The 288,358-nt window shown below is 37.8% G+C and overlaps 1 protein-coding gene and 1 long non-coding RNA gene across 3 annotated transcripts; one reads left to right on the top strand and one right to left on the bottom strand.

The window, feature by feature from the left end:
- Positions 1-1,083: 1,083 nt before the first annotated feature.
- On the bottom strand, positions 1,084-145,643 carry LOC136992530 (uncharacterized). The gene is made up of 3 exons (XR_010884813.1): positions 145,587-145,643; positions 144,109-144,178; positions 1,084-1,095 (listed from the first exon to the last, which is right to left on the bottom strand). It is a non-coding gene; the product is annotated as an uncharacterized lncRNA (long non-coding RNA).
- On the top strand, positions 62,351-138,419 carry OLFM3 (olfactomedin 3). Of its 2 annotated transcripts, none has more exons than XM_067300447.1 (6): positions 62,351-62,612; positions 117,501-117,647; positions 120,363-120,518; positions 124,484-124,703; positions 135,330-135,436; positions 137,075-138,419. In XM_067300447.1, the coding sequence occupies exons 1-6, from the start codon at positions 62,502-62,504 to the stop codon at positions 137,750-137,752; spliced, it is 1,419 nt and encodes a 472-aa protein (XP_067156548.1). In that variant the 5' UTR covers positions 62,351-62,501; the 3' UTR covers positions 137,753-138,419. The 2 variants fall into 2 exon arrangements, with proteins under 2 accessions (XP_067156548.1, XP_013816660.1); XM_013961206.2 differs by lacking the exon at positions 62,351-62,612 and adding an exon at positions 115,204-115,213.
- Positions 145,644-288,358: the final 142,715 nt, after the last annotated feature.

Consider the following 288,358-nt stretch of genomic DNA (forward strand, 5'->3'; position numbering starts at 1 on the left):
ATGCTCATTGGAATTTCCCATATTGCCTTTCACAAATCATATCTTGGCCATGTACTTAGCTCTTACACACTTTCCAAGTATATATTAAGTACCTCTTACTATATCTCCACTTCCCTGAAAATTATATCCAATTAATCTTCATCTTCCTGGTTCACTGCTGCCCAAAACAGAAAGTATTATTCCAGGAGCAGTTTCACTGTGCTATACAGAAGGGAACTGTGGCATTGCTGGTCCAGGAGTTTTATATCCTTTCCTTATTTATGTACTTGAAGGTCAGTAAAACATTTAATTGGAACACAGAAAAAATGCCACTGGTATCATTGCTGCACATGTGATTGAATGATTAGATTTCAAATCATCAGGCATTGACCACCTTGTATACAGACACTGAAGACTATCTCATAAGCCTTACACTTGGTTTTATTTACTAACCTCCTAAGTGTAGAAGGCAGCTTTTTATGTGGGTTGTTTGCTAAGAGGGTTGCATTGCTATCATCAAAACAAAAATTACAAGAATCAGACCAGTTCAAAACATCAGAAGAGTACAATTTGTATTCATTGTACACCAAAAGACAATAGCATAAAGGTAAATATGAGCCATCTCACTGTGTGAGGTAGACAGGTTCTCGTCTCACACTGAAGAGAAGTCTGAGCTACATAGTAGAGGCTACAGTGGTATAAAATAAGCCCAGTGAGATCAGAGACTACCTGAGTCAATTTAGCCCACAAATGAATTAATTGGATTACAAAAAGCTAGTTTTCCCGATTTATTTTTGCCTGGTTTAAATCAGACTCTATAATATTTAGACCAGTTGTATTTATACAGTTGGATTTTTCAGTGGGATTTGTATTGCAGCCATCAATACAAAACAAATGTAGATTGCATGAATCAGGAGAAACACTTAAGATATTAGAAAATGAAGTTATATGAATTACCTGCAAATCACAGAGCAGCCACTCAACATCTCACAGCATGGAATATTAGAAGAGTTCATGAGAAGTGCTGGGCTTTTATACCAAGCAATACGAAAGGTATTTATGTGTTCTAACAGCTGTTGAATAAGCCATTCTGAAGGTTGTACTGCAGGTTTCTTCCTGAATGTTAAGAAAAATTGAATTGAATCATGCTAATATCCTAAAGAACTTAATTCAAAAAATGGTCTACTGGATTGTGCACTGAACAGGGACTTCACAGCCAGGGTTCTTGTCTCCATTCTACTGATGAGTCACATAAGGAAAATCTTAGCTTTTCCTCTCATGCAAAATGAGGAAATGACAATATTTACCTCCTCTCTCATCTAATAAGAAGTGCAGGAGAACTAAGCATTATGTTGTTATTTATAAAATTACACCTTAAGAGAAAAGACCCAGTAAGATTAGTTATTTCAGAATGCAGTAATTTTGACATTATGCATCTAAAGCTCGTTTACCAAAATTAAAACTTACTTCAGTGCTAACCCAGAATATTACAAATATGACACCTAACTCTCAGTTACCTAGCACTTTCTTAAGCTCCCTATTTATGGTAGCTTAATTAAAAACTTAGCAGCTCTTTGAACTAAGAGCAGCATCATTAGACCTTTGATATTACTATTATATTATACAGACCATTAGCTTGATTTCTCCTACCCTCTCAGCCATGGAAGCGCCCCTTTCCTGAAGAGAGGTGCCACTAACTAATATCACTACCATAAATCCATACTTTTCTGTTGTTAATTTACCCTGTTTGTGTTAGGAACACTTTGACTGCTGTATTCCAGCTGAAACAGCCTCTTGCTTAGTATCACATACACAGCAAATGTGCAACTCACTTCTGAGGAAGATGATGTATTAGACAGTTTTTCTGAAAATGAATAAATATGCTGGATGGCATTCTAGTGCACTCCTACAATGATTACTAGACATGCATAAAGCATGGTTCATATAGATAAACAGTTGCAATCCCAGTAAGTTAGTGGGAACCAAACTCATGCTCAGCATAAAACCACTGGAAATCATGCAGTTACACCAGAAATTAATTTGACCTAGATTTCCTAAATGCATGAAAATAAGATATGAATGTTCTTACGAATTAGGTATTTAGTCACTAGAAACACAAGTGACCCTTCTGAGCATGACTGACTCACTAACTCCTTGTGTCAGTATTACTACCAGGCTACCTTGGAGAGTAAAACACTTTTCTTTATGGATCATCAGCTCACTTTTACAATACTAAGATTAATTATAGGCTCTGACATTGATTTGTAAATCTTTGGCTGCAGCAAATCACTGACCAGTTCAATGGTTTTGGCTGCAGGGTGTAAAAACAGAACACCTTTTACAAGATGTTTCTGATTCAATATCTTCCCAATATAATTGCAATTCTTGTTATGGAGGATGTGAGGATATGAAATATGACCCACATGATCTCCTGCAATCCTTTTTCCATAACACACTGTTTGAACAAACGTGAATGATTTGTAAGTTGTTACTGTTGGCTCTCAAACGAACAATCTATTTCTACTGCCTGATGCTAAACATGTGCCACAGACTTTTGAATTTTCAGAACATTAAATTTGTAATAGTCTTTCTAACATTTTATTATTAAAATGGCCACAAATAAAAGCAATTAAAAATGCTTTTATTCTTCCCTTCCTTGTGAATATTTCTGCTAGGAGCACAACAAAGGTTCACAGCCTGTATTATGTATATTACACACTTTTTGTAATGCAAATTACTACACATATTTTGTTTTCCAGATTTTCAGTGCACAGACCAAACCCTGACAAGGATATAATTTTCAGGAGCTCTTAACCTCCATTGATATGATCAAATTATGAGATGAAGGAAAGGAAAGTGTGACTTTGCAGGACAAGATCTGACATTCCTAAAAAATTTTTTCAGATGCTACTTTCTCACCCTGAAAATAATTCACTGAGTAAGTCAAAATAATATTAACAGGCTCTTTCATCATACACTTCCACATTTAAGATGTTCTTCACGGATTCTGCTAGGTACATAAGAGTATAACATTCACTGTTGTCACGTAAGGAGAATTATTACTGTAGAGGCTCTGCTGCACTACATCAATAAGAATGCTTACAAGTTTACAGAAAATCTCTTCTGTTACAATGTGTTTTGGACAAGGCCCGTAGCATCTGGTCAGTTGTGAGCTGTGAGAACTTTGGTTTAAAATACCAAGGGTTGTATTTTGAAGGGGTTTGTGATTAGGCCTTAAGACCATAAGTTGGCAGTAAGAAGTCATCTAATGACTAACTATCCCAGGCTGCATACAGACAAGTACACCTTAACAGGGTGCTTCACCTCCAAGACATTCAAAAAAAAGATCAGTTAGACAGCAACAACCTGACTTAGGCAATTAGGAATGATCAAGAGCAGTTGAGCTATGAATCTCAGGATGTCTGCATTCATAACTTGTGGCTCTTCCACTGTGAATTAGCTACTAGCATGATCAGCCTTTATTCTAGTTTTAAGCCCAGTGAGGAGGATTATTTCTGGGATAACAGTTTTATTATGCTTATAAAAGTTAGGCACTCAAATCATACTGAAATGCAAAAGTAGCTGAATATCAGTAGTTTTCATTGCAAAATTTGGCCTGGATAAAGATTAAACTTCACTGTGAAATTTTCATGAGACAGAATTATATGCTTCCCACAAAATATAATTTCTTATCATTTATTTCAGGAGAATAAAACTTGATATGCATATGATACAATAGATGTGAATCACTTGAGCCAATACGCATCAGTGGAGTCATTTTGTCTCAAGAGTTCTAATGGAGTTTAAGCTGCATGGGCAACAGCCACTTTTAAACTGTTAATAGCATAAATTATTTCAAAAAAGCAGCACTCTAGCTTAATGACTGAATGTCTGCCAAATTCATACATCAAATCTTAGAAGCATTTTTACAGTAGAATGAAACAAATATCAGTCTATTAGTCAAAATCCTTGCTGTCAAAATTATCAAAGCATTTTTTCCTCAAGTTCTGTAAGGAAGGCTTAAATATTAATCATCCACTAAGTAAACAAAATTTAAATATCTTATTCGATCTCATAATTACATAATTATAATAGCCAAGAAAAATCACACCCTTAAGCATCACAGACAGTGATGCACTGTAACAATCTACACTATTATTCTGATACTCTGGAGTACAAGTGAGCCACATGATTACAGATTTCTGTCTCTTGCTGAAGTCAACATTTATTATTGTACTACTTTTGTGCAATGAAAGCCAGTAATTTTGAGCAATGCTCCAGAGAGGGCAAGATAAATGCTGATCTTCCACTGAACACAAGTTTCCATGGAAAGCCATTCCTGCTGCACTGATAATTTTTAGCAATGAAGATAGGACAGAAAGAACAACCACTGTCAGACATTCCGTGACTTTCGTATTAAGAGTAGCTGTAGACTATAGGCTTCAAGATTAATTAACAGGGAAGTTCAACAGAGGGCAAATTTGCTAACTTTTTAGCTGATATAGTAGAACACACACGATATAATTCACCACATATTTGTCTTCAGATGTTGTCTTTGACAGAATCTAGTAACAATAACATTCAACATCCTTCTCTCTGCATCCACTTACTCTATGCACTTACTCTTCCCTGTCTGGGGCTATAAGATCCTTGGGACAGAAACTGTATTTTTATTCTTTTTCATTAGCACAATATCCAATACAGAAGTGTTCTAATACCTGACCCATGGTCTGGTTCATTACTAACTGTGATGAAATAATAATCGTTGCACTACATTTTTATGGACCAGTTAAAAGTTCAACAAAACTGCAAATGCCTGGAAATACAAAAAGACAACAAGCCTTGATGGTTAATGAAAACTCAGTCTTATTTTGACAAATAGCAGATTCTCACATACTTGCTGGGCTTAACAGTTTTCATCTAATTCAACACAGAGAAATAACTATGACAACACATCACAAAAGTGAGGAGCACAGCACTCCACATAGAAAGAGAAAGTAATTGAAGAACATTTCAATTCAAGAAAACCAAAAAATGCACAAAGTTCAGACTAAAAGACCAATGGTAACATTTTGGAGATGAACTTGATCAGAAACCAAACTGTGATTGGTTTCTTGAACAAAACAAATCAGAGGGAACACAGAACTGTCTTTTGACAGTTATCAATTTTGTCAAGACAGTGGAGCTCTCTCATATTAAAAGGAAGCTTGTAGATGGTGAACAGTACTCTGATGCCATAAGCATGCATTAGAATCCCAAATACCTCAGTCTTAAAAGTCATGCAAAAGTAGCACATGGACCTGTATTCACAGTGGTAATCAACACAGGGCAAGATAACACCCCCAAAAAATGGAAAAGAGGGGCAAGAACACAATGGATTATATCACCTTGCAAGTTTACACATACAATCTATGTGCATATAGCCCTTACTTTAGACGACAACTTGATAGGGGAAATAGAAAACATCACATAGAACTGACAGCATAAAAAAAATGGAAGGCCATCTTTCAGCTATTTGATCTGTTTTTTACATAGACACACAAGTAACTGTGCTAGGATTTTAGACTGGGATGCATCTGTTCAGCAACAGGAGTGAGCCAAGGGGAGGAAAACTTTAAACCAATACTGCAGCTGAATTCTTTGTATTGAGAAATCACATCTTAGAACTAACTGTAACAAACTATGTGCTCTTTTCTCGCTACTCCAAGACAGCTCTAACTGGTAGTTACCATAACTAAACGGATTAGCGTGCTAGTCTTTTTAATCAGATAAAACTTACATTCATATGAATGACAATGTCTGTAGCTTAACAGACATGAACCTAAGGATGCATTTATATAGGTCCCTATGATCCTACATAGTCAAGAGGGAGATGTAAGCTTCTTGCATAAGTTCTCTGAATGATTCTGAAGGTCTTCAAAAGGAACGAGCTCTCCATCGACAAAGGAAGAACTATCTCCTAATTTTTTGGACATCACCTACTTTCTAACAGGTTCATCATACGCTTCAAATTCTGCATAATGTATTTGAATTTGCATGTTTTTCTTAAATATGGTTAAAGTTCTTAGAGCAGACAGGCCTTAAAACACTCCTGAAATAGGAAATCTGGGGAAGAATAAGAATGAGGTCCCTTGTATCCACAAAGTGGAACTGAAAACAGAATTAATACATAGCAAGGAGTCACATTTTTAGAGATATGAAAAATACCTCTCTGAAATCTAATATATTTTTGAAAAGATCACACTCCCACCTCACTTTGTGTATTTTCCAATAAACTCTTCATGGTATGTAATTGTTCCTTTCTAGAGATAATACAGAATCTGGTCAAAAGGAAATGCACAGAAGTAGACATTTGGGACTTTAAAGTTTCATGGAGTGTGAGTAAAGTATGATGCTCCATAAAATATACCTGATTTGCACTATGCTGCTCCAGTTCAGTTATTGTGGTGGAACACATATTCTTATAGGCTTTCTGACTGACAATTCATCATCCCAGTAAATGGGAGCAGCCCTGTTGAAGCTATAGCTATAACATGTCTACACATGTGATCAGATCACATGCATAACAAAAATGTCTGTGAACTCTCCAATGAGAAGAACAAAGCAGATTTAAAAAGAAAAAAAGAAAAGAAGAAAAAAGCCTTTCTATTAAATGTAGGTTTTAAACCTCCCATTTCTCTTCAGAAATACACTCAGTGATTAATTCCTGCTGTAATTCTATCACTTCTGTTTTGAGCTGAAAGAATCTACTTGGTTTGGTTAAACAAAACAAAACATAGTTGGTGGGGCATTTTTTTGTTTGTTTTTTTGAGTTGCACTATCTTTCATTACACTCTAAGGATATTTTGCTTCATGTACTTGGAAGATCATATTTTTTGTCATGTTATTTAAATGTAAGGTGTGTAAACTAATAACCAGCTCTTTTACCTACTCTTCCTCCCAAAATACTGTTCCTTACAGAGCTGAAAGCCTATGTACTAAGCTACATTTTCATATAGATGTTGGTTTGGGTTTTGGGGGGGGGTTGGAGGGTTTTTGTTTGTTTGTTTGGTTGGTTTTTTTTTTAAAGGAAAACACTGTCAGAACACGTTAATTACAACAGTGCCTACTGCACCATCTTCTACCATTGCTTTTTGTAGCTACTGGTTTTTGATCAGGTGTGCTAAATCAAATTCCCTTCAAAATAATTCATTCTTTTTTTCTGCTGACAGTATTCACTAGAAATGATGGTATAAATGTAGATTCTAAGCTCATTTTTTGGCTTGGAGACCAAAAAACTTTTTAATAGACATAATTATTTGATTATTTTCTTAATTTAAGGGAAGGCTGCCAAATACTAGGAGCAAAGGATCAGAAAGGGAATGAACTCCACTCAGGCCAGTGTTATTAAATTTAGCCTCTATGCCCACTTGAAGCCATGTGGCCAGCATGAAACGGTGATGGCAGCATCTGTTTCACTGAGGGAACACTGGTAATCCTCAGGGATTTTATGTTAAAAGCATGGAGACCACAGATGCCCAAGAAATAAAAAAGTGACCAAATGGTTTGGGGTTTTTAGTGTGTGCTGGGGGGGGGGGGGGGGGAATACTGACATAAGGAGGTGACAAGCTCTTCTTCTGAATATTTAATCTGCTGCCTTCAGCATCCTGAAATGGCTTTGGAATCCTTTATAGTGAGTTGTACTGACAAACAGGGCTCACCTGCATGACATTCACAGCAGTCTTCAGCTAATGGAGACTATGGATGCTGACTCAGTATACTGCTCACAACTATTTCAGATATGAGACTATCTGAGACTGTTTCACACCTCAGATTACAGTGCCACCCCTCAAACAACTGTTGTGTTCAGGGCTTTCCAGTGTTACATGCAAAAGAACTGGAAATTGGCTTTCCTTCCATTATAGAGAAAAAAAAATATTTTATATATATTTTTATATATTATTTATATACATATATTTTTTATATATTTATATTTTTATTTATTTTTATATATATATAAATAAAAGGTTTTGGCAGTTCCTTGTGGAAAATTCCTCAATAGAAGGACTAAAGAGATTCATAAACACTGTTCTGTAAGAATTTCAGTGCATGTTTTAGTCAAGATGTATAATACCTCAAGACCTGAACTTTTAAAATGCATTTAAATGAATAATATTCTATAATAATTGCTAGTGATGAGTTTAGATCCAGACTTCAGGAAAGTTCCTAGCACATAGCTATTTTTAGCCTTAATTCTGTAAATACATTTTGTGACAAGTGAATGTTTAAAATCAATTTTTATCTCAGTGAAATAATCGGGCCCATAATTTCTGAAGATCAAAGTGCTGAGAGAAAGAATGGATATCCTCATTTTCCTTCTCTTTAATATTAAATTTATGATTTCGAATATGAGTGATAACCTATTTTGGAATGCAATTCATTACAGAAAAAATACATATTTGTAAAAAGCTTAGACCCATAGGCTAAAACTGATTACAGTGAAGTCTTTCATGAATATTACTTTTCTCTGTGCTATAATATTGTTTTATAATGTGGGTGGTGAGGGTACATTATAGCCAGGATCCAATGAGGTCATGATATTTCACATAGAGTTCAGTGAATAACAGCTGTAAGGGGTAGAGTGGTATTTAATATATGTCCCATTATTTTTCTACTCTATATAGCTTCTCTCTGAAAATGAGGACCTTATACTTAGTGACTTCACAACCTTTTTCTCACTTGAAAGCCACACTGGGTGTAATATTACACAACGTAATAAGAAGAATTGATAAGAAAAAATATTCCATAGAGACTACAGTGTATATAGTTTGAATATGAGCTACCTTGAAATTCTTTCCATCTCCTCAGACTTAATAAGTAATTCAAGTAAATAGTCCCAACTAAGATGTGACATGTAATTTCAAGGAATAGGATAGAGCTCTGAAACTTACTTTGACTTGTGACTCAAAGTACATTGTCCTTCTGGGCACCCTGTAAGAGATTCACTATTTTCCCAAGCTTTTGCCACATTGTACAAAGCACAGTTCACGCTGAAGATCAGTGTGGCAGCCTTAATCACACAGAATGCATCTTTGTATCACATGCAGTCTCTTTAAGCTCAACAGAAATATAGAAGAATTAGGAGCCACTGGGCCTAAAAAAGCGTCATGCTTTCTTTCCAGTATGTTAATATCTTCTTAGGCGTATATATAAATGCATGTAAATAATCTAAAACAGAGGAGGATAAGGGAAAGGAAAGGAAACAGGAAGGAGTGGAAAAATCTGTCATTATGCTTTCCATACTTTACATATAGCACAGAAAGGCCTTACATTACAGTTGTAGAGCCATCCAATAAGAAATAAAAGGGAGCAGGGCACCAAGAAGTAAGGCCTTACATGTTATTTAGCCTGTTTTTTGTTTTTTGTTTTTGTTTTTTTTAATATGCTACTTTTACTGTCTCCTCAGTTTCATAGTCCTGACAGGCTTTAGGTCATTCCCCAAAATATAACCTGTATTTCCCTGTCAGGGCTTATTTTCCCTATTAACAGTCATTCACACTTGGAACTTATATATTTTGCTTAGTATTATTTAGCTGTTCAGTATCTTCCCTCCCTACCTCCTTATTATAAACACAATGGCCATGACGCTTATCATCACAAGAACGGTGGTTGAGAAATGCTTGCCTTATCTGTCTTCTTCCATTCACTAACGTCACTGGGATTTCATTACCACAACTAAACTTATGTCTTCAAAGAATTTCCAAACTGGCTCATCACCTCCACACATCATTTTCCCATACCAGCTGACAGTATTTAAGTCATAGTCTTTGCATGACCTTAACCCCTCCGGCTTTCAATAATTACCAACATCTAGTGCTTCATTGTTCCTCAGCATCTGGTTGCTTTTTAAATGGTTCAAAATCTGGTTCTACACAAACTGCTCAGTTGTCTCTAAAACGACTGAGTTTTATTCATTCTCAGCCGTGTCCCTCTTAAGATGCTTGTTAACATGTCCTCTGTTCTTTTGTAAATGTAATCATTTACTAGAAAATTTTTATTTTTCTCCTTTCTCAGACTCTTGTGGATATTCTCTGTACTGCCTGTGGATAGTTGGGCAAATTTACCTTGTCAATGCATGCTATTCAAACCAGTTATTTATTATTTCTGGATTATTTAACCCACTTTACCTCTCTTCTGTTAGGAACTGATTCTAATTCTGATGGCAATTATCCTTCCTGCATACGGTTCTTTGGTTCTTTTTCTATGCTGTTTATTAACCCCCCTCTAGTTTTTGTAAGTCTGAAAATAATCCTGTAATTTTCCGGAGTTCTCTTCATTGTATTTCTGACTATATAACTTCTTCCATAGATTTCAGCGCTGTTTAGACTTCACACCCTTTGTTAATTACTGTCTGAGATTTCTTTCTATATTTTCATTTCTTCAGAATACTGTTTTTCATTTGTGGCTATAAACATTTTATTGGCTTGCCACAGAAATCTCTCTTTTACTACTATTCTTGTAAGATAGGGGATCAAATCTCAGTTAGTTCCCTTTAAACTTCAATGTCCTAAGTTTCTTGTGTCTTAAAGCTGTAAAGTACGAGCTAAATTTGATACGATCTGGATGCCAGCATATTTTTCTGATGTTCTGAAGCTCTTCTCCACAGTGTCTCTAGGTAATATAAAATTAATTAGTGCTAATTAACAACTGATTAATCTCATTTCATCATTAGTTTTATCATGAAAATTCACATTTTATTATCAATTTTCACGTCATCCTCCTCTTTCAGAAACACTAAGCATTTGCATTTGAAGTCAATATAAGCTCCGAGTGCTCCCTGACTCTAGAAAGCAATATCTAGAGTTTATGAGCATATTCTGCACCATCAGTTAGAAGATTAATTACATACATCACCACATTATAGTCCTTATTGTCTGTTTGAGGTCTGATAATGCCCTATGTCAGGGTTAGGACTTCTTCCTACCATTATGATTACAACTTCAATATCATCATAGTATTCAAAGGCCCTGATCCTGCATAAATACAGAAGGAGGGACTCTTATTTTGTGTAAAGCATATAAAACTGAACACCTCACACTGCTCTGAAAATCTCAGCCCATATTTTCTCTTCCATCTCCTTCATCAGCAGCATCCAGGGCCACTATCACTCAAGTAAAAAGCTTCCCTCAGCAAAAGCAGGTCCAGCCTAGAGCAGGGCATGACATACTCAGCCAGTGAATCGCTGACAAAAGTAAAGAGTTTTTTTCTCATATTCAGGAATGACAAATCAGTTTATCAGTGTGATAAATTATATTAAAGCCCTACAAATTCCACTTGCTATGAGCCTTCTTGTATTTTGTCATTTGGAGTATTTTCTGTCATTCACGTTCTATCCAGCATCTTCCCTGTCAGACTGTCTGATAAATGGCAATGGCTATTCAGTGTGGATCTAGAGGCATAATCATAGTAACAGGAACTCTAAAAATGGCACACATGTGCAAAAGCTTTGATGTCCAAGCTGCAGGGGAAACATGGCCTTTATCCTTGTAATGTGCCTGACAGAGAAGCTCAGAGAAAACCTCCATTTCTCTTCCATCCTAACAGCATGGTCTGCAGGCAGCAGCACTACTTTTTACATCGACTTGGGAAACTAAACCAAGATGAGCTTTCCAGCCCTCTATTCAGCTTCTTGAGTAACAATTCAAAGAGGTCAAACCATCTCTGCAGGGCATGTAGAAAACAGTCCTCTTAAAACTGCCTCTGCAGTTGAGCAAAGGAAGAAATACCAAATACAGAAAAGAATCTGTGCAAAGACTGCATTTCTTGCTGTGCTGGCTTTCCTTCAGGTGAAACCCCGGACTTTCATGGGCTGGAAGAGGCTAAGAGCTCGCACTGAGTCTGATCTCTCTGGGACAAAACAAAAGTGACAGTAAAAAACAATATGAAAATAGAAGTTCACTGTTCACTGACTTTTTTTTTGGTTGTTGTTGTTATGAACACAAAGGGTTTTGAAGACTTTTTTTTTTTCATCTCAACTTATACACTGGCAAAGATAAAAATAATAATAATTTCCTGTGCTTATACACAATTTAAATTCAGTGGTTTACATGTTAAGAAAGATCTTGCAGAGTGTTGGCAACTTTTTAAAATGAGCCACTGTTAGTCAGGCATTCAACAAATCCTGTGTATGAAAGATAGGAAAAAAGCTGTAAACAAATCTAAAATATTAGCAAAAATATAAAAAAATACAGACTATAATGTCCAATGCACCATTTCAAATAGTATTTTTTTCCTGTACATTATTGACTGAATTCTTTATAGTGTGACAATAATGATATAAGTTGGTCTCTTACACAGGTTTCTAGCTTATGTCCATAAATTACTATGTTAATTTTTCTAATTTGCTCCATTAGGAAAAAAAGTCAGCAATTCTCTTCACTTCTACTATTCTAACATGCTTCACTTGTCTGTGAGAACTATAATTAATAAAAATATACTACATTTATCTAGGACCATTCAGCCCTTGGGATTTCCTTCTGCGCTGGAAATTTTACAGACATGTAATTCAAAGCTACTAAACACATCAGAAATGGCTATATGGCAACTTCCCAGAAAAGCAGAACATTTGGTTTGCATATAAAAATATATTTATTATGAATTACAAATATGATGCTTAAATGTTTACAGGGCCTCAAAGAGCTTTGACAGAGGGATAGAAACACAACCATTTGTTTCAGGAATAGAAATCATAACAGTTCACTATTTTCTAGAACTCTAGAAGTCAACTTCTATCAACTATCTATCAATTACGTATCATTATGCAACTGGATTTATCCATCGTTCCTTGCACTTCCACTGCATATTTACCCATCTTGTTGTCAGAGTCATTGCTGGACTGCTTTCTGTCCTTTATTCCTGCTACCGTATTAAGCAACACAGTTTTGGTTGTCTAAATTCCTCAGTTAAGTACACATTAATTCTTAGATCTGCAACTGCTGTTAAACTTTCCAATAAATGGCTGATCTTCACTGCAAATAGAAACATTTTTACTTCAAGAGATGAAAGCTTTTTTTCATACAAAAGGGATTTAATCACTTGTGTAGCTGTATTCACAGGCCTAAGCAAATTATTAGTATTGGTATATACCACTAATATATGTTATGCTTCATAAACAATATATTGTTTCTTAATTTTTCAGAAACTGAAAAATTCAAAGTTTAAAGACAAAGTCACCATTCAATTTCTTTCTGAATATTAGTCTCCCAAATATCTTGGGGGTTAAAGGAGCTTAACTTTGGAATGCAAGCAGAGGACTGAAGTTGAAACCAAGAATCCAGAAGATAGTGTTGGTAGGATTTTGAAGTATATGCATATGCAGCACTTGCAGTCTTCTCTAGCAGATCTGGTTAATTCTCTTCACAGTTTAGGAATGCTCCTGGATTCCATACTGACATAGTATTTTGCATAGTTTTAATTAATTACTAGTACATTATCCTTTCTAATATTCCTGTTCGTTTGGAGATTGCCATGTCCTAGTAACTGATCATCCATGTTTATTCATGCCTTTCTAATTTTTCATCTGGATCACAAAAATTCAACAAATCAAACTATGATGCTACCAACCGTTAGGAAATTCTGTCCAAGAAAACTGTTGTCCTCCTCCTCCGTCAGGCAGGCAGAGCAACCATGTCAAAGGTATCCATAATCTTCTCATATACCCTACACAAGACTTCCATAGAAGCTAGATCCAAGTTCAAAGTCTAGTCATATCTTCATATTATTCAATAGCCTGGACCAAATGCACCAATACATCAGCTATTTCTAGCTGAAAACTGGGATAGACCTATCTAACCCTCAGCCACAATAAATAAAGCAGGAGACCAAAATTTCTCAGGAGTCACATCAAGACTACAGTACGAGCTGCTAAAAAAACATGGATGATATGGATGATTAGAATCCCCTCTCCCCTCCCAAAAAAACATACTCTCTTTCATCTTTCATCATAAGGTGAGCCAAAATTCAAAATCCTACAAAAACAAGCTTCATATTACAGAAGCAATTTCCCCTGGAGAAAAGTAGGGACAAAATAAACTACATATGGCCAATCTTGGTTGTATTGTTTCATCAGTGACTTACTGAAATGATCCCAAATGCTATCAAGATGAAGCACCCAGAAGCTGAGAAAAAGAGAAAATACTGTGAGGAAAGACTCTCCTCAGACAGTATTTTGTTTCAAAGGCCTTGCTCAAACCTCAGAAATTATTAAAAAATATTAACCTAATTAGCCCATCTTTCAGTATATACAATAATGAAATACGGGTACCAGAAGAAAAATAAATGAACTTAGTCAAACGTGCTTATCACATGCAGTGTTTTCTGGTTTCAGACTTGATCTCCCTCAACAGCATCACCCATCCAGACATGTTCCACTGATGACTTGTTCCATCTCCAAACTTCTGCCAGAAAGTGATACATATTTCTGCTTGTTTTACTTTACTAAGTGCTAGTGAAAACAAAAGACTAAAATTACCTGTACTTTCTCAAGCACCCAGGATTGTTTTTGTTCCTGTAAGTAAATTTTTATGTACTCTTGGGAACTGACAGACAGACCCAACAAATACCAGCTACACAGACTTCAGGATAACTCACCCACCCCAGCATCAAGAGTCAAGAAGAGCTAATAATGAGCCATACTCACTGTTCTCCTCTACGGATGTATATGAAGTGCATTTTTAACACATATGTTACAAGGAGTTAGAAAAGAGTTTAAATCTCAGTACTGTGTGCCTCCAGGGAGAAGTTCATTTATCATGGTTAAGTAATTTAAGTGCTTTACTTATAGTCATTTTAAGTACTATGTCCATCAACAGCTGCTATATTCACCTTTAGTAAATGATTGTTTACTGTCTTGCCAAATCAAAACAGTGTCTAGCAATGCCCAAGAGCTATTAGTATTTCAAAAGCATCTGTATGTGTCAAGAGAAGCCAAAATTATAGCAGCTAACAATATTCTAGAAGGAGCATTAGAAATTAGTATTGTAATTATCAAGTTTATAAATTGTGGGAAAACAGAAATAAAACAAAATACAAATACTTCAAGTCCAAAATAATTTAATTCTCTGAGGTATTTAGGATTTGCTCTGATACAAGGACAGCCTTCAGGTTGGAACTGAACACTGTGAGCATGAGAACACAGTTCAGAACAGCAGTGATGGCACAGCACTGTCTGTATTCTTTGTGCACTGGGCAGGAGCTTTGCATTTCATACATTATTCACAACTTGCTGCAGTCATTCAGCAAGGTCAGTACATACATATCCCTACCATACAGTAATGGAAAAAGATGACATATATTAGGGAATAAGACAATACAAAAATGTGGGCTGTTCTGCTCTACATGAATTCCAAAGCCTACAGATGCTTTTGAAGCCTTGTTCTGTGTCAGGTTAGAACAGATGCTCACTAACAACCCATTAAGTGACACGTGAATTTAGTGGGTGGATCTGACTGATGAGGGTTACTATTTCTATCCCCTAACAGCTCTGGGGAGTTAATAACAAATATAACCAAATATAATCCGGTTATAAATCAAGATCTACTTACATACCAGACTATAACTTCAGAACATACTATATGTTTATTTATATTTTTATCTCTTTTTATCCAGTTTCCCTTTCCAATGTCTCCTGTTACTCGAGGGCTCATTCTAACCTCAAGCACTCTTTCCTCATTCTCCTATCAATTTAGATTTACACATATTCTTCCCTGGGCTCACCAAAGCATTTTCTATTACATTCCCAACAGAATTCTAACCTTCCTCTCCTGGTTTCTTCCAAATCCCACTTTCTGCCATGGCCAACAGGAACATAACTTTCCTTACCTGCCACTATATCTCAGCCTTGACTTAGAAGGAAAATGCTTAGGTGTGAGACAATAACCAGATCTCACCGGCTGGTCTCCGCTACCAGCAGAACCAATTTCTGTCCTGGCCTCCATGCTTTCACTGTGATGAGAAACAACATGGGGAAGAAAGCTGCTGCATAAACGACCAGTTACATAACATGGATGGAACAAGAAATGCTCCTATTCCCTCACTTCTAATGCTAATGTATTTTGTTAAAATACCTTTTCAGAACTTTAGCTAAAAAGAGGACAGAGTCTTCCCACGGCTTAAACAAGATGTTTAGTCCAGACTATGTGTAGCCATTTAAAAATAGGCCATCGCAGCTTATCTGAGGTTTCAAAGGGAGGTTGAAGTGAGACAGAAACATTCTAGAGACCACACCAGAAGGGATTTTGATTCAGGGGTTTCAGGGATCATTGCATGGGCCATCTCTTTCAAATGACAGGCAAACTTTTGAAAAAGAGTTAACATAACAATAGAAACAACTAAGAAAAATAAACCAGATCAGCCCAAGCTACCTCACGTTTTTTTCTTCAGGGTGAACTTGTGATAAATGTAATTTTACAGAACATTATAAATTCCTCCAGGACTGATTCAGAGATGGTATATTAATGTTTCACAATTTATAGGAAGAGTAAAAAACTGAGACATTTTAGACTTTGAGAAATTAAGTCAGTTTTTTGTGTAGCCTAACGTCAGCTGATATTCTGAACTTTTTAATATAAGTTGGTGGCATATTTTAATTAAAATAATTTTTTTTTTATTTGAAGCCTACTACCACCACAAAATTTTCCCATTAGATTGTTTCCTAATGTTTGCTAATTTAATTCTATACCAATTTTAATTCTTATTTTATTCTGACTTCAAAAGATACAACTTCCATTAAAACTTCCCTTGATATAGCAATGGTCTTCAAGGATTTGCTTTCTATTTGTTTTCTTAAAATTTAATTTATGATTTTTATATCAACATTTATATTTTCCTGAAAAGCCTTACAGGGCTAACTCTTCAGAAATCATACCACCAAATAATCCATAAGGACACATTCCAGTTTTAGATACACTGACTTAAACCTGGAAAGATTTTATTGACAGCCTTTACTTTCTAGTCCTAATATTTTGCACCCTTTTTACCCTGCTATAATGATTTTAAAAGCCTTCATAAATATGCTAACTCATTTATTTTTTTTCCCACAAGCACATTTTTTGAAATAATAGTGTTTGTATTCAAGATGAAAGTATGAGAAAAGCTGATATTTTATATTATGCCATATACTTTTACATACTCAACAGTCTATTCTATTTTCTCCTTTTCTTCTCAGAGGGTGAGATACACCCATGTTCAAAGATCCCACATAAAACCTATGCATTATTCATATCATATTCAAAATTAGATCCACCGCAATAAAAACAAGGAGCAGGAAAAAAAGCCCAGACACTTCATGAAATTAGGAATAACATTTTTAAAGAACCAAACACCAAAATGAAATTTGACCAGGCAAATTAATCTCAATGAGATTCCAAATAATGTAAGAATCAAGCAAAAGGAGGAAATATGAATAAATAAAAGTTTCTTTAGATTGTCCCTCTATTTTCATATTATCATTCCACATTATTATTAGCTAGGGAAGTTTAACTGGGAAAGGTGCATTGGTATCAGTGCAAGTCTTTGAGACTATGACACAGGCCGATGTCAAAACTTTAAAAATACAGAGTTTACTTTTTTCAGGCCAGCTATTTCCCCTCAATATTCTAGAGCCAAAATAGTTTTTGTTGTCAAAGGAAGGGATGTTGGTAGAGACAGTTAAAATACTGCCCTATTACAGTGGAGTAGAAGTGCCCTTATAAACACAAGGTGGCTACTAGCTTAATAACTAACACAATTTTTCTAAGCTTTCTAAATGCTGTATGTTGTCCCAGAAAGTGGTGTATACATCGATATTTTATTTTCTGGGTTATAGGGATTTAAATATGGGTGGAGTCAGCGTTCTGGAAGGCTGCAGAACACTTTTGATTAGTCTGACCACTATTAGTGAAGTTCTTGGCAGGCGAGGGGAGGGGGGATAGCAGTTCTACACTCATTTCTGTAATTTTTCTATACTGTGACTAAGCAAAGAATGACCCGCCTTGCTCCCAGACAGGTGCAGTACCACAGAATCCCTTCTTTCCCTCTATTCTTTCTATTCATGGGCTCCAGGGCCCGGTTCCAGCCCAGTTCCTGCTGCAAGGATTTGCATGGCTTTCCCATAGCTGTGGTGTTCAGTAGTGCTGACATAGATACCTAGTTTTTGAGAGATTTAGTTCCTAGGATTTTTTTTCCTACAGGATTTTATTATTGTTGCTCTCAAATTATCAATGTTACACAGGAAAGTGAAGCATTACAAAGATTTTAACACAGGTTTGCTATGCTGTTATGTGTTATAGAAGGAAATCCTAGAACACGTTTAAGCACCCTGAGTAACAAGTGACTGCTAACAAGAGTTGTGCACATCTCTCTCTGCAACACATAAGTGATAACTTGCTTTATGGGAGTTAGCAAACAGACTCTAGCACGTCTGCTTTTGTGTCTTAAAAGACCACAGGAAAAGCCACTAACAACAGAGGTGATAAGAATTTCACAGCTCATCCTGCAGCTCCACTGCAGTTTGTATTTATATTTTATTGGCAATTCCATTTTGATAATTCTGAAACAACAGCAAAACAAGGAGGAAGTTTTTAACATTTAAGAATAAAAATTGATTTTGAATCTGTTTCAGATGTTTCCCTTTATTTCTGCTTGCTTGTTTCACCTTAATTTATGTTCTATATGCAGACACTGAAAGATGCAACTGAAATACTACTTGCAGCACAATAGCCAAAATATCAGTATATGCATGCTAGTGAGTTGGTAACTCTGTTATCCCTTATTTTACAAGGGCTTCCTACAAGGAGTCATAAAGGCTAGGTAAGTATTTTTAAAAGTTTAAAAAACAGACCCAAGTACCACTAAGCTTCTTTTATAATTGAGAATAGAGTTTTTCATGAATATGAATAGTGACACTAAGAGACAAATATTGTATTCTCTATAATTTAGTGGATAACATCAAAAGAATAGTAAGGTGCTACTGCATGATAGTCTCCAGCTGATATGTAAATATAAAAGCAGCAAAGAGGTTTATTTTCAAAGCAGAGGACACTGACATTGTGACAATATTCTACCCTAATGATTTTATTTCTGCTATATATAAGTAATGATGTAGATCTTAGTATTTCTTTATTGAACAGATGTTAGAGCACTAAAGTGACAGTTGCTCGCTGTACCATCTTGTGTCCTGAATGATTTACAGAACACAAACTTAGTGAGTGTTTCAGTCTTTCATATTCTACTTTATCAAAAGGTTATGTTTTAACTTCATCTAATACTTTTGTAAAGTGTCTGCTCTTAATGAATTTTGGGGGAATTTTTTTTGATTTTTTAATTATGCCAAATACAGAGCAGCTTTTCAAAAGTTTTGTGGATTAGAGAGTTGTCTTTCCGTGAACTGAAGTGATATTATTTGAGCAGTAAACCCATGATTTCTGGATATCCTTAGAAAAGAAAAAGAATATGTAAATGACTGTAGGTTAAAAATGCTGATGTCTGCAGATGTTATTTCTGCATTTAGTTCTCCCATCATTACTGCTGATATTTTATTAACTCGGGAAATGTCTTTAGAAAACCTTCACGACTGATGAAATAAGTGGTGTATACATGAAATCATGAACCTCAATCTACAGCAGCATGTTATTTTTCCAGACATGGGACTCCTGAATGATGGACAATACAAGAAAGATTGATTGGTAAGGGCTACGTGTGTGACTGAAACAAAGAACAAAAATGGATTAAAAAGGATACATGGAAGTTTATTAGATTAGTATGAGCCTAATCAAGGACTAAGGTGGGGAAAAAATTGTGCCAAACAGCATTTACTCTTACAGTTTTTCACGGAAGTTCTCCGGAGTAGCCACTCCTGCCACCTAGACAGGGAGCGAAGAAGTCCCAGACTAATTCTTAGCAAGTAGACTCACCTGCTCTCTAACACACCCAGAATCACTCAAGAGGTTGTGCAGGCATCACCCTCACATTCAACTACAGATTTCTGAAGCCAGTACTGATCATATTGCACCAGGTACCATTATTATGCCCAAACACTAACACTCCATTCCCTAGAATTTCCATTAAACTCTTAAGGAAATTTCTAGTTATGATAGTCAGCTTTTCTCTTCTGGGATTCCAGCTTCAGCTCAACTGGAAGTCTAAATAAGCTCTTCACTTACATAAAATAAAACACTTTATAAGATGTAACACAATCCAGCACAGTTTACTATAACTGGCCCTCCTCGGTTCATATGATTTCAACATTTGCAAATAAAGAGGCATTTACTACCAGAATGATTTTAAAATGCATCACTGACTCCAATGACAGTGTCACAATGTTCTAAAATAACAAAATATAACACACATATATATACAAATAGATACCTAGAAATAACATTGCATCATAAGCTCACACATTTGGTATTGTCACTCCATTGGTTATCAGCCTAAGTTACTTGCTTTTTCAAGGCATTTAACACCTCATATTCCCTACTGACACTATCATTTAGAGGAAGAAAGCTGTGATCCTACAAGGCATTTCAAGTGAGCAGACCACTAGACTCCATTAACATGACAGAACCCTCAGAGGAAGCAGGGAAAATAAGGTATACCTTTTTTATTTTTTAATATATTTATTTTTCATTAAAATGCCTTTCTCCCTGGAGACCACAGAAGCTTGGAGAAATTTATAATCAGACTAGAATATGAAAATTTGCAATCAGAACATAACAACTATCCCTCTTTTGTGCTTGCAACAAAATGAGATTCATACCTTGACATAGTAGCCCTAGGAAAGAAAGAATACTATCCAGCATGATCCTCTGTGGATTGCTTGTAAGAACTGCCCGTAATATAGCTCATTGTCAAGCAGGCAATATGGTCCTAGGGACTTGTGTTCCCTCACTGTCTTCTAGCAGCACTATCTGAGATTATGCTGATTGGACAAGCAAAAACTTCTAACCATCTCCATGAAGTGCCTATGACTATAGCTAGGCATGATTGACAACTAATTGATTTTACCTGGCAATTGCCTACCAGGTGTTCTGAATTACATAAAAAAAGAAACTGAGCGCACATGAGGGAAAACATTCCTCTGTAATTTCAGGGTAGCTGTAGGATTGATGAATTTGTGGGCTAAGTAAAGCAATAAGGGATTCTTTGGTTTTTTATACTTTTGCCTTTTTAAATACTGGTACGTAGTACTCAGGTATTTTTTCTTTCTAGGCTAAAATAAGCATTATTTAAAAAAAACAACAGCAAAAGAGAATCATGGCGTTTGGGGAAGCTGCTATTCAAAAGACAGTGCTGTAAATCACAGTGTGAGATAGCCCAGCTGAGAAACAGAAAGATGACCAGTAATTATGAGGGCAGGTAAGAAAAGTAAAAACTGAGAGGAAAAAACAATACTATAAGGATTAGTCATAGAATGTACTAGGATGAAGAGGGGAAAATGCATTTGCTGTGATTAGATACAAAACTTGTGTTTGAGGGAGATATCAAAGCTGTTTGCTCTGGATCTCATTTAGCAATGCTCGAGCAAAAGAGATATAAAACGATCTCTTATTTTGAAATGCAGCAGAGTTCAGGACGCTCCATGTTTAAAGAAGCTTTCACTTGGATACAGATGAACAATTCTAAGCGGATAGAAAAAGTACTGCTACTCCTTTGTGGAACAGCCACTTCCCCCCAGTATCTTTACCCTATCTTTCTATGTAAATATCTTGATAATGTGCTTTAGGAGCAGCTGTAATTAAAATGAAACCAAGCAGAGTGTAAACAGTTACAAAGCCACCAAAGCACAACATGATTAAGTCATGTAAGTGAGGACAATTCACTAGCATAAGGCTAGTAATTTGTATTTATTATCTAGTAAGAGCACTGCTTAGGAGATATAATGAAAGAAAAAAGCAGTAAGAGAAACAATAGAATATAGAGAAAATCAGAACATTAAAATAGTCAGTGAGAGAGGATGTTTTAAGACTAAGCATACATTAGCAATATTCAGAGGTAAACCAGCCATCTGGTTCTGAATTTTTTTTCCTGTATCCACAAATATGTATTTGTTTCACAGGAGTCCCTTTCTGCATGGATCCAAGCATGACTTGTTTTGCTAGCTACAAAATGTATACTAGAGCAGTTTCTATTATTATTTATCTAGGGGGTATAAAGTAGCTGTTTGCTCTACAAGGAAATGAAAGGATGCTGTCAGGCCATGGTGAAATCATAGTTCTTAGATGCTCAGAAGACCATAATGCTGCAGGTTAAAGCTCCCATATAGTCCAAAGCTCCAGTAGTGTAAGTACACATAAAGCACAAATGAAACAGGAAAGCTGCAGGAAGAGACAACAAAATGACCTTGTGACCCAATCGAGAAGAAGGTCCAGAATTCAATTTACAAAGAGAAGTCAGTAGCATCCAGTGATTCTTAAGGCCTGAGTTTTCTCCTTGCTCTCATCATTAAGCTCTTCTGTACAGCCTCTGTTTGACAAGGAGAGGGAGGAGGGGAAATATTTTTTCTTTCAGGAGTGCAGCTCTTCCTCTGCTTCAATCCAGGGAATCCATGTAGGCCTCCATGAAGTGTCCCCCTAAATCAGCTATCTGCTGTTCCCAGACACTGACATGAACAGAATACCATTTTTTAAAGAACTAGTACCTTGACTAGTTTTTCATTAGAAAAGCTTAGATTGTGGGAAAATAAAAATTTTTAAAGGAATACGTTTGCTACCTATGAAAAATGAAAATTAATGAAGAAAAGGACTCCACAGTGCCGCAGCCAGAGCAGAGGCCTATTGCACCCATAAATTAGAATACACTAAGCGGGATATAATTAATATTTGCTTTCCTTGAATTCGGACACTGGCATTCTAAAATAGCACAACCATACACTGTCACAATGTATAAGCATTTTGCAAGACAGCTGAGCATAACACGTAATCACAAAGGGGGTGAGGGGTGACAAATATAAAAATAGCAACAATGAGAGAGGGAAAACAGGGAAGAACAGTTTTGCCCACCTTGGTTCAGCTTCCCTTCTTGAAGAGCTCCAGAGCTTGATCACCTCAACTTCAGTGACTAAAACCAAGGACAGCAGCCATCAGTGCTAACTACACAGCTCTGCAGTACTGCATATTCGCCACTAATTTAGGCTAAGCTTGTTAAGTTAGGATTGACTGCTTTAAGTAAGTGGTGGTAATGATCAATAATGTTTAATAACTAACCACTTGCAATATGTATTGCTAATGAATGTCAGTCTAATATAATTGTGCTTTGAAGCTTGAAACCAGCCTGATTTAATACTAAATATTTCCATTACTCAATCTCTTCTTAACTTGTGTATACTTACATTTAGTTGCAACTGAGCAGATAAGAAAAATGCTGCTGCAAAATCAACAGTGAAAATATTGAAGTCGCAAGCTTGGAAATAAACTTTTATCTAACCAAACTTTACAAGTTTGCATTTCTAGCATTTACAGGGAAAACACTGAAGTTTTTTACCAGCAGTTCTGTCAAGACTTAATGTGTCAGTAGGAGTTCTTATCTTCTATCCGCAGTGTCAGCATCTTGTGAATTTGTAATAGAGTGCAGCAGTGTCTTTTCTGCTCTGGGACTCCATGAAGCAGTCACAGCCCAGAGCCACAGTACTGTGCATCCCACTAAGGTCTGTGCTCAGAGGGGCTTTGCTGGAAGACACATCTCTTTCCAATCAAATAACCATCTCTCCCTCTTCAGACATCTCTCTGTCACACTCCAGGGAGTCTCTCCCTCCCTTCACACCTCCCCCAAAACTGCAGAATCTAAAGCACTGGATTCACAATATTCAAATGTCTGTGCTGGTATTCCCCACAGGGAATATTCACGTTATGATTTGGCATAAAGTGCAAATTTTATATAATAAACCCTTTTGTTTCAGGAGAAAGTATCAATCATATTCTGGGGATGGATTTCTAACCAGGCATGTCCACGGAATTTAAAAAAGATCATTGCCAGTATTTAAGTGTGTTAATTTAATCTCTAAAGGTCAGGTTAAGCCTGAAGGATGCAGGATATCTGCTGCCCCACACCAGCTTTCACTGCCGCTGAACTGCTAATAAAGCAGGAGGAGAGGAGTGTTATGTGCAACTATGGCCACATAGAGCAGCCTCCTTGGAGAATGAAGCAAAACCCCCGACTTGTTCTGTGTTGCACCACTAATATACACTTGCTGTAAAGCCTCTGGAAATTAGAGAGGATTGCCTATCCCTACTATTAGCCTTTCCATTCAGTGAGAATGTTCCTTTGATGAACAGCAAGCATAACCTTTCCACAGCAATCACTCAATTTGCTACAATGGCAGCAGAAAAGGGAAAGGGAAAGCTGGTTTGGTTCCTCTTATTACTCCTCTCTAGGGCTACATAGTATGGCTACTTATGGTTTAAACTGCTGTGACAAGCGCAGCCTCTGGATACCTCCAGCATAGTAAAGGAAGAACATACGAAGTAGTAGAGAGTTCAGGAAAGTATTATTTTAAAAAAGTTTGTACGACGCTTTATGCACTGTTTCCCATGCAGCCTGCATTTGACCCTGATGCTGTTTATCCTCCTGTGCAAATGATATTTTAATGACAATGTTATGAATAGTAAAAGTCATTAGAAGCAGAGAGAATAAATTAATAAAATAAATTAATGAAAAAGTAAAGGGAAGAGAGAATTGGAATAACCGCAGAGTTTTTCTTACTGATGGTTTTCTCTTCTAGGTGCAGGGGGCTGCTATATCATATGATTCATTTTGAAATGGCTCCCAAAACACCGAAGAAAAAAAATGCAGAAAAGCTTTGCACTGGAGGTGTAACGGATTAGTTGAACAGATAACCTTTATTTCTTGCCTCCACTCTTCTCTCTTGCGTGTAACGTACTCAGTCAACACTTTGCAAAATGCTGGATTTTTTATTTTTGATAAGTCTGCAAAGAAGTTCTGTACCTAATGCCAATAGGTAGTTCAGCAGTTTCTGCATTATATATTCCTTTAGAATTAGTTTGTATATTGGGAGCAGAGGAAAAACTGTTAAAAAGAATGCATGTTTCCTTCTTTTAGAGGTAGTCCTCCCCATGCAAGGCAGTAGCAATAAACCAACAAAACCCAAACTCAGACAGGCATAAGGAACTGTGGTTTCAATTAAAATTGTATCAGAATGGCAGTGGGAGCAAGTGAGATAGCACAGAGAGCCCAAGGATACAGGAGGTCAGCTTATACATAATTAATTTGTTAATCTTCCATGGCATTTCACTGAAATGTGTTATTGTCTTAAATAAATCCAGAAGGATGACAAGCTGTCTTTTCGAGTGGTTTTATATGCATGTGCTCTGCATTTCATATTTCAATAACAAATACAACAAGATTTTGGTGTTTTAAGCACCCTATGTGCCTTTTTAACATCTCCCCTGGCATTATGGGGTTTGCTTATTTTGCGGTATGTTAGTGGCACACTCATTATCAATCAGAATGCTCAATCACAAGGATCTAGCAACACCAAATGGCATTTTTTTTCTTTACAAAGAAATCACCAGAAACTGACTCTTTAGAAGTCATTCAGTGTGATCCTTTATGTTTGATGTTACAGGTATTTTCAACATTTTGGGAATTTAATCCAAAGCCCAAGAGTATCAGTGTCTATCTATTCATTTAATAGGCCTGTATTTTAAATTTTTGCTGATCATAAACTAAAACTTGTTCAAGATGAGGCTTAAAATATAGAATTAGATAATTTCCTAGTGCAGTAGAGTGTTAAACTATTTTGTATATTGAATAGTGAAAGGGAATCATCACTTATCATCACAGGTTTTATGAGGAACACTTTGATAAATATATTCGCTCCTGGATTGCTTTGCCATTTTGTGTGACACTTTGCTGTCTTCTATCTCCCAACCACTCTCTGAGAAAATAATAATTATCAAGATGCTATTTAAGAATGGTATCAAAATCTTCAGCTTGCAGGCTGTAAAATGGGAGTAAATGACAAATGTACTTTGGGCTTTTCAGATGAAAACTGCTTTGATCAGTGTAAAATGCTGAAAAGGATGAGGAGGAGGTTATAATATTTCCCATAAATACCTTATCTTTGAGGTCTGTATTCATCTGTCATTTATGAGAACACAATTGGGTGTTTAAAAATTTGATGATCCAACAGAACCAGATTTTATTTCTAATTAGAGCATGTAGTTAAGTGAAACAAGTTCAAGGGTTACACCAACATCAACATTTTTAAAATAAACTAAGAATGGTTTCTTTTGCACAAGGTAAATTTTTCAAGCACTTTGTGGAAATGAAGACCACATTTTGTTCATCAAGTGCAAAGCAGCCTATTTACAACTTTAGTGGGGGAAGGACATTAAATTTTGCTATGCATTTTAAAGATATAGAGTCACTTACCTCACTAAAGCAGCTTCTGAAGAGGAACTATATCATAAAATGCTTTTATTGTGGTGGCAAATAGTAAAACACATATTTAACATAAACGATACTCCAGCTCAGAAGGCTCTTGATCTGCATGTGGTGTCAAAAGAAAAATCTTGCTATAAATACACTGACATAGTCAGTGCCTCACTGAATACTGTGGACAGCATTGTCATTGGGAGAACTTGACCTTGAACACACAAAAATATCCAGTGCGGTATGTCAGTGCTGACTAGTGGGATGATGTTGACCTACATTAACATTTGATTACCTTTTGGCACTGATTTTAAGCTGAGCAAAGGTAACATGCAGTCATTACTAATTTCTTTACTGTGCCTGTTTAATATAGAGCCATCCTGGTGAAAATCATTCAAAGGAAGAAGAATTGAAATAAACAACCAAATATACTTAAATTTAGATCGAAGAAATATGATGAATATTCATCAGGGAGTGTTTATTCATGATAATAACACATTTTTCTATTCTCAGCTGCTGTGATCTTTTGTTATGCAGAATGTGAAGTTACATAAGGTTTTTATTAAATCCTTACCAAGTAGCTATTTTCAATACTCCTTATAATTAATACTAGAAAGTTGGAGGTACTATGAATTATTTGAGACATTTATATAGATTTTCACTTGGTAAACTACCTCCTTCTAAGGTATGAGGCTGTGGATTCTGAAGTGTCTTTAACAGGCTTAGTAAATTACCAAAAGACTTCATAACTAGCATGACAATTGCATTGCTGCCAGACTCTCAGTAGAGTGAAAAACTTCAGGAAGCCAGTAGCGAATGTCCTCAGATGCCTACAGGTATTTCAGCAAAAGGGAGAAGCTAGTGGCCGTAATCTGTTCATTGTCAAACTCTGAGCTTAATGATTTCCTCAGCCTCCACTCCAGTGTCAACAGCAGAGAACTCTGATCTGGAAACCTTTTTTCCTTCCTCACTGATCCTGCCATCAACTATTCTATATTGTTCTAGAGTCAAAAAACAAAGAGGAGACTCAAAGAGCAAACTAAAAACTAGTGACTAGGGAAAATATTTTCACAAAACAGAAACCTAACTTAAAATCCCAAATACTCAACATTGCTTCAACAGCTGATTATAAGGTCTCCTGTTCTTTTAGTATAGCTTTAGCCCATTTGGCATTGAAAACATTTTTGTCCTGCTACATTTAAGTCTGGTTATTTAGAAGGTACATAGTTCCACCGCTACAGGGTGAATTTCATTTGTAAGGGAAACCTTATGAGCTTTTACAGCCTGTGTACAGAAGAAAAAGGAACAAATGCTTACAATGAGAAATCAAGGAAGAGACACTTTGACATTAACATGCTATTAGATCCATAAATGCACAAGGATTTATAATACTAAAGCTTTGCCAAGCTTCTGTGACTGATGAAGAAAATGACCATTACACTACTATAAATATATAAACATAAGTGGAAGTGATTTTTTCACTCATTTTGTTCTTGTATCTAAAATTCATTTCATAGGTAAGTAAAATGTATTTAGACTAGAAATAAAAGAAATGTAGAAGTATTTTTGAAAAAGATTTTCAGTCTTTGCTAGTCAAAGAGCAACATGCTCTAGGTGACCCTGCTTGAGCAGGGGGGTTGGACTAGATGATCTCCAGAGGTCCCTTCCAACCTCAACCATTCTGTGATTCTGTGAAGAGGAAATAAGGCAGGAGAGGAGAAGAAGGACAGGGAGAGAAGAGGAGAAGCATTGCTTTATTATGTTGTAATAAATCTTACCATCTTTCGACACAATAATTTATGCTGATGTTCTTTGCTTTTAAATATACAAATCCACACTGCTTGGAGCCTTGTGGCCAACTTCCAAATGATATAGTAGAATGCTGAGGTGAAATAGATACCACAGACAGTGCTTGAAGGGAAAAAAATCAATTTCCTTATAGAGACATACCTGTTATTTAAAAAACTTTCTTAAAATGCCTTAGAAAGAATAAAGCAACAGTTCTGAAATCTCTGGATAACAAAATCAGCATGTCAGTACATGGAATACTGTACTTTACAAAATGTAACAGTATCTCAAAGCTTGCTCGTTGTTTTAGTCTGGTCTTGAAACCTGTAACCAAGTTGCTCCTTTTCTCTTTTCGTGGCGACAGAAATATTTAGTTTGTGAGCCATAATTTCTGTTCTTGCAACAGTGCAGGGAACCTTTTTCAGTTGCCCTTTCCTTCTGATAAAAGTAGGAACTTTACATGAAAAGTAAATTTCAACGGTCACCTAATTAACCTTGAACTAGGTTGTGGAAGATTAAACAACTCTAATAAAGCAGTCTGACCTCTTATCAGATTGAGTGCTTTTTCTTTCAAACAAACTTTTCATGACCTTGTCTATATCTGGTATTCTCTCTCCTCAAATTTACCACAGTTGCTGTGTTTGTTCAGCAATGTCAGAGCTGCTGAACCAGAGATAAATATGGTAGGCAATGGAAAGGGGAAAAGATTGACTATTCTAGATAGCTCTCTACTGCTTACACAACTACAGGACAGCTGCTGTAGGAGGCTTGTTCTCCTCTGTGAGCAATGAGAAGTCTCAAACATAAATGAATTCCCTCTGACTGTTGAACATTCCAACTGAAAACCATTTCAAGAGTGGTGACATTAGCTTCTAGAAATAATTTCTTTGGAAACCTCTGAGAAAATATGAGTAGTTAAATGTATCTGTTTCAGCACAACTTGAAATGTCACGCTATTCATCCAAAGCTCATTCAATCCTTTACTCCTCAATGAAGCTGAAGGCTAAAAGAAAGGACTGAAAGAAAGCAAGTATCCAAAATATTGTGGAGTCTTCAAATATTGAGTAGTTAAAATGACATACTCATAATTAAGGCTGGGAAACAGTGGCAATACAGAACTTCTAAATCTGGGCAAAACTGTCAGAAAACCATAGCCAGAGCAATTACAGTGCACTGTTAAAATGAAGGGATGTACCTAGTACATAGCTTATCCTGGGTCTGATATTCAGTATTTTTATTCAGGTAGTAGAATGGAGAGTATGCTTACTGAATCTGCAGATGACCCCAAGATGGGAGGGTTGGCTAGCACTTTGGAAGACAGGTTTAGAATTCAAAATTATCTTAATGAATTGGAGAAGGTGGCTGAGAAATAGGACATACTTAGAAGTTCTAGACCTAGGCACGAATATTCAGTTTCAGGTATACAGGATAGGGCACAATTGGCAAGACAGCAATTGATTGAAAGTATCACAAACAACATTAGTCAATAATGTCAGGCTGTCAAAAAAAAGGCTGGTATGTATAAACAGGGATATTGCTTGTAACATAGATCTTCAGCTGGAAAGCCTGAATTGGCATATTGTGCACCATTTTGGGCAGCTTGCTTTAAGAAATATGTGACCACTGGATGAAAATGCAAAGGAGAGCAATGAGAATAATCAGAGTTATAGAAAACGTGAATTATAAGAAAACATTGGCTAGCCTAGGGAAAGCTGAAGGAAGATAAATTTTCAAATATGTAAAAGGTCCCTGGAAAAGAAAAGGGAATCATCTGTTCATCATATTGAAGATAAAGTGAAAGGATGGAGATTCAGACTAAACATTAGGAAACACTTTCTAGTAACAGTTAAAAATGGTGAATGACTGATACAGATTGCTGAGGATGGCTGTAGAATCTTTGCTTTTATTGGATATTTTCAAGAATAGGTTGGGCAACTTTCATTTTGGAATAATAACATTAGATTCTGTTCTCATGTGGATTTATTCTCAGAATAAAATGAACCTCCTCCTGAAATCATAACTTAATCCACAAATATCATTTCTTTTCAGAAAAAAACGTAAGTTAATCATATTTTTTTCTTAAGTTCTCTAAGGAATTCTCTTTTAAGGAAAAAAACGCAATCATCACATTGATCACCTACATGGTGATGTCAGGTAATCAAATATGCCTTGCCAACTACTAACTTAATTTTTTGCTGTTTTTGCTGAGATTACAAGTTTTGTTGGTGCAATAGACTTGAACTTCTGTGAGGCATTTGACTTTGGTCTGCATGACATTTTGATTAAGAATCAAAACAACATAAAATGAACACAGCATACATACATGGATTCTGAAAGAGCCTGACAGGTCCTAAAATGCTATGGCAAATGTTATCTCCACATTGAGTAGGTGATTTTCCTATTGGCATGCTAATAGACTAGTTTTTGCTCTTATGCTATTTAATATATTTTTATATGACTTAAAATAAAACACAAAATTAACACCAAGAAAGTTGGATGATGATACAATCAATAGGAAAGCTGTAAATAACAAAGACAGAGTAATCAATATAGAATCATCTGCACCATACATGAAAGGTCCTACATCTAGATATCACAGAATACGTGCCAGGCTGATGAGAGAAACTACTTATTCCAGAAAGCAGTAACTCTGAAAAGAATTTGAGGTTCATGATGGACAATCAGCTGTATAAAACATGATACCCTGGACCAAAAGGGTTAGCACAGTTCCAGTATCTTAAAACATGGGACTCTCATGTAGGAACAGACAGGTCTTATTCGTCTAGTACAAGCAGCAGGCAGCGGACACATGTATGTATGTCAAGAGACGTGTAGAGGGGAGATGAGAATTTTAAAACAAGGCTTCTACCTCTAAAAAGGACCAGTTCAAAATGGCAGTTTCCCATAATCTAATTTTCTTTTATTTCATAGAGGGTAATAGGAGAAGATGAAGAAAGATCTGTATTCAGAACTGATTCTAGTACAATTTGCTATTAATCAATACTGTAAAGCAAAGTATCATCTTGCAATGTGTAAAACCCTACAGTATAGATTTCAAAAGGGCACACAGGGAAGGAATGAAAATGCTTCATCAAGCAGAAAGATTCAAAAGCTTAACAACTGGCTAATGGCAATCACTCCTGGATTTTTAAATGCAAGGTCAAATCTAAATTTAGCCTTTTGTCTTTTTTGTCTTTTTCATAGCTTTTCGTCTTTTTCATAATCTAGTACCGGTTCTCTAGGGAAGCAAAACAGGGTGCCCTGTTCCTACTTTCATTAATATCCCTTGGGGGTCTGACTGGTTTTTGATGTTGTTCTGTCCCATTTGCATGCTAGTTGCCAACTTCAGAGTCAAAGGGATTTGTTTTTCCTCTCTGCATCAGAATAGCATTCTTTCCTCATCACCCTCCACAGTGTAGGGCATGAGCCTATCTGGCAGATTTTTAATGAACATTCTGTAACTTCAGATACCTAAAAGGCTGGTTTAGTCTCCACATTCTCTTCTTGAAGCATACTACAGTTGCAATCTTTGATCTTTACTACAGCACTTGAATAGCTACAAGGAGCTGGTTCGGGGCATGTGGCATGTATTTTGTGAGTCCTTTTAAACTAGTCCTAAACTGTGCCACGTCTGCAAATGTGGGCACTGGACTTGACAGGCCAAGAAGTCCTCCCTTCTAGTCCTATGTTCCTATGAACTACAAAGAAAAGACTGATATAAAAATAGTGATGTGTTTTTATCCCATTCTTCTTCTACTGTTTTTTTCCACAGTACATTTCTTATTTTACTTCTTCTTTTTAATGATTAAAACTCTTTTAATGATTGTAAATGATGATGAGGTAAAGGTAAGAATTTGAAACAAACGGAAGTTCTCAGTGAGGCTGTTGATTTGCGTCAAATCAAGGCAAAGCTCTAAAACAGGACAGTTAATGTGTGACTCTCATGTTCCGCAGCTCAGGCAATCTGCTTCTTCCAAGCTCAGCTTGTGGTGGCAATGGGGCTGCACAAAGCAGTTGAAGTCAGCAGTCCTTCACCTCACTGATGCATTTCATACCCAGTTCAAGCATCCACCCTGTAACAGAGAGGCTGGATCCCCAGAGAATCACTCCCAGAGCTACCTCTTCACTCTCCTGCCTAGGTAGGCTGTTTCTTGTCAGCCACGGAGAGGTTTTGGTGAACAATTCACACGGATTGGTAAGGTGGGCTGTCTCTGCAGTAAATCATGCTTTCATGTTGGTATGTGACACATGAAAAGTGGGAATAAGACCAAACACTCAGTCAGGACAAAATGTCTTGCATGATATGCTTACATCTCCTGAAACTTTCTTTAAGACTGCAACTTTTTAAATGCAAGTGATCTATGAGTCAAATATTGTGAGGACCTACACTTCCTGCTAAAGGCAGCAGAAACTTTGGATATTCAACAAATTCCTAAATCAAATCAAAAGTTTATTTTTTTCTGTGAATGGGACCTGAAATTGCCCAACGCTTTGAGGCAGAATTACTTGAACCTCTTCCTGAGAAGGAGCTTATATCAAGAGAGTTTTGCATCACTGCATTTTTATAACAACACAGAATACATCTAGTATACTGTAAAACTGAGAATCCAAGCCTGCTGACTGAGATGGGTGAAAATAAAAGGTTTTCTAAACAATTTAACTCTTGTCCTTGCTATAGCAGATACTTTCTCTCAAGTTAGTTCTCAATCCAGCAACTGTTAGTGACTTCTAAGTAGCCCCTTTGCACATGAAATCTTCTTCCCCCTTTTTATCACACTGAGGTTTGACTGTACGTTTTGTTCCCTCATGTAGGGACACTTCTTCCCCTCCTTACTCTTACTACAGGATGTCTGCTGGTCTGCCATTCACCCTGCCTGGTCAGTCATGCACCCCAGGAAGTTTTAGCAAAAGCTCAACTAGTAGCTCTCAAGGAAAATGCCCTCTCCTCCTCCCTCCAGAGGGTTCCACCTGACACAGAATACAGGACCGAGGAAAAGATAATCAGGAATCTTCCTCTCTACTAATCTACCAGTCTTTTAAAACTAAAACGCAACATATGGTATACAGCAATGAGGGAAAAAGAGGAAAAAATGCAACCGATACCATCTCAACATCATTCAGCAGAGACGACTGGCGTGTAACAAGAATGGCAAACATTCTAGATAGAAATGAGGCTTGAATGAGTTTTAAAGTTAAAAACAACACAGGAAGACATGGTGCACTGTATAAATGGAAAATGCTGTCCTTTGGAGAAATTATGGGTAAATTCCAGATGTATTAAAATATCTTCTTTTATAGATATAGCATCTTCTACTAGCAAGATGAACTTTCATTTAAAATTGAGCAATATGGACAAAGTTTAAATAGGTCCAATGCTGTATTGAGGAAAATGCCAACTATTCATTCCCACCCAGGAGGTCTGAAGTGTTTTGCTTACAGTGTTGAAAAGAAGCTAAATTTAGAAAAAATACAGACATAAATAAGTCCATGTAAGTGCTTGCTATAATGTGTAGGGGATTTACCACATAGCACACAGTTTCAGTCAGCCATTAAGACCTATTAAGTATGGGCATATACAGAGCCTAGCAGTAGAAAAAGGGTATGTTTTAGAATTATGGCTTGTGAATAATCTTATTAATTTATAGGCCTGGATGAATATTACACTCACACATAGGAAAACAAAGCCCTCGGCCTGCAGCTGTTCATCCTCTCTCAGCACATAGCCAATCATATTGCTCACCAAATTTTTGCTTCTCAGACAATTATGCAAGAGGAATAAATGTTCTAAACCTCTATGGAATTCTTTCTCACTTTAAAGAAATATAAATATGCCATATGTGATAATAAAATTTAACAAAAGAGTAGAAAGCAATGAGGAATTCATTAATAAAGACAATGTAAAGATGCACTCTGTAAAAAAGCACTCTGGTCACCAAGACAACAGAAGAAATTACTGCAAAATGTATGACAGTAATGAATAGTAGATTTTCAGAAGTCACTGTAGTTTTCCTCGGACTAACTCAGGAAAGGGTGAATAAGTGTTAAGTTCATTTCAATATTAGTGGAATAAGAGCTGCAGCACCTAAATCAACAGAAATATAATTTGAAATAGTTCTCTTTCTTTACAAAAACTACTTATATTTATATGTCTATATATTTTTAGCTGCATTTAAACCTGGCAGATCAAAGTGCACTCTCAAGTCAATATTTAAATTATACAAGAAATGTATTGCATATATAAACTAATTAAACGATCAACATAAAATCAAATTCACAATGAAATCATGAGCAACATTCAAGCATAAAGAAAACAAGAAGAACAGAACACCATTATTTAAAAAAAAAACTTTCTTAGTGCTTATCCACCCATTTTACAAGCTCAAAGACAATTCCCTTGCCATGCATATTGTAGTTCAGAAGTCTGGTATATCATAAGCCAAATGAGAAGCAAGACACTGCATGAAGACCACCAGTAGACGCTGTGACTGGAAACTGCCAGAGACAGAAACTTAGAATTACTTGGGCAAAGCAAACGAGGCAAGGAGCAAAGCAGGAGCATAGACTGAGAAATGCAATGAGTGACAAACTTGATATACTATACTTTTGCCTTGGTCATCAAAATAGCCTAGGGTGGCCGAAGGTATTCCTGAAACCCAGGACACTATTCCTACAGGTAAATAACCTGCATGGCAGTAGGCATCCTGTGGAGGACAGTGTAAAGCATACAGCGCTCCAGTCTTGTATAACCTGAGAATAGAGCTTCTCTTCCCTAAAAGCTGAGTTGCTCCAGAGCTAGTACTGAGAATGTTCCTCAGGCAAACAATCCTGTCTTATGGCCTGACTTTGTATCTGGAAGCTGTCATTGTAACTGACTGGACACAGATCCGGGGAGACAGCAGGGTGGGAAACCAGAGCAAACAGGAACCTGGAGCTGAAGAACAACTAGCACCCAGGAACCAGCACATGGCAGAAACGTGGTCAGCCAAGAAGACGAGATCAGGAACAGGTATGGCTTAGGCAGCAGTCAAGGAACAATATGACCAGGGATGACTGTTACGCTGGAACAACGAAGTCCACCTGTGGATAGAGTTCACATGTGATGATGTGCAAGTCGCTAAAACCAAATTGTCACATGGATAATAATTGTGTACCCTTTATATTCTGGGTGCCTAACTGCCCTGCCTTGAGATCTGCAGAAGTGCTAATTCCCACAGCTGCAGCTGAAGTTAATGAGAGTTACGCTTTAAACATACTAAGTGATTATATAATAAGAACACCAAAAAAATAAGATTCTAGACATTCAAGTTAGGCACTGACAGTGAACGCAAAATTTTTACTTTCATATTTCTGTACTCTCCTTTTAACTTTCTACAAAAATAGGGTTAGTAGTGCTCCTCCACTCTGCAAGCACATTGTGAAAATTTATATATTTTTAAACCACTCATAATTTAGTTATGAATGTTATTTAAAAGCTCACAAATAAATTACTAATGAAAACATGCCATGTTCAAGCAGTGTGAATGTATTTATTCAGAGGATAAAGAGGTGTCAGAAAAATCAGAGAAAATATTAAATGCTCAGTTATTACTGTCCATCCTGCACCTTGAACAAGGAATGTGCTCTGCCACAGAGTGAAGGGGCATGGTGGGCAGGTATCCCATATAATCATATAGCTTTGCTTATGCCTCTTTAGTTAAGTTGGTCAAGTATCAATATTGACAATTCCCAACTTGTGAATACTAAATTGCTGCAGCCTTAATCTTCTTTTAATGTAATTTTTGGGTGTAATGTCTACACACATCATTCATATTACAAGTGTCTCTTCTTCAAGATAAACACTAGCAGTGGCTCCAAGAAAGGATCTCTTCCCATCCATCTCTGATATACAGACTACATCTCTCCAAAACACTTATAACCTCCATCATTTCTCATGCTACATTGCCATTTTCAGAAGTAACGTATTCAAGGAGACATTGCCAACAGAAATAATGATTCGGAACAGTGAATGACAAGAAACACAGAACTTTCCTGGAAGAGAAAATCAGGCACACTACTATGCATGATATCATGCTTCTGGAGGGACTTGGAATTTTTTTTTAGTCCATTAAATTGCAGAAATAAAAATCTAATGAATTATGCATTTCTGAATGTGACATATAGGCAATGAATCAATGCCTTGTTGCTTTTCATTTCTTTAATTGCTATGAATCAGTGGATTTGTATATCCAGTTAGAAAGATTATAACCAGGAATTCAAAGGACTGTATATTTCATTTCACAATCTGGCCTAAGCAAAAAATATAATTTTTATCACATGAAGACATTCAGGCAATTTCATCCAGGAGAAATTTGCTACCACCATCTACCAACACACACTACTCCATGCAAACATCCTTTATGGAGAAAGCAATGTAAGCCAGCAAAAAAGCAGAAGTAAGAAGCAAAAAAAATGTGCAGCAGAGATCTTGTTACTTATATGGCATTAGTTCTTCCATGTAAGACTGAATTAACACAGCTTTAAAGAAGTCTCAGAGACTCTACCATATACCTTATCAGAATCATCAAAAAATACAAGTGAAAGAAGTAAATGGTAGCAGGGCAATTTTTTTTAGTAGGTGGAGTTTTATAAATGACTACATGATCAGGTCAGTACTTTCACCACAGGTTGATTCCAATCTGAACTACCATATGGAAACCAAACTAAAGAAGAACTGTATTACACTCAGATTCTGCAACATAACCATATTTGTAGAGTTAATGGTTTTTGGCACTTGCTCACATCTGCTTAAATTAATGCGCAGCCTGTTATTTGCTTCTTGGCACCTTTCAGGGGACCTGTTAAGCATAACTGTGATCAATCTAATAAACAAACATAAAAAGCACTTTCAACACCTCAGTGTGCACCTGCAGATATTAGGCAGAGAGCTGTTGGTCTTAAAGGACCAGTATGGTCCTTTAAGAACAACGCCTTAATTTTGGAACACAAAGACAATGAATCAGCTTTAAATAAAAAACCAAACAATACTAAACGAGCAAAGAACTAACAGAAAGAACACAGCTTACTTCCTCATTTAAACACTCTAATTCCATTCAGTGTAGCAAGCATACATTAGGAAGTGAATTTCTTCTGCAAGACTTATTCGAAACAACTGAATATTTGACTGAAAAAGATTAGGACTTTAGTCATGAATTACTTGCATTGCATACCAGAGGCATTTTCACAAGAACTATATAAAAATTCATGAATTGAAAGTAAAAGTGCACTTTAAGTAAAATTGACAGTAATTTGTATGGAATCTCAGTATTTCATGGTGTATTTCATCAACGGATACTCAGGGAAGAGAAGACAGTTGCATTGCCCAATTTTAGGGACTTTAATTAGATACAGAAGTTATCAGGCTAACCTCCAAGATCCCTGTATATATTTATCCAATCCAGAGAGAAAGGCTCCCACAGAGAATGATGCAAAGAACTCAGTTTAGCATAGATCATTATTCCTTGGGCTGATTTCCACAAGTTTGCCTCTAATACAAGCCAACTTCCGATTCCCCACTAAAGAAGCTCTAATTCATCCATAATCCAATGTTTGGATTCCTTAAATTGATGTTAATACTAAATTGTCCTCTAAAGTCCTGTGCAGGCTCGTCTCTCCATCAGTAGGTTTTACCTGATCTAGCAGCTGTTGTATAGCTGGTCTGCTTGAGGTATGACTAGGAATTGATATCTTAACTGCCATAAGTATGGTTTCTGAAGTGCAGCAGAAAATAGTACTATGAGGTCTACTATGTGGGCTACTGTTAGGAAATAAACAGAACTGATAACATCAGGGCACCTGTAGCTAAACACCAACTACAGTGGCAGCTTGGGTATCTTTTATACCTAGATTGTTTAATATGCTGCAAGATATGGATGTCTAAGTTTTGACCAAGTGAAAACATGGTTTGAATACATATGTCAGATGATGTGAATATGTCTTTTTCTCACCCTTGGCATAAATCAGAATAGTGTTATTATGGGAGAATTCATAGAGGAACTCATAAAATATGAAAAGTTTCCATTACAAAAGGGCAAGCAAAGATTTCTTCTCTCTGGTTTCCTTCTTCTGAATGTCATATGAAGATTTTTGAGTAGTTGAGAATTCCTGAGTTCTGATGAGAACCACCAATAACCTCTCTATTTTATTTTAAGTATCCTGTAGAAAAGATGGCTACTGTGTTAATCACACCGCCTCCCTCACTCAGTGCTTCTTGATGCTTTCAGGGACACCATTCAAATGCATTTTTTAGGAGAGGCACTGTTGTAACTGTTGCTAGAATAATTAAGTGTTGAGGGAAGTGTGCCTGAACTCACAAGCCATTCTTTCAATTGAAAAGGAGGCAGCAGGTATCCATTAAATAGGTAACCAAAAATACAGAAAAGTTAATACCAGTTATGCCATAATTTTGTGCAATATAAAATATATTGCTTTAAAGTAAATGGTCAGTGTACTCTCTTCCTTATTTCAACCTCCTGAAAATGTTGCTGAATCAGTAATGTTTAGTCATTATTATTACATTACATTCTCACTGGACATGCACTTATGGTACGCTTCAGGTATAATGTCCCCTTGCAGACAAGCAGAACAATTGCGTAATTTTTTTATTTAAGTGAAGATGGTTCTTTGTGAAATCATATTTAAATCACTTCTAACCTTCTCAAAAATTTATCTTAGAGCTTTCTTATATCTGGATCTTAGCTTAAAATTGGTCTTGCACTTTGAGGAGTAATTTTAATGACCATAAGTCATAATTTCTCCAATATGTTCCTTCTTTGCCTTCAAACTCATTTTTTTCAGCACAAGAAGAGAGATGGGGATGCAGGGAGCAACCTGATTATATTTAAATAATGTTTGTATAAAATACTGTTAATGTTTGCCGAAGTATGACAAAGGGGATTTTCTGAATAATGAAGTTACTCAATTAAAAATAAGTCAATGTGCTGGATTAGCAGGGTGCTGGAAAAAGACTGAAACAGTTACCTGGCAATTGATCAAGGAGCCTTGTCTTATAGAGCAATACGAGCACAAAAATAGCTCATAAATCTGAAAGGCTGATTACTAAAGCTGTTGTGGGAGCTTTATTTTTAAGAGGAATATTGAATTAATGAGGAATAATACAAGGGGGAAGTTTTAATTATTCTGAACAGAAGCATTTTCAAACCTAGCCTCTCAGGACAGGTATGATTATGTAGGTCACATATCTAAAATGACTTTTATGCATATTTCATTAAAATCCCATCTTTTCATGAACGACAGTCAGCAATAAGCCCTCTTCAGACAGTATTCTCTCTATAGAGCCTTAAATGAAAGATATTTCCTTTGTGGTTATGGAGCTGTTAAGATGAACAGTCAATAAATACAGAATCAGACTTGTCTTATTTTTAGATTATCCTTTTCACATAATAATAACCTCTTTTGTTTCTCACTTTCTCCATGTCCCCACCATCATTTTGAACGTATAGCAATTAGACATTGGGCAGGATTCCTAGTCTGCTTGTACTTCTGGAGAGTTACTGGCAAAATGACAAGAATGCATCTTTATGTTCATCCAAACAAGGAGATTTTGATTCTGAGTTCACATGTAAAGTTTTCAATGAAATTTTACAAATGCAAAAGAAACTAAGGGGCAATAATGAAGTTATTGAACAAAAAGACATTTAATTTTCTTTGTTTGCACCCACTTTTGCTGTTTTGATATAGGAAACATTTTTACACCCCTTTTTAGTGCTTCTCTGCTCTAATTTTTGGCTAGATTTCTGATTTTCTTTTCATTGTAGTAAAACATCCTCTCCAGACTTATACACATTAAGTGTTCTCAGTGAAAAATGTGTATCATCTTTTTATCACTGTTGTCACCTTTCCTCAGCTGTGAGACTGCTTTTTCTTACAAGAAATGGTGGAAATGTCTGGTCCACTAAGCAGCAGAAAATCTGATTACAATAAATTTAAATGGCCATTTTCTTCTTAATCTTAAAAAGCTAATGGGCAAGTTTAACAAACTTTTAATAGACTCCTACCAGTTACACAGTTTGCACAGTGCAGGACCAGAGAGTTCATCAGCTATTGCCATACATAATTCAAGCAAGCATTATAAAAACATGGTCTCTCAGCTCAGTAATTGGATGTGTATAAATTCCTAATTTATCCAACACATTCTACTGGTGAACTAAACTGTACTTCATCGCATGTCTTCAGAGCTGAAAGTCTACATATTGATTTGCTGTACTATCTTGTCTACTAAATAATTGCTTATAATATTTAAGTTTAGGAGAAATACAGACCAGATATTCCTATACTCATGCTGTCGTATACACTCAAACCTAGATATATAAAGGCAAAACTCTGTTCTCGTTAAATATAAAGAACTAATTTCTGTCACATTTTGGGATATGTCTGGGCTGTTATACTTTTGTGTCTGAAACGTTTGATGGAGGTTCTGAATTCCAAATATCAAATAGTACCAAAATTAATTCTCTGGCTATTTCTGTAGCTGAGCTAAACCACAACAAATACGGCAATTTTAATGCAATGCTAGCACATCACTTTTACTCTTCCCAGAGCACTATTTTAAGGAAAAGGTAGCTGGGGTTAAATTGTTAACCAGACATGAGGAAAGAAGGACAACATACAAGGAATATGGTTTAATTAAGCAGAAACAGTATTAATTCATCAGGGAACTACCCAGAGCTGCCTCATATACCACAGATCATGATTTCTTACCTATTTCCCTAGGTTAGAAAATTGTCATCAGTCCATTTTCCCACTGCTGAGACTGCACAGCCCTCCCATCGTAACTCTTTTCCCAAGACCCTCCTCATTGTATTAACGCCACTCATCATCTTCCCTAAGGAGCATCATCTTTTAACTCCACTGTTCTCTAGCTTATTAAGGTTCCAGATCCCTTCTGACCAAACTGTGACAGCCACATGTTACCTGAACTGTGACATTTTGAAACTTATCTTTTCACCAGACAAGACAGTGCTTTGGCTGGTGTGAAGGTGCCAACCTGCACTAAACTGGACATGACGGGAAAAGCCTCCCACCGAGGCTAATGCAGTACTTGCAGCTAACAAAAAAGCCCAGACACACACTAAATCTAAAGGAGGAAGGGTGAAAGCTACACTCGCAGTGTGAGATAGGTCTCTGGCTAGAGGAACAGGTTTTGTACACACTGCACCTTGGGTGTAAGAACTTGCTGCCCATATATCTATCCCTGTGACTCTGCTTCCCCACACTGTTGAATCCTGCCAAGCCAGAGAAAAAGATGAGGATATGTTCCTTATCTATCCCTTAAACCAATAATCTTTAAATTCATCTTCATAACTCTACAAGCACATGCCAAAATTTTCATATGTCTGAAAGTATAAGACTCCCTGGGATTGGTTCCCAAGCAAGAGATGACATCTTCCAAAGGAGCCCAGCTCTCTCACACAAGAATATGCCAAGCAGGATCTACAGTTGGGTCTGATACAACCAAGTGATACTGGATTCACCAGCTTCTCTTAAATAATTTTTCTCCATAGGAATTCATATTACTCAGGAGACCCTATATCAGCACAGCCCTGTAGTGGTTCATATACAACAGACCCAGAATAGGGAAGAAATCTGAACAGCTTCAAAGCTACAAGGGATTCATCAGCTAAAGCTTTGCTCCCCTAGGGCCATTAAACATCTACAAAAGAGTGAATAAAAACATGAATTTTCACATTCTGCTAATGCAAAGACCTTAATGCTATACATGTAAGTGTATGGATATCTTTTATGCTTAACTTTCCCATTTTGCTTGTGATGATAAGCTTATTTTTACTTAGTTTTCATATATTCTCTGTATTTAGGGTATTTAATCTGACATAGAAATTACTCATAGTCTGCCTAAGACAATATGCCACACTTGGAGAGCAGAGAAAATTGGAACATTGAGCTTTCATTTAATCTCTTATTTAATTTGTAATGATCTAGACCACTGCAACTTGAAGGAGTGCCATACCAATACATAAAATCGGAAAAAGAGTGCAGAGAGCAGGCCTGCTACATCAGCAAGATTGTGCCTGACCTTGCAAACACATAAACGGTGACTGGATACAGTGTAGGCAGCTTATCACAGAGCTCATGGGAAATAGCCTTTTTTCTAGCAATAGCTCCTCTAAAATGAACAGGGGAAACAAAACATCCCATGCATCCCACCGTTTTTCACTAGCTAAACACTATCCTGTAAATCTTGAAAATGGTTCAGCTCAGTCTCTCATTGTTCCCAACTGACTTGCTCCATAGCTGTTAGCTTGAGCCTAGGAAAGAACTCAGCAGACAAAACTGCATTAGTTCTTATTTACACAATTGAAAAATGGGGAAGTAAACTCATCAGTTTGACATTGGAGACAAAAAGTAAGAATTGAGTAAATTTTGCATTGTCCAAATTAGACATGAGTAAATTGTATCTACCTGTACTTATTCTTCGCTACAGCTAACTGAAGTTCCATCTTTGACAGCTTAGGTCATACAGTTTCTGAGGCTACTTTATGATGGCAATACAGCAGGTGGGCTTTAGTGTAGAGGGGCTGCTTCTTTCACTAAGCCATCTGATAAAACAGCATTTGTTCCCTAAAAGGCTAAGACAACAGGGACAATAAAAATACCAACACTGGTATATTTTCCTATGTAAGGAATATGTAATCATTATCCTAGCATCCAAACTAACTTTTAATATCATTGTAGCTTATGCAAGCAAAAAGAGACTCACTGGGGCTGAGGATGTGGTCGTTACAATAAATGAATTATTGTCCTCTTCTGCCTGCAAGTTAAGGGAAATTAAATATTTCTAAGGCTCTGTGTAACTTAAATGATAGGTAGAGCTCTCCTAGGCATTGATTTATATTATATATGTCCTTTACACTGAATGGTAGTGACTTAAATGTCAGCAATAGGTGCACACATATGAGCAGACCAAGAGTCTTGGGAATAGCATGCTACAAATTAATGATGAGTAAATATCAAAAGGTTGCTAAATTTCAGGTCAGCTCACCATCTAGACTTATTAAATCCCTTTATCTAGAAAAAAGAGCTCTGTGTGTGCAACAGGGTTATTATCACAATATAGCAACTACTTGTTGATTAAGAGTTTGTTGGAAATACTATAAATAAAATTCTATGGGAGTATTTTTGCACTTTCAGTTAGTTGAAACTCAAAATTCATATAACAATCCAAAAAAAAAAAGAATTTAGCAGAGCATGAATTTTTACCATGTGCTTAAGTTTGTTTTTTTTTGGCCAAGCAGGTAGTAACAAGAGTAAACAAAGTTTTAAGTAACTGTTTTGGATTTGTTTTATTTTCTGGCAGTTTTTTTTACTCCTCAACATTCTTGTGTTAGTCACTTACCCTCTTTTTATACTTCTGCCTACAGTCTGCCTCCTTCTCTTACTCTTGTCCCACTTCCACTGATACATACATAATTAATAAATATCTGCAGTGTCAACATTTTCTAAACTTCCATTCCAAACTTAAAAAAAAAAATACATCTGAGAAAGGCAAAAAATACTAGGACCACCAGGAAAGATTTCCTTCTAAGTGATGTCCTCCTAATTACCAAATGAACACCTTTTTTCCTGACAAAGATTAAAAACTGTTTCATCAAAAACATGAAAACTGTTTCACTTCAATTTTTAAAACTTCGGTCTTCTGTATGTGTATATATATGTGCTATATATAAAATACTAATTTGAAGATTTTCATAGGAAACTTTTCAAGCAGGTCAACTCTATATGCATAAGTCTACAATTTAAAGCTCTGAATAATGAAAAGCAAAATTTTATGTAAGTACTTCTAATATCTTTCTTTTTTAGCCTGGATAGCTGCGCCATCTCTACAAATGTTTGTTTTCTTATGCAAAGCTTCTTGAGAAAGCACCTACTGCTTATATCTGATTTTTGTCTTACATGAGTTCTTTTGATCCTGCTTTAATCTTCTTGTTTTAATCAGTCTCCCAGAATATGAAACTCAAGTCACATTAAAATCATGAGCATGTTTTTAAAAGCTATTATTTAATCCTCTGGAAAAAAAGAGAACGTTAAAAAACTTTTCATAAGATTTTTGTAGAGGTTTGAAAGAGGATAGTCTCAAACAGTTTTTAATTTTTAGAGCAGTGTCAATGTATTACTCTCAAATAATTTTCTAAATCTATCTAGACAAAACATCTTGATTTAGAAGACTGAATAATAAAATCAAGAGCCTCTAGTTCAGCGCTTTCAAACACAATCAAAATATGTAGAATGCCTGTCAATTTCATTTAAGTGAAGATGGTTCTTTGTGAAATTACATTTTAGAATATAGCTGACAAACACATTTCTACAGAATCTAACTGAATTAGAGTACAATGCCCATAAGCTAACCTAGTCAGGCTACTGTTTCAGAGGTAATGTTACTCTGGTATCTGAAGCATAGCTCAAATGTGTTTAAACACAAACGACAGCTAAAGGTCTACAAGGTAATACAATATAGTACTACATTCTATTATATTTTTCGCAGAGCCACTTAGTATATATACAGGTATCTATCCATTTGAAAACAGATAAATGAATTCCAGGTATTTTTCTAAGCACTTGTACATAAAATCTGGATTACTTAACACAGTACCAAAAAACTCAGGTCACAAACTCCAACTGAACATTTTCCTCTCTGAAGAGAGTATGATAAAAGATTTAAGAACCCTCCTCTTTCAAAGTATCCTCACCTCTTCCAACAATACCTCAATATCACATGCATAAGAGACACCTTGGGCCCATGACTCATTTAGAAGTACATATACGCTGATCATCTAGGTAGCATGTCAAACAGAACAGTTAAATGTAAGACCTTCCTTCCAAGGGCAGTGTTACTGTGGGCCTGTTCTCTGTACCGCCACTACTATTTTCCCAAAACCAGTATGAACTTAATTTCTTTGACACCTCTATCCCTCTTTTGAGTTGGATGACATAGTTTTATCCTTTATCAGTCTGTTACTCCAAAAGTTCTATGAAAAGCATCACGTTTTTTCCCCTGGAAAATTATTTTCAAGTCTTTAATATTCTGTTGAACTTAAGCATCATACCGTAGCAACAACAGTCCTATATATGTTCCCTGGTAGATGGAAACAGCACCTTCTCAACTAATAATTCAGGATTTCTATCTTAACTCCTGTCATGCTTATCAGAAGTTTACTTCTCTAGTGCCTTTGTGTTCCTTCTCTGTGATTTCTAGCATCCAGATATTAAATTAAACCAATATATGCCCAGAGCAAACATTTATTAACACAGCAAGGACTTAGTAACTTCCCAAAGAAATAACTCACACACAGAATTTGTAAACAATTATAGACTTATAAACTTATATCATTCTCTTCCTCAGTTCATCTTGCAGATCTGCCCAATCAGAAATTTTCCTCCTTTTTCATATTATGTCTAACTACATAAAAAATATGAAATGTTTATGCCCAAAACTGACTATAATAATTCAGACAATTCTGACCCTTTCTATACTGCATACAGAATTTCCACTGCAATGAGCTTATATACAAAATGTTCAATACAATTGTTCTAGACAGTACCAATAATCTATAATTTTATTGTACACATCTCAGCACTAGTGACAGCTAATGGAATCAAACTGAAAGCTTACAGTGGTCCCAATTCTCAGTTTTCTTGGATGAAAGAATTAGCCAAAACCATGAACTTGCTTTAAGACACCCTAGTTTGTAAGTAATTGTTTTTCTTTCTTCAAATTATTCTTCAGAGAGCTAATGTTATATTAATATTCTGAGCTGTGGTTTTACATGTGGTGTTTATTTTGTAAGAAGCTCAAACATGAGAAAGCAAATGTTTGCCTTATTATTTCAATACACATAAAAATATTTTTCTGACACGAATAAATGAAAAATAGAAGCTATTATGTGAATAAAGCTTTCCTTTCTCTCCAGTCTTCTTTTAGCAGTTTATAAACTAATACACATGAATAAAGACAGGAACACATATACGTGCACTGTATTCTCTAAATCCTGTCAAAGACATCATAGTAGTTTGTTCTTGACTATTACAGAGAATCTACCTGAGTTCACACTCCATATTAACTACAGAAATCAATTAGTTGGGAAAAACATTATAGCCTATGTTACAGAAGTTAAGTTCTTAATGATTAGGTGTAGAAGGGAAGCCTCCAATTTAACACAATGAAGCATTCCCTTACAGCTGTACTGGGTCTACTGGAAGACAGCAAAGAGTAGTTCTCTTGTTAGAGTCTGGCGCTAACAAGCACTAGATGCTGTTTGGATTCAGCTTCAGGGCCTGAATTATAATTAGCACATCCAGCAAAATATTAAAAAAAAAAAGAGAGAGAGAGAGAGAGAGAGAGAGGATGACAGGAATCTTGTGTCTAAGCTTTCGAATGTAGTTATCTATGACCCTGGCTTAAAAGTGATCATGTTAGCTATTTTATCACTTCTAAAGGTGAATTATACTCCTGATGTGTGGTTCATCACAAGGGGTTTTTGTTTGTTCTTTTCTCCTCTTGGAGCTAGCAGATTTGAAATTTTGTACTTCTATTTCCAAACCATTTAATAAACAATTAGCAATGCTTCTTAACAGTGTGAGGAACATGATGTCATCAGAAGTGGCATTCCTGGGCTGCAAAGCAAAGTAATGGCAGAAGTAGAGCTAGCCCTTGCAAGATTTCCAGGCTACTAGCCCAAGCGCTCCCTTACTACGCCATTCTACCCAACCAGGTTAGCCACTGTGAGTTACAGTACTCTGCCGACCGTGCGAAATGCCTTCCAGCTCCAGATGCAGCTGCCTGATCATCTGTCTGGAATTTCTGAATTCAGAGCCACTCCAAAGTGGCTGCTAAACAAATGGCCACTGTGTTTGCAAGGGCAACTACGAAGCGCAGAGACACACACAGTCTGACATATTCAGGATATCTAACTCTGTAAACACTCCAGCTAGTTTCAGAATGGAGCTTGATTGTTTTGCAAAAGGGTCACCTGCAACACTACAGCCAGAATTCAGTGACCTTTCCACTTTCATGTTCCTCTTGTAAACACATACATCATTGAAAATTTGTGATGATCTATGTTATTATTGATCTTTAAATAAGAGCTACGAAAAGTTTTGATCAGACTTCAGCTGTTTAACGTAAGGTCAGGAACACCATACACTCTAGTTGGGTGTCTTCACCAGGAAATCAGAATAAAAGTAATTTCCAGAATAAAAGTTTTACATCAACAAAGGACGACACTAAAAGCACTAGCCTAGCACTAGCAATATCTACCTAAAAGCACTAGCAATATCTAATTCTCTGCTAAAAATATATATATTTCTTCTTTGTAATACTGGGAAGAAATTCCAAAATAAAGCAATATTGCATTATTATTTGAACTGCAGTAGTACTTAGGATTCTGCTAAAAAACTAAAACCCGTGATGCTAAGTGGTGTAAGGTACTACAGTGTTATACCGTATTTTTAACTGGTGAGTTCACTTTCATGTTAATGAAACCATCTAGATGTTCTCTTCATGTTTTTGGCAACTATTTGAATCTCAGTGTGTTCACCCTTTAGAGTTTGTTAAAATACAAGGAAAAATCACATGTATTTTAAAATACATATGCAAAATGAGTATGAAATAAAATACACGCACAAATGAATTATTTATCCTTTTTTATTTTTATAGCAATAATTTCCATTTTCAAAATATATTTTACTCAGACTTTGGAGGGTATCTTTCGATTCTATTTTGTTAGGGTTAAAGATGTCACTTAAAAACTCAGAATTTTTAAATAAAATTATTAAAATATTTTATCCCTTGGCTGAAATGACCAATCAAAATTATCAGCACAAGATTCAAGAGATAACACAACCTAGCAAGCCAAATTAACAACATCCAAACCTAAAAATATTCTGCTGAGTGATAGAGTAATTAATTTACGGAAAGACGTCATTAAAATCTTTTAAAATGGAAAATATAATTCTAATAGTTTTTAGAATAATTCTAATTTTAAAATTAGTGATTTTGACAAATTTCAATCAATTGCAGCTGTTTCACTCAAGTTCAAGATACATATTTCTCTTATGACTTTTATAAAGAATTTAAAACTACAGTGTTTGTGCAGTATTACTTGTACTTACACTGTCAAATTAGCATCAAATTAATTTTACTTATATAATATTCCTTCTAAGGTCAGTATTTAAAAGCATAGTATGATGTAATAGCTCTCACTTCATCATTACAGAGAAGAGCTATTTCAGCTATTCTTCATATTTTCACACAGAACTTTGTCTGAGAAGCATTATTAAAATGGCAAACTTCACTAGAAAATTAAAGAATTAAAAAGAAGTTAAGTGCCTAGTAAGTGCCTAGTAAGATAAAAGCCATGAGAGCTGTTTGTATAACATCTTGGATAACTCCCAGGGATATCAATAACATTATGAAATTACTGAAATGTGGTTTTGAATGAAATCTGTTTCATATAAACTTTGGCCAATTCAAAATGAAACAAATGTCAAAATGACAATTTTCCATGAAACAAATTCCAAAAGTTTCAATTTGTTCTCGCTAAAATGCCAATATTTCTCATACAGTGATAACAACAATGCAGTAGCTTACAAAGAGAGAAATTTTCATAGCTTTCTGAATTGCTTTTTCTTCAAAAAATTGCTATGAGGTCAATGGCAGATCAAAAATTTATACACTACAAAAATCTTATGCCTCCATTTTAAAGTTGTGTTTTTTAATACTGACTGCAAACACTAAAGTAGGGTACCTCATGATTTACAAGGAATAAGATTAGAGTCATACACACACACAGAACCCCAAAGCTTACAAGATCAATTTACATCCTGTTTACCAGGACTTCACCATCATTGTCCATATACCCCTTCACAAATATTGTAAAAGAACAACCACCCTCCAAAAGAATTAAAGAGTCATTGTGACGGTGTGCTCCTTTCCCCCCCACTGATGTGCTCTCTCCCCCTCAACCTAACCTCCCTGTAAACAGCACGTATGCAGGGGCTAGTTGAGCATGCGCCAACTAAGGCCCATCTAGTATGCAAATATGACGGAGTCAATCATCTCCTCCCCATAAATAGGGGGCAGCCCAGCGCCCCTTGAGCTCTCCTGCATGGCAGCAGGCTGCACTGCAGAACCTCCCGTTGAGCAGGGACGCCTCTCAAGGTTACTCCTCGAGGTTGAGAGATTCCTTACCCATGACAGATCCTTGGTAAGTGATTAATAGCATGCTGAACTTTTGCGAACTTCACGAAACTTTGCTGAGTTACATCTCTGACTAATTGCGCACATAATCCCTTAGACATAAACCGCTGACCAAGTCTGAGACTAGGACTGGATCCAGCCGCACCTAGGCTCCCCTCCAAAGGAGTTTAGAAAGCAAGGGGGTCCAGTCTGAACCTCGTGACTCAACGGGAGGGTCTCCGTTGCACACGCATCTGACCCTGTCCTTCATTCAGTAAATAACTGAGTGAACCTTGCCAATTGAACCTCATTAAATTGTTCTTATTTACGATTGAACTTTGTTAAGTCGCTGTCTTACTGCAATAAACGTAGTGCTGCTTCCCTCTTACGAGTGAAGTGCATCACTCCTTTTGCGACAGTCATTTTTGGATCATATTTTCTTCAGCAACATGAATCTTCTATCTCCATACTACAGAAAAAAGTTCAGAGATGAAGGGCAAGCTAACACAAAGTGGGTGTGAACTTGAAAATGTAACGTAAGTAAAATGAAGCTCTTTAGGAAATAATTCACTTGACATCTTTTTTTGTTGTCTACAAATTAAATTGGCTTTAAGGGACATGTTCCCCTTTACAGATATTTAATGTTTAAAATGGGGATCTCAGACTCTATTACCAGCACAGTTTAATTCCATAATTTTAACATATAGTAATAAGTCAGCTTTGGAAAAAGTTCCTCCTATATTTTTAGAGAGACCCTTACAGTAGTAGGCTTTTATTTTTCATCTGAGCAAGTCAATCACCAAGCTCTAATCTTCTGGAGAATGCCAATTGTTGGTGCTGTGACAAAGCAAGCTGAACGTGAGTAGGAACATAGTATGAGACAGGTTTGACTTCATACAAATGTAGAAAAGCCTGGGACTAATATAAAACTAAATAAAAACAAATACCTTTTAGTCTGGGACCAGAAAATTATTTAAAAGTAAAAAAAAGAAAATGGAAACTTGCTTTTACGTTTAAAGAAAGGAGGAAATATTATGAAACTGAAGTTTATGAAAACGGTGGACTAATATTTCCTAAGGTTTCACAAGCAACACAGAACCAAGTATGTCTAAGAGTTGGGAAATCCCAGCTTAAATGAAGACTCTATTCTTCCAAAGGCCTACAAACACATTTAGTATGATATACAGTAAACAGCAGCACCACTTCATACTCATAGAAATACAGACCACATTCCTACCGACTTCACTGAATTTTACCCATTTTGTGTAAGGATAACTATGCATATAAATCTCTGCAGGATCAGGAACTTAGGCTGCTGTAAAGTGCTTAATTGGCAATAAACAATTTATTCAGAAAACAAATTACTTAGCAAATTTAGCACTTTCATGTATTGCCAATTACCTGTAACCAGACTAAAAAATCTACCAATTTTTAAATTTTCACAGAGTTTTAGGAGCAAATTTTATCTTTAAGATTTCTTGGGAGGTACTCAGTACATTGTATTACTTCGTAATGTACACTAACAAATTAATAGTAGCTTGTGTGACTGGTTTTATAGATCACATCATAATAATCCTTTCTTCTTAGATAATTTAATATTTCACTAACTTTTCCAAAATAAATTTAAGATACATATTGGTCTTCATATTTACACAAATCTTGCCAAGGGGCCTTAAAATTTAGTTTCTACAAACTTCCACACAAACAGAAGAAATCCTGCTTGAATAGTTAAAAGAGAAATAAAAAAGAAATACAGTTAAAATAAAATTGCACATAGAAGATAACGGTAAATTATGTTCTTACAATATATTCAGCTCTAGATAAGCACAAATTCCCAATATTCAGCAACAATTAAAAGTTTATCATACTTTTCACACAGAGATGTTCACTTAAAAGCCCTGGCCAAAATTCAGCATTGCTGAAAAATTCAGATGGCATTCCAGACTTTTTCTTCAGTACCCTGTTATTCTGTTTCTGCAAGTCTCATATGAACACTACGATGGAAAACACCAGACCTGCAAACTCTTGTGTAGATCAAATAAACTTTTTTGACCTGATACGACAATTTGTCTTACACGGTTAACATATGCCTTCATTGCTCTTCTTCAAGGGTTTGATAATATGACAACTACACCACACTTGATCTGGCAGTATTCAAAAACTGGTCTAAATCAAAGGACACAAGTCCTACTGAAAAGACACACACAAACAGCTGCTTGATCATGGCATAGTTTTTTTGCACCACCTTGCAGACCCAGGCCCTGATCCTGGTAGCGCTCAGATATGCCCATGTGGAAATGTGAAACCCATGCTTTAATATTTCCAATGCTGGGGTCTTGCATTGCACTCTAGTGGGTTTATATGCCCTTCTTCCAATGCTGTTGTATACTAGGAATGAAGCGATATAATTCCACAATTAATTCCTACCTGCTGTGACAGTGCCTCGTCTGGGTAAAGACGATTAGCTACAATAACACACAGAAAGCTTCCAGTATGATTGTTCTTAAAGACACTGACAAATTAATTACTTTGCTAGTCAATATGTCATGGCAGCTTAAAGTACATAAACTATGAATTCCTTTGCTCATGTCTGCACTGTGTGAATGTTCACATAACTCTAAAGATCTTGTTGAATATACTTTAGCTCCAGCCGTCAAGCAGGCTCAAAGCCAAAGCTTCAGTAGAGTCTTTAAGAAAGTGCCCTTTTTGATCTTAAATCTGTGGGTCAAGCAAACCTAAGATTCTACAAATTCTCTCACAGAACTACAGCAAGGTGTTTACTTGGCTTATGAGATAGGATATGAATGAGGTGATCGGCAGCATATTTCTTGAAGGCTGTACACAGCTTTTCTTTCAGAGAGGAGTACAAATCCCTTGCTAACATATTCAGCAGATAGCAGCATGTATGTTAACTGTCTAGGTATCTGCTCATATTTCACGGACAACCCTCAGTGTTTCCCTGACTTAAAGAACTCTCCCCAGGCTTAAGATAAAAAAGTGGCAATACTGTATAATCTGAAGTTACTGTAACATGCTGGTCAGGGGCCAGGACAGAGGAGTGACTTTTTTTTTAATTAATTATGAAAAAGCTTGACATTGTTTTTACAAAGACCACCTCTATCTCCTGAAAAAGGGGGAAGCTCACCAAAACCCTATACATTTTTTTCTTTTCAATTTTCAGTAAAACCACATCAAATTAGAAAACTGAGTAATTTCTACACTACTGCTCCTGTAAATAACAATATACATCAAATTTGTCCAAAATTTTGAAATACATACTAATGAGAAATATAGTGCCTGGCTTTTCTCACAAATGTGAAGGGATAACATAACTGGCTCCAGGTTCCACACTCAGTAAAAAAGCCAAACCAGTTGTGAAGATCATCATTGCTTTCACATTTTGCAGTTTGCTCGATACAGGATTATAGGGTAATTCAGGCTGGAAGGGACCTCAAGAGGTTGGACTACAGTCAAACCTCCTGATCAAAGCCAGGACAGCTATGAAGTCAGACTATGTTAGTCAGACCAGGTTAGTCAGAGGTTTTCAATCTGGTATTGAAAACCTCCACGGATGGAGACTGCATGATTTTCCTGGGCAACCTGTTCTACCGCTTTACTGTCCTAATGATGGAAAAGATTCTCCTTATATCTTGGAACATGATGTATTCATAGCTTCTACACTTTCTGAATATCAGATATTATAGGTCTGATTCACTTTTCAGATACACCAGCTGTAAACCAGCAATACCTTTCAAACATACTAACAAAATTACTTGCATGTAAACTACAGTATAAGGGAAAATGAGACCTTTGCTTCAGAGCACAGTACTCTCTCTTAACATGAATGATATAATTAGCTATTCTCTCTAGAACTTAAAAATGGGCTGATACCTACAGCAAATTGAAGAAAATCTCTATGAATTTTCTCTAAATAAGAGGTACTATGTTTACTTTGACCAAGTTTCACAGCCAAAGCTATGAATGAGTGGAATTGGAATGCACAGAATCATTTCATTTGTCCCTTTGTTGCTGCTGTGCAACAGGACAGGACTAAAATCAAAATACACACAGAACCAACTCTCAAGCATTTGGAATAATACCGGACAAATGGAATATTTCTATGACAAAAAAGTGATAATGTGGCCCACACAGCAGCTATATTTTTATATTCTAATGAGAAAATAAAAACAAATGACATTGCATATTGTGGAAAGCAGAATTTGCTGAGCTGTTAAGTCTACCCAGCGTAGCTCTTAGTGAGCACACCTCTACTGCTTCCAGATTACACGGAGCCAATTTGGAGGTTTCTTCATGGTAATTACTGTATAACTAGACAATCTCCTCACAGATTATGAAAAACTGACTCCATTTGATAATTGCCAAGACACAACAAGTTGCTTTAAAAAAGACTTCCATTAGAACTTAACAAATGCACATGTAAGACCTGTTTTAAGTACTGCTCATCCTTCTCTTCCTAACATTCATCTTTAAAAAGCTGTCTCCCTACTTAAACTGATTTCAGAGAGAATACTGATGCTTACCTTTCACAACCATGATCCTACATCAGTATTCAAAATCTAATGAATGCTACAGAAGCACCAGGGGCATGCCAGTAAGCATGAGCTTGGATGACTTTTTTCAGATTAGTTATATACTAGCATCCAGATAGAACTAAAATATCAAATGTGTGCCAGCTAACAAAAAATTATCATGACATAGACATATAATTAACATAGCATGTGTCTTCAGCTTGTAACAAACATACTCTCTGGCTACATGAGACGGAACCACAAACACTGCAGTAGAACCACATATAGCACCATGCTATTATATGCTCTTTAAAACTGAAACATTTAAAACTAATGTGATGAACTACTGTGTTACAGAAAACACACTCCTCTTAAGCTCATTTGTTTTTGCAGCAAGTCCTGTGCAAACTTTTCTTTCTCCAGTCTAGCAGTATTTTTTTCACTGGAAACAGAGCTACGACATACACTGATTACTCTGTTTGGGGAATAAATTCGGTTATGAAGGTAACACACACAACATCAGAATTGAACAGAACAGAAAATTCATCAGAATGTTTGCACCATAGTTTATATTCATGACCTAATCTTTCTTTTAAGGACTTGTGCCCTTAAATGATTATGATGGAGATTGGTACTGCAATTGAACTTCTATGAGTGAGTCCTTCTTATTACTATTATTATTTTGAGAGCCAGTCCTGTGGGATGCTGAGTCCCAGGAACTTCCCAACAATCAACAGTTGGGGATACTCAGGTCCTTTCGCTTCCCACAAAGACACATCATGCTGTTATACAGGAATATTGCAAGCAGTCTTTTTACTAAGGCACTGAGGTCAATAAATATCCATATATATGTTATGAGTCACGGTTGAGTTTTGCTTGCATATAAAGGCTTGGAGAATAAAAATTACTATTGAAATACATTCACAAATATGTCATCTTATGTGATACAGCCCTGAATTTGCTATTCTGGGCAGTATGTATTTGCAAAGTACTTTCTATTCTGAACTAGAAGAAATATTTAATATTAAAACATTCTTCAGATTTCTAGGCCTTAGCTGGGAAATTAATTTTCAGATCATCAGCTACTTAGCTCAACTTTAACTGTGACTTGACAGGTTGCAAGTTATGTCTTTTAAGAGGTAATGTTCAATTTTAAACAATGGCAACTGAATATTTTAGTGTTTAAAAATGATATTATTCATATTCATATTGAGTAACTGTACCATATTTATTTTCAAGATCTGTCATCCAAACCAAATTTCTATTAAATAACTGACTAGATTTTACTATCTGCACTAGAATCTGGAAATAAAACACATTTCACCCTTAGTTCTCTAGGTTTCACTTATTTTCTGTATGCATGCAATTTTAAGAACATCTACAAGAGCCCATAAAGAATACATTTGCCTTCCTTATGATCTCTCTTAAAAGAAATCTTAATCCTTAAGATTGTCTTCAAGTTCTAGGATATTTAAAATGATAAAAGTCACATGTAACCAACAAGTCCTTTTTGTACTTCATCTGAATTTTAAATATCTGGGAATACTTTACTAGGACAGTTTCTTCACAAATTAAAATTAAGATCAAACTGAAAATTCAACAAAAGTCAGTTCTAAATGCAGATCAGTTAAAGATCTAAAAGAGGTGCCTAACTGACACAGTTTCTGTAAAAAACCTATCTACTTCACCCAGTACCTAAATACTTTTGTATATCTGTCTTGTGCAACTTTGTATATTCATAGAACCCAATAACAATTATGCTGATTTACAGCTACTTGCACTCTACAGTACACTTAATATTGACATTCAACTGACAGTTATCTCCTTGGGAAATAACATCAGTACCACATTTCTTCAGAAACTTGAATTTTAACTATTTGTGCACTCTTATTGAGACATATACAAAGGAAAGTATTTGTCACAGAAAAGTTCTCGAAAAACAAAAAATAAAAAAAATTTAAAAGACTCAAAATCATTTTGTGAACATTTTGAGAGAGTGGGTAGTAGGAGAAACATCAGCAGCTAGACTGATCTTTATTATTTTTTAATGACCTTCCAATTTACTTATTTTCATATTGCACAGAAACACAAAATACATTTTGCCAGGACTGCAGGATTTCCAAAGTGTACTCTTCTATTTAGTACAATTGTCACTAGGACAGCTACAGTGATAACATATGCTTCTAAAATCTCTTTTCAATATTATAAGTAACTAATATAGTAATGTGGATTAGGAAGCAAGGTTGTGGCATTGACAGATTCCAAAAAAGATGACTCTTCTTACATGACTGATGAATGTAAGTCATATTTGAATACGATGGCAAAATCTTTCCAAATATAGGCAAATCTAATAATTTACACTAGTTCTGAATATTGTCCCATATCTCCAATATCTCTATATATTATGTAATACATACATACTCTTCTCTGAACAAATTGAATGAATTAGTATTTTACTGATGGTTTTTCTGTTCATCTGATTTTACTACATTTTTAAGCAATGTTTCCTTCATGTTTCTTACAAGTATAGTCACATATAACATCTTCCTACCAGAAAAGTTTAGCTTCAGTATCATTGACTATTTAATTTTGTTTTTATCTTTTTCTCTCTTTAATCTCACAGAAATATCAAAAAGTCTCATCTGTGATGAAAGACATATTTAATTTCTCCAAGGATATTTCAGCTCCATTAAAGTCAACAGGGTTAGTATTTAACCTCTGCCTTCCCAATTCCCCAAACATTTCATACTTATCATAAATATGAAGAAAGCCTAGAAGTCTATAGTCCAAATATAGACCACCTTTATAACTAGAGACTTAGTGGAAAATTCAACACTCATGAAATACTCAGTGTGAGTGTAGAATGGATTTTAAGAAATATTTTCTTGTTTAAAAGAACCTCTGATAGTACTGCAATTAAAATCACAGTTTTGAGATGTGGCCTGGTATAAATAATTTTAAGGGTGTTGTTCTACTGATGCATTTGTGCACTGTCTTTTATCAAAACTCCCATCAGTACTTTGGAGCCATCAAACTGAGATTGCAGAACTTGGAACTTATTTATATAGAATTCAATATCTATATCCAATTTATCAATTTCAGTTTCCAGTGTACCCAAGTGAACAAGCACCTGTCTTTATTCCAACTGCTAGTAATAAGCCTTGCAATATGGTGGCAAAAAGACATTACTATAACTTTAGCCACATGCTGAGCATATCCTCCACTACAGCTAGACAGGCTGTATTTAGCTTGCCACCATACTGCTAATACTCTGTCACTGAGGTCTGCAGGGAAGTTTTTAATATCTCTTTTCTTTCCTCTCATAACTGAGTATATTACCCTGACTGCAACCATCTCCCTGCAGAGAATTCAAGAAGAAATGTAATTCAGATAGATCTTCACAGGTTTTAAGGATATGCTGAAAAGCTTTGGTAAAGAAAAAAGATCTGTAGAATCAGGCATTTTCTTGCCATTTTGGCATACACAGCAGAAATAAAAACTTCTCAAATTCACTTGAATTTCATTTATTTTTTCAGATATATTTTAAAAACCCAATTATTTCAGGTACTAATTGCTAGTGATTCTCACTACTCTTCAGAGAGTTGTCTCGTCAGGTTGCTAGAGGGTAGAGGTCCATTATATATTTTCTCCTTCCCCTTAACGGAATGTTAAAATCAAGGGGAACAGAATTGGGTCACCTCACGTGATCCTTATGCCATGCCCTTTTAAAACACATTTTGTGCCTTTGTATATATCAAACAAATGATTAGCTTTAAAACAGGTGAATGTATCTGTGCAGTTCAGGAGATCTGAAGTCTCACTTTTTTCATGGAAAAGGGGAACTATTTGTTTTATTTTTAACTTGTACTATTCAATATTTTAGTGATTTCAAAGACAGATATTCCAAGCAGCACAAGGAAGCAAACAAACATACAGCTCTGCAGAGACTCTTAAAAAAGTTTGCATTATGTGCTTATAGTTCATGAATTTTGCCAATTTTATCTATGATGGACTGAAGAAAGGACAGAGAGAAAAGGGAAGATGAAGTACAAAAGAAAATAAGAGAACCAATCACTGAGGCACTCTAAAAATGATCCTAAACAAATACCCTTATACCTGCCTTTGTGGTTTTATAATCTACTTTTTTTTTTAATAAGGTTTTTCTATTGAAAACACTAGCCATTTTTTTTCCCCTTTGGAGAATCTCAGATTTTCAGTGCTTTGGTACTGGTTACTTTAGTTATTATTAAACCCATACTAATATATGCAGCTGTCCCTTTTGATATGCTCTTATCTTTATTCCATAGAGAATACACCTTTCACGCTTTTTCTACAGAAAAAATTAACTAAATTGATTTCCCTTCTGTATACTCTGTAAAAGAAAATTCATCACTGAGTCTGTATCAGGGGAATTTTCTTTCCATTGTAGAACCTAGAAATTCAGTGAAAGTCCATTCATAAATTCCTTTTTTTTTGGGGGGGTGGGGTGGGTATAAGAAACCACGCTCTCTAGATGTACCTTCTATGGAAATGGATGATTGATCTTTGTAAAAGATAATGTTGACTGAAAGGGGTCTTTCCTAAGTCATGGCTTGTGTTTTTCATTAATCTGTCAAAGTATTTTTAATGTCACCATAAAACATAAATTTTATTTCACTCCAAAAGAAAACCTGGTTAGTTTTATCCTGAGAGAAATTCAGAATTCAAAAATATAATAAACAACTATAGGAAAAATTGGCATCCTTGATCTAGGAACATTATGCCAATGATATGCCATCTTTTCAGACAGGAGGCGAACAGAAAAGTTTCTGTTCCATTTGTCTTTCAACAATGGTCTTAACTCTTGAAGACAAAAGACATCAGACTTGTAGACTTGGAGATGGAGGCATCAGGTTAGAAAACTAATGTATGCTCAACCAAGATACCGTCCCAGGCTTAAGCGTTCATTCATATGTTCTATCTAAAACACTGTAAGAAAACCATGACAACTTGTGCCTCAATCAAATACTTATTGTTATGCACAGTCTCTCCTACACAGCGCTCAGAGTAATGGAAAGTATGCTGACAGTTCTGCCCACTGCCAGTAGTTGGCAAGCCAGATGCAGGTATGAGAGGGCTCTAGGTGATTAATACTTTGCATTTTTGTTTTATGTTTTACAATGAAATTTTGTTCCCTTTATATAGATATTTTTGACCCTTTTTTTTTTCTTTTTTAAGATTAGATGGCACCTAAAAATCCAAGACTGCTGTGGGTCCCTCTGTGCTGGGTCCTGAAAAAGTACACAGAAAAAATGGAGACCCCAGAGAACTTCACATCTAGTCAAGACAGAAAAAAAGTGCCAACTGTAAAGCTAATATATTTTACCATGCAAAGTTGAAGAATTCATTTACACCTCATGACAGAATGACTAGCTCGGCTTATTAATTTCCCCAGATCAGATTCCTTTCACTCCCCTCTGATCTAATCCTGATACAAGGGGAGCTTCTCTTTACTTCACCTCCTATAACTACAACTTATAAAACTAAATCAAACCAAAACAATGGATGCAGCCAAATAATCCTCTACCTACTTACTGTTCCTACTGCATGCACACAGGAGCTCAGTCCCCAGGTTGCAGTGATTTCTTTCTTTCCTTTCACAGGAAGATGAAAAAGCAGCCTTCAGCAAGTCCTTAAAGAGGGGATAAAGGTAATCCAGTTGGCCTATCTCTGGCTGTCTGATTGTCTGCCTGTTGTTTCTTTTTACTCCTCTTCCTTCCCTTTCAGTAAGGAAATGAGGTTTAGCTTCAGGTCCAGTCCATGAGGTTCTCACTCATATCCCAACTGGCCTGTGTAACCTGAGACACTACTTGGAAGGAGGGCTGCGAGCAGTGAGAAAGGTCTTTTCCTTCCGTGCACTAAAAACTATCCCCACAGCTTCCAGGCATATAGCCACGATATCCTATCCTCCTCCTTTCCAGTCTGTAAATGGCAAGGATTAGATGGCCAGCATGTTTGCTTCTTAATTCAGGACAGTATGAAGTAGCTTGGCGGAGAAAACTAGTAGAAAGGATTACTAAGAAATTCAAGAAGGGAATAAAGTGTGAAACAGGATAAGTGTTTGGGGTTATTTACTTCCCTTTAAAAGAAATGATCATAAAACTAAAATGTTGTGCTCAGTCAAAACATCCACCTTTCATAACCTGTGGCTTCAGTGCCAACCATTGTTAAAGTAGGCTGTCATTTTCCCTGTAGTCTATACATGAAACTGAGGCAACCTCTCATAAAAGGAGGCACCAAATTCCATGTTCTCCACTAGAACTTAAGCACAACCACTAAGACTGAAGCAGAACTGAACCACAATCTCTTCACTCTAGTTGTTTGAAATTGGGCAAATGAGAGTTAGGACAAAAGAGAATGGTGAAAAGCAAAAAGAAAGCTGGGTTGTAGTTTCGATCCAAAAAAGATACTAAGGTGCACACTGCACTGTCAGGTGCTAAAAATAAATAGGATGCAGAAACAGAATAATTTAAGCTATATCATACTGTAATAGAAAAATATGAAATGGGTACATGTACAAATAGGAAACTCTACTGCTCTTTATTCCCTATCAGCCCCACTGTCAGCCACAAGTAAAAATATGCCAGTCCCCTAAACTACCACTGAATACTAGGAATTCTGTGTAAGTTTTAATAAAAGCTAGTAATTCTTACACAGCCTACAGGTACTGGAGCTCTTTTAAACATAACAGCAAATGGTGCTAGGTTCAAGATGGCATCTCTAGAATTGCAACTATGGGAAAGAACTGTGAGGATGGAATGAAGAAATGCTTCTTGGTCCTCAACTATTTAGGACAAAGTAGGCAGGGAGATTCACTTTTTCTGGTATCAGCTGGGCTCTAATTCTCTAACCAAACTATAGATTAGATTTTCAAAAATTTAAAATGATCTCACTGAACAAGCATTTAAAAACAATCAACATCAGCAATAGTCGTAGAACATAAACCCTTAAGAAAACAAAGAACTGTAAAGTACCAAGACCATGGGCATGAGATTTTGCTGTAATAATTACTACAGATGTGAAGTAAAGTGCTACGATTAGCACTGTATCTCCATTCAGACCTTTAGAAGCCACTATAGGGGAAACCTACCTATAGGTGAAACTGAGCTAAAGGTCAGTTACTTTCCACCTCCAGCACAGGTATGTCCCAATCTATTTGAGAACTGGTAAAACATCAAACCTAAGACTAACCTGACCATAGTTTGGGTCATGAGAGGGAAAACAATTAAAATTTGAATGTACTTTCCCAGTGCTAACAGGATAGTGCTGTGGTGAGTGTGATTTACATTTGGGCCATGCTCAGCTGTGGGCTGAGTGTACAGCCCTGAGGAAAGCCAAAACACATCCCTGCCTGTATTTCCCCATCTGTAGCCCTTAAAGGGTGACCACAAGCTGCCATTTAGGCAGACAGGAGCTGGCCTAGAGCCTTGGCTGGCAAAACAGTACTGGCCTACTATAATTACAGTGGTTGAAGAAGAGAAAAGGAATTCTTACATTGCATATACATGAAACGTACCATGCCCCTGGGAGGACTACCTAGGGACTCCCGGGCCCACGAGCTCCACAGACCCTTGCCTACACAGGCCCTTCCCCCATAACTTTCCAGACAAAGGAAAGAGACACGACTGTCCCATGCTGGTCCACAAGGACAGAGGGGTGGCTTCTGCCACCCCCCTCCTCCCATCAGGGCTCAGCCAAGCTGTGATTGACCTTCTAGGTGGGGGAGCGACAGGCCGTGTGGGGAAAGAGCAGGAGCCCCAAACAAAACCCCTCTCCTCTGGCTGCTCCTCTCCGCTGCGGCGCCCCCCGCAGCTCCCCAAAACGGCCCACCCTTGCCCCTCCGCAGTACCTGGCCCGGGTACACCAGGGAGAGATTTTCAGGGAGACCCGCACCTACTCTCCTGTAAGCAACGGGAGAGCCGCGCCTGTCTGCGCAGTGCTCTCCACAAAGGAAAGTGCCACTGGCAGGCACCGCCGGGAGGGAAAATAACGCAAAGTTTGCGTAAAGGGGTACGGGGAGTCGCCCTCTGACAGGACCCCGTGCACTTTAGCAGCCCCTGTCGTGCCTCTCCTCCGCCTGCGGCTCCTGGAGCTCCCCAGCAGCTACGCCTGCCTGCCTGCCTGCCTGCCTGCCTGCCTGCCCGGCCGCCCGTCCGGCCCCGAGGCGGCAACGGCCGCGCGCCGCTAACGGGTGCCGCTAACGGTCCGCGGCTCCTCGCGGCAGCGGTGATGTCACATCCGCCGCCCGCACGCGACCAGCCGCGCGCCCGCCGCCGCCTCTCGGGCTCAAACTTTTGGGGTGGGCTGGCCGGGGGCGGGGGGAGGGGCGGGGTGGGACGGGGCAGCGGAGCCGCTCCGGCAGCGCCGTCCGCCCTCCCCGCGCCGAGGCTGCCCGCGGAATGAGCGGCCCCCGGGCGGCTGCCGCTGCCTCCACTCGGGCTCCGACTCCGGCGGGCGGGCGGGCAGAACGTGCAGGTGCCGGAGCCGGAGCGGTGTCTGCAGGGGGAGCGGAGTGAATGACCGGGAGGAGCAGCGCGGGGAGGCAGCCCGGCATCACCATGCGGGCGCCCGCCAACGTCCTCCACCTCCTGCTGCTGTCCTTGCTGGCCGGGCTCGATCCGTCCAAGGTAGGAGACGGCCGGGCGCGCTCTGCGTGGCCGCCGCCGCGCTGCTCCCCGCGCCCGCGCTGCTCCCCGCGGAGGACGAGCGCTCCGAGCCTCGCAGCGGCCGAGCAGGGCGCAGGGGCGCCGCGGGGCGGGCGCCGCGGCTCTCGCGGGCGGCTGCGCGTCCTTTGCTCGCCCGCCCGGCGAGGCTGGAGTTTGTAGCGGAGACGGCACTAGCCGTCCCCATTCCCCGTCTCCATTGTTTAAGGCGGGGGAGGGCGTGCTGTGTAACCGGTCAGCGAGCCCGGCGGCGGCGGCAGCGGCAGCAGCGAGCCCGGCGGCGGCGGCGGCAGCGGCGGCCCCTCGGGCGGCGCGCAGAGCCCGGCGGCGGCGGCCGCCGCGCACCCCCGACACTGCCGCACACCCCGCCGCACACCGCACCCCCACGCTATCGCACCCCCACGCCGCCGCACACCGTGCCGCATAGTGCACCCCGCCAGCGCAGCACACCCCGCCGCATGCTGCACCCCCATACCATCACACACGCCGCCGCGCACCCCGCCCCACACTGCACCCCCCACACCACCGCACACAGCACTCCCCTACACCGCGCACCCCACCGCACACTGCACCCCCCGCCCTGCCGCACACAGCAGCCGCACACACCACTGCACAGCCCCTCACATACCACCCCCCACGGCCATGCACATCCCCACACGCATCACCCCCCCACACCACCGCTCCCGTGCTGCCGCACACCTCGCCGCACACATCACCCCCGCGCTCCCCTCACACCACCACACACAAATTGTCTTTATCAGTTGCATATAAAAGGAGGTGGATAACGGAACCGCTGCAACTGTTGGCGGTAAATCACTATGGGGATAATTAGCCGTTGAACTCGGATAGCTGTCCAGTTCTGACTGAAATGAGCAGAGATTTCTTTGAACTCAAGGCAAAGGGGTATTTATAGCGCTCAGTGACTGCACCAGTTCAGCGAAGCAGCTAGCACTGGAAGCGGGGATCGGCAGCCTCCGAGTCAAAATACATGTGTTTGGAGTGGAACCTGAGGTGTCATGGGAAGGCACTGATTTTAGTACGATAGCTGTGCTCCAGGCTACGGCAGTTTCATTACTTTGAAATGCATTCAGATTGCCAAAAGATCAAATCTGATTTTGAAATAACGGCAACATAAAAGTAAACAATATTTCTTCAGTCATGCAACCTGCCTTGTGAGAGTGATTTTAGATTAAATCATTGAAAATCAGACATGCCCTATACCAGTTAATAGCAATGATGACTAAAAACCACTAGGCCTGCAGATATGTCTGTTGTGCAGCATAAACTTAGAACTTGTCTCATTCATCTTTTTATGTGTCATGCAATCTCGTGACTGTCAGCATTATAAAAAGGTAATAGGAGAGAAAATATTTTTATAGTATATCAGTCCATTACTACCAGTAGTCTATAGCATGTTGCCACAATTTATATTGTGTGTTGGTGAATGTCATTTTAATTATACCATTTAAGTACCAGACAACCAGAGGAAGCAATGATCAGCTCTTCTGACAGTTTTTTCTTTTTAAATAGAGGAATTAATCACATAAATTAATCCTATATAAAAAAACTACTGCGTTTCCAACAATATGGAAAGGATGTTCCTCTTCAAAAATATCAGGATAAAACTTACAATTCAGTGGAAATCTGATTTACAGCTGCAGTACTTTGACTGCTCTTTAATCTGCAAGATACAATGACAACTTAAAAAAGCAGGAGGTGATACAGGACTAATAACATTAGTTGAATAATGAATTATATCACTATGTTATTATATAGGAGCTATTTAAAAGTATCAGCTATTGCTATAAGAGACTCATGAGACAATGCACAGGAGTTCTACATCTGTGTGTATAGCAGCACATGGTCACATTATAATTATGGGTTTCCACACACTCATTTTTCTTGATTTTTTTTTTTTTCTAACTTAAGTTACCTTAGTCAGATCTATTAAAGTCAAAGAGACTGCCTGAAAGCAGGAAGAGCAAAATTTGTATCACCTTGTCTATTCACAGAAGAGTAAAACCACTAATGAAACAAATGAGCTTCAGCTGGCAGCATTTCCTTTTAGTTCAGGTGTCAGAGATATGTCCCAAAACAACAGTGGGAAGAAACTATTTTATGTGTCTCTTACCATCCAGAACTGAAAAGCAGGAATGAAATGGCATAAATTAACGTTTTCAAATTTTGCTTCTAGACTTTTTTGCTATGGCATACTGTTCTGAGGGCATAAAAATGGCCTTTTATTCATCACCGTATGTGACATTTTAGGGGATATTAAAATGTTTGTTGCAGACTCTTTTATCTTTGTGAAGGGATCTTGGGCTGGAAAGCTCAAAAGTCCTTAAGATTATGTAAAAGTAAGAGCTCTTAATCAAAGCCTGCTATTTAACAGAGCTAAGTTCAGTTTTCAGAAATAAAAACACAAGATCAAATGGTTACTCAGATCCTTGGCTAAGATACTACACCAGGTTAAGTGTATAAAAAGATAACATATGGCAGATAATCATTTAGTTTTGTAGGGTATGAAAAATAGATTTCATATTTCTGTAGAAAATGATATATGGAAAATGTATACAGTTGTCTTTAGCAAATAACTATAAGGTGTGATTGGAGGTAGTGTTCAGTTATTTATCTTACTTTATGCTAAATGGAAACATAATAATAATTTCCTGCCTTGCAGGTTGTGAAACACAGGTATCATGTGAGATTAGTTGTAGGAGACAAGGGGATGTTAATTTTTTTTTCTTTTCCAGAAAGAATTGTGCAATATGCTCATGACTAGACCTACAACTTCTTACCTCTCCTTGACACCAACAAACTTATCAGCTTATCAAAATAAATCACAGTAGACATTTCAGAGTACAGGCATCCTATTCATGTCCTAGATAATTAATATCTGAATAATAATTTATTTTACTGATCAATTACTTTAAAACAATGCCTACAAATAAAAATATTTGATTTAGTGCCAGGCCATCACTGACCCTAAGACTACTGTGCACAGGCACTCTTATTATAACAGGGCTTCTATGTTAAACTTACCAGGTTATCTACTGATTGTAAAGTGTTTAAGTATCGCCATCTTATGGTAAGATATATAACCAAAAATATGTATAGTTTTTTCTTAAATTTCTGATACATTAAGATTTTATTTCTACTATAGTAATTTATTGTCCATGCTGTTGTATTTCATTTTTTTCTGCTAAACATGATGTAGAATCTTGGCTACCTCTGGAAATTCTTCTTTAACAAATGAAGACAGCTCACTACTGATTGATTTTTAAATACTCTTAATGCTAATTGCAGAATATCAATATTAAAAAACTTATTAAAAAGTCATGCCTGTTAATTAGATTCTAATTTTGTTCTGTATTTATATAGAAAAAATACAAGAAAATATAGTTTTTCATGATAATGTATTTCAGTAAGGTTTTCTTTTCAGTAGAGTGATTAGCTATTCAGCAGGAAACCAACTACAGGGAAAGGACTTAGTCTTTCCTTTCTCCTACACTTAAATGCAGTATCTTGAAAGAAAAAACTATTAAATATTAGGATATTTGTAAGAGTTACTGCTAGATGGCATCTCTGTGCTGCTTTTCTACAAGCCATGAGTTTTCTGTAGTGACCTTCACAGTATGTAAAGTGGACTTGTTTTATATGGATCACTTCCACAAGCCATCATTTGATCACTATAACCAAATAATCACTGTAGTATAACTGAGTTAGCATATTGGGGTGATGTAATGCTGATCCACATAGAAAACAAGCACAGCAGGTTCCAAAGACTGCCTTCTTTTTACATGGTGCTTTTTAAGGTTAATTTTGAAAATTTAAATAGATCTGAAAAAAATGTACAGTTTTCAATACAGTTACGTGAAATTTATGCCTTTAATATTCCTAATGGCTCTATGTCCTGTACATGATGGGTTATTTTTTGAAATTTGATTAAAAAAAGTTTCAGAAGAAAAACTGACAAGTATAGTCCCAAACAGGAGATACGTATAGTACCATTAAGGACAGTTACAGAAAACAATTGTTATGTATATTCATTGCTTGAGATAATAGGATGTTTGGGAATATTAACATTAAAAAAGAAAGCAAATTGGAAACCGTTTAGCTTTGAATGCGTACTTAATCTTTCCGTTTTGACCTTATGAATGACTGTGTTCCTACATTTCAAAAATCTACAGTTATCTTCACACATAATCAGACTACACAACCAGCCACTAAAAATTCTTTCTTTTCCTCAGAGACTTCCAGAACTTGTTGGTAAGAAAAGACTGTATTCATGCTACTTTGCAGTACAAGTTAATTCATCCCCATTATGAGATTTTATAATAAGAATATTATGCACAAACAGGGTTAACATAATACATTGTTTTTATTGGGAATAATGACTCATAGTACTATAAGACACTGCAAAATTATAAGTGAAATCTCATTAGCCACCTGGAAATTAATTTACCATGCTTTCTACAGTATCAGTAGTTAATCGATATGAAAATCTTGTATTAATTATTTAACCTGCAGGATTTAAGAATGCTGTAAATCATTCATTGCTGAATGTGGTCAACTCCTGCCTGGTGTCTGGTCTCCCATTTCTGAGCAAAGTGATTCAAAAGTCAGTGAAGAACAGCCAGGTTCTGTCTATATCCTGGGCCCTCTCCCAGCTGGAATTCCAGTTGCATTACTGTTACTCTAGTAACTTCAGTCAGTGGGTAAGGTCCAAAGACTGTTAATTAACACTACCGTATCTCTCTGCAATGGTTAATACAATGCCTTATTGCCTTTGTGTCCTGGAAGAAGTGACTGAAAAAACAAAGGTGCTTAATGTATTTCCTTTCCATCCACGCTCAGTAACACACCTCCACCATATATTATGTAAAATCACAGGAAGGCATTCTCTGTTTCACTTTAAGTAACATATATGAAGAAATTAGAAGAGACTATGAGACAACACACATGTGAATGGCACCTGTGTGACTGCCAACTCTTGTGGTGCTATTAGACATCACAATGTTCTTCAGGTTATTTTTAGCTTGATGCTATATGAAGAAAACTTTTTTTCTCTAGCTAAAAATGGTTTCCTCTGTTGTTCACTACCAATATAGCCACTACTTCTTTGAATGCATTCATATATTGATTATATGCAGTATATATACATATATATATAGTCTCAAAAGTTTATATATGCATGTGTATACACAGACATGAATATACATATACTAAGTAATTATTTTCCCATAGGAAGTAATTATTTTCCCATTAGATGCAGCTTTCCTTCAGGTAACCAGGCTAGCACCTTCCTTCTATATTTGGTCAGGTCATAAGCCAATAAAGGAGTAATGATTCACAAAATAAGCAAAGAAAGAGCTGAAGAAGAGAAGATGACTGTCAGGAACAGGAAATGCAGTATAACAGCTGTTAAAACAACATCCAGCTATAGCTCCAAAGATGATGTTACTACATGGCTGCACACTTAGCACAGTTATAAATGCTGTAAAGGTATTCTCCTTCCTTGAAAGTTATAGTAAAAAGCAGAAATACAGCAGCAGTGCATATTACCCTTAAAATGATATTTTGAATGCTCTACCATTAGAAAAACATTCAGGAGTTAAACATTTTTATGTATCATTTCAAGAATTCTAAAGACTAAAGAGTTCAAATTGTACTTGTTTAATGTAAGGATATAGTGGGGACTACATGACACATGGTCAGCTAATAGATGTGCAACTCAGTGCACTTGCAGAACAGAATAATTTACTGTTCACCTGATTTGACCTCATTTTTAAAAAGAAGGTCTTTCACAAAAAACAACAGCTCCAGATCTGTCCCCCTTCAGCTTCTTTACTGACTTGGGTTTTTTTCTAAAACAAATTGATCTTTGTGCCTTCACAAGGAGATCTCTTAAGAACTCTCGAAGTACACAGCATCAATCTTCATGTACTTAGTCTTGGCATTAATCATGGTTTCTGGTGAGATGAAAAATATCTTAGCCATTCCTTGATTCAGTCAGCTGGGTAACTTTCCTAACACTAGAAAGGAATGTTTTATAGAGGACACAACTCCTCTTACTTAAATACTAAATTATCGTGACCACAGAAAGTTGATTCTTCTGTTATCATACTTGCACTGCAACATATTGAATATTAACTACAAAGGACAGTATATATTATCCAAGAGATAAGAATATAAGTGAAATACAAATGCAAGGTGGCAGCTGAACAGAACTCTAATTCAGAAATGGACAAAAAGTTGCATGTTTGACAATTCTGGCTATGGCACATTATAATCTACTTATTTGAAGGACTCCATCATTGATGGCCACTTGATAACTTTCCCTGTCTGAGATAAAGTCATTTCAAGATGAAGGAAAACAGCATGACTAGTAGAGTTAAGAAAGCATTTGTCTCTGTTCATGAACGTAAGGTTCATATTATAATGTTTGGGTGATAGTGAGGCCCAAACAAAGACAATTCTGAGATTATTTTTTAATGTTGTGCATAACACTGTGTCAAAAAATGAGAAAAAAATGTGAGACTGGACATTACCTGTTATATCAGAACAATATTTCCAAGAATCAGTGATACTTTGCTCCAAGCAGCATCAGGTTTTTCCATACTAGTGGCTCCATCTTTTCTTAAATGCAACTGTACTTCATTCATCAGCATAATTTATCAGAACACTTGAAACTTTTTTCAAAAATATTACTGTTTTTATTGTCATTGTTTTGTTCAGGTCATTAAAGGTGTTTAAAGTCTAGGCTTGGTTGGCATTGGAGAATGCATGTTTTTGTCTGTGAGAGACACCAGAATGCTGAAAAGTGAGGCCTCTTCTGGATATATTCTGCTTTTACTATATAGTTCTACTAAGTATTTTTAGGCTTGTTTTGTGACAGACTAGACTATTGTCCTAACACAAGGAGTTTCCAAGCATTTGAAGAATGTGGATGACTTGTTTAATGTAACAGGCATATAGCCTTATTTGTGGTTATATGGTTTATCTTATTTCCATTCAAAAGATTATCTCATTGGCAATAAAACTAAGATTTTTTTTATAAATCACACCACTGATACATATGTATCACTTTTTTTAATGCATCTTAGAAGATCAGACAAGGAAAGCCAATACCATTTGTTAAGCTAGGTCTTTGCTGACTAACACTAAACAATCTCTAGTCTTCATCTTTACCGGCCAACTTCTACAAATAGTTTCCTAATAAAGTGCCTCTTCAGAAGATATATTAACAAACCAAATACACCATAAAACATGCGCTTAGGGAAAGAAAAACAGAACACAAAATCCTGGTGATATAAGCAGTTAACAACATTAAGGAAATAACTGCATTAATAAGGGGTACAAGAGTATACCTAGTAATTTGTTTACTTAAAGTTTTGTTATGGTATCACACACAGTATATACTTTTTGTCTTACCATCCCGTGCCCTCTTCAGCTTGATGACAGACACGTACAAGAAAAAAAAAAAAGAAATAACTGTATTTTACAGGTCACAAAACAATCATAAATTGAAACTTCAGTTATAGCCAAAAGTAGGTTGCATACGAAATACCAGGCCTCTGGATGTGGGATTTTATAAATGCTTACCCAGCTGCTTCTATACTGTATCTACATCTTTCACAAGAAAGAGAAACACAATCACTGTGTAATTATTCACAAAATATGCACTATTATTTATTAAGTCATTTTTTTTCCTCAGGAGAAATTAAAGTAATTGTAATATTCCAACCCCTTCTGAGTCCTTCTCAGAGAATATAATGAAATCACTTAAAGTAGCCCAAGATAACACTAATCTAATTTTTTAATCCTTCATTCCCCTTAAGAACAAAGTCATCAGTCTGCTCCACTGACATCTATCGAAACAAATCCTTGTAACTGTGAATGCAGACTTAACCTTTTTTTTTTTAATCATTTCACTGAAAAGCATATGACAACAGTTTAAGCAAACTCCAGAGTCAGGTAGCCCTCTTCACCCCTGTGGTTTGGGGAGATACTATTTACATCCTCCTGAAGCTGTAAAGTAACCTATACTCCCCATTCCAGGCAGCCTGAAGCATGGGAAAAGACTTGGTTCAAAGGAATGCAGCTCCCTGAAGTTTCTTATTAAGTGTCAATCACAACACTGTAAATAAAGTTACTCTTAAATTATTGGTGTATATTATTTTAAAAACACATTTTCAATACAAATTTTCATGGACCTTCTTTTTTAGTACCACTCCTTTCAGAAAATTCTTTAAAATGTGTTTCAACACATGCCTTTCACAGTGATAACTAAGCAGTTAACTAATTTCCCTATATATGAGATTATGGATGATACTTATTTGAGTTTGGACTTTAGTTTTAAATTTGGATCTATAATCTATAAATAGATTTATAGAAATATGAACTTTAATGTATTTAGAATATATTAATACATAAATATTTACTCATTATTTACTTAGTTAAACTGGGCTGTTCTGTCTCAGCCTCTTATGGCATTTTGTTTTTCTTTTTCATTTGTTATAATCTCTCACATTATTCTGGCAAACCTGCTGTCTTATAATAAGATTCTGTGTATTTTTAAAATATAGTGTCAAAACTTCGAGAAAATACATAGAAAACAATGTAGTTATCACACTGAGCTGCTTTCCTAAGTAAAAAACAGTACATAGAATACAGAGACTGAAATTCCAAAGAACTTCATTAGCTTTCTTAGATTAGGTATTATTTCAAAGTGAAACTGATCTGTTTTTAGAATGTGAGGTGTCAGTAATTCTCTTTTATTGTTGATTATTCTGGATCCAACTGAACCAGACCTATTTCCACTGAACTGAATAGGCATTTCACTGTTTTCCTTTCACAGGAGTAAAGAAAATGCATTAGTTGTAGCTTGTAGCTCTTTGGCAGCCCATTAATTTTCAATTATCCATTGCTAACTCAACACTGAGGTTTTTAACTGGGAATCACTGTCCAGCACACATTGTGAAAGGATTGTGCTGTTAAACCTTTTAAGACATATGATAGAAGTTTAAGAATTCCATTCTTGTACCACTAAAGCCTCCTGACTACTTTTCTTTTTCAGCAGTTTAAAACAAGCTTTGCTTTTTATTTTTTTTTTAACAGAGAGACAGATGGGCAGAGAATAACCTTAATGAACCCAAATTCTTAAAAAATGAAGTTCCCCAGCAGTCTCCCTCAAATTAACTGCTAGTTGCCCCAGGTGCAGCATCATCCCCTGTCCTTGGCTGTATGTTCCAGCTCTCTCCTTTGCATGACTCATTAGACCTTTAACTGGCCATTTTAATGCACTAAATCCACAGAAAACTACCCTGTTTACATTGGCATATGGTCTTCTATTTGACTACTCTCAACTTCTTAAATTCTGAAAATACATGCGAGGGGACTTATAGGTCAATACATGATACTCATTGTGTTTGCACAGACAGACACAAATTTATAAAATTTCCAATGACTATGGCATGAGAGTTTGGCAGAGAAATTAACAAAAAAATCTTACAGACAAGACATCACTTATACACCATACCTTAGATAGCCATTTAATGCTGTTCTATTTGCTTTAGCTCTCCTTTTTTTTTCTTTGCTTCTCCTCTTTCTTGTGTATTAGCAAGATCTGTCTAATTCTTCAACCTTGTCATTGTAAGAGTGTGCATATAGTACTTGTACTGAATATGACCATAGACCCTGTTGCCCTCTAATTTTTATACTGAAGGTCCTTTCAGTTCTGTTGAACATCTTGAAGACAAGGATCTTAGCTTTGAGTGTGACATGAATTACTATATGGATGATGGTATGAAAAATTTAGACAGTGTAGATATATGCACTCTCATTTCTCAGAACAAGTGTATGACAGGCTTAAGTTTACAATGAGATATCAGATCAATCTTATTTGCTGTCATAACAGGCACTTGCATGAAGTATATACAGAAATGCATGTCAGGTAGACTAACAAATGAAAGCCTTCCAAAGCATAAAGCAGGGAACTTTTCATATTTTGTAAGTAATTCATATTTGAAGAAATCAACTACATATTGAGTTTGGTGCCTTATTACAAAGAAGTCAGATAAGCTCAGACATCATATCCCACAAGGCTACAACTGTACTAAATATGAAAACCCACAGATATTAGGTAATATACAAATTATTCTATCAATAATATTATATAAATTATGAGAAATGAATGACAGAAAACTGGTTAACAAAATCAGAATTGCTAAGTTCTGACATTGCACAAATTGTACTCAAACTGACAATGAATTGAGAGCTTTTTTGGATATACTTTATTCGGAGAAAAAGATTTCTACAAAATAGATTTGAGACTGAAATTTACTTTTGCCACCTCAACTTTGCTAAGGAATTAGTTTAAAATATGGGTTTCATTGCTCAAAAGATATTCAAAATTGTGGTAAAATTACATTTTGTATGGGACCAAATAACTCAATAGATTATTTTCTTTTGAATTATCCTTCCTAATATACTTGTTGATTTACTTATTAAATCAGTAGCTATTCTTCAGATTCACAAAAAGCCTTGTTCAAGATGTTGGTTACAACATTATATTCACTTCATTCAGTCTGGACATCATTTTTATTCTGGTAACTGATTTATATGGAACAGCATTCACTTAACATGTTTTCAGGAATGGATTTACCACGAAGGGGTAAGGGGCTGTACAGATCTCCCCCCACTGTTAGTCTCAATGCATTCCCAGATCTGTTCTATGGCTCTGGCTTCCCAATCTGATGCACTGCTTCTTCATCACAAAAGAATAGTGAAATCAGCCAAAATCAGAACCTTGAATAACTCCTGTAACCCTTTTGGAGGTTACTGGTAATTACTTCAAGATACACATATGTAGAAAATAAATGAAATAAAATGAGGAGTGCAACTCACAAATAAATCACAGTGAAATCTAAAGCTGGTGGTGTAATAAAACTTGTTTTTCCGACAGGAATCAAAGGATTTTTACCAAATTCTCTTTGCCTTAATTTTTTGTCAGCTTATTCAGAGAAATAAAGAAGAAAGAAGAGGACTGAAAGGTAGTTTTGAAGTTAAGATCCCAAGTGAACTAGGATAAACCTCTGACTTTTTCAAAGTTTCCTCTATGTTATTAATCTCTATTTCCATAAATAAAATAGGGATAATGTTTGCTGGTTGTTGATTGTTTACTTTTTCGCAACATAAACTCCTTAGTTCTCAAAATACTGACAGCACCTAATAGAAAAGGTACAGAACACAGCTGGTTCTCTGCTATTCCTATTAATCACATCCCTTATTTATTTATAATGTAAATAATGGCATCTTCTACTTTAAAAATCCTTTTGTTTTAAATTAAAATACAATCATTAACAAAGTCAGTAAATATATCCATTAATAGCAGATCAGTCCTACTGTTTCCTCCTTGACCCCCCAACATCCATTTCAACAACCACCATTGCCTCTGGCATCCCAAAGTTACTTCTTCATCAGGACTGCTAAGAGACTAACTACCTGTGTGTTTTTAAACAACTTCAGTCACACTGGGCATACTGAAATGTTAATTCATCCTGACAGTAGTACAAAAAAGACCAAAATAGGAACCTTGAATTTACATCTTTTTGTGTTTGAATTCTGGAGCCATTATGTGATCTTTTGCTTCTAAATCAGAATGAAAATGGGAAAATATTCATTAAACCATTAATTTTTTTCTTAAGTAGTAATATTTTAGGAGTCCACACTCACTGACCATCATATTAATGCATATATCACCCAAAATGTATGAAAAAGGGAATGATATTAACCTTTCAGCCAGTTGTTCAATACTGAATTAGAATAATACCTGATAGTTACTCATCCATGGAAAATTCATCCTTAAATAAATGACAAAAGCCTGTTAGTGAACTACCTGAATAGTCTGAAGATGTTTTATCCAAAACAATTCATGAAAATTTATCATTAGTACAATCAGGGACCTTTGGAGGTCTTCTAGTTCATACCCTGCTCAAAGCAGGGCTAACTTTAAACTTTGATCAGGTTGCTCAGAGCCATTCCTAGTCAAGTTCTGGATATCTCCAAGGATGGAGATTCCACAACCTCTCCCAAGAAAGAATCTGTTCCAGGGTTTTCATATTTTCTCACTGTGATTTTTTTTTCTTTGTATCTAATCACAATTTTCCTCACTGCAACTCCTAGATGTTGCCTCCATTCTTTCACTGTGCACCTCTGAGGAAAGTCTGGCTTTGTTTACATTATAACTACCCACTAGATAGCTCTAGGCAGGAATCAGATCCCGCTTTAGCCTCCGCTGCTCCATACTGAACACACCCTGCTCTCTCAGCCTCTCCTTGTATGTCATGGGCTTTATTCCCCTAACTATCTTTGTGGCCCCCCACTAGAATCGCACCATTATGTCAATCCCTTTCTTGTATTTGGAGCCCCAGACTGGACACAGTATTCCAGATGCAGCCTTATAAGTCCCAAATAGAGGAGACTAATAAACTTCCCTTCACCTGCTGGCTACATCCTTGCTAATGCAGCCCCAGTATGAAGTTAGCTTTCACACTACAGTGACACACTGCTGACTCAGGTGCAAGTTGCTATCCACTAGGCACCACGAGTCCTTTTTTACAGGTTGCCTACCAGCCAGTCTGCTCCCAGCTGGTACTGTTGCATGGAGTTATTCCACCCCTGATGCGGGACTTTGTATTTGCCTTCACTGAACTTCCGAAGCCTCTGTCAACCCATTCCTCCAGCATCTCAGGGCTTGTCTGAACAGCAGCCTTATCCTTCAGCCAGTCAACCACTTCCCCCAGTCTGGTTTTCATTCTACTCCATTCTCCAGGAGCAGAATTGTAATCCACTTATCCAGTTCATAACTCCCCAGTTTGACTACAGCAAGGACACTGTAGAAAACCCTGTCAAAAGCCTTAGTAAATTACATCTTCTTCTGCTCAGGGTTCAGGTAATCTGAGATGCCCAGTGTTTTCTTTGTTTCTGTTACTACTTTGCAATCAGGCTCTGTTGGGTACAACTGAAGTCCATTACTAGAGTAAAAACAGACACATGTATATGCAAAGAGTATTGTGAGCTCTTAAAATTTTGCTTGTAAGTTTGTTTTCATTAGTTCCTAAAACATTTTTCAGTAAATACTAAAGCTTATAAAACACTATGTCAAAAAGAAATACTGGTATGGTTACACCATGATGATTTAAGTCTAATTCATTTTCTACATGTATTCCCAGTGCAATGTTGTCATAAATAATAGTGGTCAACTGAGACTGGGATAACATAATCATATTATTTGTTTCATTACCTTTTTTATTCAAAGAACAGATACTGATTTTTCCACATCACATTTCTTATCCTAAAGCCATTGAAGATTGAATTTGTATTTCTAGAAATTTTCATCGCCCAACTAAGGGCTAGAAGCATGGACTCTAGTAAATGCAATTGGTCAATTCAGAGTGACTGGAAATTTTAATTATTTTGTTAGTTAGATACTGAGGTAACTCCTAGCATCTCCTGGGCAATTTTTAATGAGTGCCACCAGAGACTGGACTAGGGAGTTCTGCAATGGATACAGTCCCTCCTCCCAAAAAGCCTGTATTGGTACTGCAGTCTGTACTAGCATTCCTCCCTCCTCCCTCTCTGAGCTACCAGCTCCAGAGACCAGCACATTAGGAAGGACACAAACACTGCCCATCTGCTCTTCCAGCCCTTTCCACATAGTCTGCGTGCTGAGGGAGGCACAGGCAGATCTGTTCGTCAACTTGTTGGTCTGGACAATGAAATTATCCCTGTTCTCTATGATGCACAAGGAAAGGGAATGTATGTGTTGGCCAAACTTGTGTTTCCTCTGGGTGGAATGAGAAGTGAAGAGACAGTCTTCTTCCTGTGGAGATTTCAGTGACTCTCTCTGAAGGGAGAATGACGACATGGCTTCCCTGATGTCTGATATGGACACTGTACTCAGCCTTGAATTTTGCATTTGGGAGAAAATGAAAGAAAAGGTATTTTGAGGCAATACTAGCAGTAGCTGTAGTATTCAGATTTGCCAGGTTTTAGATTTGTCAAGTGAGAAAGCTACAGCGATGGCTAAAGTTCACAACTACTAATTATGAGGAAGAAAAATTTATCTAGATGCCACTGGTATTCTGATTAGGTTCATTGATGTCTGTCAGGAGTAGAATAAATTGCTCTTGCTTATAGCTGTCTCTCATTTAGAAATGAGCTTTATTTCAAAGTATACAATTAAAATAACCTCTGAATGTTCATTTCTAAACATTCTCAAATGATTCATTCAACTTTGAAAACTTCCTTCCACTTTGGCTATCATTCCCATAACATCTTGTTAAAAAAGAAAACAACTGTTAAAGACAAGAGCTACCAGATTCCTTCCAAAACCTTCTGGCTCATTTGACAGAAGATAATTCTGATACATGCCAGAAATGATGAATCAGCATTAGGAACACTAAGGGTCAGAGTCTATCTCTTGGCTATTTACTCTCTGGCTAATACCTCAATAAACCTTATTCCTTTTAATGTCCACAGGTATGATATCTTACATTCCTCTAAGCCACTACATCTGTTTAAAATGAAATATGATGCTCCATTAAGCAATTTATTTCCTTTTTCACTGTGAAGGTGGTTGAATGCTGGAAAAGTTTTCCCAGAGAGCTTGTGGAGTCTCCGTCCTTGGAGAGAGGTCCCTTCCAACCTCAGTCATTCTGTGTTTCCTGTTAGAGGTTGGATACCTCAGAAATTAAGTATGGTTAAGACTGATTAGGTCACTGAGTCCATCTCCCTACAAGGAACATGACAAGTTAATGTTTTCTCATACGGTTCCACAAACCACTTTCTAAATGGGTGGTAGCAGTGCTGGTGATTATTGAAAAATTTTCTGATAAAAACTAACTCCTTAATTCTTCTGTTAAATAGAAACAACCTTCTAATTTTTTTTCCTTTGGGATTTTCCTGAACTACATATATGTAGATTTTGTCTAACACTTGTTTTCCCCTTGTCATTAGTATTCTTTGACATATGGTATTTGTACCTTCTGATTTGTATGTTTTAATGGCTTCTAACACTGAAGAACCAACTGTGTTTTCCTGTCACTTTCTAATTAATTAATTTCTCTCTCTGGACCCCTTCCACTTAAGCAAAATTTTTCTTGTTAAAATATCACTGTTTTCATATCCATTATCATAAATTTCAAGTACAGTTCTGAAGACTTGCTGTGTTGTGCCATAATTAGTTTCCCAAATACCTACAGTTTTAAAAAAGTAAATTAGTATATGTAATATCTTTCTTTTCTAATATTTTTGCTTCCTCTGAAGAAAACATGCTATTATTCGTTAGTTTTATGCCAAAGCCCTTACGATTCTCCTTTTTTTTCCACCTCCAAAATGCTGCTATTCTGTATCAGCATACTCATGGTTTGCAATCTTGGAATGCTTTCTGACTAGCCACGTTCCTTAAAGAACCCATTAACTGCTAGGCATCTGCTTTTCCCATATTCATTTCCCTTAGACAATGGCTTCTTTTTTCAGGACTCTCTTCAATATTTTTCACTTTTGAGAGACTATAAGAGTTTTGCTAAGTTTGGACAAATTCCTTCAGTCCCCTCTATATCACTTCACATGCTGAATTTTTTGTTACTATTATTATTTTTAATAATAACTAAAAACATATCTTCTGAGCTACAAGTAAGTGCATATCAAGCCAAATTCACTGTTAAGCTAATAAAAGCATTTCCACTAACAATAGTGATAATTATTTCTGTCAGTGGAATGTTTCTTCTATCTTAAAAATATTAAAAACCTGTTACTAACATCCCAGGACTTTAAGAATTCACCTGATTCTGCTTTATGAGCCATACTTGTCTGATTTTACTTAAAAATCCAACACAGACAGATCTGGTAACCTGTTCATCAGACTGGAAAGACTTTGGGCTATCCTTGCAAGGGCATATATCCAAATCCTGGAGTTGTTACTCTGATCAGTATCAGTTTAACTAAAATGACAGGCATACCCCCCCCCCCAAAAAAAAAGGAAAAGATACTTTTCTGTTTGGTAGCCCAAAGGTACCTGTTTCTTTATATATCGGTTGCTTTAGGAGGCTGTCTTTTAACACAAGTCTGCTCTTACAAAACATTGACTGTAGCAGAAGAAACTGATTATTAGCATACCTACCACCATCAATATAAACATGAACTTAAGAAGTGTCTTAAATAATCTGCTTCATTATTTTCAATTTAAAAAAATATATCTAGTCATATGCAGTTCACATTTGGAGATCAGGCACATTACTTCAGAATCTGGGCATTTTCTCATCTTTGAATATCATGCCATTTTAAAATCAGCAACATCCTGTTAGAGATATTTTTACACTGAACAGAGCATACCCTTCCAATTTCCAGTCCAAAAGGCTTTGTACTTCTGTTTTCATTAGGACCAGTGTGCACAGAACCACAGTCCTTGATGCTGGGGGAATTCTTGCCTGACAAAACAAGAAGGCCAGTTCCATGATGCGAGTGTGTGCCATGGTGTCTATTCACTATAAGACTCTGCTTGAAGATTAACTTGCTTAAAGAGTAACTGGCTGAAAGACCAAAGGTAATACTGGAACTAATGAGAACTTCAGAATGAATGCCTTAAATGCCTAAATATGGATACAGGCTATGTCACTACCGATTTTTAAATGCAACCTCTAAATCCAGGGCAAAGTTATATTCTAGACCACCCACACTGTTCACCTCAAGGCATGCCAGAGGAAAACCCTTCCAGTAAACCATGTAGTCATGAACCTAGTTGCAACGTGGACATTCCCGGAATCAATCAAAACAAATACATACCTTAAAATATATATAAAAAAGCTCTGAAGAATGGGATGACTGAAAAATAATGGTGGTTGAAAGGATAAAGTTTCTATTGGATAGCTGGCCAGTACTCTTTTTGTTGAGAGGCAAGCACATCACTACTTTCGCTGCAATTTTCTTCTTAATTTACTGGGTTTTTACTAAGTTAATAATTGTTACATATATGGAAATAGTATAAAACCAGCTATCAGGGTAGAGGCTTGTATCATTGTAAAATGGAATTATATGCATGTCTAGGGTTCCACTGAAGCATCCTGAAAAAAATTTCCATTGATTCCGCACTTTTTCTGGTATTCTTATCTCAAGAAGTTTTTGAGCTGCATCACTGATTCTGAAGTGGGAATTAGCATGATAGGTATTGTTTCTGGTACCTTTCCCTTTAAAAATCTGTTTTCTACAAGTGAAAATATCTCAAGATGACAAAGGCTGCCTCTAGACTGAACATCAGATGTATGCTAGGATGTCTGGCAGCTTGACTCTCTTTCATTGTCCAGTCAGGGACCCAGCCAGTGCAAACTGGGACTTCCTTCCAGCTCTCATGCTCAGGTTTGTCTCCCAGTGAAATCAAGCTACAGGGGGAAGCTGCTGAGATGCCCCTAACTAGTCTGATGTGGAGTTGTAGCCAAAGCTTTCGCCCAGAGCTAACAGTATGCAAGTACTCCCAGAAACCCAAGCTTAGAAAGTCAGAATTGAGCAGATATTTGCACCTAAATACTTTCTTTGCTACTTCAGTTGTAGTGTGGCACATGAAAACTGTTTATTCTGAAGTATTCTGTATAGAACAATGCCTATATTTTAAATGCCAAATGCATGAGATGATACATCTTCCTTATAGGGTAAAATAGAAAATCTATTGCAAGTGAACAGCCTGTGATGCAGTGATAGCTTCTGATGGGAATAAGGATGGCAAGTAGGAGGAGTTAGCAGAATGGGCTGCACACTTAAGTACACCGAAAAGTAGAAAGAATAGGCTTAGGAAGGGAAGATAACAGGAACCCAGATGGTATGCAGTGTGAAACTAAAATAAATAGTTCTACTGGGAACACACTTGAAACACCGAAAACTGAAGTATCTGAAAAAACATGATAATATCTCGAGGATTATTTGTCTTTCATAAAGGTACTGACCTATTAATAAAAGAGCGTATTAAAAATATGACTAATAATATCCAAGTAGATTGAGATTGGGATTTATTTCATTTAAAAATATATTTCTTTAAAAAACACTGTTTGCCTGAGGGGTAGAGGGTGGAGCCCTTTGGCTCTACCTCTGTCTGCCTTCCACCAAGGAGAAAAGCAGAAAATCTCCAAGAAAAAGTAATTGCCACAGCAGCAAAGCTAGATTCATTTCTCATGTGCAACATCAGTCATGAGTTTGAATCTGTTACCATGTCTGTGACTACAATAAAGTGAGCAGGCCATTGCCCATCAAAGATCATCTCTTACAGGACAAGCACATCAGTACAAGATGCCTGAAAAAAATTATGAAGAAAAAGATTAAGTGATTCAATGTCTTTGTTTCCTAGTGCACTGTCCTTGACAAATAAGAACAAAAACAGAAAAAATATCTTCCACAAATACTCATTCCAACTTTTAAATAAATGTAGCTTAAGAAATGTTTGCACCCCTTTTCTAAGAAGGAAAAATTGATGACAGAAGGGAATGTTAGGTGAATATTGTAAAACGTTTTTGAAAATGAGTTTATAATTTGAACTTGCATTTGTAGAGGATAAAAAGTTTGGCCTATTCATTTAAGAAGTACCAATATATTATATGACTTACCAGTCCAATCAAAGTTGCTCAAATTTTAGCATTCAGATGTGTGAATTATTCATAAAATAGCTATAGATCAGGAACCGTTTATAGAAATGTTTTTGAAAATAGCACTCTACCTGTAGACTGACTCTAGTAAAGAGGAAGCTAATTTTATTAAATTATGTAGATCAAATTATCTGCTTAACCCTACTACTGAGTATGTAGGGCAGCCTATTTAACTCTGTTAGCAATGGGGCTCTCAGTACTTCTCAGAAGAATATGAGTAACCCACCACATTTACCCTACTGCACTTTTTTTCTTCACAGTTCTTCATACTCAGATTCAGTCCCTCCTGCAGCTTTTTCTTATAACAAAAACACCCACATGCTACCTCAAGTTGATGTGGAACCAAATATGCCTGTTTCTACTCCATTAACTGTGTCAAAATCAAAAACCATAAGTATCGGTTAAGTAACACTTACAAAGCAATGTCTGGTTTACTGATTACTGGGGGGGGGGGGGGGGGGGGCGAGTCATTCCATACAATTATGACAAACAGTAGAGAAAACAGGCAAGGGTTCTCTGACTCCTTGAATAGATTCAAACAGGGAAAGAAAGGGATCAGTCACTGGAGCCTTGCAGAAAAATAACAAGTAGCATTCAGTGACAAGGGGAGAGTAAAAGACTAAGGGAATATTAATTTTCCTGCAAAATATGTGTAAAAAGTGTGTAAGAAAGCTAACAAAACAAGGATTAGGCTACTGTATATTCGAAACAAAATCCTACATGATATGAATTACAGCTGTTCCCAAGTTCTCTCATTCTCCTTAAGTAGTCATTGGTCTCAAGCAGTTTGCAACAAAGAAAAAAGCTCTTTGCTAGTAGCTTTATATTATTACATGCACAATCATTTATTAGATTTTTTAATTATTTATTCATATCTTTAAATAATGTGCACAATTACATAAATGCATTTTCAAGGACAAGTAGGAAAAATAGCTGCTTGGATTTTAAAACAGTTTCTCTGTTTTGTTTGCTTTTTTTTCCTATTGTAAAATAACTGTAAAAGTAAATAAATCTTTGAAAGAGGGGGAGATGTCTAGAAACATAGACAGAAAGATGGACGCACATGAACAGAAAGAACAAAGTCTTATTAGATGTCATCATAAATGAGAATACCAATAATATTTTAAGGTGAGATGGCATTTTCTATGCTGCTACAAAGATGGGAAATAGCACTTCTGACTCTTAGTATTCTCTCACATTTTAGTCACATTGTACTAAGACTTAAGCAAATATTATGGAGATATTCATGAAAAAACTAACTAAAACTATGAAAAAAACTAATATAATACATACTTACATTTTCATTTCATTCATTATTCAAGACCATCTTTGCTATTAGATTTTTTAATAGCATCGATATATGTATAATTTCTAAGTTACAACCTTGAGTATTTGCAAAAACACATATTCTTAAATACAGACAGGTATTTACACTAGAAATACTTGTCCAGTCAGGATACAGAAATAAGCACATACGACTAATCTGACCAGTCAGAATTAACCATGTAAAATGGAATACTGGATGCTTTCAGGAATGGATTTGTAATAAAGCTTTAATACAAGCTTACAGCTGGGCTGACACCACAGCTTTTGCCAGACGAAGACACCTGAGGACATCAGTCTGACGGCAGTTACTTTGTGGTTAGACAGTGAAACCCCATCAGATGTTATTTTTTGCAAACAGTCCAGCCAGCTCCAAGAGGCACTTTGCACAACTTCATGAGACCTAACAGCATTTTAGTAACATAAAAATGTTACTAAAGCTTCTCAAGGTAGTGTCCATATCTTCCTGTTTATCTGGGAAAAAAATATCATGCTGTAGGCCTACTATAAATAAATAATTACGAACAGATTCAGCATATAGGTTTGCTTTGAACTCTGCTATTCAGTAAATCTTTCATCATGTTCCTGGGAGCTGCTATGCCATCCTCTTCTGCTTTCTGTCCCGTCATTTTTCCTCTAGAGGAAATCATACAGTAGGCAGAAGAAAACAACCAGTAACTTCAGTATGGGAGAGAGTAAACAGAGTAAACAACAAGACTCTTATTTTGGGGTCCACAGGGGACTTGTAAATAAATTTTCAATGCCATAAATTCCCTTATTCTATAGCTAAAATAGGGATGTTTGTGAGTTAAATTAGTTTGAGGTACAATTATAAAGCATTAGCTCACCTAGGCCAGTGTTTCTGCTGAAGGATCACTATAAAGGCAAATGATATCTGCACTGCAGTAGTTAAATAAAGAGTAAAGACTTAGAAGTGACTTAGGACCAAAGAACATCAGAGAGGCATCTGTTCCTAAAAGTCATGTCTACCTGGGGGAGGCAGGAGCCTGAGCTGTTTTACAGTTTTTATTTATTCATACTACAAAGTTATAAAGACATTGTATCAGAAAAATAGAAACATACTGCACTCCAAAGGAAGTCCCTGGGGAAAAGAATGCTCTTATTTTCCTATTTCAGAACACTTTGTCTTTTACTGCCTGAAAAAAAAAAAAGACTTTTTGAAAGTTTCTCAAACTCTGGGTTTCTTAGATTTTTCTGTTCTGCCATTTCCAAAGATTCAAGAAAGGAAAGAAAAAAAAAAACCTCTGATGCTGAGAACTGTAAAATCAATATATGAGCTACAGGAAAAAGAAAATGGGAATAAAAGTTAAGCTTTTCACCAGACAAAATGATTGTACCTTAAGTGGAGGATGTAGCCAGCGCAGATCAGTGCAGACAGCGCATTGCTGGGATGATTCTGTGGCTCAGGTATTTCCACAGAGCAGAACAGAATTGCACCGAGGATGCCAGAACTTGTCACCCCTCGGATCAGTCATTTTGCTTTGGCCATTCAGGCTGTACAGCATGCATGAGAATAACACAAAATCACCTCATCTCTTGTCTCTACTTTTACCTGGGAGATGCCCCAGCCCCTGGGCATTGTTAGGAATATCCAGGGGCCAGAGTTATATCCGCTGAGGATCTGTCCCTAACTAAACTCTTTGCCATAATTTTGCAGCCTTGCTTAGTCCTGAGGAGATCCTGCCATCCCCCAGCCAGTGATCACTGGCCATGCCTGGGACTGCCACCCACACAGCACTACAGAACTGTGGGGACGATACAGAATCCGGCCACCATTATTTAGCCTCCTTGCCCCCATTTCCTTCCTTCCCTTGTCCTCACTAAAGGAATGCCAAGCTGAAATTTTTTGGAGTCATCTCTGTCACCAGAGCTTCTCAGAGAGGTTAGTCTGAGTTAGGAGCTGGTCCCATTCTAGTGCTAAAGAGTGAAATTCTCAACTGTCATTTCTCTTCCACTTGAAAGGTTTTTAACAAAGGAAGTCATGCTACTATTTACTCCCTATTCATCATTAGCTAAATAAAACTGCCACATAAATATTTTATTGTGGTAAGACCTTGATATTTGAATAAATCAGTATACTCCAACACTTGTCCATTACTACAGGTTGCTCTGAGCTGACCAGGTTTGTATAAAAAAAATTTCCCCCCAGACAATAAACAGAATCATTACGCTTTGGCAAGGACAAATCACCCTGAGCCTTTTCAGTCTGTTTATCTGGTGAACTGCTGAGCAACAGCAATGTCCAGAGAACAAAATTCTGACATCCCTTAAACTGGTATAAACAAGGCACTATTCCAGTGACACCTACTGAGTCACTTCAGGTTTGTTCATAGATATCTAAAGACACAACAGGGTTCTGTACTTTAGAGAAGATACCTAAACTTGCATAATCCACTGCCACTTACTACTCAGCAACACTGATGATCACCTTTAGGCAATCTCAGAGTTGCATTTCATACACAGTATAGCCTATGGAGCTAAGCTGTTTTATACTGGCTGAGGATTTTTCCCATCATTTTTCTATTAGTTGCATGCAGATGCTGTTTCATTATCTGCTAATATCAGGAGTGTGAATCTACAAAATACAATGATGTTAGTTTAGAGTCCTTGACTGTTTTTTCTCAGCTCTATTGCTAAGGACTATTTTGAGAACAGTGCAGGGTGTGAAAATAGATTAATATTTTTTGTTTTCAAACACAGTGAGAGACAACACAATTTCTCTTACCATGCACACTTGCAATAAAATATGTTTGGTGAACAGACAATATGGAGCAAAATCTTCAATCCTTAATCAGTCAAATGGAATAAAAATTTAAGTATTTATCTGTACATAAGAAGTGTTTCATGTTAGAAATGTATGACTACTATCATTTTTAATGATGAGATAATCTGTTGTCACCTAGTGTTTAGTATTTGTTGTATGTAATGTAGAAACAAAGTGCGTTTAGGTGGCATGTGATATCCCACATTCACGTACGTTCTCCATACATCATGAAATAAGCATGCTAGTGAGAGTCATATACAGGATATACAAGATATCCTTTCTAATCCAAACCAACAGCTTAGTGGCTAGATTTCACCACAGAAGTATTCAAGCACAATATGCAAACAATTCTGCAAGTTCTGCACCTCTTGCAGTCACTCCAGTGTTTTAGAAGTTTAACTGTAGCTTCATATCCATCCCAAGAATACACACTGTTCATATTGTATGGGAAGTAACAGGCTTTTAGAACTCCTTATTTTTGCTGGGCTATGAATTAACCATGTTAAAATACTATGAGATCCTTAGATTAAAGTCTCTATCTAAATGAAAATCATTATTATTACCAAAGAGAAATAAAGGAACAATTTGAAAGTGTAAGAAAATGAAATGATAAGAGTTCAATGAGACTCCTTAAGGAATTAAATACTTACTGCCTTTCTGTAAATTAAAATTTGGCTGAAGAAAGAAACTGAGATTGGATAACCTACAGTTTACCCATGTGGAGTAGTTTTGCAGAGTCCAGAAAGTGTTTCAGGTGCTCTGAGGAGCTCCGACGGCAGCTGGGAGTTGGCTGATCCACTGGGCTGTTGGGACAGCTTCCACCTCTGTAGATTTTCCACAGAGAGCCTTATCAGAAAACCCTTACTGTAAAATTAGTTTACCCTTTACTGCCTGAACCTGAAAAGAGGAAAGTGCAGTATAGTTATTTGCCAAGTGACACAACTTGGTCCCTTGTCCTTAATAAAAATTGTGTTCCAAACCCTTCAAGCTTTTCCAGTGTGTAGGGTCCAATTCACTTTCCGATGATGTAAGAGCATTCTTCCTCTCTTTATAAGATTAAACCTTTGAAAACCATGTAGATCTTCCACACCTAAATTATGCCCTAAGGATACGATTCTTAATGAGCATTAGATTGTTTTGCTATTATGTGAACAGCAAAGAAAAAAATGGTTCCCCCTTTCCTCCTAGAGATATTAATTACTGTTATTAATATAAGTAAGAATTTACTATTCTTGTCACACTGGCTTATTTGCAGTGGCAGGTATCTTGGGAGGAGGAGAGGCAAAGCTGTATGCATGTTTGTTTTCCTCCTTGCCCTGAAATTCTGCATAGCTCTCTGTGGGAAGAACGAAGAAGCAGGACTCATTCTTCCTTATTCTCCTCAGCAGGCACATTATATTGATTTCACAATATAATGCGGAGTTTGTAACGCTTGCAATGTATACCAAAGTAAGGGAGAGAATGCCGTTGCAGTTTCACTTCAAGTGATGAGAAATTTCTGGAACATATACTCCACTATCAACTGGAAGAAGAATGGAGTGGTCCAAAGCTGTTTGTTTTCTGATGTTTTTTCCTCTTCCCAGTCTTCTTCCATTCCTGTTTTCTACAGGAATAATGTAGAAAAAATATTTGTAAACTGATGGCTCCTATATTCACTCTGACACTTCCTTGGCATTTATTTTACCTCCGTTTGGCAAAACTATGTTGCAGCTGTTTGGAACTGTTATTTAGTCTGTTATGAACCCTGCATGAAGTATTTTTAGATCTGAGTCTGTTGAATCTCCTCTGTTTTAGTAAGTTATTTCTAATTCATATGAGTTACATGAATCTCAGAACTGCATTAACCTTCATTATGCCATCTCTGCATTTCGGAGTGTAACCTCACACACAAAGACAAAAAAGAAATACATTTGAACAAGAAAGTCTTTAAAATGGGAAAAAAATGTATCAAAGGAGCAACCAGTTAAGGAGAAGCTAAGAGGTACAGCTAGCTTATATACTCAGATACAACAGTTCTTCTGTGTGATTGTTTTTACTGGACCAGAGGCTAGTCTTTAGTTTCTGATTTTCACGTCTTGGTTTCTTGTCAGCTTTATCAGAAGAGCTCACTTTCTGTCACTCCTATAAATTCTGCTGTCCTCTAAGAACAAAGCTCATTAAAAGAAGCTTTGGGTTTTTCCCCCCCTTTTATCTCGTTTGAAAGGAGAAAAAATCTCTCAGTTTATTCCTGATGTGTAACATAATTTTTCTGCAATGCAAAATTAAATCAAAGGAGAAGAATCTGTTCAGTCCATCCTCTGTACCAACTCAAGGTTAGCTATATCTGAACTATCAGGTAGGCAGAAATAGTTCTAAAATCAGTTTATTCTTCCACGTGAATGCTGAAAATATTTTCAATGTTTGGCCAAAAGGCTGTTTAAATAGCAGAAGCATGAAAAAGACTTGCTTTGGGGATTCTGATTTTCCAATAATGACTGAAAGTGTTCTGAGGAATCAAACACTGCCAGTCAACATATATTCTATAGTGTTAAATATTCCACTTCTCATCAAAAACCTTTTGATCAAAATCTTCTCCAGCTCTATAACAATCTAGGAGTCCTTCATAATCATGTCCACAAAGAATCCAATTTTCAATAATGTTAACAAAATAAATTAATATATTTTCAAAACCATGGAATATCAGTTGAGAAGAAACAGATATTGCAATGTTATTTCTAGTTGATCTAAAAAAAAATGGAGGTACATTTTCTCATAAACTTTCAGGCCTGCACAGTCCTAGAAACATGGTTGAAATGAATTACCTTTGAGTGCTTTATGTTTACAGAGGATGTTGTAAGACTTTTTTCTTAAAATTGAAATGAACAAAATCTGCCTCAAACTAATAAAGACTTCAGGCCCTGCATCTCTTCCCTTTTGCTCTGGACTCTCAGATATCACCTTATTGAATTCATCATCTAAATATTACAGAGTTCTCACCCATAACTTGCAACTATGCATGGGGGTACCTGATGAAGTACCCCAGTGCAATTGAGCAGACTTACACTACCGTGTTATGGAAGAGAAAAGAAAAAAGTGATCAAGTCAGCTCTGTGAAAACTGCAGTAAACTATGTGTGGCCTGAAGTTCAAAAATGATACTTTGAACACACACAACTGGCATACCTTATGTTCACTTTAGGACTTTAGTGTAATCACTTTCACTTCATTAGTTTCTTTGTTAGTATTACCTCAATTACAAAAGAAGAAAGCTTATACTGTACTTAAAAAATCATAATACAAAGCAGTGAATTTCCATCTGTTTTCCATAACAGTTTCTTAGGCTACTTATATTTCAAGTGATAGATGCTACTTGTATCAAAACAACCTCAGCATCCTCCCTCTTCTAGCACTGTGCAAGCAGTGGGCAGCAAGTTAGGGTGTTGCTGCCCTCTGGAAGTGCTCTTCTCTTTTGCACAGGACAGGACACATATTTTCCTGGAAAGCCTTCCCTCAGTGCTCTTATTTCAGGGACCCACTAAAATGTAAGTAAATATCTTTGAAGTCAGTGATATTTGGTCATGTGACCAAATCTTGATGGAAATGATGCCACATATTTTTAGATATTCACATTATATTTTACAAAACTCTTTAAAAAGTTACAGTACAGTGTTCTCAACTCCATGTTCTCTTTCCATTTCCTATGAGTAACTAGTAATTTATATATACCACTTCAGGGGCAGAGGCAGAAAACATATTAGCATTCTTAAGCATATTCCGTTAATTACAAGATATCCATGAATCTGTATCACAAGAAGAAAAAAAACAATATTAAAAGGCAATATTATGATGCTGCATAAATAATCAGTGGCTCCATATGGTGAGACGAGGTTTTCTACCAGAATTTCATTGATGAAATACAGTCAGTTTGTAGCAAGAAATTCTCCCCAACTGTTGATTGAAATGAAAGAGGTTTCACTGGGGACTAGTTGTAGGAATTTTCATTCATATTTAAATTCCTTTGTGCTTCAATAAAACTAAATCAGACTTGAGCAGGGTAGTTAATTCATGCATGGAATAGAAACCATCAGAAAGCATCACTGGATGGATACAAGGTCTTTTAGTGATATTTGCACATTCCTTTACTATTGCTAAGAAAGAAGAAATAGTAACATGCCAAACCTTTTCTTTTTATTTTAAAACTGTACTGTAACACTAGAGCCTGGCATTTTTGCTGCAATTTCCTAAAGATTACAGGTTCATTTTTCAGGAACTGCTGACATGTACCCAGTAAAAGACTGGAGCAGAAGGGCTAACATGATCATAAATCACTTGCACTACTCCAGTCTTCAGTGTTGCCAGGAGAACCTGCTCATCATAACATAAATCAGAGCTGACTGAAGCCTACGATGCCAAGCCGTGTTTGTCTGAGAGGTCCAGGAAGACAGTGAGCAAAGGAGTCAAATTATATAACCCAGAGATCTCTTCATATTGATCTCAGCCAGCTCAGGCCAGCTTAACAATCCCCAGCATCCTAACCTAAACTAGCAAGTGCCTGTTTCTTGAACTAGGTCAGCCTTAGTTCTTAGTCTTCTGTTTTGTTCTCCCTGTGAAAGGGCTCAGTCTTCAGCTGCAGAAGTTTTCTTTTGCTTGACTGTTAACATATTATCTGGTAGGAACATTATACCAGATTCAGGAAAAATCTTACTAAAAAGGGTCTCTAGAATAAGGAATAAAGAATACTACCTTATTTGGCTTTCCATAATTACATTCAAGACTGATTGTTAAACCTACCTCCTCTGTTGTTTCTTTACTTTGACTGCATCTAGTCTAAAAGAGACAGAATTATACCTGAAGTCTGTGATTGTTCTTTTACTGCATGTATTTCCATATGTTTCAATATCTTCTGTTATTTTTATTGGTATAATTCTGTTTTCCTTTATCTCCTCTAAATTGTTAAATCAATTTGTTTCATGTTTTAAGTTTTATCCTATATAGATTTTTTTCCTCTTTATACAATAAATTGCACACTACTGTGTCCTAACCCAGAAGATTTAAGTTACACTATGAATATAGACTATGAATTATCCTAGATTCTTCCTAATTACTAAAAACTGACTGACTTTGTGCAGTAACATAACTGTCTGCATAGAACACTGAAACAGTCTTATCCTATTGGCTCCCTGCATAATGCGTTTACACACATAAAACAGTGTAATATAATAGGCATATAATATGTATCATGTGTTACAGTTGCATCATAGTTCATATGCTTTTGGCATAAGCAATGCCTTTAACATCTTCTATCCTTCAACATCTAATAAGCCACATTCTCCTGCAGGTATTATTTTTGAAGATACTGATCATCCTATTCCCAACTGTCAGTCCTTTCCATTCCTATTTCATTTTTAAAGGGTCTATACAGTCATCTCAGCCAAGCCATTTTATCCAGGTTGCCCATCCAGACTGTGATGGGTAATATGTTTAATTATCTTCTCTCTAGTTACCTAATATTTAAAACTTGCAATTCTTCATTATAGATTGTAGGGCCTGTTCTCTCTTCTTCTATTCAGTAAATTCCTGGAGAATTGTTTTGTGTAATGGATCAGTGTTGCATTTTATGCACTGAAACACAATTGTTTCCAATTCATTACATATGGAGAAACAAGGTATCTTGTGAAGTAAGCATTAGAATAGGAAGTCAGAAAGTCTGCATTGCTAAACCAGATTGGTCTTTGGGGAAATTGGACATTTCCACCCCACTAAAAAGCCCTTATTGCATTCTTATGACTGCCAAGCCAGCTGCACTAGAGACTCCATTCAATCCCTCCTGAATGCATCCTTAATGCCTCTGACTTCTAATACCTTACTTTGAGTCAAAGCAAGAGATCTACCTATTCTTGTGGTGAATCTCTTGCCTGCATCTCCTGATTCCCAACCTTAATTCTCATACTGGTTTCACTTGGTTCCAGCACTCTCGCTGAGTCCAGGACAGTATAAACTTGCAACAACACAGGAACAACACCTGCCGAATTAAATACTAGTTCCTCCAAGGCACAAAGTACAGAAAGAAAGAGTAAAAACAATAAATGGCCTTTGTGTCTAGTAGTATTGGTAACCTTTATACATTCAACTTTAGCTTTCCAACTTTATGTCTAGAGCACAACAAAAAGAGCACTTCTGCTGAAGCTTCTCTCTCTCATCTCCTGCATAAGCCAGTCCTTGCCTAGCTCCTCCACTCCACCTCCTTGCTCTGATGCTGTCTCAGATGTAAACTGTCTGTGATCCCACATGTCAGACTTGAGAAAAGTACTCCATCCCAGTCTGCAGGAGTCAAAGACATACTTTCTTTCTCACCCATGATCAAGCTGTTGTTATATTAACCCACTTGAAGCCGTTTACCTTGGCCTTACCGTTACCACCATTTCATTTCCTGTGTGCTTCAAGTTAACTGTATGCATTGAGAAGGGATAATATCACCCAATCCTGCTCACTTATATAGGCTATCTCATTATTATATTTTTAAAGAAATATTTACAAATTCCTTATATTCTGTGCGTCTCTGAGACTGCTGATTTGCCCAAGGGATTTAGAGCCATGACATTTTCCTGTACACCTGAGATTTCACAGAAGGAATGAAAGTTACTGAGGAACAGTATCTCTTCAAAGGTCCCTGTGGGCTATGGGATACTGCTTTATGTTTTGCCGATGGTTCTGAACATACTGCACAGTCCAACCCTTTATTTAAAGGCAATTAATCATACCTCCAAGGGACTACTAGGAGAGTCTCTACTAAGAAGGATTTAACAAATCCAAGTCCATGCTCAGATGCCTGAATTTCTTAATACAGGTATCCTCACACTACAACTCTTGCAGTTCAAACTAGGTATTGAACCTTGCTAGCAAAAAAGAAAAATCTGGATCTGGAGCCAGATCTGAATTTCCCAGAATTCACCTAAAAGAGGTCTAGATCTGGGAATCGGATTCTGCAATCAATTGTTCTAAACCCAGAAAGCAAGCTGTAACACAAACAACTAATATCTGTTAAGGGAGTGTTTCTATGTAAATAAATCATGCAAAAGTTGTACAAAGAGGTTGTATCGTTTATTAAGCCAACTGATACAGATCAAGAAAACAGTTTGGTAAGGGATAAAGTTGGCAATCTGTACTGCTTAAGAAACTATACCCATAACTTCTGAAGAATCAGAAAACATGTAGTGCAAACAGCATCTTCTGTACAGTTCATACACATATATCTTAACAATAAATAAACATGAAAATGGGCGGCAGTAAAACCTGCAGTTAGATTCCAGGATAAAACAAGTCTGCATGAATGTCCCTAGTTAAGCATGTTTGCAAGGTCTGCTTTCCAAGACTCTGAATTACTCCCATAGGATCACTTTTGCTTTAGAACGTGGCAATATCCAATACCTTCTTAACAATGAACTAAATACTTTTCAAGCCTCTACCAATTTTTCAGAAGTATTAAAGTGTCTAAGCTGGTATTTATTCTAAACCCTTTGAAATGAGAATTTGTTTTGCAGCCCTAAATATCCATTCGTTACTAATAAACCACTGACTATATGTGCAGTGACATGATTTGCAAGCTTTCTGCTGATCAGAGTGTCATTTGCAACCTAGGGACTTGTTTTGTTAAAATATTAACATTTAATTAAAAGGTAGCTTTCCAAAATGTTTCTTCTCATATCCAACTTGTTCAACAAAATGTCCAGTGATAGTTACTTTGAATAAACACCCATCCACATTCCATATGATCAACTATCACATAAAAATTTGCATAGGCCATCTGGTATTTCACCTTTACTGGTTTCTGACAATCACCACTAGTTTTTCTTCTCTTGCTGTCAGATCTTTTTTTTTTTACTAGCAAGTGTAATTCCTCATCCATTTTCACATCTATGTCTATGGCATTTATATTAATGTTCATCACAAGTTCTACATCACCTTATCTCTTCTTGAATTTCCTCTTGCCTGGAAGAAATTCGGGTACAACTGGGTCACCATGGGACATGGGACCACGGACTTTTGTGTCTCCATGATAACACAAATCTCCTTTTCTTATTTTGTGATCCTTAAGAGATGAGTTTTTTACGTGTTTTTTAAATGATCTGCATATCCTTGCAAATTATATTTATACTGCTCTCTAAAATTCCATATTTCTATGTTCTATTAATTTGAAATACAGTCCTTGTTTAATTATGACCTCTATTTGCATAATAGAAATCATATAACCAGTCCCAATAAAGTATAGTTCTCTTTCAATGTGTTTCCAAATGGCTGAGCTTTGTCCTTCAATGTTTCTATATTCAATATTCTATATTTATTGGAGAATATTGTTGAGGATGGAGCTGACTGACTGTTTTTAAACAAAATCATAGATGCTGCATCTATTGTGGCATAGTTTTTGTTACCCTGCTTAAACTATAGCTACATACTGTGACCATGCACTGATTATCCTTTTTAAAAGAACAATTGTTGTAAGATGTGATGCCTGGTATTTAGGAAACAACATCTGGTGCATAAACATACACCTAAACATAACAGTGCAGCATTTTCTAGGCTACCACATATGTATTTTTTTCACATAAGAAAAAAAATTTGTCTTTTTTTTCTATAAAATCCTGCCATGCCACATTCCTTCAGGCAGTATAAATTAATATGACATTTTCACTTGTGCTAAACTTGCTGAGCAGAGTTACTCTGTATTCTGCTACTGAGAGATGTAAACTTCTCAATCTCTTATATTAAGAAGCAATACTCAGTCTCAAGTCTCCCATTTTTTGCCTTTATTTTGCAAATGTGTACCATAATTTTAAAACAGCTTATTTTCTAAATACGACTTTTAATTATTTGCATTTTGAAACTTTAAAGGAAGTAACTTGAAGTCCACTACAGTCATAATTAAGGAACAGCAGTGAGTGTCACTCCAGCTTCCACATTGTAGCAGTACTGTTCCTGCAGCTATGATGTCTATACTCATGTATAGAGACATGATTGCACTGTAGAGTTTACGGGGAGATCTGGTATCTTTTACTAGACTCACTCTTTGATATCACTGAAAAAAAAAAAATATATATATATATATATATATATATAAAAGCTGTTCCTTGGGAATACAAGCTCTTTTTCAGGTCTGAAGTAGCAACAACAATCTCCAAAATTAAAAACCAGTTGAGATTCTGAAGGTTGCTACTGCTTTTCAGACCTTAAAGAACAGCTTTTGTAATCCAAAACTTGACTGTTTCTCCCAGCTGAAATACTTTGTCTTTTGAAAATCTATTTTGTTAAATGCTGAAAACATAATCAGAAGCTAAACTTTTCCAATAAAACCATTAGTTCTGATTAAAATTTTGTAACTAGATTATTCAATCTTTTTTCTTGGCTTTTCCTGAGATTTTCAGAAGCTGTAAGAATAGTGTTACGATTCTTATTTTAAAATACAGATACCTAATCAAAGGTAACTACTACTTCATGCTGGAGCAGAACAGCAGCACAAACAGAGGCTATAACACATACACTTGGGCACTGCCCAAAGCTCTCCTTTCACACATTTATGTTGCTAATATTTGTACACCTACAGCAGGTACAGTGTTAACAGCCATTAGGCAGCTGACAGAACTGAACAGCTTTTGGTCAGTATCAATCCAGAATATGGATATCATACTACAGAAGAAAAAACATGCACCTCACTAACTTTATCTGTTGAGCTTCCCTTTACCAGCATCATCTCCTCATTTGTGACAATAACTCATCTGCTTCCTTAGCACACTTAGAAATTAACCAAAAATCTCATAGTCCAAAGGCAGAGGTTAACGTGAGCAAAAATAATCTATCCAAGCCAAAAAGAATTGTGATAAACGTCTTGTGCAAATCATGCAAGTCACACTTTGCCTTTAAAATGATTTTGATTATTTCACTATAATGAGCAAAAAACATTTACAAAGTGACTGTCATTTAATTAAGTTACTCCAGAGCTAAAATTTAGTACATTATTTTAAAACTCCACTTATATTTTTCCAGGAAAAATGTGGCATAAATTCAAGCTGAGTTTTGCTGAAGTGTCCTTCAGGAAATGGCTTACATTATCTGGAAAATGTATGTGTGGCAGTAAAAGAAATAGAGCTCCCAGTGGAGATAATTTAGAAAAATACTATTAGCAGCCTTCGGCCTGAAGTGGTCATCCATTGCATCAAATATAAAATCAGCAAAAGTCTGTTTCCTAAACAGTCTAAAATAGGAGAGAAGCTGCTACAGCTAGTTACTGGTTTATTGACTTTTGTTTCTATTGATAAAGCCAATGCCTTTGAAATTATCTGTTTAGGTATTATGCATTTTTTCTTGTTATTCATAACAGATAATTTAATTCATGCATGCATTATTACCTCTACCTTCCTTGTTCCTTTGGCTCTTTTCTTCCCCCTTTACTGCAAGAAAGCTTGTGAGAAATAAGAACACAGGGAGCAATCATGTTTTAAATTCAGAGTACTTTCTTTTCTTTTTTTTTTTTTGCATTATGTTTCATTAAAGAAAAAAAAATCTAATTCTTGCAAATGGTCCCATTTGGCCCAAAAAATACAAAATTGTCTGTAAGCACTGGCTGAGGATTCTACCTGGAATCACTTTTCTTCATATGTGTGACACACTATGTGCTATATTCCTAAGAAAATGAACAATAATTCGCTAGTCCATCAAAAGCAAAAAATTAACAAAAAGAAATTATCTGTGAAATATGGTTTCTTTAGCTTTCCAGTTTTGACCTCTGTATTATCTTCTTCAGCATGTTGCTATTTCTGTCAAACCATCTCTTTTTTTATAGATTTTAAATCATTTTATTCTAGTTATAAAATTCAAACTGATTTCCAAGGCTAACGATGATGGGAGTTAGTGCTTTCTTATTGCTATTTGATAGCCTTAACAATGCCAGTACTTTGACAAATTGGCTAAGATGTATCATTTTTTTTCCAGTTTCACGTTAATAGCCTTTGCTCTTATGGTTTAACCTCTTGGTGCCTTTAAAAAGTCACTCTATAGCTGGTAATGTGTTCAGTGCCAGGGAATCTGAACCTTGTCTAAGACGACATTAATGCAAGACAAAAAGCTCAGAACAGAATTTTCACCTGAGCAGGACACATGGCTGTAAAATGCAGAAAAGATCTTTATAGTTTTAATTCTTTCTGCATTACACCCATTAAAAACCAGAATGGCAAATCAGACCCCGTAACTGGAAGAGCACCTTATCTACAACTTGCAAAGTACACAGGGTTTTCTGAGTTACCTTAACATTGGGTAAGTAAGTATCTGTTCCTTCTTCATATCCATCCTTCTTTACAGCTAACCTCTTATCGCAGTCTGAATACTGATAACCCTGTAGTACACAGGATTATAGTTGCTTTAAACATTTGCCATTTTGACCCCTCAGCCCCCGTGCTCCTGACTGTGGGCCAAGAGTCCCATGCTGATACCTTTGGGGAAAAGCGGTGGCGAGATGAGCTACGTTCCCCTCTCAGGAACCTGCCGAGCGCAAGACACAGAGAGCAGCCGAGGCGGCAGCGTGAGGCTGGAGGAGGCAGGGGTCCTGCCCACAGCCACTGCAGCAAGAGCAGTGGGGCCTGGCGGCAGCGGCACCAAACTGCCATTTTGTCCTTAGCACCAAAATGTCTTGCTACAGTTCTGCCGGAGCTCCTTAAAAATCTTTGAATATGTATTCATCTACTGCTTCAAAGCAGAGATTACCAGGTGTGACTGATAAGTTAAAGACATATCATATAGAAATATTCTTCACCTTCTTTCCAAAGAGTAATCTTCAACTAAATCTTTACCATTGGTGGAACAGTCATATAAATGATATTTTACAGTGGTCAAAATTAAGCACATGCTTATTCATTAAACATGCAATTTACTGCTCACTTCTGCAAATGAATGTGAACGAAATTCCTTTGGCTCCCAACAGAATGCTGCCCGTGAACAACGGGGCTGATACTCCACTACAGTTTAACCAGCATTTTCTGCAAGCTGCACTGCAGCTCCGGTATCTGTATGCAGGATTAATACTCTATTTTCTGCACTTGTTTCATGAGTGGAGTTTCCACTATTTCCAATAAAAATTCTGTGTGCATAACAAGCATATAATATGAAACAGGGATCTACTGGAATCTATGACTGCAGAAAATGAAACTGAAATCTGCAATGCAGGTTGGAGGAAAAACTATGTATTTATTCTATACCCTAGATGTTCAAAGGTTTTTTTTGTTCCCTCTGCTGACATTGAATAGTTTAAAAATAAACATTGAACTTTTTAAAAATAAATGCAGGTTAGGCAAGGAAAGCTATGATAATTTTATTAGGTTTCAAATACTAAATATTTTAAACCCACCAGCAATCAACAACCCCCTTACATTTAGAAGTGCCTGAAAAGATGTATTTCATTCTGTTCTTGAATCATTTCACTATGGGACATTTTGGAAGTACTCAGTGGTTCACATATATGATTCAAAAATATAATCCTAATATGTTTTTACTCAGCTCAGGATAAAAGGTAACAAATAGCATTCCAGATACGGTACAGGTCAGATCTCAGAAGAAAAGTGAACCATCTCCAGTGTTCTCAACTGGGTTTAAGATTTTGAACAAAGAGAAAAGCAGCCAGATGATTCACCTAGGTTTCACTGCAACCATTAAATACTTAAATAAAAAGTCTCCCCCAAACTAAATCTGAAAATACAAGATCTACTTCTGTACAGCATTTTCTACCTCTCTCTTATTATCAAGGTGCTGAAAAAAGACAGTTTCACCCCATTAAGTAACACGTCACATAGAGCACACACTGTGTCTCTGATGTGTTTATAAGCAAGGGCATAATGGGTTTCCAGGTGAAAATTAAAGTGTTCCTGCTCACTGAGAAAACCAAAATTACGATGTCTTATTTGTTTATGAAAGGCAGGATTATGACTCATAATACTTGAGGACAGTTCACAGAAATCTTACAGCAAAATGCTTTCCCACAGTTAAAGAAGTTCTACTTTAGCTCCAGCAATGGTGATGACACAGTTTAAGAGATTTTCTCTGCTGACAACCAAAGCATCAATATGGACATCAAGCCATTCCTCTTCTTACCATAAGGACTATTTCTATTCCCAGATACTTTCAGTGTATGAAGGACTGATATATGTATGGTTTGGCTGTAAGGAGACTATACTTATGTATCTGGATCTTGAATACTATATTCTATACTCTACCCTATGACTGGGTTTCTTCCTTTTAAATTACAGAAAAGTATATACCAGAGAGCATGAGACTTCTATGAAATCCAGGTAACTCAAGTGAGTTGCTTAGAGGCAGTCACATTAATTGGCTATAGTTTAGTTTAGTTTAAAGATATGGTGATCACAGAAATGAGTTCAAATTTCTTTTCCTCTGCAAACATTCGGGTTTCAACAGAACTGAAGGATACAGTGATTTTACCTTCAAAATGTTGTGTATTGTTCGACATTAAGAGGTCTCACCTCATGACCTTTATAGTGGTTTGGATTGAAAAGACCTTTCAGAAACTCCAGCACAAATTTTGTGTCCAAAACAATCATTTGCCCTTGAGCAAATAGTTTCTTCACATTCTGCATTACTATGTTAGCTGGGCTGCAGAAGTGAATTACAAGATTTGTAGAAATCTTTTATTAAATTTCTCTATCAGTTGCTAATGAATTAGCAGTAATCCTCACTATAAAATTAACACCAAATCTAGAAAGTTCTGTAAACAACCTCATTAACCAAAATCTTGGTGCTTACAAATTGTTTTATTAGATCTAAAACTGCATGTAAAACTTCACAAGTTTTGCTTGTGAATTTAATTCTTCACAACCACATAGCCCAACAGTCATTTAAAGATTCACTGACTTGGTGATTCTTGGTGAATTCCCCCTAATTCTAGTTAGGAATGAAAATGCCTGCATTAAACTTTTTTTGAACAGAAACATTTTTCTCTGGATGTGAAATCTTTGGTGCTAAACTATTCATCAATACCTGCTCTTCACACATTTCATATTTCTCTTACAATATTCTTCTTTGCCATTTTTATTTTTATTTTTATTATAAACAGAGGATTAAGACTGCACATGAGGAATAAGCAGCTGGAGATGATAAAAAATAGCCTGAGTATTAAACTGTTGAAAAGAAATTTTAAAAATACAGGTTACACTCTGTGTGGAGAATGTCAGTAAACAGAACGCTTTGCATGTGGTATCATCCAAGTCTTCATCATTCATCATTTATATCCTTTGGTTGTCGGCTTACTGAATCCCCCAAAACTCTGTGAAATTCCAATCATTTCTGAGTATGAATGACCTTGTTTCCTTTCCTTGGTCATAAAATGCCACTTTAAAAGAATGCCTGTAATGTGACATGATGTGTACACAGTTTTTTTTTAAGACTGTTTTGCATTTGAAAGCTCAGATGTGAGCCTTTTGTACGGGAAAAGTCATTCATCAGTTTGATGTCAGAACTGTTTACTATGTTATAAAAGGTTTGTTCTCTTCCACTGCCATAGCCTGTATCAGATATTCCACTGCTTCTCTGCAAACCACCACCAAGCCTAACCACCTCCCCTGCCTCCCTAGCTGCTGCAACCGTTTTCTGCAACAACTGAAGAATCACTCAGCATTAGTCTGAGACCACAGCTTCCCAACTCAAAGAACGGCATTTAATACCTGCTTTAGAGATGCATTAAAAAGGGGGGAAAGAATAACACATTGTAGGGTGAGGAATCACAAGCTTTGACAGACTAGCCTCTCCTACCAACATGGTAATGAAGAATACAGATACCCACTGTATTTTGCTTTTATAAGTGTGAGTCACAGGAATCACAACCAGTTCAAAACTTTAGGATAAAAAAGAACTAAAAGACAATGTGAGAGGTGAGACAGAATTATATTCCACTCATAGCAGGCAATGTGCTTGCCAAGTCAAAACTTTAAATGTTCGGCTTTAATAATAAAGCAGGCAGTTGAGATTATGTCTACTGGAAATTTGTTTTGAATATACCATATTCACCAAAGCAGCTCTATCAAACTCTGAATCTTCCAGAGTTATTTATCACTTGGGTATTTCTTGACATAATCTTTCTTACGTATTTCTTACAAACACAGTGTGAAATGCAAATATAAGAGGCCTTATCTAACATTGTGTTAAAAATTAATGATTAATGCAATATTAATGTAATTATTTTAAGTACCACCATGCAAGCCACATAGTTATAAATAAATAACCTTATCATGAACATAATAGTTTAGACTCTCTCTCCAGATTTTATTTTCTGCAAGTTTGAAGAAATGGTCCACATTTATCTCAGTGTTTACCTTGGGTCTCTTAATTTTCTGTGCTTAATTTTAAGAGAACTTCCAGTGTATACACCTCTTTTCTAATCAATATGAAATGGTCTCTCCTGAATTGCTACCTATTGCACATATAGATTTTTCTGAGCACTGAGCTAATGTTCAAAACGCTAAACCTCTGCAAAGTGGTATGTCAATCACATCTAAAGCGAAGTGATGGTAGAAATGGAGAGGAAGGGGAGTCAGATCATGAATGATTTCTTTCAAAACAATGTGGACATCTATAGTTGTTGAGTTCCCTTGCTGAGCCTGGAATCTTGGCAAATCGTAAGCCGTATGAACTAGAGAGGCCCTATTAGTCCAGGAAAAGAGGCAACTTCTAATACTAAGAATTTTAACCAGTTCATCTTGTGCTACACAACATCCTGCATAGCTCATCTGTTTGTAGGTAACCGACGAAATCATCTGGAAAACATATACGCATATGAATCAACACTGACAACTCCACAGTATATAGTAGGTACCTATTCTGAAATACAGAAGCAAAAATACTGTTCAATATTTCTCCCAATGCTGACTCAGGCACATGAATGCATTTGCTTACATTGTGCTAATGAGCTCTGTTTACTTTCTGCAAAAAATGTGTTTATCAACAAAAATGCTCAAAGAGTTAGTCTTGAGAATTCGCAGCTGAAGTGTGAGTAACCTAGGAAACCTCATTTTAAACTTTTGGAATTGAATACTTGCCCTGGTTGTTTGGACATACATCTACAACCTGACTCAGAGCTTAAGGGAGTCAACAGATAGTTTTCTGGTGGCTTTAGCAGACACTTGGTCAGACCATTAGTTAGGAACTCTTTAAACACAGTTAAACCACTGTTTTTGAATAGCAAATATTGAGTTTTTCAAAGATCTGTTTTTGCAGTAGATGGGAATCTCATGCTCTTCTTTAAAATCAACTCTTAGCACTTCAGGCTTTTGTTAAGTCTCAAGGGAATCAACCCGCACACAGCAACCAGTATTCTTGACAAGACAGAAGTACTGGCGTGAGCGTAGGCACAGGCATGACTGCGCTGTCCCATGAACAATCACGAAGTTTATAAAAGGCGCTTTCGATTGTCTTTCCTCTAGGTATCTTTCTTTTGTTGCATTCAAGTGATATGTTAGGAGCCAAGAGGCAGCAATCCCCAATATCTCACCATTAAGTATTTCTCAGTATGTATAGCTCCATTTTTGCCTCTGCCTTCCTCCCTTCAGCTGTCTTTCTCTTCCTCTTACTCCTTTTACAAAGTTGCTGTAAACTATTCATGTTCAAACTGGCTTTTACAGTCTTACCTCTCACCCATGTGCAGACACCTCAGTCATTCATATCAAATATTACAAAGTTGACATTTTGTTGTTGCAGGAAATTGGTAGCCAAGATAAAAATACATTTTATTTAGCTTTGTATTTATTGGTACAAGGCAGCATTACTGCATGAGAGATAAGAGCGCTAATCTTCACAAAATTTGGGACGCATTTCTATGCTTTTCATGTTTACATTTGCTTTTGCTCACTGCTGTGCATTACAGAAGTGTATTTCTCATAAAGTAATAACTTCAAGACAACAGCCACAATTTTATAAATTTCTCTTTGGCTCACTAAGGGCTGGGAATAGAGCCTCGGAACTCAAACTTGAAAAACAAATTCCTCATCCCTGAAAAACGTCTTCAGTTCCTGTTAGTATTATGGCCTTTGGCAGGCCTGCAGAGGGCAGTATCAACCACTCACATATATATCCACAAAACTAGTTCAACCACCCGGAGCAGTAAATGCCTGGTTTGGTGATCTCATTAAGACCAAAAACAGGGTAAAGGGCAAACGTCAAAAAATGAGCAGGTAAATCCTTTAAAATGAAGTATGTTTTACAACTTTTATTTCTGTTCAGTAAAAGATAAATAGGAAAATAAAAATGGCTACTATCTAAATAGAATGTCAAAATTTCAATGAGGTTGGTATTATTTTTCTGCAATACAACTTTGATACATGTCCAAATAAATATGGTTAGCTCTTCTTAGTGTTGTTTAAATCAGAAACCTTCGTGATTTTGTCAGCCTTGCAAAATAATAAGTGCTTGCTTTCTATACACCTATTTAGAAATAAAAGTATTTTATAGTGTCTTTGATCTCAGATCATGCTTTGTGGTATTATACACGGCTCATTTTACCCACTGCTGCAATATAGCCATCTCTGAGGTGAAACACTGCAGCTGTTTAATTGTATTCAAAGCACTACACAACACTTTAGGACAGATTACAGTATCCAGCTGAAACTGCAGGAAGCCGCTTGCTAGACAGAACATAATTAACTGGAATTATTAGAATTTGTCCACTGTGCTCAGATTAACACCTCTGTCTTGCAGGAAAGAATGCCCGTGGGATCTTTCAATATTCACCTATACTCCTTGTATGCTTTCATCCCTGTCCAAAAGTAAAGAAGTCCTTCCAGACTGGTGCTGAGAAGCAGTATATAATAAAAATGGAGTCACTTATAATGAGACACCTTCTCAAAATCTGATTTGCTGAGGATTTTGCAGGAAACATGCAGTGCTTTCTGAAAAGCCACATAATTTTCCTTCTGTCTTTCTGCCTGCTGAAAGAGAGATTCATATCTCAAGACAGGCGATGTTGTTAATGCTACTGTTAGAAAATTCCAACAGGAACATGCTACAACATTTAAATGCTGTTACCAGTGCCATGCTAGTTAAACCTATAAAATTTGGGTAGTATCTAAAGGTAGCATAGCCTTTGGGACTCCAGACTGCTAGAAATAAGCCCTTGTTTAGACTTCTGGATAAATTTCCATATTTCATCCTTATGGAGGATATGACCACAAATGAAACATGGTAGGGTGAAGGGCAAGTCAAAGGATAACTCTCCCCTTTCACTTTTTCATTAGTCAGACACCTTATAGAGTCTTGACAATTATCTGCATCAGGAAATAAACAGAGGATGAAGCCAAGTGTTTCTATAATGCAAACCTGTTTATTTACAAAGAACAGACAAAGACCTGTTCCTCGACATAGAGTAGAAATCAAACAACGGGAGATGGTTTCCTTGCTGACAGTTACGAAAGACAGCACTTGGCAAAATGTGATTACATCCCTAACTACTAAATAAAAAAGGCCATGGACTTCTCTCTTGACCCCAAGGCACAGCACAGTTCCTTTCCACACACCAAGACTACTCTCTTCCTTCCTGAAACATGGTCACCATGTCCAACCTGTCCAACTTCTGAACCATGCCCAGGCATAAAAAGAAAAAGTTATCAGGGAGTGTGTTAATAATGAACAGTACAGTTAGTTATGAGCTGGTGCCCAACCCCATCCCATGAGCCTGTTTCATTTACACGGAGAGACATAATCCCTTAGTCTTATCCAAAAGCCAAAATCACACTTTTACAAGTGTAGTCTTTGCTTTTCAAACTTTTCCACTTGTTTCTCAATCTCATTTCTGTTTTTGTTCTCAGTTGCAAAGATTCAAGGAGATTTTAAATAGGGATCACACAAATCTACCATTAAACATGACGGTCCACAAGCAACCTCCAGTTTAGGGGTCCGTAACCACTGACTGCCAAAAGTTTGAAGCATACATCAACCAAAAGAAAGTTCAGTTATAATGGCCATTTGCACAGGGTCTAGATGGACCTCTGTTCTGAGTAAGGAATTTCTCTGTTTTATGACACATATTTGCATTCAGAGCCCTTTGAAACCTCTCAGTTTATCAAACCACAACAGAACTCATTGATTTTCATGGCTCAAGCCCTACTCCAGGATTATATATGATCTACCTTGATGGTGAATTTCAGCTTCTGAATACCTTAGAAGAACCAAGTTCCTTTTTTTTTAATTTATCCTGCCAGCATGAACGAGGCTTTCTTCATTCCCTCAACAGAAAAAGCATGAGAAGTATTCCAGGAGGGGTTTGTTTGCACAATCTTTAGTCATTGTCTAACAAATAATTAAATGTCTCCTTATATTTTAGAATAGAAGCTTTTAGAATAAGCATGAGTAACCTTGATCACCCAGAGAAATAAAGAAAACAGAAGGGAAAAGGATATTTCTACTAAACTCTCTTTTCTCCCACTAGATCCATCATTATATTGTACATATGAGGAAATGAAATTGTGAAGTTTTACTGAGAATTTGATAAAAATATTATTGAAAATTAAAATGGCAGGAAAATAACTGAAAAAACAAGATCTTGTTTCATTTCAGTTAGTCCTTCCTTGCCCTTTATTTTTTTTTTCAATTTCAGCTGTTCAATTAGCTGCAGACTTTCCTAAAAGCACACTGCTCAGCCTCCTTCTAGTTCCAGACAATTCACATCATGAACTAAATCCACTGCAGACACATTACTTTACTGGTTACTCTTTACACTCGGGAACTGCCAGCAACCGAACCCAAGAGGATAAGTGGGAAGAAAACATGGAAATGCTCTCTAAGAACAATGTCTTCTTCCATTCAAAGGGACCTAGAGCTCCCTGAAGCCTGTAAAATGAACAGGGAGATAGCTAAGACCACTTCAGGAAGAATGTCACCTCAACAGCACAGTAAGACTAGAAGCGTGTAATGGACCACAGATTTAAAATAATCCCTTGCCTGATACTTTTTCTATCAGTGGAGATGCCTCATTGGAGAATGTTGTAATATATACAAAGATGAGCTGGTAAAAGGATATTCTACAGAATGGGCACATTCCTCTCAATCTGCTGTTACAAGAGAACCTGGATATTACTATTATCAGGTAACACTGCAAAGCCAGAGGTTTTTGTTGAACAAAAATGTAGAAGTAGATGAAGATAACTGAAAAGGCAAAGTTGCATTTGCACAGTCCACACTCAGCTCTGTGAAATTTAATTGTAACTCAGATTCTCAAAAATTGCTTTACACACACATTAAACTTACCTGAATAAATAATAATGCTCAGGAACATGACTAATGCACCAACAAACATTTCTGAAACCAATTTACTGAGTCATCACTAGAATATATCACATGAATAAAAAGAAAACTATAGACACGATAGAAGAAAAAGAGCACTATAACAAGTGAAGCTTTGACTTCTACGCACGAGCTTACTTTCAAAACCTAACCTGTCAACACACAAACTTACTGAGGCTTAAGATTCCTGTCCATGCACTGCTTCAAAAGAAACTGTTTAAGACATCTGAGCCGAGAGTGTGTCATTGCTTTGATCTCCATCTGCACAAAATGCAAGCTTTTAGGCAAAGGCTTTACAGAGAGTTAATATGTTTTCCTACCAAATCAAACCAGTTTTGTAGCATTTACCCATGAATATGTTTTTGAATTCTAAGAAATATTTGGGAGTGGGCTCACATTTTTTTGCACAAATTACATAAACTGACATCAGGGTTAAATGACTGCTGTGGATCTTCACTATTTCCTTTTCCTTACAATTGCTGTCCCTTCTTCCCCAACTAGGAGGCACTTATGCATTTTTAATACCTCTATGTGTGCATGTTCGCATATTGCTTACTCTCAAGATATTTACTTTATTGAGATTCGTAATACTGAGGTTAATTACTTTTTATAATATGGAGGTTATCATACATCAGTTGTGATAACATAATGTTGGGCCTTATTCTCACTTACATTAGACTTCATTTAACCCTTATGAAAGTCTAACGGGGTCTCAAAGTGAAAGTAAATATCAGAGACTCATCTCATGTGATCACAATGAGAAAGGACATTTATATAACAACCTTGATAACAACTGAAAATATAATAGTTGAATATCACAGTGCTGGTATAGAGCAACTCTACTGAAAACACTGAAATTGTTACAAATTTGTGTACATGAGATCAAAATATTGCTTCTATAGTCCTTCTATATGAATATTTTACCTCTCACTGACTTTAAGAGAATTTAACTATGAAAACAGGAAGTTACCATGCCAGTGAAAATTTCAGTGTAATTTATTTTAAAAGAATAATGTTCATATATTAGAACTGCTGTTGCTTTCTAGTTTTTGTTCATAAAGTTATGTCTTAGCAGCATATAATGAACTGGAAACATGAAACTGTAAATTTTTGCTTTTTAACACAGAGCAGACATAAAACATCGTAAGGTTTTCTACTTCTAACTACATGAGAATAACTCTTCAGTTATTCTTTGGTTTCTGGTAACATCTTTGTATTTCTGTTTCAGGTATATTTCTCACTATAATTTTCTAACATATGCTTGCCATTTTTTTATTTCCCAATATATTTATGGCATAAAACCAGCTAAAATGATTTTGAAGCTTTATTTCCTTAGCAGAAAGGTTTTTTGGACATTTCTGCAGTTCTAATAGAAACAAAATACAGTTCCAGTTAGTATCTCCACTGCTCGGGAAAAAATTGTTTTCGGAGACATATAATGTTCTCAGTGATACATTCTCTTGCAATACTACTCCAAAGCATCTATTTGACAAATGGATGCATGAAATGAAGATTATTAGATACACTGAATATTGAATGTTACACTGAAAAGATGAGGTCCCTGTCTAGAAGAAAGGCGTAGCCTGTGTAAACAAACCCAAGTTTAGTATTAAACTTGCAGCACCACTGGACAAGGCTGCCAAAACCCTAGGAGGGCTTTCCTGCAGCTTCACTGGAGCTGCACTACTGCCCGCACATGGGCTAGGGCTGCATTAGCAGGCTCGCCTGTGCCTCTCAAAGCCACAGGCACGTCCCTGCACTGCAGCACAAGTGAGCTTGAAAGCCCTTAGGCATTTATTTTGGAGTGTAGTAGAACTAATGCCAGCGCCACAGAGAACGCAGATACCACCTATATGGTGTTTAATAAATTATATAACCAACCAAGAATACTAGAGGGACATTTCCTGCTATGATATCTTTGAGGATGTGCCTAGTGAAATACCATGAATCACACATCAGCAAGTTTTACTTCAGTAGGTAAGCTAGCTGGAAAACAATCAGGTTCTCAAATACCTTAATGAATATTCCAGAACAAGAATCAACTGGCATGGCATCTGTCAGGAATAATCCTGCGCCCCCAAACAAAGAGCATTCTTTGTGGGACTCAACAATACACTGGATAAAGGATAAACAGCAGTAATAATTTGTTTGGACTTTTGAAGGGCCTTTTATTGTCTTTGGAATTTGTCCTTAACCTTTGTCAAAGGTTAAAACAATCAGGAGAGGACAATTATGTTCTGTTGTGGGTTAGAAAACATTTAAGGGAAGAAAACCAAAAATATAAACAGCCACAGCTCAGCGTGGTAAAAAGAAATATAACATGACTCTCCAAAGAAATGTGTTGGAACTAATGGAATTTATGTACTTATTAACCTTCTAAAAGAAGAGAGGGAAAAGAAAGGTGATAAAACTCGTGAATGACAGAATTTCATTATGTTAGTCAGGACTAAAGAGGATGCCTAGGCACTTCAGAAGAACCCAGTAAAACTAGAAAATTATGCAATGCAATGCCAAATGATAGGTAATTCATATTGGAAATAATACATTGAATTACTCAGGACATTGACAGATTACCAATCGAGCGCAACAGTTCAGCAAAAAGACTGACTTGTCACGTCAGCCTGGACAGGTCACGAAGCACGTCCGTTCCGTGGTTAGTGATGGCCACAGACAAGGTGTAAAATAAAATGATAATGGCATAATATGATAATTTGTGCAATAAAGTAATGACATTCCTTCATCATGAATAAAGTCCCTCACAGTATCCAAATATTCTCTTTAACCAGAACAATTTAAAAGATCTCCCCAAAAAAAACCAAAATATCCAGAGATTTGAAAGGAAGTTTTAAAAAAAAATTAGAATTCCACACTTTACGAAACATAAAAGTAATACTGATGTGAAAAAAAACATAAGTAAGGATTTTTTTTTAAGTAACTGACCTGTGAATTTCATTACCATGCTGAATCATTCACTTATTTTTGGGGGGAGGGGAGAGAAAATTTTAATGATATTCTGTTTTTGTGGATAAAAATAAGGGCTGCAATTATTATGTCTAAATATATGGACATATTAATGCGTCTATATATACATACACATCACACCATAAGGGCTTTGTCTTGGCTTCTCTTATGCTCTTGGTATCTCGGATTATCAAGCATTTAGAATATGCTGTCTTATTGTCTGCCAAACATCCAGCCTTGGATCATTTGTTGTAACAGTTTTAACACAGCAAAGTTGGCAAATACTTTTGCATGCTGGGGAGACTTTTTTGAGAACAAATCTTTTCCCTACCACTCAGTAATCTTAATGATTTTAAATTGTCCGTAAAGTTTTCTCATTGAGGAACATACTATTTGTTTACTGAAAAAAGTCTGGGATATTTTCCTCCCATTTTTAGGTCCTGGATATCATAATTTGGGTCTCACACCCATAACCATATTAAAGGCAAAACTGATCAGTGCATTTCCTTCTATACTTCTTCCTTATACTACACAACTGCCTCAGGAGATCATAAACAAGGTACGGAGCAGCTGCCCTTATACACCTAAGCTGAGCTCCTCTGCACAGTTTTCACCCCGCTTACCTTATTGGCACACTGAGCAGGCTAAAAGCAAAACAGGCCAGGGGCCTGGAAGAACTCTCCATAGATAAAAGTCAGCCTAAAATTTGAAGCAATGTCATTTCTTTGCTCCCTATAACCTGAAGACCCTTGGTAATGCCCTATTCTCACCTGCCTTCTAAAACACTGAGCTGTCTACACTTGATTGTACACCATTAGGTATGGTGCCATCTTGTGTGACACACTAGAGCAGTTAATAAGAGCAAAAGAATTAATTTAAACTAAGGAAGCAAGTATTTCTGAAGTGGTCTGCAATGTGCACTGACCACAGAGGAGGCCCTCTAATACACCATTAGCAATAGCGGATGCATCTGTGTCACTGGCTCCAAATTCCCCCCCCCCCCCTTTCTAACACGACTTAGAGCTTTAAAGGTCTTGAAAGGACCAAACTTGCTACTGTCTCACCTAGTCTTCAGCATTTTGGTGACATGGCCTTCTCATATGTACTCTATAGTCTTAGATTTCTTCATTAACATTTAATGTAACTTACGTGTGAGCCTAAAGAGGAAAAAGAAATACATCAATGCTGAAAGCTGAACTCAGCGATGTTTCATTACATTTTCTGCATCTTTCTTGCTGCCCTAAGAAGAAGTAATGGTTGATTCTTCAAGTGGTGGTATAAGAAGAACATATGTGTACTTCTGGTATGATACTAGTTATACAGTGACCTCATGTACTGAGGAAAAACCCAAGAGCCTGTGTGCACACACCCATCTGCACCTCAGCACAGAAGCCAACTTTGAGCCCAGCTCCACGGACGCATGAACTCAAACCACCTCCACATGCTGTGCCCTGCCGCGTGCCAAGGCAATGTCTGGGCAGCCTCTCTGTCTTAAGATGGAACAAACACTGCAAGAGTGTCTTGCTACAGGGTCCCTGTCCCCAGAGAAAGCTGTAACAGCTCCCATCGCACAACCCATCAATATTTATGTTCATGTTGAGGTAAGCTACTAAGAAAGCTATTTTTTGAAATACAGAAAACACACAGCAGTTGCCGTTAAAGGACCATTGAACAGGGGAGTGTTTCTGAAGCTCTGGATCTAGCAGCACATCCCAACACCACCACAAGCCCTCACTAGGCTGAAATCTGGCACGCACCAGCCACCACTGAATTGTGATTTTCACAGTAAGGAAACGCAGGGGCCTGGTGGAAGCTTTAGCACATTGCAACACTTGCTCACTCCGGACAGACAGCTGGCCAGGGCCCTGGAACACATCCCAGAGGGTAAGCGCAGCCACCACTACAAAAGGTGATTTATGAAATCTAATTCTGCTTCCATACACTGCACCAGCCCTTTGAAGTCAATGGAACAACAGAAAGAGTCACCATTAGCTCTGGAAAGGTGTCAACCGTGTTATTAGATTTAACAAAACTGAGTTCTTTGGTGGGCTTGAATACCGTATTTGCAGTAGCCAAATGCATTGGTGAGGGATTTTTTTTTTTTCTGTTAAGTAGCTGAAAGGAATCCAGATTACAGGAAATAGATCAAGGTTATAATTTTCAAGAAATGCCTTTCACTAGAAAATTGCAAATTTGGATTGAACATAGCATTTCTTAAATTTTCAGTCTAGCCATAACTTCTGGTAAGTACATTTTTAAGACAAGACATAATCAAACTGTGGAACTCCATGCCAGTGGATGTTGTGCATCCCAAAAGTAAAGATGGGTTAAAAGTGACTTGAAAAACGTTCAAGAAAAGCTGTTGAACACAAACCTCTGGCCCAGTAAGTAATTAAAGCACAGTTTGGTGTGCAGAATTGGTATACAAGCAAATAAACTCATATTCTAATACTGTTTTCAAATGCACTTTTCAATGAATTATATCTTTTGAAAATTTGAAATATTTTGCAGCTCACATTAATGTGCAATTCCAGGAAAATGTTTAATATTTGGACACACAGAACTTCTCTCCTATTGCTGAATCTTTTTGCTGGAAGACCCCTTATAAGATTATACTTTAGCTCTCATTGTGTTTTTTTTGTATTTCTTGATTTTTAAAAATCAAGAAATTTTCCGTACATCTTGACTAAACAGCAGAGATGACTGAAATAATTCTTACTGAATGTTGGAAGAGAGAGGTCTAACCTGAATTTGGTATACAAGCTCTGAGAACCTGAAAAATATTCTGCAGGGTTTTAGTAAGTTTAATAAATGCATTCCAATCACACACACTCCTATAAATACGCATCCCTTTCAATTTCATTATAGTTTTCTTTCATATGAACTACCAGAATTCTTTAAGAAAAATATACTTCTTTGGAAGCAAATTCAGAAACAAATAAAATCCAGAATTGTGTTTGGGAACAAATACAATACTCTCTCCCTCTTAGAGAGCTTTTAAGCAAGTGCTCTCTAAAATAACTGGTGTTATAAATTCTTGATCTACCTTTCTTCTTTTAAAAATAATCTTAAAAAGTAAAGCTACCCCAACTGCACAATGATTTGTACACTCTTTTTTCTGTTATTTGCACATTAACTTGGTATATCTTGTACCAAGGAAATTAGTGGATTCATCTACATTTAAATACTGAATTTACAAAAAACCTAAGTTGCCGCTGAATCCAGAGATCATACTACAGCATTAGAGAACAGTAGATTTAACAGCAGATTAGAGCCAAAATGCTATTTGAGCCACCTACAATTTGTTTTCTGTTCCCATCCAAAAGGCAATGAAGACACACTCAGCCTGCCAGCAGGGTGTGTAATGCAATAACTCTCAGTATGAAAACATGCAGACTAACAAGAATGCTCAGAAACGTGAACTGTTACTACTTCGGTGTTCTTTCATGAACAACATATATGTTAATAGCAAGCTTTGCAAATTATAAAGTCACTGACACTGAGAAGGCTGGAAAGGTCTGTGAGAATGACAGCTTTTGTGTTTTTGTGGCCATGCTGAGAATCCTCCCTCTTCCCCATGCCACTTGGACAAGTATAGTGTTGTATTTAGAAATACACTCGAGCATATTTCTACTAAAGTAGCGATGGGGAGAAGATGGGGGTTATTTGTGTTTGGTTTTGCAATGGGGTTTTTGCGTTTTAGACAATAACTCATACCACTCTGCAAGAACTGATCTAACTAAATGTTAATTGACTCCGTAGCACCTATAAAGAAGCAACTCACCCATCCCATCTCCCACTGGAAAGCTGCAATGACTATTAGCATATAAAGGACTGCTTATTTAGTGGTCAGCATCATAAGGTAGTCTGCGTAAGTATTTGTTAGTAAAAGAAGAAAGAGAGCAAATAAGGATATGAGTGTTTTTAATGGATGATTAAATCTGGGTAGCTTGATCTCCTCTCCCGCTGTGGCTGCTGTGTGCTGCAGTCACGCCTCTCCCTGCCAGCTTGCACTGGGATGATAATCAGTCACTATGAAAACTCATTAGCTCCACAGCAATGAGTCCTCCACTGCTGAAGCTTGGTGCTGTTCTTAGTACCATGGCAATGATCTCTAACTGGATGTCCCAAACTCTCCCATCTCTGGTAGGACTAAATATCACCAGACTTTCCACTTCAGATACTCTAGTAAGTAGCTGTGATGTGTTGCAAGCCATCCTAATGCTGAACTAGTATTTAAGTGACAGCAAAAGCTTTAGTTTGTTGCCTCTTTGTAAATCTCTTTTTAAGCTACTAATCTTCCTATCATCACTTAATGCATGCTTCTCTTTGGGCATTATAAAACTGCACATTGGTGAGCATGTTGTGGTCTTACTATGAAAGGGAAGATTTTAAAATAGCATCCTTAAATATTTAAGAACAAATGCCTTCATCTTGAGAATGAAATGCTAAAAATAGTACAGTAATGTTGTTTCATTTGCCTAGACTTTTTTCCTGTGCTTACTGCTCCAGAAAAATATATAGTATTAAGAAAAACAATTTGAGATCAGACCGTAGATTTCTTTTTAATTTTTGTCTGAAGAATACTGTATATTAGCTAGTCTCTACAATATGCAAAGACTCTGTTTCTTTCTTATTCTTCTCTATTGAAGTACAGTTAAGCAAATAAATAGCTGTTAGAAACTGAATAAAATTGGTACTAGAAGACTGAATACCAGACTTCTAGAAAGGCTGATATGGAAGCAGTGTAAATGACACAAATACCACTTTGTATGGTTGATGCTCATATACAGCAGCCTCTGTTAATGAAGAGATAAAGAAATCATGAGATTAACTATTCCTGAGAAGTGTAAACTTAAAGTAGCAGTTTAATTGGACAACAGGCAACATTATACTGGTATTCATGCTTAGTAAAATAAACTCTAATACCTGTACTTTTAGTGTAACTGCAATCAGATGTTTATATAATAGTATGTTATGTAAACTACAATGTTCACTACTTGTATAATAGCTCGTTACTCTCGGAACTTAATTTTTTAACTAAAATGATGAATTTACTAATCACTATTTAATTAATTGAATACATGTATGCAGGAAAAACATTACTGCAAAAAGTCACTGCATTAAGATGATTAAACACTGCTACTTTTAAATAAATTAAATTTGGTCATGAGAAAGAATTCTGCCATGTTTTAGACCAGCAAGAATGTGAGGAGACAAGGAAAAGCTCTATTTCGTTTTAAGTGTAACTGCTTTTCCCATTGAACTACAGAACATATTACTAGTTCTTGTGGCAATATGTCACAAGTAATAAAGTTCCCTATCTCATTTAAGTCCAAGTTTAAACTTGTAACTGAGTAGCTAAGAAGCCCACACTAGTTATAATAACAAGTATGCGAGTATATATATACATATATATATATTTATTTATATCAACAGCACCAGTTTCTGAGTAAACTGTCATGCCTCCCTTGGCTTCAACAGAGCACTGATGATATAAATGCCTCCTAAGAATTATTTCAATAGTGCCATTTGCACTCATTAAATTGGAGTTACTTGCACATTTCTTGTTTCAAGAGGGTAACAGGAGCGTCTGCAGAGCTGGGGACACAATCACGAAAAGGTGGTATCTGAGCTTGGCAACATCCACTTACTGAAAAAAACATCATCTTCAATCATGTGTTTCTTTTGCATTAAACTACTGAGCATCCCAAAACTGCTACTTTTTTCTAAACCTTTGATGCTGGCGGAGAGGCTTTCTGTCCCTGGTGTTCAGTAATACTCTGGTCATCAGTAACGGACTGTTACCTGCCAGCAAGGGATCTCCGAGGTACCATCATCTGTGGGCCACTTGCCCCAGTGAACAGTGCAGCACATACAGTTCTCCAAAAGCTCTCTCCTAGCACTCACACAGCTCAAAAATTAAAAAAAAGGAAAAAAGAGTAAGAACTCCAGCTCTCTGTTATCTTTCTCTGCCTCTCAGCTGGAAGAACTGTACGATGAGGTGGGGTCGGGGGAAAGAGTGGCTGCTCTTCTGCAGCATCTGGTCTTTTCAGCTCTATTACAGCCCCAGGATTGAAATCGCAAGACAAACAGAAAAATATTGTTTATATTAAGCAATCATATTAAGTATATGCACTGCCATTTGCCCTGCCCCTAGTAACAATGGAGGCAGCTATAATAGTTTTATCAGAATATACAGAAGTGCAAGTTAAAAAATAAATCTTTTTGAGGTAAGTGAAGTGAGTCTGTAGCCCAGCTGCCTGCCAAGAGAGTAATAAATATTGTTTTTTGTAGGGGTTCTTTCTTTTTTCCCCAGATTCTTAAGAACTAGCATAATTTATTATCATCATTCTTCTTCTCCACTTGGTTATTTCTTTTCTTGTTTGTTTACTAAGGCCTGTCAGCAGTAAGCCTGCATTTGAAGATTAGATTCAGTAGCTTTCATAAGGTTTTGATGCCTTCTAGCTCTTTTCCTGGGTGGCACAGCAGTTTCCGCTTGAGGTAAGCATTAAATGTCAAAGTAAAAAAATAACAGAAAGAAAAAAAAGGCAAAGAAATGCACCTATACACACCTGCTTGTTTTTCTCTATCTATATTCACTCACACTGCCCTTCTAATTGATGGAGGAACCCTAATGGCCCAAATATAGGGAAACACAGAATACTGCAAAGAGCAGTAGCCTGAGCGGTGGGATACTATCTTAGCACGCGTTTGTGCACGGGCAGCCAGTCCCAGTGCACTCATATTGCGCCAGAAGGTCTCTCTCAGAGAGAAGTAATAAAAATCTAGCAGTACATTAGGCATCATAAGAAAATCTGCCAAATTAATCAATAAACATTTTTTTCTAGAAAAATCGAGAGAGACATATTTATCATTAGGACTAACACAATGCCACTTGCTTGAATGCAGTTCAATCGGTTGCTACCAATCTAAACATACCAGGTGCAAGGCCCAAATTTCACAATTTGTTCATAAACGCAGACTAACTTTTTCTGTCCTAAAAGAATTATAATCACAAACACTAGGTCTATAGATGTTCCTGAACTTCAAGATAAACTTTCCTTCCTATTGCACGACATCGCTGTCCTGGCATAAGGTCTACAGAGGCACAAGGAAACTGCTGGAGTAAACAGAGCTTACACTTTGCAAGGATTACCAGTCTTGAGAGGCTTCAGTTGTTCAAGCTCACAATTTTAGTAGCTACTCAAAACCAATTTAAATTGTCCCTGCAGCTGCAAATTTTGGGGTTTTTTTTTGTTCTCCACCTCTTAAACTAGATTCCTTTTGCCCTAAAAATAAAGCTAAGAACATCACAGAAGTGGTATAATTTAGCACTGAACTTTGGATTTGCCTTTGTAGCGAAGCCTAAGGCAAGTTCAGCTATCTTCTTTTTACAGTCGTCGAGATTATGATCCTTTAGTTTTCCTTGCAAAACCGGGCAACAATACAGTTTTGATTTTTCAATTAACTCCACAGTAGAAGAGGTCACTGCTATCTTCAGTGACTTCTTCAGAAGAGTCTTTGTGGGAAAAAAGTCTGTGCTCTTCTTCTAACATTGAGTTGACACGCAGGAAAAAATTGCCACCTTTTCATCTAACCTCAGTCTATAGAGATACTGCATCTCTCCTGAGGAGAGGAACTGTGCAACTGCATATTCTAACCCAGTAAAGCATCGATATCAAAGCTTGCAAGGTTTAATAATCACTCTTTGTCCTGATGCTGAATACAATTTTATAATATAGCTAGTAATTGACTTCAACTGTGTCCAGAGCAAAATTATTTCAGTGGTAATCCATTAGCATCTGTACTATGAAATTCAGTGGTCAATACTATATTATTAGATATAAAAGAATAATGCATAATATTAAATTACAGATTGAGAAAGTAAAAAAAATATACTCCTGGTATCCATTAGATTTAATTCCATCATCTGAATCTCTTCAGTCATCTAATTATATTGCTTTTCTTATTCTAGTCTTGTGTATTTTTATACAACCCATTAAACATACACGTACCTAGTCTCACAAGGAATCACACAAACTTTAAAGGCAGTGAGGTATTGGCCTGCTCCACAAGCAAACATGATTTTTTTGCTTTTTTTTCTTGCTGTTGTTGGTTGCTCAAAAAAGAACAGGGCTAGCCTTCTTCTGTCCCTGAGAAGGACAGTGCAAAGGCCATTATTTTGCCCTGGGCCCCCAGACACTTTTCAGTACTACCCAGCAGCAAGCCTCCCTTCCCTTTCTTGTATCTATAGTTAAAGTCAATGGAGAAGAGCTTACTGTGTTCTGCATCTTTAAGAGCAAACCTGCTAACCCATGTTCAGAATTGCTTCTGAGCCAAGTCCCTATGGCTTCAGTCACATACACTGTGCTCTCTCTTTGGGTTTTCATATTTGTTCTTTTCTGTCTTTGTTGTTTCCATTAGTCTAAAGTAAAAGTCATTCAGGCTGAAAGGACATATTTGTTCTCTGTTGATGAAAAACATAACATCCCTCTGCAAAGAATTATATCAACCAACTTGTGCTGAACCACAAGCAGAAAACTGTTTTCATCTCCACCAGCAACAATGTTTGCAGGACACTTCTAGAGAAGTAATACAAGGGTGTGAGATATGACAAAACTGTGTGAAATCACCAGTCTAATTAGTTAATAATAAATGATAAACAGGAGGAACTGCATTCCAAACATATACTGCAAAAATAAACAAAAATATTCTGAGGGGGTTTTCTTCAAACAAAAACATCAATTCAATTCCCTTTATTTTTGTTATTATTATTGTGTTGTTACAGACTCAGATTAGCCCCAAGGAAGGGTGGCAAGTTTATAGTTCAGCCCAGGATCCTGACGGCCGATGCATTTGTACTGTTGTTGCACCTGAACAAAACCTATGTTCAAGAGATGCCAAAAGCAGGCAACTTAGACAACTGCTAGAGAAGGTAAGTCTTCCCAACAAATTCCTCCATTTGATCATTAAGCTTCCCATGGAAGTCTACTCCTTTTGCTCTTGAAATTTAATACATAATGGAGGATACAAGAGTTATCTAACTAGTTATTCAAGAGTTATCTGTTATAAAATGTAGACCTAAAAATCTATTTTTCAGCATACATTTTTCAATACTTTTCTATCCACAGAAAAATCATGCCAGTGCTAATATAGTGCCAGATCCTGCAAGTTTTTCCTCCATAAACCTCTGTGAACTTCAGCAGAGGCTTAGTTTCAGCTTGTAAAGGAGTCCATAGCATGAGATTCAGCTAATTTGGAAACATTTCAAATACAAACAATCCCTGTCTCAAATGAAAGTTGAAGTGTAAAGATCAGGGGGCATGTTTGCTCCTGGCACAAAACTTCAATCACTTCTCCTTGCCCTCTCCTCTTGTCTACAGACTATTAACAGGTCTTAACGAACCATTTTATAATCTCAGAATCCCTGGGAAATAATACATCCTCCTCCTTTTCCCAGCTAAATACATTATATTTCTTCTGTGTTCTGACTCGGTGAGGGTAGAATCTTCTACACAGGGTTTACATCACCTGAGTAGTATTCTAAACTTGAGAAAAGTCTCAACCAAATTGAATTAGTTGGCTTTCCACTTACTATGCATGACAGTAGAGAGAAGCCAGGATTAGATCTGATTCAGAAATGTTTCAGCTATGACTGCCAAAGTTAAAAATTAAATCCTTACATTTCTAAATATGTCTGCCTGCACATCAAGTTTCCAAACCAAATCAAGCTAACATGCTACTCTTACAAAATCAGAGCCAGGTTCTTATCTCACCTGTAACTCTATCACTGAAGTCAACCTGGGTGATCACTGAATTCCAGAATAAATGACAATCAGCCTGGTTTTAATTCTTAAGCCAAGTTTATGCTCTTTATCTTTAACCACAAGCCCTCTGAACGCCTGGGTAGACTCACCATTCCTAACAGTTTCATGGCATTCAGCAGATGTAGTTTTGGAACTGGTATAAAATGTTGTGTCAGAAAACTCAGAGAAAAAGCTATGGCTTTTGTCACCACATGACGTCCCTTCAGGGCCCAGGGACAGCACAGAGGATGTGCTACCCCTCATATTGTACCTGTTTAGTTAACAAAACACAGGGAGACTTCAGGGCCCAGAGTCTTTGCTCTACCATATTTCCCAAACACTAAAATAATAATGAATAAAACTTTCTCTTGGGCAGGGGGAGAGGTTAAGTTCACAACACAGCTTTTGAGCTGTCACAGAGGAACCTAAATCATCAGTCTCTAAAAGTTATTTACTTATGATTAGAACTGTGGTAAACATGGGTATGTAGTGCCATATTATTAGTCCAATAAATCCAAAGAGTCATTTAATTAGAGCCTCTCTGCAAATGCAGCTTCTGTCAAAAGGAAACATTCAAAGTTCTTCCAAGCCCTGAAGGACTTTATTTGCTTGCTTTCAACAATTATAAAGCAGAGCAAAGAGAAACAATAATTTTTTCCATTAAAAATACTTTCTAAGAACTGCCAATGGCAATTGTCTAATAGCTAATCTATACTATTTTAAGAGCTCCAGATCATAGAGAATCACATTATACTAAATCCACACGTTCTCTTAACAAGTAGGTGCAATGTGCTATAGTCCTTATCAAAAGATATAACTACAGTCACAAATGTAAGTTCAAACATTACATGTTTACATTTTGTAAACAGCAGGAATACTACTGGTTTTGTCCTATATTAGGAAGGTGTACTTTTTTTTTTTTGGCTTGAGACAAAACTTCAACGTAATGCCCAATATTTTTACAGTACTCCCCTCCTCTTCCTGTTTTGGGAAGACGAAACACCTTTTGAAATAGAATAACTGCACTTGCAAAATATCGTGTTGGTTTTATGACTGACAAAAGAATTGCCTTTATATCAGGTACAGTTAAAAATACATATAATCTACTCTAGATATAAGAGTAAACTATTCTTCATGTATTATTTTTTCTATTCATGTCTCACTGTAGCAAAAGTGCTACCTATAGCTACAAATTCACTTGCTCTACAACAGTTACTTGAACACTCACTTCATGCATTTTTGTACCAGTGAGACAATTTTATAAAATTTCTAATTTTCTATGTCCTTATGAAATCATAGCCAAACACCTGTCCAATGATGGGACCATCCAATCTTATCTCTGAACAGTCTCATGGATTGCTTGTACTGAATTACTATACAAATGCCTACTAGCAATAAAAATCATGCTCTTCATACTAACCAAGAAAGTATCTCCAGCTCTCAGTGCCCTCCCTCCTGAAGGGCTTGAGAGAAAAGTCGTGCTACAGAGCACATCCTGAAGGACAGTCAGGATCAGGAGGACAAAGTAGATTCTAGTGCTTAATAGCCTCTGTTGATCCTGTCTTTATAACAGGACTGAAAGGACCTCTCCCTCTTTCCTTTTCTCTCTCCCTCCCTCTCCCTCTCTGCCTTTAAGGTCTTATTCCTGCTAGTCCTCTGTTAGCCCTGTGGCTCAGTTTTTGTACTGTCATGTGGTTATGGAATTTAAAACTATGCTGTGGTATAAATGACTCACAAGTAAAGCACTGACATAAGCACATTTTATTGCCTGACATTTAACTACCTAACCAGGAAAAAAAGTAAAGCAACAAAAAGTGCATTTAGAGAGTGTTCTTCTTTAACAGGTTCAGAATATGTCCCAATCTATTGAAGTTTTAAATCTACGGACTCAGAGGGATTTCCAGTATGTTTTAAAAATGGAAACACAAATGAAAGGGCTGAAGGCCAAGTTTCGGCAAATTGAAGATGATCGGAAGACATTAATGACAAAGCATTTTCAAGTAGGTTTTATTTTAACAATAACTTTGAAAGCCTGCTGGAAGCAATGTACTAGGCGGCAATGCATGGACTGCTAAGATTTCAGCTTGAAATGCTCACACAAAGGCAACATTAAAAAGAAAAGCGTAATAAAGCTTCCTTTATGATGATAATCTTTTGCTCCGTTTAATTTAATTGTAATAGGGAGTAACCATTAATTATTAAGACATTGCAGAAATGTCACTATAAACAGATTCCTGTTTTCTTCTGTACCAATGTGCATGTCATACTGAGAAATTTATATTCACGCAAGCACCAGTGATTAATGTGGAGATCCAATGGAATTAATAGCAAACAACTAGAGAGTTCTGCAATTTTACTGTTGCCTGACATTTAGTGCAGTTGAAGGGAAGAAAGCCTGTAATAAATCAGGTTATTGTAATTTTTACCCAGTACAATTAAGAACTAATTTCATGTTTGAGGGTTTGCTATTTTGGGTTTGGGATAGGGGAGGAGGGAAATCAACCCCAGTCATATTTGTGTGATTAAAAAAAGACTTCCAAAGAATTTTAATGACAAGAGAAACCACAAGCCAATCTTTTTGCAAAGAAGAGGGGTTGCAGAGATTATAAAATAGCATTGTGTATTCTGAAAAAGCTATCTGAAGTACTCTTAAGGAGAAAATGTTACAAGAGCATATTCAAGTACTTTAAATATCAAGTCTGATAAATGGATATTTCAAGCCTGCAAGAAAGCCAGATAGGATCTAGAAAATATATTCTGAGGACTAAATTATGTTAACCTAATATATACTTTTGAAGTGTTTCATGAAAGCTCACACAATTATGGACTTAATTTTCTCATCAGTGCTGAAGTTAGATACCTAAATCAGCAAGTACATAACGAGGGGTCTAATTTATTCTTCAGATCCATTCAGATCCAACGGGTCTTAATAATGCCAGGAATTAAGTATACTAATGATCTGACTACAAAACTTTATTGTCTGTGTTATCATTCTTAGTTTAGCTTAGAGTTTGAGTATATAGTCCCAGCCATTTTCAGACAGTAAGAAATGTCTCCAACTTTCTTTAGCACTCTTCGCTACAGTAACAACACATTTGTATAGTGCCATTATATATTCTGCATTCCCATTATAGTTTTCCTTGGAAACAAAATATCAAAATTTGAATGTCTGATATAGGATGTCAAAGGTAGCAGCTTTCAGCACTACTCTAACCTTTCAAACATTCGATATTTGTATTGGCCAGTCATTTAACTTCAGTTTGACAATTTGGCAGGAGTATAAAACCGATTTCCAACCAATCAAATTACAGAGTAATTTAAAAGGTCAACACAACACAATATGCTGCTGGCTTTCTGAAATTTGATTTACTAAAATCCCAGTGCTCTATCTTTCCTGAGACAAAGCAACTCATTCTAGATATAGCATTACCCCTCATACCACCAGGCGTGAAGTGCCAAAATACATCTACCACCTACTAGTGTTGCAATGCAAATTAGCTCTTGCATCATTATCATAACAACAAGCTAAGAGTGCCAGCAGATTCCAAGAAAATTATTGTCTTTGTCATGAAAATACCAGAAACATCTGTATGTCCTTTACCAAAGTGAAATGTTCCAACACTGTGGTTCCATGTTTATGAGAACCAAAGAGTACAAATTTGATCCAGATCACACTTGAGCATATGGTTATACTTCTGTCAAATCAGCATTTATGCCAGGCACAAGATACCTGATCCCCCCAAAAGTTAGAGCAGTTTGGTCAAAAGATACCTTATTTGGCATAAATCCTACTAGGAATAAGTTACCTTTACTAATTCTCTTAAATACATTTTATCTTGCTGAATTTTTACAGGCTTTGTTCTTTTTTCCCATCACGGTTTAACCATGATTTTTGATAGCTTACTGCTTCACAGAACCAAAGCCTAAGTTCATTTCAAAATTAAATACCAAAAATATTGGGTTCTGGAGCTCTGCTTTCTAAATCATGAAACCTACTCTCATTATCATCACACACAAAATAACTGTTCTTTTTAACAGGTATAAATTAGGCTCAAGTTAAGTTTTCAATAAGAACAGTCAAATAAAAATAGTTTTAACAGCAGACAAAAATGAGTCTCCACTTCTTTCTGTTCAATTCAGTAATTCTGCTAACCTACCATAATTGGAAAGCCCCTTGAAAATAGAACCAAAGGTACAAAGAGAACTCCTGATACTCTTAGATCCATTTATAACAACATATCTGCTTGTAATTTAAAATGCAGTTTTCTAGCTATTAAGATGACCTGTGTGTAAAATACACTTCCTAACAAAACATGCAAGTCTTCATTTTGAGTAAAGAATAATTCCCATATGAAAGCATTTCTTAAAACTATATGAATATATTCGCTAGGTGATGAACTGATACTGCTGAACTCTCAAACTGTCTATAGAACATGTCTGAGAGGGAAAAATTCAGAGACAGATCTTCAAGCAGCTCTAATAGTGACCATGCCTATCAGCTTCTTTCATATCTTAGCAGAGAAGTATTCTGTTTGGCATCATAATATTATTTATTTTGGAAATGTTTTATAGTTTATTACACCCTTTAATACACATGACATAATAAACTATGTGCATGTCTCCGCTCATCTCTGACCACATTTGCTTCTGCACCTCTTTCTCTTGCTTGGGCTTCCATTTTAGTTCTCTCCTGCTTTCCCTTCTATCTGCTGACTGTTCCATCTACTCTTTAGGACTTGATTTTCTAATCCCTTCAAAAGCCTCTCCCTGGGTGTCCTCATCTGCTCCCAGTGTCTATTATCACCAAATGCTAGCACCTAACAGATCTCTATTTCCAGCTTTTTCTTGTTCTGCCCAGGCTTGCATCTCCTCTGGTCCCTCTGGCATTTGCTCACGGAAGTCCTGCTGTTCCCTCAAATTGCAAACAGATTTGCAAATCTTTATATACAGATGATACATCAAGGCAAACCTGCACGCTTTTCATAAAGCAAAACCTTTTGATTGCAAGGATACTTTGATGGTACTACAGAATAATAACCAAACAAATTTAAAAAAAAGACCCTCTAACTATCCAAATTAATTTAACAAAGTCTCTAAGATTTGCACATTTAAAAAAATAATTACAAGACAAAAGATGAGCAGCCATTATAGGTTACAAACTGATTGAGACAAATTCTCAAAGTGTATGACATAGCAGAAATCTGAGATTGCGAAGAGATTGCAACCCAAGATTGCAAAATAGAGCCTTATTTTGTTTAATCAACGTTTAAGAATAGGATTGGCAAGGCAGCACCAACTGCATGTGACAATAAAATGATCTGGGATAGTCAAGCTCAAAGAACAATTGAGGAAGTTCAAAGGCATGTAGTGATATAGCAGGATGACAAATACAACTCATGGTTAAGAAAAGTACATTTTGAACTATACATATGCACAATAGGTTCTGAATTTATTACTTCAGAAGAAAGATGTATATATCACTGTGGCCAGATCAGCACTAAACAGAGTTTAACAGCCATTACAGAAAAAGCGAACTCAGTATTTTTAAGGCATGAAAAAGAAAATAACAGTTCACCAACTATGACAGCACTGTAAAACAGGTATGACATCTTTGACTGTCACTGTGTGTTCAGGCCTAATCACCTTCTCTCCTGAAATATACTGGGGCTCTTACACCCTGCCAATGGAAAGTCAGACCTTCAAGAGGTTTGGTTCGAGCCTCTTGAAGGTAATTGCATACTTTCAGGAAAAACTGACTGTTCTCTCATGCATTTTATCCACTGCTTACTGCCATTAATCCCGAGGTTTCTAAGACTTTCACAATATGTTAATAATAGATCTGTAACTACAATCAATAAGCATTTTCAAGTCATTTTAATAATCATGCATAAATATTACATTAATGGGAGTTAGAGGATTGAACTCCTTTAAACTGCTCTAATGCACATATGATTGCCTGTTACAGGAGTTGAAGGAAAAGATGGATGAGCTCTTACCACTGATCCCAGTTCTGGAACAATACAAAACTGATGCCAAATTAATCATCCAATTCAAGGAGGAAATTAGGAATCTGTCTACCGTTCTCACTGGGATTCAGGAAGAAATTGGTGCCTATGACTATGAGGAACTACATCAGCGGGTACTCAGTTTAGAAACCAGGCTTCGAGACTGCATGAAAAAGCTCAGTAAGTTAACAATTTCTTGTCAAATTTGGTCTCTCAGCTGTGTATTTTTAGTAGGCTTTGTAGAAAGATGAAGTTTTCTATTCTCTTGTCTGAAGAAAGACTACACTCTATTCTGATCTGTGCTACTCTAATAAAAATCAAGAGTAACTCCACCAAGGTCAACCATATCATTCTAAGTTTACACCATTGTATCATAGAGGAGAATCTGCCCTACTATATACAGGAGAAATTAAGATGGAAAATTATAAAAGACAGCAACTTTAAACCCTGAGAGATTTACAACTCATCAGGGAGCTGTCAGGCTTGCTACTCAGGTCATCTTTGGGATGTCGGCATGAAAAAAATTTAGTGGAAAGTAGACTGGGATCAGTTTAGAGGTGTCCACATCACAACCTTGATTCAAATGCCGCTACAACATCTGAGAGGCCTTTTAGACTGTGCTGTCTGTAGACCTGTAACATTAGCATTTAGCAGAGATGTGCTGTTCTGCAATTTGCAATACAGCATAATTAGCATGACACCTAACTCAGAGTAACGAAGCACAGTCTCTGCGGGAAGCACAGCAATGATCCATTTTGAGCAATGCAACAGATTTACTACTGCAGGACCATCAGTCTCCACCTTGGTTGTTCTCATGCTGACTTATTTAGGAAAAGTGAATGTTCAGCATGAACATTCTCTGAAAATCAGCACCAGCTCTGTATCAGTTACCAAAATTAGAAGCCATAACTATCATTATTAAATGCCAACCTTAATTTCCATTTCCCAAATAGGGGTGATCAGTAAGTACCTACTCTACAACCATGATGCAAAGTCTACCCCTTAGCCTGGTCTCCTTTAAAGGCAGGGACAAAGCACACACCAGCTCACAGGTGCAGACTAGTTCACTAGGAAATCAATCATTCCATCCATTCTGAGAAACCGCAATGGATTACTAGTAAAATCTTGACTTCTACAGCCAACACTGCAGCCCCTTCTGTGAGAAATAAATATTTTATAAGTTCAAACTGAACTTGAATAAAATAGAAATTACAAAGTTCAACCCTGTGATCAATGTCTTAGTTACCAGGTTGGGGGTTTCACTTTTAAAGGCTGCACATGACACGAAACATGTTTTTAAGGTAATAAGCAGTGCCTCTTTGTTTTTCTGAGGCAATAGAATAAGAAAAATCTGGGCTGGGTTATCCTCTTAAATTATTTTTTTTTAATTTCCTTATTTTCCATTAGAAATAGCATACCAATGATGGGCAAAAAGACATGAAAGAATTCTTCAAACAGAAATCTCTTATGATCCTATTTTCCCCTCAGTACACAGACATAATAGCACATTACTGCATTGACTGGAGGCACACTTGCAGTCAAAGAAAATGGCTGCATTACAATACTGCAGCAAACAAGAAAAATGGTATAAATAGCCAATATTTTCTGAATGTTCCAGTAAGTGTATTAGGCACCAAAAGATCATCATCTCATCTTTAATGAGTATCTCATTTTTCCTTGCTTTTATGGTGTGTACTTGTAACACTGATCAGTAAAGTATCTACAGTACAGGATACATTCTAAACATCAGAATGACCAGGTGTATTCAGATAGATGTTCGCCTTTTATTTCCTAATTATTTCCCTCATTTTTTTATCCATGTCTCCCCTCCTCTCTATCCTGCAAAACATGTTATTTCTCTCAATATGTTAATGTAAAAAAAAAATCTATAAAAATAATGCATATTAACAACAGAGAGAAAATATTTGCACAAAACGGATTACTCTACACATCCATGCCCCTAGTGCACTCAAATAAACATGATACCCTTTTTCTAACATGTTGATGCCTCCCTGGGCATCTTCCTTTCCCCATTAACTTTCTAAAGTCTTATAACAAAGTACATTTTCCAACACCCCATACAAGTGCAATTTGAAGTTACAACAATGGTAGACAGCGTTACTTAGGAGAACTACTACCAATCTGATATTTCATAATAGGGTTAGAGCTTCTTCACATGTTTTAGTGGTCAAAAGCAGGGCTTCCGACCAATTATTAAAAGGGTTTTGGCCTTCTCAAGCTCTAATACAGATTTATTCATCTTTTTTGGTATTATTCTCTGGGCTTAGATGCTTAAATGACTTTTATGTTCTCCTAATAAGCAACTGGCTGCATTTCTGGTCCACCCATCTGCCTCTTCTAAAAACACCTTAGGTCAGGCTTACGGTGAGTAACTCTTGAAAGCTGGTAGTGTGCGTACAGATCAGCGAGCATATAGGCTTTCATGGCTACCCCCTCTCCCCAGCCGCATTCACCACACTGGAGATGATCCAATTAAGGCTATCCATGCCAATCTGATAACCAGAAACCTATGGCAGGAGAAGGCAGACTGGCCACAATGTGCCACAGGTTCTGTCTTGAATTGTCAAAGATTTTTGGTGAGTTTCACAATATAATTATATAACCAGTATGTATAATAGCTATTTTGCCATTCTTCTCCCTAGCAGGTGTTATTCAGCAATATAGCTGCTATATAATGCATTATTTATTTGGTCATGGCCACTTAAAAGGGATCTTCCATTTGCACTGGCAACCCCTGCAACAGTCATTAGCATACAGTGAGCAGTTTTCTTACTTTCACTGAAGTTTAATGATTACTATAGCAGTTGTGATGAGTCAGACTTGTTCCCTCTCCCTGGAATAGGAGAAAATTCAAGTTGAAGTTGCTAAAATATTTGGCCACAGAACTTTGAAAGGGTGCATGCTATTAAACATGTAGGAATAGAGTGTAGGAATATAATTGCCCGTACTACAAATTTGCATGCACTTATGCACATGTAAATCTTTAGCAGGCAGACATGTGAGGTATGTGCATGCATAAGAAAATGCACATGTTTGGGACTCTCTTATTTTTGTAATAATATGTTTAACAAATTGGGAAAAAAAGATATGGCTAGCATTCATGGAGGCCAATACTCTCTGCCAACCATTGCTTATGAAACATGAAAAAGTAATTAGAGTAGATACACATTGGATTCATTTGTAGCTACATCTAATTATAATGTAGAATCTAAACAACACTTTACATTAACATTTTTCCTTAGGACTTGAAAAGTAGAATATCGTATTTAGCCAAAGAAATGCTGTTACATCATGGCAAAAGAGGTATTAGTGCAGGCATTTATTGACTGTAGTGACACTTGCACTTCCAAAGCATCTTTCCCTTCAGGATTTGAAGAGCTTTACAAATATCTTTTAATACAAAACTCTTCAAAGGAGATAAATATTATCTCCATTTTGTACATAAAGAAACAAAAAGGCAAGAAGAAGTCACTTTCTCAAAGATTACAGAGCAAGACATTGCACGCTTAAAGTAGAATCCACAGGCTTCCTCTTAGCAAGCTCTAATAAGTAGGCAATGTTTCCTGGATTTGCATTATGTAGGAGAATAGAAATACAGCCATTAAGTAAGAAGTAACTCTTCATTCCCTCACATTATAAAGTAATGTTGTGACAAATTTGATTATAAGTAGCAAAGTGAAAGAAGTGAAGCACATGGAAATGGCTTGTGCACACTGAAAAAAAATACTCACTTCATTTTCCCCTGTTTATTAGCTACAATAAATAGAATAATAATGCTTGAGATCATTACAGGAGGATGTTTTGGTTGAGATGGATTTTATTTCACTTGCAAGCCCTTCAATAATTCATACACTTGCTTGGTATATATAGCAGCTACCCATATTCACCGACATCACAGAAACTGGGAATACCAACTACCCATTCCCACCTATTTTCAAAATAGTTCTCTGTCCAATTGGTCTTCACAACCTTCTCCTGGTATTTGTTCACTTTGGAGCTAATTTTCAGATGCGTTCTGCCCCACAGACTTTCCCAGATTACAGAAGTAGTACCTCTGCTTTTTTTTTTTTTTTTAATGGCGACCACATGCTCCTCCACTTCTTCCTTAATATCAGTACAGGAAAGCACAAGCAGACTTACTAAGTCCATGGTGGAAAACTGTTGTAAGATAGAATCAAGCAATAAACATCCAGATTGTGCACTATATGATGCTCTTTGTACAGTTTCATTTAGGATGGATGAACACTCAAGAGGTTTGATTTCCCAATTACTCTAAGCAGTAATGGTTGGGATTTTCTAACCCGGTGAGCTGCTTCTTTTGAAGTCAAGAGAAAGAGGTCATCACTGAGAACTTCAAATCACCCCGCCCTAAAAGAGTGTGTAATCCCATCCGAATCTTTCTGTGCTGGAAAAAAAATCTAAAAAACTCAGAAAAGTTTTTTTATTTGTTTTTTAAACATTTCCGAACTCTCCGACATTTGTTAGTATGGAAATGCATATGACCTACCTTCTCATTACCATCTAGTCCTTCCCTTGTCATGGAATTAAAGAGCAGAGGCTTGCTATAGCCAGAATTTTTCCACCAGTAAAAAAAAAAGCTTTCCAGCCATGACAGGAGTCATCTCCACATCCTCATACATTCCCTTCTGCCAGAGGGGAAAAAAAAAAGTAAACAAAAAGGGAGCTTTTGGCCATGTAAAGAAATGCACAGGCCAGTTTTAATTCTCAGCCATTTCACTGTTATGGAAAATTCATGTGGCAGATGGTTTCTCTGCTTCACTGAGATCTATCCCAACTATATTTCCAAATTCACAACCAGTAAATACTGGTATGGGAAAAATAGTAATACCTTGCTTATAAAAGACCCCTGTCATAAATTGCTTAATAACGAGGGATTGTAGATACAAAGATTCAACGAAAAAAAGTCATGCATCTCAAATAGGGTAATCACTGCAAATGTGTTACTCATTTTTGGGTTGGCAGAAGGGCATAGTAGAGAATAATTTTACCATCTCCTCTACTGCACACACACTGGCCACCAGGTCTGCCTTCCAGGGCTGTTTTTAGAAAAAACATTTTCTATATTGTTTCTAAAGGAAACAAGAAGCCTATCTTTTGTATCTGATGAGTTTCAGAAGCAAGAGCTCCTTTATTTATGCTCACTGCAAGAGAAAAACAGAGAGAGTAGCAAAATTCTATCTTTTTGTAATTTTGAGCCAAATAATTCAAGAATTTTTGTTTGGTTTTTTTTTCATGGGGTGCCATTCTGGTTCAAAAAAGGCATTGCAAGTGCCCCAGTTACTGTACCTCAAATTTCCTTCTGATTTAATGAGGTCCAGACAAACTGGAAAACTGGAAAACTCACTGGAAGTCACACATCCGACTAACATCTCCCATACTAAATGTGAGAAGAACATCTACCAGCAACGTGCTGTTGCCTGATAACATGTCACAGGGGCTTTAGATAGAAGAGCAAACTCTGCCGCCCTGTGTTGTGTGGCAGGAAGGTCCTGTGAACACAAAGTCTATGGCAGTAAAGTATTTGCATCTGTTTGAAGATGCACTGAAGACTCCCTCTCCAAGGACCATAGAAAACAACCTGAAGGGGAACAAAGCCTGAAGCTGACAGAACTGTTCCACAGTTCCCATCTCCTAGGCAGAAATTCTCCTTTAAAGATGTTTTGAGAGTCACCTCCAAAGGGTTACCAAGGTACCAAGGCAGCTGGGAATTCCCAGACTGGCAAAGTGAATTCCTAACAGGCTTAACACATGCTAGGGCAGAATGCTGCACATTTCACATGACATCTGTCTATGTTCCATTTCCCCAGATACAAAATGAGCTAAAGAAAATTCTTAATTGGAAATTATTAGGAATTCTTTTATTTTAGACTCCCATTCTCTTAATACCTATCCAGTCGTTGTTATTCTCCTATGTTAGCTACAAGGTATGACACAACATAGAATTGTATTTTATTTGCAAAGTGAAACTCTGAAAGTAACCTGAACATGCCATGTCACAGAACGTTTACGTAGATGTTACTGCTTTTTCAGTACATTAGTGTCACCATTCCCTAGCAAAAAACCTCAGCATGCAAGGTGAATTCTAATACAGCCACACGAACAATTATAGGGTCTGTGCTGCAGATGAGAGTATAGGCTGGCATTAGAGCAACACTTTTTACACTTAAGTAGGCAAGAAGAAGCTGTTTCCAACACTAGACGAGGGGTGAAGGAAACTTCTTGCACTGAATGCAAAATTCAAAGTGCTTACAACCACCCAGAAAACTCACCTTGCTTTGTTAGTGAACTGTTAAATGTTATATTAAGTTTTAGTCTTGAAAGAGCTCTCATTTAACTTCTGTACCAAATGCAAGCCCAGGCTTGGCCAAGCTATAAGGAAATTGTTATCTTTTTAAAGTCAGTATCACTAATTATTTCAGTGTTAAAAAGATCAATAAACTGCATTTTGTAGCAACATGTCATCAAAATGCTGCGCATTTAGAATAAATTATTTACTTGTAATAGTAATTCAATAAGACTTTAGTGCAGACAGCACACTTGCAACTTTATAATGAGCTAAACCATAAACGACCCCGATTCTGCCAATATTTTATAGTTCTGCTTTAACAAATGGGTAAACGTATTTGAAGGTGAAGCTCCAAAAGACAAAACTGAAGAAAACAATGATACCTTTGTCTCTAAGAAAAAGAATAACTTAGTTTTAGTGTTTCCTTAATTGCATTCACTTGATTCTCTTACCTTCAAATATTGGAAGAAGCAGCACTGCATTAGAGGGCTGTCTCAGGGTTTGACAGAATAAAATCTGAAATGAATTTCAGAGGGATTTCAATGAGAAGGGGAGGAGGATTTGGCCTCAATTACCTTTTCCTAGTCTTACAATTCCCTTCTAATCATCAAACAGTCCATACGTTCACTCTGTTCTCAAGACCAGTATTTAGCAAGCCAGTTCATCTGTGGAATACTTGGGGTAATTTTCTTCTACAAAGGTTACCTGTGGCAGCCTTAAACAGTTCGAAATAATATAAGCTGATTTATCAAGTTGACCATCCAGCTGAGACATGCGTTGGGGCCTGTGCTGTTCTTCCAAGGAGTTCTATCTCAACTCAGAGGGGATTCTGGTCCACAGGCTTCTAAAAGCAAAGGTTTGAGATCGGACTGCTCAAAACAAGAGAAGACTGACACCAGCCATACACTTGGCCCTGACAAGTTTTCAAACGAAGAGAAGAGTGAAGTTCTGAAACAATAATCAGCTGGAGTGAGGGTGAGGGTGGGCAAGGGCAAAAAATGTTTCCCCAATTTTACAATCATGTTACTAATTTTACGAAGAGCAAGACATAAATATACTGTTTGCAATAAGAGGGGACTAGACTTACTCAGCCTAGAACTTTGTAGGAGACGTCATATGTTAAGTTCTTGTTCCTGAGCATCTCCCAGCTGTAAGAGGGCTGTGATGACAAGACTTATTCTGAAGGACATGAAAGGATCAGAGCCTTTAGTCACTGGAGGTGGGCACTGACTGCTCTACCACTTCCTTCTAAATCACAGAAGAGAACGCTCTAGCCCATGCTGTCCTAAGCAAGCCAAAAGTCCCTTGTGTACTGCTGAGGTTTACTGCACAAACCTGCTGATGGGATACAAATCATCACTACAATTGGACTGACTTACCATAGGCAGAAAAAGTATACATAATATCACTATTTAGTTCTAAATACCTATTCCATCAGGTTATATCACATCAGCAGATTTGTGCGTTTTTGTTTAATGAACAAGGGAAAAATGGGACATGCTATAGCGCAGGAGAAAGAAAAATCCTTGTGTGTCTCAGAAGATGCTCTGTTTTATTAGGCTGAAAAAGAGAGGTTTTGTCACTTTTTCAGTCATCTGCCCCTCAGCTAAACAGTAACTCTGCGTACAGTCTTCCTTTCTTGACACTACTACCTTCTCTCTAGGAATAAATATTTAATCACATAAATATGTCCTGGACTCATAAACTGCTGATCATTTAGCCCTTGAAGTACAATGCCATCTCTTCTTTCCCATTGAACAATATCTCAATACATTTTGAAAGACCATTCTCTAGCAACATCTAACTCCTGTCACAGGTGGAAACTGCTCAGTTCACATAGTTTAAACTAAATCAGGATTGAAGAGTTTTATTGATTTATTAATGACAAGTAATTAAATGGCAATCAGTGTACTATACACTCAGGATCAATACAAGTAATACAACAGATAAACCACAGTACTAGACACTTACAAAATGATAATAAACCTACAAATTTCTGAATTTTCAGCCTTCTCTAACTAATCTCAAAAAGTTCCAGTGACACACACAGGCGCACACAAGAGTTATGAGTGCACCCCCCTCCCACGGACAGTGGGGGCTACAAGCACCCCCATACTTTGACCCCCCTCCTGCTGGAGATAGGGGGCTTTGAGCTCTCTCTGTTGCCCCCTACAAGTCAGCACCGTGCAAGCCTTTGCGAAAGCCCCCAGGGCTCCCTGTGCGCAGCCCCTGCCCCGGCTCCTGCAGCAAGCCAAAAGCAGCTGCTTGGGGTGTCCCACGGGGCTGCTTTGCCTGGCCTGGGCAAAAGCTGTGCTGCCAGTGGGGCGACTGCTCTCAGTGGCAGCGTCACACCAGGTTTGCACTGCTGCTGTCTCTCTGTAATTTCCCTGTTACTGCTTATTGCATCTTCCTCCTCGCCAAGCTGCACTTTGGACAGCCACCCTCACAGACAGCTTTGCGCGCGCCCAGGCTTGCCCAAGCAGGGTGTCACCCAGGCTGCCGGTGGGCTGCGCAAGCACCCCGCAGCTCCGCTGTAGGCTCTTTACGTTTTGGCAGTCCAGGAGCAAAATTTCAAGGCTCATTTTTGGTTCCATATCTAGCTTCCCGGATTTTTTTTTTGTTTTTTTATGAAAAAAACAAGATGTTTTAGAATTCCAAATTCTTTGCCACTTTCAGTTTTACTACTAATTTCAATGCAATGTTTTAAAGATACTAATTAGTGTACCCTCCTAACTCACACATTCACTCAATTTGTATTTTAATTACCTTAAAAACTACAAATTCACAAGTGATTTTTTTCTGATTTCTTTCTATGCACTGTTAGTTTTTTAATAATCTTATTAGAAACTGTTTCAGCCCTCTTCAAAGGTTTGAGTTTATCTCATGCCCATTTCTGAGATTATTTACTAACATACCACCTAAAAATAAAGAGAGACAGACAGACAGACAGACACCTTGCTAGAATATAGCCCTCAGCTTCCCAAACTGACTAACTGCAGTTTATTGCTGTAGAAAAACAGCACGCAGCACAGAATACTAGCAGCATGGTAGAAAAACAGCACTCAGCATGCAACACTAGCAGCATTATCTTCAAAAAAGTCCTAAACAAAAATCTCTTGTAATATGATAAGTAACTGGGGAAAAACACATAAGATTCTTCAAAATGCTAAACTCCAAAATATTAACAAAAGATTCTAAGATACATATATCAAGAGACGTAAATAATAATGCCTTTAAATTGACCCAGAAAATAGGCCCAACCCCCACTGCTCACTGAGGTCTCAGCATGTACTCAGTCAGCTTCATTACAGCCCATTTCCCTGGCCGTGAACGAAATGCCCACGAGCGGTCCCTGAGCTGTTCCCGCAGCATCACCCCATGCTAATCGACTGAAGCAGCCTGGTACAATACATTCCCTGTCAGCTACATAAAGTAGAAAATCCAGGCATGATGTGACCTTCTCCTCTGAACTGAATAAATTCACTCTCAAAATTATATACAGTTTGTCTGTCACATTTCCTAGATAGATTGCGTTATACACTATAGCACAACTATGTATCATGGAGAAGTACTTATTTTTAAATTAAAAGAAATGAAATGCGTCACTTTTTTACATTCATATGGAAAATCTTTTCTTCAACAACATGCTATCTCACTTAATCACCTACACCACTGTGTGATATTAAGCCCCTAGGCAAACATATGAATTCCACCTTGGGCTTGCTGCTAATGGGTATGTTATTAATGTCCCCTAAAATATAGATTTTTGGATTGTTAGGAAGGTCAGCATTCAAGATCATATCGACTCTCATTATTTCCTCCCAGACAGTCTACTACGAGACAGCCTAATGGATTAGAAGCCAACTGATACAGCCACAGTTCCTGAATAATTCTCACATTTGCGTTCTCAGCATCAAACAGGCCCATAATACTGTATGTGGGCATGGAAGAGCTACGTGTGTGTAACTGTGGCGAAGAGTCAGACACGGGCATGTGGGTACCTATTCCCACATCAAACCATTTTTTCCTGGTCTACCCCTAACCTTCTAACCTTCTTGTTATCCTGGTCAATGGAAAACTCAAACACTCATCAACTCAGAGAAACATTTCTCTTACCCTCTGGAGACCTAAAATTAGGGGGGGTTATGTCTTCTTTTTAATTATTATTAAATTTTATTAACTGCATCTGGAAAGATATTTTATTAAGTTGTATCTATGCCCAGAAAATGTATCTGCACTTTAAAATATACAAAAAATATATAAACAAATACATTTTATTAGGTTTTTTTATGTTTTTACATATCTGTGTTACTCAATACAGAAAAGATCATACTGTGAAGATGACAATTCATCTTCAACCTAAGCCTGAATCCCCTGGAGCCACTATTTAGTTTAGAGCAATTGGTCTTGTGCTCTGAGTGATGTCAAGGAGAGTTGTGTAATTGTTTGCATTAATGCATTTGTTTTTCTAATTTCAGCATGTGGCAAATTGATGAAAATTACAGGCCCCATTACAGTCAAGATATCCGGAACTCGATTTGGAGCCTGGATGACAGATCCATTAGCATCTGAGAAAAATAACCGAGTATGTTAAAGCACTAAATACCTTTGTGTCCTGGAGTTTTACTTGCATTATTTTAATCTATAAAGAGAGATTTTTCCCTTAGGTCACACTTGCAAGCAAGTTTCTTGTACTTCCGTCATTTTCACTGTTTAATATTTTTAGAAAAAAAACTAAAAGCATTTGTGCAAAAATATTCAAAGACAAAAGTTAGCTAAGCTTACTGTGCCATTTCCTTAAACTGTTTCATGGATGATGCATGCTTGTCTGAAATCACTATACAAATTTTTTCTTCCTTACATTATATTTTAATGACCATCTTTAAGAACTCAAGTAATTTAACACCAACATGAATAATTTTACCAATGAACACAATCCATAACCCAGGGCAATCAAAATTTGCAGGATTAGGCCCAATTTGAGCTGTATTCAGATCATGTACTTGCTCAGATCCAAGTTTTGTTATCATTTGGATCTGTGATAGGATCCCAAATTGGCCAGAGCTGTGTGGAGGTGTTCCTTACATCAAAGGGCTTTTGAAGTCAAAACACTAGGTTTCATTTGTATAAGATCCAGAAACTTTTTAAATAAAGAAAAAGACCAAAGCAACTAGGGTAGGCAACATAGAAATAGTAATTACTAAAGGTTTGTGTGCAGCTCTCCCCTGCCCACTGAGTCCCTGCAGGTTCGCCTAGGTCCCAGCCATCTCGGTTACGTTCTGGAGCGCAGCAAACTGCCCAGCCCCATCGGTCCTGAGGACGTCTCTTCTGCTCCCCGCTGCGGCCCCCTCCCGCACACTTGCAGCCCTGCAATGCCCTCACCAGGGATGCTCCACATCCCCCTCACAGCCACCCTCTCGGAGCAACATGCACTCCCGTGTGCATGCAAATTAAATCATATCCCGCACAGGATCTCAGCTGCTAGAAACATGGGGAGCTGAACTGGCATCTGAACAAATATTTTGTCAACACTTTTCAAATCAGCAGACCAAACAACTCCAAAAATTAATCTGTTCTTTTATTAGTCAGGATTTGATTTTCCTCTGAGATAAACTAAAGGGAGAAAAGGCAAAAGACATGAAAGAAAAATAGAGGAAAATGGTAGCTGGCACACAAAAATGAAAAAATCAATTGATTTTGTTTTCTTTTGTTTTAAGGGGAAGAATGATTCCTAAAATTCCACTGTTTTCATCACTACTATATTTGGTTTCTTTCCTCAAAATTCACTGGTTTTCATTGATTAGAGGTTCAGCTGAAAAAATTCAACCAAATCTATTCATAAGCATAAGACCAAGCTTAGCTCACACAACATTTTCTATCTCTCTCTTAGATTATTAGTGTCTGGAATATCTTTAAGCAAGCCCCATATAGCAGAGACCTAAACATTAAATAATCCAAAATTGAATTTATCTGAAATTGTAGACATTGTGGTTTTAATAGTTTCCTAGAGAGTCCATTTTTTATAGGTAAATTCTGATTTAGAAATTCACGAGTTCCTCATGGCTTTGTAACAGAAACATGAACAATATTGTACTTGGTAGCCTTCTGCATGCCTAAAAGCCTTTCCTTTCTTTCTTGGTAATGTATCGGTCATGCAGTCTCATGACCGTGTATCACGGATTGTGTTCCAGGTGTTCACTCCCAATCTTTGTTTTCTTTCCAGGTCTGGTACATGGATAGTTATACTAACAATAAAATTGTTCGTGAATATAAATCAATTGCAGACTTTGTCAGCGGGGCTGAATCAAGGACATACAACCTTCCATTCAAATGGGCAGGAACCAACCATGTTGTCTACAACGGCTCCCTCTATTTCAACAAGTATCAGAGCAACATCATCATCAAATACAGCTTTGACACTGGGCGGGTGCTTGCACAGCGTAGCCTTGAGTATGCTGGCTTTCACAATGTCTACCCCTATACCTGGGGTGGCTTTTCTGATATTGACCTGATGGCAGATGAAATTGGGCTATGGGCTGTGTATGCCACCAACCAGAATGCAGGCAACATTGTCATCAGCCAGCTAAACCAGGATACACTGGAAGTGCTGAAGAGCTGGAGTACAGGCTATCCAAAGAGAAGTGCTGGAGAATCCTTCATGATCTGTGGCACCTTATATGTTACTAACTCTCACTTAACAGGAGCCAAGGTCTACTACTCTTATTCCACAAAAACCTCCACTTACGAGTATACAGACATTCCGTTCCATAATCAATATTTTCATATATCCATGCTTGACTACAATGCAAGAGATAGAGCTCTCTATGCCTGGAATAATGGACACCAAGTCCTGTTTAATGTCACTCTTTTCCACGTCATTAAGACTGAAGATGACACATAATTTTCTTCCCCTTTCCCTCTCCTCACCCCACTCCTGAACAGTGTCATTTGTGATAACTCTAAAGCATCCATCCCTCTGGGTTTCTTTTAATTTACTTTTTTTTCCATCAAGGAAAAACATTTTCTACCATACAATACATTTCTAACATGGCTGAGCCTGTCAAAAAAGACCTGTTGGAAATAAAAGCATCTTAACTCATGATTCTACAAGGTCTGTCAAGGCCTTGTCATGAAAAGCACTAAAGAGAGTTTAAGTGGCTAAAGACATAGTTTTAAAAAGATTATGATCTGCCTTATATTAGAGTCAGAGACTAATGGTGGCTTAAATGCATGAATGTCTTTTTTACCTCATCATTTTTTTTCCATCTATATATTGCTCAACTTCAGGAAATTTCTTGGTTGCAATCTGACACAAATTGCACACCATATTTTTTATTTATTCCAAATGAAAGACTTAAACATTTAATTTACTTAAACATGGAGTATGATTCATTTTGCCATCACCCAATTTCAGATGTGGTGCTGTACAGTATGTTTTTAAATCTCTTGCAAACATTTTATTGACAATATGTATTTCTACCATTGTAACCACCATTGTGCAATTGTATCTCTTCACTTATGTGAAAGTAAACTAAGTACTATTTTTTATAAAATATATTGAAGCTTAATTGAAGTTCTGGCTATGGGTCAATTGAAAGTGGTAAATCTGAAAATGGCTGTTACTTCTGAGAAAGACGGATCAATAGTTTGTTAGATGCGTGAGCCCTGTTCTCAGCTGTGGTTGGTAGACACTTTCTCATTCACCCTTGGTACTTACTGGCAAATCTGCAACCCTGAAGCCTCATGCCAATTCCAACTTTACAATTGTTCACCCTGCCCAACTTCTATCTCATGCCCCTTCTTCTCCCTTTCTTACTCTCTTTCCTCCCATCATTTTCTTTCCCTTGTTTAAGCTCACTCCCTGATGGGGGCTGCAGGAGAGAGACTCTGAACGTGGGCTGCCACCTGTGCCTCCAGCCTGAATGTCCAAGCAGGTTCTGTATTTGCTTCTGTTCTGGGGCAGCAAGGAACAGAGTTATAAGGCAAACTGCTTTACTAAATCTACCTATCTTCTCACCCATAATACAAAAACAGGTATCTGTTGACAAAGGGCTTCTCTGGGATGGCAGTAATTAGGTGGAAAAAAACAAAAAAACAAAGGAAAAGGTTCAAGTTCAAAATGATCGGTGCGACACCTGATAGTCAACTTGGGAGAAAGCAGCCACAACACTGAGGCCAACCTCTTGCAAAGAGGTTTAGGTTTTGCTAGAGATAATATCATTACTTACAGCCAAAACTGATGACTTTGTAAACAAATATTTATGAAAGCTATGTGGCTTTCATTAGAAATTGCGCTGTGGGCAGGGGGGACATTTTATTGAGGAAAAAGAATGAGGTGCTATTTATTTGTCTGTTTTGGCATAAAGGAAAAGAAGCTAACATTAAGAAAGAGTAAAGATTTTGTATTCAGCTGGGCTGTCACACACTGGAAAAAGCCAGGTATCTAATACACTGTGTTAAAGCTTTGTTCCTCCCAAATTCTTCCTTTCTCCTCTTTTAAACCCTTTGAAATTGAGCTCATAGAAAAGCAAAAACATTTACAAAAATGTTGCTGTTTAAGAACATGAAAAAAATTTAAAGACACTGACATTTTAGCAGATCTATCTGAAGCCATTTCATTTATTCTTCCAACAAATCAGCTGATACCAGCTTAAGTCTCAGGAATGTTTTCATTATTATAAATACATCTGTCTACAAACATTTACTTTACAATTTAAGCCCATGAAGAGCTGCACAACAAATTGTCTTATTTTTCATACCAGCTGCAAAACAAAAAACTACTTACAGGTTTCAAGAACTGATAAGGGGGAAAAAAAACTACAGCAGGACCAGAGACCTACCTCCATTTTCCTTCCTGTCTAGCTGAAACAATAGCTGCTGTTCCTTAAAATCAGTTACACAGGATTTGGAGACACTAACTTCAGGTAAATACACCAGTTAAACCACTCCCACAACAGCTTGCACATTTTCCTGTGTTAACAATGAGACTTCTGTGACGCAGGAAAGTGTATGCCACTACTGATTTAAAAGGTATTTTATGTGATATAGGAATGTTTTATGAAAATGAAATGGGTTCAGATTTTTATCAAATGCCTTTAAACAAACTCTGACTCTTCCTCCACACTAGTAACTTGAACCAAGTATTTTTTTTCCCCACAAATACAACATTCTTAAAAACACTAATCTTAAAGTTATTATAGTGAGAAATTAAACTTTTCTGTTTTATTATCAGAAACTAATACTCATGTCATGGGGATTAATTCATTTGAAAAAAAATGGTTACCACCATGTTTTTTATAAGAACTTCATACAGTGTAATTAGTACAAATACATTAATTAGTACAAGCAGGTAACAGTTCTTTTAATAAGATTAATCTCACCTGTTTTTTACACCATTAAATTAGCCATTTAAAAGCTAACATGTCTACACTAGACAATCATCTAGACTCCTTCTATTAGTCAAGGGAGAGAAAAAGAGATATGCTACTAAAGGGTGCTACAGAGATGGGTAAGAAAGATAGGCACCTTTGAAGGGCGATTTGTCTTATTGATGAAGCTACAGCACTAAGGCATGAAAGTCACACATAGATAAATCCTGCCCTGCTAAATGAGTAACACGAGGTTGGATTCCAATACCTTTAAACGTGAAATAATAGCCTATGAAGCATCAACACAACAAAATCTGATCATGAGACATTATCAAGTAAATAACACTGCTTCTTGATGATGAGTATTCATTTTTCTGTGAATCGGCGTTGATCACCTGAATGTCTTTTCCAAAGTCATATTCTTAAAAGGCTGCAAACACCATCGCTCAATACATGCAAATTTAAGTGTTACAAACTTTGTCTTCATAACTACGCAGAATATCTTCATAATACAGCAGAAACGCACATGTCAGCAAGTAAAGCTTTATTTTTATAGACGAAGGGTAGGCAGTTTGTTACAAGGAGGTAGTGACACTGTAGGAAAAATAATCTCTCTTTAAATATGGGAAAAGTAATAGTAGAGCCTGTTTTAATATCTTAGTGATGAATTACAGACTCCTGCTCCAAGAGTGAGAGCAGGGGTGAGAATGTAAAAGCATCGTATCATTCCTGCATTCTTAAATTTCACAAAGCTGGCACAAGGACCACAAATCCAGCACAGAAACACAAGTCTGCCGATCCACTCGTTATGTCTCTCCTGAGGGCCAGAGGAATGGGAATGATGCACACTGCAAAGCCCGCCGCTTTCTCCCCGGAATGGGCTAGTCCTCCCCATGACAAAATGTGTAGAACAAACCTCCACTTCCTGGATAGTAATCGCCCCGTATAGTCCTTTCCAGCAATTTTTCCTGTGGGTAACTATCACGTTTATTGTTATGCACACAGGCTGTTCAGCCAGTCCTATCTGTCACAGTGTGTTAAGCAGACCACTGGCAGGGTGACTCTGTAGTCTACTTGGCACTGTAGTCACTACTAGTAGGGGATAGTAATCAATTTGAAAAAAAAAAAAATTAAGTATTGAGTGAGACAGGATGATGCAATGCTTTAATCATGGACTGCTTAGATCGGAGAATATTCATTTCCAGACAAGCCCAGCACTAACTGTTACTCAGCTCAGTAGGCTGGATCCACAGCAAAGGAAGACATGATCTATGTTTCAAACCACAGCCTGAATAAATCCATTACCTAGTAATTTGTCATGATATCTAATTGCTTAGAAAAGACTAGGAGCAGAGAGGAACAAACCATTCACAGCAAATTATTCATCTGGCAAACTTTATCCTCTTCCAGTTCAAGAATTGCCAGGGAACAGTTATGATTCGTTCTGATTTCTATGCTAGTCAAAATCTTTAAGAAAATCACTTGGATGGACATATTTTTCCCTATAAATCACTCGCACATTTTTTGCTGCAAATCTTACTCTAAGTCCCCAGAATCTGGGAAGCAAGGTTGGGTATTTGGTCTGGATAACAGTGGGCTGATGAGGGCTGCACCTGCAGTGCTTTGGCACAGAGCTGCGTTTCGGGCTGCTGTGCTGACAAGCTTTCCACTGCGCTAATCCTGAAAAGACCGACTCTGGCTCCACAACACCCTGCAACAACTGTGTTCCACCACAAACTCCAAGTTATCAAAAGGATTTGAGCATGCAAAGACTAACTCCCACAGATCACAGAGCCAAGTCCTGAAACTCGCTTCCCCACCCAAGAATAAACAGACACCATCTGAAAAGTAAAGGTAAACTAACCCTAGAGTCAATAAAGCTATTTCCCCTATAGAGAGCAGAAAATGGACAACAGACCATTTAGATTAGAGAGAGATCATTATTACAAGGGTTTACATTTAGTTACTATGCAACTGAGAAGACACAGAGTCATCCAGCACCAAATTCTGGAAACCATACAAAAACAAAAGTTTTGTTCAGTATGGGTTTTGCTGGGCTGTCAAAAGCACACATACTGCTTCCATTTGACAGATACTACTACAGATTCACAAATCTTAAGATGTTCAGAAGTTTTGTCCAAATTGCAAACAGATCATCAAGCTTTGGTTAGTTTAGTATTATGATTAGTCTCCACTCTGATAATCTGCGAACTCCTGTAGTCTTTCGGTGGCTGTCAGTCACTGTGTTTAGTAAGCATTTCAAGATCACTTCTAACCTTTTCACAGTTTTTTCTTTTTCCTCAGACATGTCTCACATAACTAGCAGACACTGTGTCAAACGGCTTGCAAGGGTGATAAACACGAGGGACGCATCCTCTCTGCAGCTACCATGTGCTTAGCCCTCATTCAAGTCAATAGGGATTATTCATAAATGTAGAGATTGGCCCCAGATATCAAATCTGTATATTTCCTCTGAAAACACTGCATGGAGGAAATCCTCACTCTTAAAACACAAATCATGTTTATTGATTTTATATCAATGGGAGTTGCAGCAGCTTGTCATAAAAGTGTTCAGCCTCTTAAAGACTAAGGAAGATGTTGGTTTGTATCTCTGAAACAGAGGGAGGGAGGAAAATTCACATTTTCTTTAGAATCAGAAATTTTTGTTAGACTCACATGCAGCTTGTCAGCTGAGCACCAGCAGCAGAGCCTGTGGAGCTTTGCCTGTATCTATTGCTCCAGATCACTCAATTAAAATAACTACATTGAAGAAACATTTCAGCAGTCCAAGTGAAACTTGGACTTGCTCAGGATTATTTCCTTTAAAAAAGGTAGAGTTTGAAGCACAGCCCACTATAAATGCAGATAATATTCAGATTAGCTGCCTTCTGCCCCCACATTTGAGTTCATGGTATAGAAATCCTGGTTTCCTGAAAACTGTTTGACTGATATACCATAGCAGCACACAAAAGTATACAAAGATACATGAAAGAATGATAGCTAAAAGGTCAGATTCTGCATCTTAACTCACAGTCCATTTTACTGAGCTTTTCACATAGACGTTTGAATTCATATTTACACAGTATATATTTCTCACCTACCCTGTGAACAGTAGGAATCCACTGGGTCAGAAATACTCACTTTACTTCAACTTGCAGAGATATAATACAGTGTTCATGTTGCTTCACGTTGCAGGCTCTGGACCCCAAACAGATATTCCCAGCCTTTGGCCCCCTGCAGAGAATGCAGTTGACATCTCCCCAAAAAAGCTTGCAGTAACTCTCCTCATCAAAGCTCGCACTAACTCTCAACAGCAGTTACATCTTTATGAAGCTCATGAAATGTTTCTCACTAACAGTTCTTCTCTCGTTTTTGCTTAGTATTTACAACAGCTAACACAGTGTCACAAAGGTAAGACAAAGACTCTTCTCACTCTGGTGATCACAATGTGCCAGAGTACTTTGGGGTACACACACTTACAGCCCAAGCTTTCCATTGAAGAAGACTGAAGGAGCTCATGTAAGCCTCCACATTGCTGCAACTGCCTATTCATTGGTGAGTCAAGTATCTTCAAGCACTGTTACACCCAAAAAAGTTCTACTGCCAAATACAGTTACCAATAGTTAAATATGCTTCACATCATTCGGGATTATTTTTGTTCTTCATCTGAAAGAATTCACACTACCAAAACTGTACTTACAATGGCATATCTATACAATTTTAACTGTACTGACTTCAAGCTCCTAATAATCCAGAAAAAAAAAATTGCCTGCATGATAAGGGAAATATTGTTAATTATATAAAAATGTTTTCATTCAGGCAATAGAACTGTGACTCTTTTATTCCCCAAAGATCATTTACCTCTTTCCCATTAAAATATTTAGATTACCTCTCCGGAGTTCTCATACTGATCCTTCAGTTTGCTTCCTGAGATGTCCACTAGGCAACACAATATATTTCTAGAAGAAAGAGGAAAGAGAAAGCATAAGTCACTGTACTTATAAGGACAGGAAAGGAGAACACTGTCTGAAATTATGGTAAGCAGCATGTAGTACCTTTTATTCAAGCATCTATTAAAAAACTTTAAATAGCTCGACAGTGAATTAGGACTCATGACACTTTTGTTAGGAAGGTCTTATTTCAAACTCACTTTATTTTAGTGAAGATGGGAATGGTTAAAATGAGCAGAAGAAGGTCACCCACTAGTACTGTCAGGAAAGAACCAGCAACCCTGATATCCTGGCCTGAGTTTTAATTACTAGACCATAACCTAAAGGGAGCACCTGCTTGCTGCGGCATTCTCCTCTGCACATTTATTCTGCTTCTCTTCAGACAAAGCTTTCAGAAAGAAGAATGCAACTGAATTGCCTAATGAAATTCAGTTCATTTTCCAAGAATGTTCCTACTTTCTTATTTTTACCTAATTCTACAGATGTTTTGAGGAGGCACCTAGTTGTGTTCTGGAGTTATACGACTGTCCATTCCCCTCACTTCAGTATCTAAGGGCCCCCACGCTCCTAGCACTGTACAACACTGCCAACACATGACTGTATTTGCATTTTTGTCTATTCCCTCCTAAAGAGTTGTTAGGGAACCCTCTCCTACTGATGCTTAATCTTCAGATGGAAGAACTTAAATTAGGCAAAGCAGCCTATAAGTATTGCAGCCTTTCTACCTTGAGCAGGGATGTCAAGAGATTGCAAGAGATGAGTTTATAGGCTTGATCACTGCAAAATATGTGAATTCATTCATGCAGCAGAAAGAATGTATCTCTTTGTTATTAGCATTAAAACAGCTCAGTCCACAAGAGCATAATTCTGCTGTGTTGCAGGTAAGATACAAAGCAGATCTTGGTTTTCAGCGTAGGTGGGCACTAAAGATTCCACAGTGCTTTGTTTTCATCAGAAAGAGAAAAATTAGTCCCCAAGTCCCATTCAAACTCCAACCCACTTTGGGTGTTCACTTCATTTCTTGAAGAGGATAGATAGACATAACGCACAAATAAACAGCTGCTCTAATCTCCCCTAGCAGCAGCGGAAGTAATTGCCATGTTTACTCTATACTACGTTTGATTCCAAGTACTTTTTTATAACATGCCTGGTTTAGAGTCCTTTAGGATGAAAAATTTACTGTTAATGTGAGACACTGAAGCATCAAAGAAGCCCTCATTTCAGACTTCTGTAAGGAGTAGCGCACAGCATTCTCTACTCCCTTCCTGCTCCTGTGGAGGGAATAGCTTAGTTTAGCTTTCCAGAACGTGCCACTACCCCAGCTAGAGCATGAAAGGGTGGAGAAGGGAAAAAGAGACAAGGATCCAGAAAAGGCCACTGGGCAACTGTCTGCAGCTGAGAAGAACGGAGCACCTACATGTTGGTAGTCAGTGGATGCTGCTCTCTTCTGCAGGCGCATAGGCCTGAGTCCAGCCCTGCTCTGCCGAAACAGGCACTGTCAATCTGTAGCCATTCACTTCCACTCTAAAAATCCAAGGCAATGGGATCTGAGTGTATACAGACAAGAACTCCTCTGTACCAAAGAGCTGACAGCCTTGATTCTCACTGTTCCTGAATTTCTGTGAGAATGAGAAAAAGGGATTTTTATGTAAACAGAAATCAACTGCCATACACACTGTGTATACATTAAGTTAGTTGGAAAAATGAGGGTATGGAAAACAATTGGAGAGTAAAATGCCTATATGCAAAGTTAAACTAATTTGAAATAAATGTACCATATTGTATTACTGAGTTGCGATATTCCTTCCACTTGTTAAACTTCGAGAAGTCACACTTTTCATTTCCCTTGCACAAATTACTCATATGTGCAAAGCACTCCAGATTACTTTTCTTTGGAGTTTTCCTTCATCTGTTTTTTGTTTTATTCTAATCTTCTTGATCTTCACTTAACCTGCTCAAACCCAGCTCATCTCACAGAGTGAATTTTAATGCAGGGTTGTTTAGACAGAACTAAAACTGCACAGGAGATTTATAGCACAGCAGGCTTCATCTGGAGAAGGCCTAAATTTATTTTCTCAGTTATGTAAAATTTAGTTCTAGCGTGTCCATAAAACTGCCTGCAAGCCATACTGATTATATATCATGGGCTGGTCTACAGAAATGATTTTAAACAGATTCAGGAAAGCTTTCTTCCCTTTTATTTATTTATTTTTAAAGAAATGTTTTGTTTCATATCACCAATGGTGAGAAATTAGATTAGAATCATCTTTCACCAGGGCAGGTTAAACATTCATTTCTCCTTTCTGGATCCCTTCCTCAAGGTGTACAGGAACACTCCTATCCCCAGGAAATCAGGCAACGCAGTAATTGAGTATGCATCTTGTCAAAGGTGCTTATGCCTTTTGAGTTAAGCTCCAACTCTGTGTCACACCATGCAGACAAGCCATTTATTCAAGCTTCCCTTATCTGGGTAAACTGGTCTTCCTGTCACCTTGAAGGACATTAGAGATTAATGGTTACTCAGAACCATCACTGTCAGTGTAGCACTTTAAGAGACAAGTGCTTTTTTGGAGGAAAAAAAGAGAACTGCTTTAACTCATTCCTACAATTCTTTAACAGTAACTCACTCGGTAGAAAGAACACACACCACCTGACTTTACTGCAAGGGCCACCACCTCAGGACTGCAAGGTAATTTACAGATACTAATTAATGAAGTTCCACAATCCATCAAGGAAGAAAGGGAACTTTTACAGTCCTCATTCTTCAGACTGAGCAATTGGAGAGAGAACAGTTCAGCTTAAGCCATACAGGGTTTCTTTGGCTCACCAGGAGCTAATGTTTTCCCAAAATCTCATGTCAGCGTATTATCTATTAGCAATCCTGCAGAACCACATATCTATGCCCAGGTTCTGTTCTTGCATTCTTACACTGATTTTCAGTGACTTTTTCTATTTTGCTTCCAGCCTAGTAAAGCAGCCTTCTCACACTGGCAAGGTATTATTTTTCATGCAACAGTTTAGGTCTCAATAGCCTATACTGCAGACATAGCTGGTTAATTTATAATGCCACATGCCTGTCATTGGTAACTGCCTCTAAATGATTTATGAAGAAAAATATCACTGCTGTTCAGAGTTCTTTTGGTTCCCTTCATGGAGAAGGGATCCAAAGGGTGCTGTACGTGACTACTTTTATGCTGCCCATATTTTGCATACCTGCAAAGGTCTATCTTGCCTCCAGATTGAATTACAGCAGCTCCAACGCTGCTGGACTTTACTAGCTTCCCTTGGTCCTAGAAAGCAAAGAGTAGCCACAGTGCAGGGCATCTGACCCAACCCGAGACCTTCCCATTGCAGGGCAGTAAAAGGGAAGGGTTTTAACCTACTACACAGCCCTTAGAGAGCTCAGCACTGACCCACACTGCAGCACATCTGTTTGGGGAAAGAACAGTGGGTTTGCTAAAAAAACACCTTTGCAACCCAAGGAGTGGTTCAAAGAGGATTTAATGTGGGTGAGAATCAGACCTAAAGCCTATGCCCCAATCTGAAACCTCAAAATGAAGGCTTCTCTTTCTCAAATTACACAAAATGGCTTAGCAGTCAGGATTCAACCAGCTTATATTAGATTGCTTGATACAAACAAGATAATTGATGCTTTTAAATTATAATGATTCTAACTGAATCAGATTAAGAGTAACAAAAACATGCCAGTAGCAAAAATGTATAAGTAAGCAAGGTGTAAGTATCAAGTTATGTCCAGCCTTCTCTTGGTCTCCGAACAGCTCCAAGGGCTGTAGTCACCACTGACAAACCTTTTGGACTTCAGCTCACAATAACTCAGAACCTGAGGAAACAATATTTCTATGCACAGCCCTTAAGAGTTCTGAAAGCTTCACTTGCTCTATTACACATCTTTGCCAAGACTGCAAAAGGCAAGTAAAAGAAAGGTGAGAAGAAGAGAATTTAATTCTTATTGACCCCCAACAGAAACACAAACCCACTGAGAGGTCAAGACATTAAATGTTGAACATTTATAGGAAAGACCTGCAGTCCTGAGAATTTTCCCAGACACAGAAGTATCCTATAACACTGTTGCTTCTATGTTTCTATCTCTCTTCTCCCTGTCAAATGCCTTACCAACCAGGGGGAACTACAGTTAACTAGTCACAAAAAGCTTTTTAATGTTTGCTTATGAATAGTGGTTTCAAGCTCCTCAGTTCACATGCCACAATCAGAAAATGAGCTCTCCAATAAATCTCTTTTAAACCTTCTTGAATTCCCTCACCTTATGGCTGCCTGCAGCATACACTGGAATCTGGAATCACCTGCTGTTGTACCTCCTCTCACTCAGGAGACCAGTTCAATCCTTAAACAGTTTCAATGATTCAGACACAGTTGGTTTTGCCTCTTTAGAAAAAAATATTATGTATTGTTTATTCATTCACTGAAGTACAAAGCATACTAAGTGAACAGTTCTTATATGTATTTTCCTTTTACCTTGCCCTTAGTCTTTCTTGCAAGCTCCACCACACTGATTCTTGTCCAGATTGTCATCACTCACTCACCCTTCAAGGGCACTATCTTTTAACTCAGGTTTTCCAGAATCCTAGATTGAAAAATAATGTGTTCTTTGCTTAGTTAGATTCAGTTTTCCTTTTTTCCTTCAGAACACATACCCTTGGCTTTGCTTTGCCCTTCCAGTCTGGCTCCTTGTTCTAACTCTGGGAGTTCTCACAGGATAAAATCACAGCAGAAAGTACATGGAATCTATATTTCAAAACTCCACATGCATACAAGTTCCTCATTCTCCACAATAAATTTAAGAGAATTTTTTTGGGTGGTCAAATACTAACAGTATGCAACCTTTGTAAATCCTTTTTAATGGAACAAATGGAAGAGATATTTCTTACATGAATACAATGAACTTGACAGATTTGCAAGTGGAGTCCTGTAGGAAGAGGTAATATCTTTTATTAGATTAACAATAGAAGGTACACAAGCCCTTCTTCATGTTTGAAATAGAAGAAGCAATTTTCAGCATTAAGTACAAACTGAGAACAATCAGCCTGAGCTTAAACTGGTAACATCTGAGAACTGATACAAGTGGAGTGCAGCAACGGCATTAGGGAAGGGACAATACAAAAACTTAAAGGAAGCTGCGGTGGAGGATGGAGTTCACTAAGGAGGGACTGAAGCTTGATGGGATATGTTAGAGATTATTATTGTGCCATGAAAACAGTGTCTCTGTTGCATCCACTATTTTTGTTGTCTAGCAGAGCTGTAATTTCAGTTCACAGGTTTGTCTTTTGAAATGTTGTGTAGGTCCTACCTGAGGAAAAGAAGTAAGAGGCGAGTGAAGGAGTGGTTGTTTGGGAAGATATTCTCTCAGTTATAACTGCATGCATCTGCCCTTCACAGATTGTCTATAATTTCATTGTGGTGCATAGTGGCTGTTTAGTTTCACCAGCGTCATTTTTGCAGTGGCATTTGGTTGATCTGAATGTTGTTCCTGAAAGTGCAGATATGGGATTTGGTAATTTGGGGAGCAAGGGAGTTGCAGAAGAAAGAAGTGTTACAGTATTGTGGAGATATGCCGGTAGGTTTGTATAATGCATGGATTTGTTTTGACGATTGTAGAGATGTTAAAGTTGGTCCTTTTTGGTTCAGTTTGGAGTCCAGCAAGTCTATTCCTCACAAAGCATTTAGCAGAACTGTAAGCTTATTTGAAAGCAACAAGGGAGATAATTCTTGAAGAATTCCTTTCCAGATGGGAGTTTTTTCTAGTGCGTACTGTAACTGTGTAATGATTTAATTTTAATGATTTAATCATCTTTTTTTTCCACAGAAGTATCAAGTCATAGTAATATGGCAGCAACCAAAGATACATGATGAGAGAGGGCTTTCTTTCAATGTTGACTGAAAATTAGACATGATATTCAGGTGACTCTGTCAAATAAATTATCTATTTCCCAAAGAAGAAAAGATGCCCCATAAACAGCTGAGAAAGGTAGATAAATAAGGTACATATGTAATGTAACTGGAGCCATTGCCTTTCTTGAATTACTTGAGTCTTGTGACTCAAAATTAAGGAGAGTTGGGTACCTAAGCGCATTTTGGGATATTACATCTCTGGACTAGCTGCCTTCACTTCAGAATACAGACCTCATCAGCAAAACATACACAAAAGTGGTTCTGTTCACCAGGCTAAATGAGGGAGGAAAACGGGACAATTTTTGTATGCTTTTACACTAATTTGAGAACTGAAGTAGCACTTGGGAGATTCACAGGCCTCATCCTGGCCCTACGCCAAGGAATGAATTTCACTCTGACAGACTAAATTGCAGTCCTATGTCAAATGTTAATATGCCGTTATTTTAACAGTATGGAAATATGACTACACATAACAGACAAATGGCATCATATACAGCACAGCCCCCAAACTGAAAGACAATAAACACCATAAAATATAACATATTAAAATAAATGAAATTATCCCAATGGACAGTGTTTCACAATACACTAACTTAACAGCATTCTGTTATAGATATTCAATAAAATATACTAGAGTAAATACTAATTCAGTTGATTTTATTAGTATTTACTGAATGACAGTATGTGGGACATATGCCTAGATAATTATGAAATTGGATATTTATGTATCATATGAAAATGGATATTTATTATGTCATTAGACTGACTAACAAAAAAACACCCAGAATATCACATAACTATGAGCACAGAATGCTGCTTTTTCATAATATTAAAACAGAGTTAGGAAATAGATATGGAAATGGAAATACTTTACACCATCCAGTGTAACATGATCTTATATTGAAGATGCAAATTAGAAATTGGTATATACAGTGCATCAAACAAATCTGGATGAAAGAGCTAAATAAATTTCACATTTATGTTTTTCTTCCTAGGTTGCAAAGAGAAAAAGCACAGAATTGATTTTATAGATAATATAGATATAGATGTAAATACAGATACATGGTTGTACCTCAATTCTACACGGTATTTAAGCCCATGCCTGGAGAGGATATGGCAGCTCTGGGCAATTGCTTTTACACTCAATGAAGCAATACCAACCAGAAGGAGAAAAAAAATCCAAGAATACAGAACATAAGAAAACTACCCCCTTGCTAGTCCGACTCCCAGAACTTGAGATATTTCTTCTTCCCTGAACAGAGTTTGTCATGCTGTGCAGGGACTGCAGCCTGCCACAGGTAATGGGACAGCCACAGACCCCGCTGCCCTGCAAGTACCCCTGTGAGATTGGAATGGGAATATAGCCATCCTATGGAAGCTGTAAAGCTCTCGGCAGATGTTCCTGAGGAATCACAATGCTCCTCCCTTGCTCACTGGAATAATCAAAGGATCATCTTTAATACAGTCAAGCAAACTGCGCAGTGTAATAAGCTTTATAAGAAAACAGCCTTACTAAGTGCAAGCACCTTCTGTCTGAAAGGATAAACCCTGCTTGCCAAAGTTTCATGCCACTGCCTAGCTAGTCCACTTGGTGGCACAACCTCATTAACAGGATCTTTAAATGTGGTAAACATTGGGGGAGACAGGAGAGATTTACTGCAGAAATTCTGATAAATGAGCAGACAACAGAAGGCCTAAATAAAGTTAATCAGGTTTTTCTAATATTTTATTCTAATTTGTATTCTTTTGGGATACCTTGCTCATCTGCTGCCAAACAGGGATTCCTCTGGCTTGCCAAATAACCCATTTAAATTAGTATACATTTACATATATTGACATACAAATTGGCTCCACTGTCATGCTTGAATATGGCCTTGTCTGAATCCACCTATCAACATTATCAGCTGAATTATTATTAATTAACAGTACTAGGCCCACTCCTATATAGTTTCCAAGCCCCTTTTACAAGGTGCTTCACTGCGTTACTGATAAGGGGCCTTAGCATTCCAAGTAATTAGACAAAATAATTAGATATCAGTTTAGTAAATAGTCTATTTTCCATTTTCACTCTTAGGTATACAATACTGTGCATTAATTTAAAAGGGGATGTTAAGGAACAACTTCTAAAGACAGAACATTTTAGAATCAGTAAAGTTGTAAAAGAACTGACTGAAGAGACTTCTGGCCCAGTGATGTCAACATACGTGTGAACTTCAGTTTTGCCTCAGTCAATCCCAAGCTATGGGACTCAACACAGAGCCCATACTAGAGTCACCTCTGGAGAAGTGCAAGGGTCTGTGAAACAGGAAAGGTCATATTAGATAATGCATTTTCATTATAGCCTAAAACTCTTTCACTGCATAATTCTATGCTATATTAAGATCTGAAGCATTTATCAGCTCTTTCCATTCCGATTTTTAAAAACTGAATCCACATAAAGCACGACTTTGTGTTATGCAAAAGCAAATAATATAGATTCTTAAGAGATGGTTAGTCTATAGGCTGTCTTTTGATAATACATATAAGATATCAACATTCAGTTAATTTTTAACCATTTGTCCTTAACACAAAAATAATTACTGAATTCCATCCATTAGCATCACTTAAAACCATACTGTCTGAGATGCTATCCTAGCATTCAGCTACAATTTCCAGAGGTACTAAAAAGGTATTCTCAGGCTAATAATCCATTACAGAAGCAAAACTTGCTAAACCAGTGTCAGTTGTGTTGTTCACAACCATTAAGGTTTTTTTAGGAAAAGATGGTGGGCCAGCTTCAAAGGCATCCTGAGATGGTATAAACCTAATCCAATTAGTCAGTTTTATAGCTAAGATTATATCTGCTTTGTCACACCAGGGTGAGGCAGCTGTATCAAAGCTGCCACTCATGGAAGTAGAGGACATCCTCGGGATCACTGATAATAATTAGACATAAGATATCGGAGGTCCAGACTCTATGAAGACAAATGCCCAATAGTTGACAGTTACTTCATCGTTCTTTACAATTGACTAGTCATGGATAATTGCATTCCGCTTTCCTGAGACTATCAAGCATAAATTCAAAGACTGTATAAAATACAGTCAATAACAAGAGAGAGGACAGATACTTCAAAGCCTTAGGAGGATAAGTTCACATTTTATCTTTATGAGTTTAGTATGCAACTTTTATAAAGGCCTACATTTAAATGCAATAATACTTTTACAAGACCTATTTTCTCTACTTGAAAGCTGGATCTCTATTTTGTACATTTTAAAATGCTTAATACTAATAAAAATATCTTTTGGAAAGAAAATTCCCACTAGAACTTGCCTATTAAGCTCAGCCTTAATACTGAGAGTACTACTAAATCCCATTAAATCCCATTCTTATTCAGTCATCACAGCTCTGTGCATATATAGAAAGAAAGAATGCTATAAGGGATTATGTTTGTGAAAGAACTACCAGCTATCATTCTCGGCACATGCTTTAGCAAAATAACTTGCTGATTCTTAAAAAATTAGTTTTAACCTTCCTAAGTCCAGAGGATATCAAAGAGGCTACTTTAAATCACTTAAGTATTTTCAAGAACTTTAGCAAGATCAAACCATGAGAAGAATTCCCGGAGATGAGCACTTTTCTTTGTGTAACTTGTAATGCAAGTAACACAATGGTCAGGAATACAAGAGGAGGATTATATCAGAATTGCCCTAAAATACTCTCAGTATTGGTGGAAAATGAAAGATGTCAATAAATGTATAGAAAGATTATGAAAAGAGTTTGTGTTATGTTGTACGAACTTACCCAACAGAGAGAGATAACATTTCTTCTAAAACACTTTCTGAAAGGAGGAGAAAGCAGACATAAGATGTAAAATACTTCAATAGCTTCAAAACAAATCTACGTCAAATATGAGAAGACTATTTCATCCCAAATATATTTTGCACTTGTAGAAATTGTAGAATAATATGATCAAATATTTTCAATTTCAAAATAACTGAAATATTAATATTAAAACTGTAATACAGACTGGTATCATTAAATGAGGATGTTGTTGCTTCAGAACTACTACCGCAAAGCTAGCACATTTCACTTTATGTAAATAAGTTAGAGAGATTTGCTATGCCACTATGAATGAAAGACAGTCCATAACTTTATAAATTATGTCATCCATGTGACAATTGCATTGGCTGGCAGAAATTGTATGTGACACAACCAGCATATTGGGAATTTCGCAGTCCAGGAACTGGTAGATATAAGCTGATCAGTGGTAGTTAGCAGTCTTTCCAGCTGCAAAAGGCACTGGCTTAAGTCTCCACAAAGATTCTTCTATCGAGGCAAGTGGAATAGTGCATTTCTGCACTACCAAAAACAAACTGTGGGCACCCATTCTTATGTCACCTTTCCTAGCACTTTCTTCCAGCAGGTTCTTACCCATTCACATCACTGGTATGCAGCTTCAGGGATGAGACTCAGATATCTCACCATCTGTCTCTGCTCCTCATCAATCAAACTTGGTAATAGCTCACGCTAAGAGAAAGTTAAGTCCTTGAAAGGTATAGTTGGGTGCCTTAAAATTCTCTTCCCAGGACTCCTATTTCTGAGTCTAAACATACTACTCCGATACTTCAACCTTAATTAGTATTTCATTGTATCCCACAAAGGCAGAAGGAAAGAACGGGCCTGGTCCCAGCATACTTCTCTGTCTTTACCCAGCCAGACCTGCACTCACTCACTCAGGCTAGATCCTGAACCAGGAAAATATTCCCTATGGGCTGCAGAACAAAGAAAAAGCTAATATCTCAGAAGGAACCAATCTTCTTTACCTCTCAAAATCAGAGAAGGGCAGACTCAGTATTCAGATGTCATCAAATTTATATACATCATCAAATATTAAAGTTGTTTTTCTGAGATACTGAGATATTTGATATACTTTCATTGCCCATCAGAATGCTGATTATGTTCAGTGCTATTCTCTGAGAAAGTTAATTTAAGGATACCTCACCTAGAGCAATAGTTTCTGACTTAGTTCTCTTCCAGACTGATATGGGCTTCAGAACTTTTGCTGCTGACTGCATGCATTACGCATTGAAGAGTCCTGGTGTTCTGGAAAGAAAATGTTATTTTGGTCCTCTTTGGTCCTATTCTGTCTTTTCTCTAGGGATATTTGCTGACCTCGGTGGGCTTAGCAAATATTCAGTTCTGTATAAATACTGAAAGAGCATTTTGCTTCCAATAACGGAGTGATGGTGGCTGAAGAGGCAGTCTAATTTTTTCTGCATGAATAAAGCTGGGTGGATGTACATATAACATTTCTAGTGTAACTCTTCAGCTTTTTGAGGAATTTCCTTAAGGCATTTTCTATGTTGACTTTCTCACAGTTAAACATTTCATATTTTATATTTTAATGTACCTTTGCAGTTTCATTTTGATAGCTAGTTTTAACAGCATCTTCCTACATGTTATAGCAATTTCAAATGTTCTGGTTTTTTATATGGCTACATTTAGGTTCAGACAAGCTTTCTTAGTTTCTTCACATTTTTTAGCAACAAGTATTTTCAATTAATGTTTGGGGGATTTTTAAATTGTTTGGTTTTAAGACAGGATTAAGAAGACAGAAATAGTAAAATTTGCTTTTATGGAATTCAGATTACACAAGACAGAACACTACAATGAAAGGGAATGCATCATACCACACAGGAACACCATGTACAGCAACAAATCAGGTTATTCAGCAATATAAATGCCTCAGGCCTCAATTTACACCTACACTATTTGTTTAGCCTAGAAAACATAGTTCAATACTATATTCTGTGCTGATGGAGCTAAAACTCTGCAGGAGATATAGCATTAGTCTCTAAAATACTAAAGGAGAAATGAATCAGAAATGTGCGGGTGCACGTGATTTCAAGAACGGCTCTCTCCTTCCTGACCTTGAGTAGCCTTTTACTGTTCTATATGGACCTGCTCGTAGCCCATTTCCTGCAACAGTTTCCAAATTCATAAAGCCACTAAAAAACATTTAATTCACTGAGTGAGGCCATATATTTTCTAATGAACCTAACAGTATTCTTTTCTTAACCATTCTAAAGCTGTACCTAACCTAACAATATGGACTCCGTTTCTTATTTGGGCTCATTTCCCATGTAAGAGTCAAAGAAAAATTCAGCTCTGATAGAAATTAGTACTGCAGATCATTATTAAATAATACATTGGTGTTGGGTGAAGCACCTGATAAGTAACTAGATGATTAGGTGATAAGATACAGTAAATTGTATAGAGGCTATTTCAAAGAAAAACAACAGAGAGCAGGATACAGCAAAGAACAGAACTTGCCTTTGCTAAGTCTGATGGCAGCTGTACTTCGCAGTCATACAGCCAGGCCTATTTCAGAATAGGACAAAAGTTAAACTGTTCTCAATAGGAAAACTGCAGGGAATTGATACCTTCTGATCATTGTACATCGTACATGTTGCCAAACAGTGCCAAGAACACTTTTCATTTAGTCCTGAAAGAACCATATGTTGGCTCGGGGAAAGTTTTTTTCTTGTCATACCACAACAGCCAAATGTGACACAGCATAGGATTCAATAAGGTGGGGAATCACTACCTGAACACAGCGTCCCCGGGAGATCTATTACAATTAAAAAGGGCTACCAAAATTTAACGCCTCCACCTTTTTCTGGACTAAAGCAATGGTCTCCACCCCTCTACCTATTCTAATTTCTGGCAGGAAATAATTCAGACTCTTATGACTGTTGCTGGGTAAATATTCCTTAGCATTCACACAAGCCTTTTTCGACTATTTGAGAAGCAAGGAAATATGCCTGATAGCTTCAGGAGGTACCATACTGTAGACAGAAACACAAGAATCTGAAGTTCCATACCTTGAATAGCATTGATCATTGGGACAGGTAAGACAAATAGATTAAATGTTAACTAATGTTAACTATGTAATGTTAACTATATTCATAAAACAAGAAGTCCAGTGAAGGTTTACTAATATTAAGGTTCATTCATTCATTTCAGTTCAGTGTAAAATCATCAAATGTGATTACTTTCTGCATTCCATTAAAATAGTTAGTTTATTTTGCATGGTGTCTGGTTATCTGAAACTACTTTATCAAAATAATAGTTAAACTGTTATTGTTACTATTTTTAACTGACTGGAACAAATCTAGATCTCATTTCATCAATAGTCAGGCTCAGATGAATGTTCATAATCCTTCCCTCCTGAAGCTGTAACATTTTTCTGTTCTGTGCTTTATACAGCATTTATGACGGATACATATTGCATTGACAGTACCAATGTACATAAATTTAAACTGTCACAGTATGAAGAAAAAATAATGTATTAAGAATAGTCGGAAAAAAAGGCTTCCTACTGTATCTATCCTTTCTCCTTGTTGCTTTCTTTAATTCTTCTTTGAACTAGAAGAGACAATAGCTGTATGCACTTAAAGTACTGGGCTTTCTTTAGAAGATTGCATAAAAATTATTTTGAAAAGTCAGAGGCTATCACAGTCATTTTTTATCTGGAAAAAAATAAAAGGTAAATTTACAACATCTATATAAGAGAGACAAGCTGTATTCTTTCCTTTTCCCTTCATGAAATACTAAATATTATTGAACAGAAGTATTATTTAGCTATGAAGTATCTGGTGACAGACAATAAAATGATTTTATTGATCCAATCGCAAAGAGGAAGAAAATATTTAGCAGTATTTACTTTGATTCCTTTTAATCTATTAGTTACAGTGTTGTGTGTCAAACAAAATCCGAATAAATTCAGACTCAGTCAGTGTTTTGTCTCACAAAATCCATTTCTAATTAACTGGATTTTCCTGTGCTCTAGAGTGTCACCGCTAATTTGCTTTCTTGCAACTGCATACTGTCTTTCCTAGACTTCTGCGCATTAGAGTATGTGATGGAGACTTAGGCAGTTTAAATTTCATTTCTCACTATACAAAGATGCAGAGGGTGAATATCTGCCTTTCACTTAGCTACGGAATGAAGAATGATTTACCATCACGTTCTCATACAGCAAACTTAGGACATCAGACAGAGCTATACACTCCGTTCACTCTTCCTTAATGACCTCCAGTCTACTCTGAGTCCTCTTGTTTTCCTAATCATGGTTAACACCTCCAAAGTAGGTTTTCCTACATATTGGCAGAGTAAGCATACATGTATGCTAAACATTACAACCTGGAATTCCCTTGTCATTGTAGAGAAGAAAGGAATACGAGGATAGAGGAAAAATGAATACTGCCTTCTCTTCTTCTAACTCCACTTTATTTGTAGACCTTGGTGACTACAAAGAGCAAACTGGATCAGATAAATTAAGGAAAACAATGCTGAAGAACAGCCATTCACATACATGTGCCATACCTCCTCCCAGAGACACTGACTCTTGTCCCTCTTTTCCTGTGAAAACAGTGGGCAATACAGAGCTTTGTACCATTATCTGTTCACTCATATTTCAGTAGATCAATAAAGACTCTGAAAGACTGTTCTTGCTCTACTTCCCTACAGCTAACCATTGATTTACAGTCACTAGAGTAGGTCTATCAGACTCTGTGCACATCTTTTTGGGTCTACATGATAAAGGAACTTTTTGTAGATGGTGAAAGATTTTGTTATGCCTCATTAAATAGTAGGAATATGCTGAAAGTCCCTGAGAAACTCAGTACGTCATCAAGCTTGGCTTAAAAATAAGTATGTGGCAAACTTCCAAAATACTTGCATGTTTTCCTGGAATGTAAATTATATTTACATTTCATATCATGGTTGCGTAGCAGCTGTACACTTATTAACATTCTGGATATGCTGCACAGATCGTCTGTCATCTACAGAAACAGACCTGTGGAAATAGATATGGTTTATTGTAATTATACATCTCCTATAGAAAGTTTTCTTTCAATAGAAGGGGATTATTAAAATTATATTGCATAATAAGCCAATGGAAACACTTCCCTCACTAGACTGTGGGAAAAACAAACCACTGTTAGTTTTATAATAAAATAAATTACTGAACATCTGATGCTCTGATTAACTAATACAGAAAGGAGACGAGACTTCATTCTTGTCAGTAATTTACCTTTCACATTTCATAGATTTGTATTTCAAAATCACTTACTAAATGATGACATCTCAAATGTAAAATGAAAATGTAAGTTTTTTGTTTACAGATATGCTTAAGATATAGACCAAAATTAACGTCCAGGTTTTCCAAACACAGCACAATGAATTAATCATTACAGAAGTTCAATAATCATATGATTCATGTTTGAAAGATAATAAAAAAGCAAAATTAACGATCAAAAGTTTCAATTCTATTCCCTCCCCACCAAAATCTATAAGAAAAGGTAGAAATTGAAACAGTATTTGGATAGATTATCTTGACTGATATCTGTTGTCTATTTTACAGGCATCTAAAATGTTTTGTAAATTCAAAGTCCTCAGGAATAAAACTTACAGTCTGTTGACAGACTCAAAAGCTAGATACTTAATGAGAGATCCTCCTGCATATGGCTGCATCAAAGCAAGTCCTTGGTGACTTCTGCTTTCTCCTTTCTGGAGCGCTGTACATACATGCTCCACATACGGCCACTAACAAATGGATGTCATTAGCCCAGCATATCATCTGTATTTCCTACAACTAGAACTGCCTGGCAGATTTATCTTGCTTCCAGATTTTGCTCTAAGCCACTAATAAATAAAACAAACGGGGGCATGGAAATCCTAAAGCCCAAATTCCTCCTTTCCCCCCCTCCTTTTTTTTCCTTGTAGATTCTGATGGCATGGCTACAGTTTCTGCTTATTAGTTGAAGCATAATTTCAAGACAAGCATGTCTTTTCATCATGCAACAGTAGCAGGCCATGGGTTTTTCTATTTGGCCATAAACTTTGTGTTCAGATACGTTCAAGTATTATGAGAGTGGTTAATGGATACATCGGCTGAAAGCTATGAAGATGCCTGGAGAAAAGTATTCCACGCAAAATCCCTTAAATCCCTTACTCTGTCTGCACAGGAATCAGAGGTTTATCTCAGGTTAGCAGGCTTTATTTCTGGAGCTGAAATACAGTGTGCTTGTTTGTTTTTTTTTAAAAAAAAGAAAAAATCAGAGCTACGTATAACCTCATAAAACAATTGTCAGATACACAGAAACACTACCAAACTGCCTCCTTAATGTAAGCTAGCATAGTTACCTTGCCAAGGGATCAGATCCATAGTAAATAGCTATATAGAAAGCACTGCTTTGGTACCTTTGGAAAGGCACCTCTGTCCCTGCACATATCTTTAGAAAGATACGCATTCTACTTTTCTAATTATTCAAATCTAAGAGGACACAAAGCAATACCATTAATATTCTTACAATAGACATACTAGAGAATATCTGAAAACAAAAGAAGTACCATATTCAAATACTTTTGAGTGACACTGAGAAGCAACATCATAAAAGTTTGGGAACTACTTTGAATGCTCTCAGGCTCTTATTTACTATTAACATAAGTCATGTTAAGTGACATGAGGTAACAAAATGTCTGCACAGAGAGAAGCTACAGTAATATTTTCAAAAACACATTGGCACCTAACTTTCATACGTAACTGGAGGAAGGGTTCCTTTAAATCCCACAAAGCACCTACAAGAGAGTTCAAATGGCACCATCAGGCCCAATCTCCAAGCATGGTTTTTGGCCAAAGCAACCAAGAGAGTAGCTCATTTGACTATTGCATTCCCAGATACATTTCCATCCAACAGGCACTTGTGGTGTAATAACAACCACTTAAAGTGTCCTCCCATGGCCAAACTCAAGAGTAAGAGCAGAGATTTTGTGATAAATTCTGGATGTTACTATACACTTAGTTACAAATCTGGAATTTATCCTAAAGCTTGTCTAGGAGGTATCAACTTCCTCAGCAGTGGAAGAATAATTTGCACTTCTCTCCACCAGGAACTAAACCTCAAGGAATACCCCAAACAAGACTTTTGGTCATTGAAATTTTCTAATCTGACTTCTGGAATAATCACATCCAATGGTACAACTGATTTTCGGTGATAGGGGATGAACTCCATGGAATACATTATATCAGATGTTCAACTGGTCAGAATTAGCATAGTTCCCTAGAGCTATAGCATCACTTTACTTCACCAGAGGTTCTGAATCTTTGCTTAATTCACAGTATGTATCAAATACACAAAAAACCTTTAAAACTGTTTTACAATGTTGTTAAATATTTGGCTCCAAAAATGAAAAATTTAATAAAAAAATACTGCCTACTGAATGCAGTATGACTTTTTGAGTTCTCCTGAGTGCAAAAATTGGCCCACTATTTAAGTTTTATTATAATATTTTCAATTTAAGGCAGAAACATTCAGATTTCTATAGCAATCCTTTCATCCCTCAGAAGATGAAAAGACCACCCTCAGGTATTCATCTAGTTCACCAATTATACAACAGTTCAGTCTTTACAGAATAACTATGAAGGATTCCAGTCCTCTTAATTTAACCATGTGAAAGTAGCCTACAAGTCTTCAAGAATATCAATGGGATGAATACAAGGAAGCATCTGAGCCTGGGAGAAGTGTTAAGGTATTTTATAAGAACAACATAGTTTTTGAAGAAACTCAAAACAGACTTATGGTTTCATTGTTTTAGATAGCTCTTTGGCTTTCCCATAGGAAAAAATCCATTAGCAGTAAGAATGTAAAGAGCATTTTAAAGGGTGTGAGGCATCTGCAGCCACTGTTATCAAACAACAGAAACCTCTAGTTAGAGCTTTCTCAATTTTTCAGATTTGTGTCTCTAATAAATATGCACACATACCAACAATAATTATTTTAGCAACATTCATTCTCTCCTACTTGCCTGATATGATAACACAAAATACCCATCTCATTCTTAGTCAATGCTTATTCATTTCCTTTCAGTTTGCATAGCTGAATGAAATGTTAGATCCAAGCATAATGAGAGTTGTTCCAGACATGTTGCCTTAAGGAAAAAGTAAAGGAGAATCTTTAACGAGGTATTACAAAGACATCTTCTCTCTAGCGTATTACCCATAAAACTATTCTGCTTCTGAAAACTGCTTATTTACCACATATACTGGCATAACATATATCATTTTTCATGTTCTTTGTTCATCACACAAGTATTCAGTTTTAGGAGGCCAAATTGCTTCTGGGCTTGTAAGAGCAATCCCGCTGATTACACCACAGGCGTACAAGCATAGGCTCTCTCAGGATGCAGATGAGCACTGTTGTGCTTCTCTCCAATTCCGTTCACTATCGTGAGTCTTGAAAATCTTAGGTCAATGATGAGTTAGGAAAAATTAGAGCAGTAAATCTCAAGGTCAATCAAAGACAGGGACATAATTGATTTTGCAGTATATGCTGTTTCTGGGCTCAGTGACATAAATAAAACATTTTTTCTGGAGCAAATATAAACTCAAAAATTTGATGCGTTCATATGCAGAATATTAGTGCTGATGTGCAAAGTGCAATTAAAGTCTGTCCTATTACTGATCTCCCATAAACAAAGTTGATACAAATGATTTCAGGTAAAATTTTGTTATATTTAATATTTTTATATATCTATTGAAGACAGTCTCCACTGACAATTGCTTGTAGACACACAGAATCACACAGAATCACTGAGGTTGGAAGGGACCTCTGGAGATCATCTAGTCCAACCCCCCTGCTCAAGCAGGGTCACCTAGAGCACATTGCACAGGATTGCATCCAGGCGCATTTTGAATATCTCCAGAGAAGGAGACTCCACCACCTCTCGGGGCAACCTGTTCCAGTGCTCTGTCACCCTCACAGTGAAAAAGTTTTTCCTCATGTTCAGATGGAAGTGTCTGTGTTTCAGTTTGTGCCCATTGCCTCGCGTCCTGTCGCTCGTCACCACTGAAAAGAGTCTGGCCCCATCCTCTCGACACCCTCCCTTCAGATACTTGTACACATTGATAAGATCTCCTCTCAGCCTTCTCTTCTCCAAGCTAAACAGGCCCAGCTCTCGCAGCCTTTCCTCATAAGAGAGATGCTCCAGTCCCCTAATCATCTTTGTGGCCCTTCGCTGGACTTGCTCCAGTAGTGCCACATCCCTCTTGTACTGGGGAGCCCAGAACTGGACGCAGTACTCTAGATGTGGCCTCACCAGGGCTGAGTAGAGGGGGAGAATCACCTCCCTCGACCTGCTGGCAACACTCTTTCTGATGCAGCCCAGGATACCATTGGCCTTCTTGGCCACAAGGGCACATTGCTGCCTCATACTTAACTTGGTGTCCACCAGCACTCCCAGGTCCTTCTCAGCAGAGCTGCTTTCCAGCAGGTCAACACCCAACCTGTACTGCTGCATGGGGTTATTCCTCCCCAGGTGCAGGACCCTGCACTTCCCTTTGTTGAATTTCATGAGGTTCCTCTCTGCCCACCTCTCCAGCCTGTCCAAGTCTCTTTGAATGGCAGCACAGCCCTCTGGCGTATCGGCCACTCCTCCCAGTTTTGTATCGTCAGCAAACTTGCTGAGGGTGCACTCTGTGCCTTCATCCAGGTCATTGATGAAGAAGTTGAACAAGACTGGACCCAGGACTGACCCCTGGGGGACACCGCTAGCTACAGGCCTCCAACTAGACTCTGTGCCACTGAGCACAACTCTCTGAGCTCTGCCATTCAGCCAGTTCTCAATCCACCTCACTGTCCACTCATCTAACCCACACTTCCTGAGCTTGTCTATGAGGATGCTATGGGAGACAGTGTCAAAAGCCTTGCTGAAGTCTAGGTAGACAACATCCACTGCTCTCCCCTCATCTACCCAGCCAGTCATTCCATCATAGAAGGCTATCAGATTGGTTAGGCATGATTTCCCCTTGGTGAAGCCATGCTGACTACTCCTGATCACCTTCTTTTCCTCCACATGCGTGGAGATGGCTTCCAGGATGAGCTGCTCCATCACCTTTCCAGGGATGGAGGTGAGGCTGACTGGCCTGTAGTTCCCTGGGTCCTCCTTCTTGCCCTTTTTGAAGACTGGGGTGACATTGGCTTTCTTCCAGTCCTCGGGCACCTCTCCTGTTCTCCATGACCTTTCAAAGATGATGGAGAGTGGCTTAGCAATAATGTCCGCCAGCTCCCTCAGCACTCGTGGGTGCATCCCATCAGGGCCCATGGATTTGTGGGTGTCAAGTTTGCTTAAATGATCTCTAACCCACTCCTCCTCCACCAAGGGAAAGTCTTCCTCTCTCCAGACTTTCTCTCTTGCCTCCAGGGTCTGGGGTTCCTGAGGGCTGGCCTGACCGGTAAAGACTGAAGCAAAGAAGGCATTCAGTAATTCTGCCTTCTCCGCATCCTTCGTCACCAGGGCACCCACTCCATTCAGCAAAGGGCCCACATTTTCCCTAGTCTTCCTCTTGCTGCTGATGTATTTGAAGAAGCCCTTCTTGTTGTCCTTGACATCTCTAGCCAGATTTAATTCCAAACGGGCCTTAGCCTTCCTCGTCGCATCCCTGCATACTCTGACAACATTCCTATATTCATCCCAAGTGGCCTGTCCCCCTTTCCACTTTCTGTAGACTTCCTTCTTCTGGTTGAGTTTTGCCAGGAGCTCCTTGCTCATCCATGCAGGTCTCCTACCTCCTTTGTTTGACTTCCTACTCATAGGGATGCACCGCTCTTGAGCCTGGAGGAAGTGATGTTTGAATATTAACCAACTCTCTTGAACACTCCTTCCTTCCAGGGCCCTCACCCATGGGATTCCTCCAAGTAGATCCCTGAAGAGCACAAAGTTTGCTCTCCTGAAGTCCAGGGTTGCGATCCTACTTGGTGCCCTGCTGCCTCCTCGCAGGATCCTGAACTCCACCATCTCATGGTCACTGCAGCCAAGGCAGCCCCCAACCTTCACATCTTCCACCAGTCCTTCTTTGTTTGTTAGTACGAGAACAAGTTTTAAGAGACAAGTTTTAAGTGAATTAAAGTTGCAATATCTGGAAACCGCCAGAGACATCTTTGCAGTGTTTGAAGTGAATCGCACGTGTAGTTCCTGCTCTTGTTAATATTAGCAAACTGTGCATTGTGCTGAAAACATATGTTGGTATAGCACTCTTTGTATCGAATACAGTCTACAAAAAGCTCATTGAAAAGACATATTCCTTGGTCACTGACTTTGCTCTTTATTGCTGAAAAATCTTCCTGCATATGGAAGACACTATTATCTGACTTTCCATCATTAGGTCAAGCATAATCATAACATAAAAATATTTCTGACCCTAGATTCCACACACACAAATTAACCCAAAGAGATAGAACCACCAAACATTGCCAAATTCAAATGCAATGACATAACCTCATCAAAGTAAAATGATCTTAGTCAGTAGTGCCCAGATCCATTCCACCTCCTTAAGCACCTAATCAAAGTGATTGATTTGGATATCTCGTTATTCTAAACTGTACATAAATATCAGTCTGTCCAATCTCTCAGAATAGCAACTTTAGGGAGCTCTAATCCTAACTTTGGTGTTGCAGTTACCTGCCTAGAGATAAGTCAGCTTAAATGATCTCCAGTCTGTATCAGTACAAGATTCAGGGCACATACATACATTAGGTCATGCTATGTCCATGTTTTGTGGTTAACGTTCTTGAAAGGAATTATAGAATTATGTAAAGCACCAAGAAAATGTGATGGTGAGACCTGTTCACATTCAACTCAGCACACTTTAGATGTGTTGTTGCTCATTAAAACAGTATAATTATCAAAACATAACAGGAAAAGTTAACTGTGATGTTTTGCAAAAGAGAAGACATAAGCAGTATCATTTAACTGATAAATTTTGTATTATTCCTACTAATTAATATATGCACAGGAACTATCTGGCAATTGCTTGACTTATTCTCTGCCACCTACTGAGAACTGCCAAGAACCTCTCCTACACTGCCTTCCCCTGCTCTCAGCACCACTTTGGGCACACAGTGACTCCATGCCTCTGAAGACTGAGGAACAGCACGTTTCTAAGGAAGAGCTGGCCCTTTGGATGTCTCAGCTCTATCTCCCGTCCTCATTGTGAAATGCTGCTTCTATTCTGTTTTCATTTCTGGTTTGTTAGGCACTGGGCATTTGTACTGTAGCTCTTGAAGGGATCGGCAATTTACTTAATTCCTGTCTATAGCCCCTTTAGATGTCAGAAGTAACAATCCCTGAACTGGCAAATGCAGTAGTTAGATATCTTTGTTATTTGAAGAACTATACCATTTTTTCCTCCAATATTTTAGGTATTGAACATGTGGTGTTATTATAGGGAATCACTACCCTTGCTGGATAGCACAACTCAGTCACTAGCTAATTTACCATTCCCTTGACAGAGTCTCCGGGCAAGCACTAGACAGCTCCCTGCCAGCAGCCTTACTATTTAGCCAGCTGTATTTAAAAATTAAAAGGAAGTTTTCCTCCACAGTGAGTGGTTTCCATTTGTTTGGCAGATATTCTGTATTGTTAAAAAGAATAATTCAGTTGGAATCAGTGTTATCTTCTCAATACTATGTCAACTGTTATTTCGGCCAAACCACAAACTCAAGACTTACTCAGTTTTTACTGTTGTTTATAGCACTGTAGATCCCAGAGATCCCCCAAAAGGTTGGGATACTTTTAGAAAGTGTAAGATTCTCTTCTGATGACATTATAACAGATACATCTAGCCTTCAGGAATAAGACCAGAGAGGAAGTCTGGAGCAACAAAGACCCTTGTGGGAGGAGGATCAGGTTAGGGAACACTTAAACAAATTGGATGTACACAAGTCCATGGGCTGCACCCACGAGTGCTGAGGGAGCTGGCCACTGTCTTTGCAAAGCCACTCTTGACTATCTCTGAAAGGTCAAGGTGATCAGAGGAAGTTCCAGAGGACTGGAAGAAAACAACTGTCACCCAAATCTTCAAGAAGGGCAAGGAGGATCTGGGGAACTGTAGGTTGGTCAGCCTCACCTCAATTCCTGGGAAACTAATGGAGCAACTAATTGTGGATACTATTTCCAGACATGTGAAGGACAGAAAGGTGACTAGGAGTAGTCAGCATGGATTTACGAAGGGGAAATCATGTTTAACCAACAATAAAACCTTCTATGAAGAGGCAACTGGCTCAGTGGATGAAGGGAGAGCAGCGGCTGTTGTTTACCTTGACTTCAGTAAGGCTTTTGACACCGTCTCTTAAAATATACTCATAAACAGGCTGATGAAGTACAGGCTAGGTAAGCAGACAGTGAGGTGGACTGAAAACCAGCTGATTTGCTGGGCTCAGTGGATTGTGAACAGCAGCATGAAGTCCAGCTGGAGGCCAGTCACTAGTGGTGTCTCCCTGGGGCTGATATTAGGGCTAATACTATTTAACAGCTTCATTAACAACCTAGATGACTGGACCAAATGCACCTTCAGCAAGTTCACAGCCAATACAAAAGTGGGAGGAGTGGCTGATACACCAGATGATTGCACTGCTATTCAGAAGGACCTCAACAGGCTGAAGTCATGAAGTCCAACACAGAGAAGTGCAAAATCCTGCACCTGGGGAGAAGTAACCCATGTACAGGCTGGGGGCCAACCAGCTGGAAAGCAACTTTGCAGAGTAGGACCTAGGGGTCCTGATGGTCAACAAGTTGAACATGGTCCAGCAATGTGCCCATGCGGCAAAGAAGGCCAACAGGGCTATATTAGGCAGAGCATTGCCAGCAGGTCAAGGGAGGTGATCCTTCCCCTCTGCTCAGCACTGGTGAGATGACATCTGGAGTGGTGTGTCCAGTTCTGGACTCCCCAGTACAAGAAAGATAAGTATACACTGCAGCGAGTCCAGCAAAGGGCTGCAAAGATGATTAAGGGACTGGAGCATCTCTCATTCAAGGAGAGGCTGAGAGAGCTGGGACTGTTCAGCCTGGAGAAGAGAAGGCTCAAGGGGATCTTATCAATGTTTATAAATGGCTGATGGGAGGGTGTGACAGCACCAGACAAGATGCAACGGGAAAAGACCGAAACACAGAAAATTCTGTCTGAATATAAGAAAACTGTGAGGGTGGCTGAACATCAGAAAAGGTTGCCCAGACACACTGGAGAGTCTCTCTCCTTGGAGATATTCAAAACCTGACTGGACATGGTCCTGGGCAACCTGCTCTAGCTGACCCTGCTTGAAAAGGGGGTTGGACCAGGTGATCTCCAGAGATCCCTTCCAACCCCAACTATTCTGTGATTCTGAAAGACACTCTAACCTCATTTTATATTTAGACATTGAAAACGTGAAGCCCGGGAAATTAAACAAAGTCTGCAATTTTATACTGCAAAGTTTAGTTTCTTTTCCCTACCAAACAATGGAACAAATCATTAAAATAAATGATTTATAAGCCCCTAAAAAATAACAGTGGTAGGTAGCCAGCATAGCTCTATCCAGAATAACATCAAACCAACCTAATTTCCTTGTGTGGCAGGGTAACAGGCCTTTTAGATATGGGAAAAAGGCATTAGAGGTGATGTATCTTGATTTCAGTTAGACATTTAACAGTTTCACAATATCCTCATAAGCAAGCTAAGACAACATGGACTACTGTAAAATGAGTACACAACTGCTGGATTAAAAGAACTTGAAAATTAGTTATCAGTAGTTCTCTGTCAAACTGGAAGGAAGTCTCAAGTGAGATTCCTCAGAGGCCTGCTTTTGGCCAGTACTAGTCAGTATTTTCCACTAATGACTTGGCTGAGATGATGGGAAGTATACTTATTGAATTTGCAGAAGATACAAAATTAGATGGATTAGCAGTACTTTAGTAGATAGCATTATAGTAAAAAAAAACCCTTGGAAAAGCAAGGAAATAGTCTGAAAACAAATTCAATATTGTCAAATAAGGACAAGTGCAAAGTGCTATTTTCAGTCCACTGTGAAAATACAGGATACGGATGACAGCCGTTCTGCAAAAAAAGAATATAGGGTTATCCTCCTCCACCTGAAAGTGAAATATCATGTACAAATAGAGGTGTTGGACATGAATACATGAAACAAACCTTATGAACTCTGGAAATTTATCACATCGGTTGTGCTGTAGCTAATACTGTAGCTGATTCAAGAGCATCATATTCATGAAAGATGACAGTCAATTAGACAAAGTCCAAAGTCCAAAGTAGATTATCAAGTCATCCAAACTCTAGAAAATATGACCTCTGATTGGAAGTGTTAGGTTCCTGTACTGTATGGAAGAGAAGATTAAGGGATCTCATGATGACAGGTGACTGCACAAGACTGCTGTGAAAAGAACAGGAATGAACTGTATTCCATATTCACTGTGGGTAGGACAAGAAGTAACAGGCTTAAATTGCAAAAGAAGATTTAGGTTAGATGTTATGTAAAATATTCTCACTAAAAAGGTAATAAAGTACAAGAACAGTATGCCAAAGACATACATGGCACCTCCATCTATGAAGCTTTTTTATGAAGAAGTCAGAAAAAAGTCTGCAAAGAGTAGTATAAGAAAGTTGACTCTGCCTCAAACTACTTTTCACCCCAATGTCTATTCTTCTATCAGTTGAATATATTTAATATATGTGGTCAGTCCTCATGTACTGTGAAATGTAAGAATTAATAAAAAATAAAAATATATCAGGCACAAAACCCTAGCTCACTAGAGACATCAGTAAAAATCCCACTGAATTCCGCAAGTTCAGGACTTCAACCCATAAGAAGATTCAATGCTGATACAGCTTTGTTTGCACTTTCTTTCCTATGTGGATGGGTTTAAGAAAATAGGCAGAATAAGAAATATTTTACTGACTGTGTAGTGCATAGAACAAATGTGATTATTTTTTCCTAAAATTAGAACCACAGCTGTGTTTTGAAACCTGTAAAAGACAATTTATATGTTGTGTAGTAGATTTCATGTTGACTGTGCTACTGTTTTCAGTCGCCTTTTTTTTTCCTGATACTAAAAAAAAAATGATCAGGACATTCAAGCATCATCAAGTGTTAAATTGACAATTTATGTTTTTTAAAGTCAATAACTATGAATTTTTTTCTTTATGGTTCATCTTGCATACAATCCAATCTTATTCATTCTTCTTAAGCGTACAAAAAGCAATATCCCAGTAAGAATATTGTTGAAAACAGTAACTGAGTGAATCAGCTATGAATCCTAGCCCTGTGCTGCTATACAGAATAATTGTCTTCGCTTTGCAGCAACACCAAGAGCAATATTTTACAGATATAGGTAAAGATACAGGGTGAAAAAAACTGTTTTTCAGCACTACTTGGAGAAGAGCAACAGATACGCTCTGCGAGCTTTTAAAAATTTCACCCCCAATTTTATACATTTACCATCAGGCAATTTAAAATCAAATCAGGCTGAAAGTTTGTGCTTGGGCTATCGGTTCAAAACTGATGGGATTTTTGTTACAAAAGGTTTTCAATTACTTATCTTTCTGAATTTATATGGGGGAAAAAATCCATTTTGGGAGCAGATTAGATGCATACTGCCAACTATAATACCATGACTTGAATATTTCTCTTTTTTTGAAAGTGCAAAGAAGTATTAGACAATAAACTGACTAATCTTGTGAAGGGGGGGTGTCAAAAAACAAGAATAAAGGATCTTTAATTAAAATTAGCAACTTAGTATAGTATAGTATATTACACAGCTAAACAGTTGAGAAGGCATTTAATTAGCAACATGCTGAAACCTTGTGACTGCATAACAAACCTTCATGCCTAAAGCAATGGTTCCCATTTTTAGTTATTTTATAATATTCAGTTGAATTAAAACAGGTTAAACTGGTGGTTGTATTACTTTATTTCAGGTACTGTAGTTATGCACAAAGCAGATATCCCAGTTAAACCAAGACAGAATTGGATTCTGACTCATCTCACCTTAATGTTCCCACAGCAATGGTGTCATGTTGACTGCTGAGACAGACACCGCCTGGGAAGGGTGAGTCGCACGGAGACGATACCCAAGAGGGCCTGCCTCCGTCTGCTGCATTACAGCAGCTGCAACCAAATAATTGTTTCCATTATATTTTCAAGCGGCTGGGGTCACCTCCATGAGAACCTGTGCTCATCTGAACCAGTTGCTGGGAGAAGTGACATGGTGTTCCGTCTGGCCCTGCACTGGGGCTAAGTAGCCGTGACTCTGCACAGACTTTATACATACTTAACCTATTCTCAAAGGAAAACATTTATTGCGATTAGCAGATTCCAGAGTTCAAACAGTTAAATACACACACAAGCCTGTGCAACACTGGGGTCACAGCTGTAAGCTTGCCTCTTTGTGCAATTTCTCACGCTGTTGGACCACATTTGTGTCATGCTGCCCCCACCGATATTCTACTGGTGAAAAAGTGATGATTCTAGATTATGTATGAGGATTACAAAGAACATTCTTGACTGTTAAAACACAGCAAGAAAATTATGCTTGCAGATGTTATGCAAGTATAACAAATATCCCTCTTGGGTTTTAATATAGATCTCCTCTATTTTTTGTTAACTAATGCTGAGAACTGGCCCTTATCAAAGTTTAGTTTAGCATCTGCTTCTGATTATTTGCATGACATAAGGTTTGTATAGGTACATTTTTTAAACCTACCTCACATTGTTTGCAACTAGCTTTTATAATTCTCTTGAGGATTTTGTTCCCTCTGCCACCACTGTTCACCTGTAAAATGGAAACAGAATAATTTCCATTTCCACCCTTTTGTTAGACTTGTAAATTCTTTCTGTGAGTCTCAAATGATATGAGCTTAACTGGATGGATGTTTTCACTTTGAGGGTATAAATACCACAAATCTGAAATTTTTTCAGGAAGCACCTCTGTCATTGCTTTCAGAATAATGTTTACCACTTGTATGCTGATTATATTTACTATAATATTTTGTCAAAGACAGTAACAAAGTTTATCATTTAGAGAAGATGAAAAAGGATTTTAGTGAATATTCCTAAAACATACCCAGCCCTGTTCTTTTGAATTCAGGCAACATGGAAAGAAAAATCTTGTACACAACAGTAGCATTTCATTAGGTCTTTTCATCTACTTTACCTGCTTCTTCAATCAATAAATTATGGAGACATGGGGCCAATCTATCGGATTTATTTAAACTTCAGATTCTTTTGAACTAGAGATGCTTGATTTTCTATAGTTACATATCATTCATCCAGATATATTAGTCTATACTCTGTGCATCTTCATAATGAAGTACCACTTTGTTACTCTATGTTAGAAATAAATAAAGCTGCATTAACGTTATGGCAACTTGTTCCAACAAACACACACACACTTGACATTTATGGATTTATTTTCATTGCTTTTGAATATATAGCACTACATGATCTGACAGCTTTAGTCTGAATTCAATTCAAGAATAAGAGCCAGTACTACTACCAAGATCATAATTCATTTATTTTTGATGAACTGTTTAATCAAAAGATATTTGATATGATAGCTGAGGAAAGTCATACTGAATGTAATGTATGTATAGGGTCAAACAATCGTCCAGAAAACGTGCTTGCTTTTCATCCTGGAAGGATTATTAAGCAATTGTTTCAGACTATGGAAAGACATCCCTAACTTGTAATATTGACCATGGGACATTAAATAGCTTCTAAATAAATCATAGATGAAACCATACCACAAATAAACTGAAGCACCTGCCAGGATGTACTGCACACCCAAAAAATTTTCAAGATGCAAGAAAGAGGAGCAAGTCTTTCCAGCTGAAACCTTAATAGGAACCTAAAGGTGAAAAACTGCTGTAAGAACTTCAGAACAGAGCTGCAGAAGCAACACGGGTAAATTCCAGACTCTCAGAGATCTGTTTGTTCTCTTAGGAAAATATTTTGCAAGTTATTACTATGCTGGCACTGTGTTCAGCTTATTTATCTCCAAGGACACAGACTTCTCTTTAACAGAGAAAGATTGCCTTTTTTAAAGATGGTGATGTTTTTCCCTTGCTAGGAAATGACCTTTCAAGCCTGACGGCAGAGCAGAAAGGCTGCACCAGACCTGTGTGCAGACCAGCTAGTGCAAGGCAGGTGGCAGAAGCTGGATCCAGGATGAGATGCCTTGAAGTTGTCAGCTGTGCCACTATTTCATACTCCCTGGCAGGCAGAATAAGAACTAGCACCTAACTAGTGAGAGTGCACAATGCTGTAGTCCATCTCCTTTCTTTTTGAATATTTTTCAATCTGAAATGAGGAAAGTATGAGAGAGAAATACAGTTTCTCTTGCAGTCTACAGAGTATGTTTAAGTTCATCCTTACTGCATGAATGGTGAAAGTAAAGGAGCAGATTGCTACATGAACTTTACAAAGGCAGGTCTCAGCTAAGAAGTTATAAAAAGAATTCACAATTAAAAACTTCTAAATCTGCATTCCGCTGAGTAGACAACACCATGTTCACAAACACACTAAAAGAAATCACAGGTTTTGAAACATAGGCAAGGCCTGGTTGTCTGTTTAGACCCCTCCCTGTGTAACAACCAACATAAGTAGTTGCTCCCACAAGTTGTCAAGAACCTGTCCATGTGTGACTGCTCGCAACTCCATTTAACACCAGCAAAATTTGACCATAATCAATACTTCTCAATGCCAATGTAGCACTATGACATTAAAATGTGATGATTTAAAATCCTCTGCAGTTTGCTCCCAAAATTCTTTAGTTAGGGTCCTTTACACTGCAATTTGTATACCTAATCAGATAATACTAATGAGTTTTATTTTTTAAATGTAATATACAGACTATAAAAGGAGATGACCTGTCATGCTTTGCCATGGTACATCAAAGAAAAATGGATTCATTTCTAGACATAATATTCTATGAATTATTGTTTCCACTATACCGAATGCTTCCTTGCAGATACTGGTCACTCCTATTTCTCATTCAAGAAATAAGCAAGGGGAGATGAGAGCAATTCTCACCTCTTAAACAGTCAACATTTTGCAAGATCCGCACTTCTTTTCTTTCTGTTGATGCCCTGTACAAGTGGAGGCAACGGCCTTAAATAGGACTAGAAATTTCTCCATTCACGCTTTTAGTAACTATACTCTCTTGCACGACGTACTGCTCTCTGGGGCACTGCAAGCACAGGAAAGGACAAATCAGCAGTGAGCAAGAAGACCACATCCTGGCCTTTAGTATTTAAATCCTGGCTTCATTCAATTCAACAGCAAAATTTTCAGTGGAGACCCTGCATACACCTGAGACTATAATCATTTGCTGGGTAGCTAATTACCCATGAATATTGCAGGCATGGGACTGGATGAAGAGGCAGGTGTAACTTGACATGAATAAAAGCACTCTAATGTTGATAAAAATACTTGTCTACAAGCAAATTAAAGCAGCTGACAAAACACTTTCACACAATTTCAGCAGAAACACGTGTAAATGTGTTTTACTGTGACATTCAGCACCCTTCAGGATGATGCAGAGATTAGACTTAATTTTAAAGCATAATAAGCAGAAACTCTGGTGCTGGCAAAAATGGAAACTGCTTAGTATAAAAATCCTCCAAGATGTCTGTAGCTGTAATATTAAAACATGGTTTTAAATTCGGATTGCAACCATGTTATTTGCTGTCTGTTGGCTTTTGTTCCTTTCTGCCCCCATCTTGCTGGAACAGCCCTCTTGAATCAGCCGGCAATCCATATGCTATATGCTATAGGTGCAGACTCATCCAAAATTAACAGAACTATAAACATGACTTGGCCAGCTCTTCTCTGTTCATAAAACTTTTACCCTTATCCCAGGGTATCTGAAAGTCTCAGCTGCTCAGGCAGACATACACAGCTGAAGTTGTACTTCATTACAAAGAGAATATATCAAAATGTAAGACATGTCAGTCCATGATTAGGTTAGAAAGTGATTAATGACTTCATCCATCTCCATTTGTGGGTGCCCAACGTGAGACACCTTAAAAAAATCTTGATAGACAGAGTTCATTCAAAAATCTTCCCCACATTTCAAGTTGTACATCCAAATTTCCCGGTTTATTAAGAAGTCAAAGTAGTCTTCACTTCAAGATATTGAGAAAGATAGAAAATACAGAAATGAATTGATCATTTAGACAGCAAAGCAAAACAATTCAGGTGATAATTTCGTCTGTTCACTGATGCTTACAAATGCACACACACAGAGCATCTGAACTGTAAAACAGGAAACTTAGTTGGCCCCAGCTGTATCTTACAATGAGGATGACCACCACAAGATATTTATTTTCCATTTCTTCTATACATGCCATTGACACAACAGACTTGCAATATTTTATTTTGACAATTGGAAGTGAAAGTGTAATGTTTGAGGGTGACTTCCGATTTTATTTTTATAAAGTAAGGAGAGAATGTTACAGTTTCTGAGACAGATTCATTATGACCAAGCCTGAAAGATTCAAATTATTGTGCTGTTTAAAAGGTTTTGCCCTGAGGTCAAAGTGGATTATTTTAACCCACTAAAAAAAGCACTACAGGGACATGCTGAACAAACTTATTCGCTGATGTAAATTAGAGCAGCTTCAGAGCTACTCTCCACTCCAGCTCGTCAGTAATACCAGGGAAATTCCACCTGCCAAAGGCTGCTGCAACACAGCATACTCTGAGGATGAAACAGCAGGCAGCTATTCTGCTGCCTGGTTTTGGAGAGGGATTCTTCTTAGCAGTGTGCAGCTTCAGCTGCCCTGTTCAGGAAGTTTTTAGCCTCTGGTTTTTAATACATCAAATATATGTTACTTAGTAGCCCAGTCCTGTACATGAATATTTATGAACGATGGCATGATGAAAGGCTATATAGCGAATGCTTTCTTACTTTCATCTACAGAATACAGTTAATTTAAAACATGCCAGATCACAGTGAAAATGAATCACTTCAACAGTTTCAGCTGCACCAATTTCTTTAAGAAAACCTTGCCTAGTGTTTGTGGCTACGGGCAGTGGCCCAGGGTCCATTCCAGATCCCTGAAGAGACACTGCAATAAGCCTAGGAGAAATGTTTCAGAAACACCGCTGGGTGGAAAAGCACCTCTACAGAGATTGCCACAAACATTTATGCTATCAAGTTTGGACCACTTCTGTAGTGTTTCATAGCACAGCAGAAATTAAGATTTCTCTTGAAAATCCTTTGTACGACTGAAAGTCTGTGCTTCCAGTTTCTCCTGGCTCCACAAGCACAACGCGAATGACTGAGCAATGAATAGAACACAGCTTCTAGGGATTTTACCTGACTGAATCCCTGAAGTAAGGATTAGGTAGAAGTTATGAAGACGGAACTAGGATCTTCATGCCTCCCCATTTCTGGCAGGACCCAATACAGCCTCAAGGAAGCTGGCAGGCGTAAGCCTCTGAACGGGATGTGTTTGTGCAATATCAGACCTATCACTCAGGATTATTCTTTCTTAATTCATGGGGGCATTTTTTATTTTATTTCACAAAACAGTCCACTAACTTCACCAGGTCCACTAGTAAAATTAGGCATTTTGCAGTACTTTTAATCATGCTCTACAGAAAAAAGTTTTAGTTCATAAAACCATGTGTCCTGCCAAGCCCAATTACTTCTACCCACAAATGTTGATCTTTTCAAAACACAACCTTTGCAGGGTCAGAACACCACTTGCTGTAAAATATGCAGAGCACCGTTTGTCATACCTCAGCTGCAAAATCCTAAATGAAAATACAAAATTCCAAGCACAAACAAAGTGGCAGGTTGAGTCCTGAAACTAGTGTACATCAGCAATCTGAAAACTGAAGCTTCAGACTTATGATCATGTATTTTGGACCAAATTCTGATTCACTTTTGCAAAATCAGCAGTATCTTATTCCTCAGATGATCACACTAAAATGGAAGTATTTGTACTATAAGGCACACTTCACCCTAAGTCTGCTGGATTTTAACACATACTATATATCCCCATGTACTTGTTACTGTGTCTGTGCTATATATTGCTGCTTAGTACAGATGCAGAATATTTTTAGACAGGCATTACTGCCATTAAAATAAATATAATTTATGATATCATTGGGTTTTGAGAAGGTCACAGAGCTTGATGAGAAGTCTGACTTTGTTGAGGAAAGGCTATGTTGCCGCTGCTACTACTGGATACGACTGCCTGTATGCACTTCCTCCTGGCAAATTAAATCCTTTACATTTGTCAGAGGACAAAAATTATTGACATCATTTTGACAGTTTGTTGAACTTAATAGCAGTAGGTATCGCGAAACCCTTGCTTATTTTGAAACCACATTTAGTGGTAAAGCATGGACTACTGCCTATCTTTACCAAAGTTTTTTCAATAGGAAGGAAGGGAACAAGCTTAGCAGTGCTCCCCCGTTTCCTTTGCACCAAAGGCCCGAGCTAAACTCAGGGGGCGGCTGGCACATAGCGGGACGTGTCACACGTTGCGCTAGCCAGGAAACCACAGTTGTCATCGCACTCTCCCTTCCCCCTCACAGGATCACATTTTCTCCTATATGCTGTTTTACTTTAATTTCTCTACTTTTTTTTTTCCTGATTATCATCTCCTGATATTTTTAACTTCCTTTTACAACAACAATGAAAAAATAATGTAGTCACTCTGGGGAAGATACCGCAGTGTGGCAACCAGAGGAAGCGGGATGCTTAAGCCCTACATAACTTACTCCTTTTGATCGGCACCACTCTGTCACTTTGTGCACGCGTAGCCTCCCATGATGCAAAATACCAGAGAGGGAGCATGCACAGAATTACTTTTCATGGGTTATATTTACACAGTTTCTCTCTGAAATAATACATTAGGAATGCTTTTGTGAAGGTCACCTTGTTAATGCAGTAACACAGAATATGACAGGACCAGCTGCCACCCCTTATTAATACAGAGCCAAACCACAGCTAAGGAAATCCTCAGTTCTTCCTGGGTGGAGGTCTCGCCCAGCTAAAAGCCGTATTTCTCCGCACAACGTATCTGGGCCAATAGCACAGACTCACACCCCGCCATGCAGCAGGGCAAGCCTCTAAGGACTGGATTTGTGGAAAAGAACAGAAACCACAAGTGAACCTTCAAAAGGGCTTGTTTTAAATAACTGTCCAGAAGAATGGTGATGGGAACTACTGTATGCAGACACTTTTATTTTTCATTTGATAATCGTTAAGAAGTATCCAGGGAAGTACAGATTTATTTCCAAAAATTTGGCCCAAATTGTGGGTAAGCAGAACCTAAAAATCGAAACTCTCTTAAAAATATGAACTTTAAATATTACACTGGGAAATTCCAAAAGCCAAAAGCTTTTAAAAAGGTATCTTTCTTTTCAGGTACCAGCACTGGAAATGTTTCCTCTGAATTATTTTTAAAACATATTTCTTAGTTGATTAGAATCATTTTGCAAAAAATATTTCCATTTTGTCTGAAAGCTTAAAAAGTAAAAATAGCTTAAGCTACTTTGCAAAAAGCACTACGTCAGGTAATTGACTCCTATCCAGGACTTTTCTAGAATTAAACACCCATTGTAAAAAACAAATATATATAAAAACCAAAAATATTTAAAAAATCTAGACACATTAAAGTAAAAGACTCAGTGGAATTTTTTGGTTTTTGTACACACTACATGTTAATAAGGATTATATCAGAGGAGATGATTTTATGAATACTATCTTTGGCGGTCTTATCAACGACATCTTGAGGGATTTAATTTAAGGAGATGTTATGCAAAATATTATATTAATGCATTGCTGAGATTGAAATTTTAATCCACAGAACTCAGGGAACTTACTAACTAAAGGCAGGTTCCTATAGCAACTGCAATTATACCACCTACATATATGCATTATTGCCTTTTCTTACAAGATAGTGGAACAGACAGTAAGTATTGTCGCCATATAGTTTTACAAACTGCCAAACCATATCTTTATCTCTAATCTACTCTGTGCCACTATATCCTGAACTTTTAAAGTTAATTCTGTACTACAGTAAATCTATGAGTTACATTGCAGCGTGAAATCCAGTGATCCTGACTCTGACCTCACTAGTACCAGTATAAATCAAGACTGAAACAGTGAAATCACTGAAGTTTACATCTCACTGGAACACATAAACAACAGATAATGCTTGTCACCTGTTGGGGCCCTTGCAGTGCTTCACAACAATAATCTGTGAGGATCCCTGTGGCTATGTGAATTGTCCTTGAGCATTCCTAGACCATTACAGAAGGGGAAGATAAGTAGTGATAAATAAGTAAAGGAGGGGGCTGATAAGCCCCTCCACGTGAACAGCAACTTTGCACCGATCATGTATTCGCTTTAGGCGCGTGAACAGAAACTGTAAACCAATCATATTAAGGCAAACGCCGCGTGCTTCATAGCAGCTAACCAATCATAGTGGCCAAGGCGCCGCGTGCCTGCATGCCACGACTGCACAAACATATATAAGATGGGCACATTGCTGAATAAAGTTGGAACTGAATCTGCATTCTGTGACTGCGTATGATTCTTTCCCGCTACTCCTGTGGACCACAACAGTCACCTATGGCTCTTGTAGAAATAAGCTGTTGCTACCTGATGATGGTCAAAACTTTTTTTTTTTAATGCCTACTGTTTAAAAATTGCTGTTCTGGAATTGATAAATTCCTCAGATCCAAATAAAGCAAGGAAAAAAGTACATTTCTTCTGCTTTTAGAAGTCTGTTTGTGAAGAAAATAATATTTTGGCACATTCTGAAATAAATTGGAAGGTCAGAGCCTTGAAGATATGTAAAGGTTCATAACTCCCACTGACATAAATAAACATGAGAAATATGAATGCCTTTGATAAGCTGTGTTTACTGACTGTCTTGGAGCATGGTCACAGGTGCTTTGCATACTGAGCTTTGAGCTGTCAAGAGCCTAAATCAGAAGGAGAAGAAATGCTTTGCACCAAAACTGAACCCTTTTTTCAAATTTTTGATACTTATGTGGAAAAAGACCAAGTATTTTAGACAATAGGAAACCAGTAGAACTATGACTATTATATCTAGAAATCCAAAACTTTGGCTAAAGGGAACTTACAAGTCTGCAGTTTCTAGAGTGTGTGAAATGAAAGATGCCTGCTCTGTTGTCAGAGAGGTACAGAGCATCCATCTGTAGCAGACACATACACTGCAAACCTATGCTAGGAACAATGTCTTCAGTGACATACCTTAAAATAAAATGAACAATAACCAGGGCATAATAATGAATATGGTGGAAAGCGCAGGTTATTGGATGAAGGTTGTTCTATTCCCAAAAGCTAGAAAGCAGAATTAAATCCGAGTTCTTTTCCTGCAAACTTTGAGGTAAAGCTACAACTAACCTATACTTCAGTCTGCATATCTGTATAAGGAAAAGATTATACCAAACTACCTAATTAGGGTATTGTGCGAGCAAGTAAATTCACCAGCAGCTATAGCTTCCAGGGAAGCTGCAGAGAGTTAAGCATGTTTATAGGTCAACATTACTCTCAGGTGTACTGCACTACAGTTTAGACAACCATGCTTTACACTATTAGACACTCAGATAATATTGTCAGAGTATCAGTCTTTACTTTGTAGAGGTCTTTTCCAAACCTGGACTAAGCTCCCTTGGGGTAAAAGAATCCCAAAACAAAGCCAGTGGCACTTGTCTATGTTTTTCATACTATTCTTTAAAAGACAGAATCGTACTTGAGGTCTGATCTGTACTCTTCAATCTCTACTTTTCAGGAAAAAAAATGGAAAAATCTCTAGCTATCACTAAGTCATATGAAATAGTCTGATGTCTTATCTTTTCCAAGATATTTGCCAACCACAGAAGTATCCACCTTCCCTTTCTCAGTTCCCTCATTTGTGCATATGCCACATGCTGGCACACAGGCTGCCCAAAGGGAATAGTATATCAACTCCAGAAAGCTGTTAACACAAGGCTGAGCATGTACCATGCCGTTATTATGACAGCTTGCTCAAAAACAGCACAGACAAGCAGGAGGGGAAAAAAGTTCACACCTCTTGCCTCTACCACATACGTCTAATGAAATGTTAAAGCGTTCATTCCTAAATATTAAGCTACTGTGATCCAGAATGCCGATGACTTACAAAATGCAACAGAGCAATCCAGCAATTCAGTTTGCTGTGGCTGATTTTGATCATTTTTACCTCTGACAATTAGCATTAATCTTCCTGCAGAGGCTTCTCAGAGACTAATCTCAGTGGAAGCACATGTCACAGCTGTGCTGGGTTACACAGGAACCTCTCAGCACTGAGGCACTTCTCTTTCACAGCACACATCATCTTCCCCTGCCAGCTGTGGGATCATTTAGACACAGAACCTGCAGAAATTTCCTGTATTCACAGAAACAGGCAAGCTCTAGCCAGAGCCTGTTCACTTTATATTGCTCAAAGTGGCCAGTCTGGATTGAATATGATTAACAAACTTTGTCACATCTTTCAGATATGTTATTTCTCCTTAATTCTTCCCCTTCATTATAATCTGACCTCATAGAACTAGTCTGGAAATATTTAGAAACACATGAATTTCATAAATATTTTAAATAAAATATTAATGAATGATTGTTTCCATTAGCTTCTCAAGTCTTGCCCCTGAGAGCCTGCTACAGCCTTGAAATATCCCAGAACTGCTGCTCTCACGTGGCCAGCTCCCATCACAGCTATTCTCTGCTTCTTCGCCTTCGCGACACTACAGCAATCTCATTAGCTCCCAGTATTCCCTGCCCTCTCGCTCTGTTTAATAGGCCCCAAAGAGATGTTTGTTTTCAATTTTCTTTCTGCCTCTTGAATAATTAAACAGTAGTGTAACTGGAGAACCCAAGTCTTCCATTGCGTGGCTCAGGTAACCTAAGAAAGGTAAAAGCACAGTGCGTTTCTCCTGTCAGCACTCAAATTCATCTTCTACCTTTTGGTGCTGAGAACAAAGTTTTAAAACTGGACTGATACATACATTTGACCTGTTTGGGTCAATGTGCCTTTTCTCTACCACTTTAAGCAGATTGGGCAGAACCTTTTATAAATGCATATTTATTTCAGTGCAAAGTTTTCTCAGATTTGGGGTGGATCGTGTGGTCAGAAAAGCAGAGCCCAAGTCAAGGACAGGGCAGCCGAGAAGCCCCTCGAGCTATACCAGGGCACCGCCTGAGGTGCGAGAGAAGGCGACTCCCTTCTCCGCAGGGTGTCAGGCCAGAGCGGAGAGCTGGCAGCCCGTTGCAGGCCCTGCCCTTCATGCTAGTGATCAGCTTGTGGTCAGCATCCTTCTCTCTTTCATGCCCTTGGCACAAAGATTTTTTTTACTTTTCTTTCCAATACAAAATGAAAGACAATTGCAAAACCTGGATATATTTGACTTAATGAGATTCTTACAGTCAGCTCACACATAAATCAGATTGATACCAAAAAGAGATTTCAGACATTGCAAAAAGGTTGGGTTTAAAACATAATAATACAGTGTTAGGGGTTTTTGTTTTGTTTTTAAATCTAGCAGTAATACAAAGATGGAAGTCGAATGGCAGAAAAAAGGTGCAGACAGATGCCAAAAAGTATCTCTAAATAAAGAAAACATGAGAATGAAGATATGTGCTTTTTATTTTCCTTTTTAAAATCTTATAGATTGCTAATAGTCTATAGCATTCATGAGTTCAATGGAAAAAAAACTATTCCCACAGTAACCTGGGAAAAGGTCTTTTCTGGCTGGTATGACAGAGAGACTACAATAATAGGCATAGCCACGTACCTACAGATATTCACAGATTGACGTCAGCCAGTTTGGCTCCTGGATAAAGACCACTGTTTTACGCTTGAACAACATGCATTATACTTGTAACGTGTAACCAGTGTTTTCACTTTTTTTTTTTTTTTTGGTAATAATCATCAATATTGAGGGGTTAAATTTGAGGACATTTTCCTTCTCTCTCCTTCCACATCAGTAATCTGCAATACTGGAGTATCCATGCTATATTATTATGGTATCAATCCATTCTTACTAAGAAAGACAGGTTTTTAAAAGCATGCCTTTCTTGCATCTCTTCAGGAAACACTGTCTTCTTGCCTTCCAAAAAAAGGCAAATGATTGCACAGAAAACCCAAGTGAAGCAATGAAATGATTTATCTAGAGTTGCATCTGTGCTTTGTCATAAAACAGCTGCTAACAGCCAATATCAGAAATTAAATCCCTTACCTTTAGCTCCAAAAAGTTAGTTATACGCCCACTGAGCCTAGGTAATAACCCAAATACTTTATCAAAAGCAAAAGTTTTCTTCATATATATACATATTTATATTTTCATATATATATTTATATAGATATATATAAAATGTGTGTGTGAATATCCACATATGCATGTGTGTGTGTGTGTATATATATGTATATGCATGTATATATACACTCATGTGTATATGTGTACCCCCTAGTCAGTATGGGAGGGAGGTCTTGGCTTCTGATCAGAAGGCAGGTAGAGACTCCAAGCACGAAGGCAGGATGCAGAGAGGGAACACGGACAGAACACCGGTATGAATTTCTAAGTAGTGCTGGTATGATCTGAGTCTACTAATTTCAGCATCAGTATTATTATAGGAGTAGGATATCTCATATATTATCAATCACAACTTCAAATTTTTGCCAAAGAAAATCCTTTTTTTTCCAAAAAAAAAATCACATTTTTAAATAATGCAGACAAACATACTTCTCTAGAGTTTCTAAATCAGTATTTCATTAAAGATGAGAAAATTCACTAAGCAAGCTAATTATTTCTAAGCTATTCTTACCATGGTATACTTTTCTTGAAACAAAATACTGTAACTCACCAACAAAACTACTGTGCTATAGAACAGAACAGAATATAATAACCAGAACAAGTTCCCAACCCTGACTGCCCAGCAGGATAGAGTATTTTCCAAGATGGAGGATGACCTGTTGTCATCCTTTCCATCTTACAGATGCTAAAATTCACAAAATTCCTGTGCAGACCCTGCTTGCTGCAGTTGCTTCCACAGGGCACAGTATGTTATGCCCTGTAAATTGCTTCCATTATTCCTACTCATTTGCACACGGCCTGCACACAACCAGAAAAACATGGAACTGCAGCATCATGGCTTGCTTAAGCTACTTCCTCTTCCTTTGTAAAATCTGCCACATGGCAAGTGATCACAAAAATGCAGCGTGGAGTAAAACCGTATGTAATAATTCAACAGTTCTTAAAACTATGCAGGCTTTTCTTGTTTTGAAAGAACCTTTCCAAAAATCCTTTGGAAGGTAAGATAATTGCTCTGACAACCATTAGCACATAGCTATTTCTTGCCTGAGAGTCTGAAAACCTTTTAGAGAACATTTCCTTGATGCCCATTAGCTACTAATTATCTACCTCTGACCTTACATGTAAAGAAGATGAGCTGAAAGGCTTGTAACAGATTGCTGTTTTGTAGCAGAAACGCAACTGAAAAGGCGCACAACATAAATGCTTAGAGGAAGACGGGCAGTGTGGCAGGGCCCATGGACTCCTCTACAGGTTTATGCTCTCTAGCCATCTCCCCCCTCCCTCCCCCCACTCCTTTGGCTTTGCAGTAGGAATGAAAGAAAAACTATTTGATGAGGGCATGTTTCAGCACAGTTTGTTCACTTTTTAACTCAGGTTGAGCCATTTCTCAATGAAAGAGTGTGCAGGACTAGCCCACCATGCTTACCGCCCTCTGCTTGACCTTTCAATCCTCCTGCGCTTGGGAGAAGGCAGTTGTCACTGGGGCAGAAGCGGAGCCGTAACCCAGTGCAGAAGGGGCCATATGCAAGGTTAATAGCAGACTGGGGCAGGGGGGAGGGCGAACAGTTTTGCACTCAAGCTTTAAAAGCTATGCTTTGAGGAAGCCCAATATTAAAAAAAAATTAGAGAAATGATGCCTACATTTGTTTCGCCTTTCCTTGGAGATTATAAACACCCCGAGGCACCTCATCTTTGCAGAGTGCTTGCTGTCAAGAAGCAATGAAGTGCAAATGGAAGCCAACTGAACTTAGCAATTTGTTTACCAAGGAAAACAGCAGCTGGAGAAAAAGGGAGTATTTTAATAATTAGCCAGTCTCATTAGATAAGGGACAAACTGGTATATGATCTAGCATTATAATAAGGAGATTGCCACTTTGGGACTATAGAGAATTAGTAATTATCTTCCTTTAGGATCAAGAAGTGTACTTCACTCCATCTGAGGATGCTGGAAGCAATGAGCAGTCTAAAATATCACTCCTTGTTCATCTTTCCAAACCCTCAAGACAGTTCTTTTCTCCCAGTAGAGACTTTACATTTCTTGAAATTAATGTCTGGAAATCATTCTGGTATATCCAATAATCCCTATCTTTTCCAAAATGAAAGCTTCATAAACTGGAATTTTTTTATTGATTATATATTGTGTATCTGGAGAAATTAAAATTTGTGTTATCAAGCATGCATTGCTTTGGTGCCTTCTTCTGAAACATCTCACGGGAATTCTTAAGTTTGGATAAAACTTTAATAATGTGTAACAAGTAATTTAGCCCAAAGAGAATATTTATGAATTCCAGTGTGTTGTACAGCCCAATTATCCACTACCTGCTGGTGCATACAAGGGACGGGAAAACGTACATCCTTCATTAAAATGTCTGCATACAAAAGGCTTAATCCAAAACCTACTGAAGTAAATAGAAAGTTTCCTGCTGCTATTACTGCCTTTCAGATCAGACCTAATCTTAGAGAACATCAGCTGGGACTCTTTTCACAGGCAGCTGAGGCAGGTTTTTAGTGTTCAGTGAGTTCAGTTGAAATTGTTTCTGAAAGGCACTGTATTTTAGACATTTGGCTAAAACAACATATATTTTCTTGCTATGCAATTAGAAAAAAAATCAGAACTAGAGGTTCAAAGATCTGAAAAGCTCACAGAGCAGATTATAGAAGAGACATCAGAACAAGCCTTCTGAAGAAAATAATCGTTTCTTACCCTATATAACCCTATGCTCTGTATTGGTTTATCTGAGCAAGTGACTCATCGCTCCTGAAACGATGCGAGAAGGAAGGAGCAAGTCTAGCTGGACGCTTTCCTTTAGCCCTCAAAGTTGAGGCCACTCAGCTTCTGTTCAGTTTCCCACTTTTGCCTGGCTATGCAAGAGAAACAGACCTAACAACACACTGCAACGAGCTAGGCCAAAGTCTGGGTCTTAAATCAGCGTTTCCTCACCTGTATTCTGTATATGCCAGTTAGTTGCTCAATCTTCCCGTTGTCCCAAGTGTTCCCCAGTTCCAAAAGATCCACAAGATGCAGCTGTAAGCAACCAGGGGGGCTGTGGGGGAGGCAGCAAAAATAGCAACTTCCAAGTCTGGGAGCTTGCCCAACAAGCCTCCTACCACTTTGTGGGACTAACGGATACAAGCCCCTTCTGTTTTAACATAATTACAGTGTTCCTTGCTACTACTGTTGTTGCAGCCTCAGAACTGAGGCCTCTTCCAACACTTCATATGTTACGTGAAGATCCAGTCCTACAGGCCTGACACAAACATTGCAGAAATCTGTCTCTTCCCCCCACAGATCTCCCTACCTGGGCATACTTTGGTGTTTTACCCTATCCTGCCATCAGTAGGAATGACTATAACATTGGATCCTGGTATATCCAAGTCAACATCAGTAGCAAAATTCCTGATGATATAAGTACAGCAAATGATGGTCACTTCTTCAGTACAATTTCCCTCAGATATTCTATTATTAAAAGTCATTAAGCACTTATCCTAGTGAAAGCACTAATCATATTATTGGAGACAAAGCGTGTGTGCATCTGGAAAAATGGAGATACAACTTATGGCTGGGTTGCCAACTTTCCTCATGCAGCAACAGTCAGGAACACAGTGTGGATGCAAAATCAACTCACTTGACTTCAGCCACCTCAAAATACGGCAGCTGGTCGAACAAAGCTCCCCAGGCTCTCCCTGGGACCCTTGAACAGAGGCACCAGTCTGCAAAAGGCAGCTTATCCCAACAGTCTCAGTCTCTTACTTTTATTCAGGAGGCAACTGAGGCACTCTAAAGCACGTCTCTCGGCATTGACTACGGGAAGAGCCTGGACAGTTAGCCTTGGCTAGACACCCGTCTTTCAGGTGACTGAAGGCAAATGAAGTGAATGTGGCACTGTAAGACAACCTGCCGGGAGAAGCAACAAGTCTGTTAGGACCTCATGTACGTCCTATCTGCTAGTCTACCCAGTAGTCCATACTATGCTTCCGCATTTTTGTTGTTATTCTGGCTAGATTAAAAGCTAGCTCTGGTTTGGTTACCTACATGTGGTAATTATGCCCTCATTTTGCTGTATAGTCATGCCCTCAGTCTAATTAAAATGTGATATTACATGGAAGAAGCCATAGTTAATAGTCAGTTGCTAAACCGCTCTTTCTCCAACTCCAACTGTACAGTCTGTCACACAGCGCACAGACCGCAAGGCTTTATGTAGCATTTATGCTTAAACTAATTACAGCAAAAAATATATATTTTTTTTTAAAGCTGCCTCTGGCTTATATTCTTCATGAGACAATGAGCTTATTTTCTCCATATTTTCATTAAAAATCTTATTTAATGTGTCTTACAGAAAGCAGTTCAACCTTTTGCTGACAAGCCAGTGCTGCACTTAACACAAACTCTTGCATCTTTTTATCCGAAGTTAGTCAAAGGCTGACAACCTAACCTGAAGTTTACACCAAAAAAATTCACACAAAGCCCTGAATTCTCACTATGTCCATATTTCTCTTGTGAGCATTTTCTGCAAGTAGATAGGAAAAAAGGGCAGGAGGGATATTAAAAACTAATTATAAATTTCTACAACAACATATTTCTGGAGAGTTCATTTTGAATGTGCCATGAAAGAATTTGCACCAGAATCCTGCTTTTATGAAACAAACTACCGCTCCCTAAATGCTATTGGTATCAAATATATTATATATCTGCTCAAAATTAATTAGGAACCTGGAAACACCAAATCCTCTGTTCTCTACAGAACAAGAACTATTTAGAAAATAATTAGAAATGCAAATAAACTAACCTGCTCATGGACAATTCATAAGTTGAAAAAGAGGACAAATTACACAAAATACATTGTGTTCATTATAAAACACCAGCTTCTCTACCTGTTATCAAACCAGTCATGATCTCAAAGTTATATGCATTTTTGTGAACAGCAATCCAAGTGTAACCTCTTGTGCCTATAAAAAAGTGAGACACCAAAATGTTTCTATTGAATAAAACAGAAAACATCAAAGGGCAAACTAAGCTTACCAAGACACACAAATTCCAAAATTTCTAGCATTTACTCTTTAACACATTTGGAGCTTCATTCTGCAGACTTGTGTAAATACCTATTTTTCACCTCAGTAGGACTAATTAAGACATATTTTCACACATATGAAAACACAGAACCAACTTCAAAGCAAAACAACTGCTTTGTAGACAAACTTTTTTTTAAGCTTATGTAACTGAGTTCTAGAAAACTAATTAAAACATTCACTCTTGATAAATGAACGGTGGAATGTGAAATTTGTGCAATATAAAGCAAATTGAGGTTTTAACTGTCAGTTCTGTGCCAACTATAAGTGGCTGAATTATTTGTTGTGAATAATATTCTTGTGAATTTAGCCCTTTCTCTTCTTATCACAAGTTCTCCATGAATTGACCATAATTTTATTCAAACATTCATTATCTGCAAGTATTTGCTAAATATTTTATATCAACAAATTTCAGTCCTGGGGGTGCTTGCAAAATCTTCACCTCAGTACCATACTACTATGTTATTTCTGGAATGATTTGACCAACCTAATTATATAGCAGTGTTTCTGGCACTCTGGTTGGATGACTGAAACATTTTAAACAAAAGAATAACAAACGATGAGCACTGAATAGCAAATAATGAAATGCCAGCACAGATTTTTGGACCAGAAAAAACATTCAAGGCATAGGTATAGAAGTGGAGCACTGGTATGTTTAAATTTAATCACTGCTTCGCTTGAGAGTCATTTTGTATTTTCATGTATTTTCAAAGGTGCTTACATGTCTAAAGATGAAAACAAGGGCCAAAAAGGATTTTCAGATGCATCTTGGTAGATAACACCCTTGGTGTAAAAATGTTTTTGAAAAGTCCATTATGATGCTTTTTTACATCACTAGGCACCTAACCAACCTTAAAAATCCGATTTGTGTGTCGTATACCTGATTGTTTTTATTCTTCTTGTCTGATGATTAAAAACAACTCTATTAAGCAAGAAGATTCAGGAGATTTTGGGGGACCTATAAGAAGAATGCAGGGTTTTGAGTTTGGTGTAATATATGCTGCAAAACAGAAAGTCTCCTTTAGAAGCAAAAGCTCAGTTAACTTATGCATAGAAAGCATAAACACTGGGTCTTGATCCACTATAGACTGACTCAGTGCTGAAAAAGAAGAATGAAATTCTGCCCACACTACTCATTATGGTGACTCAACTCACCGTCTTCAGTTGGACCAGGACTTGAGCAGGCGTCGCCACAGACAGAAGGCATGCTTATCCTACTGTTTTAAAATCAAACACTCTAAAAAGAAATTGAAAGGAAAAATTGGAAGAATCTAACTACACAGTACTTTTGAATATCCAGTAATCTATACCATTGATAGCAAACTTGATCTTTATTTGCTTGATAAAAATAATATTAACTGAAACTGCAATAGGGATCAGCTGAATAGGTAATGATAATGCTCTTTTCCCCCCAAGACATTGTTAAATGTAAGCTGAATTCTGCATGGAAATAGCATCTATAGTAGATATTTCTCCAATTATATGATGGCTGGACTAAGAGGCGTACTTTAATAAAGGAAGCATACATGCAGACTTCATATATATACACTATACCTGTGATACTAACTGTGTGTACGATATGTGTTATGAGTAGTACATCGACACCAAATATTTTAGAACAAAATCCTAACCAAAAGGGATCAAGATGGAAAAATAAAATTTTCAACAATATCAAAATGAAACAAGTTTGAAATATCTATGTAGACTTTTCTAGCCAATCCTGTGAACAGGTTCAATATTAATAAAACTGCATTTTCTGAAGAATACTTGACTTGACTCAAGAGACTGCATAAGCTGAGCCAGCAGGGGAAGCAAAATTTAGAATTATATAACCTCTATGAAAATCCCCCACTACCTTCTGTCAGACACTAAGTCTAAGGAAGAGCAGTCCCAATATCTACTTGGCCACAGTAGCTAATGGAGAAGATAGAGATTTAATAATAAGAATGGAAAATGAACATCCAGAACTGAATTCCAGGAGTATCTGCAGCCCAAATACAGTGTTGCTCACACTGCACTCAAAGTATATTACCGAGGCGCTCTGTGAATAGTTCAGACATAGAAGTAGGACATGAGAGACTGAATTCAAAAATATGAGGTGATTAAGGCATTGCTTGAAAGATTAATGTAGTACTGGTTTAATGTAACTGCTAATGACACTGACTTTCCAGAAGAAACCAAAGTAACTGATTAAACTACTATTTAGAGAATCCAAATAATTTTGAATGAATATGTTTTAAAACCCATAAGACACAGGGGCACTTATGATTATTAGAAGTATTCCTGTGTAACAGAGCCACAAATGATCTGACAGAGCAACCCGAGACCACCACAGTGCTGTAAAAAACATCAGTGGGATTTAATGGCAGGGGAAAAAAACAGGTCCTACTTTTTCTACTACCTTACAAAGCTGAGGTAAGAAATCTGCATAACAGAAAAATAAAATCTGTCTACGTATGAATTACTCATAGCACAAGAATAGAAACGAAAATGAACCATCAAAAAAAACAAGAGTAAAATTAAGAATATGGGAAAGGCAGGAGAAAAATACGGGAGAAAATAAACCTGAGACCTGTAGGAAGCTGCACTGAAAGGGACAAAGGCTCAAACAGCTACTGGGAAGAAAAAAAAAAAGAAGAAAAGAAAAAAAAAAAAGCTTTTCAGTGTGGTGAAAGATCATAACAAAGACCAAACATTACACCTGAAAAAGCACACGCCACACAGTAAGAGAGCTGACAGGAGTAATCAGGGTAAATCCAAATAGGAGTGCAAGAAGCTATAATGAGCATAACATTCCTCCTTTTTCCAGGAATGGCTGAACAACCCATTTCATTGCTCTTGACACCATACTGCTCCCAGAAAAATGGGGCCGATTTTCCTTTTGCTTATACTGAAACTCCACTGCAGTTGGAGTTGTACAAATCACACACTAGTATGAGCGGTAAACAGATGCATATGGGTTGACACAAGTTGGCAGCACAACTTATATTCTGTGTCCATCATGTTGTATGTTTGCCCGGACACAGTTTAATCACAGCATCTTGTAAATATGGAGAAAATAAAAGGAAATCTAAAGAAAAAAACATTGTGTAAGTTTTAATAATGTCCTCATTTATTCCTTCACAGCTATTTATCACAGAACATTGTACATATGCAAAAAAACAGGAACCATAATGAAAAATCATACGAAACTATTGTGAAGAAATAAGGACGTTATTAAACACAACACAATCGGTTTTCTCTACTGTTCTTTCTTCATGTTTACAAGGTCCTATCATAAATGGCAGTGAAGAAAGGAGGATATCATTAAATACACACAGATAGAGAAAACATTTGGAAGGATAGCAAAACTCATTGTATGAGCTTAAATATTAACCATTGTTGTTTCCCATATAGTGCAACAGTTGTATGTCAGCCATTTCACTCCTGAGCGTAAGTGTACTGTACATAATCATTATGGTGTCAAAGTTGTGCCATGTTCTCATCTAACTATTATTTCTTTTAGGCTAGTAGAGAGATTGTATTTCTGATGCTTTTCTTAGGGGGTTCATGGTGAATTGACTTAGGATAAAGGATAAAGTGAATTATCCTTTCATACTTTGCTTTGCAAGAGTGCCTGACTGAATGTATCACACACCTCGACCCGTATTCCTACCGTAGCCTACTGTAGTGAGCCACCTAACTACATGAGTGCTCCTTCCCAACGATCGCAAAAGGTTATCACACTCCCTCCTTTCAGCACAGGGCGTTGTGCTCATCGCACAAATCCATACCATCACTGCACAGTACCAGGACAAACACTGTCCTCTACTGTTCATTTTATTATTCTCTCAGACAGCTTGATTATTTTTACCTAGACTGACTGAATAATGGAAATATTTATCTGTAAATAAATTAGTGGATTACAAAAGAAAAGAACTGCAATGAATACTATTTGCAAAATATTATTCCATCTGCAGTACTAATCGGTTAAAACCTTTGGTCCCATGCCAAATATTCTTGCAGATCTATCTACTGTCATGACTGCATTGACTGCAAAGGAGCTCTTCACACTTTTACATTAGGATTGCTGCTCAACAAAAAGTATCAACATTTTTACAAAGGAATCCTCTTGGGGTGAAAAGTAGGGAATTTGCCTAGAGCTGCTCAGGTGTTTCACTTTCTTTATGGCATCAGAAGGAAGGTCTAAATGACTAGCCTTGTCTAGATGACTAATTTTACGTGCCATAAGTTAGGTGGGATAATGTCACCCTAAAACCTGCATGTATTTCAAGCAGTAACTTCCATCTGTGGCCATCAAAATGATGTTTTGCTTCAACACATGCTATTACAGTTTCTTATTAAATTACTTAAAATAATTATCCATTTTTCCAGGCATTCAGTTTTACTATTGACTCAAATGGGAGCAGAATTCAGCATAACTCTGGCACAGATATTTTCTTTGTCTAATGTTTCATTCCATTTCTTGCTCTATTGTATGTTATAATCTTCCTTTTCAGCTAAGGAAAACAAGGTTTAATGCCCCCTTGAAATATGCCCAGTACTATCCCATTAAACTCAGTAAGTTGCACAAAGATGGCTGAAGAACAAATATGGCCTTATATGTTTGCAACGAGCAATCCATTGAGATGAAAATCTCTAGAATTCATAGTCTTTACACTTTTATTTGTTAATGCATCTACTTCAGTATAGTGACAGCACATAAAGCAGATGTCAAGAAGCTGAGATTAAAGCTTGTCACCCATCACGACCCAGACTAACTTTGATCAATAACACTTTCTCTTTACAAACTTAATCAGTTGCTTAAGCTAATTAAGTGCGATATCCCATTAAATACATCTCCTGACAACAATTAATTCCATGGAACAAGTCCACCATTGATTGATTATATTATCATTATGGGATCATATAAAGAATATTTATTTCTTAGGAGAAAATATAAACTAAATCTTTGTAAGTTTAAATACAATGAGATGAACAGTTAATAGGAATAGACCTATATAAGCAACACTCCTGGTGCCACTTTACTCTCAATCAACAAGCCAGTCCACCCAGTGGTGGCCTTACAAAAGAAACTCACTGGCCACTTGGAAAGACTCTGCTCCTGTGAAGTTCACCTCAGTGAATTATCTGTGGTTTTATACTTCCTTCTCTGAGCAATAGTTAGGTAGATTGAACCATCAGGTGTGGTCTGCATTTAAAACTCCTCAGATAGCCAATTACTGCTTTTGGAGATCTATGCAAGGAATCACGTACCTCATCATCATGAATGATTAGCTGAAACTTCAATTTAATGCCCATGTATTGGAAGCTAAATTTATTCTTAGCTAAAATTCAGGGCCCATATACTTCTATCCCATCAAATCACAGGTGTGTCAGTCTTAAGAATATCTACACCTCTTTGAGCCTCTTCACTTCTTTATTATCACACAAGTTAAATGTGTTGCAGAAAGTATTTCCATCAGGTTTCTGTTTGTTGCATTAAAATGTCATTTGGCATTCTTTTGCTCTTGTATTTTATGAGATGTAATAAACAGAAATACTCAGATGACTTTTTCTGTCCCAGGTAAAACTACACTGTCTTTTCGTCTTCGTTAACATCTCTAACCTAAGCACTGAACTGTAACTCTAAACCCTCACAGATTCTACAATCTCTCCTCTGAGGTGGGATAGACACCTCCATACAGTATTCAGTGTGACAGAGTACCACTGATTTACATAATAGCCCTGTATTTTCAGGGTTAATCTGTAATTTTTTTTTATTAATAAAGCATAACTTCCTGTTTGTGGCTGTGACTGCCAATAAGCAATGGGCAGATACACTCACTGAATTGCCTAAAGTAATGCCAGTATATTTTCCCTCAGTGGTTATAGATAATTGAATTAAGCTTTTAATCAATAATTCATCAAGCACAAAATCTCAAAATACACAGAAAGACAGAGGATTAAAATATATTTAACAGGAACATTATGGCTGAGGTTTTTCAAAAGCATTCATGTTTGTTTTCCAATCCCATAAAAGTTGATAGTAAAACTTCTATTGATTTCAACAGCAGCTGGGTTTGAAAAATTCCCTGAAAAAATTCCACAGTAAAACAATCTTTCTAATGAGATTTCTTTAACCAAACCAAACTTTAGATTGTCATCAATCCTCATACAGAATTGCAGACATTACTGCAGACATTAAAACAACTCCTTTAAATAAAGATTGCATGCAGATCTAAAGAACTGCAATGAATGTCTAATGATTTCACACCACTTCTGGTTTTGCTTTATACTAATAGCAGAGCCAAGGAGGCAAAAGGCAGAGGAGCGGTTGTGCAGTTGGTGCTGTCTCTCATGACCAGATGCGTATTACTGCCATTACCCAGCTGCCTTTCCCCTTGTTGGAGCATACTTAAAGCATCGAAGCCTTTTATTGATCAGGCCCTGCTACAACTATTATTCGCATCTGATCAGAGAACAAGAAACATTTAACACAACTAATCACCCCAGGAAAATGAGCACACGTATCTCCTCCCATTCTGCCACCTATAACAGAACTGGGTTTCAAGGTCGCTGAGCATGAGCAGCACCTTCCCACAAACTGTATACATGTGCCAAACTCATCTGACACACGCACTGTGTCCCAGATGTCTCACACTAACTGCATATGAAAAAAACAGCTCTGTAGGCTTTGCACAGGAGTCCAATGCATCCATGCCATATTTGCTGCATGTGAGCAGACCAGTAGTGCAGCAAATACCATCACGTGGTGGTATGGCCATATTCAGCAAGTGCAAAGCATGTTGAACTTGTCCATACACAGAAAAACAGCTCATGCACAGTAGGTCCCTGGATTTCTCCTGCTCTCTTCAGTGGAAATAAATTTATTATTTTTATGAACCATTCAACCATCCTTGCATTAAAATCTTGTGTAAGTTGTGAAAAACAAGTAAATGACTATAAAATGGCAAATTTATCACTACATTTTTATGAAACGTGCCTGAGCATAGCAAAAATGCAAAATGCATTGAATGAGAAAAAGCAATTAATTTATGACATAGAGGAAGACAATATCATCTTTTTTTTTTTCTGTACCTTTCCTCATCAACTACATTTCAGAACACATAACCATTGATCTACAAATCTGCATTTTGGAAATTTCTTCTGCAACCTATTGTTTGTGAACAATGATCTGGAACTAAGTTATTTTTACAGTCTTTAGCAACAACAGCCCAGCCATGACACTGCAGATTTATTCTAGAAGTTGTGAGAGAAACAAAACAAAAAAGGAACTCACTCCTAAATGTGAGTAAAGGCTTTTCAGTTTGATAAGTAATTAGCATTCCATTTTGCATTTCATTTTGCATGTGAAATTGCACATCATCAGGCCCAGCTCCAATATTCACACTGACAGAAATCAGGGCAATGCCAAAGATGACAGCAGAACTGCACTAATTTAAAGCTAATGCAAGTAAAAGGTAATAAGACCCAACATCTGGAACACTCACTGACCCATTTGCGTATACTCAAGAGCCTACTTCATTATACAGTGACTGTCCTTGAAGTCCCCTTTTATAACACTCAACCTCACAAGCAGAGGAATCTCTATTAAATAATAAAATCTAATAGAATAATACTACCTAAGACTCCTGGCGCAAAACTGCTGAGCCTTCAAAACTCACCTTTTTCATCTGCACTAAAGGCTTTCATTTGCTTCCCCTGTGTTCCCCCCTAAAAAGAATACCTGTCAATAAGATAAGCAATAGCTGCTTGCTGAGTGTCAGATATGTTCAGTGGTCCATTGCCCAATGCTCATTCCCTGATACCGATTTCATGAAGCCCAAGGCAACCTCATCAGGTTCTCCTAACATGGCATAGGGTAGTTGCAGAAATGTTGCATAATTACAGCAGCCATAAGGCTGCAGAATTTTACTTGATTTTCACAGAAGCAACAGTATAAGCAATCCTAATCATTATTGTGTCTTTGCACACTTGTTTTGCCCTGCCCCCAAACTATCTTCCCATGTGGCCTGGAAAAGGACTGAATGGAATATCAAGTTCTGTCTCTTGCTACAGCTTGCTCCCACCCCAGACGCTTACTTCGTTATGGCCATGTGTGGAGATGAACCTTTCTTTATGAAAGGCAATGCATAGCAGAAATTGGTCCCTGATGGCTTATTTTTTCATCCATTAAGGAAACTTAAAGGTCTCCTCACAGCCACATGCAGAGAAGTTACCTCACAGCCAAGGAGGATTCTGCCTCTGTCACTGACTGCAGGGCTGTTCCGGGACCTAATTTTCCCGATTGTTGGAAACCTTCGTCCAATTTCCTCCATAAGTATATTAATGATTGTATCATTTATACCCATTCGTTATTCTGCAAGAAAGTCCTGTTGTTTTTTTTTTGACTGGAATTCCCCTTGATGCGAAAAAGTGTAATTAATTTAGTAAGAGAAGGGATTTTGCTTCCTGTTTGCTGAGCAGTTTTGAGTTAAATACTGGGAATTCTCTCAGGATTTGTAGGAGGACTATCATGTTTATTGCTTACCACTTTTGCAGTTCTACAAAATGCCCAAATTTGGCCAGCATAAAACTGAGGAGAACCAGTATGCTCTGGCTGTGCCAGTCCTGGGAATGGCAGAGCAATTACAGCTTCTAAGCCAGTCTAATATTTTTCTCTGTGACGTTTACTTGACACTAAAATCATCTGTTCCAAAACTATTTTCTGCAGCTTTTTGGATCTATGCAGGGGCATAATAAAAATTTCTGCTACAACAAAAAAACACAAAATTGCATTGAGTTAATTGGGTTTTATACAATTTTGCTGGGATTGCGCTCATCTTCTCTATCAACCCTTTGTATCAGAGCACTGTTAAGTGCTTCATTGACACACAGCTCAGATCATTAAAGAAAAGGAAGAAAGTTATGTTTCACATTAAGTACAGTGAGTAGGAATTTTTCACAGTCAAATATTCCATTTTTTGCCATATTAAGTCACCACTGATATTTTCTCAGTACACTATCTGCAGTGGACAATGGCATTTATAAAACATGTACAACTAAGAATCAGGACGAATAAAACAGAGGAAACCATAGGAAATTAAAATACTTCTGTGCTTTCTATTTAAAAAGAAAGCCTTGAGAAAATAATCAAGTAACATGATACATCTGTAGTCTTTATCTGAGCAAAATTCTCACTGAAATCAACAGAGACTTTTGAGCACAGCAACCCTACACCTTTACATTTTCAAGCAGCAAAAAGGAAGCCTTGAAAACAGAATTAGCTGTTCCATGCTGAAGGCTACCCTTGAAAAAAATTGCCCAGTTACATAATTTGATCACTAGCATAGTACTGATATTCATATGTCTAGTTCCGCTGTGTGAAAAAGTCTCATCCAGTGTTCAAAACCCATAAACAGTCCACTGGCCTTGAATGTCAGACATATACAGGGACTTTGGGGTAATACTTTCCCTTATTGCAGGACAAAGAAGGTAATAAGATCCTGCTTGTTCCTGGGTAATTACCTTCTGAGGCAGCTCATTCCTATACTTGGAGACCAAAAAGGTGACTTTGCATCCTTTCCCACTAATCTAGAATTCAGCAATGGGGATCAATAGCTCTGCAATTCTTTGCAAAATCAAAATGCTGATAAATAAGGAATCCGAATGTAGTCATCTTTCCATATTTCTGGTTTTAAGAAGACTGATCTAAATCTTCATACACACTGGGCATTACTCTGCATTTTCAAAATTATTTTAAACTGTCATATTATCCTTTTAGGTTTCTTTGGCAACTCAGATTTCTGCAAGTCTTAATCAATAGAAAATTCTGTATTAATTGTTATAAATGTTGCCACTTCCACCTCTCTTTTCCTCAGCTCATCAGTAAATACCTTTAAATCATGCCTACATTATACACAACCAGAAGACTCCTGGCACATAAGTTGAAAAGTGATTGTTTATATTGCACAATTTGTTTTCTGTCCCTAAGATACCTGCTTGCAGACCAGTACTTCGTTTCTTGCACTATCATTTAGTTCCTCTTTGAAGTTTGAAAGATCTGGTCTTCAGGAATGCTCACTTCTGAAATTAAAAATGCAGCAGGACTCACCCGAGGGGATGGAAAGTTGGAAGTCAATTGTAGGGAACAGAAGAATGGAGTGAGTCAAGTCACATTTTCATGCCAAGAAAAAGGGAGGCTCCCTTCAACTCTTTACAAGTTTCATTCATCCTATACTGGCATTCAATGATTTCTTATCCCAGACCACACTATAATCTGTTTTCTGATTTATGCCCATATATTTGTGTTTTATGGCTAGCCACATTTTCTAAAACAAGTAGCTTACAGAACAATGTCATAGCACCCCACAGAGCAATAGAAAGAAGCTGCAACTTTTCTCAAAATCACAGGCGTTAAACTGTGATGGTGTCTTCCGATGAGTTTCTCTCTGCTGCTTGAAATAGAAACTGTCTTAGCCAAAACATCATATAGGTATGACCTGAATTTCTCAGACTTAGCTACCAGCTTGGATTCCCATTTCCAATGATTGCTGCTCAACAAAGCAGGATTCAGTCACAGTCTGAAAGAGTAATTTATATGAAGAGATGAAAACCACTAAAGCTAGGCAAGCAATTTTCAAAGGACTTGTATGTAAAAAAACAGTGCTCCTGTAGTGATTCAAACAAAATGCTTGATTGGTAGCTCTTATGTTTTGTCTCTTTTATTTATGCTCTTTTTGTCACAACTACATGACTTTTTTTTTTTTGTATATACACACTTCTGCTCAGGTGACAGCTTTAATCAATCCTTAAACTGTGTCAGGCAGAAACACAAGATGTATTGGCAGAATCCCTCCCAGAGGGGGTTGTGTTTTCAGTCCCATGCCACTTTCTCGCTATCTCTTCGACCACACAATTTCCTGCTTGTTACCAGTTCCTCCCTGACTTCCTTGTGCTTTGACAATTGACTTGTCGCTCATCTCAGCACTTGCTTTGGCCAACACACGTTTTTTTTCAGCTATCTCCTTGCCTTATTCCTAGTTGTGTCATTGAAAGTGATGTGACTGAGTTCGGTGAGCAGGAGTTGGATTTTGGTCTTTATATTTCCAGAAAGTTAGGAAGAGGGAAGTCTTCATGAAGAGAAGTAGAGGTAGCACCAGACTATGGGAGATACTGCTCCCATAAATCTGATGCGTATAAACTGTGAAGCAGACCAGAAAAAATTACAAGTCCCCAGACTTTTGTGTTGCTTTTGGGAGAGGGATCATTACTGCTCACATTCCTTGGAGCAGCTGGCCAGACACTCCTGCAAGTAAGTAGGTCAAGGGAGTCAGAGCTTCTCAACTCCTCATCTTTATCAGCCCTCTCTTCACTTACCTGCTCACCAAAAGGTAACAGAAGGAGAGGGTGCTGCCTTGAAGGGACCCTTTCCTTCTGCAACATCAGACAACTTATACTGTTAGCAAACTTCGACTAGGGATCCCTGTTTAAATTCCTTGCCTTAGCCTGGGGCCCCAGTAAAGCACCTTTGTCAAGTCCCCATTCAAACTGGCTGCTCAGGAGACAGGGAGGTCTCACATCCTTCTTCCTCCAGCGCAGGCACAACAGGCTGCGCTGCAAGAGAAGCACAGACTATGCCATTACAGGCAAAGCCCCAAGAAACATCACAATTCAGAAATACATGCCTCAGAGGAAAGCTGGTTCTCATCAGCCCACACTATTCTGTTCATAAATATGTAGGAAGAGATCCAAAACTGCTCTTGAGAGAGACAGATAGATAGATATTTTTAAGAGTAGAATCTGTGTGTAGCCACAGCCAAGCAAGCTGAACAAGGGCAGGAGATGGGGACCAATATGGTACAATGACAAAGTAACTGATCTTCAGGGTCAGCATTTTACATTTGGCAATAAGGACATACTGCAGCTTTATGTGCAAGAAAATCAACATTTTTTATTTTGATTTACTCAACCATACTAACATTAACCATGAAAATATTTTGACTTTCCTTTATATCAAATCCCTGTAGCAACATGACTTCCAACATCTATTTTTAGATTTCAAACACTACAGGGACCTATTTCCTTGCCACCTATTAGTTTAGTGACAACAGGACCCCAACTTATTAAACAGTTTAAAGCAACAAAGTATTGAAGACATAGTGGAGAGTGGCCTCATTCTCCGGCTGATGTTCTAAGTGTAAAGTGAAACAATTGCTAAGTTTATCTTAATTTGAGAAAGCAAGAGATGAATGGACTGTATTCCCGTGCAACTCAAGGAGAACGTAACTGTCTACCTACAAGTCTCCTCCATTTCTATTTTCTGAGGCTGTGCTATGACTATAGTACTGGCTTGCCAACCAAGAATAAATTTGGCCTGATTTACATTTTTACTACCAATCCAATTCCTCCTTTGGGCAGATCACTGTAAAAAGGTTTTTTTTTTTAAAAAAAAAAGTAGTACTGGGGAGTAATGGAACGTACTTTGAAAGTTGTTTTCAATTAGCATAACAGTTTTCACACTGGAACCACAGCATGGAACTGGACAGAGACTATGGAAAAGCAGTACTGCAAAGTATGAAAAGTGCTTGCATTTTTCTTTTCTGGTTTGCAGTCTTGGTGCAACACCCACTATGGTGGTGATATGACTTCATTCTCATGGAACTGGTAAGTTATTACCTTGTAGTATCACAGTCATAAGAAAATATGCTTAGACTGGATAATTAGCATTGTGTAGAGCTCCCTGGATTAAGACTATTTTACAATTAAAAATCATGTAAGAATCATAAGGGAATACATTTTATCTTTAAAAATTACTGGGAACCCCACTGAAATAAATATATTGATTCTATATATTACTTATGCATTTAAATATATTAATATCACACACATACATTATATATAAATAAAATGAGGAATTAACCACAAGCATTGTTTTCCAAGCTCAAACAATGGCATTTTACCTGCTGCAGTTCTAAAGTAGGCTATTAAATTTTTAACAAATCAGCCTGAGGATATGATGTTCTAGACTACAGTCAGGATGTACATGTGCAATAGACTCAGCTTGCCCAGGAAGTACCACATACCCCACAGATGAACAGTAAGTCCTGTTAGGTTATGTGGACAGCTAGAAAGAGAGGCACAACATGCAGGTCTCCCAGGTATGGCAGAAACTAAGTTGGGACCTGACAAGAAAAGCTTGGGCACTATAACTTTAGAAAACACAGTTAGATACTCTAGAACTGGGTAATGAAGGTGGTGAATATTTCTAGCACACAGTCTACTTCTGTAGCTGTAGGCAATAATTTAGACAAATACTCTAAATCTCAGGACAGAATTGTATGACAAGAAACCACCTTCAGTTTAGAAATGCACAGAGTCCTTGGGCAATTTGCTGTAACAGCACAGGAACTAACTGGTTTGAGCCAAACAGAAATTAATCTGTATCTATTATCTATAAGTATTGAGCCCATCTCATTAGCTGATCTCGCTTGAGTACAGCCCACTTAATCTGAAAAGGATGGAAGAATGCAGCTACAGTATAAAACCCACATCAGGGCTTCTACTGGGCACGTGGTGTAGCCAAAGGGAGAGGGATTTTTTTCCCATTTGGTTGGTGACTTGCTTTTTAACAGGGTGGGCTTTATTTACCAATAGGTTTTCTAAGACAGCCTTTCATCAGGGTTCGGAAGCAAGCAGAGTCTGAGCAACACATTAGGAAGAAAGGAACCACCTTCACTCTAAGAGAGCCCTAATATTTTAACATTAGGCATCACCATGGCAAATTTAATGAAAACAAATGACAGAATACCTTGCCTTCTAAAACTTTTACATTCTGAGAAGGAGACTTTATAGACTTAGTTTATCATTTCACTTTCATGATCTAAGACTTTCATATCCTGTTGGTAATATTTACAGCATATTAGCAACTCTCTATTGAGTTTTGCTCTCTTCTTATTAGATTATGGTCCAACTCATCAGAAAGAAAACTTACAAGAGATAGACAGGTTTCCTACTTTTCATATTATGTGGTGGCTTCAGCATTTCTATGTAAGTATATAGCAATTTATATAAGAGATTTTACAAATAATACATAACAAAATTCTGATGTGAATAAGACAATACAGATGTATATATAGACAAGCACAGCTTATAACTGTGTCTAAATACAACTAAGACTACAGAGGAGAAACAGTTGAATTTCCTACCATGGGCAGAGAACGGTGTTAACATCTAAAGGTGACTTTTCATCATCATTTCAACAGATCACTGCTAGTAGGCATAGAAGAGCTCAAGCAGGGGCAGGCACGAAGGCCTACAAGGCCCCTGGTTACAGGTCTTCGGATGCAGAGAAAACAAAGCAACTGAACAGGAGAGAAATGAGGGGGACCTGCTCAGGAAGAGGAGGACTGAGGGGAGGTGAGACGCTACTTTTCGAAGGTAAGGAAGAAACAAGACAAGAAGAGGAAATGAAGAGAAAAGAAAATAAAGACAAGAGAGAATAAAGTATGAAAGAATAAGAGATGGGGATGTAATAAAGAAATCAAAAATATAAAGAACTGAATAACAAGGAAAACAAAAAAAAAGGTGCAGGTGCAATTTTATAGATTATTTTATTATATTTCTCTATCAGGCATTTTATAATGCTATAAGTTTAAAGGGAAGTAGACAAAAAAAAAACCTAACACCCATTAACCCACACTCCAAACATCTGTAGGGCAGATCCTCAGCTGGTATAAACTAGTGAGACCTACAGAAGTTCACAGATCTATGCTGATACATCAACTAAAAGTATGGTCTCTAATGAACTGTTTTAGTGAGCCATGCTGTCACATGAGTACAAATATCATACTACAAAAAAATATATATATATATAGGAATATATCACTATTACAGTTAGTGTCATCTGCATAGCTACCCCATATTCACAACAGTTAATTGAATGCCCTTTCCTCTCTCTCTCTTTTTTTTTTTTTTTTTTTTTTAAACAAAAAGCTCACTTGTAAAGGAAGGCTGACAGTAAAAATATACATGCCAAAATATGCATTTTCAAGTAAAACAGTAAAGTTACACGGGCACTTGTAGGTCAGAGCTTTTGCTGCAAGTTACATGCTATTTTAGTGTGTTTATTACCATAGCGGTATCAGGGCATCTCACAAACTGGATTAATTCCAAGAAAGTGAGCTCTCTTCCATTTCCCGAGCGACTCAGTAACACACAAGTGAACTGACACCAAGTACTTTGGGACCCATTTCGAGAACTCCTCATCAGCCCACACGATCTACACAGAAAGACTTCAGCGTAGTCCAGTGATTTCAGCAGTTATGGGCTCCTGTAAGAATAACTTTCTCTGATTCCCATTTTACAAGCCAATTGTTTGAATTATCCCTGGCGAATTTAGCTGATGCAATAAGGAAAGCAGGCAGTAGTTAGTGGCATAAATCAGGTCCCTCAGCCACTTAGGAAAAAAGTTCAAGAACTTGAAATGAGTCTGAAAAACTCAACCAAGAGTTTGAGTTGACAACCCTTTCTTATGTCAACCACTTTTTAGGGAGACAAACTCGTGTTATAGCACATTTAGTTTCAGCAGAGCTTTCATCCCACACAAAAAAAAAAGGGGGGGGGATTCAGACCAACAAAAGTACTACAATCTGGACACTTGGAAACTGTGACCAATCCAGTAAGTCCCAGAAATTTTTAGCATTTTCTCTCCTCTAGGATGAACAAGCTCAGGACCAAAACTCAATCAGCACCATGAGATGCCTCCCTTTCCTGATTAGCTTTGTCTGCATCATGTTTAAAATACAGTTTGAATCACTTCTCCTCCATGTCCCTACTAATGTTTTGTACAGAAATAGCTGTAAAACAGCTCATGATGCAGTAATCTGCTGACTGATCTCTCAGTTGCAAATGTTATATATAAGTTTATAAGGAATATCCAAATATAGGACTAAGTCACATGTGCTAAGCATTTTTATATGCTCCATCTCACCATTCAACTAAGCAAAGCAACTCCTCAAGCAAGTTACCAACATTTTTGAAATATAGATTAAAAAAAGTCTGCTCATTTGCTCTCTGTTACTCATTGCTCCTGTAACTAACCCTGGATTTATTCATGGAAATATCTGAGCCTAACAACTTTCATAGATTGTACCCAAAAAGATCCGAGGATCACATGAAAATGGGTTCTGTGAATATGTTATAAACCTCCCTCCAGTTATTTACCTGCTGTTTAAAAGCCTGCTGCTAAAAAATGAAACCACAGCAATAATGTGAGAGCTAGGTGACTAGTCACACACCATGAAAATTCAAAATGAGCAGCTCCCAAGCAACCTAAGCACTGAAACGTATCAGCTGGGTTATCTGACAAGTACTTTTAAATAACAGAGATCTGTAGAAATCAACAGCCATTTTTACACAATCAAAAAATATTTAAATTGATAACATAACTATTCTGAACAGATCAACTATTTCTAACAGTAAGAATGCAAATGAACAACAGAGCCAAAGACTATCCAAAAATCTGACCTCACTCAACTTCAGCAAATCTGAATGCAGAACCTCACTCTCACTCATCTCTGTTCTCATCAAGTGGAAGATTTACTGCACCAGCCAGACAGAGCACATGCCTAACTTCACTAGGAATGAAGAAAATAACCAATACGAGAGCTGCAAATCTGTAAGCCAAGATTCTGACTCTCCTAAGAGAAATTCTCTGCAGCAGAAAAACTGCAGAAGAAAAGGGGGGGGGGGGGGGACGGACGACAACAAAGAAAAGGCATTCTTTTCAAACCAGTATCTTAAACACCTTCCTTTTTTGAACTGAGCATCTTACCACTGGGTTCTAATCTCCCTAATATGTTTAGAAACAGAAACAATATATTCAGTGTTTATTTTAGAAACTATGTGCATAGTTCACAAGGTACAAGAGTAAAACCTTAAGTATGCAAATTCTGTGGATGCAGCCTGATTGCACCATACCCATAGTACATTATTGTCCAGAGCCATAGCCACACAGTATAATTTTGTAATTTGTCCTGGAGGAATTTCAGCACAGTGGTGCTCACCAATGCCAAGAAAGGAAGCATGGCTACAGCTTGTCATTTACCAGGACAGCTAAGTATTTTCCTGTGGATAAGCAATAGCATTTTGACATGAATGTGTTACTGAAAATAATGAGCAAGTACAACTCTGGATGCAGTTTTCCCAGGGCTATCGGTGTTATGAACACAGTAGCATATAGCTTTGGACTTGCATTTGTTCTTGAAATCTAGATGTTCAAGAAAGAGAAATGGCTTAACAGCCCGCTGCATGAGTGCTATTTCCAAGGACCCCAAATGACTGTCCCCTTAGCTTTACTTTGGGGACTCAGTGTTGAACTTTTTTCTCTCCCGCACAAAGTTCATAAAATACTACTTTCCCAAGGCTTTTTCCCCTCTGATTTCATGAGCTTTAGTACGAGTAACAGCTAGTTTGCTACAGGAACAGCTACCATTTTTAACTGTGCTCAGCTATTTTATCACTAGGAAACACCTTAGTTTTCCTGTCAGTGCAGTAAAAGATGAGAAACAGTGAAACCAATAGGACCACACCAATTTGCATTAGTTTGGCTTGAGCTCTGAAAGTGCACTGCCTCTTTTGATGTCATTATCCTACTGTAAGACAACTTATTTCTTTTCTGCTCTAACCCAGTACTGCTTTCAGGTTTCATCTCCTTGAGTATCTTTGTTTCAGAGTCTTTTTCCTTATGTGAAATCAATTATTTATATGTTTTATTAATAATAGCCATAAACTGCACATACAAGGCAGCGCACTCCAAAAATAAGAAACGAGCCCACTGCAGCTAGCCTGAGTTCTCGGCTCTCGTAGGGGAGCAGACTGCAGTGGCATTACAGGGGCAGCTCAGGTGCTGGCTGCCTGAGCATGACTGCATGAGGGGTAAGTGTCCCCTGGGTGGGACAGTCCCCAAAATTAGGCTGTCCCAACAACCTAAAGAAAGGAATCGGGAAAATTATTCTGCTCTGTGGATTTGCCTTTGTGTGGTTCTGGGGGGGGGGGGGGGGTTGTTTTTGCTTTTTTAGAAAAGACGCATGAGAAGTCAATTCCATTTGCCTTTTTCTGGAATATGGGATTTTTCTTGTCTCTCTCAAGATGTATCCTTAGGAATTTGTCCATTCCTACATAAGAAGGAAGGAGAACCTTGATTGGACTCTGCCCTGTCCCCTCAGAGAGATAACCCAGTTAGCACAAGAGGCATGACCATCACTTGATCCAACACCACAATGTGTTTATGTCACACAAATCAAAACTAGATATTCTTTACTTTGTGATTTTCTTTTTTCCAAACTGCTCACATTTGAATGGATCTATAGAAATATATTTTTACAGATGTATCACAAGTACAATCAATTTCCACTGATTTCAGTAGGAGTTAAAATATGAACACAGGCCTTCATGAAACTTTATTCCTAAATTCCATTTTCTGAGCATCACTGACAACATTTACTGTCCCCAAATAATTCAGTTCTATTAGATGCAATGTATTCAGCTATCCAGCTTACTGAGAAGGGAAGCTTCCATCTGACAAATAGTCTTACAAAAAAAACACACAACTCACTTTCTTCCACTGTATTTGCAGGTTGCTACTACAGTAAAAGCACAAAAACCTCCATGAGTCAACTGTTCCTAAAAACAAACATTAAGATCCTCAGGAACTTTATCTGGATGTTGTTACAAAAAGGAAATAATCGAGAGTGCCATGCCTGGGAGAAAAATAGGCTTTGGGAAAAATGAAAAATCTTTCCCATGCTACTTCTTGGTCCTCTTTCATACCAAAGGGTAGGGAAAAAGGCAGGGGAAAGAAGAGACAGAAGTGACCCGAACCTGCAGTGATGTGCAGTAGAAAGAAACTGAGCAGAGAGACACTGCAGGAACTAATCAGCTGATTTAAAAATGATTCAGGCACTAGCAGGAAGTTTCAGGCTTCGTCTATAAAATCTATTATCTCGCCTTTTCTTGAAGCTAGGTATTCATGATTGGTGACCTCCCTCTTTTCTATTTTTAGTATTTTGCTTTTCACCTCCGAGCCTCTCTGGATGCAGTGCTTGCCACTTCTGCCTCTCTCTTTTCTAAAGAAAACAATTCTTATACCTTAATTCTGGTTTATTTTCAGATTCTCAGGTATTCTTCTACATAATTGAATTTTGACAAATAAACCACTAGGGACCAAATAACATAGTCAATACAAAATGTTACATTTAAATATTTCTTGCTGTAGGCCTTACCTCTTGAGAAAAAGAATAAAAAAATTAGCTTCTTAATAAATGGATTGGATGACACATTAAAAGCAAGTTGATGTGGCATGTTGCTGATATTTGCTGCCCAGTATTTTCTTGCTCATTAAAACTCCTCTGGGACTCCAGTATCCTGAAGCTCTGAATATGTTAGTGTTACACCAAACATTTCTCATTTCTATGCCTTTAAGTCTCAATTATCTGTAGAATATAATAACAACAACATCTCTCCTACATCCTTAATTCCTTCTCTCTCTAATAAAGAGCTTAAATATCATTCCCTAAGAGGAAGTTTATTGCTTGGTAGTGTTAAAATAACTTGCCACATATGGTGTTATTGCTCCTTCTCTCCATTTGCTTGTCCTAGTATCATACAACAGAACTGTAGCAGAATCATCCCAGCAGGATTTAGTTTTTCCCTGTAGCTCATGCCCTGCATTGCACAGTAAAATACCTTATTCTTTTATTTTTTCCATACTCCCACAGCGTTTGAATATGGATATACATTGCACTTGTATACTTGACAGCTTTCCAGTACCACCAGTATTACTGCAACTACTATTTTCCATGCAGGACTGTCATTTCTTACTAGTGCACTGTTGCTCTCCTCGCGAAGTTACTGCTGATACCCTACGAGCCAATCACACATGATGCAGCATAAACATCACTAGGACTGCTCCAGCTCAGACTGATGACCTTGCAGAGCCTATGAGAATGAAATTAGCTACTTCCTTTGCAGTTTTTTATTATTCATTACTTCTAATTTTTAAACTCATCTTAATTAGCTTGCATGGTAGAGAAAGTAGACTTTCAAAAAATGTAGTTTAGTCAGAAAAATGTAAATACAGAGGTGAAAGGCAGAAGTTCCATATTAAAGTCTACTACAAGAAATAGAAAAAGCTGCCCACTTCCTTCATGCATGTAGTCCATCTGACCACTTTACCCAGAAATTTACTGGCATGGACTCTCCACTCTGCATTCACTTCTACTTGATATTGGCAAAGCTTTATGATAAGGTAGTGAAATGAAATTAGTTGTTCAAGTCTGAGACAATACAGAACTTGTAGAGAATACCACAGTCTGTCTTTCTTAATTAAAACATTGAATTAAGGGATGTGACTTCCTTGCTAATACACTGACAATGAATACAGTAGAGAATTGTATGTCAATCTAGTTTTCATAGGAAAGAACACGGAAGAACTTCTGAACAATCACACACACAGCCCTAGCACTTTTTCTTTTATGTCAACTGTGGTTTAACTTCAGGATGCGTGACTTCAAGATCAGTGCCAAATACATCTGGCTGCTTACAGAACGTTCAATCAAATCAAATTTACATTATAAAGCAGCCTTTGTGAAAGTATTCCAGGCACTGAACAAAGTCACTTTAAAAATAAATGCAACTGAATATTAATAAGTCAAGCCAAACAAATAAGCTTTATTTTATAGTCAGAAATGCACAGATCTTCTGCAGTTTCCATACAAATGGGAATTGAATTCCATAACCAAACATCACACTAGACAAGATCATGCAGGCCCAGAACACAGGCCAAATAAATGGGAAAGCAGAAAAGGGATCCTGTGAAAAATGAATCTGGCTGCAGCTCAGGTGGAATGGAGACAAGCTCTCAGCATATGATGAATCAGTGTCAGCTGGCTGATTGCCACTACAGTTTATAACCTTAAGCCAAGATTTTCAGAGAGAAGTGCCTAACTTCGGAGCTAAATTTAAGGCACCCATCAATCTTGGCTACAGGATCATATTGACTTGCCATGTTTAAGTTATCACTAAACACCATGCTACCATCTAATTATCATAACTCAAGAAAAATCTCAAGATGAAAAAACAGATGTACTGAAACTCAGGGCTCCAACAGAGTAATTATTCTGGAACTGTAACCATACATGAGGATATAATCATGCCCTGTATAAGTGCAAATAACTGCTCACTTCTATGAGTCCAATAAATTCATATGCATGAAGACTTAAACTCTCTTCATGGATGGAAATATACATACATATATAAATATATATATACACACAGACATGTTTATGCATATATACATGCCTGTGTACACAAAAGTACTGTATTTGGAAAGGCTCAGAAATATTATAAACTCTGTTATTAGTTGTCCCTAGGAAAGTCAGCTGTTACAGAGTTTTCTGGATGAGTCATGAATAAGAAACTTAATTATTCAAACAAAAGAGCGTATAGAGACGAACAGCCAGCAATGCCTATGATTTAATAGTTCTGTGTGCAGAATAGTCATTGCTAGAGATCAAGTTTGAAATCCCCCACCACAATCCACCAAAATATTGCTTAACGCTACACATGTGAGTACCCTGCCAACTTCAAAGGTGCTACTCAAAAGCAAAACAGGTTGAAGGATATAACTTACATAAATTGAGGTATTTCTTTGTTTATTAACATAATTAAGGGACAGTAAGAAGAATACAAGTCAACTGTTTAAGATCACCTAATGAATTTAATCATACGTAGCATTTATAGCCCATTCTACATACTTACCATCTCCTGAGATGGTTTATGATTTGAAATGATTGACAGTTGATTTTCATATTTCTCTCTGCATATTTTTTCCTTTTTTTATTATTTTTATTCTGCCATCTGAGTAATGCTATTATCAGATAACTCATCATTAATAAGAACCAAAATCTCAGCATTGTTAATAGCAATGACAGACATTGCTATTCAACTTCAACATGGTTAAAAAAAAAAAAGATCTGAGTAGTAAGCTTCTCAAGACTAGCACCAAAAAAGACAAACTTTCTGTACTTTTTGTTAACTTACACGCGTACATTTGCTGCCAATGCAGTGCAATAGAAATTAAAAGAATTCCCAATCTGGCTGAACAGAACTTTTAAGGAAACCTCGCTTCTCAGCTTGCTGCACAGAACAGAACTGTGCACTCATCACGCACTGCTTCTTGTGACCCTAGAGCGAAACAAACTCAGTGCTAACACAGTGTGCCCCAAGGAGCTCAACAGAGAAGAACAGAAAATGTGCATCTCACACACTGTTTTTTACTCACTCTATTTTTCCCCTCATGATTAAGGACATATACTGACTTTATACAATTATTGCAGTCAGTGAACAATATACAAACTGCACCACTCTCCTGTGTCAAGCTCTGCAGGAACACAGTCCTAGACAGTTGGGCAATCTCTAGGAATCACGAAATCCACCATAAAATTCAATAAAGTACTCTGGCTACGCTCGCCACAGCTTTTTATGTCAATTAAATGTCACTGAAAATATTTAAAACAAACAAATACAGGCAGTATCTGTGTGGACAGGCACAACATTGTGCCATTTCAGAGTAACTATAACGCCATATAATTTAGTGTATATATTTTTAACTACGTTTCATTCTCTCACTGTTCTAACTCAGACAACTTATATGAAACAAAGAGATACAGAGAACTCATTACTCAGGGTAATATCTGAGAAGACAGATGCACCCCGAGATCTCTGTTAGAAGCTAGAAAAAGAACCTCCCACCCAAACAGCAAAGAGGCAATGGGTTAGCTCCCTGCAAACTACTCTCATGTTCTCTCTCTCAGAAAAAAGGCATGGGGAAACTTGTAGAGATTTACAGCTCTTTCCCTTGTTCTCCCACCCAGCACCCTGGGATGGTACCTTGCCAAATCATATCAGCAAAACTCTCTCCTGTAGCAAAGCTTAACAGGTTCTACTGTCAAGCAAATCTTCACAGCATTGCTGGCTGGGCTAGACTCTACCCCACACCTCTCCGGAGACATAAAAAGAACAACGGCTATTTAGACAAAATAGCCCAGGAAACATTTGCAGAGGGAAGAAAAAAGGCTCTGTAGAAATTGGGGAGAAAAGAAAAGAAAAGAAAATAGCTTCTTTTAATGAAAAAAATGTAATTGGTAAGTGCTCTGGGTACACAGAATCTGGCCTTCCTCTGGGATGGCAAGGCCAGAGAAAGGGTTCCACAGCCTCGGAGAAGCCCCTGGCATGAATCACGCATACTTTGTTGTAACGATGCTGTTTGCTGGTCTAACGAAAGAGACCCTTTCAAACTCCCGCGCCCCCAGAAGTGCGTTCAGCCAGTGAACTGTGCTGGAGCCTCTGTTCACGTCAGCACTCTCACCACATCACCACTTTGCTAGAAAGCAAGCACCTTTCTTTGCATGGTGGCTCTCCCTCACGCCAGCCCAAAAGGCCTTATGAGTCCTCCTTTCAACCTCTCTTCAGAACAATTTCCCCCATCCTTTGCATACTCTTTATTTTTGTCTCTAACTCCTTTTATTTTGCACAAATGGCTCTGTGTTAAATTGTCTTTAATTTTAATTTCTCTCGTGAAGGAAAAGTTATCACAACAGGAAATACAAGCTAATTCAAACAACCTTCCCCGTCCTCTTCCCCAGTATGTTTATGGGGCTTGAACTTTCCCCAATAAATTCAGTATACCTATTTTGTCATTTCTATTTAAGATTGGACATGTACGTAAATTGGTTCCTAACCCATTCAAAGACCCTCATCCAAAGGGAGCTAGAAACGATAGAAGTCATTCTCATTAACTACCACTGGCTCTGCATCAGACTCGGAGATAGCACTGCTGACCAGAGGCCCATCAAGGCAGAACAGCCTGACACATGGAAACAAACAGCACATACCACCTGCCTTCTTTCAAACTTTCTATTTCTGTACTTGAAAGTGTCTTATATAATAATGTTTTCTTCCCCGTTGTCTTTGATTAAAAGCAAAATACATGGATTTCGCCACTTCTTACTATTTTTATGTATAACATGTTAGTAGAATTTGGTTCTCAGATTAGTGCTGATAATGACCCAAGTCACTTCTACCATCACCACAAACATCCTCTTGTGACCTGGTTTATGTACTTGTTTCTTGGGAGAGGCCCAGCACCAACAGAAATGACTGAAGATACAAGTTATCACAGTCCTGTCGCGGTGAAGGGAGGGAAGAAAGGTCCTTCCTTACCTTGGTAATTTACCTTTGCCTGCCAGAACCCCTTCAAGGGACAGTTCAAGGACCTTCCCTGAGCCTGTTTCACAAAGCTGTAGATTTTATTAAAGCAACAGATACAACAGGTTTGGAATTGCCGTTGATAAATGCACTTGCTGCAACAAATTTTCTTTCTTTGAGCTCAAACTAACAATTCGGCACTTTCAATAATAAATCATCTGATGTTGTCAGAGGCGCCAATCTTACCAAAGAGGCGTCCCTGTTTGGGGGAAGGAAGAAGGAGGCTCGCTCGCTCGTCAGCAATCTCCAGTGAACAGGTTGGGGGTTCAGTTTTCTTCCCTTCCAGAAACTTTAGCGGGCTGTCCTCTCTTTTATAGTCACTGAAGGTGGGATGTGGAAGTGCGGCAGTCACACTTCGTTGGCTAGATTGCCAGTTGCGTGGTTGTTGTGGGGTATGCCCCCTTATTTACATATCGTTATGCAGCAAAGGGCATGTTTTTTAATATGGTAATCAGGGATAATGAGGCTAGAGGCACTATGGGTCAACACTTAGTCTGCAATCAGCAAATTTTTTGGTATGCAACCCTTTGCAGTTGGGGCGGACCGCAATACCTTCATATTGCTCCATCCTCCACCTTGGAACTGGATAAAACTTTCTGGCCTTCACCAGCTAGCTTGTTACTCCTGTTGCAGAAGGGTGGTATGTTTTGTCTGCCACGTAGGGTTTCTCCTTGGTGCCCCTCTCCTTTCCTCCCAAATTCTCTCCTGACTCCACAAGTCCAATCATCACATCTCAGGTATTAGGAAAAAACAATAAGCTTCTAATTACAGCAACCTATTAGGAGCAGGCTGGACAGTAGGGTGTTAATTCATCCCTTAATTTTCACCTAGACATGGACTGCAGCACGAGCATGAAGTTGCTTTTCTTTCATGAATCTGAAGTAACATTTGTCTATCTTTAATTTCCATCTGTGTTTAATTAACAATTTATGACTTGTTAGAGGCCTAGAAAGCACCACAAGCAATCTCACCAAGGGTATATGCATTTCCTTGTAGATAAAAATTACACTGATGACATCAGGGAAATTCATTACTGCAAGAGAACAAAAGCTGCTGAGAAACAAAAAAGGACAAGATTTTACAAAGGAAATCATTTGGGATAAGTGCTGTGTATAATAAAAAAACTCCCAAGACAGTCCATAATGTATAACAAACCTGTAAAAATCAAAACAAAGACAGTAACATCTGTGCTGTGTGATGCTGGTGCTGGAGTCAATGGAGAGGGATTTATGATCCCAGATGTACTAAGCAATGATTTGAATCAATTTGTACACACATGCATCATTACTGATGTCCTAGGTTTTTGTGTACTGAATGTGCAATGTAGTTAAAACCTTTATTTCCAGCTAGTACTTGAAGAATTAAGATTGTCATTCAGTTAAGACTCATTTGAAGTTACAAAACTATTGCCAACAAGAACAATTTATCAGAACGTTCTCCAAGCTATTTGGCTGACTGTTTTTGGCATGGGTCAAATGTCTCCTCCAGCCTATGTCATTCAGACCAGTTAATATGGAAAGAAAGGCTCTCATCCATAAAACACTGCTCTATTGAAGTAGAGGGTTTGGTTTTTTTTTTTTAAATATTTTCTTCATGGATTATTTCTCTGACATCTAGTACAGTTAATATTCTAGGGTTAGATCACAAATTTCTGGATCTATATCAAAATATTGGAGCTGCTCAAAGATTTCCAGCTTCTACCTAATACTGCCCCTTTTTGCTTCATTATGAAAATTGTGGGCTGCCTACTGATCTCAGCTAGCTGATGATATAAATTCAGAATACACAAATCAGGCTAGAAACATAATCTGTATCATTCTTTTAGAAAAGAAGAAACTCCGCTGCTTCACCTGTGTCTCTGAAAAGAAATATGACCTCCACATTCTCAAGACAATTTAGTTAAAGGACAGTTTCTGTCAGCCTCAATTTCTGGCAAATTTTGGGCTCAGCAAAGCTTCTTGCTTTTGTTATCAATACAGAGATCCTTAGGACTTTTTAAGATTTTCAGAAAGGACTTACTTGATCCACAGAATAATCAAACTGTTCTGAGTTTACAAGGAGAGTGTGTTAATTGGACATGTCTACCAGTTCTGAAGGAAACAGATAATGCTAGGATATGAAGAACTATAATACAATCAGCTATACTTCATAACATTTTCCTTTACCATTTTCTTTTGCATTCTTAGTCATCTCAAATGTTCATATATTTTCTTTGGTTGCTTTCATTCAAGCTTGGTTCTATCTACTAAAACAATGAAAATAGTTATTTGAATCAATGCTAGATATTCTAAGATCAAAAAGTACAAGTTTCAGCCTCTCTCCATCATGCTCAATTTTTAAAGAATATGTAATGCTACACAGTTAAAATCTGTTGCCCCTGAGAGAGTACACTTAATGTCATTACAACAGTTATGTGCCACTTCGCATTGGAATTCAGTTTAATTTCTGTGCACTGATGCATGAAGACTCCCACAGACCTGCTCCCTCTCTCAAAGGCTACACACGGTTCCCTGCCTCTGGACTCAGATCCTTTTGGAGCACAACACCTACCAGGCAGCTCCAAACTCTTCTACCAATATCCAACTTCTTGCAACCCACAGGACCAGCAAACAACCAAACTGCCATGAGTTAGCAAAGCAGGTGGGTTGTTGAATTCAATAAAACATGGCTCTTCTCAGGAATACTTTTTTTCGGAACGCTCCCATATTTCTCCTCTTTGGCAGAAGTACACATCTACATGCTGGCTGTACTAGGCAAGGCTGTTATCTGAAGATATCAGTTTTGCCATCCCTGGCTCTGCTTAAAGGAACCATTGGTTTGAATCTGCAACCCTTGCTCAGATGAGCAAGTCTTTACTCCCACAGCTAGCTGGATTCTGTGCCAGGATGGGTCTGAAACGCAAAATTCAGTTTCCACTGGATTTCTATAACCCTCTAAGGCAAGGCCTTTGTTCGGGCCCATTTTAGAGATCTGTCTGGGCTGTGGTATTTTAGTACTGTTGTGAGATCAAAAATTACAGAGGTGATAAAGTCCAAGAAAATCTATGCAAGCTATTTTTGATTTCCTGATAATTATGTTTCACAGCAGACAACAAAGGAAATGTAGCAGTTGTGAGGCACAATCCATCTATCTCACTGTGCTGCAAAGGGGTGTTTTCTTCACTCATTTCATACGCTGTTTGCAACTAGCCACAGTGGCTCTACAGAATTGATAGCTCCTCTAGCACAAAATCATGAAGAAAACATACATATTCTTTTGCGCTGAAAGGCAGGCAGTTGAGCACATATTTCATTTTCATCTCACTGCAGCTTCACTGACCACATTAATAGAAAGAGGCATATCTTCTACTCAAAGAGCAGAAAATTATTTTAATTATATAATTGTTATTTGAAGGCTCTGAACTGAGAGAGAAGACAATGACCCGGCATGTTTTTCACTAGGCTCTTCCCAGACATCATATTCTGTCCTCCTGCATGCATTTATGTCTAAACTAATCTATGACTAAATGCAAGTTATAGATTAGTTTAATCAACACAGCTCTGCTGTTCTGGCTACTGCCTTTTGAGGTGTGACCTTTTAACAAGCAACCCTTGAAGAAGTCACTCATAAAATTAAACTTCTTTTCAAGCCACACTGATTATCCATTTCTTTTGTTTCCCCTTTAAAAAAAAAAAAAAAAATGAGAACACCTATTTGCAGCCATAGTGAAGAAATGTGGAGCAGAATGTGATAACCTCATACATATAAACCAAACTGATGGACACCTCATGGATACAGGAAAATCTCTTCCAAGCACTGGCATGAGTCTGAGAGATAGGAGAGTAGATCCCAGGACAGAAATTGCCTTTAGATTTTCTAAATCCAAACAGGATTCAATAACACATACAAATAGTATTGACACTCTGTGTGTATCACAAGCATAGCTGCCATCTAAACAGTGAAACCTTCTGCCCAAGCCAGAGGAAGCTCTGCATATATTCAACTATTCCCTAGTATCATTTTCCAGCCCCCAGGGAAAAGAGTGATGAAATTAAGCACCCAGCATATAAAATGTTAAGAAAACCCCCTCGGTATAGAAGCAGCCCAAGTGACACAGCCCAAGCCAGGAGTTTCAGGACAGATTTGATTGCTGGAATTCATTCATCACATATTTTGCCATTAGTTTCTGCTTTTTTTCCTTACGCTGAGAGTATTGAAAATCTATTACAAAAATCAGAAATACCAACTCTCTGGCATCTGCAACCAGCTTTATAATATCAAAGTATTTCTAGCTAAGGTTTCTGTGCATGACCCAGCCAGAAGTTGTTACACAGACACCTTCTTGGTTATATCCACTCTTACCTGAGCTGTCTAGACCCAAGAGAAGTCTGATGCCTAGCGAGTTTCTTGGCCTCTCTCTGCCTTGTAGGCAGCCTGAACTAGTAAGCCCAGGCTGTCCTGGCTGCCAAGCACTGGTCACCTGACTGTAGTGACATACAAGAGACATAGAGGTGCTTAGGAGGTGTCTGGCTGGATGGCATGCCATGAAAGGCTGGCACTGCACAACATATGCTCCAAGATGCACATTTTCTCCCCAGGCATCCTGGCTAGGTTATGCCACAGCCACCTACAAGACAGCTTTTATACTTGAGCGTAGACACTGACTCCTCAAAAGAAACTGTATCTGAACAATGATCAAGAGTGGCCCAAGATGATTTTTGTCATTGATCCCTCCTTATTTTTACTTCATACACTGCTCTCATCTTCCCCTCAACTAAAATTTTCCAGTTTTTCATAAAAAAAAAAAAATCATGTAACCATGATAAGATGAATGGGGTTTTGGATACCAAACTAAATTATCTGGTCCCATGTTATTGATTGATTCCCGCAAGCATTCTATACCTTGGCTGTATCAGCAAAGGAGAACCATGTTTTAGCAAAAGGGCCTCTATCTCATGTAACTACTTCTGCTCAACCATTACATATCAGGATTTGTTAACATAAATAAGGATAATATAAAGTTAATATAACCCTACCCATTTGGCAAATGAATATTTCAACCACCTGAGACAAAATTAACATATTTTAAAGATTTCTATTTTTGGAGTATATATACAGCATCTTGGCATCTAATAGTAATACATGAATTTTCGCTGTAAGTGTGAACAGCATATTTCATGTACAGCCCACTGGTTATATTAGTTATGGTGCCTTCCATACTTTTAAGAGCAACTTCTCCAATCAACTTCTGTTAGAAAGAGTCTTCAAATTTTGTACTTCAAAGAAAGGGAAGAGCACAGAGCACATTTATCTGCGAGCCTACAGAAGCCGCTCTCCCTCATGCTCCGTGCACAACCCATTAGCCACTTTCTGCTCTACATTCTGGTCAGTAACGGTTGGCTAGGAACAGAAGTGTTCCCTTTCCAATCAACTTCCTGCCAAAGAATGCAAGCCTAAATGGGGAATTTGATATGAGAGCGGTTTAGAGGAAATATTAGTCATACAGCACCACTAAAAATTTAGTCTGTATATATTTCCTCAAAAATGATAAAGCCCTCTTGAAGCTTTGAATTCAATTCCAGTGTCATATTAAACTGTTTAAAATGACACTGCATAATTCAAAAGTAAAAGTGAATGTGCTGTAGAAAGAAAATTGTATAATGTGGGCTTAATGTATTAGAAGTCAGCACTATCTGGATCTTTCTAATCATAATTTCAGTTATTAAAGCACCAGGGACTCCATCAGTATAGACACTATATTCTGACTCAATTACATTATGCATTAAAAAGTGATGGTTTACAGCATCCATTAGACTTGTTATTACCCTTGTGCCATACTCAATTGACCAAAGGAAAAAAGCTTTCTTCTAAGGGAGGTAAAACAGAAAAAGCATATTCAGTGAAATGCATTAATAGGTACTCCCTGAGAGAAGTTTCAGTTCATTTCTTCCAAAGATGAGCATTCGTACAAAATGCATCAACGTAAACATCATGCCTCATTATCCCTTTCTATTGTTCAGACCCCACATATATAGGTGTAACATTGATTAATAGAAATAAATTACAACATCCTGCGACTCAGACAGAAAAAGTGACTCCAGAAGTTTAGCAGGATTAACAACACTAAAAAAAAAAAAAAAAAAAAAAAGCTCGAATAAAACAAATTTAGCAGGAAGCTAATCCAAGCCTCATCCACAATAAACAGAAAAACGAGAGGCTGGACATCTTGATCTTCAAATCCGTAAGATAAAATACTGCCATTCCTAGTATTGCAGCTGATAGCAATGGCCATGAAAAGACATTTAACTCTGGTTCAACTGACAAGATACTGTTTGCTATTATTACTGTCGGTAAGGCACAAGTTTTGCAGGCCACCAGTTTGGCTATGAGCTTAACTCTGATTGACAATACAGTGCTTTTCTGCTGTTAAATAGCCAATAAAACCTGTTCCCAGAATCTGTGTAGGATTTCTCAGACACCTGCACACTATCCTCCTAACAACTGCCATTTTGAAGCCTGCTCTACTTAGTTTTCAGAGTGGTACTGGTCTCCAAATTAGATTTTAAGTACTTTTAGAGTAACTCAGTCAGAAGGTTGAAGGTTTGTTTGTTTTTTAAAACAGTATAGGTCATGATTGTTAGGATAACTAGGATAAATGTATTGCTAAATTCATGCTTATTTATCAAATAATTGCATTATTCTGCTTTTCAGACTTAATCAGATTGATACGGATGGGCAGGAAGTTTTTTCCCAATCTTGTAAGAATTTGAGATGTGAAACACTTTTCATTCAAAAGTGAAATAAAAAGTAACTTTTATGTATAAACTAACAAATCAAAGCATATATTTTAAGGATCAAATGAAATATTTAATTTGGTCATTTCAAACAATTTTTTGTTTTTTTCCCCTCATTAACAAGATTTCCAAACTAAATTATGTTAAAGAATATTGTTTATTTCAAAACTGAACTAAGAAATAAAAAAATCTAAATTCCCATCAGCAAATAATTCTTATCAAAAAAGACCATTTCAAGCAGTTTTCTTTTTGGGTAATGAGATATTTTCAGCAAAAGAATTCCTCACTATTCTATAAACGTACAATAACTTTACTCACAATCCATGACAATGCTATAGTGCCTTTTTGCTGTTTTGTGGCAGCTGTAGATAATGCTTTAACTCCTTCACATTCCTGTTTTAGAAAAAAACTCCTATAAAGGTCCTGAATTACACACAATGTTATTCGGGAGATAAACGTGGTTTGAAACCAAAGGCTTCTCATTCAAATGTAGGCAAGGCTTACCACGTTTCTCACTGTTTCCCTCTCCCCTTTTCTGTTCCACTGGCACACATCACTCATTTCACAGCACTGCAGACCCGCTACATGCTGCCCATCTGCTCCTCTGCTGCAGTGCATCCCTTTAGAAGCATGTTCTATAGCAAATGAGATGCCTTTTCCAGTTAGTTCATAAAAGAAAACACCTGCCTGATAAATGCTGCCTGCTTGACAATATTGAACACCACTTGAAAACTGCAACCACTTTTAAACAACACATTTGTCGCAATTCCAAGACATGGTCTTAATTAATTTGAAGTCTGCAACAAAATTCCTGTTGAGGTAGATTGGACTAAGTGCAAACTTTACCCCATTCCTACAAGATTCCCTCAGGTGGCCTTCTCTGCCCATGCCAGATCTCCACTAGCATCAACATCGCTCTATGCAAGTTTTTGGTGTAACTGGTACGATGCTCACAGCAAGACAGGACATCACTGAATAATTCTTCAGTGTTGATACATATTCATACCCTTAATCCCATACATATGCATCTTGTTCTCTGTAGCTACCCCAAGTAGAGACATAGCATTTCCTATGGAGAGGGTATAAAATGAACATTCTCCATTTAAAGTCAATGATGTTATGCTAATCTACACTGATTGAGCATCTGACTTCTCACCAGTATAGGTCCTCTATGAAATCTGATGATAAGGTACATGATACAGAAATAATTTACTCCAAAACAGATTTGCTGGGTTGGGGAGGTGTTTGGGTTTTTTTACAGCTTTAAAAACCAGCAATTCTTTTGTAACATCCTTAAGTATTTCTTACTAGCAAAAACTCCCAAAAGCTTGAGTATTTTAGCAAATCTTTTTAACAGATTTGTCATCAGCATTTTCCTTTCCCAAGGCATTTGCGTGACTGCCAACAGCAGACACCTATTCACCTTCTTTCATGTCATTAGATTATCACTAGCAGAAAAATGTCCACAATCAGATTAGAGGTAAAATGAAACTTGAAACAGAAAAGCTGACAATGACAAACCAAACAAGCATCTATTTCATCCTATAGATACTATTATTAATGTTTTGAGTATATAAAATAAAATTACTCTTCATGTGCCTGAAGATGGCACTGAGCCACTAGCTCAAGAAGAGAGCAGTGCAGAATATGCAACACAGCATGAAAAATTTATCAAGGGATGTGAACTCACTGCAAGTGCCCTAGTGCATCAACTGAGCAATCCCAGGGTCTGGACTGGTACCCCTGTTTTTTTTCTCCATACAGGACATCATTAGCTTTCAAATACTCTGGCCTGTGTCATGCAGGAAGATAGAGCAGGCGATCATGTTTCCTTTTCTCTTTGAAATCTATTACTCCCACCATACCATGGTATCCTACAGTAGAAAGAAAGAAAGGAGAAAAAAAAAAAATGCAACACACTCTTATTGCTCATAATACTAATGGCATGTGCCAGAGCTGGGATGGATAATGTTGCTCTGCTGAACTAAAACAGACAAGTATGCCGTACTTGATCTGACACTGCTACAAATGTTCTTGCTTGTATCTTCTTAGAAATAGAAGACATTAAAAGGATTACTCAAAGAATATACATGTAACAGAAATCCATAACAAAATTAATGTCCTCTTCCGATGAAGGAAAAAAAAAAATGCCCCAAAGTTAAAGTTGATTGCAGTATCCGATACATCTTTGGGCGTATAGGATTGCCCCATGCAAAGTGACTGAAACAAGACAGGATCATTGGAATGGAGAATACAGAAAGGCAAAACATGCAATTGTTTGTAGCCTTTGCATTCATTTCCCATTGGCATGCTCTAAGTGAAATTCAAGCAATTTAGATATTATCCCATGCTGGTACTCTCCTGTAGCCTTCAACTTATTATTTAGATAGAGCTACAGCTTTGCCATTACACTTCACAATCATGGGATCTGGCCCTTTCTGTTGTAATGTCCAGCGATGAAAGCGGGAGAACAGTACCACCTGATCTGAATGGTAACATTTCATAATTCTTTCAGACTCACTTAGCATACATATAAATATACCAAGACAAAAGATGATGGGGTTCCAGTCCTAAATTCCTTGCCCTGAACACCTTACAATCTACATGCCAAAATGCACAACATTTGCTCAGGAAGCATTTGGTATTCACAAATAGAATATACATGATTGATCATTCCTAAACAAAAGTTCAAGACAAAAGGAAAGTAGGCAAAAAAAATAAGAGGAATTTTAAGAAGATGTCACAGAAATTGTGATTTCTTTTTTATTCTCACTGTAGAATTGTGCTTTCTGTGTGGAGATGGGTTAGGGCAATGAAACAAAGTGCAAAATGTAAGAGAGAAGATATTTTGGCAGTATTTTCAGAAAAAAGGCCTATATTTCCATTAAATTCAACATAAAGGCCTTTGAATTTTTCCTCTGACTTCAAAAAATTTTGATCCAAAGCCAGTAGGACCATGGAGAGACTCAGTTGATCAGATGGGATCATCTTCTCTTTTCTTACTAATGTTTTTAAGAAATCAAGGACTCCATGAGCCAAGTAAAACACAGGAGACTTCATTTATCTTTTCTTGTTAAAGCAAAAAAACCCTAGAGAACGGCACAGATTGTGGAAAATAAAAAATATGAGTCAATGCATATTCCTAGCCAGCACAGTTCAGTTAACAGATGCTGATATGATTGTTCTTCTGGAGAATGAGAAATCCCTTGTCCTGCCAAAATCAGTGAGACTGCAGTGGACACCATTAATTTCAACACGCTATGATAATTCAGACACCAATGGAACAGGACATATTGGGGTTTTTTTATTTTTTTTAAACACAGGCTTTTAAAAAAACTAATTTTTCATGATAAGTTCCATCAAAATTGTTTTCCAAATGGGGTTCCTCTAGGCATTTAAAATGCCTTGCTCTCTCCATTCTAGCAGAATTATTGATTTAAAAAAGCATGTTTTATAACCGGCCATAAGGAATTCTCATTCTAATATGAGCTATACCACTTCAGTGTTCCACAGTACAGAAACTGTGCTGAGCTTTCTACACTTAGACTTATCTATTCTAACACAGAAAGCATTTATCTGCCTGCTTGTGGAACAGTATCACCTAACAGAGACCCAAGAGCCTATAAAGCTTTGTGGCCCAGCTAAAAAAGGTATATGCTTATGTCCTTTAAAATCTATTTTCTTGATTTATTCAAAGGCTTGTTCAAACTTTCTCTGAAGCTTGTGGATGCCTTTTTATTGCTTTTAATGGGAATTCAATTCAGTGCCAGAGAAAAACAATATTCTAGACCAGACCAGAATCTTGTAGCAAAACATTCTTCCAGTGAACATTGTTTCATGGAAACTGAAGGATTTTTTTGCAATAATATATTCATGTTGATGAAACTTCCATGGAGAAGCATACCCTCTGGGATGAGATGCATTCTGCTGTTGCAAAGAGCTGCAGAAGATCTTAAAGTTCCTATTGAGCCTCATTTAAATTATGGATTTATTCCTGGATACCCTCCAAAATTCAGATGAATGGCCTTTTCAATAGACTGTTGTTACTGCAGGACCTCTTTTTCCTCCCATGTTTCATGTCAATCTTGAAAATTCTTGATTTCATGCTGAAACATACTGGCATCAGGTTGATGTTAGATAGAGTAAATTTTACTAGCCTTGTTTCTGACCAGAACCAAGAAGCAGAGTTAAAATTATTTACTGCTAAAATAAAATGGTTTTTATCTTCTTTTTCTTAATAAGGCCTATTAAAAGAAGGCTGACATGGTGAAATGATCCAAATCACCATCATCAAAACTCTAAAGATCCACATACTTAGATAAGAATTTTATTCTTTTATATCTTTATTAGTCAGCATAAAATCATGCTATTAAAATATTAATTCTATTGCCTACCCACTGTCACTGAATTTGTATCGTCACTTACTGTTGTTGTCATTTTTATAACACACCAGTGATACTGCCATAACTGGAAGATATTGGTAGCAAACAGTTACCAGAGCACTGTGGCTGTGTGTGTGTATATATATGCATGTTTGTCTTCTAGTGGATCACCGTTATTGTAAAGTGAACTCTTAGCAACCCTAGAACTGGATCCTATGACTAGGTTGTATTCACAAAACATTAGTTAACCACAACTTGAAGGATGTCCAAGAAAAACAGGGGATTATAACAGTGGCTCCCAAAAGTACAAGCAGAAGATTCTAACAGAGGCTTCGGAAAGGCAAGCACAGGATGATATCAGAGACTGCAGGGCTAGCAAAACAAATCACAAGAGTGATTACCCATCACTATGTGAATGCATCTTTGGGAGTTAAGTAAAACTGGTTTTAGGGATAACAAAGAACAGGTATCCAGCATATGTAAAATACACCATAAATAATAAAACTTGGATATAATGTCAAATTACAAAACAATGAAGAAAGAGCAGGTGAGCAGACTGTGTTAGCAAACACACAAAAGTGACCTCAAGAAGAGCCAAGACTGAGGAGGAAGGAACTGTCAACATCATACTTCTCCCAGCAACAGGCTCAGGATCCTGACAGCTCATTGCAAAAATACCCTCTTCCTCTCAAGGAAAATTAGCTCATGAAACTTAGGAGCCAAAGCAGCATAGGAAGTAAAGGGTAACACCAGAGATGAGGGTAGACACTAAAAAGTTTGTACATCTCAGTTCAAACAATATCATCGAGACTGAGCTCTAATAACTAGATAATCCAGACATTAAGTGTTAGTATCTTTGTAACTGGACTAATAATAATTCTTTGATTAGACTGTAAAGACTTTAATTAGACTAACAATAAATTCTTGGCTTCAAGTATATTTCTTTAGCCTGCACAAAATGGAAATGGTGTTTGGTCTGGTACCCTGCCTTAGAGGACTGACTGTTAAATCTGGATGCAACTTTATTATCACATTACAATGGCTATATTCTCATTAGGACTTAACTCTGTTAGAATTGATTTTGCTCAGTAATGAAGTGAAAACAACTGAAGCATTCCAACCCAGCAAAAGTTGCATGGCTATTTCCCTTTATTGCAGAAAAAAAAGTCTCACTGGTCTGGATGATAGAGTAGTTTCTCCCTCTCTCTTTCTCATTATACACATTCATACATTTATATATAAAACACACACATGACATATGTATATATATATACACACACATATGGGTATATGTTTATACACGTGTGTGTGTCTAAGTTATATAAAATGCTAGTCGTTTATATCAAACAAACTTCTCAGGACTAAATTTTTCCTGATCACTTCCCGCCAAGCTAAAACATCTCTTTATGATCAACATGCAGAATAATATACATTTTCAAATCTAAAAGGTGTAAAGGACAGGAAAGCTATTTTTCCAAGTCATACTACAAACAATTAAGAAATGCCACCTTCCCCCAGTGCAGCATTCCAGTTAAATTGCTCTGCAGCCTATGAGAAGAAACAAATACAAAATTAACAGCTCAGCTTGGTTAAATTTTACTTTTGAGGTGGGACACCACTTTGTCACTCCTGGTTCATTCTGAAGCACAGCAGCTGAGCTGTTGCAATAGGGCTTCAAAGAGCATAGAGAATGATTTAAAGTCAATTTCTCTACTACTTTCACTTCTCACCACTGCAAGCTAACTTAAGAACTATACAGCATCTCCACCTTAAATGAGGATTATAAACAGAATTGACCCCAAGCCGACCCATGCTACAACTGAACTGTAAGGAAGGAAAGACTGTGACAGCAGGGGGAAGAAGGAGCATTTTGAAATAGTTTTCATTCTTTTTTCAATGCCTGTTTCTATACCCATTTTTAATTGTGCTGTCCACAAAGAAATCCAACCTCTATTTCATATCTTCAATGTTTTCTTCTTCTTTTTTTTTTTTTAATGCACAATATAATGCAAAATTGAGGTCATAAAAGCCACCAGCCATGTCAGGATGAATGTCCTGCGTCACATCCTCTGCCACCCATGCTGCACACCACACTGAACGCACGCACCAGTAGTTCAGGAATACAAGCTCTTTGTGGCTTATCACTTAATTGGCAATTACAATCCTATAACTAACTACAGAAAAAAAGCCTCCAGCAAAAAGCAGCTGGGCAATCCAAAACATGAGATATAAAATTATTTCTAAAGCCAGTATACACACAGCTCATCTGCAAATACATAAACAAACCCCAGAGAGTTACTACTGTCAGTTATGGCACCCACACAAGCCTCCAACCATCCAGGGGCCCGCAGCAGTTCACAGGTCACAGGGAGCGGCTACAGAGCAGCCATCAATCTGATACTGGACAGCACTGTATGCTGTGAGCCACTGCTCAAAAACGAGAGAAGGCTGAAATATCCTAACTCACCTTGTTGCTGTAAACACCCTGATGTAATCTCCTAGTTGACAATCACTTTTAGAAGTAGTGGTGCAATAAATGAGCTCTTGAAAGGGCTGCTTACAAGAAGATGTCAGCAGGCCAAAAACGCCAGCCCTCACTGGCATCCATCCCACTGTGCTCAACTCAGTTCCTCACATCACACTGCAATATTAATTATAAAAACATGTGCATCTGCAATCAACCTGTTCTTTTTCAGACAGTAGTAGACAGATTAAAAGAGTGACAGAAAATCTAATGAGATTCTCATCTTCCTTTTCTGATTTTTAACACTTCTTCACACCATCTTCTTACCCACTAAACCCACCAGAGAACTACTTTTCTAGTTAGATGATAGCATAGCATACCTTGCTACAGACGTGCTACAGACTTCCTCACACAGAGCATAAGTGAGCCAAGAGCCAGATCGGACTCTTATCAGACCATTCAGAAAGTATTTAGAACAAGACTGCCTAAGTAGTGAACTGATCTCTTTGGTTTTAGTTTTAAAATATTTAGAATTTTAGCCGCTCTGAACATTTAATTCAGCTGTGCATCAGAGACTCCAAGTGCTGCAGCAGGCGTCACAAAAACACTAGCACTTACACACTGGATTCACACCTTCCTCGAGAGAAATGAAGTAAATCACACAACTCCTTCTCTAATCAGCAGCTAATGTTACATGTGACCAGAAGTGTTTCACTTATTAATTTTTAAACCAAGGACTATATACACACCAATAAACAAAGGATTGTATGTATAATTGTGAAACAGCAATTTAGATAGACAAAAGATTTTCTTTACCAGTTCAAAAACACTTCTACTTTGATTTCATAACAACCTTGAACAAGAAAGGCCCAGGCTCCAGCTCAGTAAGAACATAAGATGGATCACATCAAATTTAATATTTTTATGTTTTCTCAGTGAGACAGAAAATAGGAAAAATTTATTTTGGTCACATAAATCATATCTTTCATTACAAAACGAACCTTTTCTTTCAGACATTTTCAAGGAAAGGATAAATGGGGACAGGACAGATGGTGGGATCAGAGTTCTACCTCTAACCAAAGGGGCGAGCACCCCCACCCGGGATATGGGACCCCCAGATTCAGTCCCTTTCATTGAGCTAAGCCAGTTTGCACACCAAGCACAGACCTCCTCAGGAAGCAAGTCAAGCTGTCCAGCATTACAAGCTGAGAGCCCACCCTCTCAACTTTTTGATATCATTACTGGATGATTAAGTAATTTGCCGCTGACTGGAATCCAAGTATCTCATCTCTTAAATGAGCACCTTCACTGGAAGGCTCCAGGGTCATTCCTTCCCTCTTGCTCTATTTCTCAAATACTGGAAAAGGTGCAAGGAAAGAGACTGAGCACCTCCAAGTACAATCTGGTGCTCAGGGCTTCCAGAGTAAGAAGAAACAGTTTAAAACCCCTCAAAACTGACAGAATCTGGTCTCCCCCTCTCTGGATGAATAGCCTGCTCACAGGAGTATAGTTAGACATGAGACAGCAGCTCCAGCAGTTCTACGGCTCCCTCCTTGAACAGTATATCTAAAATTACTCATGTAATTGATCTCAATTTGCAAATAGTTTCAAGATTATATTCACCAAAACATATAGTTTCTGTTATCTTGGACAAAAAATATTTTGTCCAATGTTATTTAAATCCTCTATGCTTTTCAAGTACTAAATTATGAAGTTGCAAAAGTAAGATTTCTTGTTCTCACAAATGCACTGGAATATGCTGAAAATTTAGGTTTTTAATGACTGGGAGCTTACTTATCTACACTGCTGCAATTCAGTCTTCACTTTTCTTCATCCTTTTCTTTTCAAATGCCTTTATACTGTATGATGAACTGGAAAAACATATGTATATTTTTTGAATATTGCGGGGGATCCTGTCTCCTCAGTTTCGTATTGCTATCACATGGATTCATGGAGTTCAGTCAAAGAGGCTCAGCAGGGGTTACCTCAATAGAAACAGTAAGCAATGACACGAACAAATCAGTTCCAGGCACACAACTTCACAGCAGATAAGCTAACAGGAGCAGGCTCCAACCAGACCAAAATGAGCTACTTTTTCTAAGGCTAAGCCAGGAATCAGAGTGAAAAAATCTCAAGGTCCTGGGAAATGGAGGAGGTTTGGGGAAGCTAAGAGAGGCTTCCAGGGCTTGTCAGTGCAAAGCTAACATGCTAGAAACACTCAAAAGACAAGAAACTTACTGCAAAGAACAGTCAAGTCAGTTTAAGCTCTTGTCAAGCCAGAGATATGAAATGAACTAGACCCAACTCTACCAAGAGAAAGAGGTTAATCTGTATGAAGAATAACGCTCTTCAAACACACCCTTGGTCCTGTTTTTTTTTTTTTTTTTTGGGGGGGGGTTGTTTGTTTGTTTTAAACCTTGGATAAATAGAAGAATAGTGTTATGCTTTGAACACATTCACTTCGAGACATTTTGATCAACTGCTACCACATCTGTGTCTGATTTGCTGAAGTAGTCATAGCTCACACTGAAGGGGCTTCAGGCAGGTCCTGGTCCAAGAATGACCAAATGGCAGAGTTTCAGGCAGGAGACGTAAAGCCAAGGGTTGCACTCAGGAAAGGAGGAATAAATGGGAAAAAGCTTATCTTCTCTCCTATAGAGAGATGTTCAGGTTTCCATTTACTGCCTACTGTAATATTTAACTGAAACTAGAGTGACAGAAAGATGACTGACATTTTAGCTAAAAATCAAAACAGCTTAAAAAAGATGTTGATTTTGATTAATTTAATTTTAGAATAAAATGAAAAGTAACAGTTTCAACAGTGTCAGGCCCTCACTTAGCTTCTGTATAATGAACTACTTTCTTTAGATCTTAAGGACACTCATTGTTTTTAATGTTTCTCAAGAAGAAAGCTGTGGAGCCATCCAAAACATTTTTAAGCCCTTCTTCACTAGGAGTTATAGGAAGTTTTGATTCTGTTTTCTTTTAGAATGTAAAACATGTAATTAAAAAACACACACACACCCCACTGATCAACCAGGTTCAATAAAGGATACACTCTTCAATTTTCTCAGAAGCCCAGAATACCACCTTATAATCTCATAATGGCTGGTCAAAGGCAAAGAAATTGCGTGGCACTTCAACTAAATTCCAGGGAAAAATAACAGCTTACTGCAGTGGGAACAACTCTTGTGTATGACTGAAGAAATCAAATACTTTATTTGATACAGAGGACAGCACATCTACCAATATGATGTTAGTTTTCCTTTTTTCTTTTTCTTTTTTTTTTTAATTAATCTACAACAACTTGGTGATAAAGCCTGCCCCCTCCCCAACAGCATCAAAAGATTTGAATCCCTTGAAAATTTTCAAACCTAGACTCTCTACACATGTTTGAAGTTCACATAAACCAGTGTCCCTTTCTATGTAATAAGGTCCACATCCCATTCAGTGCTGAATTAGTGCACACACAGTGATCCACTCATCTCACTGGTGCCCTGTCAGAACCACATGGGTAAAAATGACAGAAGAACTTGAGTCTGTGTAAATAGGTTTCCTCATTGTCCTTTTTACAGTATTCCAGTTTATGAAGAGAATACCAACTCCTACTCCACCGTGATGACTCTAGTAGCATAAATCACCTCTCATAGTTCACTTTTCTCTTTACATTCAGACTGGCTGCTGTATTCAAAGAGTGAAACTGATTTGGTTTATTTTGACATGTGAAAATGCAGAGCGCACCTTTCAATCCATCACTCAGGAGGATGAATTACTGACAGCATGAGCTGTTGCTGGGGCAGCCACCTCTCTGACAACAGAAACAGCAGCATCTGGAGCTAACTGAGCTAGGGCACTGTCATTTTCCCATCCTGTAATATGAAATCAGGTCATATCAACTTACAGTGCCAAACTCATTTTGTGTGCTTTTAAATACTCTGCAAAGTATTTATATATTCCTCAATACTAGATAAATCAGTAGGTCTGAGAACTTGGACACTTACCATTTATGTCTGCTGGCTAAACAAAGGCTGGACCACAGGAAGCCTCAAGGAGAGAAATAATATGCAAGTCTTATCCCACTGCTGCACTGCATCTGCCATCTCTGACTGGGAATTATCCTCAGTTGGTGCCAAGCAAAAATAAAGCACAACTGGAAGAGGAGAGGCTCATGCTGAGGAAGACGCAACTTTCTGCTCCCTTCCTGGGGGGGGATGCAAGTCATGCAAATGCTTGAAGGTTGGGAGAGTACTTGGGGAAGTACCATTCATGCCTGCCCTGTTCTCATGCTCCTCTGAGGTACCAGTTTTGGCCACTAAAGAGAGACAAGAGAGTCTTCTCTTAGCACCACCCATGGATTTATCTGTGGCATGATGCCTTGGATATCCAGAGCATTGTGATACCAGGTGGGTCTGGGGAGGAGGACTGTACAGACACCATCTGACCATTTGCTTGCACTCTATTTCTACTTAACTTACTCCACATGCAGTGATTCTGCTGGCTACCTGCGGGAGAAAGGAGGGGTTCCCACTGCTCCCAGTGTATAATTCCACTGGAAAGAAGAGTGAAAAAAGGAGGGGGTTATTTTTCTCCAAAGCCCTGGCAATCAACCATGGTAAGAAAGGTGTGTACATCTATAAAAGGACTGCAAGTAGGGACTTCTGGTACTCTTAGCAGCTTTAAATTCTTTCTGATACCCTCATAGGGCACCTTGGTTAAAAGTTCAGAACTAAACCTACTGCTCGATTTGTGGTCAGAACCATCAGGATTGCCCTTCCTTGTAACATGAGGCATTATCTACTTCACAACTGTATCTGTTTAGGAAGCCAAAAAATATGCTATCTGTATCATTTAATACTCTGCACAATAATGATATATTTCTCAATAACAAGTAAATCAATTAACAAGATTAAAACAAATGCACTCTTATGTAGTAAGTTAGGCTGTTTGGTTAGGTATTTCTTCTATTTTATGTTTATTCCCTTTCATAATGGCCAAGTAATAGATCCAAAGCACACTATCTTAAATTGAACTAAAATAAAACTTCTCAGTTTTTGACCAAGTATAAAAAGCCATAAAAAATTGAACTGGTTCAGTCTGAAAGATTTTGTTCAAATCAAGCCACAAAGGTTTTGTTTCTTTTTAAGAGTGATTTACCCATTGCACCTTCCATCTTTTTTGCATACATAAATGAAAAATAAGAATAAAACTTGAATATTGAAAATGCTTCAAACATGCCAAAATAAAAGGACTTACTTCAATTACCCTCTCTTTTTCCCAGTCTAAACAACTTACATTTAATTCACAAAAATCACCTCAAATCATCTCAAATCTCCCTTCTTTAGGTGATGGACTACGCTTCTAATTACAAAATCTCTTCTGATGAAATGTTTGGTTCTGATCTCCACCACAGGATGTAGAACTTTTCCAGTGATACACAGGAGACCAGGAGCTATAACGAATCACTTCAAGAACACATACTCCAGACTAACATATTTGCTCACAAAAAAAACAAAACAAAGAATAAGGTTTAAGGAACAAAGTAAATATTATACCCCCTTTACTCCAGGAACCTTTAGACAATGTTCATTTAGTCCAGTCATACCATATCCTGATTTCAAAAAAGCCCCAGCTCCAGTTGCCAACTTCTGTTGATACCATTTCCTGGCATCACTCTTTTCCCCCAACAGCATCATTATGTAGTAGTAGCTTTTGCTTCAGAATTTGACATATAGCAGACACCAAATGTCTTTTTCATCTGGTTCACTGTTTCCCCCTCGCCTAAATTTGACAGGAAGAAAAAGAAACACATACCTTCATTTTTAAGTCTGTAGTTAGCTCTGCCTTAAGCTGCTCTTCCTTCTTCCAAGTGTGGTTCAAACACACTTGAACTCTACCTAGGGTCAGGTGTGAGTTCATTTTGTGGGATGAGCTAATTAGCATATTCACACTGAAGCACATGCTGGTGGGACCTTCAGGAAAGCTCCATACAAATGGGAAACTGCTTTTGCCCAACAAAATGTGGAAAGGAAATCAGCTGTAAAAATCCCACATCCCTTTTCTGAAGCACCAGTCAGCAGAAGTGACCTTCTCCCTCAGCTCTCTAAATCTCTGGGACAGTTTGTATCATTTCACAGAACTGTTTTCAATTTAAGACATGAGGGGTTTCTGTGGATCCTTAAAAGCTAACGACACACCTCAAAGTCCCTTTCACTTCAACAGGAGACAAGATGCCCTAAATAGAGAACAGTAGAAACAGAAAATAGGAACCTCTGCAGTCACAGGAATTAGTGCCAAGATTTTGATTTTAGATTTGAGATGGTAAGTAAGCGAAGGGATGGGTTTTACACATGGCTTGTTAATAAACTATGTTTGCAGGTTTCTGCGTTGCTTATTTCAGAAAGTATTTTACTTCCTCTCTTCAAAGGAAAGTAAACTATACCAGGAGGACAGCAGATGCATTTAGATCTTAATTTAACCACTAACATCCTGTATTGAAACAAAGGCTCAATCTTTACCTCAGTGCACAAGGGTTTGGCTGGTGTATAACTTTGCTTTTTCTTCCAGTGCTCTCCTCACACCTACAGAAAAGGAAGCTCTGCTCCCATTCTACCCTGTAACCTTTTCCTTTATTTGTTTTCACCACCTGGGTAGTTCACAAAATGAAGTGTAATGACTAGCACCTCGACAGCAACCTGCGAGAGGCACCAAAACAAATCAGGTGCAGCAGTGCTCACTAGTCGACAGCTGTAATCAAATAAATTGCCTGTCCCACTTCAATTCATTATGCCTTCCATGAAAAAAGACTTAGATGTAAAATGAGCTATTCAAAAACACATTCTGCATTTCTATTAATCTAACAGAGTGAATTGTTTTCTATACTGTAAAGCTAACCACCCTTGCCTGCATCGCACTGTATCACAGCATAAAGCTGTAATGCCTGCCCAATGTGGAGATCAAGAAGATGTCACCTTCTAAGGCTGACTTAAAAGCTACCAGTCTGTGAAAAATGTGTTTCATTTGTTTAGATGCCTTCATTTATCTGCCACATCTGTGCCATTTAGTTTCTAAATGAATCCAGTATCCTTTCAGTTTCAGTGCTGGAAATTATTCTTCACTTTGTAGCATTCCAACTTCAGACTGTTGCTCACCGCCACCTGCTGGAATTTGGGGAATTTCATGTGAAAACAGAAAACAATGGGAATTGCACTGTTTTTTGTGCATGCTTTTATTTACCCGATCCACCAACATTTTATCTTGCAGCTGTTCCAAAAGTAAAACTTTTTTCCATACATTTTACCACTCACTGTTGATATAAAAGCTTTGACCTCATTACCTACGGGAACCAGCTGGAGGTAATAGAAGGCAGAATCTGGTAATTCTAACCTTATTTTAGTTGCGAATAAGTGCTCATAAGCATAAAAGAAGAGACAAAAATAACAAAGGGTAGTTTAACACAAGTTCCATTTTCTGAGACAGGAAGCAAATTTTAACTTTAATTTTAGTATGACTGAGTATTTAGGGAATCTGAGGATTATTATTGTCCAGTTTAGAGAACACAGTGTAACAAGCTCATGCTCTGAGCTTAAACTGATTTACAGAAGTCACACGTGATGGCACAACCTATGATTAAGGATGACAAGTCAAAGAGAAGGATATCTTTAAATTTAAGATCAACACACCAAATAGAAAACTGCCTACCAGGCAGCATAGAAATACTCCCTCAAGGAGGAAAGCAAATTAGTCCAGGTAAAGACAGTCCACATCCTAAAAGCAATATATCTACTTCAGCGTGGCATTCTGTCTAGGTTGTTTCACCCTCTTGCCTTGTGTCCACAAAACACTACTAAAACTCCAAGGGTCATGAAACTCCAGCCATCTTAGGAGATTTGAGGAACTCTGAGGGGAGCTCTCCCCTTTTCTCCCCTCCTGGACAGGATGATGTTTGGATGCATGTGTTAAGGTTTAACAGTACTTTAAGCATCTTTTTTTGAAGGTATTATAGAAAAGTTCTGATTATGCATTATTATAAAGGATTGTTTCAGAATCAGATTACAAGTAGATGATGAGCACTGTAAAGTCACTGCAGCGGTGAAGCGTAAGCCTTTTGCATTAGCTGCTTAGTCACGTCTGACTCAGCACAAGGATGTTTGGCAATGCTGTGGCTGCTCACAACAGCCTGAATGAGATGGATAAGATCTGACAGATAAAAATTCATCCAGACACCAGTGGATGCAAAGAGGAGTCTTGCCAGTTTATAAACAAGGTCAAGGCCTCAGTACTTCAAAGAGATTTGGATGGTGCACGTATGTGCGCTTATTTATTTACTTGACAGCCTTGCCACGTTTTCAGGATGAAGCTGAGCCAATGAAAGGGACATTATGATCTGGCAACATGTCAAAACCTCTGCCAGAGCAGTGTGTGTCAAATCAGACCAGCTACTTGATGTGCTGTTATTTTAGTAAATAGCCCAGGAATAAACTGAACATTTATTTATTTATTCAGAGCCCAGCCATGAAGCACTGGCTTCCAGAGCTGTCTGTGAGCCTACATAAATTGAACTGTTGGAGGCCATGCATTATATTTTTCCCTTTCTTGGCTTTTCTTCTTTCTCTCCCCATCTTACTGCATAGCAGTAACCAACTGACAACTACCTACACTTCTGCATACTGCCAAAGCCCACAGCGGCATGGGTGCAAAACCTGGCTTTCCCCTGTTGCCAATTTGTTTCACTGCTTTGAATACCCTGACCAGCATTCACCATTGTGCAGAGCACTCAATGAAACACAAGGAAGTTCAGGAGTCTCCACTAATCATTCAATAGCACTTAGTTCCAGTACTCCTTCCCCACTGTCAGTATGGAAAGGAAAGCCGCATTCATCCTTACTATGACAGAGAAATTGAAGCAGCATGAGGTGAAGTGTTTTGCTCCTGGTATAGAGCAGAGTAGCTGCAGAACAAGGGATTTTCTCAATGCCAAGCTTTTTCTGTTGCAGCACATTGCTTCCAACAAAGCTAATACTTCTTTAGAATAATACATGTCTTATGGCAGTGTCCAGAAGGCATGACCAATTACCCATTGCTCTAGATGTTGCATAAATTGGGAAACTGAACTACATCTGATTCCAGAAGATCCCTGCAAAGTGGATCTATTTCTTAGCTCTAGACAGCCATTCCACTAGAAGGCAGCAGATACATTACAAACTCCACTTTTATTCCAGTGTCTAATAAAAGGAGGCACCACTGTTTCATGGATTTCCCAAACCTTGACTTTGTGACCCCAAAAATGTTCTCTAGAACCTAATCAGCGGTCGGAGTAACTGGAAATGGAAAGCTGTGCCTCTCTTGCCACCTATCCCTCCAAACTGCTAGTACGCAAAAAAAAGTACAGCTAAGCAACAGAAACACCACTGAAATGACAGAAGATAAAAAATGAATGTGCTTGTAAAAATTGATAAATATACCTTGAAGTTAACATGATATATTGCTGTGACAGTGCCCAGAGACCAATGGAGAATAGACTCACTGTACTTGGACCTGTACAAACACAAGATTAAGAGACAGCTACAGTCCTAAAGAACTCATGAGCTAAATAAAGAGTGTTAAAGAGATTCTTTCCATTGACCTCAAGGAGCTTTCAGTTGGGCTCTAGGGCTCTGTGGTGAGACAACCACAGAGTCCTAAAGCTCTCCCTGAGTACGCGCTCCACTAGGCTTCCTACGCTTTCATTCTTAAAAATGGAAACAGAACAGAGCTAACTGTGCATTTTGAACCCTATTTGTATAGGCATACAGACCCTTAAAGAAACATAAAAGTACCTGTATACAAATTTGTAAAAGGTATTTAGGTACAGAAGGCCCAGTGAAAGAAAGAAATCAGTCCTGTAGAAAGTTCTCCTATGTACCTATCCGCATTTTCAATGCCTAAATACCTTTTAAAACTCAGATCTCTTAATAAATAAATAAATAAATAAAATTCTGGAGTTTTCATTAGCATAAAATAGTTCAGGAAATTGTCAGCACTGCAAAAAAAGCTTACTGCTTTTGCTGCCTTGGCTGCCTAAGAATGGCAAGGGGTACTGTTTTCACAACGACTGGGCCATTTTCCATTTGGAAAACATTGAGAACTGACACCTATCACTGCACTGAAGCTCTTCCCACTGAGAGGTACAAAATCCTTTGCCAACAGTGAAGTTTTAGTCCACACCAGTGGAATACAGTTAAAGATCTAACTTTAATTCCAGTGAGTATCTTAGAAACATAAACCAAACAATGGCAGAGATTTTCAGAGATTTGGAAAGCAGAGACGCTTGCTGGCCTAATAAACCAAAGGACGACAAACACGATACTAAAGACCAGTGGAACAGTGGCAGTTTAAACAAACTGTAGAGGACAAAGTTGGTAAATCAAATTTTGTCAGCTGAATTCTTTCAGCTCCCTGGTTCTTGCTTCCCTATTAAATTAATATGTTGGCTTCAAGATAAAGTTTGGGGGGTTTTGCCCCTCTTCAGATAAATACAGCTTCTGATTTATTCCATTTTGACAAATAAATCAGGCATGCTGTGGGTCACGTAAACATAATCTAGCATTTCCAGGAATTATTCTCCTGCACCTTTGATGCATGGCGTACTGCTATCAATGATAATGGGGGTTATACGTGCATCTCAAGCAGACAATACATCCCTCAGTCTTTCAGGGTTAGAGGTTTATATCCTGCGATGAAACTGTAGCATTATGCTCAATTTGAATAACAACAAGTATAAAGATACAATGAATGATTTGTTTCCAAGAGAAAACAATTATTCTAGAAGATATTATGCTTATGCATGAATATAACATGAGATGCACAAAGCCATTGTTTTGATGCAGTGTATGACTGTATCATAAATGCATATGTGTAAAAGGTTAAGCAGAACTGGGAGCAGATATTTAAACCTATGAAGCTTGACAGCTTCTACCATGTTAATAAGCCATCTTTGTCCTCCCGTTATGCCCTCCTCCTCCCATCCTTGGAACAAAATCCCACTTCCTTAAGTAACACTGCTGTGGTGGAGGGGTAACTGGGGCAACTGAAGGAAAGTCTTGTTTATTTGTGGCTGAGGTCCTCTGATCCACTCTCCCAGTTGCTTGCTCTTATTTATTTTACATATCAGAAGCCCAGCTCTCTCAAGACCCTGCCTGTTCACTGCTCTCCTTCACAATACCTCAGAATCAAAATCCCTAATAGTCTGCAGTTTTTTCTCCTTCTGTGTCCCAAGCCAGGTTTTCCTATACCCCGCTGCCCCGGTGATTCCTCTGCAGTATCCCCTGCTATACCAGGGCAGCCAAGTGTATTGTAGGTACTGACTGGAATACAGATGTCATTGGCTGTTACTGCTGTAAGATACACCTGCCCAGAATAAAGGTGACATGAACATTTAATGAAACTCTGGAGAAAAGAGGAAGAAAAAAACCTAAACTAAATGACACTATATGATTTCTAACTTATTTTATGGCTAAGTGGCTGGTGCAGACCCTGGCATTCTCTTAAAGTACTGACTAGGTGGAGGGGGAAACAAAAACAAAAACAACTCTCAACCTCTCAGTAGTCACAGCATGGCAGCAATCTGCTTCAGCTGTTACTCTCACTAAAAATAATTTAGTATCATGTCAGATACTGCTATATCTGATTGTGTGCAGAATTGATACATTTAAAATGCTGGCACTAGGTTGAGCTGGAATTCATTATTGTATGTGTAGATATAAACGTACACAGGTAAAGAGAGAGAGGGGATACAGAAACCTCTCCTACATGGGCTAAAAATGTGTGTAAACGAGTGCTTAAAATGGTTTGCCAGCTTTTCTGTCTTACAGCTGCTAGAATTGTTAAAAGCAGTCAACTCATTCTTTACTGCTTGCTGTCTCTGAGCATTTGTGGTCTTGCCAAAGGAATAGAGTATTGCAGTGACTGTGAGTATGTGTCAAATATACACCACCAAAAGCTTACACTGAGGTAATGTAATGTAAACCTTACATTAAGGTTTAGAATCAGTGACAAAAGAGCAGAAACACAGAATTTAAGCTATTGCTCCATTTCAACTGCAAAGCCTGCAGCTACCTTTACCTGGCGGTTACAATTAATAGTTCTGGTCCTGCAATCTTTGCTTACCCCAGTAATCCTTTTTCTTGGGAAATGTCTCCTTGTACTTAAGGCTGAAGTCCTTATTCAGACAAAATTCCCGATGACTTGACAGGATTAGGGACACAGTAATTCAGGATTTGACCTGAATACATAGATTCTCATAGGAAAAGAGTTTTTCTTTGCATTACAATTGCAGCACCTGGTTTAATATTTGCCAAATTACCTGAAGTTTAAGTTAAAGATGGGACAGAAAACAATGTCCTTTGCTTTGCATAGATTATGCTCCATGTCCTAAACAATTGTTGAAGTACTTTGCTATCATTATAATTGCTTATATTAAACCAAAGCTTCCAGGCTCCACTTGAAATAGCAGTTAATAAAACAAGCTGGTTATCTGAGAAACTTTCAACAAACAAAGAAAGTGAGAAAGGGATCATTATGCAGATTTTACACATCAGAAACTGAAGCACAGAATAATTAGGACTCTCCAAGTATACAGTGCCTACTGCAGGGCTCACCCCTAACCCCAGATCCCTTGAGCTTCAGAGCAAGGCTTTAAACCCCAGATCATCTTTGCTCTCCATTTCCTTTGTTTTTACTCATTTAACATATTTACTTATTTGCCATTAGATTTACAAAAAAGTTCACTCTCAGTAAAATGAGAGGGTAACTAATACTCTGAAATGAAAATAGTGCAGTAAAATTTCATGTAGGTATTCTCAGAGCTGTAAAACGCATCTCTGCTCCTCTCAACACACTCTGATTAAGAACGTAAAAATAGCCTCATTGGATCAGAACAAAAATTTGTTTAACCATATCTTTCTACAATGGCCAACAATACAGATCCAGAAAAATATAAAAATGGAATAAGCACACAGCAGTACATCCCCTGAACACTCTCTCAACTTCCAACAGTTCACAGTTTGGGGACTTCTAATCCTGAGTATCCTGCAATAGGCAGCTTTAACTGTGTTGAAAAGTGACACTCATTATGCGATGTGCAAAAATGAGGAAGACTTTAATAATATGTAAACATATACTTTTCAAATCAGTTACACAACTCTGGTAATGCTTTTCAATACTATGAGAACCTTTTCGCTTTGGGTTTCCATACTAATATATAGAATAAACATATAAAAAGCAAGATATGCAAGACAAAAAGGGAAATATTCTCCTACTACCTCAGAGTTAGATTGACATTTTTAAGTTGCAATGAGTTTAGTCTCCCTCATGATGCAAAGATGCATCACAAACATTAGTATAAGGGATAGACAATTTTCTAGTTATATGTATAAGTGAAAATAAATGCTGTAATAACTAATAGCTCAGTAAAATTACAGGGTATAGATAGCATTTACAAGGAAACTGAAGTGCAAAATAGCAAGGAGCAGAAAGGAGGTCTGATGGCAAGAGAAAAGAAAAAGTATGACAGGACAGACTGCGAGGATGAAGTCTCCTAGAACGAGTCATAGAATTTTGGCATCAAAAGACAACAGACTGCTAAATAGTTCTAATTTATTGCAAATACAATTTGTCAGTCATATCAAATGATGTGTGAGTTGACAAGACTCCCCCCCCCCTTTTTTTTCCTCTTTTTTTTTTTTTTTTTTTTTTTTAAAGAGAAAGGAGGTCTCCCCTCCTGAAATTGCCTGATTACATGAGAAGCTGGGCACTCAGATGCTTAAATTAAGACTTTAATCTTTATGATTGCTGAGGAACAAAACAAAACAACAACAACAAAAAACAAAAGAAACTCAGAAGAACACAACATAGCATGTAAGAATAAATAATCAAGTATAACTTTTGGCTGTGATAACTAATGATCTAAATATCATGTAATATTCTTTAATGCCATATATTGATTCAGAAATGTAAACTTTGCATGTCAGATCATAGCAAGATATGGCTCCACAGTCCAGAAAGATAAACTCTCTAAACAGCTGCAAGTAAGAATTACAAATTACACAATTATATTAGAAGTATATTCCAATGCTATGTAAATAATCCTTAGAATTGGGAGACTGATGGGTTAATTTTGAAGGTCATTCCATAAAGCTCTCCCCCAAACCACCAAAGAGATAAGAGAAATAATTTTCCCCCCTCTCGAGGGAACAGAATGTTAAACCTAATGTTAAACCTGTATTTAAATTCTTCTTTGAATTGTTAATAAAGTTTGTCCAGTGTGACTCAGTAAACAATGATCCAGCAATACAACTCTTTATGCTCTTTCAAATAGCCTCAAACTGTCTTTTGCTACGGTACCATCTAAAACCTGAACAATGAGCAGGCAGCTGTTGTGCTCTGAGTTTTTACATAGATTATGAAGTCTTTGGGACAAGGCTCATGTCTTTGTTCTACATTTGCACAACATCTGCCACCTCATAACTGACCAAAATGAATTACTCCTCTTCTCACAGGAGAGAAAAAAATAAAATAAAATCAGTTATTCTTGTCTAAGGAAAAATGACATTTTTTCCTTCACTATCAAACACTTTCTACAAAAGTATTTTTCAAGTAGATTCATTAATTCATTTTGTAGCCCCTGCAAGGAAGTTGAGGGGACTATTGTTCCATATGCTGAGAAAAAAGACTCTTCAAAATACTACATAATTACTGTGCTCTGCAACTTTTAGAATCCAAAAAGCTTGTAATGAAAAATAGTATGGAAGTGGAATACCATTTTTAACATGAAGTAAGTTCTTGCAGCAAAATGTGATGAATATTGGCTACAGTTTCAAAATCCATCACTCATCACAACAAAGAAAAGAGGCACATCTCTGCACTAGCACTCCTGAAAATAAACAAGATTTCAAGCATGTGATATTGGACACCCAGAAACCAAAGCATCCAAAGCTGCTTCTGAGTCTCAGCCTCTGACACTAACTTTTTATACAATTATCTGTATTTACAGGGAATACAGGATTGAAATATTTTATTGTGTGTATTATTAGTTGCCTTACTCAAATACATGCCATCCAGAACAAGTGGGTCAAGTCTGACATTCGGATTCAAGCACAGTAACTGAAGATAAATTATGCCTGCCTCTGTAACAATTTCCCATGCTCACAAATCCTCTACCACTGCTCCGCTCCCTATTCTTACTGCAGTACTGACAGGTTTTCCAGAATGTCCCTAACAGGATGATGAGAGTATTATTTATTATGAGGATATTAAATTATATATACCCTTAATGCCTCTGCCTTTAGAATGTGCAAAATACACTCACATGCCAAGGTAACAAGTAAAGGATAGTTGCATAGATAGATCAAAGTTTCATCCTACCTAATTCAGCCTTTGGGCTGCATGTAGCTTTTGCTACAAGCAGACTCTTCCTATACATATACATGTGTAATCTTCTACTCTTCACTCACCTATTAGCACCTTTATCAGTGACTAAACTATTATCTAGCAACAAGGTGCCATTTTTCAAGTCTGCCTTTCAAGTCCTTCTACATTAGAAAATAGTCAGTAAGGACTAGAAAGAAGTTAGGATACAGAAATCACATAGGAGTCACCTCTGTTTATCTCCTTGCTCCAGCATATTGCTGTTTTTCCCATATATCTCTCAGTGCCACAATACCCTTGTGCTGTATTCCCTACTCCACTTGATTGTTTGGGAAGTTGTTTTGATATATTGTTTGGCCCTAGAAAAAAATCCCCTTTTTCTGATCACGGAGATGAGGATCATTTGGGCTGATGTAGGATTACTATAAGAGCAGCACACAGTGATCATAAAATGACTGGTGAATCATGATAGCTTTCATTGCTTCAACTATCATGATAGCTCTTTCAGGTAAAAGAGATTCACGTCCTTTTCCTCAGCCATATACACCTAAAAATCTACTCAGAACCTCTCACCACTGACCATGGAGAATCAGTGTAAGCTTTTCACATTGTATTCAGTCTACCTTTTCGCATTTTAGCCTGCTTTTTCTCATTTTACTGATTTTTTTTGCATAAGCTGAAACAATAAAGATGGCGAAAGACATTACTAAGCAGACATTATGCTGTCTTCAGCATGCCTGCCCAGGCAATCATTCCCTAAAAGATAGCACTTCATCCTCAGTGAAGTTGGAGTTAGTAGTTCCATCATTCCACGGAAACACGTATCATAAACATTTCCTAAAATACTTGTATACACAAGAAATGGCTTAGACAGCAAGAAATAAAACCGCATTTGACACATTTCCCACAATGAAACAGTTTTCTTCAGCTTTTTTTTCCCCTCAGCTACACAAATAACTACCACATTTTACTTCACATGCCCTTCTAAACCAACGTGCCCTGAGTTTCAACAGACTGTGGCTACTTTGGACAAGAAGAGTAGGACATATTTCACTACACTGTATATATTGCCAGACGCTTCCTTTCTTGTATATTTAAGCGAACCCAGACCCTGAGGATCTCAGCTGAGATAGTATGCCACAGGAAAAGAGATGGTCTCTTCAGTAGGAAGAGCCTAAACTATTTTGACTTAAGGTATAACATCACTGTGGTTTCAACAGTCTTTGGATCTTGTAATGAACACTACTAAATAGTATCTGCCAAGTACGGTCTTTAAAAAGATTTGTAAGGATGACTTTGAAGAGGCTTATTCCTTCAGAATGCACCAAATGGATTGAGTTCCCATTGAAAATTCCTAAGTAATCATACTCTTTGGTCATGAACCATGAAAAATCATCCTATATTCCCCCAAACAGCATTTTACCTGCCTTGTATTAAGGTAGCTATACTAAAAATAGAATTAAGCCACCCTCAAGCTAGATCCAAAGCATAAAGCTGAAGTGATTTTATATGCAACACAAACAGAATGACACAGTACCAGGCAGGATGTGTTTTCTTTGTGGTTTTGGTGTCAACACACATCTCCCCACCCACAAGTTTGGTAGTTATGCTTTAGCTGTGATGGATCCTAGCACTTTACGTCACACAAGTTCACAATGACCCTATAAAATAACTTTCCATCCCTCTGAAGTTTCAGTGGCAAGAAATATTCCTAAAATATAAGCAAGGACCTGGCAACAGGTCTCATAATACCATGCTAGGTTTAAAATGCTGCAGTTACCAGTCAGTCACGCTACAGAGCAGGTCATGCATAACAAACAGCTGCTTTATTAGCTTGAGGGAATATGCAGCATGTACAAAATGACAGCACGTAGCTACAGAGTAGAAGCTGAACGATCAATGCAAAATACCACGTTCTGGCCCAGGTAACGTGTGCTATTGACACTCCTATGAACGGGTCCATACTGACCCGTTCATAGGAATTAACGGCAAACCCTTGAGAGATGGCAGTTAGGAAGCTATCCAGGCCCAAAACCTGGCACATGCAAATTCCAGATCAAACCTGATTTTCCTGTCTTTTAGGAGATGAAAGGAGGGAGCAGAACTAAGAGAAAATTAATATATTTTCCTGAAAGCTGCAAGGTATAATAAACCAACAGACAATATAAATAAAGATGAATTTTTCTGACACAGCTTTTCAGGATAAATTAGCATATTAGTGGTTTGTTCCCCCTTCTACTCCTTAGCTCTTTTCTCGTCCTTTTCCTAAACAAACTGTAATACTCCTCCTGACATTATCAGCCAAGCAGCAGTCCTATTATTATTCAGAAGGCAGAAAACAGTTATCAAGAACATGAAAGGAATGCAGCCTATTTAAGCATATAATATAGAATGAACAGAAGCAAGGGGCCACCTTTGCTGCCAAGCAATGAACTGCAATTCACCATTGCTAGGTTTCTTTGTGCAAACCAGAAGGCTTATTAAAACACATTCTGTATGATGATGACAAGCATTTATGAGGTGATCTGCCTCTGCAGGCAGCCCTGGAATCTACCATGTCTTCCTTGCACTTTGCAACGGACTTATATTAAGGCGGTTATGCAAGCTGTAGAGGACCATAAACATTAGGTGCAGGGAAGTTTTTGTCACAATTTTCTTTGGTTTGTTGCAAGAAAAAAAAAAAAAAAAAAAGGAAAAGAGAAGATTTGCCACACTAGATTGAACTACCTATGAAAACTACATTTCGGATAGTGGCCAGGACTGACTAAGATGACATAAAATTCTTCAAAGACAGTTTTGGAATGATGGATGCACAGGGGAACTTTACAAATTGATTTTTACTTTGAAATTTAGATAATGTGTTTTTTCATCAAAGGTTTAAAAAATATTGATGATTCCTCCTTGGATGCTTACACAGATGTTGGCTATATAAACTTCAAGCCACTTCAGAGATAATCCAGAAGGCTAACGGAACCTCCCTTCACACCAGCTCACAGCAGTTGTTTCAGAGGAAGATGCATAAAACCTTCCACCAGTAGCCCCCCATGACTTTCCTAATCATGGTCCATCAGTTTAACCGATTCTTTAGAGCAGATTTGAGAATTGCAAAATACATATGTTTATGTTAAAACAAAATTACTTCTTTTTGTTAAAACTAGAATTGAGCTGTTAGGCCAGTCTCCACATTATTATGTTCTAAATTTTGGTGGATATTTTTCATTCGAGCAGAGGCTGATCTTTAGATTCTATCATATAATATACATAAAAATAAGAGTGTATTCATGGTCTGACTCTACATGCACATGAAGCAGTAGTAAATATGACAGAGCCAGAAGTAAGTGATAGAAGAACCATGTCCACAGAGTCTTCTTATTCTTGCAAACTGATCTATATATGTGAGCCTTTCCCCTAAGGGGATTTCATTGACATCAGTGAGTGTCCATATGCAAAGTCAGATTACAAAAACACTTGGGCTATGAAAAAATTGTTACTGATGTTATTAACGATAAGGAATTTTCAACAGAGGGAAGATGAAGTATTTCAGGGTATTTCAAAATACATATAGTCAATTCTCAATTACTTGTGGGTGGATTCCCAGAACCACAGATTTTAGCGTGTGGACAAAGCAAAGCCATCGCACAGTACAGTGCATCCATGCACTGTGTCCTTCATGCTGCATGGACCCTCAATTAATTAGCTCTGCCAGACTAGCTTCTGTAGGGCCAGCTTGGGTATTTTGTATTGCATTCCCATGCTAGTACGACTGGGGAATACAGTGCAAAGACAGCGGAGTCAGCTCAATTTATTAGCTTAGACAGCTATGCTAGATTTAACATAAGAGGCCAAGAACAAAGGCCAAACAGTTTGGGAGGAAGTGATAGTGGCAGTTATCCCACAGCTGCAACAGGGAAAAGGAGGCAGCAGCTCTACAACCAGGAGATGGCATGGAAAAGGTGGTGGCAGACCTTGTATAAAAAGGAGGAAACATTGTATTTATTTTTTCAGACACAGCACTGTAAACACACAGCCAATTAGGTTAGTACCACTCCTAAATTAACTGTCCTCCTGGAGTGCTGGCAAGCACAGTGCCGCCACAAGTTTGGGTAGCATCAGCACTCCCAAGCAGTTAAGTGCTTTTTACATCTCAGTCCTCATTTTTTGCATCTCATGTTCCACACTATTGAGGTTTTTCCATTATCTGTAGTATCTCAGCCTTCTACTCGCCATGAAAATGGATGTGTCAACAGTATACAGAAGCTCCAGAAAGGACCATAAGGTACAGGCTCTGGCCAAAACATCAGCAAAATACTTTACAGAAGTATGTTATGATACAAATTTTTCTAACATAACCATGTATCAGCAGCACAAGTTCCACTAAAAGAAAAAACATAACAAAACAAAACAATAAAACTTGAAGTTCTGTCTCACCTGATACCTACTGGACCCAGCCAAAATATTCCAGACAGACATTTGCAAGCTCCAGTATTCTCACTGTAATGTTTCCATATACAGTTAGTTAATTCTTTTATCCTTAAAAACACCAGCAAGAGGGAAATGCCAAGTCTGTGACCCTTTATGCGTGACCTAAATGGTGGAGAGCATCTTTGACTCTCAAGGGGTTATCAAGGTACCAAGGAAATACTCAAAAAAAAATCCCCTCATAACCTTGTCTTCAGGATATCCTATGTTTAAAAGTGTCCACATGACAAGCTCTTTTTCCCCTTGGTTATTCTTAAAAATGTTATTTCAAGTTCTGATGCAGTACAGACCTTTCCTCATCAGCAGCAATATACAACAGGATTATAATTTTTGTACCCTCCCTACATCAGCATACCTGAATCACTGGGCTCTCTACATATAAATAAAGACTGCAGCAATACAGAGATAGCAAGCACTCTTCCGAGCCAAAACTGGGGTCATCACAGAAGTGATGTTAACTGGTAATCAGGAAATGCATCAGCACCAAAGGTAGAATCACAGAACATTTTCCACAGCATCTGATGACATTTTTTCTTCTCTGGCAGACAAGATCATCTAAATAATAGATCTGATATACTGACTCTCATTGCTTTATCAATGCATTTGGAGAAAAGACACTGCTTCTAACTGAGGAACACAGAGCGAAATAACTACAATTCACTACATCACTAACCGCATCTCTAAAAGCTGCTGTAAAAGAAACAGTCCTGAGTAACAACTACATTGTTGCCAGAAATGATACAGACTGCTATGGATGACAAGTGTTATAAGTGACTACTGATATTTTACACTGAAGTAATCTGTTGTATTTTCTTCACTATAGGGATATTTAAAACATACTCTGTACTACAGGATGAGTCAACATGTTTATATATATGTAGTTCACTATCATTAATATCAGTCACTTAGGTCTTAACAAATTCATGCAAGCAACTTTATTTATAATTGGACATTATCATGGCAACACATTGAATATCTGAAAACACAACTGTAAAGACCAATAGTAACACAGACACAAAGATCCACAAGGCAAATGAATCACTTCCAAGTAGCATAATAATCTTAAAAACAGTCTTTCAACACTTTCATTTGTCCTGAGACATAGTGTTAATGGTGCACAGATTTCATATCACCACGAATTCAGAGTGCACACCACTTACAAAGAATGTCAATACAATTTGTAAATGTGGAACCGGATAGGATTTAACAGCAGTAGCTGGTTATAAGCAGCAATGCTATTACATTAGGAGCCAATTTCCAACCTTGTTTCTTTCTGCATTGTCTTGAAATCGATTGCAACTTCTTCCTCTTTTTATATTCTTGTGAACAAGTCACATGCTATCAGCCCTCATATTCTAAACATTTTCTGTCTGTTGGCAGTCTCCTGAGCCTTCTTTTCACAAACCCCATCTTTTCACTTCCTTCCCCTCATCACTCATTACAGCCCCCTGAAATCTGCTTCTTTTAATTCTTTTCTGAGACTCTTGCTGCTCTCCAAATTTCCAGCTTCAGACAACAGTTTCAGCAAACTCAGTGCTCGTACTCTGTTGCGCTGACTGATACATTATCATACAAGTGACCCCACCAGAGCACTCCCAAGTACTCATTGAATATGGGACTATTCAACACACTTACACACTACAGAATCAGGACTTGTGAAGTCAGAAGTAGATTACCATATCCTTGACCTCAGAGTTAAATCTGATGCTCATATCCCACTACAGAAGCATTTACTCTCTCCTATAACCTGACCTCAGTGTTCAGCTCACACAGTAAGGCTGGATCTAACAGAAGTAGGGCTGTCAAAAACAGTAAGTTAAGTAATGAACATAGCTGATAGCATGGGGAAAAATAAGCATAGACCCTAGACATAAGACCTTGTTTTGCTGCTTTTATTTGACTTACATATCTTTATACCACCTTTGCAGTTCACAGGCCTGGGACCAACTCCACATGCACATACACACCAGCTTAAACCCTCAGCTCCATAGAGCTCCAGAGTGGCCAGAGCAACCAAGGGTTGTCATTACCAAGTGCTGCCTGGGCCACAAACCCACCTTGTCGGAACCAGTGCCACCAAGAAATAGCAAAGAGCTTTTTGAAGATTCTTCAGCGACAGAGTCTCTTCATGCACAGGGGCTCATTAGAGGTTTTGCGGGACCATACTCTGCAAGTGTGGCCTAATATACAAATACCCAGCAAAAGGGTATTAAAAAAAAAAAAAAGTATCTTTAATGTGCAAAATTGATATTTTCAAATGTAGACTGTAAAGCTAGACATCTCCATCTGCACTGAGGAGTTGAAATAAACAGCCTGAATTTCTGAAGTGCTGAGAACCAACTGCTCTTGTTGGCCTCAGTAGTTTTTTTGAAAAATAAGCTGTTTAATTAGATGCCCTAGCATGGACTTAACTGGCTAACTTTTGGCACCCATATTCAAAACACCTTTTCTTGATAATGTAAAAGTTAAAAACAAAACAAAACAAAAATCCCTACCACACACAGAAAATCTCTAAAGCGGAATGCTCTAATCTAAGCAAGATATTGTTTCTACTCACCAGCCAGCCTTCTCCATATCCTTTATTCAGCTCTGAAGTAACTCTTAAGATCTCAACTGCTTATTTTTTCCTCTAATTCTAAAATATCAATAAAAGTTTATATGTTGAAATGACAGATAAAGAGGTTTTTCCCCAGGCAAGGAGCAGCACCAAAACATCAAATTTTACAGTGCTTCTAGCCAGAACTATCTGCATCATAGACTGAAATATGCACAACTAAAGTAACATCTCAGACTTACTGTCCTGCTTTTCTGTGGAGGCCTACACCTCAAAGGAAAGGACAATGCAGAGATATCTAACTAGCAGAAATGTTAGTTGGATTATCTATATTGCGCAGTGAAGCATCACGAAGCCTTATTACTACTCTACTACATCCAAGCTAGGCTCTGCCATCAACCCAGGCTAACTGCTTTCACTACTGTCTCATTCAGTTGTGGCTCCATTGCTTGTGTTATGCTCCATTGCAGTGAATACATGTCCTTGGATCTCCTGAAGAGAATTAGCTCAGACTTGCAACAAAATGAACAATATGAGTATCAAATTTTAAAAATCAGAAAAGAAAAAAGCTGTAAGCATAAAGTGAAGTGTTGTTCTTATTCCTCTCCTGTGGTACTATGCCTTTTATGCAAATATAAGCATAGAGGTAAAAAGCAATTTTATTATACTACTGAAAGTTTGAAGAGGTTTGAGCTCTCATTTGCAGCTGCTACCTCTTGTTCTCTGGAATGGTCAGGCTCTGAACTATCAGCTATCTACAGCAGCTTTGAAGTCTATTTGCTGAACTTATGAGGCCCTGATTCCCATTAGCACTTCTGGAAGCTGCCTCAACACAAATAGCAAATAGGGTGACGAAGATGTTTGTGAACCAATGAGCTTAAAAGAATAAAGAATAAATAACTATAATTTGAGTGGACTCATATGATAAGCTGCACCTATATTACAAACTGAGGAGGCTCTGAGGTACATCCTTTGTGCCCCATCATCTTTTGGCTCAGATGCTTCAGTTTGGTTCCAAAGGAAAGGAGGGTTGGCTGGTAGATGTGACACTGACTGACAGAATTTGGGATGCAATTTCCAGGGACCAAAATGGGAAGGGACAGAGGAAGTCACACCCACCCTGCAGTGCAGATACAGCCATTCTATTCCTTGATTGCATATCTGTCACAAAGACTCCCCTAGCTGGCAGATTTCATTCAAAAGATGAGATGAGATCAACAGCAATTTTAGAGGATCAAGATAAAGTTCCACCAGAAAAGTATTTTGAAGAAGTTTTGATAATGCCAGTAGGTGTTCGCTCTAACTCAAAATAATGCTAGTCACCCAAGGGTTCTCAGAAAGATAGTATAAAACCAAATAGCTTTATGGTTGATTATATTCTTAATTTAATGAGTAATGCCAGTATGCTTAGCTTTGAAACAAGTGTTTACCAGTAGATCACAAAGTGCTAACAAGTGGGAAGATATCATTATGCTCATTTTACAGCTGAGAACACTGAGACTCAAAAGGCATAAATGCATTATTACCTTCGGGCATGTAGCAAGCACAAGACGGAGCTCAGAATGAGACCCATATTTCCCATGCCCATATTCAGAGCTCTTACCATAGACATGCCCTCTAGATAAATAAGTACATTAAAAGGAATATTACCTTCTAAATGTTACACAAGAAAGAGTCCAACATCACACTGAATGTTCCCACCTTCTCTTTTGGAACAGCCCATATTTTATTGTGTCCAGCACAGCACTAGACTTTGTTAAATAACAAGATTAAGTGATAATAAAAATCTAAACAAATATCTCAGTTAATTTCAGTGGAGCTGAGTTTCTGTAAAGTTGAATGTGACTTCTAGGAATTGCTAGTCAGAAACAACTAGGAAATATCTAGTTTTATGTCAGAAATGGAAACACTGAGCAACACAAAACCACAGCATTCCAAGTCCAGGGGCAAGAAAATGAGTGTTAATGTTAATCCTAAACATAAATAAATAAATAAGCATGGCTTGCAAATGCAAGGAGAGAAATTTAAAAACTGTTTTTAAGCTTAATTTACAGGGAAGATGGATTTTTTATTTTTTTTTAACAGATAATTTGTTTAGCTTTGTGTCTCCTATCACAAACTATAAAGGCAAATGAACTTTTTCCACAGTAGTGTTAACCAAAAATAGACTGAGGTCATCCATGAAACAAGCCACACCAAAGAAGCTATCACCCATGTCAGGTAGACCTTGCTCCTAGAATACACAACCAGGAACACATCTACTGTGGTGCAACGAGTAGAGGGTTGTGGTTACAAGAAAGGTCAAGCACGACACACAGCCTTGATGCAAAATGGTAGAAAACTTAAAGGCCCTTGCACATCTTCTCTTTCCCCGTCAGAAACCAAGGGTTTAAATAACACCAGAAGGTTGTAGTTTGACAGAAACAGGATGCTTAGTGTGTAATATAACACATGGTCATACTTTAGATCTTACTGCTGCTACCAGGCAGCCATACTAGGGCTCTGATTCATGAGATGACAAGAACCTTGCTTAATTCAAATAGAATAAACTGAAAGCAGGCATTGCTGCCTGATCCAGCCTGTGCAGTGCCTATGTATTGTCTCAAGCATACAATAATCCTTGGATTATTCAGAACAGATCCTCTGTTCTAGTTTACTACCAAGTTGTATGAGTGGTCATACAGCACAATTGAGGGGATGACAGGGAATGGAGAACCACAACCATTCTGCGACTGTTTTCTGGTGTCCTGGACTACAGCCTATCCAGAGGCATTCTTCTAAATTAATGCTGTAAAAGAATCCAGCTATTCTCTTTGGCAACTGAACTAGATGAAAAAGATCTATGAGAAAAGCGCTCTCTCCCTAAAATAGTTAGTGCTAACAGAACAATTTGCTATTCTATAAAAGAATAACTCTAGCAAACTAGAATTGATATTTTTCCCAACATCAATTCTTGTTTGCTAATAATCTGTCTGACTGAGCATTCAATGAAATTACATTACCCAGGTGCAACAACAATGTACTTGTACTCAGTTGTATCCTGCTTTATGTGTTCTAAATGTGTAGGATAGTAATTTCCAAGTCACGGTAGTGCAAGAAGACTTCTAAGTATATATCTGAAAGGTTTGGGGGGGGGGGGAGGGGAGGAAATCAATTTCCTCTCACCAAGGATATGTATTTCAAAATTAATATAAAATTGCTATTTTATGTCAATATATACTTGCTTAAACTGTGCATTCATATTCCACTGCAAATACTGAATATATTTTCTGTTCTTCTCCTCCCCCTGAAAATCCTGTCCTTTCCATCCACAACTTGTCTTCCTGTACTCTCCTTCAAGAGCCACATTCATCCATGGTAAACTTATTCCTCTGTGAGGAATAGCTTGAGGAGCATTTTTCACTAGTGGCAGCACCAGCGTAACCAATCTCTTACATCTTATCACTTATCCTGCCCCCTCAGTTATGTAGGTACAACTGTGCATGTGACTGTATTGCAAACCATGTAAGGAAATGACCCATGGGGGAGAGGCTATTTTTTAATCTCATTTAATTGCCTGACCCAATTCACTACAGACTTCCCTGAGTAATTATACTGACCCAATTCACTACAGACTTCCTTGAGTAATTATACTGACCCAACTGATGAGGGAAGAAATGGGAAAAGGAGATCAAGCAAGGAAGGAAGAACTACATCTCTCAGAAATGCCCTGAAATAAACTATCAAAGTACAATTTTAGATTGGCTGGAGAGCCATCTTCACAGGGCAATTCACTCTATTTGTCTGTGGAAGTTCAATGGTATGTTGAGCTATCAGCTCTACTCAGAACAGTGCTGTACTCCCAGGTGTTAGCAATCTCTGGCAATTCATAGATTTGATTTGTGCACCAAAAACTATCTGACTCCTATCATTAGTTTTCCCTCTAAGAGGCACAGCTCTGGCAGGTCCCAGATTCTCTCTTATCAGCTGGCATTGGTAGACAGTAAGGCACTGGCAGCAAGAGTAAACCATGACACAGCATTTTCACATAATTATAGGAGAAGTTAGAAGTGGACGTTTCAGAGGGCAGAGCACACAGTTCCAGCCAGATATATACCTATAACTATGTCTCCATTTATTGTAATGGGGCATAAACTGAAACTGTGACTGGGAAATCTGATGTGGTAATCATTGCTTTCTAATGTTTTTTTCCCTCTTAATTAACTGACACGCCAATTGACATTACAAGGAAACCGTACTACAGGATCACAGCCTCAAAGTGAATTCACTTGCACACAGTGAGCTATATTCTGGCCTCTTTGAAGTCTGACTTACCAGGTTTCATAGAGTGATTCAAAGCAAGAATCTAGCCTTAAGATTATGCAATGCCATTTTCACGGAAAAAACATATGTCTAAATAGCTTTAAGTCCTTTGGTGCCAGCTGTACTCTTAATGAATTTGCAACACTCTTGTGATCCTCAAACCCTTGCTCTCCAGAATGCTTTGCTGCAGTCCTGTTCAGTGGTGAATACAGGAGAGTTCCAAACTTACTCATTTCCCAAGTTTTTCAAACTATAAATAAATAAATAAAAATTGCAGAGTTGTGTTTATTTCCTTGTTCAAAAACAAGGGGTGTTTGTCTTAGGGTTTTGTTGTTGTTTTTTCACACTTTTCCAGTAATCCACTTATCCCACAGGCTCATGTTTAGTTAAGTATAAGACTACAGACCTTTCAAGACCTCTCCCCCCAACCCTGCAGCAAGAGGGACACTCCAGTTTGGGAAATGCTTTACTGATATCGTTGCTATGACAAAGCTTAATACAAGCTTACAGACCGGGCATGCAGCCAAGAAGAAAACAGGGAGGGTTGACACATGACATTTCTCCCTTTGTTCTTTTCATACAATTTGCTTTCTGCAGCTCTTCTCAAGAGTATAAGAAATGTTTCAGCTTCGATTATCTCCACAGGATTTTCATTTTTTCCCTTTTCATTTTTGCTCCACAAAAAGGACAGTCACAGCTACTGTGGTACAGATTTTTCAAATCCCAATGCAATACATACGTGTTCACAGTAGATAACTCTTACAAACATTATCATCACCTGTGCTGTTCATTTCCTCTATACCTAAAGAAGCCATATAGGAAGTCAGAAACACAAACCTAATGGCTTCCTTTCAAATCCAGTTCAACTTGATAGTGGACAAGGATGACATTTTCTGAAAAAGGTACCAGCTTATTGCAAAAAGCAGATTTTTGTTCATCGCCATTACAAAACCCATCGCTTACTGTATCACTGGTTATGTCTCATCATCTTTAGCCAGTGTTGGACAAGGTTTGTATAATCTGATTTTATAGTTATATTCACTTGACCTTGGACTTTAACATAAACTGTACCAATTTCAAAGCACCACTTTTTAAATATGAGACAAAAGGCATTTCTTGTTGAAAAATATTGTAAACCTACACAGATGTATTTTAACATAAAAAAGCACAGAGGGATACAAACCCTGTACAGATTTAAGCATATATTTCAACTATGAAAGCCAAAAGAAGATATAAAAGGACATTAAATGGCCTTTGAAACTCCTTGATGAGTCTAGGAGACCCTATTTTCTTTAGCTCCCAAGCTTTGGTATTGTTGAGATTGCTGGGTTAAGCCAGTTTCATACAGATTGTTAACAGAGCATCATGAGACAGTGGCATCCCTGCTGCACGACATCCTGGAACCTGGCCTAGTTACAGAAGTTACAATTAATAATGTTTAGTCAGGAAATTAGATGTTGAACAGACGGTTTATCTGCATGCCTATATGAACAAGCCTCTGAAGGAGTTAGACACAATACTATCCAAAATGGCAAAAGAAAAATAACACCAAGGAAGAACCGAGTGGAACAGGAATCCCATGATCCAGTGGCTCCCAGCCTCCTCCAAATGCCAAGGGTATTGACTCCAGAACCCAAATCATGACAAGGAAATGGACATCAAACTCCTCTCTCCATACAATGGTCTCATAGGGAGATATCATTCACACCCTTTGACTGCACTTGTTGAAGCATAAATTTCAAAACACAAGGCATCACAAGCCCTATATGGCCATCAGTGCAACATATCTATTTTTAGCAAATGCAGTTTGAGCTCCCTGAAGTGCTGGCCTTCCCCAGTCAGCCTCTGATGCCCACAGTGGGTTCTCAGGATGCCTGGACACTATACATGAGTTCAGGGATCATGCAGATGGGAAGTCTAGAGTGGCATATGGAAATCTCTTCTCCTGCAGGCCTACAAGCCTCCAAGATACTTGATCAAGCAGAGTATGGGCTTGGTCAAGGTCATTATGCTGAACATGTATTCTGGCAGGCACTGGGCTTTTTTGTCATAGGCATGAACAGCCCTTATCTCCAGATAGGGTCTGAAAAATGGTCTTCCTTCATGGCTGCTGGACACTGGGTAGGGTCCTTCTACCATACCATCCCCCTCTGTGTGTTACAGCTAAGACCAGGCTCCCCACACCACCTTCTAGCCCAGGGCAGCCCAGCAGAGCTCTAGCACTCACCCGAGCACAGCCTGCAGGATTTCATGCCTTCCACATGTCTTTGAATCCTTTTGACTTTATACTCCAGTTCAAAAAAGCTTCCCAATCCAGAAAAGCCACAAAGCTGGAGGTTAAACACACATGTAACATGTACAGAATAACAGCCTCAGTCTTCTACAACTGAGTGAGAACTGAAACAGCACCTGGAATCTATAACCTGATCTTACATCATTACCATTCCAAAACAAAATGATTTCAGAAATTCACTCCTTTGAAAATGCTGAGGCTTCAGTTTTGTTCAGATTCTAAAACAAAATTTTAATTGGAAATGTCCTTTACAACAATGAAATTTTATCTCCCAACTGATTTTTACAAAAATCCATTATAAAGGGAACAATTTCACTGCAGAAATTAAAGGTTAGACCTACTCCATTGTCAGCTGTGTCCTCACAGTAATCAACTGTGAGCCTAGACTTCCAAACTCCTCTATTAAACATGTATCTCTGTGATCCATAGGACTAGTCCTGTCTAAGGCTTAGTTCTTATGGTACAGTGTCTCAGTGAAAGGAACACGAATGCTGCCTTTCCTAACATTATTTCATGAAAGGGCAGAAAATCTGACTGGTTTTGCTACCTTTCACCATGGTTTGCAGGAAAAAAGAAAAAACTTAAGAAGCATCCTAAAATTGTGAAATACTTTAAATAATCTCAGTTTCTGAACCAAATAAGATCAGGAGGAAGAAAAAGAATCAGTAGGCTAACATATGGTAAATAAGAAACTTGTAAAGCAGGTGCAAGGTGAACAAGCCTTCAAGGAAAGCAAGAGAGATCAGTGTCAATATTGATTTGGAGGAATGTGAAACAGATACTTGAGAAGCTGAACACATAATGAACACTGAACACATCAGTTCACTACACATGAACAAGGACTGACAATCAGTCACTACCCTTAATTACGAGGAAAACCATCTTCCCCTGTCACATGAAAATAACTAGCAGATCAGTGGCAAAAGCATCTGTAAGGATGCTACCAAGCAGGAGTGGCTAACACACAGGAGGGTTTTTTCTGCTGAGATCAGTAGTACTTTAAGATATATTTAATGGGAATGATTACTGTGCTCTGCTGAAATGGCTGAATGTGGACTGCTCTGAAAAAAGCACTATATCATCTGATAGCTTTATAAATATAATGAAAAGACCATGTAGCAATACAGAAGGGTTTATGATTTCTGTAGTCTATTTAGCCATCTGCCCAGCAAAAGGTCAATGTAATCAATTAATAGTTTAAAGACGTGTGATGGAAAAGTAGAGACTAGACTCTATGTAAGAAAGAGGATCTAAATCAGGAAAATTAATACTTTGATTCCATAGATAGTCCTGTTAATATCCTCCTGAAAGAGAGATCCATTCCCATAATAAAAAGCTGTAGCAAAGGATTGTAATGGTCCTTTAACAGAGAGGTTTCAGTCATATTAGAAATACCAAGGACATCAAAATTTAAGGAACAGTTTTAGGACATTAGACCATATTAACTAAAAAGTTTACAGTCATACAGAACAAGAACAAACTGCATTTGATCAGACACTAAAAGCTGTTCAAGAAGTGACTCTAAAAAAGTCACTTCTACTTTTTCAGTCCCATTTCTAGGACTGCTCACTTGAAAACATGACTTGTACTTTTAGAACATGATTACAGCAAATATATGTTCCATATAATTAGGAAAGCACAAAGATGATCACCAGAAATACTGAAAAACAAACATTATTTAAAGGATACATTTCTAACAAATATGGATTAGGAATGCCAAGAGGCCAAGAAAAGATAATTCTTTGGGTTAGCAACTCACATACTTGGAACTGCAAGAAGGTATCAGAGTTTCCAAACTGCAGAGTACTTGCCAGTGGTCTACGGAGACTTGCTCAGTCTCATGATGATGACTCCTCTGCCTTTTGCTACTGTAGTAGACTCCTGCTCCCAGATATCTGTCTGAAAGGCATTCTGCCCTGGACATATCAGACCTAAGGTGCATTTACAGCAAATCTAGCACTTAAGGGATGCATCTGGCCTCCTGCACACCACATCAACTGCAGTAGCGCTTGAGGACTGCTGCCTATTTGAAAAATCCCAACATTACCTCTGTGAAGATGTGCTGGAAGCACCCAAACTGGTAGGGCCCCAGACATCTAAAAGCCTTAATCAAAGCTATGCCATCTTTAAAATCTACCAAGGTAGAAAAAGCAGATACATCCAGGAAGATTCAGGTGTACAGCAACCCTAAATTAAATGAAAACACATATACTGCATTATATTTTTCATATCAGCAGTTGCCAAAGGGATGTTTCCTATCTGTTAAACTGAAGTCTCATGGTATTAAAACAATATGGGAACATACAACTTGCTGCTTCACAATATTCAACACAAGTATTATGCCCTGATTTCCAATGCTGGGCATGGCAGCAGAGTCCACCCCTTTGGACGAAGACATGTCACTAACTCACCAAGCTGCACAAGGCACAGCAAGGAGAGGCTCAGAAGGGAAGCTTCCTCCTTTTTCTCTTCTGGAAGGATTGCATCCGTCACACAAATCCGGGAAGGCAGCAGCTTAAGTGAGAAAAATTCTGAAACTTCTGAATAGCATGTCAGAGACCAAGTTCTGGCCAAAGAAAAAAATTCAGATTGCTAACTGATTACAAGAATTAACATCTAGTAGGTTTTTGTTTGGTTGGTTCTTAATACTAAAGCCACTGAAAAGATTAGGCTCCCTAAATTTAATTTTTCCTTGGCAGAAATCTATACAGCTTCACTGACCTCAACAGAAGTACACTGATTTTCCCTGGCTGGAGATCTAAATACAGCTCAGACACAAACAGGCAAGTTCTGTGAAATTTAGTAGGAATTAAGCATACAGAGTTCTACAGATATGTAATTAGCTATTATAAAATTCATCTATAACCCCCAAGGCATGGAGAAGGACAAAGATTCTTTCTAGAGGTCTTTTGAGCCATCCTCAGGCAGGCAGAGTTTTCTAAATGCCCTGTTGTTATGGTTAATAAAGAATAAAAGCTACAAAGTCAGGCCTGCTTCATAAAAAGGTACCAGGATCCTCAAGGGGCAAGTAGAAATAAACAGCCTATATTCCGCAGAGCTGAGTCTGTAAACTCCAATTTGCCACCTACTCAGAAAAAAAAAAAAAAATGAGAACTTTGAATTCAGCTGTGTAGCTAAATAGTGTTCTTACTAACAGTCAATACTAACAATCTTGCATGGTTCATCTTTGTCCCATTATTAATGCATAAAGGCTTAACAGTACAGTTAAACTGCCCACTTTCACAGCAATGGAAAGTTGTGGAAATATGCACTTTAACTGAACAGAACTGCAGACTGTATTAATAGGTTTTGTTTCTAAACACCTTTTTTTCCTGAAAAATGGTAAACTATTTTAGCAATTGCTTGTATAGACTGTTTATTTGAACACACGTTATTAAAACGTGTTATTAATGCTCTATGACAAACAAAGCTTCTAAAGGTCTTAGGAAAGCAGAATAAAACATAATGAAGGCTTTTCAAAGCAGAAATCAGAGTGTTCATTAAAAGATGGGGAACCTTTTTCTAAAACTACTGGTCACAGTATTAAAGATTACAGATACTGTAGGAAATATATTTACGCCTACCAATTTTAATCACCCTATGTGTTTACCAACTTGTATGCCTAAAGCACTGCAAAAAACAAAGGTGTCATTATTCAGGAATCACTTTTATAATCCACTTCAGATTTCACCGGGGGGGGGCAGGGGGTGTGAAATCTACCCATTGTCAGATCTAACCTGCTGGTTCTGAGGCTTTGATCTGGGAGGTGGTGAAAATCAAACTGGAGTCCAAACTGAAGCACAGGTAAAAGAATTTTAAGAATTCCGTAGGTTAAATTCTTACTGGAATGAGGAGCTATGGGTCCCCAAGACCTGCAACTGTTAAAGATGTTAAAGATGAAATATCTGCCAGCATGCCATAACTGAAGAAACAGTAACTTAGCTACTTAAAAGAGCACACTAAAAGAATGATGGTCTGATAAAGCATATTCATCTTCAGTTAGCACCTCTGTAATTGAACAAATAGGGATCCATTTTAAAGATAATCTTAGAATCAATTTTCTCACTTACTGGGTTTATATGTTTTAATATGCAGCCATTTTCTCAGAGTTACACACACAGTACTCAAACAATTTTTCTGTTTAAACCACAAATGAGCTTTTTTTTTTTTCTGCTGTGCCTGCCTGTGATACTCAAAGGATGTGATAGATTGCTTTTAAAAGCCAACATGCTGGAGGTATCTACCACCCTCAAATTACTTCCCACATCTAGCTGTTGTAGGAAACAGCTACCTGTTAGGTTCTTGGGCAAGAAATGAACCATAGGGCCAGCCAACTTTTCTACAACCTGCCTTAGCTGTAAGTTAAGCAATTCCGCTAAGGATTTCCCCTCTAAAATTTATGTCCTTTAAAATTTGCCTTAAAATCTTTAAACCTTCTTTTGCCATCTCAAGGTTCTGATGTACCAGAGGAGCCTACAGGAATGACAGCTGCCTCCCTAGTCCCAGCCCAAAGAAGTACCTGTGTTCAAAGCTAAGGACGTGGCCAGTACAGCCTTTCTCAGCACAGCTGGAACCATTTATCTGTGCGCACACCCCCGCAGTTGAAGGAAGCTGCGACTGCTAGAGTCTACTGAGCAGACTGGTGACAACTTGTTCTGGAATTAGCTAGTATTAAACAGGTAACAAGTGGCTTGGATTACTGCAAAAAAGATTATGAAATCCATTTTAGGAGGAAAAAAAAAAAAGTGTTCCATCTCTCAGGAACAGAGAAGCATTGGAAGACTGGATTTACGAAGGTTTAATTTACAATTTACGAAGGTGACAGAATCCCTTTACATTGGAGTTTAAGAGCAGCTTAGACGAACAACTATCAGAGATCATCTAGATCAGGATTCCCCAGGTTACAGCTCACAGGCCACATGTGATTTGCAAAGCAATTTGACCTGCTAGCATATCAAGCTACAAAATTACCATAGGAATAAACAGCTCTAAGAACCACCTTTTTCATAGAATTTGCCCCTCTCAGAAATCATGAGATAGTGTAGCATTCATTGAAAAGAAGTTAAAAAACAAAACATGAACATCTAAATGCATATCTAAAGTTTAATATATTCTGAATTTTCATTCTGTATATTAAAACATGGCAGACAAATGCTGGATCATACCATTTATAAAAACAGGAATACTCAGTGAATTTTAAAGAGCCTTCAAATGTTCAAGTGTATTTCTAGCATAATGTGAACCAAGTCTGAGATTTGACATAAGATGGAAGATTTCTTTGTTCCTCAGATTCCATCAAATCAGAGGAAATGATGCCACATATATCCACCCATAGCTTCAATCACAGCATTGCAAAAAAAATTTGCAAAATTCAAAAAAAAAAATTTGCTAAACAATAAACCTTCACTAAATTTCATACAAAAAAAAAAAAAAAAAGGCTGGTATTTACTTATCAGAACTAGCCAGGTAGCATGGTTTTTTTTGAAAAATCAAACTCCATCAACACTTGAAAAGCAGAAGTTTCAAATACTGAGGCACCTAGAAGAAATAACCACATTTAGAAGTTCAATCCTATACTCCTTAGATATTTTTATTAAGCATGATTGGTCAGCTAACAGTCAAGCTGGATAGTTCCTGGGCCAACAGCAGACCAAAAGTTATCTGCTGAATCTATTCAGCAGCAACCGGTGTGTTACAAAAGGATGGCAAATGATATATTAACTAAAAATGGTTTCCTAATAAATATCTATAACAAATAATTTGAATAGCTTTATTTTCTATTAGTAATAACCCTCATGCTGAAAACCTGTTTTTCATTACTCACAGCATAATCAAAAAGAGATATTATTATTTCAGTGCTGTTCTCAAGAGGCAATTGTTGCTGCTGTAATGAATAGATGACATATACTTTCACATCTGGAGAAAGATTGTTAGGTGACATAACCCATCTAGAGACCTCTTGACATCAGTAACTGAGAATACAGCCACACTCTTTGCTTCCCATTGCTGTCTGACCTAGTCAGTGTTTATGAAAAGGCCCTAAGAGGTTCAGTAAGGGTTCCCAAAGTGGTCAAGGTTTTGGAATTCTATTCTCCATTGTTCTGTCTCGTTCAGTTTCCTGTATCCTTTAATTAAATAGTATAGCTTAGCACTGCGAGAAAAATTTAGCTTTAGGGTCACAGAAGTGACTTTTCTAGCAATGTCAACAGGAATTGCTGAATGAACATTGAGAACAATATGTAATGGGTGCTGGAAACATGAAATACATTTCACAAAGCTATCGCAGTGACAAAATCTCTGTTGATGAAAACGAACAGCTAAGAAGTCAATAGCCGTCAAAGCAGCACAAATCCTCTGGCTTAGGGTATTATTATGGTCTTGGAAACAGCCAACACACAGCTGAGAGAGACTACCCACTGACCCTGCAATAAAAAAATGGATAAGCTACTTGTCATTGGTTCTTGTCTGAAATGGTGTGAGGCACTGCTAGTTTTGTCAGTTAAAAAAAGGAGAACTTGCTATAGGAGGGAGTTTTTTCTCCACGGAAATCAGTCTCCTATATAAAGGTTCCACAGAACAGATTTTTAACCATTTCACAAGCAACATCTTCCTAAAAAAATGCCTCCTTCTCCTTGTAAGTGATCCAAATAAACACAATATCCTCACTGAGAAAGAACAAAAGAAACCTGTATGCCTTTCTTCCTTCACAACATACGCAAGCACCAATGCGATTCCTCTTGAGACTACTTCAATGACACCAGTATACATGCAAGCCACATCAAAAAGACAAGCATATCTGTTCTAAGAATTGCATAACGCTTTCTACATGCTGCACCTGACTGTAGAAACACATAAAAACAAGGGCCATTTTCTGGCATCACAGCCTTAGTTGTGATACAAAGAATTTACTGAAGTCAAAGGAAGGTTCTGCTTGCCCAAGTCTCAATTTACTTGCACTGAAAAGAACTATGTCTGAATAACATAATCAGGCAGATTCACTGCCACAATATTCTGTCTTCCAAACTCCCCTTAGAGAGTTTAAGTTCGCTGCTTATAAGATTACTACAGATGATCACTTACGGTGGTATAAACCCACATCTGCCACTACATAGTACTCTACATCCTCTTACAACTAATTTCAGAGTTTACCTCTATGCTGGCTGCTTCTTCATAGTCACATTGACACAGGCAGGATAAATCCATTTGCAATTGCTCATACCCACAGACATCATGATGACACTGCAACACTGTATTCAACTGGAGTCAGGCTGAAATATGGACTTCCTAACCCTGTGGGGTTAAAAAGCAGCCTTTCAGAAAAGTATTAGTACAAGAGCACATACCAAGCTACTACTAAAGGGATGGTGGCAAAAGTCACGGACAGGAGGCCCTGGAGATCAAAGAACTAAAGGACACTTGCAAGACAGCCAAGAGCAAATCAAAACAGTCTTCTGGCAGTGATGAGGCTACTTGTCAATATTTCGGGGAGACAGATAGAATCCTGTCCAAGTTGAGCTGCGTAGTACATAGGTCATTGAGGACATAAAGACTCCAAAACTGACAGAAAAATAAATATATTAACTTCTACTCCCATTCTCTACTGAAAACAAGAGCCAGAAGCATTCTGTGAAACCTAGCATTTTGCTGAGCATGTTTTGTTGAGACTACAGGTTCCACTGCATGTTGTGGGGGACATTTCATAGAACTGCACCCTTCCACAGTAGGGAGCACAGGCCACTGCATTTCATCCCAGCATTTTAACAAGTGTATTTCATAGTATTTTAACAAGGCATTCCAGGTGGCACAGCATACTAACAGGTAGGAGAGATTCCATTGGGAGGACATTATACAACACTGATTTGCATTCACATGAGAATTCACAAAAGTGGAGAGGTATCAGTGTGGCAGGAGGCTGAGAACACTGTTAACGCCTCATGTTCAAAACATTTATTGCAAAACTCCATTTTACAGCATTTGCAGAAGATGTAAAATGGAATTTAGTGTTTTATATTGGCAGTAACATTAGAAGGCAGAATTGCCCTGTCATTTATTCTAGAATAGACAGCTATGCTTTTCTGTACCTTATGGGAACTATTCTGGTGAATTACTTCATTCTGTATCTTTTTGTACTCCTTTTTGACATCTGAACAAATATCCTTCCAGCTTCCTGGGCACAAAAATCAATAATATACTATTATTAATCCTGTTAACGCAAAATACTGAGTCTTTCACATCCTTGCCTCCCTCTTCACAAGTCCCTCAAAGCCCAGCTACCCATCTCACTGCCAGACTCCCCTGAACAGCACACACTGCATATTATTCAAACACCATACAAAGACACAAAGGGTAAATTTAACTTCAAATCTAAGTGTCAAGAGAAGAAAGGTGAAAAACAAAAAGTCTCTAGAATACCTCAACCCTGGGAAAAGTCCATGAAGATGGTAGTTAAAAAATTACTTAAAAAAAAAAACTGATGGAAATTTAAAAGAATAATCATCTGTTCCTTTTGCATCTCTTGTAGACCCTGTATTGAACCGACACAATGCTCTGCCTTCTAGTGCTTCAAAAATTGCACAGGGATCTGCAGGGGGAAGGTAGGAAGGGAGAAACTAGATTGATGATAGCCCCGAAGTCTTGGGGCCAGACAGCTCAGCGAGGCAGAGTTCTTGGATCTGAGAAGCAAGAAGGCAGTGAAGTGGCTCAGCAGGACCTCACTGGCCGAAGCCGACTCAGCAAGTCAGCTGCAATGAGGGGGAGAGCTGGAAAACGTGCTCCCTCCCCTCTCCCAACCTCCTGTTATTATTGTGGCAGGACAACTGACAGGGCTGCTGCAAAAATTGTTGTTTAGTGCTGCAATTGCCTTGCAAAGCAATAACTAACTGTAAGTGGAATTTCAAATACACATCTACAAATCTCTGTATTTGTCTCAACCAGTCTTGTTTTGCACTGTTTCAGTCATGCCAGAGACAGAGCCAGTGAGTCAATCAGAAAGACAGAGCTAGTGCTCATGAGATGACAAAGGAGAAATCATAGGAATTTATAAGATTCCAACACATGGGAATACAGTTCCTTGCAGCTAGCTTCTGTTACGTATAGGGAAAATCATGTAACACACAAAAGATCAGAAGGATAAGAAACCATAGGATGCCAGTTAAAAATACCAAGAAATCAATACGAAGAAAGCCCTACATTTGATAACAAACATTAGGACTGTAGTAGGGTTTTCTGGCTAGCCCTGTCTATTCATATACCTGCACAACCCAGAAAAATTCAGTGTGAAACAGGCTCTCAAGTTTCAGCAGCTTTGAAAGTCTACACTTCTCTTTCCTTGTGCATGGGCCAGGTATAGAGCTGCACTCATAAATGACATTTCAGTGTGCTTAGTGAATGAGGAGGGCAGTTCTGGCTGAAATGATTTATCAAATTAGAGCCAACAAAACAAGGATTTTAATTTAAAGTTTCATTAAAAAACATCTATGCATAGCTCTAACTACAAATGTATCTAGAAACACAGGGTTGGAAAGGGACCTCAAGAAATCATCAACTATACATACATCTTTCCTGACAAATGCCTGTCTAATCTATTCTAAAAAAAGATCCAGGAAAAGAGCTCCACAACCTTTTCATGGATGATGAGTTTCCTCTCTGCTGGGAGAGAAATGCTTCTCTGGACAAAAGTCAGAGCCATGAAGCAATTAACAGTGACAAAATAGAAAGGACGTTGAACACATGCAAATTTTCACTGCAAATAGAGAAGCAATATTATAATCGAACAAGACTGATCACAGAAAAACCTTTCACAGGGGGAATTATCCTGATATGCAGAGATGCTTTAGTAGTCCATTCAATCAAGCCTTGAACCCAAAGTATACTTGCACTTGCTCCTGTATATTTATTCATATTCTGCACACTAATCCTTTCCTGAACTTCAGACTTTTCTTGGAAGTACTACTAAGTCCTATTCAGTCCAGTTATCTCCACCTCAGTCATGGGCAAAGACAGGTTGCTTGCTTCACTTGAAGTCATTCTCATTTCTCTTTGCATTCCAGCAAGCCCTCAAAGACACTCATGGGGCAGCCCCTGGCAATTTGCTCAGTCCTTCTCCACCCTATGCCAGCATTTTAAAGGTTCCCTTTGATCTTAGCCTCAAGTCTAGGATCACTAAACCTCACCAGGCTAGCAGAAGTTACAAAAATAAATCACAAACTTTTTCATTGTTCCTCAAACACCATTGGCATTTTCTGGAGCATATGTTCTCATAGCCACCATTCCAGTTCCAGTTGGTTTTCTAGTTCCAGTCCTGTCCAGTACTACTCTGAAATCTGGCAGGTTATCACATGAATAAACATGCACTTATTAAAAAATGTGCATATATACATACATATATGTGTGTGTGTGTGTATATATATACACACACACACACTACTCTCACTCTTCAGTCACAATTAATGTCTTTACTGACTGAATTAATACATCATTCAGCATCTTAATACCAAATCAAATTAAAGCCCAGCACTCAAACATCTGATTTTATAGCTAAATCATATTTGTTGTGAATGTTTTGCTCAGGTAAAGTTGCCTTAAATTCAGTTTGCAATACAATTATGAAGTTGTGTTGTAGTATTTTTTTTCTCATGTTTCTCTAGGGATTAAACCATGGAGACTAGAGGGATAAAGACATATTTCAGCCTCTAGCGATTCAGTTTATATTTGGATACCTTATTGTTTTCAGCTAGACAGTGTCACAGGTTAAAATTTTCTGAAAAATCAAATCAGAAACAGAGGCTAGATTTTCCTGTGCAGAGGAAATTTTTTGCTCCAATATGAAAAATCTAACATAGCTGCCAGAATGGCATAAGCTTCAAAACACTTGGAATTGTAGAACTTTTCCACTGCTAGAACTTTTACTGTTTTATAATGCAGGTATGCCAGGGAATTTTCTTTAATTCTCACTGAAATCCAGTAGTTGTCTCTTGCAATTTGTGCATGCTATACTGCCTACTTGTGCTCCTAAATTAAGAAGAAATTAAGAATTATTTTCCTGAGGTCTTGATTTCCAGTAAATGTGTTTTTATGTACATATGAACTAGCTAAATAATAGGGGATACTAGGTCTACAGACATAAAGGTGCGTCTTAAAAAAAAACAAAAAAACCCCCCAGCAGTTTCTCACAAATCAGAAGCCAGTGAAGGTGTCAGGGAGCAGCAAGGGCCAGCTGCTCCCTAAGGGCCAGGGAGCTGAGTGCTGGACAGCAGGGCAGATGCCTCACCAACCAGGGCCCATCCCACAGTACCCAAGGAAGGCAAACCAGTCAGGTCTGGAGATGATAGCCAGCTTCAGCCAAGAGTCCAGATCTTCAGGCAAGTTCATGGTGATGAGGCAGGTCTGAGAACAAGTTGGGAAGTCAATCTGCAGGCCAGGATTAGGATCAGGTCTGGTGAGAGGGCCAGACACAGTTCAGTGATTGCTGAGCAGGTCCAGAGTGACAAGACAGACCCAAACCCAAGCCAAGAAGTCTGGGTCCAGATCAGTGCAGTCTGCGGCCAGGCACAGACACGGCTGTAGCTGAGCTGGAGACCAGTGCTCCTACAACATAGCTCAGGCAGGGACTGAAGGCCCTGGGCTGAGCTGAAACAGGGCTCCTGGGCCATCGGCAGAGGTGTGGGTGGAGGCCCCAGGTGAGACTGGTCAGGACCATTAAGGCCTATTAGTACACTCAGGGCCTGACAGAAGGTTGCCTGAAATCAGTGGGATGCTGCCTCATTGAATCTCACTGTCTCAAGAAGCACATCATTCATCCTGAAGAAATATACACATTAAGGAAGAAGTCTTAATCTGATATTTCCCATTCATCATGAGATCATTAAAGAAAATCAGGAAATTAATCTTTTGCGAAAGTGGGGCAAGTGAAGTTGCCTGTACCTCTCAATCTGCCTAAAACCTTTCATCCATGCCAATTTAGTAGCTATGCTAATATTGAAGATACCTTTTTTTCAGTATTTGCAAGAAAGAATTTTGCTCAAAGAACAACATAGTTCTGTTTGAATTAAGTGGAAAAAAATGGCTCTTTCTAACCAGTGACATTTCCATTAGATTTGTTGTTGTACAACACATGGAGTAGTGATGTAATTAGGCAAAGATATGTTCCAAATTGCCCTCTAGGAGATTCCAGATATACCAATAACAGTTGATAAACCAAGGATCAAATGGCTTAATTCTGCAACTTTTCTTCATATGCATATTCAGCTGTAAAAGGCAGTGAAATTGTTATGTTCAACGCACTAGGCCAGGAGAAACATCCATACAAATTATAAATAAATTTATACAACAAAACCTTACAAGGTTAAGAGGGTTACAGGCTTGACTCAACTAGATCATGCCAACAGAACTCAGGCCTTTCACAACAAAGATGGATGGGTTGAGGGGAAAAAAGAGGAAGGACAAACACCTTAGTAATCCAAATCAATCTTCATTGAAATTGTTAATGAAAGAACCACAAGCCAGGGAATTAGAACAAAATATAGTCCAGCTGTTATCTCCACAACAGGTGGGAAAGGATGTTTCACTTCACATGTAACCTGACAAAGTAACCAGTACTCCAAACTTCTCTTAGAGGAGATAAAGAAGGTCCTAAGCAAGCAGTGATTTTCTGTACCTAGAAGACATCCAGAATGCAGCTAAGACCATGCTCATGTATGAATAGAAAAAACCTGCAAGTCACCTCAACCCAAGGAGAATCAATCTCTTCCTGAATCAATTAAGTCTCTGCAGAAGGAAATTGCTTTGCACCAACCAGAAAAGCAATAGAACTCAGAGAAAGTTCTTACTGGCAGATATCTCTAAGAAACACACGTCTCATGTTTAGATGACTCAGGTTGTTTATACTACCTTCTATCCCAGCAATATATCCATTACTATCTTTTTCCTTGCAATTGCTTGGCTTAGTTGACAGCAGAGTTTATTTTCAAATGGTTTAAGAAAAAAGGAAAAAGACAGCAAATGTAACATGGCCACTATTCAATACACGGTTCTAGCAAAACACACACTTGTAACAGCAATCCAAGCTATCTGACTGCGGTCAAAGAATAAAGGTCACCTCCTTATTAGCAGTCCTATGTGTTTGCAGAACCCCACTGCTGGAACCGTTCTGAGAGACTAAACAGTGCATTACCACAGCAAAGAAAGAAAGGAGGAAAACTCAAAACCTAGACCAAACCTCTCTTAGCACAAAAAGCCTAACTTTAATCCCTTGCATAATTTGATTTGATTGGAGTCTAATGTAGTCTGGCTTTTCAAGTGCATTTTTTAATTAATTTTCTTCCTGTTTTCTACCTCTTTACCTCCACAGCAAACAAGCTTTTTGAACATTAGGAGGTAGTAGCCCAATCAGTAAGAACATTAGCAGCACTCAGCATCTTAAATCTATAGAGTTTGGAGCAATTAACTTGGAGTAACAGTTTACTTCAGTGTTTTGGAAATGACAGAGTGTGCAGACACTTTCACAGCTCATCAGTTTTAGAACATTTTATAAACAAGTGCTTGTAATTTAAGATCAATTATGATCTAATTCATACATGATTTTCAAATGATGATTTCATCATTTGACTTCATTGAAAAGATTTAATTCCCAATTAGGAAACCAGTAGTAAACCTAAAAATTATAAACATTTCCAACAGTTTTCTTTCTCTAGTGCTTTTGACTTACAACTGAAGGCAGATTTTTATTTAGCCATATCATATGTTATGTCCAAAAGTAATATGTGTCACAAATGGAAGAAAGTTAATTTTGTTTGGATGCTCAAATCAGTTTGTTTTCCACATACTTACAGCATTGGGTGAACACATTTTTCATTCTGTATTGCCATTTTTAATACAGTTTTTATTACCAGTACCTTTCTGACTGAAATTAGTCTTCTTTAATTTCACACATATTATTAACCACTTGTATTTTAGCTTGACTGTACTCATATCTTGACTTAGCACAAAGCAACCAAATTGTCTGCATGCAAAATTCAGTGCAATGTTGTCCTAGTTTTAACACAGTTGGAAGACAGATGTAACAAACGACTCAAGTATATTCTGAGCAGTGGTAAACAGAAGATAATTGCTAGTGCATGAATAAAGCCATTACTTCCCTGTTCCACTATAATTTGCTTTTAAAGTTAAAATCGGATAATTACCATAACTTTTTTGTCAATGTCAAAATTAGAAGTATTGAGACAACAATAGGTATTTCTCCAAACCCATGCTAGAATCAACTTTTCAGCTTATGTTCAAGACATCTTTATACTCAAATTCTCACTTCTGGAGTTTATGAATATGTTCAACAGCGTTTCTTTACAAGGACAAATAGCCAGCAAAGACTGATCCTGCATCTTCTAGAGCATTTCCTGCAAAGTAGGGTCCCATTTAACAACAATAGAGCAAGAAATGTTCTGCCTCTGCTACAAATAGGTTCAACGATGCAAAACTGTACTGTGACTTAAACAGCCATATCTGTTGTAGAAATTAGAATAACTTGCAGCAGTGTTACACAACATTTGGCTGTCAAATGCTGTGTAACATCAAGAGAGCCTAAGATGCTGAAAAATGTGGTTGCAATGTTTGGGAGGTAGGGGGGTTTAAGATGCTTGGTGTGTGCTGCCTAGCCTTAAATTACTAACTGAAACAAGCTGCAGAATGGAGTTGTGGTCATATCGCCACTCCATTCCCTAAGAAGAGGGAACACTTAATTTGCACTTGCACCAAGATCAGAGATCTTTGTGCGACTTTCTAGAATGCAAGATAGAAGGTAGAACTCTACACAGGGTCTTCCATGTCTGTCTGCACTCACATACAACAATGCAGAAATCAGGACATAATGCAAAAGCTAAAAAACAAACCAACCCAACCAACCCAAACAGCAGAGTTAAATGACACAACGCAAGTTTTAGGGCCATGGATGTAAATCAGAGCCTTTGCCCCTTAGGCTTATATCTACAGACTAATATAACAGACCTGGTGAAGAAAAGTAACGAGGAAAAGATATGCTAGTAGACATAGCCATGCAAGAAACATGAACAACATGTAATTTATCTGGTTTTAAGTTTTCCTACAAATCCCAAATCTGGAGAAGTTCAAACTTTAAGAGACTCAAGTTCCATTTCAATGAACTATTTCAGTCCTATAAAATGAACTACATACACCCTTTACCTTTTAAAGAGGTGCCCTTATAACCTGGGCATTCCTTCACTTATTTGTGAATTGTGAATTGGCTGCTGCCAATGTCTTAAAAAAAGAGGGCTGGCAGTGTGGAAGAGAACAGCAGCTTTGGTTCATTTGTCTTCATGACCTTTTCCTCCTTGTAGAAAGTATTGCTATGCTGGAATCTAAGCAGAACAAATTAGATTTTTGACAAGAGGCAATTTCATGGCGAGAAGCTTAAAATTCAATTTTACTTAAAGTTCAGCTTGCTTTCAGAACCCCTTAAGTTTACCTCCGTCCCAAACAGTACCTCTACAAGTGCTTGGTGAAGACTCTGTGCCATGTGTCTTTCTATTCTCATCAAAACTTAAAGCCAAGGCAGGGAGAAAAAAAGCTTTCCTCCTAAGCTCCATACAGTAAAATAGCACTTAAAACTATATATGAGCCTTTTGTTCTTTACTCGGCCAGCACCAAATCCAAAGTGATTCTAATTCCTAGGAATAACTCAGATTCACTCTGCAGTATGATCAGAGACAGAACAATCCATCACGCAAAAGGAAAAGCAGTGGTTTACCTAGCTACTGGAAATTTCAGGATTTTGTTGAGTATTCTTCATCCTTATTTCTAAAGAGTCAGTGGTCTGCATATCTGTATCACTGCACACTTTGTAGGCCTTTACAATGGACAGAAGACCTCCATCACCTATTCACACTGTTGATGCAATTCTATCCCAAAAGACTCATGCAACCAAGAAAAGAGTTTGTTATATAGAAGACCTTGCTATCTGAATGATGAGCTGTGCACCAAATGACAAGATCTGCTAAGCCATGATGAGCTCTGAGTATAGGAAGCCCCCACACTGCAAAACCCACCTGCCACATACTGCAAAAGAATAACAAAGTTAATATGTTTCAATTACAAAATAATACTAATACTATAATAAGGCAAGATGGAAGAGTTTCAAAATTCATCCAACAATTTTTTTGCAGAGTTTGGGAGCAATATTAGAGGAGTAAAAATCACTGCAAGACAGAGGCTAATTGAGAACCCTATCATAATGAAACCACAGCTCTTTTCCTGGGCAAGTGCTTGGGGGAACGGATGCTTAAGTTGACTCTGAACTACCTGCAGACTGATGGCCGACCTCTGCATGGGGCTAATGCAGAAGAGGTAATAGATACTGTTCCTTATAAAAAATGTGCTTTTGATCTGGGTCACGTTTAGGCAAACGCCACAAAACCCACACTGAGGAAAGTTGCAACATCTCCTTTAGCACTGGCGATACAGTGGAGGCCCCTGAGGGGCAGCCTTACATTTCAAGCATAGCTTTTGTCTCAAATTTAGTGGTAAGCACAAGACTGAATATACCATAGAGCATACACTGAGGATGTACAGCTCAAACACTCTCTATCAGGCTTAGGTTGCAGCTAAAACTTGCTTTAATCTGTGTCATAGCACAGAGGCTCCACAGGCCTATGCACCATTCAAGCACAACCAGACTGAATGAGTGGGCTACAGACTTCTCTGTGCCCTTTCCTGTCCCTCTGAGCAGAGTGATACTGAGACTTTAATAGACTTTGGCTCAAATCCTAAACTGTCAGTCCAGATCTGACTGGTTCATTATTAATTTAGTAAGTAGTAAATACTATGTCAAATGTGTTAGTGGGTACTGAAGCAGGCGTTTATATCATACTATTACTTATTAACACTATTTGTAGCAGAGGAAAACTGAAACAAGATCCACTAGCCAAGTCTTAGGGCTGGGTAGGGTAGTAGTGTTTGCCCTATTTCCATTCACACTGGCCTGCTGCATGTTTCAGTGTCATGCACTGGTCATAAGCAAGAAGTGAGGGTTTTTTTGTTTTAAGAAACACTGAATTACTTTCATATAAAACAATAACTCGTGTTTTCTCTAGTTTGTAGTAATTTTGATTAGGAAAAATACAGTCTACCATTTTATTGCTTGCATTAAAGAATCACTGTTCTTCCTAGGGTGGTTCTTGCTTATGATTTTCTGCTGTACTCCATTAAATGTTATGGTATTAGCAGGGATTTGACACACCAGATTTAATCAATGGTACTTCTCATACATCAGCATTTGTGCTCAAAGAACTGTACATTAAATAGTGTTTTTAGTGAATTATCTGACCTTTCCTTCTCGAGTCTGCAACTCCTAATTACAACTTTCCTTGTTTTGGTATGATATATGGACAAGGTCAAATCCTACCCTAGCACTTGCAAATTTCCTCAAGAGGCTCACAGAAATAGGCTATCTGCTTGTACAAACCATGACTGTAAATGTGCTTGGATTATCTGCATATTCTGTATTCATAAGGTTTACAGTTCTAGGTTTCAGCCAGGAAAATCGCTTTGATTTTTTTTGTAAGTCTCTGAACAAAAGGCAAATAAAGTGTAATATGCTTACTTCCATACCCTGTTCTTTAAACTCCAGCTACATTTCCCCTGACAATTCCTTTTCCATCAATCCTCCTCCGTCTTAGAATATCTCCCTGAAATTTGCTGACATGACAGCAAAAGACATCATCTGGTTGACATCATTTGAAGTTAATTCTACTAAAGAACATTTGTTTCTTCTCTTGTAGCTAAAAACAATTAGATTTTTCATTCTTGGGTCAGAGAGAGACAAATGATGTGAATAATTGGTCTTCATCTTCAATACATCAGCATTTTGAAACACAATGGGCAGACTTATTTCTAACTTAACCTTAAAGTCCAAATACTGAGCCCAGCTATCATTTCACACAGTCACATAGTGGGGGGGAGCTGGTCAAACACATTGCTATTCACAAACAACACTTTCCTCCACTTAAATCAATGCTAGCTTGAACAGTAGGGCTTCATGGAGCGTGCCTAACAGGTCAATCTCCACAAAAACATAGAAGAAAGTGGCATTTTATCACCATGTCTAATAGCTCAGTATTTAGGGCAATCAGATGGCTATGGAATACCTCCAAGTGTCCATCCCTGTGGCCTGCCAGAGCAATTAGAGAATAGTACGTAAGGTCTGTAACATTGGTGGTTTGCTCCTGGAATTTGAGCAGTACTGAAGTCAACGGAAATAATTCTAGTGCTAAGAACGGATCTGCAGCGGTCCTCAAGACTGCAAACAACCACTAGCATCCCCAGCATGGGTAAACGCTGTTTGTTCCCAGTAATTCTGCTCTCTGAGTAATACAGATATCTGTTGCTTATTTAATTACATAACCAAGGGATCTCAAAAAACACCTCCAAAACAAAAAACAAAGCAAACAGGAAAACACTACTCCTATGGTTCAGCACTACTCCTGTTGCTCTATCAGCAACAGTCTCCAGCTGTTTAAAAATACATATGTTAAAGACCAGCATAATTGCTATTTTACAGATATTCCAACCACACTTAATAAATTGCTGGCTACATTCAATTATCTAGTTATGTTTCATTATTTTCTCTTAGCATATTAATATTACATGCAAATAGGAATCTTCTCTGAAAATTAGGTCAGAGGCAGAGATGAGAAGCAAACTCCAATCTCACAGGCTGGTGCTTTACTCACTGCACCTTATGTTTGTTTGTGTCACACTTCTACCTCACCTGCCTTCCCCATGCCCAGGCTGTGACCACATACTCCTCCTGAGCCCTTTGGGCAGAAAAACAGCACAATAGTGTTGGATGGAGGTTTTGGAGGAAGTTTCCCTTCTCATTTCCCTGCAGTTCAACTACGGTTGGGCAAAATTTTTCAAATATAAAGAAGATAAGTCTATTACAGCAGACCGTAAGACTATTTTTCTTCCTAAACAATTGTGCAGCCAGCTTCATGTAGGAGAGACTTTGATTAACACCAAAATTCCTATCTTTCACCTTCCTGTTGTGTCTTCATTTCACATTCAGGCTCTAAATACCTGACCTGAATTTCAGTTAGATGCTAGCATGATTTTGGGGCTCCCTCAAGAACAAGGAGTATTTCAACCCCAAACCATCACTACTTCTGGAATACCAATGGTTTTCGCTTTGTTCATTCCAGTCCATTTGCTGATGGCAATCTGCCATTATGAGGCGCAAAGTCCAGAACATAATGAAGAGTACATTTGGCAAATTTGCACTTCAGAAAATAGCATCTATACTGGAGTCAAACACACCCTCTGCTGGAATTTTAACAGTGCTTCTTCCATGAAAAGCCTTCAATAGCATTATGCTGTTGGTTCAGTTTGGCCCTCCAATGACTTATGGCAGTAAAGTAATCAAGTTTTAATAAAAGAGAGTGCTTGTTTAAAAGACATTGAAGGAAAGCTGTTTTGTTGATTTAATTTACAATTTGGAAGGGCTTCAGTAAATACAACCAACTGCTAAAGTAAAATAGGTGAAGAGAGAGACTTCTCTCCATAAAACACAGGCACTCACAGATGTGTGTCCATAGGACACAGTACTAACAACTGAGTAAGAATAACAGCCTGTTCAGCATCACCTTAGACAATTCCTTCCCTTTGGAACTTAAAATAACAACAGAAAACACAAAACAAGATTCTCTCCTGCTGCCAACTGTTAGTATTATGGCCCTGGCAGGCAGTGGAGAAGGATTTTTCAAAAAGCTGTGACAACAGGTGGGTGAGAAGGGCATTTGTCCTCAATGGAGGATAAAAAAGAAATGGAAGTAAATGTAGCCATGACCACTGACTGCTGCTGTTGCTAACAAAGAAGGCAAGTCTGTTCCCCTCGAAACAGGAGTCTGGCACGAGGGAGCCCACAAAAGGCTACTACTCTAGCAGCTCCATGAACTAGATTTAGAGGAGGCATTTGAAGGACAAAAAGCCCACACTATCACCACACAGTAGTATGCCACCTATCCCCATGCCAACAAGTGTAAAGGACAGCGAGGAATTCTACACAAGCTGCTATCACAGCTTTGGTATTCAGAGCAGACACAGACGGAGAAGATGCTGAAAGACAGGTTCAAAGGATAACCAAAAACGTTGAGCCTTGAAAGATGAGGAAGAAATATTGAGGATCAAGGGTAGCAGAGAAGTCACTGAAAGGGTAAGACAACCTGGAAATTGACCATTAAAGAAGTAATTGTTAATGCAGTGAAGTGAAAGTTTGGTGAAGTGAAACTGCAAAAGACATGTTCAGTGGAGATTCAGGAACAGCTGAGGAACAGGCTGTATAAAGGTTTCTCAAAAAATGCAGAATCAAAAGCATGAGAAGAAATGAGAAATACGTGAAATTTGTTCCTAATCCAAAGTCATTTCTTTTAGTGTGATATTTGAGCCTGTTGAATGCTGATGGGAAAGGAGACAACCAGACAGCTGTTTAAGACAAACTCCATTCTGTACTATAGCTTCTTCACAATTCACTGGGAAGCATTTGAACAAAATAAATCAACACACCTAAGGCACTTGACAACAGGGCAAACAAGCTCATGGATAACTGCTTATGCACTGTTTAGACTGCTGCCAGTACCTCAGATACCTAGCTTGAAGCTCATTCAGGCACCTCCATGCTGCACTGCAGTCTGTTTGTTACTACAGCAGTAGCATAGCCAAAGTCTGAGAAATACGAACTTTTACAGGCACCTACACGTCTTCAAATCCAGAAGGTTTGCCATCTTCCCACTCATCTGTTGTATAGACCATTGTACCTCACAGAAAATGAGGAACTGGGAAATGAAAATGCTATTTGTTGTAATAGAAACAATAAAACTTTGTGCTACTGTGTAAGCTGATATGCAAGGATATTATTGTTTGTCTTTTTCCAGGCATCCAGATTGAGAAATTCTAAAAAGCATTTAAAAAGCCCCTGAAATTTTGCCAAGCAACCAAATCTACAATTTCTACAAACACTTTCAAATATTTACTAATTGTTGTGGATCAATTTGAAAAGCCCTAGATATGGGGAGAAACTGCTAAAAAAAATAAATATATATATTCTTGGCCCCAAAAAACAAAGTAGCAATTGAGATCTTGTAAGGCTACAGGAAATTTGTCCAGAAGTCTATATTCAGTTTTGAAGAAGCAACTTAAAAAGTCAGCCAATTGTCTTCAGTTCCCACCACTTAGCTGGGGCTAATATTTTAAGAGCCAAACTAGGGAATTAAGGTAAGTACCATAAAAGAAGATACCCTAAGGGCATAGCAGCTGCCAAAGAACACCACTAACTGAGAAGAAAGTAACGTGTTTATGACTTTTCCTTTACTTTATGGTCTTTATGACTCTAGAATAATGGTACCAGCAAATCATTATACAGAATGTGTAATAGCGACCAAACTTTCTAACAATCCATCTACGTGTGTTCCCTTAATGGCAACCAGGGGAAGCCAGATTTACAGCTGACAGTTAATAAGTCCCAGATGTACAAGGCAATTGGAAGTGTTTTAGATGGTCTCATTTGCTTCGGATTAAATATATATATATATATATATATATATATATATTTTACAGGAACATCTATTTTTTCCATAATTCCTTAAATATCTTCCTCCTCCACTTTCAGAGCAATATTTCTTGGTTACAACAGAGAGGAAGATAATTCTGAAGATGTATTAGTTCAGAGAAGAGTGAGATCTTTTAACCATTTGCTTTGTCAAACAAATGAGTATGACTTGAATAGATTATGCAGAAGTTTAACTGCATGCTGGCCATAGGTGGGGAAAAAAGCAGCCTAGAGTATAAAGCTGACCTGTTAATCCATCTGCATTGAAACTCTCCATTCTTATCGCAACATCTAATTTTCTCTCCATCTGTTCCAAATAGTTCAAAACACCATCCCATTTAGCAAAGAAATCACCACTCCCCTGCTGGAAGCCAGACAAAATGATCCAAATGGCCCCATTTGTCCTAAGCAAAGAAAAAAAAAGCCCTGTGGCTTGCAAACAGCCTGTCTCTGTCACACAGGCAACTGGAATACATCTAAGAGTTAATGTCTAACCGTTCATTCACCCTATAAAAATACTCTTCACTTCTACCAAAGCAATCTGCTTCTACTACAGAAGAGATTTTACTCTTCTTTTATCTTCACAGAAACAGTCAGAATGCCTCAAAAATTGAAAACATGCAAGTATTCAATTTTCAGCTATCTTAAGCCATGAAACCGGATGCGACACTAAACAGAGCCATGAGGAAAGGAAAGTAAAACTGCTGGAGGACTGATTCAGGTGGGAGTACTCTTCTTATATTTAGTGCTTAATTTCTCCTTGGACAGCAGCCTAGGAATATAGCAAGTCAAATGACCTCCTCCTATGCCAGTTCCAGCATGCATCCTCTATTTCAGCCTTCATTTGAGGGTTTGGACCCTGCATTAATGGCTAGCTCCAGGAACAATCTGAAATGCAATGCAGGAGGGAATAAGTCATTAGGAAAAGAATAGCATGTGAAAAGACAAAATTGTCAGTAAAGGCCTAGTAATTTACACTGTAATTGTTTTTGCATTATGAGTATAATTACATGAAACAGAACAACAGGGCAAATGGAAAAGAGAAAAAAACCCTGCCATTTTCCAGATTCAGTACTTCATTGACTATTCAGACTGAAGCTACATAATGGAGCTCAACAAAAGAAGGCAGGTGAGAAGCCCATGGTGACACTATTTCTGACCTAATAATAGATTAGAATCACACAGTGATTTACAGCCTATGCTCCTCCTCAAAAGCAATCCTGTGTGACCACTAGCTGTGGAAAATCCAGCCCAGGCCTTTTGTATTTCCTTCTCTATGTTGTATAAATACTTTTTATAAAGACAAAAGAAGTTTGATTAGATATGCCTTTTTTTTTTTTTTTTCCAAGAGGGGAAATTCATAACTTTCAGAGTGCCCATCAGTCTGGACAAAATATTTGATCAGTAAGATAATCAATTTGTTGTCAAAGCCTCTGATTATCTCAGTAGCCATGGATATGCTGCTGTATCTGTAGTTCTTCATTGACTTCAAGACTGTAGTTCTTTGTCCTGCACCTAGACAGAGACGTCTGTCACTGAAGCTTATTATGATGTTATAAACTGACATCACCATGCAGGCAAACATGGCAAAGTCCAGTTGGATTTAGAAATTTCTCATTTATCAATATTATAACAACAGCTATTACTTGATGTGACATGCTTTTACTTGACAGAAAGTCAGAGAATTATTCCCATGTGATAAAATATAATCTGATCTGGAGTCCCTGCACACTACCTGGGAGATGTGAAATGTAATGCAAATACAACTATACTGTACCTAGGCATTTAAAGGGCTGTATGTCAAATATCTTCCTTCTTACTGTGATATTATTATTAGCTAAATACTAACAGAGAATTCAGATCTACTTCGAACACAGAAAATAACCATATGGGCATTGCTGTACTATCATGGCTCTGATAAACAATAAGACTTGTGTCATATTTCAGGACATATGAAGCAAACTGCAACAGCCTTGCAAATTTCCTAATGCTCACATTGTATGCATTCATGCCACACCTGAGCATGAGAAATGAGCAAATGTGTTCAGACAAATGCTTCTTCAAAATTTTTTTTTCCCCCTCAAAGCTAAAGCCAAATTAAAGCTTGCATGGTCTTCCCACTAGATGACAGCAAAATGAAAATGGTCTGCATGCAAGAGACAATAAAACTGACTGAGACATAAGCATCAGGTATCACTGGGCTTAAAAGAACTCTTAAATCGTACTGGCAAGTCTGAAATTTCTCCATGTGGCAATTTCTACTGCAGGCTTCTAAAACATCAGTAGCTACAGATTTTACTTCTCCAATTTGATCCTGAAGAAGGGATTTTGCCAGTTGGAGAAATCAGTTTTCTGCAGGAAAGAAATGAATTACATGGCAAGAGTGGTGTCCTCCCACTCTTCCTGAGACCACAGATCTGTAGACTGGAAGATGACAGGGCTTATTACACGACCAGTCTGGCGAGACCTTGAAAGGACAGATCAGATAAATTATGTATAACTAGCCAAACTGAAATTCTCATACCCAGAGACTTCTCAGATTTTGCTTCACAAAAGAATGGGTGTTCGAGTGGGCAGAATACAGTGTCTGGGCCATATGATGAGTGCTGCAGTACCAGCTGGAAGAAGTCTGGCAAGAATCTTATGGATAACCAGAAACTGCTGCTAAGGAAAAATAAACAGTAGACCTTGCACAACAGAGAACACTGACAGTAGACATAATTTCTCTTTATCTACCATTTATATAATGCTAGAACATTACAAAATTAACCAAAAAGAAAAACCTGGAAAGAAAACAGCAGATATCATGGATTAATACATCAAGAGAGAAAGGTACTGAAGGATGATATTAAAGCATCAAGTAAAAAGCTGATATTGCAAGTTTTGGCTTCTGTTTGGCTTTCCTTTTACATGAAAAGCTTGCTTTGTTTTGATTTTATTTCTTCTTTTTATAGATTCATAATTTATTGTTGCAATATATAAAACTTGCTGCTTATGTTTTTACAGTGGAACTTTCCTTGGCAAATATTACAGAAGCTGAAAAAGGTGTATTTATCTGCCCTCTGTTGGCAAAGCATAGTAAAGATACAGCATTGTCAGCACGGTTTTATGCATGCAAAACAGAAATGGTGTCTTTCCTTTACAAATTCAGTACACCAACTTCATCATTGATTCAGCAGTTACATGAATGGTGGATTTTGATTTATATATCTAGTCAACATAAACTTTGCTTAGTTTGTCCAGTATCAGTTTCACCCTGCTATATAAATACTGATTATTTCAATATTTCATGTGGACCCAACCTAATCCACTTAAACCACAGTAAATAAGTACCTCCATGAAAGTCAGCGGAATTATACTATTACAAAACTTACTAAATGAGAGCAGAATTGTACTGTTAGAAATGAATCTGGTAAAATATGGATTGCTATGTCCCAAGTTACAGGAATTTTACACAGACTATGTCCATGTCTGTGAAAAGAAAGTATTGATCCAAGTGGATGAATTCCTAAGACACCAGAAATTAAAAAGAAAAAAAATTAAGATACCAAAAAATCTGATTATTATTCACTAGAATTTAAAAACAAACAACCCCCCACACACTTTATGCAGACACTGTGTTTGTCTGAGCCCAACCAGCTTGTTCACAAACGCTTGTGCATACATGTTAGAGGACCATTAAAAATGACTAGTGGATTTAAAGATGAAGTGAGACCATGGGAAGAAAGAGGACTTAGCAAATCTACATTCAGAAAGAAACTGTTGCTATTAATCAAAATCAGAGGAAGATGGGCCTATGCTATCTCAGCTATCCCTAAGACAGTGAGGGAAAAAAAGTACTTGTCAAAAACATTATCTATGCCCAGCCCTACTACCATATTGTTCTATTCTTCTGAAATCATTCCACCTCACAATCAGTGTTACCAGAAGATGTTATATTTGCTTAAGTATTTGCTTTTATTTTGTTGACTTCTATCAGTCGCTTTAGCATTTTTTGGGGGTGGGGGTCATATGGGGATTCAAGTACCTGAGTAAGCATATGCTTTTCCAGCAGTTCTGCAATTACTTATTGGTGACAGGGTAGTGACAAGACTGATTTCTTGCAATGCTACTTCTGAGTCTTTTTTTTTTTAAACCCACCTCTAGACCTGATATCTGTTGGACTTTCATCCTAACCTCAAAAATCTAGCCAGCGCACAGGAACAAGCATAATTAAAGCTAACAGAAACAATCCACTAATTAGCATGCAGACTGTATTAAAAAAAAAAAAAAAAAAAAACACTGATTCTTTTACCTGTTCTGCCTTCAGCTCTTTGCCTAGTACAAGCTGATTCAGACTAGAAAAACTTCGAAGAACCCTGATGCTTTTCTGAAGGTGACCTTTAGGTTTATAAAGAATACCTGCAGCACTGCTCTTTGTGCTTCACGCTATATGCATTTTACATTAATTTGGCTAGTCACTGTGTAGTAGCAGACCTTCAGTATTTTGAGAGTGTATATGATCATAATCAAAAGTACTGCACTGGTCATCATGCCAGTACACTTTTTTGGGGCTTGGCTTCACCTAGTCCCACCCTTTGTGTTCTTTTCCTCACTGCTGGAAAATAGTATTGTATTCAAACTAACACAGTTGTCTAATTTTATTGCTTTATTATGTGATACTTTGATCCTGCCAGTCTTACATCTATAAAAGAAATTCTATTTAAAAAGTGCTTTCTTCAACGAAACATTTTATCCCCATGAAGGTTCTGACTGAATTGTGTCCTACAGGTTTCACTTTCATAACAAAACTTTAATATAGAAATACAAGATGGTAAAGCTATTTAAAATAAAACAACAGCCTGTCCTTCCACCTTTCATGCTGTTATTGTAAATTAATTTTTAATCAGTTCCTAACCCAGACACATTCCTCTCAAACACACACTTATCATGTACTGTTAAAAGCATTTCTGAAAGAGCAATTTAAACACACTGCCAAAGCTGCTGCTTAGAAGTGCTTCTATTCCCATTTATCTCTCGTACCAGCTTGCAGGCAGGACATTCTTACTTTTTACAGGCTTATAGGTGCATGTTTGAGCTGTGTTTTGGATTACAATCCATTTTTGCCTTCTGGGCTTACTGAAAGGGATTTCTGTATCACACAGGAAGTTTTCAAAGCTGCAAAGAGCAGTTAGGAATACATCTCCTTCATGTATTTTAGAAAGTTTGCCCTAACTTTTTTTTCTTTTTTTTTTTTTTTTAACATACAAGTATTTAAAAAAAAAAAAAAAACAACAGCTAGCTACATTGCTATAAAGTTCCATCCTGTTCTATATGACTGAAACTTTCTGTTACAATATGGAGAGGATGAGATCCCCGATTTGTAACTCATAAGTAAAAAATAGCCATATATTATACAACCAACATTGCTTTGCAATTGCCTTTTCATTGTAAACTCTTCAACTGTTTCTCAGTTGCCAAACTTTAAGCATTTTGCCTTCAGTTAACATGAGGCTGTCTGCCTCATGCTAACTTTTTTTGGAAAAAGATCTAACCAAAATTATCCATTTCTCAGAACTGCAAATTTACCACTTTCACTAGGATGTTCTACCATGTCTACCTTTAAAGTAGGTCCAGTTAAGAGCTATGCTTCTGTCATGCTTTGTCACCACCAAAGTCTAGCCAAATCTTCCAAGAACCTTAACCAAAGCCAGCTTGGTAAAGAGTTAATGGACTTTGGGAGCTGAATTATCTGAGGAGTCCATCGCACTGAGCACATTCCAGCACTTCATGGCACACCAAAACAAAAAACTGAACCATGAAAACACCAGCCTACAGATAGAGCTACAACATCTGGGTGGAATCTTCCAGGAGCCACTTCTCAAAAGCCAGGGGCCCTCTGTGGTGCAAGGGGTATTCTAGGCTTTCTGAATTTGAGTGTTTGGCTTTACAATCTTAACATTATTTCAAGGTAGCCTTTATTATGTAATTGCATAATACATGATAGCAGTATAAAAATGCATAAAAACCAACATGCATATATATTTTTTAAATTAATTCTGTAGTTATGAGTAATTATGTCAGTTTCACTGCAAGGTCAACTACCAATGTAAAGCTTTTAAAGTCTAGCCAGCAAAATTAACACTAGAAAAATTAAACATTTCAGGTTAACAACTGTTTTAGAACAGCAAAACCCTTCTACTGAACCTTTAGATGCCGCAGACTATATGATACACAGATTGACTTCTCTACCAAGAACACTACATACAGACACAGATAAATTCCACACAAATGGAACATCAGCCTAAAAAATATGCACAAGTTAGATAATACATTATGTATCAGAAGAAGAACCTACTTGAAATGTACAATTGTGTTACTTCTACTACACTATACAACATCACTTTGCTTACAAATCCTACAACATAATCCAAAGCAAAAATTTGGGGTCTTAGTAGAGATTTATTCCATTAGGACAATGCTGCGACATACTTGACAAGACCATTTATTATAGCAGTACATTTTTAAGCAATAGCCAAGGATACAAGGGCCAATCAAATTATACAATAAAATCACAACAGGGATCCAACCTACGACTTGACAATTTTGGACCAAAGTGAACATGTGCTACTTACAGGCTGCCTGCATCCAGGAAGGGAAGGAAGGAGAATTTTCTTCCAAGTGATAGTGACTGAGGCTGAGGGCATACCCTTGCGATTCACAGTCAACTGACAAAACCTGATAGCTCAACATACAGCTGAGCATCATTAATTCCAGCCAGTTACTTAGGTCCAGTGTATGCCCTGTACTTTAACAGTTATTGCTGTTCCAAGAGGAAAATTAAATAAACCCCAGAGGCATGTGGATTTTTTAGTGGCATATACAGTTTCAGTTAACACAAGCCCTGTCCAGGATATTCTAGGGACTTAAAGTTTTTTAGACAAAATCATAGGTGTTAGAAATGGATGACATCTACTAAGTCATCTGTTCTATTTCATTGCCAAGGCAAAACAGTTCCTCTTCAGTTTTTACATTAGCTTTAAATACTCCAGGGGATGAAGCTTTCACCATTCCCCTTGGGAGGTTGGGCTCACTACAGAATACACTTCACTGGCAAGGTATTTTTCCTGCTGTTCAGCTTAAACTTCCCCCTTTTAATTTCATGCTATGAACTCTATTGCCCTCTATTTGTGCACATGCAAATTTCTGTGTTTCAACTGCTCTGCACACAGGGAACAGAAGTTATACACATCAAGCCCTGTTATGTATATAGGTTTTAAATGAGTAAACAGTGCATACAGACAGAGGGTCTCAGCTCAGTAACACAGAGAAAACAGTATTGCCTCTCCTCACAGGGGATGTAGGGACAGGAAAGTCTTATATTTGTGAGGTGTTGACTATAAATAACCATTTTAGGATTGTCCACAACTTCTAGTAGCATGGGCCAGATACTAGTTTTGGGATATCTTCCCCTGCCCCTTTTTTTTTGGTCCATACGAAAGCAGGAGCAGCAACTTCTAGGCATGAAGTTCTGCACAGGCACAGAAGGCAATATCTCCAGTCCCTTCTCTGTTCATGGAGGATGGAGCAGGAGATGCTGCAGAAGCAGAGAGCTGAAAGGAATTCTCCCAGGTCTATGAGCCATCAGCCTACTCTGACTTAGTGCAGACTAACACTGACACAGAGTCATGCTTTCTACCTGACATTCAGATAGGGTCTGAATCACACAATAACCTACATGATTGCTAGTCTGTATGAAATTTGTAGACTAGCATTTTAGCATACCGTTTTTGTTTCCTATTGTTACATGTCTACCTTCCTTAAATGTGGAACAGGGAAAGAAGGATACTATGTATAGGATTTTGTACTGTTGTATATCTGCATCGACTACTTTCTTCTCTCCCCAAAACTGATTAAAATTTGATATCTTTAATGTCTTTTTCTTTTTTTTTTAACCTTTAACATCTTTTTCTATGCATAGGCTGTGCACCAATGTAAAAGACTGCTGCTCTGTATTTAGGTTACCAATGAGGGGTTTTTCACTTAATCAGCCTCCTACATACTTACTAATTTGGAGTTAGTTAACTGAAGTTAATCTCTTATGAAATTCAATGTCTATTTTTGCCATAAGTGATTTTAATAAAAGCAGAATAATCCTTCTATAATTAAACCCAATTGAAATTGTATATGTGAGTAATATTTAAAAGCAACTTTTTACTATTAATGTTTATACAGAGTCAATCTTCTACATAGGTTGTTTTTTCCCCTGCAGATGAGTTGACCAATTTAATTTCAAACAATTTCACTACAAATTGCCTTTTTCAAAATGACCACTATCTCTGACTATTCCCAGTGGGGAAACAGTAAGATACATTACTTGTTTTCAAGAAAGACAGTGGCCCATAGCAATACTGAGAAATATCATCAGTAGAGGCAGGCAGTTGATTTTTTTTATATATATACACACACTATATATACATACATGCTGCAACATAATTATGGCAGATGTCAAAAGGTGATGCTGTTACACCTTAGTATGACGTTCATGGAAATGTGTAGATAACTTACTAGCTAGAGAAGCTGCCATAGCCACCGCGCTGACCAGATAATTCAGGACATGTGGAGATGAGCGCAGATCTCCTTTTACATGAAGGTGTAGACCTGTCCTTGGTATAGTCTTAGAGAAAGGAAGTGGAATATTTATCTGTCTGCACTGCATACCGGATGACACAGAGTGATCTAGAGGCCTTCACAGACTTACACCAGACAACTATAATAATCCTTTACAGCCTTATAATCTGATTTTCTTACTCAGGTTACTAAGTGAACCCTGTGTTCACTATTCATTGTGTATCTAATTCATTATCTACCTATTCTCTCCATTTTGGCATAACTGAAGTTTTATCAGCAATAACCATAGGTTTTCTGCCAGGTCATAACAAAAATAAATAAATATTGTTAGTCTAAATACAGAGACCTGAAAGCTCCCCCTATAAACAACTACATTTTAGGACTTGTCAGCTATTTTAAATCCATTTAGTGCATACATCTGATATTGTATCATACTGATCTCTTTACCAAAATACCACAGGGGACCAAGTTACAGCACTACAGAATTCCTTGTCTATGGCATTAATAATTATCGATTATCCAAATTAGGGGCAGGAACAGTTTAAAACTCCCATGTCAAACAGTTAGCTTAGCTAGTACCCATTCATGAAAGTCAAATAATCCAAAACAAAGATTGCTTTTTGTGTTGCTTTCTTTGAACAAGAATCAAGGGAGCAGCCGCTAGATGGCCATCTTGTGTCATTAACAGGGAATTTCCTTATTCTGTAAACCTGACTAGAAAGTACCCTTAAGTTTGCAATAATGTCTAAACTTTTATTACTTTGTAACAAGTCTGGAAGACTGTTTAAAGACAAAGATATCACTGTTTTTTCTCACATATATAGCTAGAGGCTGGAAAGGTATACAGGAAAGTATCCTTAAATACTTCTGCTCTTACATGGTTTCCTAGACACCAGTTGTTGACCCGTCACACAGAGAATACTGGACTAGCTGGACCTCTGGTCTGGCTTTGTATGGTCATTCTAATCTGCTTATTAAACTTAGTCTTTCTCCTATGTCTGTGGCACTGCTCATGATAGCCATGGCTATCACAGCACAAATTTGAGGTGTTATGAGTAGAGCACCTATATACCTTTGTAAGTGATCCTAATTTGTAAGTGAACTAATCAGGCAATCACTTCAAAGGCAATCATTAAGATTCAGAGTCAACACATGTTGAGCAGGATACTTTTACAATTACTATTGCAGGTATTCTGCTGACTCATGCTGTTCTCAGAGAAAAAGTCTAGAAGCATCAGTATTCCTAGGTGGATGTTGCCAGGCTACCTGTAGCTTGACACCCTTTACCACTGCTCCCAATCTTTTGATCCTGTGTTCTATTTCAATAAAATATGAAAAAAAGGTAGACATTCCAGAGGTATTAAGTTCTCTGCAGGTTTCATAATGGAAGAGCATGGGAGGAAGACCCAAAACAATGCCCCAACTAAGAGAAAGATTGCAGGTTGGACTCAATAATTAAGTGTTCTTTTTGGCTGGGTGTGTAAATTGGCCAGTCAGTTTCAAAATAAGTCCAAATTAAATACTGTATATACTATTCTCACTTAGCCAGAACTGCTTTAGGCCCAGAGGAAAATGAACTTTTGGGGTAGGATCATTCCCCTTACTCCAGGGTAGTAATGCGCTCCTTTTTATTTTCCCCCCCAAAAACAACGCTATCAGCCTCCCTTTCTGGCAGCTCTCTTCTACCATAAAAACAAAGCACTTTTTAATGGAAAATTACAAACAGAACAGCCTAGAAGAAGCATATGGGTGAGTGGCAGGCAGGTGGTGAACATGGAAGGAACTACACAATTAAATAGAATCCAGAAGAAAAAAGTAAAAAGTCACCAGAGGCCTAGAAAAATTTTTCTTTGAGAAAAGATTACATGAACTGGGACTGGTTAGTCTGAAGAACAGAAGAACAAGGTGGCCAGCCTGACGGTTTTGAAATGGAAGACTAACTTCTGCAGGCAGAATAAATGGAATAAGTAGTAATGGGCTTAAATTGCAAAAAGAGAATTTTAGGCATTTTAGTGGTAAGGATAGCAAAGTACTACGATGGACTGCGTGGAGAATTTTTAAGTCCTTACCAACAGAGGTCATCACAAACAAGTCAAACATTTCTCCAGGATGACCTTGTATAGTTCATTATGATTGAAAGTATAGCAGTAGATTAGACGACTTTCTTTGGTCTTTCCAGGCCTGTGATTTTATGTAACACTAAGATTTTGAGATACTGAAAGTTTCACAAAATGTAAGTTTGTAACTTATGTTGACTGGTGCCTAATAGAACACCCAGCATTCCATATTTCTAGTCAAGCTACAACACCGTGGGAACCCTCATTTCTCATCAGCTTTTGCCATTTCTCTTTCCATTCCTGGCAGAATCAAGAAATGCAGAGGCAGGCTGCAAGAAACAAACAACAACAACAAAAAAGACATAATCAAGTTCTAGAAATTACCTACATCTTAGAATGAGCAAAAGTTCAACAGACTCAAGAAGTGGTTTATCTTCTCCAATATCGTAGTTTTATCCAGACTCTAGCACATTCTTTGTGAGATTAAGAAAAATAAAATGGATTATGGAAAATATGCTCATCTGAGAAGTGCTACAATCCACACGACCACCATAAGGGTAACCATCGATTCTGGATGCTTTAGTACAGACATGCCTAGTTACATCTGCAGAAAAGCATGGAAACATACCTTGTGAAAAATCAGGCTCAGTAGAGTCTATCCAGCCAGGTATAAAAGATGATATTTTCACCACACTAGTACTCACTCATCAAAATATTATCCATATTGATTAGCTTAATTCATCTAGTATACTGAGACTTCTACTGGTTTTTACTGT

Source organism: Apteryx mantelli, chromosome 8 (assembly GCF_036417845.1).
Source record: "Apteryx mantelli isolate bAptMan1 chromosome 8, bAptMan1.hap1, whole genome shotgun sequence".
NCBI classification, from domain to species: Eukaryota; Metazoa; Chordata; class Aves; order Apterygiformes; family Apterygidae; genus Apteryx; species Apteryx mantelli.

Coding starts and splice junctions, on each gene's coding strand:
- OLFM3 (XM_067300447.1), top strand. CDS start 62,502: ATGACCGGGAGGAGCAGCGCGGGGAGGCAGCCCGGCATCACCATGCGG. Junction 117,648..120,362: donor TTAGACAACTGCTAGAGAAG/GTAAGTCTTCCC, acceptor CTTCTTTAACAG/GTTCAGAATATGTCCCAATC. Junction 135,437..137,074: donor CATCTGAGAAAAATAACCGA/GTATGTTAAAGC, acceptor TTTTCTTTCCAG/GTCTGGTACATGGATAGTTA.